The sequence below is a fragment of the Amia ocellicauda genome, chromosome 3 (assembly GCF_036373705.1).
Source record: "Amia ocellicauda isolate fAmiCal2 chromosome 3, fAmiCal2.hap1, whole genome shotgun sequence".
NCBI lineage: Eukaryota > Metazoa > Chordata > Actinopteri > Amiiformes > Amiidae > Amia > Amia ocellicauda.
In genome coordinates this window covers 9,323,675-9,612,032 of record NC_089852.1, presented here as the reverse complement: position 1 = coordinate 9,612,032, position 288,358 = coordinate 9,323,675, and the positions used below count along the sequence as shown (strand labels likewise).

Sequence of the window (288,358 nt, the reverse complement as noted above, 5' to 3'; positions counted from 1 at the left end):
CTGGTGGTGGTGGTGTAATGGTGTGGGGGATGTTTTCTTGGCACACTTTAGGCCCCTTAGTGCCAATTGGGCATCGTTTAAATGCCACGGCCTACCTGAGCATTGTTTCTGACCATGTCCATCCCTTTATGACCACCATGTACCCATCCTCTGATGGCTACTTCCAGCAGGATAATGCACCATGTCACAAAGGTCGAATCATTTCAAATTGGTTTCTTGAACATGACAATGAGTTCACTGTACTAAACTGGCCCCCACAGTCACCAGATCTCAACCCAATAGAGCATCTTTGGGATGTGGTGGAACGGGAGCTTCGTGCACCAGATGTGCATCCCACAAATCTCCATCAACTGCAAGATGCTATCCTATCAATATGGGCCAACATTTCTAAAGAATGCTTTCAGCACCTTGTTGAATCAATGCCACGTAGAATTAAGGCAGTTCTGAAGGCGTAAGGGGGTCAAACACAGTATTAGTATGGTGTTCCTAATAATCCTTTAGGTGAGTGTATATTATGACATATAGTATAAGGTAAGTTCCTAGGTTGTACATCATGTCAAATTAAACTCTTAATTTATCTTGCACTTATTAAATGAAAATTCCAGTTTTCATATAATTTGCAACAAGCATGAATATTGGATAATGGGAAGCAGAATCATCATTCATACTTTAATTTCTTAATCATAATACTAAAGATAAATATTTTAACAAGGATAGCTTGCTACTAGCCACACCTGTCAGTCTGCACATGCAGAAAATGTGCTCCTGGCACTTGTTTATTACTCTATGCTTCTGAGATTTGCAAATGAAATGAAGGTTTGTAGCAATTAATTTCACAGCTATAATGGGATATCTGTCCAGAGAATGGTGTTGTTTGTTTGCAATCATTGAAGTAGTACTTTAATGATCTATAGTGCGTGGCTGCCAACTAATGATATATTCTTCAGTGCCACCTTCAGGACATAGTATATATGAGCACAATAAAACACTGGTAGATTAGTAGGTGATAATATTGATAATATATGGATGTATTTATTTATTTCAATGAAAATAGTATAATATACAAATACAAAAATATTGAATACCAATCCACTAGTTTTACATAATTATACAAAAGTCTATATTACTTGTTTGCTCTCAATCATATCTTGATGGAGTTGCTCATGGATTGAATGGGCAATGGTACATTAAATATCAATCCTTCTGCCTAAACTTTAGGAACTTTCAAAAAAATTAAGATTTTTTGTATAATAATTTAATCAGCCTATTTAAGGTGACACACTAAATGCTCTTTAATTTAATGTCTCCTCTGTCCTGTATTCCAAGTAATAATCAACTCAGCAGGCATTGGGGGTGTTTAAATTGTTAAGCATATGGCTTCCCAGTCCCATCCCTAAATGAAGATACCAAGGAGAATACTGATCAGCAGTGCATACTGTACCAGCAAAGTAAAATGATTAATTTTTAAAAGAGCACCTTCACACTTTTAAATCTTCAGTGTAGAAACATAGGTTGCCAGGCTTAAGATAGATCATTTTAATGTAGTAAAATGCTTCAGAGGAAAGAACAAATACCAAAAACAGTTGCTTGTTCTTGCTGATTTATGGATACTAGTTGAAGATCTTCAACTGCTAATTGGGATTAGATGGCAGCAATTTTATTTCAACAGGCCTGTGTATTGTTGTGTAACACATTTTATGAAATCAAACAAATATTTAATTCATTAAAAAATCATGTGTCTAAAATGCCCCAAGAACAAGTAGGAACTAAAGCCAGCCGCATTACAGGACTGGCAGAGCATCACCAGGGAAGAAACCCAGCATCTGGTGATGTCTATGGGTTCCAGACTTCAGGCAGTCATTGACGCTAAAATGAATGTGTGGGGTTGTGATTTCTGTACAAGATAAGGTACTCATTATCTTTAAATATTTCATAAATAAGACATGCACCTAGCTGGCAAGAAATAAGTCGGATTCAGATGCATCACATAGGCAGGGATAAGTATGTTAATGCATATTTTCAATTTCTACAAACAACTGGAAGTACACTTTTAAAAAGTCCTAATTTGCTTCACACCACTGGCATGTCATAGTCTGCAAATTATGCAACCAGTCTGGAAAGCACATATACACTCACCTAAAGGATTATTAGGAACACCTGTTCAATTTCTCATTAATGCAATTATCTAACCAACCAATCACATGGCAGTTGCTTCAATGCATTTAGGGGTGTGGTCCTGGTCAAGACAATCTCCTGAACTCCAAACTGAATGTCTGAATGGGAAAGAAAGGTGATTTAAGCAATTTTGAGCGTGGCATGGTTGTTGGTGCCAGACGGGCCGGTCTGAGTATTTCACAATCTGCTCAGTTACTGGGATTTTCACACACAACCATTTCTAGGGTTTACAAAGAATGGTGTGAAAAGGGAAAAACATCCAGTATGCGGCAGTCCTGTGGGCGAAAATGCCTTGTTGATGCTAGAGGTCAGAGGAGAATGGGCCGACTGATTCAAGCTGATAGAAGAGCAACTTTGACTGAAATAACCACTCGTTACAACCGAGGTATGCAGCAAAGCATTTGTGAAGCCACAACACGTACAACCTTGAGGCGGATGGGCTACAACAGCAGAAGACCCCACCGGGTACCATTCATCTCCACTACAAATAGGAAAAAGAGGCTACAATTTGCACAAGCTCACCAAAATTGGACAGTTGAAGACTGGAAAAATGTTGCCTGGTCTGATGAGTCTCGATTTGTGTTGAGACATTCAGATGGTAGAGTCAGAATTTGGCGTAAACAGAATGAGAACATGGATCCATCATGCCTTGTTACCACTGTGCAGGCTGGTGGTGGTGGTGTAATGGTGTGGGGGATGTTTTCTTGGCACACTTTAGGCCCCTTAGTGCCAATTGGGCATCGTTTAAATGCCACGGCCTACCTGAGCATTGTTTCTGACCATGTCCATCCCTTTATGACCACCATGTACCCATCCTCTGATGGCTACTTCCAGCAGGATAATGCACCATGTCCCAAAGGTCGAATCATTTCAAATTGGTTTCTTGAACATGACAATGAGTTCACTGTACTAAACTGGCCCCCACAGTCACCAGATCTCAACCCAATAGAGCATCTTTGGGATGTGGTGGAACGGGAGCTTCATGCCCTGGATGTGCATCCCACAAATCTCCATCAACTGCAAGATGCTATCCTATCAATATGGGCCAACATTTCTAAAGAATGCTTTCAGCACCTTGTTGAATCAATGCCACGTAGAATTAAGGCAGTTCTGAAGGCGTAAGGGGGTCAAACACAGTATTAGTATGGTGTTCCTAATAATCCTTTAGGTGAGTGTATATATATATATATATATATTTGTTTGTTTGTTTATTTTGTTTTGTTTAAAGAGAGGGGAACAATTCTATTGATGGAATGGAATTGTGCAATTTCTCACAAATGAAAAATGTAGCATACAGACTATATTCATATTTATTATTTTTAAAGCAATAAGATTTCCAAGACATACAGTACATACGTAGGATAATAATAATAATAATAATAATAATAATAATAATAATAATAGTAATAATAGTAATAATACATACATACACATAAATAAATAATAATACAAACAATATGATCAGCAACCTGTATCAGTACACTGTTGGATAAAGGCCTCCCCCAGATTTTTGTTTCAGTGTCTCTTTTCCAGGCCATTCCAACAAAGCATCTAAATTAATCTTCCCAACTTTTATGTGGTTTTCTTCTAGATATCTCTTGGAATCCATTGTATAGCTTCTTTTCTGTATCTTTTGTCTGTTTTTCTTGCAATGTGTCCCATTGCCACTTTAACATTTTCACCTTCAATGATGTCATATAATTGTGTTTTTTCTCAAATCCATATATTTGTTTTACTGTCTTCCAAGTATACATCTTCCCATGGTTCTTGTGGTCATATGTAAAACTTAATTGCAAATGTTTTTGTATACATAAGTAGGAACTATTCAGGAAATAAATGATTATCAGCATAATGGATGCTAAATGTGACCATCCATAAATTATGGAAAAATCAATTGAAGCTGCCAATCTATCACTCTAATAACTAATAATGGGTTAGTAAAGAGCTAGAGGAAGTTTGCAATATCAAATTGATATTTTCCAAAGGAAGGGAAAATCCCATGACAACAATGGCTATGCAGAGCTAGGGCTTAAATGCATTAGAAGAAGCCTGTCAAGATTAAAAATTCAGAATTGATATTACATTGTTGATTGTTTGTTAATTTATTAAGAATACAACATTTGAAATGTTTAAAACATGGGCTTTTGAGTCAGTTTTACAATGTATTTGTGTTTCTTTTCCTGTTATTATCTTGGGTATTTTTCTGTTTTATTAAACATGTTTCTGAATCAGGGTGTTTAATTATGTTATATTTTACTAACAATACCAGCAATCACGTAGTACAAACAGAGGTAAGCCTGCATGAGCTAAAATAATTGTCATCAAAAATACCTCCTCAAGCATTTGAATTGTTATTTGAAATGTGTGTGATTGGGTCAAATACATATATACTATATATTAGCTTTGAAAAGTAAAATGGTCAGCAAAAGAAACCTGCAGGATATTTTAGGAATGCACAGTGTTCAGGGAGGTATTTTGTGTCTGTCTCAGAAAAAATGTATTTGGAACTGAAAAGTGTAAGTCAGTCAAAAAGATAAATAAGCTAATGGCATTGAGCACAGTACTGCTTAAGAAGAGTCTACATATATGTGATTTGAACTTGCAAACTGGTGACAGTACATCAGTGCATCTAACTTGTCATCTGTACAAACTGACCCAACACATTTCATACTGAAACATTCAATGCCAAACCTGTAAGGTCAATAAACAAATAAATAAATAAATACAGTGAGGTCATAAACCCCTTGTTTTCTTTTTATTCAATTTTTAGTATGCCAATCAATGTTTCTTATGTTTTAGTCTTGTCATTATGTTGTTTGAGGCTAGTATTATTTTGTCATATTATTCTATGACATGAAAAATCATATGGGAATGCATTATGATTATCATAGCTGTTCCCGTGCTGTCACTTAAACTATACATTTGAGACAGAAAGACAATTCAGCATAACTGGCTCTTCAGGGAATAAACCAAAAATAATATGTATTTTTTTTCTCTTTTTATTCTGGCATGTTCCCCCAGATGAAACAAATATGAAGGAAAACTAAAATAATTTGGATTCACAGCAGCTCAAGGGAGTAAACAATGCATACAACAGTAATTCTGGTGCTGAAATGTGTGCAGTTTTACCATAAACAGTATTGATTAATGCTTTTAGGTATGCTAATATTTTATTTGTTAAAATCTAAAAATACAATTATTTGGTGTTATACAGTATATGCTCATTTGTTGCAACACTTTGTAAGATCAACAGCCGAGTATGAGCAACAGTATTCCCCTGGGACCACTTCCTCAAACATTAATTATCCATTTGGTAGCAGCAAATTTGCTGCTGCATAAGAACAATATTTGTAAAATGATGACATCACCTTCCCTACGTACTTGCATCAGGCCATACAGTAATTATTTGGCAAACTAGAGAACATGTGAATATGTTTCACACTTACAAAAATGACATTATCTGACTATCAGGCTCCAGGGCCTAATCAGGACCATGTTGCAGTCTAGTGGGAGTTACACAGGTCAGTTATACAGAGGAACTGAAATAGAAAGATCATAGAAAACTTGAAGAAATTGTTTGTAATGTAAGCTTGTTTAATACTGCTCTGTTGACAAAGTTGTTATTAAACATACAGTACCGTTTAAGAACACCTCAATTTTTCCAGTTTTTATTTAAATTTATGCAGTTTACTGTCTCAATGTACTATGAAATTAAGGCATAGAACAAATAAACAATTGAAGATAAAAACAAATCACAGAATTGTTCTGTTTAAAAATTCTGTTCAAAATTTAACCCCTTAAGCTGACAAACCCCTCTGGTACCCGCATTTGAACTGGGGGGTAGGGGGATACTTGGTCTGAGTAGGAATACAAAATCTCAGAAAATATTGACAATTATGACATATTCTGGAACCAGACAGTCTACTGATCAAAACAAGACCATCCACGTTTGGTAGAAGCAACACATACCTGTAGTGAGCTCAAAATGTCAAGATGGAAAACTCTGTTTACAGTGTACTAATACACAACAATTTACATAATTGGATCTGAACTTCTCTGTGTTTGATAGAACATCAAACAAAACAAGCCTATTTGCAAAGAAATCTGATCTAAACTGAGTGATCTGTGACCGTCTGAATGAGACCACCCCTCCCTGGAGCGGACTGTGCGTTTACCCCCCAAGCTCTGAATGATGACAGATGACACAGAAACTGTAAATCAGATGTGTTTGAGAATGAAACACACTGGCAGCCAAGAGAATAAGCATTCAAACTATGTTTGCATTGTAGGAATACCGTGTATCTTCTATGCATAAGAGCTGCGCGTAACACTGCCAAATAATGCTTAAGAGGGTGTAGGAACACAGTATATAACTCTGAAATGTACATTATTTGTCAGTTTTTGGTAACCAAAACTTATTTTTAACCTCTGGCAGTATTCTGCTTACCTTTGTACCATTTCAGGTTATTCACTGGACTTGAACTGCTTAGATTTAAATAAAAACTGGAACAATGGGGGTGTTCTAAAACTTTTGACCGGTAGTGTATACACATCCAAATATGTTTGTCGACTCACAGAAAATGAGTAGAAGGCAGCACAGAGGGCAAGTTTAACATGTAATGTCAATGAATGTAAAAGCAGTGAAAAGAATCATACATTGCAGTATTGCAGCTTCAGATTATTTCAAGGGTAACTTTATCTTACAGACACGCTAAAAGCAAATAGAAATTAACAATATAATGTGTAGTGAAGCTGATTCAGCTGATATTAAAATTAAAAAGCTGCCATTGGTCAGATATGTTTCTACTAACGAGCATCTTTAAATGTGGTAAAACTGTGACACTAGTATTGTGACATTTATTCATGTTTGATTTAATTAATAATTATAATCACAACATGAGCTTGAAGTAAAAGGTAAATATGTTTCAATGGAATCCAGAGTTGTACTCGGCAAGGTGACAATACTCTTTCATTTGTATGCATAATATTCCAAAATAATATTTTAGGCATGCGGAAGAGTAATTGATTTGTGCACTATAACTAACATTGATAATTAATGAGAAATGCATTTTTTCAGGCATGCAGGTTGTCTGATCTAATTTATACAACAGGAAATGAACAGCGTTACAGAATTTAGTTCAATTTTTCAGCCATCAGTTCAGAGACCTGAGGAGCTACAGGGGCTCTGTAAACCCCCCACAGCTGTAATTTGCAATGCATGTGATTTTGGTACAGCCTATGCTATTTCAGCAAATGCAGAAAGCCTCTGTTTTTTCCCTTTTAAATCTTTGACTGTGCATATAGCCTTGCTATAGACCTGTAATTAATCCAGATGATACATATCTGTCATCAATCTTCAATCTAATGTGCACCAATCATGCAAATTGTCACAAGGCACAGGATCTAACATTGACCTTTTTGGCTGTGTTCATATTCGAGGGTGAATTTTAAATCTTCCTAGCTGTCGAATGAAAATAGTTTGTATGCATTCCCCTTCAGAAATATACTTTTGGATATAATGATTAAATACCAAGATTTAAATGAAAATTAGAGTCAACCACACGCAGTAAAATCATAACCCAATATGTGATGGTGGATGCTCTAATGGGTGGATACCGGCAGCCTTCAAGTTGTCATCAAGTGACATGTTTGGATTTATGCAGTTTCAAATAGGGCATTATTTAACATGAATCTTGAATACTTGAGTGATTAATTAAATTGATTGAGAATAAAGAGAAAAAAAGTGTGCCTTTCCACAGCTGCACAGACAATCATAAAGCTATAAACATTAATAACCAAAGATACACCAGCAATTTAATATTTTCAAGAGATAATGCTGCTCGCTTCATTTTTATAGTGTGACCCAAAAATGAGATAAGGCTTTTGGATTGGCACTGTTCTGGCAGGCTTTGCGCAGATTGTATATGCTAGATCTTCTAAAATATGGGCTTCTGTATACTTTGAAAGAATTCTTGGGACAGGAGTTTTCAGTCAATCACTTTAATTTCATGCTTCTAATTAGGCCTACGTTAGTGTGACAATTTCGTGGTTACATGCAGTTTTATCACATGTCCAAAGGGGTGTAACTCAGAGGGAGAGGAAAACATGACAACAAGAGAGTATGCTTCTACAGATACATAACACAGATTAACTCTTCATACCATTCCTGAGGACTTTCTTCTACGTTGATCACAAGATGTGCTTTATAAATACCTTAAAGCAGTGCTGGTTGAAGTTTCTAAGTTGTCATCATGTGAGTTAAACAGAGGGACTGTGGCCTAGACTAAATTAGACTAGGCCTCAATGTGGAACATAATGTGTCCCTTGTTGTCTATTATTATTATTATTATTATTATTATTATTATTATTATTATTATTATTATTATTTTTGTATTGGCAGACACCCTTATCCAGGGCGACTTGCAAAACATATGAGCAATGCAAAGTGCAAGCAAGTTGTACAATGAAAATTAGATGAAGTGCAATTTAACAGGAGAGCTGAGCCCCGAAGGGAAAAAAACATCTAAGTTACAGGTATAGTCTGAATAGGTGTGTCTTGAGTAAGCGCCGGAAGGTGGTCAGGGACTCTGCTGTCCTGATTTCAGTGGGAAGGTCGTTCCACCACTTAGGGGCCGGGATGAGAAGGAGAGGGTCTGGAGGAAGGGGAGTGGAGAGGAGGCAGAGTTAGTCTTCTGGCACTGGAAGACCGGAGAGGTCTGGAGGGGATGTACGAAGAGGTCAGAGTCTGAAGGTAGCTTGGTGCAGTCTGGTTGAGACAGCAGGAGGTGAGGGTCAATGTTTTGAACTGGATGTGTGCTGAGATTGGGAGCCAGTGGAGGGAGTGGAGCAGTGGAGTAGGATGTGCGAGTCGGATCAGAGAGAATACCAGACGAGCTGCAGATTCATGGAGTGTGCAGGTAGTAGTTGCAGACAGGCTGGCCAGGAGGGAGTTGCTGTAGTCTTGTGGGGAGAGTACCAGTGACTGGACAAGCAGCTGAGTCTAGTAGTTGGAGAGGAAGGGTCAGATTCGGCGTATGTTGCTCAGGAAGAATTGACAGGTGCATGTCACTGTAGTGATATGCTGAGTGAAAGAAAGCAAAGCATCGAGGGTGACTCATAGGTTCTTAGTGGAAGAGGAGGGAGAAAGCATCATAGATTCCAGTGGGATTGAGATCAGCAGAAAGTGAGGAGGAGGGGGGAAAAAAGGAGATCAGATTTCGGGAGATTGACTTTGAGGTGATGTGAGTACATCCAGGCGGAGATAGCAGATAAACAGGAAGAGATATGAGAGGGTCAGAAGAGGGAAAAGATAGGAAGATCTGGGCATCATCTGAGTAAAAATGGTAAGAGAAACCATGGGATGCAATGAAGGGGCCAAGGGGGCGAGTGTAGAGAGAGAACAGGAGGGGGCCCAGAACGGATCCTTGGGGTACGCCTGTGAGGAGAGGTTGGAGAGTGGATGAGGAACCTCACCATGTCACTTGGTAGGTCCGGTCGTTGAGGTGGGAAGAGAACCAGGTGAGAGCAGTCCCAGAGATTCCAAGGTTAGCGAGGCAGGAGAGGAGAATGGAGTGATCGATGGTGTCAAACGCTGCAGAGAGATCAAGGAGGATGAGCTCTGAGGAGAGGGAGGCCACCCGAGCAGTGGAGTGGAATTACACACCCTGTCCGTTCACCCTGCGTGTGTCTATTTTGCAGGAGATGGTTCCAGGGTTACGCTTCGGACCAATCCTGCATTCCTCCTGAAGTGCTGTCTCCTTTCCATATCAACAGGCCTATTGAGTTGATGGCTTTCCATCCTCCTCCCTTCTCTTCGGAGGAGAAGAGTAGGCTACACCTGTTGTGCCCAGTGCGGACTCTCAGGTGTTATCTGGAGCGCACTAAAAATATTCGGCGCTTGGACCAATTGTTTGTGTTCTACGAAGCACGGACGAGGGGCCAGGCACTTTCAAAGCAGCGCCTCTCGCATTGGATTGTGGACACCATTACCATGGCCTATGAGCCCCGGAGCCTGAACAAACGGTGGCCCACTCGACTCAAGGCGTAGCCATCTGTGCGGCTGTGAGTTGAGACTCGCCGCATACCTTTATTCAGTTCTACAGGCTGGACGTGACGGACCCGGTTCCTTCTATGGGGAATCTGGTGTTGGCTTCAGTTGAGCCTCAGTAGCCTATCAGGCACTGGCTCCTGGCTTTTCTATCCCTGTCTGTCCCTCTTGAGCGTGCTTGGGAAAAGCACGCAGAACCGTTTTCCCTTCCTGCTGAACTGTGACTTGTATATAGTTCATTCTGTAGGTGGGAGTGCATGTGTTTTTTACACCTGTACCCCGCCATTATACATAGTTCCTTTGTCAGCAGGCCTGTGGCCCTGCCCTAGCTATGCTAGCTGTGCTTCGGGCCGCTGCTGCTGTATTCAGCGGGAGGCTTTGAGTTTACTCTTGTGCTCCACTGTGTATATCATTTATTGACATCAGTAGAGCATCTGTTGCCACTAGCTGCTGGTTGACAGTGTGTAACTTGCTCCAGTGTCCTGTGTGTGGTGCATGAGCTGGCTCCTGCACCCTACAGTGTATATAGTTAATTGGAATAGACAGTTGAGCTTGTCCGCTCCGTGGACGACTGCTCCTGTTGTGCCCCGCTATGTATATAGTTCCTCTGCTGGCAGTCTGTGGCCCCGCCCTAGCTATGCTAGATGTGCTGGAGGCCACTGCTGCTGTGTCCAGCAGAAGACACTTGAGTTGGTTCTCAAGAGCCAGAGTTTGTTGCATACTAGATTTTCAGATACTGATATGGTTAAAAATAAATGGTTATCCTGTGTATTTTAATGTGGCAAGATATGTAACTTTGTGCTCTTTTAATACAAGGAACTTTCAATATTGCACATTTAGGCAAAAAAATCATCTAATGTACTGTATTATATTCCAGATTCTGACAGTGATGCATAGAAAATTGCGCCTAAGTACATTTCTGTAGCTTGAATCAGTACAATTCCAGAAATGAGACAAATAGATGACCATTAAAAAAGGATTATCCTTCCCAAAGGTCAGGCTCAATGGCTAATGATAAAACCTTGCATTGAATTGTAAACTAATAATAGGCCATTTATTATTATTATAATTATGATTATGATTATTAGTATTATTATGTTACTTACAGAACTATGGACTAAGTGTAGTAAAGGGTTGTAAAAATATATCGAAGTCAAAACCGAGTCTGAGATGTCTGGTGACTTGTACTGAACAAGTGCAATAACTTTTGCAAAAGACCTGTTTTGTGTAAATAATTTGTCTTTAACTCTGGGGTTCCTCCCAACATTTTCCAAATTTGGTAAAGGATTTACTAAGTAAGGGCAGTATGTATGTTTTAGTTACTGTAACATGCTTACTGAACATTGTTCTCAAAATGTTTGTAAAAAGCCCCCATACATTATTTTAATTTGATAAACCTCAAAATGTCATTAAAATCATTCAAACTGTTGGTCTTACCCTTGAGTAAAGAATTGACCAGATTTGGATAATCAATCACTTAATATGTAAATAACCACATGCAGACAATCAGCCTTCATTACAATACTTGCCAACAATATGTGAAAGTTGACTTACAGGTTTCACTATTGGTGTTGTACTTCTCATTCTCATTACAGAAGCCACTTTAAGCTAATGATCTCTTCCACTGCAGAGAGAAGAACAATTTGTTTATTGTTAAGTGTCTGTAGTTAGTTTGAATTGTTGTCTTCTACATCATTTCCACCACTTCTGTATTCAGTGATACTCAGTGCCTGGTGTGTCTTCTGCAAATTCAATTATTATTTTTATCTTGTCTTCTGCAAATTAAGTGATTATTTTTATCCCGTTCCTTATTTAACCAGCTATGTTAAGTTTTGTTTTTGACTAGCCTGCAAGACATAGTACAGTATAATATTATACAGGAACCATAATTATATAATTATGGATTATGGTGGTTGTTAAATGGTTTGTAATACTTATACCCTGATGATGTTATCACAACATATAGGGCCCTATTTAACAAATGTTGCAAACCCCTAAAGCAAAGGCAAAACAGTGCAAGTGGAGGTTGGCATATTCTAAAGTAATAATAATGATGAAATAATTGTTTTGTTTCCCCATACATTTTTACTCTCCCCATCTTTACACCACTCTGCCCTTCACTGCATGAAGCAGTTATTGATAATAGATGGATGGATGGATGGATGGAAGATTGGCTTACTTTGATTTTTTTATTTCAAGATATTATATTTCAGGATCAGTGACCATGCACTTGTTTCCTCCTCATTTTATTTTGGTTTCAAAATACCCTCAGTTCACTAGCACCGACACACAAGTTTAAAGACACACATCTTTAAAGGGAATATTGACTGCTTATTTGGTTACTCACCCACTGCTTTGGCTTGGCACTGTTTGATGAGCATTAACCTACACCCAAGACCAACTTCTAAATTAAGATTCCCTGTGCTGATGGAATCAGCTGATGTAGGGAATTCACTGTATTTTACAATAGCTTAATATCCTTGAGTCATGTTCCCTTATGATGTCTCTCATTTTCCATATACTGTGTGTTTAGTTTCTCGATGCCCCGATCTCAATGTCCTGGAGGCCTTTATAGTGTATGGGCTAGATATTCAAACTTTGTGCAATTTCCGCGCAAAATGAGTTCCGGCAAATGCGATGTGGACAAAAAAGGAGATATACAAACATGGCGCAGATCTTTGCACGACATTAGAACATAGCATGTTTTCCAATTCAGTGAATATTTGGATGTCCTATTATTATTATTATTATTATTATTATTATTATTATTATTATTATTATTATATTTCTTACTTTTAGTTTGGCTGAATTCGATTAATGATCCACTCTAACTGGATATCAATGAGTTCATTTTCCTTGCATTGTCATACATTTGCTAGGAGTTAATGTTCCCTGTACAGTGTTATTAAAACACAATTCTATTTAAGAGATGCTGTATAAAAGCCTTATTAATCGCCTTATTATTGTTCATTCTCGTTTAACTTTGGGAATAATATATATAATTTATTCAAATAAATGACAGCACAATTTGGGATTTGGGATCTATAGAACTGTTCCTTAACCACTATGCCAATGGAGATCAATATTGGATAACGAAACCTGTTTTAAATAGTCTACAGCCACCAAAAATAACTGTCTTAGTTAGTTGTATATGATTCCACCATTGGAATTAGTCACAAATAATTTTGGAAATAATAACAAATTAGAATGTGTGTCTGTGTGTATGTTCTATGGCTCTATGATAAAGGCTCTATGAGTGAATGCACTAAGGATTACATTAGCTCATGTGGAGAACTTAAGAGGGGGCAAACTGTGTCTGTGTGAGCCCGGTCACCCTGCAGCATCTTCGCCTATGACAGGGTTGCTGTTGTCAGGTGTACAGTGCAACATTACTGTCAAAATTATTATTATTATTATTATTATTATTATTATTATTATTATTATTATTATTATTATTATTATTGTTATTGTTATTTCTTAGAAGACGCCCTTATCCAGGGCAACTTACAAAACATAAGAGCATTATAAAAGTGCAATACAGCCTAAAATTACAGATCAAAACAGTACAAATTACAAGTTCAAAATTGCATAAGTGCACAAATGTACAGTTAATACAAGTCCTTTATCCTAGATTTATGAGCTAATAATTGTAGACAAGATATAGTCATAGTTAATAGCTCAGGGGAAAGGGACATATGGGCAATCAATATAAACAACACGAGTACTAGCAATGACCATGGACACGCTGCATGCTACCAACTACGTTTCATATGTATGCATGCATGTATGTATGTATTGTCATTCTGTCCAAAAAAATTATAAACTTGTTCTGGTGCAGCACACATACAACCATAAATAAAAACAGACAGCCCCATTGTTGACTGTGCACTGGAATGTCGCTTTCCAGTCTAGTCCCCTGAAATAGAGCTGTGCGCGGAGTTAACCCCATGGTTTTCAATGTGTTATTTTGTGTGTCACAAAATTGGAATATTTTCTTTAATTAATATCATACACACCATAAGGAAATGTACATTTAATGTAATTACATTTCCAAAATTTGATATTCTTTCATACAACAACTCGGTTTAGTCCTGTTTTAGTCCGTTTTTTTATGTTTTATGGCAGTACTAAGTAGATAGAGAACATTAACAAATTGCATCAATTTGCTGAACAGAGACTGAAAAGAAAAAGTCATCATGAAACAGGGGATGAATTTTAATTAATCAGTATAGTTTAATTGGATAGGTGATTAATTGGCCGTGCATAGTTCAAGATGTTCATAGCATAATGTAATTCATTGTGCACTGTCATAAAGAAAATAATTTATGAATCTACAATACTCAAATCCACTGATACAGGATCGAGATGTTTTTTGGCCTTACATTCCTGGACTCTGGCTGTGAGGTTTCTATTAGATCTCTTTTGTATTTACTTTGATGTAATAAATTAGCTAATAAATTAGTGATAAAACATATATATATATATATATATATATACACTCACCTAAAGGATTATTAGGAACACCATACTAATACTGTGTTTGACCCCCTTTCGCCTTCAGAACTGCCTTAATTCTACGTGGCATTGATTCAACAAGGTGCTGAAAGCATTCTTTAGAAATGCTGGCCCATATTGATAGGATAGCATCTTGCAGTTGATGGAGATTTGTGGGATGCACATCCAGGGCACGAAGCTCCCGTTCCACCACATCCCAAAGATGCTCTATTGGGTTGAGATCTGGTGACTGTGGGTGCCAGTTTAGTACAGTGAACTCATTGTCATGTTCAAGAAACCAATTTGAAATGATTCGACCTTTGTGACATGGTGCATTATCCTGCTGGAAGTAGCCATCAGAGGATGGGTACATGGTGGTCATAAAGGGATGGACATGGTCAGAAACAATGCTCAGGTAGGCCGTGGCATTTAAACGATGCCCAATTGGCACTAAGGGGCCTAAAGTGTGCCAAGAAAACATCCCCCACACCATTACACCACCACCACCAGCCTGCACAGTGGTAACAAGGCATGATGGATCCATGTTCTCATTCTGTTTACGCCAAATTCGGACTCTACCATCTGAATGTCTCAACAGAAATCGAGACTCATCAGACCAGGCAACATTTTTCCAGTCTTCAACTGTCCAATTTTGGTGAGCTTGTGCAAATTGTAGCCTCTTTTTCCTATTTGTAGTGGAGATGAGTGGCACCCGGTGGGGTCTTCTGCTGTTGTAGCCCATCCGCTTCAAGGTTGTACGTGTTGTGGCTTCACAAATGCTTTGCTGCATACCTCGGTTGTAACGAGTGGTTATTTCAGTCAAAGTTGCTCTTCTATCAGCTTGAATCAGTCGGCCCATTCTCCTCTGACCTCTAGCATCAACAAGGCATTTTCGCCCACAGGACTGCCGCATACTGGATGTTTTTCCCTTTTCACACCATTCTTTGTAAACCCTAGAAATGGTTATGCATGAAAATCCCAGTAACTGAACAGATTGTGAAATACTCAGACCGGCCCGTCTGGCACCAACAACCATGCCACGCTCAAAATTGCTTAAATCACCTTTCTTTCCCATTCAGACATTCAGTTTGGAGTTCAGGAGATTGTCTTGACCAGGACCACACCCCTAAATGCATTGAAGCAACTGCCATGTGATTGGTTGGTTAGATAATTGCATTAATGAGAAATTGAACAGGTGTTCCTAATAATCCTTTAGGTGAGTGTATATATATGTCAAACCTCCAGAGGTAAAAAAGCATACAAAATTATGGACAAATCCAGCAATTCGTTGCAATATACATGCAGTAAGGTTTAATAGACCAAGTCTCATATTTTAATGATTAATCTAAAACATATTCTGCAAATCAATTCAGCATTTGTAGTGGCATACCAATTATTATTTCTCCTAAGTAAGTTATTACATGATAAAATAACATTTTCAAGAATTGTACATCAAAAAGCACCTCAGAATCTAGTATTAATAAACATGAATTCTGCTTTAATCTTCAAAATGTGAAATGTTTCGATATAAATTAATTTGAACAAGGAAGCAATACAATGGCATTCCAGATACATCTGCTTATGTTCCGGAAATAAAGTCAGTGAAATACATTGGGTAGCACTTTATAATAACTACACATAATAAACCATTAACAATGGATTAGTTCATTTATTCATCATGTATTTGTACCACATTTATAAACGTTAGTGAACTATTAATAATCAATGTATACATATTTTTACAACTAATTCAATAATGATTCATAAGCTATATGATAATGTATTTAGTGATCACCCACTTCACAGTGCTGTTTCCTAACCACCGTGCAAACTGATATACAACTATAATGTGAAACCTATTTTAAGTAGCCTGTATCGGTCGCTGCCAGTTGTCGTGATTAATTGTATAAAATGTAATTATTGGGATTATAGTGTAAAATTAATGTATCAATTAAAAACATACATTATAATAAATAATACAAAATAAGTGTGTGTGTATTTATATATATATATATATATATACAGTGAGGGAAAAAAGTATTTGATCCCCTGCTGATTTTGTACGTTTGCCCACTGACAAATAAATGATCAGTCTATAATTTTAATGGTAGGTGTATTTTAACAGTGAGAGACAGAATAACAACAAAAAAATCCAGAAAAATGCATTTCAAAAAAGTTATAAATTGATTTGCATGTTAATGAGGGAAATAAGTATTTGACCCCTTCGACTTAGTACTTGGTGGCAAAACCCTTGTTGGCAATCACAGAGGTCAGAAATTTCTTGTAGTTGGCCACCAGGTTTGCACACATCTCAGGAGGGATTTTGTCCCACTCCTCTTTGCAGATCCTCTCCAAGTCATTAAGGTTTCAAGGCTGACGTTTGGCAACTCAAACCTTCAGCTCCCTCCACAGATTTTCTATGGGATTAAGATCTGGAGACTGGCTAGGCCACTCCAGGACCTTAATGTGCTTCTTCTTGAGCCACTCCTTTGTTGCCTTGGTTGTGTGTTTTGGGTCATTGTCATGCTGGAATACCCATCCACGACCCATTTTCAATGCCCTGGCTGAGGGAAGGAGGTTCTCACCCAAGATTTGACGGTACATGGCCCCATCCATCATCCCTTTGATGCGGTGCAGTTGTTCTGTCCCCTTAGCAGAAAAACACCCCCAAAGCATAATGTTTCCACCTCCATGTTTGACGGTGGGGATGGTGTTCTTGGGGTCATTCCTCCTCCTCCAAACACGGCGAGTTGAGTTGATGCCAAAGAGCTCGATTTTGGTCTCATCTGACCACAACACTTTCACCCATTTCTCCTCTGAATCATTCAGATGTTCATTGGAAACTTCAGCCGGGCCTGTACATGTGCTTTCTTGAGCAGGGGGGCCTTGCGGGCGCTGCAGGATTTCAGTCCTTCACGGCGTAGTGTGTTACCAATTGTTTTCTTGGTGACTATGGTCCCAGCTGCCTTGAGATCATTAACAAGATCCTCCCGTGTAGTTCTGGGCTGATTCCTGACCGTTCTCATGATCATTGAAACTCCACGAGGTGAGATCTTGCATGGAGCCTCAGACCGAGGGAGACTGACAGTTATTTTGCGTTTCTTCCATTTGCGAATAATCGCACCAACTGTTGTCACCTTCTCACCAAGCTCCTTGACGATGGTCTTGTAGCCCATTCCAGCCTTGTGTAGGTCTACAATCTTGTCCCTGACATCCTTGGACAGCACTTTGGTCTTGGTCATGGTGGAGAGTTTGGAATCTGATTGATTGATTGCTTCTGTGGACAGGTGTCTTTTATACAGGTAACGAGCTGAGATTAGGAGCACTCCCTTTAAGAGAGTGCTCCTAATCTCAGCTCGTTACCTGTATAAAAGACACCTGGGAGCCAGAAATCTTGCTGATTGATTGGGGATCAAATAATTATTTCCCTCATTAACATGCAAATCAATTCATAACTTTTTTGAAATGCGTTTTCCTGGATTTTTTTGTTGTTATTCTGTCTCTCAGTGTTAAAATACACCTACCATTAAAATTACAGACTGATCATTTCTTTGTCAGTGGGCAAACGTACAAAATCAGCAGGGGATCAAATACTTTTTTCCCTCACTGTATATATACTTATTTAGCCTGTCCTATATGTAGTATTGCTGGATAAAGCCACCCCTTTAAGAGCTGTCAATCGCGGGGTGATTGACATCCGTATTTAAGCCCGGAAGGGATTTGCCGTAGAGGGAAATAGATGTTGGCTTGGGAGTATTGGGGGAATCGGCCCACAAAAGGCATGCTTGCAGTATATGTTTTTATTGATTTAATTTTGTTTTATTTAGAGTAATTAAGATTGGACTTCGGTCGAGAGGGGGATTGTTTACATTATATATATACATAATCATTTAAAATAATGGTTCATTAGTTCGTTTTTCTTTTACCTATTCAAAGTTTGAAAGCATGATAAGCAGCAATGTTGTTTAAATGTGTATGGTTTAATTTCCAAACCATCAAGAGGTAGATCATGGGAGCCTTATTTAAAAGCCAATGACTTTTCTATGGTATACAATCAAATCTCAGGAGAGTGTTACGTAAAAATATTTTTTAATAAAATGCTCATACTGTAAAATTCTGTTTTCAGTGTGTCTTTATTATTTTACTGTTGCTAATTCAGGAATGCTTTAAGCTAAATGTAGGTCTTCTGGAGCATCAGGTGGCGGCTGTAATGGCTACTTAAGGCATGACCAGGCTTTTGGGAGTAACAAACCATTTATAAATCGTTTATAAGGCCTAAATAGTCCCCACTTTAGATGAGGCCACACAAAACACTTACCTAATAATTAGTAAATGCTTTATAAGTATTCCTAATAATCATCAATTCATGTATTTGTAAGTGTGGGTAAAATATTTATTAACACATCCCTTAACCATTCCTAAATATGCAATACCTTATATGTATGATTACATGTATCCATATATTTATACATAGTTTGCTTTCATACTGACTTCATGAACCCATAACATGTCCTTTACAACTGGTTTATAATGGCCATAATGAATAATTTTTAACTGGCTTATAAATGATTTATAAAGTATGAAAAAACTATCACCAAATGCATTATCATATAGCTTATGAATCATTATTGAATCAGTTGTAACATTATTTATTCATTGATTATTAATAGTTCACTAACGTTTATAAATGTGGTAAAAATGCTTAATATATGATGAATAAACTATGAACTAATCCATTGTTAATGGTTTATTATGTGTAGTTATTATAAAGTGCTACTATACATGGTTCAAATGACCAGTGTGAATGCTTATTCTTGCATGTTACCCATGTGTGTTGTGTGCAGACAATAACCTAAGTACAAAAGAAAAAGAAAATAAAAATGCAGCCCAGTAGTGTAAATGGGGAGGGGGATATATACGTATACATATGTTGACATATAACGTTATTTCTGTTAAATTAGCAATTACTATTTGTATTGGATTTCCATCCCATTTTCAAAATATTTAACACTAGAAGCGTCGACATTTCGAACTACCTTCAAGCACCATAGCTGGTCACTGTAACCGATAGCTCTTTAACAGCTGCGATATGACAATCAAAGGCAAACCATCGTATAAAACTCAGAAGTTGTATTCATGAACTTCAAATCCAACATTTGCATAGCACAAATGTAGTATTTAAATTGAAATATGATCATAAAACATTAATATCATTGCTATAAATAACAACGCACTTTTTTTTTAAATGCACACACTGCAGTCAAAACATGAATAACTATATAGTCTACAATAAGCAAAAAGCTCAAAAACGGCAAACAATAAGATAATTAAACAAGTGCAAAGGTAAATATTGAAATAATTCTCAAAAGCAATAAAAGCAACATAATTGTAAACTAAAGTAAACATTTTCAACACCATGTAAAATTTGTTTTCAACATACAGTGCTTGTATTCACTGTAGTTTTGTATTTCTATAAACTATTTACTGTATATTTATCCTGCATACCTGACAGCTAGTACAGTCACACAGGACACGTTTCTGCACTTTCCCTGCATGAGCTCATACCTCACACTGCATTTTGACAGCCTCTCCAGGTGAATACTTTTGCTTAATGAATATATACCATCGCAATAAATGCTCCTCTGTTGATAATGTCTGTGAATCATTATTTTGCGTGCGATGTGTCTGCGTTATTGCTCTCTGTACTGTGCAGTAGCATCGCGTATTGATCAGTGGAGTAAAAGCACTCGGTGCCATATGGACCGGGCGTTTTACTCGCAGTGTTTTCACAGCACTGGCACAAACCCACGAATGATCTGTCATTCCCAGTATCATTGATGCCCCTGAGCCAGTCATGTTCATATACACGGCATTTTCAAAACGAGCTCTCTTCAATCTCCATTTCAAATACATGTGTATTTGCGGGTAATCACTGTATCACCTCAATCTGAATACAGCTGTACGAAAACACCTGTAATGCTGTACAATGCCTGTGTTTTTCAAGCACATGAAATACTGCAGACAGGTAGAGATCGCCACTGGAGCGCCAGACTGACTCTATTGTAAAGGGCAGGCAGGATTATGCGTTATATTTGAGTTATTATGTATTTAAATGACCGGTCAAAATAACCCGATTTTGGCTATTCTAGGTAAATGTGTTTATAACTTATTTATTTTCGCGTTTATCCAGCTAAAACGTGGTAGGCATGTTTAATACATATATTTAAGAAAAGTCACGAACGGGTATGTGCAGTGTATTTAGGAACAGAGAGTAATTCAAATTTTAATAACCAAATTGGTCAAATTGACCGGCTTGGCGCTGCTAGTGTTAAAGGAATAATCATTACAGTAATTTAAACAGATCACATGGTTGTCACACAGCACATTTCATTTCCGTAAAGATGCATTTGTATTTATTAAGAAAGGTAAAAAACTATGCATTTTATCAAAGATTCCTACAGCAGCTTTGAATCCAGGTCTCTCACATCATAGTGCAGTGACACAACCACATCACTAAGATCCATTCCTTATTTAAGTGAAGATTGATTGGATGAGTGGGTGATGCCTGATTTTGTAACATAGAAACAAAGAAAAAAAACAGCAGTGATGTGGAGACATGATGCATGATGCCTCGAGGATGACTGATGTGTGAGGCTGTCCTAAAATGGACACCGTACACTTAAGATGGCAAGAGTTTCAATGGCTCTTGAAAAGAGTGTGCTAGACATGCTAAATTATAATTGATTCTAAACACACTGAGGGTGGTTCTATTGTTAAATTTCCTTTTTCAGGAGTCAGAGATATGTAAAGAGCCATGCTGACCTGTCGCCCTCGACAGAACAGATATTACATGATAGATATACCTCTGAATGGCATGTTGACTTATATCAGCAGGGTCTACTGTTACTCATGGACGATACTCCAGCATATCAAAAAATGTTAAACAGGCATTTATCTGCAGGTCATTCTGCTATTCTAAAGTGGAGTTAATCTGAAAATAGTTTGAATGCAATATAGACTAACTATAGAGGCATGATCACATAGATTGTTTTCTATTTTTTGTTGCAAACTCCTCTGATTTGTAATGTAAAGCTCAATAGGGATGTTGCACTGCAACATTCCCATGCATGTCAATATGTTTAAAAACAAATTAAGTATGGTAAATAAGAGAAACAAATTTACTTTTAAATAACAGTAATTCTGTTCCTTTGGGCAAACTGTCTATGAACTCACATTAAAGGAACCATATTGATTTCTCTGAAGAATTCACAGCTCTGGTGTTACAAAGGCACTTTGTATCTAGGATAAAAATCTTTAGGTTTGACAAGGTAAAAGGAGACACTATTCTGACAGTATACCCAGCTGTATCTCCAATATCTTAATACTATTATCAGTCATTGAAAAAGCTTTGCTTTTTAAGCAGAATTTGATAGTATTAGATGAAGTAATACAATTTTAATATGTTTTTCATTAAGTGTAACTTGTAACACTATAGCTAAAAGACAGTAATTTATTTGGGCTGCATCAGATTTCATTTTGGAATTAACCTTCAAAACTCAGAAAAACAAAAGCACTCAAAGTTACTTGGTGCATTGTATAGTATATAATGGATACATACCACTCAGGGAACAATCTCTAAATTTAGTATGCAACAGTATGCCACAAATAAATTAATATAACAATGTTACAAATATCTCACATCTCTAGAGACATTTGTTTATTTTCCTCTAACTTTTGTGATCCTAACACAACCAGTGCATAGTGGGAATCAGGCATGTGATTCATCTTACAATAATTATCCAAGTCACCATATAGTGACTATCTTTACAATAATTTCCCCATTTAATGCTAAACATTATATCATACACTCAACTAAAATAGAAAATAATGAAAAAATCACATCTATGAACCAAAAACATTTAAAAAACCCAATTGGTAATTGGCCATTAGTAATCTTTAAAAACATACAAGTTTAATTACAATCCATTTCCTGCTAAGAAGGAAAGGCATGTCCTGCTATTTAGTTTCCTCGAATTAACTTAACTGAGAACAGACTGCGGAAAAAAACAGGAATCATATTGTGTCAAATATAAATCAAAGTTTCTTCTGTGAAAAAATATAGGGTAACTCTTTATTTTAAGTGTCCATTATAAACAATCTATTAGCATGTTATTAAGTATGGTATTACTTGTTATATGATTATTAGAAATTATAAATATATTAGACATTTTTATTTAAGCTTCTTTGCTATAATATGTTATAATATATTTAATAACATACTTAAGTTATTATAACATGACATTTTCATGCTGACACCAATCTATTATCATAATTTGCCATGCTATTTATTTGCTGCTTTAAAACATCTTAAAATGCTATTTAATTGCATATAGTATAAGAATACTGCATTATATGTTATAGCTCTATGGTAAGCAGACCTGCCAACCCTGGACATTTTTTTTGAGTAGCACAATAAGCTAGACATACACATACACATACACATAAGCTAAATACACTTCAAATTGTTGTGTGCGTATGTGCAACATTGCTCAACCTGTCAACCAGAAAGCAATACATTGTGCATATACTTCGAATACCAACTCCTTTTTTACTTTGTTTTTACGTTAACCTGGTGTCCTGGTAGCGGGATAGTGCTCCCTGATAGGCTTTTTCTCAATATAAAGTGCAAGTTAATTATGAATAAATAGAAACAAAGCCTCTGTAGCTACCTGAAAACATAAGTATATGTAGCTCATTGCTGTTTACTTTAGCTCTAAATACAAAAAGACAAGATTTAATGAATAAATAAAGTGAACAGCAGCACAATCAATGAATAATACCTAAAATAATATTGCACTTTTTGTTCTAGCTAACCTTGCTATGCCATGCATGGTTGCAAGAAGGCATTGCACATGTTAGTTTTGTTTCCATCACTCAGACATGAGAGTGGAAAGTCAGAAGATGTGAAGAGGAGTGATTCAGGGGTATGGGGGCTGCCAAGGCCCCCATTTGGGGTCCACGGGCTAAGCCCTGGTGGGAGATCCAAGGGGGCTTTGCCAGACATTTCAGGCTATTTCATGAGTGTATCTGGCACTAGAATTATATAAAATAAGCAATGAACCTAATCAAAAATCAGCCCCAGAGCTTCATTCTGTGGTTGGTGCTTTTATCTTCAGTATTTGTAATACTCTTTATACACAAGTAATTACGGTATGTTCTAGGTTCAGTATTCTAATATTTCATGTATACGTGTAATTACGGTATATTCGGTTTACTAGGATCTTGAGCAGTGTTGTTTTGAGGGAGAGACAAAGCGGTTAATGTGTTGAGAATGAGTAATATGTGGAGACAATACATTGTGTTTAACTAGTCATCTCTTGTCGATTTAACTTGCTTGTAATGAATTAATCTCTTAGCTCTCTGATAACGTGTACAGTTAATATAAATGTTTGGGGTTTACTCGAATTGTCATGATGGTTTCAAGCAGACACTTCTGCTTCAACATGTGTCTCGACTTATGTGGTATCGACTCATGTCGCCGGTCTCGGAACCAATTAGGACGTAACTTTGGGGGAGGACTGTGGATGAACTCCACTCTCTGCATTGCGGTGACTATGCCTACGGCGCTGCTCACATACCGGTCCACAAACACAGACACATGAGATATTCTCGGTCGTCATTGACCCCCCTTCCTAATTTTTTAATCAGTTTGGCAAATTAACTGCTTCATAATGTATAAACATGGAGATGCTTTATTTCACGTGTAACAAATATACATTCAGCCAAGACTATTAATGCTCATCTTGCATCCCAGCACCGCAGCTCTGCATAGGGCTGTCCTGCTCGCATTGAGACATTGAGTCAGAGCAGTTTAAGGGACAGGAGGCGGGAGAGTGATGGTGTGATGTTGTCAATCTTCCATATTTTGAGCCTGGATTGGCTCTGCTCAATGTTTTAATCAATCGGGTTAATAACGGCAAATATGCAGAACTTCAGCACTATTTTTGTGTATTTTGGTGTTACAATGTGTACCAGCGTGCTCTGATGGCAAAATGTGTATAGGTTGGCAGGTCTGGGTAAGCTTATAAGTACAATTTATAAATCAGTTTTACTGATGTATCTCTGAATTGTGATATGTTTTTGCTCTAATTCTATTCTATGATACAGTATACAATTGTGTTCTATTTGTATGTTTCTCATTACATTGCCAGGTATTCTTACAAATTACAAATGAAAATAAATAGGGTCAGCAACTTTTGTCTTCACTTTTTATATCCTGCAATACATGTAACTGGGATATCCCAGTGAATAGATGGTGTCCATATCTTCCATGCAGACCTGTGGATACTTGATAACCATGTGAATTAAACATTGTTATTGAATAGTGTAGTTTCTTCTACATCCTTCAACAACGTGTCTTGAGAGGTAATACATATACCAGGTAAGTCACTATCATAATTATTTAACAAAATACAAATATTACAACTGCTATTGGTTGCTCATTGTCATCAAAATATGTTTTACATTGTTGTATCATTATCACATCCTGCATCTTTTTACTATGGAGGGTGTGGTGGATACACTGCACAGCTAAACCTTCTCTGGCCCATGTCATTAGAAAATATACCCTACTTGAAAACTCAACTCTGAAACCTGCTAGCTCTCCAAAGGGAATGCCTGCTCCCAACTGGCAGTTACTTGCTTTCATTTATAATACTAAACACATTTTTTAACTCTAACACCAATATATAGACCTATGCCTAAATTACAAGGTGTTTAAATTAAAAATAACTGTTGATAAGCTGTTGTTGATCATTTATACATAATTTTGCAACCCCTAAAGTGGTGCACATGTTTAATCTATAACAGCATTGTAAGCATAGAGCCTCCTAAATATGCTATACAAAATTTAACAAGTTGTTACTAACCATTTATAAATCATTGTGCAACCCCTAAACTAAAGTGGTGCACAATTTCAATGTCATCTCAAAATGTCTCATAATGAAATTGTAAATAAAGCTATAGTGCTGCTGTTGTTAAGCAATTAATAAACATTTGCAACCCCTAAACTAAAGTGGTGCATGTTTTTAATCTGTAACAGCACTTTAAATGTGTATTTTTGAAAACAGGCCATAATAAAAAAAATAGAAAGTGTTTTATTATTTTTACAGGAATAAGAAGAATAACCTTGAAATATTAGTCAGAGATTAATAACAATACTAAATTACTGTAAATAAATACATACATACATACATACATAAAGCCCAAATTAGGTTAAGGTGGTTGAACAGTGGTAAGGACTAGGTAACATTGACAGAGCTTAAATGTGAAAGGCAAAATTGAAATCCTCAAAATATTACATATATATATATATATATATATATATATATATATATATAAGGTTGATAATTGTATTCACTTTTTTCAGTAACTGAAGTAATGATTCTGGCAAAAAAGCCTGTCAAGAGTACCACTTTTGTACTGATTAACCAGTGAGTCCACTCTAATACATTTACAGAATTTAAATAATTATCTGTTCTGTTCTCTCAAAGATGCCAGATCTGATTTGGTGGTGGTTAAAAAAAAAAAGTGCTGATAGCCTTGGTTGCCCCGATATCTCTGTAGGACTTCAGGATTTTCTACTGAAAGAAAATGACAATGAATGCATCTCCAACACAGCAGTCAGCCAAATTCACTTTTAACACATCATATTTTAAACACACACACACACACACACACACACACACACACACACACACACACACATAGTGTATAGATACAGTGCTGTGCAAAAGACTAACACAGCAGTGCATTTCCATATAATAATACATTATATACCCCTTTGATCACAAAAGGGAAAAAACATTTAAACATTTTAATTTCTGTTAAACCTTTCAGATGCAGCTCTGTATAGCGTGTGTATGTATGTATATATATATATATATATATATATATATATATATATATATATATATATGCTATACATACATATATATACACACTGTCACGGTCACAAGGACCGCAGAGCACGGGAACAGGGAACCCAAGTGCAGTTCTCTTAGAGGAAGTTGATTAAGGCAATAAAGGGCTAGGGAAAGACGTAGTCGAGGTCACAGGCAAAGGTCAGGATCAAGTAGGCGGCTAGAGACAGGACTGGGAGTGAGGGACAAGGCAAGAGGCAAGGCTTAGTGATGCAGGCAGAGCTGACAACACTTCGCCCAGAGTGAGGGCAGTGAGGGGTTTATGAAGGGAACAAAAACCCAGGTTGGGAGGTGCAGGGAGAATGGGTGCAGAGGGAAAGAAAAAGAGTGCACATGGGTTTAGAGGACTGTTAATTGAAAGATGAGAGCAGGGAGAAGTGAATGAAAAGGCAGGGAAATGGCAGCCTCTAGCGGTGATAATGTGTCAGAGCTTGGGAGCCATGACAGTAACCCCCCTCCATAATTGGCATAGCCAAACCAGGCCGGACATGGCGGGGCCGGCCACGGGGCCGAGGAGCAGGAACAGAGGGAGTGGCAAAATAGAAGTCGGGAAGGTTCAGGAGGTCTGGGAGGCGGCCACAGAACAGGGACTGGGTCGGGAGGACTGGGAGGCGGCCACAAGGACGTGGAAGGCGGAGCCGTGGAAGCCTCAGGAGGCGGAGCCGTGGAAGGCAGAGTCGCGGAAGGCTCAAGAGGCGGAGCCGCGGAAGGCGGAGTCCTGGAAGCCTCAAGAGGCGGAGCCCTGGAAGCCTCAAGAGGCGGAGCGGCGGAAGCCGTGGACGGCGTGGTGGCCTCGGAATGTGGAACCCCAGGAGCCGTGGAAGGCTGTGCTATGGAGGCCATGGAAGGCGGAGCCATGGAAGCTATGGAAGGCGGAGCTGGCGACGCAGGCTCCGGGACGGGTGTGGCTGGTGCAGGCTCGCGGATCGTGGTAAACAGGACCAAGAACTCGGGCTGGGCGGCGGTGGCCGGACACTCAGGCTGGGCGGTGGCGGCCGGGACCGGGACCTTTGGTTCGGCGGATACGGACAGTACCAGGACTGGGAACTGTGGTTAGGCAGCTGAGGGCTCAGATGTGATGGTCACTGTGGAGGTGCCGTGTTCCTCTTCTGCTACTCCCACTGTGAAGGTCGAGCCACTCAAAAGAAGAGCAAAGTCAATAAAAGTAACCAGAGTCCAGTCACATCTACGACCAGGTAGGAAGGAGGATATCGGCTCGTTCAGCCCAAAACGAAAAATGTCCTGAAGGGTGGTTTCATTAAAGTCCACCTGGCTGTCCTGAGCGCAGAAATCCTCTACATATTCCTCACTGGAACGGCTTCCCTAGCTTATCCCAATGAGGAGAGGTGCTGGTAGACGAAGTGTTCTGTCACGGTCACAAGGACCGCAGGGCACAGGAACAGGGAACCCAAGCTCATAGAGGAGGTTGATTAAGGCAATAAAGGGCTAGGCAAAGACGTAGTCGAGGTCACAGGCAAAGGTCAGGATCAAGTAGGCGGCTAGAGACAGGACTGGGAGCGACAGGCAAGGCTTAGTGATGCAAGCAGAGCTGACAACACTTCGCCCAGAGTGAGGGCAGTGAGGGGTTTATGAAGGGAACAAGAAACCAGGTTGGGAGGTGCAGGGTGAATGGGAGCAGAGGGAAAGAACAAGAGTGCACATGGGTGTAGAGGAATTTTAAGTGGATAATTGAAAGATGAGAGCAGGGAGAAGTGAATGAAAAGGCAAGGAAATGGCGGCCTCTAGCAGTGATAAAGGGTCAGAGCTTGGGAGCCATGACACACACACACACAAAATATATGTATATATATATATATATATATATATATATATACACACACACTCACATACACACACAAACACGTTGCAAGTCTACCAATGCAGTTCGATATTTAAAAGCTTATTTATTTCAGTGCAGAGGCATTCTTAGCTTCACATCTGTAAACAGTAGATTCAGAGCGAACTACATTTCAAAGTGTCCGACAATTTTTTTTATGCATAATTAAAGTCCATAACTTGTTCAGTTGTTTGCATACAATACAATTGTATTGAGTCTTTACTTCATATTCAATACAGTCCTGCTCAGACACACATTCATTACTCATTCATTACTCAATACTTATTTTCGAAATTCCACAAAATTAGAAGTAAATAATATAACTGTCATAATATTAAACAAAACACAAATAGTTCTTAGTTTAAGCAATCTTAATTTATATTAAATTATAAACGATGTTTGGCGTGAAACAACCAGGGCCTGAGCCTTCCCGCTATTTTACAAAGAAAGCTTAAAACATAAATATCCGCTTTTATCTATCAAATATGACAAATGTAATTGATCTACATTAATATATATATACAATAATAATAGTTAATTTAAGCAATTATCAATATTTAATAACTAATTCAAGACAATTGTCATTACCTGTAAACACACAAGGGTCAGCGTGAACTGCTTTTTCCGGTGATACGTAATGGAGGGAAATTCCCCAGAACTCTCCTCTTAAAGCGACAGCGCCACCATACATGCACACTAACACAAAAGCTACAAAATGTACACAGAAGTGCATCTCTATAGAAATTACACAAACAACTAATGTATTTAAAGTTAGATATATACAATTTCTATGTATTTTTGCTTATTCTGGGAATTCATAGCAAAATCACTTTCCTCTGCACAATGTATTATAACTATCAAAATTAATAGCAAGATGTACACAAGACAATACAAAGAAGCAAATCATGAGGGGAATATTAAATAGCAGTCATTTACACACAAACTTGTAAATTCATGTTACATGTATTATAAGTATAATATATTAAAATCACAATTCTCTTGAACATAGTCAATTAAAATTTTAAGTTCCACTTACATTTCTCAGCTTGTAATCACACCAGCTGCAGTCCTCCATGTACCTTTGCCTTTCTTGGTAATCTCCCAGGTCCAACTCTTTTATTTCTTATGAGGGTGTGTGTGAAAACCTGCTTTAAAGGCTAAATATTATACAGATTTAGAGGGAAGACATGTATGTATGTATATATACAGGGTTGGGAGGGTTACTTTTACAGAATACTGATTACCTTGTTTTGAAAATAATCTGTAACCTAATCCAATACATTACTCAAAGTGAGTAACGTAATCAGAATGCTTTTGGAATCCTTTTTTTTAATTATTAAAAAACAAAAGCAGCTGAGTTCAAGAAGTGAAACAAAATGTACTGCACATTCTAATATGGATGACATATTGAAATTGTTTATTTGACATTTTAATCAGCATTTTGGATTAATCTCAATACATTTTCGTCGTTACTTTTCAGAACGGTATTAATTTGTTTGCGATTATTAATGTATTGAACACATATGTGTGTTTTGAAACCGCAGTGTATTTTGTGACCCGGCAGCAATCCTGTGTGGGGGATGGGTTAAGTTATGTGATTTGTGCAGATCAGAGATCAGACCCTGTCTGTCTTGCTGTGCATGTGTGGGACTGGCCGATTAAGTACAAGGCGTAAGGGTTGTCCTTGCAATGGCTCCAGGACCCGGACCCGCAGTGGAGCCGGACAGTTTTTGTTAGTTGTGCTCCAGAGCCAGAGCAGAGCTGGAGCTGGCAGTGCTAAAGCCAGAGCGTAGCTCATCGGAGCGCTCCGGAGCCTCGAGGCAGAGCTGAGGTTATGGAGCTGCTCCACTCTTTCCCCCTTCATTAGACTCACCCAGATATTAAGTCCAGTTTTCTTAAATTAACTTCATAGGTATTGTTGTGTGTTGGGGGTTATAAAATAAGATCAGTTCTCACTCCAGCTATTAGTACATAATACATTATTTTTTATTAATTGTAATTATATGACACCTTCACTTTCTCACACCTCTCACTTTCTAGAAGTGATTCTATAATCTCAGGGCATCTCTCATAAACCACTTGCAAAAGAAGTAAAGTCCATTTTAACTCTAAAGTTTTAAGTATTTCCAAATTATTTTATTACATCCAAATTCTTCATCTACCTAAATGAACCTCATTTTATAGCCATCTGTTACCTGAAATGTCCTGACTAATTTGTCCAAAGGTTGGTTGCCAGGGAGTTAAGGTCACATGCAGGAGTCATTCCCCCTGCACCTTGTTTGCCACTTTTGAGATACAAAAATACCAGACCCCTGGTGGGGGGGGGTTGCAAAATGTCAACCTAGAGGGGGTGCTGGCAATTAGACGACAATATGGGTGGGGGGGGGGGTGATTGAGGGCAAATTGTACACTGGTAACATTTTTAACGACATATTCAATAGATTACAGTACTTAAAATAACCGGACATCTTCTAAAAATACTGGACAGGGGGTCAAAGTATATACACTACATGACCAAAAGTATGTGGACACCTGCTCGTCAAACATCTCATTCCAAAATCATGGGCATTAATATGGAGTTGGTCCCCCCTTTGATGCAATAACAGCCTCCACTCTTCTGGGTAAGCTTTCCACTAGATGAGAACATTTCTGCCACAAGAGCATTAGTGAGGTCAAGCACTGATGTTGGGCAATCAACATTGAATGGGTCGAGGTCAGGGCTCTGTGCAGGCCAGTCAAGTTCTTCCACCAATCTCGACAAACTATTCTGTATGGACCTCACTTTGTGCACCGGTTGTCATGCTAAAACAGGAAAGGGCCTTCCCCAAACTGTTGCCACAAATGTGGAAGTGCAAAATCAACTAGAATGTCATTGTAGGCTGTAGTGTTAAGATTTTCCTTCAGTGGGACTAAGGGGCCGTGTCCTGAGACCATTATTCATTATCCAAACTTTACAGTTGGTCTATGCATTCGTGCAGGTAGTGTTCTCCTGGCATCCACCAGACCCAGATTCCTCAGTCGGACTGCCAGATGGTGAGGCGTGATTCATCACTCCAGAGATCACATTTCCACTGCTTCCAGGTCAAATGGTGGCTAGCTTAACACCACTCCAGCCAAAGCTTGGCATCGCGCATGAAGATCTTAGGCTTGTGCGGCTGCTTGGCCATGTAAACCAATTTCATGAAGCTATTGACAAACCATTCTTCTGCTGATGTTGCTTCCAGAGGCAGTTTGGCACCCAGAAGTGATTGCTGTAACCAACAAAAGACTATTTTTATGCGCTACGTACTTCAGCACTCAACAGTCCCGTTCTGTGCGCTTGTGTGGCCAACCACTTCACGGCTGAGCTGTTGTTGCTCCTAGATGTTTCCTCTTAACAATAACAGCACTTACAACTCACCAGGGCAGCTCTAGCAGGGCAGAAATTTGACAATCTGACTTGTTGGAAAGGTGGCATCCTATGACAGTGCCAACGCTGAAAGTCATTGAGCTCTCAGTAAAGTTCATTCTACTGCCAATGCTTGTCTAAGGAGATTGCTGTGTGGCTTGATGTTACAGCGGCTCTCAAAAGTTTTCACCCCTCTTGGTCTTTTCCACATGTCAATGTGTTACAACATGAAATCAGAATGGATTTAATCAGGATTTAATTTGATTAACACCGAAAATGTCCATAATGTCAAAATGAAAAATATGATATGCATTTTTTTCTAAATTAATTACAAATACAAAACAAAAAATAATTGAATGCATAAGTAATCACCCCTTCGGTCAATATTTGGTAGAGGCACTTTTGGCAGCAATTACAGCCATGAGTCTATGTGTATAAGTCTCTACCAGCTTTGCACATCTGGACACAGCAATGTTTGCCCATTCGTCCTTGCAAAATTGCTCAAGCTCCATCAAGTTGGATGGGGACCTTTGGTGAACAGCAATGTTCAACTCTTTCAACATATTCTCAGATTTCTCTGTACTTTGCTGCATCCATTTTACATAATGCTGCCACCACCATGCTTCACGGTAGTGATGGTGTTCTCAGGATGATGTGCAGTGTTAGGCTTGCACCAAATGTAGCGCTTAGTGTTGAGGCCAGAAAGCTCTATCTTGTTCTCATCAGACCATAGAATCTTCCTCTACTTGGTCTCAGAGTCTCACACATGCCATATACACTAATTAGAAGGGGTGTCCACATGCTGTTGGCCATGTAGTGTATAAATACCACTAAAATACTGGCCGGCTGGCAACCCTAATTGCAAAAGACATTTTTGCAATTTTTGACTTTTTCATGTTTGAATGGTTAAACAGATGTTTGTTATTAATATTTTGTTTTCATTAAACAGGTATTTACATAAAAGAAGTAAAAAAGGAATAATTATTTATAACATTCGCATCCTAGTTTGCACTGTTTTTTGTGGCTCCGGACCCTGGAGCCAGCAAACCCGGAGCACTGCCAACCCTACAAAGCGTGTTTACAAGGAAATGGGATGGTGCTTCCCAAAAATAAGTCTATATGAGCCCATACGGATGCATTGCAGATATAATGGCGATTTGCAATGTAAAGTGTGTGGATGGATTTAGGTGTTTTGCTTAACTTGACAGATTGGCATTTAGTACGTTTATTTTTATGCAAAACAGCAATCTGAAACATCTCCGTTTTTATTGTAAAATGTTTGTAACTGGGACTAAAGCAAACAAATAAAAAAATCCATATAAATGACTAACGCCGATCCCCGATCAGTGATCAGACTGAGGGCGCACCTCTTATTTTCACGCTTATAGCACAAATACCTCCGAGGTTTGGCTAATAACAACTGTAAATATGTAATCTAGAAAAACACACGAATCTACCATGTAAGTGTCAGCTCGAAGCTGATTGATTTACCTTTTGAAAACATGGTGTAAAGGGAATAAATGTGATATTCTTATATTTCTATTGCACGCTTCTTCAAGCCCCGATACAGCCATTTTGGTGAAACCCTCTACTTTCAATTGACAGACAGGTTTTGCATCAAATCACAGTGGTTGACGGAGGCCAGGCCCTTAAAGGGAGGGAGTGACCGAAATTTTCAGTGCCACCTGGAGGAACAAATGGCTACTGCAGACCAGTTTAAAATGTTGTATTATATATGTTGCAAATGCCTTTGCATTTAAACCTTTAGTATATTGATGTATCAGTCATACACGATTGATTTAATAGCGAGTTATAATAATCGGAGAGAGTAATATTACATTTTACGCAGTTTTGTTTTCCCATTGGGGAAAAAATGACCACACTCATGTTTACAGACTACCGTAAGACATTTCTACAATTAATAACAGGATCAAAATAAAATATGAGGAGGCACAATATTCCAACTGAGCAATATCCCCCTTTTGCCCCCCCGTGGTCTCCGGGCCTGATCTTGATATCCTTCCTTTTTTACAAACTGTGATATATCAATAATGTGTTAATGTCAAAGAAGGTGTATCACGTTCAGTCATTTTAATTGTTTCAGTTTTCTGCTAATCACTGATATCGTGAAACCTATTTTCTTGAAAACTTAAATAGGTACCTTGTCTGTAAATTGTAAGTACGTTTAATGATTATAAAGACTACTGTTTATTTTGTTCTTTCTGTGAAGATACATGGATCAAGCAACTTGCTTTAATAAAGGGGATTTAAACACCATGTATTGCTATCCATGTTATTGTTATCACCGGTTTCAATTCACCCGGCACCGAAAACACAGTTTGAAATCAGTGCAATTAGGGCGTTATTTTTAAGTATCAACAAGTGAGGAATGTTATTCATCTTGTTTATGCAATTAACACATTATTGTTAATTTGTTAGTTAGTTATCGTTAGTTTGTTAATTGCTGCCTTAATTATGATTGGCACGTTTTGTTTAGGTTAACAAGGTAATTGTGATTGCATTTCATTTAATCACCTGTGCATCGTTTAAAAGGAGAGAAAAGTGGGCCGGTCAGGAGTGGCCGTCTGAAGGCTAAGCTAGATGGACGCACTTCACCTTCAAGAGCCCGTCCTTAATCGCTTTTGTTTGGTGTGTATTTGACCTCATGTCCTGAGTTTGAAAGACCTGGATTAAGGTCGAGCTTGACTGTAAACTGTTTACTTTTTGAAGACCTTTGTCACTGTAAATAAATGGCACTTCTTACTATTTTCTCTGCAGCTCAGAGTCTCCTGGTAATTTTTATGCCCAGGCAACGGCCAGCCTGCAACAATAATTGTTATTCAAATGCATATTTTCTACTCGCATGTCAAGCATAATTGTATTACAGTTGCACACATTTAAAAAATAAAATCTTACCTCCAGATTATTATTATTATTTTTTTTTTATTTTAAGTTTAGTCCTTGGAAGCAAACATTACATTGTCCCGTGGTCGGCACGTCTTTTGCACTTTAATATTTGTTCCATTTTCTTTCTTTGGAAGTTAACTATTGCCTCTACTTCCACGAGTTAAATCCCTGCTCACACACAATGTTGCCACAGTGGTCACAATTGTAGAGCTGTGTGTTACTAGCTGCGATGCTGACTAGCAGCTCCATTCTGCGGCTTGTTTGCAGAATTGCACCGAATCAACTGCTCTTTGGCTAGAGAGCGTAAATAGAAACAATGTTGCAAAAATACTACACATGGGCCCCTTCGGATTCCCTTATACTTATACACTTTAATGTAAATTATGTACAGTGAGGGAAAAAAGTATTTGATCCCCTGCTGATTTTGTACGTTTGCCCACTGACAAAGAAATGATCAGTCTATAATTTTAATGGTAGGTGTATTTTAATAGTGAGAGACAGAATAACAGAAAAAAAATCAAGAAAAACTCATTTCAAAACAGTTATAAATTGATTTGCATGTTAATAAGGGAAATAAGTATTTGATCCCCTATCAATCAGCAAGATTTCTGGCTCCCAGGTGTCTTTTATACAGGTAACGAGCTGAGATTAGGAGCAGTCTCTTAAAGGGAGTGCTCCTAATCTCAGCTCGTTACCTGTATAAAAGACACCTGTCCACAGAAGCAATCAATCAATCAGATTCCAAACTCTCCACCATGGCCAAGACCAAAGAGCTGTCCAAGGATGTCAGGGACAAGATTGTAGACCTACACAAGGCTGGAATGGGCTACAAGACCATCACCAAGCAGCTTGGTGAGAAGGTGACAACAGTTGGTACGATTATTCGCAAATGGAAGAAACACAAAATAACTGTCAGTCTCCCTCGGTCTGGGGCTCCATGCAAGATCTCACCTCGTGGAGTTTCAATGATCATGAGAACGGTGAAGAATCAGCCCAGAACTACACGGGAGGATCTTGTTAATGATCTCAAGGCAGCTGGGACCATAGTCACCAAGAAAACAATTGGTAACACACTACGCCGTGAAGGACTGAAATCCTGCAGCGCCTGCAAGGTCCCCCTGCTCAAGAAAGCACATGTACAGGCCCATCTGAAGTTTGCCAATGAACATCTGAATGATTCAGAGGAGAACTGGGTGAAAGTGTTGTGGTCAGATGAGACCAAAATCGAGCTCTTTGGCATCAACTCAACTCGCCGTGTTTGGAGGAGGAGGAATGACCCCAAGAACACCATCCCCACCGTCAAATATGAAGGTGGAAACATTATGCTTTGGGGGTGTTTTTCTGCTAAGGGGACAAGACAACTGCACCGCATCAAAGGGACGATGGACGGGGCCATGTACCGTCAAATCTTGGGTGAGAACCTCCTTCCCTCAGCCAGGGCACTGAAAGTGGATGGGTATTCCAGCATGACAATGACCCAAAACAAACAGCCAAGGCAACAAAGGAGTGGCTCAAGAAGAAGCACATTCAGGTCCTGGAGTGGCCTAGCCAGTCTCCAGACCTTAATCCCATAGAAAATCTGTGGAGGGAGCTGAAGGTTCAAGTTGCCAAACGTCAGCCTTGAAACCTTAATGACTTGGAGAGGATCTGCAAAGAGGAGTGGGACAAAATCCCTCCTGAGATGTGTGCAAACCTGCAAACATCTGACCTCTGTGATTGCCAACAAGGGTTTTGCCACCAAGTACTAAGTCGAAGGGGTCAAATACTTATTTCCCTCATTAACATGCAAATCAATGTATAACTTTTTTGAAATGCGTTTTTCTGGATTTTTTTGTTGTTATTCTGTATCTCACTGTTAAAATACACCTACCATTAAAATTATAGACTGATAATTTCTTTGTCAGTGGGCAAACGTACAAAATCAGCAGGGGATCAAATATTTTTCACCCCCACAGTATAAGCAGTAATCTCTTACTCTTTTTAATATATATATATATATATATATATATATGTGTGTGTGTGTGTATTTGTGTTTAAAATTGAAATTGCTTTTTCAGTCAGAATACCAGAATGAAATTTAAATGGACTTGTCCAGTTGGAAGTACTCTTAATTTTGTCACACATCTGACTAAAACACTCTGCTCAACACATCTTTTCTGTTTTTCAGGCAATTGACATGCAATTAAAATATATCACAATTCAGAGATACATCAGTAAAATTGATTTATAAATGGTACTTATAAACTTACCTTATAGGTAGAGCTATAACATATAATGCAGTCTTCTTATAGTATATGTATTAAATAGCATTGTAAGATGTTTTATAGCAGCAATCAAATGGCATGGCAGATTATGATAATAGATTGATGGTCAGCATGAAAATGTCATGTTATAATACCATTTATTATGTTATTAAATATATTATAAAGTATTATAGCAAAAAAGTTTAAATAAAAATGTCTAATATATTTATAATTTGTAATAATAATTATATAACAATTAATACCATAATTAATGTGTTAATAGATTGTTTATAATGGACACTTAAAATAAAGTGTTACCAAATAGGGAAGTAATCAACTACAACTAACATATTACTGGTAGTCAGGGGTATAGCCAGGATTTCAGGGCCACCTGAAAGAAAAAAAGTGCGGATCCGGGAGGGGGAAGGGGGTGTTGTCGAAGTGTGGTCGGGAAGAGCGGTGGTTGCTGACGAGGTGTGGTCTTTGGGGAGGATTGCTGCCGAAGTGCGGTCCAAGTTCCAAGTTGTGGATCGCGGCATGGATAGGGGGACGAGCGATCGCGACAAATAGGCACGTACATACTGCATGGGTCCCACTGACTAGAAATACACAGCCCCCTCCCTCTCGGGGCCCCCTGAATCGTTCACCCCTTTACTACCACTGCTGTTAGTAATACTTTTGTTCATTGACAAGTAGTTGAAAGACATATGAAATTACAGACATTTTTGTACTGTTTTTCTGCTCATAATCCTCTGCCAAAATAATATCCTTAATCTCTGTTGATTCCCTCCGTGGTGGGTATTAGTGTTTAATTAAGTAATCGCCACAATATTAGCAATGCTACATCAACATAGCAATGGCAGTATTCCCATTTGTGCCCTGCTTTATAAGATGGCTGTTTGTATTCCACATAGTTCAGGGCTTAAACCTACTGTGTACTTGGAAGCAGTTCATACAAGGCTATATTCGCATAATGTACAAAATGACAACTAGTTTGATTTGAGATTTTGAAGGCTAATTAACACTAACAAAAAAGTAACACCAGAATTTGTATAATTGAGCTCATAGTTTAAAGTGACACCATCGGCGGCTACTATTCTGGAAATGTATAAGCTGTAACTGAATATACTTTTTCACTCTGTTTTTTCTCTGGAGAATGCACAACATTCACTTATTGCTATGCACAGAAAAATATTTGTTTTGTTAAGTTAAAGTAAATTTATGGGCAGCATTGACTTGTTCCAGATTGACTATTTAATCACCTCACATTTCTGTGAGCTTTCAGTCCTCTGGTGACTATTACAGAGATCAGCAATGAGTGCTCTTCTACTGCCATTGCACAGTATTTTATTGCATTGTCAGCACTAAACAACATCAAGTTGAATATTGGGGATTCTATAATTATTGAGGCCCGATTGGTCTGTGTATTGCATATATTCCAGGTACTCACAGTTGTTGTCACTGCTGGGTGATATACTTAATATAATAAAAAAAACAAAAAATAACATACTGTATATGCACAAATGGTGTGGCAGACACTTAATTGACAGTTTGATTAAAATATGTATGTATGTAAGGGCAGTACTGTGCCATCATTAGTCTAGATTGGTTTCACTTCTCTTTATTAGCCGATATGTTCTGTCAAAGTGATGCTGCCTCTGTTTGTTATAAACTTGAACAGCATCACATTGGTCACCACCAAATTACATTTAAAAAACAAAGTTATTAATACATAACACACAACAAATACAGTACCAGTACCAACTGTTATTACTGTAATATATATTAATGTATATGTACAGTCAGCGATAATGATCCTCTCCTGCTCATAACCGATTGATGTGTCCCTCACTCGTCTCTCATGCCTGTGACCCTGTGAAGGATCCTCTCATCTCTCACCAACTGGCGCACTGCACATGTCCAACCCAGCATCTACACCACGTGACTTTGGTATATATTTTTTTCTGCTATGTGAAGTATTTTTTCTGGTATATGATATATCCACTTTGGTATATGATTTATATTTTTGTGCCATATGATGTATCCATTTTGGTATATTATTTTTTGTTTTTCTGCTATATGATATATCCACTTTGGTATATAATTTATTTTTTCTGTTAATTTTGAATTGAACGGCCCCTCATACACTAGGCCTCTGAAGGTGTGCTGTGGTATCTGGCACCAAGACGTTAGCAGCAGATCCTTTAAGTCCTGTAAGTTGCGAGGTGGGGCCTCCATGGATCGGACTTGTTTGTCCAGCACATCACACAGATGCTCGATTGGATTGAGATCTGGGGAATTTGGAGGCCAAGTCAACACCTTGAACTCATGATTCATCAGACCAGGCCACCTTCCTCCATTTCTCCGTGGTCCAGTTCTGATGCTCATGTGCCCATTGTAGGCTCTTTCAGCAGTGAACAGGGGTCAGCATGGGCACCCTGACTGGTCTGCAGCTACGCAGCCCCATACACGACAAACTGCGATGCTCTGTGTGTTCTGACACCTTTCTATCAGAACCAGCATTCACTTTTTCAGTAATTTGAGCTACAGTAACTCGTCTGTTGGATCGGACCACACGGGCCAGCCTTCGCTCCCCACATGCATCAATGAGCCTTGGCCGCCCATGACCCTGTCGCCGGTTCACCGCTTTTCCTTCCTTAGACCACTTTTGATAGGTACTGACCACTGCAGACCGGGAACACCTCACAAGAGCTGCAGTTTTGGAGATGCTCTGACCCAGTCATCTAGCCATCACAATTTGGCCCTTGTCAAAGTTGCTCAGATCCTTACACTTGCCCATTTTTCCTGCTTCTAACACATCAACTTTGAGGACAAAATGTTCACTTGATGCCTAATATATCCCACCCACTGACAGGTGCCATGATAATGAGATTATCAGTGTTATTCACTTCACCTGTCAGTGGTCATAATGTTATGGCTGATCGGTATATCATATGATATGAGCTATGGGGATGGGCGTGGACCTCGAGAGGTCCTTTGTCTGATGATTGTTCATGAGACTGGCCCTCGTTAACCCAGTTCACGTGCTGTGTGTCTGGAGAAATAGGGCAAACAAAGCCCCATCATGGCTTCTTGATGAGAGTAGCAGATTGATGAGAGGTGGTGATTTAAACAGCGATGTAAGAGTTTAAAATGCTCTGCTACATTGGGACCAGAGCTTATACTCTTTAGTATAATGTGTAGGGACTTGCTTTGCAGTAATAAGGGATATAACCATGATCAATATAGGGATTAAAGGCTGGGCCACTTTTGGATGTCAAAGTACAGTATTAAAAAAACAGGCAGAATAAAGGAGTTTGACATCTGTATGTGCATCTAAGTCCATGCTTGTGTGTGCAGGAAAACCCATGTTCTTACACGTGTTTCTAATGCATTTAGAGACAAAATCTTGCTGTTTCTATTGTTGCTACAAAACAAAAATAATTCCCCCCAGGGAAAAAAGGAAGCTGCATCCTATGATGTTCTATAATTAGTTTGCCAGGAGTGAATAAATGACATCTCTTATGGACTGCATGTCTAAAAGGTCTTTTCACAATGTTAAAAGGAGGCTATACAGTCAACAACATTCAACCCGATGTGTGTTGAGTTACAATGTACACCAGTTGACAAATTACACAAAGTAATAGGACATTTCACCATATTTTCAGTCAAATAAATAGTCATATATCTCAACAGTGCGCACAGAAGATTTTACTTTAGAGCTGCTTTGAACTACAGATAAGCACCATAGTTCTGCTCACTTTGCACAGTGCCATTGTCTTTTAAAAGAGGATGCAGTGAGATATCATGAATTAAACGATAACACAATCACTAAGATAGTCAGGGGCAATTATTAACTTCATTTATTTTGCATTGCTGTATATCTATCTGTCTATCTATGTATCTGCCTACTGTGTCTAATGTGAATAGGAAAATATCACCTGTGTTACATTGTATACAGTCTATACAGTACACAGAATTATTTCAAGGCAGATGATAAAATGCAAGACACATCTACTGGATTGGAAAGCGGTGAGACCTCTGCTGAGATGCAACTTCAATTGTCAGACACATTTCATATAATTACAATTTTCACATTAGAATGTGTTAAACTAAATTAACAACATGTAGCGTTAATACTAAATATTGTGAAATTAGTAGAGTTTAATTCTGATAATTTTGTGTGTTAAATATACAGATCTTATTATATAGTGTGAAGAATGGAGATAATGGAAATACTTTAATACAAATATATTATTAATTGTGATGTTTGGGTAAAAATAAAGTTTTGTTAAAGCAAATTTGGTTATTTTGTTTAACTCTAAACTTTGGGTAACAGTATGGCCAATAATTTTGTGAAAGCTCATTTTCTATTTTCAACTGAGAACAGTAATTAGGATTTAGGTAATTAAAATCTCAACAGAATGTAGATGCATTGCATCTGATACCATAATTCATCTGCAATCTCTTCACGCCCCATATGACTATAATTAGTTAATTCTAATTTCAATACCCACTAGGGATGGGTTATTGAAAATAATAAAAAAATAAAAAATAAAATAGAGATTCCTGCTAGATTCAATGTCCCAGCTAATGTAATAGAAATTGAAGTAAATATAGTGGATTGTAAACCCCCTTTTTATGTGATTTTTGATTTCTTGATCCCTGATATTTACAAATGTGATAATTTCTTTTTATTCTTTTCCCCATAGGATTTGCTTTTGAAGTGACTGTGTTTGCATTGCTCTGAAATGTTACTGCTGTTAGCTTGCAACTGAAGGGAAATGTGGGTACTGAAGTAATGTATGCCTTAATGTGTTAATATGAAACTTACTCATTAGTACTTTAAGTGTCTATGACTGTTTAATGTATTTAAGTTTTATCATTCTATTAATTACATCTGCATCATAGGTGTTTTTGCTGTGGTGTAAATCTTTATACCTGTAATGTAATGTACTGTCTTGTAGAAAAAATCAAATACAAATTGGACCCAGGTGTGAATATTTATGGGTATTAAGGTCAAGCCTCAGGGGTCAATGGTTTGGCCTCAAGTCATATACATGAGGAATTACAAGCACTGTTGCTTGAGTATTTTCAATAGTAAGCAGATAAGTTACATGTACAGATGTCATTCTTTCAATTCTAATGCAATCCAATTAAAATGCAATATACCAGTACCGGAATAAAAACATGAAAATTGTTCCTGTAAAAAATCCATTGCTCTGCAAAGCTTTGCATTAAGGCACTAGGGAGAAAAGTATCCAATGTGGTAAAACAACACAAAGTGGGCACATTTCAAAGAAGTGTAATGTTATACATATGATTAAAAAAAGGAAATTACAGGGGGGAGGGGGCATAGTAATGGGCAGCAGACAGAAACACAACTGGCGATTTCTAAACATGGCTTGCTCTGGGAAAATTTGAATTTTAGATCAATGATTGGGGATGGATTACTTACTGGTCATTTTGATTAATGTTGTGAGGTGGTTTAATATGTGGTTTAGTGGTTTAATTATACATACTATATAAGTGCTGCATTCTTATTGTGAATGAGTTTTTTGCTTTATCTTTTGTTTATTTTTAAATGACAATAATGATAACATTAAATATTACATTTTTAATAGTAATAAACAGATTAAGACATAACAAATAATTTGAATAATGGTACATGTTATGTGTTTTTTCTAGCAAATGGGTTAGTGGATCCTGAAGGTTGTGTCAATATTAGGTTCTGTATTTGTTTCCTGTCTTGGGTAACTTTAAACTTTAAACTTTTAAATGTCAGTATATTGAATATATATATATATATATATATATATATATATATATATATATATATATATATATATATATATATATATTGATCTAAGAATAATAATCATATTCCTTTATTTTCCTATACTTTTTAATAATGTTTCCAATGGAAATCCAAACATTTTTCAATAAATTAGAGTGTGATCACCACAATAGGCTATTTCTAAAGTATAGCTTGATATTAGAAGTGTATTAATATAATATTAATAAAGAAAAAGTACCCACTGTTAATTGTTTGACTTCAAAATAAAGTGATATTGGTGGATGATTTTAGTTTACCAGTTATTCAATCAAAATAATGAAAAGAAACAAAACAAAACAATTAGGTCTTCTTCTGTTTCTATATTAAAAGTGTTATTTTGTTCTTTTAATTTTGGCTTATCATTTTAAACATTCATGAATCTCTCTCCATGTGTGTTTATATATTTATATTGTGCCTGCATTCTCCACCACTGTGACATAGTCTGGAGGGGGCAGACTTGTATGTCCGGGTATCAGGTTTGAAAGATTCTGGGAAAAGTTGAGGAAACTTTATAAAGCCAGATCAGGGCGCTAACTAAACTTGTTGGTTTCCCGAGTTTAAAGCTCAGGCATCGGTATAGAGGAATAGGCGATCTCATAGTCATTGTTGGAGAAGTGTGGGTCATACACCATTGTGTCAAGCCAGTCCCAGTTCACATAGTAATTCCCTCCCCCAGGGTCCGGGGAACTGCAGGGCAGTTTGGGGCTGTGCCTGACCGTGTTGCATAGCACATTGTCACAATATATATATTTATATATGTGTGTGTGTGTGTGTGTGTGTGTGTGTGTGTGTGCACTTACTTATATAGTGATATGTATAAATCAGATTAAATAATTTGCCAAAATATATTTTAAAATAATTGTTTGACCCACTTACAATGAATGATGTATGTATAATTTGATAACAGAATAAGAATCAAATAAATAATCACATAATCGTGTTTCTCTTTAACCTGTGCAAACTATTTTGACTTACATTCACAATGGACACTTCCACATACATCACATACCCTAGTATCATATTCTGTGTTCACAGCATACAGAGCAATATATTTTGTATTGTACACACAGTGGTATAGTACCCCAAAAGCAATATGCTTTTTGTTGCACACACAGCTGTAGTCCACCAAAGCATTATATTTTGTGTTGCTTCAACAGCAGTGCTATACCTAAGTATTATATTGTATGTTGTATGCACAGCAGTTGTGCGCTCATGGTCTTCCATTTTCTTTTTCTGTTAGTTTAGCAAAGCAAGAGACAGTAGATAAATTATGCAGTTTCCCCAAAAAGCATCTTAAGAAATGTTGCTTTTTTAAAAGAGATAGATGCAGTGTTATTTTATTTTCCCAACAGTGAATTGTTGTATTCAGTTTACCAGGGTAATAATTTTCATAGTTTTATTATCAAAGAGTTTAAATTCAAGCAAGCTCCCTAAAGTGAGAGAGATAGAGACAGCTTGGGAAACAATAGAAAACTAAAGCACTCATACAGATAATTTTAGTTATTTATTTTAAATATATACTCACATGGCAAGCATACTTAAACCCTAACTTTCAACTCTAATTTAAATTCAGTTCTAAAAATTCTATTATCTTTTTTTGTTTGAAGGTAAAGTCTTGATAAAAACAAAATGTCAGTCGCATGCCTGATTTAGTTGTATGAGAAACAAAACAAAAACTTCAGTGACATGTCAATATGATCAGAATTCTGTAGAGTAGTATATCCTTTCCTACATTTGATGTTATTTTTACAGCAGAAAAACAAAACAAGGTTCTGCTGGAAGATGCTGGCAACTTAAGGAAAAAAATGCTGATGGTTAAAATAATAACTATGCCTGAAGGACAAAGAGGTGTACTAGAATGAAAATAGCTAGGTGAAGGGTAACAGTTTATTAGGTTCATATTGCAGACTGATGGCTGGTTCAGTTCTAATTGTCATTGATTAAATCTTGTTGTGTGTCTTCTGGTGCTATTGCAGTGCCTTTTTTACATGTAGGTATAGATCTATTTTATACCTTTGCATGTAAATAGCATTGTTAATTCCACTCTTCTTGCTTTATGAATGCCTTCAGTCATAGCTTTTAGTCAAGCTAGACAGTGCTGGAAATAACTGTGAGCAATTACTGTTATTTTTTACACTGCCAAGCTCGACTAAATACTATTCTCTGTGAAAGTCAATATGAGGGCAGTGGAGAAAAATGTAAACAGCACTTAAAATGGTTGAATAAACAGGCATAAATAACACTACTCAGGTCAATATATTTCCATAAGGGCGTTTTACGCTGAATATTGGATTTCTCCGAATTCTCTGAATGAGTAGTGGTTTGACAGGAATTACATTATTTTTGGTAATATTGAAAGGTGTTAAATCGAATGCCCTTCAAATTCTAAAAATAAATAATTTAAAATGTATATTTATTGCACAACCTCCCAAAATGTTCTTCTAATCAGATCTACTGGAATAATAAGATAATGCATCTGAAGAAACTATTTGAAAATAACCAACACATAGAATACATGTAAGACTTTTTGATATCTAAAAGTGATATTGCGATGTATACATTTATGTTCAATTTTTGTTGAGTGTTCTAGGCCAATGTCAGTCTTGTACAATACATGTTTTCCATGAAGTCCTGTCAGTAAGTAATTAACAGCTAATTTACATAGTTTAAACATACATTTCACAAGCCCTAATATTTAGACATATGACTCTACAGTATTTCTGCAGATACAAAACCACATGCTCAGTTGTTTATCAGGTTCATGATTGAGCAATCAGTCCGTCTGGAAAAAACATCTGATATGACATTTGGACAGATAATTAGCATACGGGAAGGAAAGTTGATATTGAAAAATGACAGAATTCCAACTGGTAAAGTATGCCAAGTTTGGCAAGTGGTGTGCATTTTCAGTAAGATCTGTGACATTTGGGGTGTTTTCTTGTGTAGAAATGCTCTCAGAGAATCACTAGCTTTCAGAGATTCTGTTACCTTATGTAAAAAAAAAGACAGTTTACTTTCACAAGCAATCTCCACTGCGCAATAATCTCCCCTGTTGTTGGAAAGGAGACAATAATAACTCAGTCTTCACCGTTTTTCCTGCAGCTATGGACAACATGTTCAAAACTATAATTACTCATAAGGAGTAAGAATCACTAATGCCCCGTTTCCACTAGTGGCACAGCTAGCCCCAAGTTTTCTGTCCCGCTTTGCTATCTGCTACCAGACGGGGACCAAAGTGACCCTCACACCCACAAAGGAAATACATAATTTTCAGAAGTGGGGGTGTGTACTTATAGACAGACAGACAGAAGTGAGACGCATCAAAAAACACATCAGCTACAGTAAGTCGGAAAATAGAATCTCAAGTGCCGTGTGGGATCACGAAGAAATTAAAGTTTTATTATCAGCTTGGAGTTGACATACAGAAAAAAAATACTGGTTACAATTTGAAATATCCTAGTATGAAAAACTTGCCAGAGTTCTTGCCGAACATGGATTTATCAGGACCCTGGTGCAGTGCCGTGACAAGTACAAAATATTAAATTGTATTGCATTCTATGAACAATTGGACAGTGTTTTAGGCTGCCATCCTGTGAATAATGTGCAGGGTCTGTTGTACAACATCTCCACAGAGACCATCAGTATGAAAGGGAACACAATTTAGTTAACGTGTGCCCATTTACAAGTTAAATGATTAATAAATAAATACAGCAGATGTGGGTTACCCTCTGGTTTCATCAATGCTTTAATTGGTGCAACTCAAAGCTCATACATATGCTCTTATTAGAACTTAAGGTACTGTATACTATAATGGGATTATTGAAATGTGTATATTTGAGTCAAACTTACACTTAGTGTGACTGAATAGTAGTGACTGAAATGTGTGCACTTTATAACCTTCTATATTGTACCTGCTGTTACTGTCTGATTTTTCTTGAAACGTGTATTTTGTTTCAATAGTAATTTTCCCTGGGTAAGGCCGTAAATTAATAATAAAATGTCAAAAAATGTTGTTGGCAGTTAAATACAAATCTGGAGTAATAATAATAAGTTTTGCGCCATTTTAAAGCCAAAAAATACCCAGAAACATTATTATTATTATTATTATTATTATTTATTTGCAGACACCCTTATCCACTATTGCAATGATTGAAGCACAATACTAGTTTTGCATTGGAGAGGAAAACAAGCTACCTGTATAAAAATGTTGTCTATACATATGTAATGTTTCTTATTAACTGAAACCCAAGTATTTATTATGCTCGCTACAATCGTTTAAAACATAAAGAATAAAATAGCCACCAAAGTCCTTTCCACATCAGGCTCCATACTCCGATCCCTCCAAGACCTTCCACAACAGGTGATGAACTTCAGACAAGCTGATGAACATGTATCTGGCTGTGGAAATGAGGGATCATACTCAGTTGACCTACTGCTTCCCCACAACTGGGTCTCCTGCTTGATAAAGCAGGAAGTGGATAGCAGCTCTTCCAAGGCTCCACAGTAAATGGCCGACTCCCTGAGCTTCCAGGGTATTGACTTGCAGAACACCTTCCAGTAGTCATTGAATCTATCCAATTTAATATGCAAAGAAGTGGCCGCTTTCAACCAATCATGCTTTACGACCTACAAGGAACCTTTCCTTCTTGCCACCTTCAAAACTAATTTCCCTCCTTTGCTCTTTCAAACCTGCAAGAAGATTGGAGGTGGATCCTCAGAGGCTGTAAAGCATAATTGGTTGAATGCAACTTCTTCTTTGCAATTTGATTGGATAGATTCAATGTAGCAGAAGGGGAGCCTGAACTTTGAATTTGAATTTGGATTTTATTATGGATTCATGGATTTGACTGGTTACTGAGTGTGTTATGTTTGTTACGAGTATTTCTTGACAGAATAATCTGTTTAACCTTTAGTTAGGCTGAAACAGGAGCTAGGTTTTATTTTTGGTTTTGGTTTTTTTATTTACATCACCACCCTCACTGCACATAACAATGTCACTTCCTTGAACCATATCCCTGCCTGTGTGTGACTGTATCCCTAGACCCCTTGAAACCCTGCCTTTTTCAAGAGCACAGAACTGTGGTTATCCACCATGGTGCCACATTTGTATGTATTGTTTACTAAAGACATACTTTCCAATGCAACTATCACAAATATTATCTTGTTTTCCCTTCAATATTGATATTCTAGTAAGCAATTTACTTTCAAACTGTATTTGGACTTTAAGTTGAGCTAGAAATCAGAACCTCCAAGGTATTGTTTAAAAGCTTTATTTCCATGACTCACCCATTACTCACCCTATTTTTGAGAAGCAAACTGTAACTTTATTCATTAATAAATAAAGTTGTTACATGCCACAATAAACTTATAAATAAGGTGTTGTCTTTTGGGATACACTTTAAAGTACAGATACATTAAATACACTGTACCTACACTGTACTTACAATATAAATTACATGGTGAAGGCATGATTGGATGATTTATGTGGAATTCCAGCTCTCTGCGCTGTCACTGTGCTTAGTCCTGCCTTCATGAAGTAAATTACCCAATCAGGTGCGTCAAATATGTCCTGCCTCCTAAAGGCAAGTAACCAATCAGATGCTAGAGAGCTTGTGACAGGATAATGCAGGAGTTTGGAAACGTTATGCAAGCGGCTGTAAGATCTTCATTGCAAATCCATGGAAAAATTACTGTTTTATACCTTTACATTTTGCATTCAATGAATAATGGCATTGTTCCAATGTACCATTTTATTATAAACAGGTACATGTAAATATGTAATAATATTAGGTTACATACCTATCTATCTAACATAATAATAATACTACTAATAATAATATCATTTTCTGATCGTACTCCATGGCATGATCTTGCATTTGAACATGATTATAATAAAAACATAAAGAAATAATTGCCCTCTTACAGTGGCTAGATTATTTTATAAATGGCATTATGATGATGATGATGTTAGCTTGGTTTATGTAGTCTAATATTAGCGCATATTTATTTATTTATTCCATCTCAGAATTCTCTGTGGTAGAACAGCTGCAAGACATTATGCAAGAAAGTGAAAACATTATCCAGGTAAGGTTTTTCCACCAGGTAACAGCAATGCCTAAATTGTAGTTTCTATAGTGAGACTGGGTTAATTGTTACTATGATATCCATAGTAATGTAATTACATTCTCAATGTGCTAATATTAGCAGGGAACAGTCCCCACTGTACACTTCCAAAGGAATTACATTGAATTACAATATTTGTATAGTAACTATCATGATACACATTGTGCTTACATTTGCAAATGTCTGTTCATACTAGTTACTGTTGGTGTGTATCTTTCATAGAGGAATATAATTCATATTAGTGCATTACACATCCCCATGGGCAGCAGTGTGGAGTAGCGGTCAGGGCACCAGTGTAGAGGTTTGTGGGCTCAATACCAGGTGGGGTACACTGCTGTTGTACCCTTGAGTGAGGGACTGTACCAAGAATGCCCCAGTCTAAACGCAGCTGTATAAATGGATAACTTTCTGTATAAAACAATGGGATATAGTGAAGGTTGTGGATAAGCGCATCTGCTAAGAAAACTAATCATAATAATACAATTGAACAGAATTAAATTACAAGGTGTAAGTTAAAATGGGGTTAAACTCAAGTTTTCATCCAGAGGTGATATACTTTTACATATAATCTGGGGACATTTGTAACTAAGTGGAATTCAATGTTGTTCATATCACTAATTTAACAAAATAGTAATCATGTAATTAAATGTATTCACCACATACAGTACACTAATTAGAGTGTACCTACACATTTTTCTTTTAAAGAAATCATAACATAATTAAGATTTATGTAATATCTAGTAATAATACAGTGTAATTACAGCCAGGTTATATTATTTAACCAGTACTTACCATATAATTTATAATGTAATTAAGGTGTAAGTATAGTGTATTTATGAAGTGTAACTATTTTTGGATATACAAATATAACTAGTCTCCATTTTTCAGTTAAATAAATTAACACCAGTTAATAGTCTCAGAATTCTACAAATTCTACAATGCTAAGAAACCCAATATTATGGTCCATGGGTTATGGGTGCAGTGTATGTGCCCCATAATAATTTTCAAAATGGTTTACTTAACAGTATAAATATTAAAATGTAAATAAATTCAACATAAACTGATCTGCCAAATTAATGTCTAAATGTACATAATTCCAACATGAAATTGAAGGCTTCATGCAGTAGTACACCTCCAGCTTTCATAAACAAGTTAATATTTATATATGTCAATGTAATATAAGCAATTCTGATAATTCTATTAACTTATTTATATAAGCTTATTTTATTTTTTTAATTTTGTAAATATTGTTGAGATCTTATTTCCACTTTCAACTTTCTATGACATCAAAACATAATTTTAAGAGATCAACAGCATGGTTTATTTGAAGCATGCTGTATCTCAGAATTCACAGTTGTAAACATCTTCCAGGATTTACAGCTTCATTGCCTTATTTGCCATTTCAACTAAAAATAACATACATTTTTTTTAATGTGTATACGAGCATTAATGGATACCAATTATAGAAAGTCAAACATATAAAAAAACAGATGATAATTTGAACAGTAGAATTCAGTCATTCAATATGTGCTCTTGGTATAGCCTGTAGCCTAATGCATGTTTCAGAGAACACAGTGGACACGTGTGGTGTATAAATCATTCTAAATAAAAGAAAAAGGATATAGTAATACATTACTGTGGAAAAACAGGGAAATTATATAGACGTCCAATTTATATAGTCAGACCTGTTTGAAATGTGACTAAAATGTCTAATGGCGATGTCATTAGCAAAACGTAAGTTGTTCAAGAAGTTGAATTGATTCGCCTTTCTTCCCAGTCCAAAGTCTTGAATATTTATTGAATATAAGAGTTGTTTTGAAGAGTTTTTGAGAGATTGTGTCTCCTTGACATACTCCATTGCAAATCTTTATCTTGTTAGCGTATTTTAATCAGTCAGTATACTTAAGATTTATATAGGTATCCTCAACATTTTGATTTCTTAGAGCCCTGATGACTGAATTTCTATATATTGAATCAAATGCTTTCTTTATGCATCACAGCTGTGCAATAAAAATAATGGGTGACACCGTTGAAATTGGAAGAAATTTGGAGGACTCAATAAATCACAAGATAAAAAGATTTCATAAGAAACAAGAGAACATATGAAGAAATTAAGAGAAATAAAATATAGTCAAGATCCCAAATCAACATTACAAAGGAAACATTACTGAAGATGTAAGAAAGTTGAATAGCAACCCAATTAAGGAAACCACTGAAAATAATGGGAACATCACAAATGTAAAAAAATGCCTCCAATTATGATATTACACATTCTAAAGTTTATGACTCACAGAATAACATTTCTAATTGATTTCTCAAATGTCATGAATAATAAACTCCAAACTGTTAAACTTATCTGAACTTCGTCGCAGAGAGGCCTCTCTGTCTTCGGGCTCAAATAAAAATGCATGGCATGAGGTCCGTGTGGTTTGGAACAAAGGCAGTCCGGTTCGGCTTTGTCCAATAACTTCCACTTTAGTCGATGCACCTGGAAGTTGGGGTTTCGCGAAAGTAGAGTCTTTTCCAAACAGATTTTCCACTGGTTTGAAGGCTCCAAGGTTGTGCACAGGATCTTCTTTGCAAGCAGGGTTTTCCACCGTAGTTACTTGAAGACAAAGTCTTTGAGGAAATCAGGGCCCTGTTCGTCAAGTTCCTTAAGACTCAATAGCTATTTAAATGACTGAACACTTTCGTATTGCAGTCAACTTAGTCAATTGTCCAGCTGTAAAACTCCATTGATCAGATGGGTACAGGCGGGCATGCGCAGTTTCTAAAGTACTTTACTTAATAAAGTTCTTTAAAAGAATTCTTCGTACGGCTCAATCTCGTTCTCCCAGTTTAACTCTTCTGTTGACGGCAAAGACTTAGTTGGTTTCCGGTTTCGGTTCTGGCAACAGAGCTACAAGTTCAGCTGTGGCAGCGGGTTACTGGTTCGGGTGAGAGAGAGAGAGATAGATGCCATGCACTACCCTTTATACGCCTGTCAGATCAATAGACGATTGGTTCTTGAGTTTGTGAGATTGGATTTCGGTTTCAGCCCCCAGTGTCCTATTGGAGTAGGCTCGATTTATGACTGATGTCAATCCATGCCATCTTTTGGAAATGCCGGTTGGCCTGGGTTCGTAGCTCTGTTTCGGGATTTCGGCTCTCGCCTTCTTCAAAGAGTTTTATGACCTCCACGCCATATTCCCCAGACATTTCACAGCAGGGATTCCAAGCCATTTGGCCCATTCTCGGTGCCATCTTCCCAAGACTGCCACATTGACGTAGAACAGTTAATGAGCTCAGGAATTCTGGTAATTTTGGGGAAGAAATCTTCTTTAGATCAGAGCTTCAGCTCAGAGCTAGAATGCTCTATCAAAATACACCCCCCCTTAATGCTACAACAAGATGGATCTTGTTTGTGTGTGTGTGTATGTGTGTGTGTGTGTGAGTGTGTAAAGATTAAATGGGAACTGAAATACCTTGAATATTTAAGAAGTGATTATTATTATTTGTTAGAAATTTTCTCTCTTCATTTGTACATGAGTCATTTAAGTCCCCAAAAGGTACATAATCCAGTTTAGAATGATATGGGGTCTTATCATATTTCCATAATAAAAGGATTAGACACTTTCCATAAGTCAACCCCTGGTGCTACCAATTGCTTAACATATGGATTTAAATCTGAGTTATCGTCTCCCAGTACAGCCAGCTTAAAATCAAAGGGGATTGGAATTCTCAACAAACTGGAGATACTGTTAAAAATGTCAACCCAGGAATTTGAGAATTGGTTACACTTCTGTATAAGGCCTTTATTGGAATTACAATTCTAGCATGCATTATTATCGATGAGTCACACACTAAAAACCAGTGAACTTCATCGAGAATTTCAAACTGAATCAACAGACTGCATCTGTGGAGGTGGATTTGACATTAAGACTTATAATATTCCCCCAGTTGTCAGAAGATGGGCCTAAATGTGGGTGGCTGATCCTTCGTTAACAATGTAGTCATTGGAGAATGCTGAACCAGTTGAAAAGATATTATGAGGCACAAACTGCCCTCTTGCAGTTTGGTATCCAATGTACAATAAATCCTATGGAGAACTACTATATTTCCCACCATTACCTCTAACAGGGTAACCAAAATAATAACTTCAAGCCAAAAAAGTCAAATAAATTAAAGACTGAATGTTTTTTCTCCCCTCCAAAACCTGTTGGTCACAGAGTATGTTGCTTGTCACACAACATATTCATGATTTTGTATATCAGAGGAGTGGAAACATCTTGGGGAGGCCTTCATCCAGCAGTTGATCGATATAGTCTGATGGTGATGATGATGGTATATATATTACATGCTATATATATATATATATGTATTTCTCCCCTCACAGTTGCATGTACTCTAAGCATTCTCTCAGACAAATCTCCCGAAGCATATCCTATCACGTTTCTCCTATAACACCCCAACAAGATTGGTCAAGATGAAACTATCATCATCTGAAAGCACCATATTCTTTTCTTATTTATATAAGCAGTTTCTGAGTCTGTGTGTGTGTAGGATCATTTTCATACTGAAACATTGTTTTTGTTGACTAGCCTGCTTTCCTGGCTGTCTTTTTACTCACTTATTTGAATCATCAGCAAATGCAGATAATATTACAAGCAATATGTATTCAAACTACCTAATACTATCTTGGAAAATGACTATTCAAAAGAGATTTAGTCCTTAAGCAGTCATTTAAGCATGAATGAGAAATTTAAATAAAGGTACCATTATGAAGGCATATCTTTTACATCCATTTAACATGGATAGGGGAGGGATGGGTTTCATTTATGGACTTGGGAATTAAGAAAATGGGGACTACAGTATCATGACCGTGGCCCAAGTCATATCCAGGTAAAGGTTTTATTCTGGAAATATATGCTTGAATATTGTTTTATCGATTTTGTTTTTTAAATCTGATTTTTATTAGCAATTTAGAACACCATGATTGTCATTGAATATGTACATGTTAGTGATAGTACAGAGAGAGAGAGAGAGAGAGAGAGAGAGAGAGAGAGAGAGAGAGAGAGATTAGAATTCATGAAGGAAAGGCATATTTAAAGTCACCAGTCTCTTTAAATGAAGGCATTACCCTGCAATGTGTTCACTGCTACTCGGTTCCCCTCTATTAATTTCAAATAAATAAGGAGCAAATATCTCGGTGTTTCACTGATAAAAATAATAATAATTATGATTGGTTTCCATTTCTAATTGTGGGGTTTTGATTACTGCATTATAAAAATGTGCACAGAAATTACCATGCTACCACATGTGAAGAGTGTGATAAACTATAATAATATAATGAAATTTTGTACGTTGCTTGTTGAACATTTACTTAAAAAAAAAAAAAACCTGTGAATATATTTTGATTGTATTAGGTATTCTATTGTATTATCAGTATTTACTAGTAACCAGAATTACATTTATATGAGACTAATAATTAAAATCTAAATGGGTCTGTGTTTAATATAGTTGGTGTTCCTTCCTAGAATAGCATGCAGAATAGAACCTGAATTAATACCATATTGTAATGTAGTCAGTTTTGTACCACTAGAAAGAATTTTAGATGTACAGGAATATTTCACTATGATAAGATAAGATGTGATTTATCATGTTACTGTTTAAATTAGAAGATGTAGAAGTTTAACTGTGTAATTCAGTAGCAATACATTGCTCAGGTTAAAAAATAATAAATAGAAAACACAAATACAAGAGAGAACAAGAGTTCAATGTATACCTCTAATATTTTTCCCACCATTGATCTTACTCTTGTATTCACTATTTCCTAGTTAGCAGTTAGACAACTAATTAGACAACAAACAATGTCAATATTTATTCTGTGTGTGCTCCACTGTGTGGAGATACTAAAAATGAATTACTTTATATCTGTCGAATGAGGTTTTAATACTTATCTAATATTTACTTGCTGTGGATTGATCTATGACAACAGATTTGCTTTTGGACATTTTAAGACTCACTTTAATGGCATGCAAATTTCAGCTATTTTCTGTGTGTGTGTGCTTATTGTTGCCAGGTTGTTTTTCTCCACATTCATACGTGCATGCAGCCCCACACAAATGCACATCTACAGAAGCAGCTTAGGAAGCATTAGCAGGAACAAAAAGTTTGAGTTAAGAGGAGAAAATTGGGTTTCTTCAATTTAATTCCTCTTCCCATCTACTCGGTGGATTGTGGATTACATTCCTCATTACCATATTATTACAAGAAGCAGGTAACAAAACATGCCAGGTTTCAAAATTTGACCTGTAATTTACCATGACCACTTCACTTTGTTTGCTAGTAGGCTGATTTCAGAGTTGAGCAATTTAATTATTGTGTCAACTAAAATGTGCATGATCCCCATAGATTAAAAACCATACAAATATTCATATGAGCTTCTGAAAAACAGTGAAATTCTTAATGGAAACCAAATAAATTTTTCCATCCTTCAAATTCATGTTGCTTGTGCAGATTTGGAACAAAAAACTATTTTCTGAGGGAGAAAACAGTTGACTTTTGAAATTAACTCTAAGTGATTTAACCTCTTGTATGGCTGACAGACTTTTCATGTTCTTACCACCAGCACATTTATGACTCTCAATTAGCGATTATTAAAATAAAATATTAAAAATAAAAAATAAAGTATCCAATAGGACAAATTAATGTAAGATATCATACAGGAACAATTGTACATAATGCTGATGTGCAATACACGAGGCAATCTAATTGTGATCATTTAAATATTACTGGAGTCAGGCAGTATCAAAAGTTCTGCATTATAACACCAAAGGCCACGAACTAATCCTTTAAGTTTAGCTTGTCTAATTGTACAGAAGACAAATGTAATAATTTGGAATTTACAACAAACACAAGCCAAGCCAAGAAAGCCTTGAAAAGGGCTGAAGTAACGGTGGGTTGTGAAGCTTATAGGTTATGTCCCCCAGCAACTCAGGTGTAGAAAATATTATTAGTCTTAATATGTATTTATTTGGCTCACATCCTTCTATAATGCAATACCCATTTAAGAAGGAACTGTAAAAAGTTACATTGAACCTTGTCACATACTACAGACATGTTTACAGAGCATTACTGTAGTGCACACTTCTTCCCCACTCAAATGTCAAAATTGCCAGGACTTATTGTTTAAAGTCCATGGTAGACCATGGATAAAATGCTTCATTCCATTTAGTTATTTTATATTTTACCATTTATGTAAACCTCTTTTTAATTCTTAATTGCATATGGAATATGGAATACGTCTGTTTGAATTTACTTGTTCTTTGTTCATTTCACAATATTAACATTGTATCTCATCTCCCATTGTGCTAGCAAGCTACTTAAAAGTCATGATCAAAAGAACTGATTCAATCTTCCAGGCTGCTCTTTTTTCTTCTGTGGGTAAAGACAAAAAAAGAAAAATCATATTACTATTTAAAATGATCTTTGATGTGAACGGTGTTCAAATTAAACACAATTGAATTTGGTCTCAATCATAGGTGTTTTTTCTGTCCTGAAATAGAATTTTGCCAGCAGATTAAAATCAATTAGAGATTTTCAGGATAACACTAATCATAATTTTATTTTGAAAATGGAAGTATATTTAATATATTTAACAAAAGAATATCCATTGTGTTTAAGTTAGAAAATAAGTTGTGGAGTTGTTGCAAAATAGTAGTTTAACTACCAGGGTGTAATGTAACGAAGTACAAATACTTCGTTACTGTACTTAAGTATGCTTTTCGAGTATTTGTACTCTACTTAAGTATTTAGTCCCTCAGTCACCCCCCACCTGGTGATTAAGTACTTTCTTCGCTTTCTTTCTCTTGCTCAAAGATGGAAACAAACCCATGGCCATACTTCATACAATGCACTAAGTAATACAAGTTTTAACCTTTCAGAGCATAGGTTCTTTATTTTCTGTTTGACCCAGCAGAGTGAGTTTTTGATCGTTCTGATAATAAAATGCATTCATCAGTTTTTGAGCATTTGAAGAGATTACACTCTCACTAATTTAGTCAATTTTCTCTGACCTGAATGATCTCATTAAATTAATCAGAATCGCATTCTATTGATGTGCTTGTCCCCCTTCAGAAATGAATATTTCAAGCTGGCACTGTAAACAACATAAAACGTTTGTTGTGGCGTTAGCCTGGCAAAAATAGTTTCACACCAAAACAGCGGCACAGCTTGAACACTGAGTTGTTGTAAGAAAAAATAAAAATATAGTCTATAAATTACAAATTTTATTCGATTAGGCCTACCTCAGTCGATAATCTGATTTGTCAAGATGTCTAATGTTATAGCCTAATGTTACCCTTTGTTAAGAAACATAAGAAAGTTTGCAAATGAGAGGAGGCCATTCGACCCATCGTGCTCATTTGATGTCCATTAATAACTGAGTGATCAAAGGATCCTATCCAGTTTATTTTTAAATGTTCCCAAATTTTCAGCTTCAACTACATTGCTAGGGAGTTTGTTCCAGATTGTGACGCCTCTCTGTATGAAGAAGTGTGTCCTGTTTTCTGTCTTGAATGCCTTGAAGCCCAATTTCCATTTGTGTCCCCGGGTGCGTGTGTCCCTGCTGATCTGGAAAAGCTCCTATGGTTTGATGTGGTCGATGCCCTTCATGATTTTGAAGACTTGAATCAAGTCCCCACATAGTCTCCTCTGTTCCAGGGTGAAAAGATTCAGTTCCCTCAGTCTCTCAGTAGGACATTCCCTTCAGACCTGGAATAAGTCTGGTTGCTCTCCTCTGAACTGCCTCTAGAGCAGCGATATCTTTCGTGAATTGTGGAGCCCAGAACTGTACACAGTATCCAGATGAGCTCTAACTACTGCATTGTACAGTCTGAACATTACTGCCCTTGTTATAAATTCTACACTTTTGACAATATACCCTAACATCCTGTTTGCCTTTTTTTATTGCTTCCCCACATTGTTTGGATGGAGAAAGTGAGGAGTCCACATAGACTCCTAGGTCTTTCACATGCGTTACTTCATCTAGTTCTATTCCTCCCATAGTGTAATTATAGTGGACATTTTTGTTACCTGCATGTAATACCTTGCACTTATACACGTTGAATCCATCTACATACATTACCCTGAATACCTACAGCTTCCAATTTGAGGACCAGTCTTTGGTGTGGAACCTCATCAAAAGCTTTTTGGCCAATGTTTTTTGGTCCTCAATTTGCTAAGTTTTGGTACAAATTGCTCCTGAGCCTCAAGTAGTATATTCTTAAAATATAACCATCCATTTTCAACTGAATCTGTACCAGTGTGCTCCAGTGTAACTCTTCTAAGTGCCGCCTCATACCTTCAGGGTTTGCTTTTCTAAAATTGTAGATAATTGTTTTAGACTTGGACCTTGTTTTTTTAAAGAATGCCTAAAAGCTAACCATATTGTGATCACAGTTTGCCATTGGATCTCTAACTAGTGTCCCTCTGACTCTATCTTGGTCATTTGAAAAGATCAAGTCAATGCATGCACTCTCCCTGGTTGGTTCCCTTAGAAATTGAGTTAGAAAGCAGTAATTTACCATCTCAACCATTTCTATTTCTGCTTCTATAGTCCCAACTGATATTTCCTAGTCTGTGTTTGGGAAATTCAAATCCCCCATTATAACAGCCACATCCTTGCTACATGCAGTCCTGATTACACTGTACAATGCAGCATCTTTCTGAATGTCTGAGTTGGGTGGTCTGTAACACACTCCTACCACTAATCCTCCAAATCTTTTATTCAAAAGTTTAACCCACAAAGATTCTGTTTCGTTACTGGGATCTAATTTAAGTTCTTCTGCCTCAATGTCATTTCTGACATATAATGCTACCCCACCAACTGTTTGATTTTGCCTGTCTCTCCTAAACTGTGTGTATCCTTTCAACTTGTATTCATCGCCATCATTTTCTGTAAGCCATGTTTCTGTCACTCCTACAACATCATAGTCACACGCCAGCACTGTGGCTTCTAGGTCTAAAATTTTGTTCCTAATACTCCTGGCATTGAAGTACAAACATTTCAGCATTTTCCTACTAGCAGTTTCCCTTTGTTTTCTTTCCTTGGTGAAACATCTCCCATTGTCAGAGCTCCCTGCCCCCCTGGTCCCTAGTTTAAAAGATTCACAATTAATACTGAATACAAATTAAAGACATAAAGCCAGATCTGTGGCTAAATAACATTTATTTTGTATTGGACCTGGTTTTCTTCCAGATAAAATCAAAGAACAGTAAAAATACCTTAATTGGTATTAAACCTTAAAACAACACATTAATCTCTTGTGTTCCCCCTTTATAAAGCTCACACACAAACACATGTACATTCACTTTATTGCTAAAAGCACAATATTTACTTTTATTTTTGGTACTTAAGTACATTTGAAAGAAGACAGTTTTTACTTTTAATCAAGTACTGTTTCAATGGTAGACTTTTTACTTTTACTGGAGTAGGTTTGAGATTGTGGAAGTGTAACTTCCGACTACTTTTTACACCACTGAAAACTACTGTACCTGTGCTACTTATCAAAGACTAATGATGTGAAGCATCTTTATTCAAATGTATGTCATATGAAAAAGTAAGGTGATATTGTTAAAAGCTACACTGTAAAGGTAATGAAAACCATGGTATCTAGCTCCGTTTAAAACTCATGTGAAATTCATCATACTGCAATTCCAGATTTACACCTGGTAAGAGAACTTTCCCAGTTTTACTTAATATCCTAACTCTATCTGTTTCTTTGTAATCATGTTTTTAAATACTTTACCTTTTCACTATATATGCTCTGTATTCTCTTGTCCAAATAAAACAAAATGTATTAACTTAAGAATGCTATACAAATACTAAGAGAAACAAAATACATACTGTATAAGACCAAGCAACCAACTTATCATTAGAGTTGCAATATAAATGTTGTGTATTTTAAACCTTGCTGTATTATTTATACTGTAGTGAAATAATTGTTTTGTTCATTTCCTTTCTGATATGGCTTTTATCCATCAACTGGCAACAAGTACATCTGAGGGGAAATATGTGACTACAAATAACTATTTCCGGGTTCTGCATGTCTGAAGTGATGGGCACTAAAACAAATCAGAGAGGCCCTCTGACAGGAGATTAAAAGATTTTAACAGCACGTTTTATCGTAAACAATAGCACAGCACCATATTATATACATGTTATGGCACATAATCATAATACTAATAATGAGCATTTGCAATGAGCTTATCATCCGGTGGAATTCCCAGTGGTGATACTTTGACATCATTAGTACTTCAGCTCCCTTGTTGATTCTGGTTCCACAATTGTGCGGGTGAATTTTAATGCACCACTACCTTCAGTTGCAAGACGTTGCAGAATTTAACGTCCCTCACTGTGTGATTAAAGATTTAATCAATCCAAAAATTACCCTTGTGTGGAATCTTAACCCCTTTAATGACAATATCACTGTTTTTAACTGTAATATTTTCTAAATTCATGTTTGCTTTTCAACTAAAGAAGTTTATAGTAGGGCTAGCACCAAAGAGTCGAATAGTTGACTAATTACAGGTGTTGTTGACCTCAGCGCTTTTATTCGACTAACCTGATATGTCATGTGACCATTAACACAATTAGCTAATGTTGCATCACCATCTAAAGAAATGTAAGAAACTAGATCATGTTCTTATAGATTTCCGTAGTTCTGTACAGATCTGCAGAATTCCACTTATCCCACATGACCCTGGTTTACTGTGGATTAAAAAAAAAAAGTAAATCAAACCCAAAGTACAATTCACAATTTCTCAGAAAGTGGTAAAATACAATCAATGCACATCATGTATGTGTGCACACCACAGAGAAAACTATTCCTGTCAGCTGAAAGTCAAACAAGTGGTGCTGCAGTCCAGTAAGTGACACCTAAAAAAGGCAGTCCAAAAGTTTGGATTTTCAAAGCGTCCAATTAATGACATAGGCTACATGAACAGCAAATAAAAGAAAATTGAATAGCATTCATTGTGAAAGATGTATATCCAGTTTGAGTAATTCATGCACAACGATTTCAGGATCGTATCCATTCTTTTGAACCCAAGTACACAATTTCCTCCCGTGTTAGCGTCTGGAAACAATCCAATACCAATCCAATGACAATGTCAAAAGCCAGCTGCAGAACCTAAAACACATGATCGATAGACATCGGTAACAATCGATGTTTATATTAGTGTAACTGTCTCAGCCCAATGCATGCTTTTCCAACTTGTTTACATTCATTAGATGCACGTTGTCTTTCAAATCTGAAGCACTGCCCAAGGGGGAGGGGTTTCAGCGCACTTCCATTGGAGCCCACTCAAAACATCTCTCTAGCAAAGCTACCATTGGCCCCTGTGCCTGTCACTCAAACAGGTCACTTCCTACTTCCTGTTTGTATAAAAGGTGACGTCTGCACAGGTTCTTCCTCTTTTGCCTCTTCGCCTTTGGAACATCAATACATGAGAGCTCTCTTTGTGTTTGTTTGCAACACAAACTTGCACTTTCGGTCAGATGACTGCACAAATAGTGATGTTCACCCACCGATTTGCCACATTTGTCTGTTTCTGTTTGTATTTTTTAATAGTTCTGTGCCGTCTGCGCACTGGAGGTCCGGCTGTGCTTCAATTTCAGTTTTGGTTTTAAAATACATCACGCAGGGCTTATATAGTCATTTTAATATAATTATTGTGATATATTATATTACTTACAGTCGCTGTGTTGGTTTTTGTCCACAGTGTTTTTCCTCCAGAGCGTGAGTGCCAGCAGCTTGGGCTTCGCCGCTCACATTTGTCCGGTTCTACAGGTTGGGCGTGACTGTCCCGGTCCCTTCCATTGGGAACCCAGTGTTGGCCTCAGTTGAGGCTCCTGATTTGTCTTCCCATTTTTCCCTTCCTACCGGACTAGCACCCACGCAAACTTCTCCGGGACTTGCAGACAGATGGGGCGTTGCTAGACTTCAGGTTTTAGGGGGGCTACAGCCCTGAATGTTTTATGAATATGAATGTTTTCTCCGGTAATAGCGGGGGTGGGGTTGCTGACGGTGTTTCCTCCGGTAAGAGCGGGGAAGGGGGGCGGGTGCTGACAGTGTTTTCGTATGATTGCAAGACACGCACGTGTGTATATAATCACGCAGCAATGCTGTTATGTTTAATAATCAGATTAAAAATATATTTTTGGAATTGAATCAAAAGACCCGGGGCTTAAGCCCCCGAGTCCCCAGATCTAACAGCATGTCGATGTGCTCCCAGGGTCAGTCATGCGGTCTTCACCCGATTTGCGACACAAAACGACCTTCTCGCAGCTCCTTTCTGGCACAATGTGAGAATAAAACACAGCTTTCACAGCCGCTACTACAACACTACACCACTGTACTCAGTCACGCTTTCAATTTTTAGTTAGATGCTACTCTCTTCTAATTTTTAAAGTAAATCCTATGATGTACAGTTGTGTAGTTTGCTATTAGCGGCTGGTTAAAGTTGTAGTTAATCCTGCCCAACAATACAGTGGGAGTGGTTACATTTTCGCTGCATTAAATCAAGAAAATATCTGAAAAAAAAAAAAAAAAACTGAAAATGCTCTCGCAGCTGCTCTAGTTTCAGACACTGCGGATTGTCTGAAGCCTCTTGCGGTTGAGGCGCAGTGAGAAAGCGCTGCTCCGGGTTCATTCATTACCTCCGTGGCTCTGTTTCAGTGAAATAACTGCGCAGTGCGCTAATAATACATTAGGTGTTGTGCCCAACATCCACATCAATGAAATTTTACTTATTCATGCACAGAGAGAAAATGTGTTGATATTGAATGTCATTTTATATTGTGTTTTGTTCAGTGTGTCTGTTCGTTTCGTTTCGTTTTCGTTTCATGACTTGTTTAAGTCGTTTATTCTGCTCTTGCTTTCATGTCTTAACAATTGATTCCTTCTTATCAGATCTTTCATGGGAAAAGTGCTACTATCGAGTGTATATTGCACCTCACTCGTACTCACTACAATGATGTACACTCACCTAAAGGATTATTAGGAACACCATACTAATACTGTGTTTGACCCCCTTTCGCCTTCAGAACTGCCTTAATTCTACGTGGCATTGATTCAACAAGGTGCTGAAAACATTCTTTAGAAATGTTGGCCCATATTGATAGGATAGCATCTTGCAGTTGATGGAGATTTGTGGGATGCACATCCAGGGCACGAAGCTCCCGTTCCACCACATCCCAAAGATGCTCTATTGGGTTGAGATATGGTGACTCTGGGGGCCAGCTTAGTACAGTGAACTCATTGTCATGTTCAAGAAACCAATTTGAAATGATTCGACCTTTGTGACATGGTGCATTATCCTGCTGGAAGTAGCCATCAGAGGATGGGTACATGGTGGTCATAAAGGGATGGACATGGTCAGAAACAATGCTCAGGTAGGCCGTGGTATTTAAACGATGCCCAATTGGCACTAAGGGGCTTAAAGTGTGCCAAGAAAACATCCCCCACACCATTACACCACCACCACCAGCCTGCACAGTGGTAACAAGGCATGATGGATCCATGTTCTCATTCTGTTTACGCCAAATTCTGACTCTACCATCTGAATGTCTCAACACAAATCGAGACTCATCAGACCAGTCAACATTTTTCCAGTCTTCAACTGTCCAATTTTGGTGAGCTTGTGCAAATTGTAGCCTCTTTTTCCTATTTGTAGTGGAGATGAGTGGTACCCGGTGGGGTCTTCTGCTGTTGTAGCCCATCCGCCTCAAGGTTGTACGTGTTGTGGCTTCACAAATGCTTTGCTGCATACCTCGGTTGTAACGAGTGGTTATTTCAGTCAAAGTTGCTCTTCTATCAGCTTGAATCAGTCGGCCCATTCTCCTCTGACCTCTAGCATCAACAAGGCATTTTCGCCCACAGGACTGCCGCATACTGGATGTTTTTCCCTTCTCACACCATTCTTTGTAAACCCTAGAAATGGTTGTGCGTGAAAATCCCAGTAACTGAGCAGATTGTGAAATACTCAGACCGGCCCATCTGGCACCAACAACCATGCCACGCTCACAATTGCTTAAATCACCTTTCTTTCCCATTCAGACATTCAGTTTGGAGTTCAGGAGATTGTCTTGACCAGGACCACACCCCTAAATGCATTGAAGCAACTGCCATGTGATTGGTTGGTTAGATAATTGCATTAATGAGAAATTGAACAGGTGTTCCTAATAATCCTTTAGGTGAGTGTATATATATATATATATATATAGCTATTATAAAATATACATATATATTTGCTTCACAACCACATATCACAATGGGACACATCCAGTGAACAATCGCACATCAACCGACATTATGCAGGCAAACTAGGGGCCGGATTGAATCAAATCTTTGACCCACCCGCTAATATAAAACTATACTGAACTCAGTTGCGGCTTCATTCTTCAGTTGATCGTTTATTCTAATAATTAATGTAACCACTATGATGTTTATTTTGTAGTTTTGTATTAGCCTGTGGGTCAGTTTTTATTGAATGCACCGAGCTACACATTATTATTATTATTAATAATAATAATAATATTTATTTATTGGCAGTCTTACAAAACAGAGCAATACAAAGCACACATGACAAGTACACACTGATGTAAAGCGTTCCTGAATAAGAGACTTGCATTGTTCTGGTTCACATATAACCCAAGACATCAGCATTGATCCACCAGCTAATAGATAAAGCCTGGATAAGGTTGTCTGCGAAGACAAAAAAATGAAAATACACAGCTGTCATCAATGGTGGTTTTTGTTTTTATTGTATTATTTTTTCTCCTACTCATATTTGTAGCCTCTACAAAGTACAGGTTTGTAATTGTGTTTCAGCAGGTAGATTCATGCTTTCCATTTACAGCGCGGAGTGGAAGATTTCTGTACCTTCAAGCGCCATCGTGTGGTCGGATACAATCAAAAATGTGACCCACCCGCTAATCGCAAACTACACACCTGTACATCACAGAGGTTACATTTATGGTTAGAAGAAAGTCGCATCTTACTGAAAATGCAGCCGCAACTGAGTACAGTTGTGTAGTTTGCTATGAGCGGTGGGTCACAGTTGTGATTTCTCTGCTTTATTGACGCGTCGCTCTTCTCGCAGCCCGTCCTGCTCTCGCGCCCCCGCTGTCTCTCGAATTTCAGACACTGATTGGCTCGCGGTTTCTCTCGCGCTGCCCGCCCATCCTGGAAGCCACGCCAGAAACACAGGCTCCTCCCCCTCGCAGCTCCTCATATTGTAGATTTAATTCGGTGAGGAGCTGAGCTACGAGATTCCCTCCTGCAACTCTTCCGCAACTTTTCGCTCACGCATTTTCCGAACATTTTTTATTTAATCCTGCCCATAGTTTATTGCATTGTGTTGCGGTGGTGCATGCATCTTGCCCGTACCTCACTGTATTTACATACTATGTATAGATAGCAGGACTGTTGCCTGTCCTAGTGTTGCTAGTAGACTGGAGTGCCACTGCCGCTGTTCCCAGCTGATCTCACTCGAGCTGCTGTTATGCTAATCGGCAGGTGTCAACTGTTCCTGTGTTACGTGGGAGGTGCATGAATTGTTTCCTGCACCCCGTGATATATATAGTTCCTTTATGACATTGTAGAGCTGGTGTGGCCTTGCTCCTAGTTGTGCTAGTGGAGCAAGCGGCTGCCGCTCCCATGTTGCATGGAGAGTGCATGAACTGCTTCCTGCACCCCGAGATGTATATGGTTCGTTTGTCATTTGTTGCGCAGAGGGCGCAAGAGTTGATCTATTGCCCCGCACTGTATATTGTGCAAGTAGATTTATGGCCTCGCTCCTAGCTGTGCTAGTGGAGCAGCTGGCCTTGCTACTGTGTAAGTGGAGGGCGTAAGAGTTAACCACTGTAGCCTTGCTTTGTGCATGCTGATTGTAGACAGTTTTCAGTAGAGCTTGACTGCGGTCTTCGCTATTGGGCAGCCCAGGGTGGCTCCAACAGGCCCCTGTGGTTTCTGTCTGGAGTTGTGTTGCCAAGGCCCCCTTGCAGTACGCCTCGGGGCAGGCTCCCTTATCAGCTCGCTGACTCCTCCCTTGTGGTGGTTTTGTTATACAGTAACCCCTCTCCCTTGGGCAGTGCTTCTGACTTGAAAGATAACGATAGGTTGTGAATGCAACCCAGGTTATCTGAAAAAGGAAGCACTGCCCAAGAGTTGCAAGGTTGGGAGTTCAAGTCTCCTGGCAGAAGAGAAAGAACCTGTGCAGACATCACCTTTTATAGAAACAGGAAGTAGGAAGTGACCTGTTGGAGTGACGGGCACAGGAGCAAATGGCAGCTTTAATATAGAGATTTCGATTGGGTTCCAATGGAAGTGTGCAGAAACCCCTCCCCCTTGGGCAGTGCTTCCTTTTTCAGATAACCGGGGTTGCATTCGCTACCTATCATTTTACACATTTGCACTTCATTTGTGTTCTCCCTCTGCAGTCCCTATGCAGTGCAAAGCAGCCTCAATTTTAATGGAAGGAATGTTTGTTTAAAATCCTCACTGTCTCCTCCTGCCTGTACAGCTCATTGGTTCTGTGTATGTCTGTTTGTGATTACATGTATTTTAAACCTTTTACATTCTTTGTATTTTAATTGTTAAAAAAAAACTGAAAATAAACAGTTTCCATGTGAACGGTTTGGCTGTGCCACTCCCCTCATCAATCCCCTACATAGTGTAACTGCACACTTTGATGTTTTGGGTGTGGTTCATGACAATGCCAGCAATATAATATTCTGTTTCTTATATGAGAGGTTTTGATTTGTTACCCAAGTAAAAAGTAACTTTGGTATAACTTGATATTTTTTAATGTATTTTATTATTTTCCATGGCAAGGTATGCAAAGAACCTGTATTGGAAAGTTTGAAGTGTTTTGTAATCGCTTTCACTTCTGTTTTTCTATTATAAGAGAACAACCCATGGATGTAAAGCCCACAGGTTTCTGCCAGTTTGCTTAGTGTTTACTTGTGGATTTCCTGTTCTTCTCTCAAGGATGAAGATTTATACATTGTAGTGAGGTAATCATCATTGTCCATTGTTAAAGAAAACTGTGAGATCGGGCAGTTTGTATGCCATAACAGGAAGACACCTGCTTCCATGAGGTCTTCATCCCTCCGGAAGAGCAGCCTACAAACTTTGCACCTTTTGAAGCTTTTGATTGGATAAAGTCACAGTACCCTACGTCATCTTTCCTTTAAAACTGTACTAATTTCTGTTAAGAGTTAAGTCTCAGTGAGGGAATGTGCCTGATGTGATGCTTCCAAGCTAGCTTGTTAATAAAGTTTCTGTTTTGCTTTATCTCAACAACTTCTCCATTTATTTCAAAGAAGGGTTCAACAGTATGCAATGGCACATGCACATTCGTTTTCTGTAAGGCATGAGCATATTGTTTGAACTAATGATTCTAATGAAATAAGTAAATCAGTAATGTGAATATGAATAAATAATTATCATCAAAGGCTAAATAATTCTAAAGACTGGTTTAACAGCAATTTGTTGTATGTATTGTATTTGTATTTGCTTTTCACTACATCCATGCAGTAGGCTACTTCAGCAGGTTGGTTATACTATGAAAGAAATTAATTTGTTATAAAACTGCATGATTCCATTTTCTCCCCTCATGATCAAAATGGAAGTAATTGTTTCTGGTTCAAATAAATACTTAATACAAAATTAAAATTGTTTTTTTAATATATATATTTTTATGCAACTTTATTCTTAACTATTCAACTACATAAAGTTAGTAGTTAGTAGTAGTACCTCTAGTGTACAGCGTGCACATTTCAATAAAAGGTGGTAGAATATCCATTCCACTTAAGGGCCTCAACCATTAAATTAGTGACTTATAGGTACAACTGAACATAAAAAATGATGACAACCTATATAGAATGACTTAACTATCTAGTTTTGTGAATTCTTCGCATGGCTAAACTGGGATGTTAATTTCTATAGATAAAGGAGATGTAATTGCATTTCATGAAGTTTGTCTTTTTCAAGCTTCAAATTTGTTTTCGTACTGAACTCACAATGGCAACAGCTGTATTATCAAAGCAGCGCCAAATCTTCAGATGTTAAACCACATAAGATGTACAATTAACCATGCTGTATCTATTACAAGCATTTGTCATCCTTTCAGCAGAGCAGATGGTAAAGATATGCTGCATAGAAAGTAAAAGGATGTGCATAAACTAGTGATGCAGGCCTAACGTGTGTCGTCAAGAAGTTTACATGTGGTAACTATTTTGAAACCTAAAAATGTGTTTGAATACGGGCATTATAGAGATAAAGTACCAGACACTTTAGGTAAACTGTACTTTTATCATCTCACAGGAAACCAGAATTTACCACAGGAACATATTACAATGTCTAGTGTGTTTAGCAAATCATTATTTATAGGTGTGTGTTTGGGTAAAATGAACTTTTTTTTTTTTACTCTATAAACTACTGACAACAAGTGCTTTAACAATATACTTATCCCTTCCACACTGCTACATATCTATAAACATATTTCAGATATCTTTAAATGAATTCCAGATGTCTTTAAATGATTTGTTAGTATGAATAATATAGAAGTCAATGTACTGGACAGAACTACATGGTGAAGAATGTTTTGTGAGTCTTGTGTCCCATTGTACAGACAATAAATACAATCGCATAAACCCTGACATCCACACATTTCAAATTTTCAGCCAGCGGCGACCCGTCATTAGGGGCCAGTGGGGCTGGGCCCCACTTAGAAAAAAGTAAAAATAAATAAAACAACATTGCAAACTTTATAAACCGAATATTAGTGTAGGTTTCGAGGATACTAATGCACACTTCACTATGGCACTAATAACAGGAAGTAAACAGAACAGTAATGTCACATGTATGGCAAGCCATCAAGGTCATACCATAGAGTACACGGGCGAGTAATCGTGAGTTTAGCTGGTGGGGCCGGCCCCTTGTTGGCACTGAACAGTGTACTGTTCAAAAACACCAGATATGGCCGGTTGCGCATGTGCTTTACGAGTACGAGTGCAGAAGGGGCACTTGAGCTTCGGCCCCTTGCCTTACTGCGCATGAATGTGTCATTTCTCGCTTGTCAGTGAGGTCGTGTTCTTGTAGTGCAGATTTCAGCCATTCTGTGCAGATCTGCAGAATTCCACCAATCCCATTGATAAAAAACCAAGTCAGCTATCGCCGAGTGTTATTTTGAATTAATTATTATAGCTACAGTATTAGCAATAGAAAAGACAGGGAAGCATGTGTTTGTATTACAATCATGGACATGTTTGTTTTTGACACATGTATTTGTATTGTACACTATATTCGTATTTGTATTTTTATGTTATATGGGTTGTGATATAATTGTTTATAGCATTGCAGCTTTATTCGAGTATTCAAATCTTTAAATCTACCATAATGTATTCTTGTATATATACACAAGTGATTGTGTTTTTTTGTTTGTTTTTTGTTTATGTATTGTTGTTTAAATATGCCCTTTACATTTGTTATGTTTTTTTTCTGGAAATATATCGATTGGGGTGTAAATATAAATTATGTTACACGTGTTCATAGGTCTTTTCGTGCCTCACCAGATCATAAATCAAGTTGCCGCTGCTGCTTTCAGCTATTGTGAAAAGCATTAACTGCTCCTCTGTTTCTACCTACTATAGATATGACATGCATGTAGTAAAATTAAACTTAACATTACCACATAAATCCAAGAGGTTTAATAGATGCAACAGGCCCCAGATTTATACAATATATCCTACATGCCCTATCTGTTACAGCAGCTGTCTTGTTTCCCTTTATTTTCTATGTAGTCACTTAACAGGCCAAGTGCTGCAGTATTTTGGGTTGTGAAACATATTATCCACAAGGAACAGACTATAACATGAATAGGATATTCTGAAGAGAATAGACAGGTGAGTAGTGTTTGTTTTTCACTCGCATTTAGTGGAGAGAATACAACACTAAACAAGAGATGGTTGCTTGAACCAGAAAGGATGTTTACTATATTTTTTAAATCCACTTATCTGGTCTTCCAAACTTGCATTAAACCATGTATTGAAAGCACAAGTGCAGAAAGGAAGCTAATGACATGCTTCACGTATCTATTACAGAACACCAAACTGTGTTCCTAAACTATGAACAAACACACCTTTAAACATGATTTTAAAGTATTTTTTGTAAACTTACTTTGGGTTTTAGGAGGATGGGTAAACTGAAATTGATATCAACAGCACAACCATGACAGGATTCAAATCAAAGATGTCAGTAGGAGATCTCTGAGGGAAAACTGTCAGCCTTCACTAGCTTAGCTTATTTTCCAGTACACAAAACATAGAAAGGTATGCAGTCAACCTTTAAGATCCTTTAAGGGACATTTACAAGCTGGGTTCAGATCTGGAAAGGAAATAAATAAATAAATAGATACATTTTAAAATGTAATAAAAGTTTTATAGATTATGATATTGAGTACACAACATCATTATAAAACAATTCCTGTTTTACTACTAGATGAGGTGGAGGTATGACATTAGGTTACTTTTTTTTTTCTCTTAGGGTCATAATGTACTCTATAAACATTTTAAGTAGCTGAAATTATTTGCTTTATTTATGTGATGAACAGGAGCATGAGAGAAACTTTGTGTTTTCAGTTTTACATAATCTTTTATTAGGATTGTTTTATGTTCCTGTCAATATCATATTATATTAAATCAAGTTGAAAAATGCAGATGCAGTGATGAATGCTACATTATCTAGCAAAGCAGAGCCTGTTATATCAAAGAGTAACTCTACAACTGAACTTACCAGCATGATTAAATTAAAAGATTAAAGATTGAAGGAAGATATAAAGAGAAGGTAAAAATAATTATAGAAAATGTAGGTTGATTAAGCATTAGCAGCTACGGACATTTATTTAAAGGGACATGCATCCGTTTATTGATCTGCTTATATTATTTGTTAGAATGTGTGAATAAATAATTGAACTATTTTACTAGTATGAACACATTGTCAAAAAAACATACTGAGTTCATCACATCAGTGTTGTAAAAAAAAAATATATATATATATATATATATATATATATATATATATATACACTCACCTAAAGGATTATTAGGAACACCATACTAATACTGTGTTTGACCCCCTTTCGCCTTCAGAACTGCCTTAATTCTACGTGGCATTGATCCAACAAGGTGCTGAAAGCATTCTTTAGAAATGTTGGCCCATATTGATAGGATAGCATCTTGCAGTTGATGGAGATTTGTGGGATGCACATCCAGGGCACGAAGCTCCCGTTCCACCACATCCCAAAGATGCTCTATTGGGTTGAGATCTGGTGACTGTGGGGGCCAGTTTAGTACAGTGAACTAATTGTCATGTTCAAGAAACCAATTTGAACTGATTCGACCTTTGTGACATGGTGCATTATCCTGCTGGAAGTAGCCATCAGAAGATGGGTACATGGTGGTCATAAAGGGATGGACATAGTCAGAAACAATGCTCAGGTAGGCCGTGGCATTTAAATGATGCCCAATTGGCACTAAGGGGCCTAAAGTGTGCCAAGAAAACATCCCCCACACCATTACACCACCACCACCAGCCTGCACAGTGGTAACAAGGCATGATGGATCCATGTTCTCATTCTGTTTACGCCAAATTCTGACTCTACCATCTGAATGTCTCAACAGAAATCGAGACTCATCAGACCAGGCAACATTTTTCCAGTCTTCAACTGTCCAATTTTGGTGAGCTTGTGCAAATTGTAGCCTCTTTTTCCTATTTGTAGTGGAGATGAGTGGTACCCGGTGGGGTCTTCTGCTGTTGTAGCCCATCCGCCTCAAGGTTGTACGTGTTGTGGCTTCACAAATGCTTTGCTGCATACCTCGGTTGTAACGAGTGGTTATTTCAGTCAAAGTTGCTCTTCTATCAGCTTGAATCAGTCGGCCCATTCTCCTCTGACCTCTAGCATCAACAAGGCATTTTCGCCCACAGGACTGCCGCATACTGGATGTTTTTCCCTTTTCACACCATTCTTTGTAAACCCTAGAAATGGTTGTGCGTGAAAATCCCAGTAACTGAGCAGATTGTGAAATACTCAGACCGGCCCGTCTGGCACCAACAACCATGCCACGCTCAAAGTTGCTTAAATCACCTTTCTTTCCCATTCAGACATTCAGTTTGGAGTTCAGGAGATTGTCTTGACCAGGAACACACCCCTAAATGCATTGAAGCAACTGCCATGTGATTGGTTGGTTAGATAATTGCATTAATGAGAAACTGAACAGGTGTTCCTAATAATCCTTTAGGTGAGTGTATATATACAGTGAGGGAAAAAAGTATTTGATCCCCTGCTGATTTTGTACATTTGCCCACTGACAAAGAAATGATCAGTCTATAATTTTAATGGTAGGTGTATTTTAACAGTGAGAGACAGAATAACAACAAAAAAATCCAGAAAAACGTATTTAAAAAAAGTTATAAATTGATTTGCATGTTAATGAGGGAAATAAGATCCCCTATCAATCAGCAAGATTTCTGGCTCCCAGGTGTCTTTTATACAGATAACGAGCTGAGAGAGTGCTTCTAATCTCAGCTTGTTATCTGTATAAAAGACACCTGTCCACAGAAGCAATCAATCTATCAGATTCCAAACTCTCCATTATGGCCAAGACCAAAAAGCTGTCCAAGGATGTCAGGGACAAGATTGTAGACCTACACAAGGCTGGAATGGGCTACAAGACCATCGCCAAGCAGCTTGGTGAGAAGGTGACAACAGTTGGTGCGATTATTCGCAAATGGAAGAAACACAAAATAACTGTCAGTCTCACTCGGTCTGGGGCTCCATGCAAGATCTCACCTCGTGGAGTTTCAATGATCATGAGAACGGTGAGGAATCAGCCCAGAACTACACGGGAGGATCTTGTTAATGATCTCAAGGCAGCTGGGACCATAGTCACCAAGAAAACAATTGGTAACACACTACGCCGTGAAGGACTGAAATCCTGCAGCGCCCGCAAGGTCCCCCTGCTCAAGAAAGCACATGTACAGGCCCATCTGAAGTTTGCCAATGAACATCTGAATGATTCAGAGGAGAACTGGGTGAAAGTGTTGTGGTCAGTTGAGACCAAAATCGAGCTCTTTGGCATCAACTCAACTCGCCGTGTTTGGAGGAGGAGGAATGACCCCAAGAACACCATCCCCACCGTCACACATGGAGGTGGAAACATTATGCTTTGGGGTTTTTCTGCTAAGGGGACAGAACAACTGCACTGCATCAAAGGGACGATGGACGGGGCCATGTATCGTCAAATCTTGGGTGAGAACCTCCTTCCCTCAGCCAGGGCATTGAAAATGGGTCGTGGATGGGTATTCTAGCATGACAATGACCCAAAACACACAGCCAAGGCAACAAAGGAGTGACTCAAGAAGAAGCACATTAAAGTCCTGGAGTGGCCTAGCCAGTGTCCAGACCTTAATCCCATAGAAAATCTGTGGAGGGAGCTGAAGGTTTGAGTTGCCAAACGTCAGCCTCGAAACCTCAATGACTTGGAGAGGATCTGCAAAGAGGAGTGGGACAAAATCCCTCCTGAGATGTGTGCAAACTTGGTGGCCAACTACAAGAAACATCTGACCTCTGTGATTGCCAACAAGGGTTTTGCCACCAAGTACTAAGTCGAAGGGGTCAAATACTTATTTCCCTCATTAACATGCAAATCAATGTATAACTTTTTTGAAATGCGTTTTTCTGGATTTTTTTGTTGTTATTCTGTCTCTCACTGTTAAAATACGCCTACCATTAAAATTATAGACTGATCATTTCTTTGTCAGTGGGCAAACGTACAAAATCAGCAGGGGATCAAATATTTTTTCCCTCACTGTATAATAATGCAAGGTTGTTTTCAAGCAGCACATTAGTGGTCACTTACAGTTTCATGAAAGAAAATATCCCATGTATTACATTTTCCTATTGAATGTATGCATTGTCAGTTGGCTGTCAGAGATTTACGTTGTTCTGTAAAAATGTGGCTTTCAGCACTTCTTTTAGCATCTACAGGATTGGTAACAACTGACAAAAATCTTTTAGTCATGTTAACTTGGGAAATATTACTTCAGCTTCAAGGCAAAGTAATTGTAAATATTGCACATCTGTAAGCAATTTCAAATAGGTTCTTTAACACTACAATGTTTGATGAAATTTCAAATGTGTTTCACAACACCCTGTGCCACCGATGAGAAATTCACAGATTGTAGATTAAGTGGATCAGCTAATATTACCTTCAGGTCAAACATATCTGATTGTCCTTGGAGAACAAATACAGTGTGCAAAACATACTGATCTATTGAATCTGTTGATTTCTTAAATGTAAAATAAATTACTATAACTGGGACAGTTGTGGGGACATTTAGGGCATAGCAGTTGAATTATAACAAGTTGCATAAAATACAGGGCTCTACCTATTGTGAGTGTTTGCCACTGAAGTTCTAATCTGAGTTTTAAAATAATGTTCAGGAGAAGGACAGGCCTTAATCTCATACACTACCCATTAACCCACACATAAGTACTCAATAACAAACACCCCTCCCAGCATTCTCTGGTTCTCCCTCCCGTTACCACCTTTGCAGCAGACCTTTGGTTCATTCCAGCTCGTGAGGTGCTTCTAATGAACTTGTTCTCATGCCTGGCAGTCATTCCCTCAGCCAAGCATTTTAAGGTGAAGTTAAGTCTAATTACCTTCTACCCTGTATATCATATGTGGGGCTGTCCACACTCCTTAAGTTCACTAACTGCTTCTGTGGGGAACTATACCCCTTAATCTGTATATGTGTTAATATGCACTTAAATCTTTTAGTAGTATTACATGTATGTATATATTTAATGTATTTATTTTATGGATTAGATTTCATAGGTTTATTTCATGTGTGTCTAGTAATCTAAAGGCATCAACATCGGTTCTACATATTGAATGCAACACACTATAGTTAACATGTTATGCTTCTCTTTATTTGCAAAAAGGATATTGTCAGATTAAACATCTTTAAAATTTGAGCGCTGTCATAAAAGTATTTGATAGTTGCATACATGCCCTAAATACTGAAACTCCCGGAGGAATTTACTAGCCTGGGAAGAATATATATGTACTGTATGAGGGGAGCATATATTGACATTTATTTATTTATTTTTTAGCTACAAAGCAGTAAGTCAGGCTATAAATCATAACTCTCCAATGAAAATAGATTTGAGAATTAAGAATCCCTCACATTTCTAATTAGCATCTCTTTGAAACAAATGTAGTATCTGGTTTTGTTATACAGCAGGTCTCTTGATTTTCTATTCTAGGAGGGTGGTTTATCATTTTATAACTCTTGCAACCGAAAAATTAGGTCAGGTGTACCAAATACATATGAGACCATCTAAGAGAGATTAAATGTATAATAGTGACAGAGGTATCATTTCATTGTCTCTTACAGAATAATTCAAAGCTCATCTATTGAACTTCATGGGATTCCATACTCCAAGTAAACACGTCTCACTTTCCAACATGTAATCAGGGCTGATTGATGGGTCTTTTTACATTAAAATGGGGGCTATCCTTCTTGTGTAAAGACAAAATTACCCTTTTTGAGAATATAATTGCATTGAGACACATTACCCCATATCGACTTGCATTAGGGATATAAAGGTATGAAGCCAATAATGACAACTTGCATGCAAATTGGTAGAGCATGGCAGATACAAGTACTAGGAAATTACTAACTAAATTGTTAGATCAATTGTGTTATTGTTAGAATATTCCTATGATAAATCCAGTATGTTTATCTTAAGAGTTTTGCTTGAAAACTACTCCATGTATTAATAAGATGATAAAATATGATATTGATATTCAGCATGCACAAATCAAATAAGCTGTTTGTGTTGTGAGCATCATCTCTTTGCAGTTCAGAACAACAGATGTACAGGAAAAAAAAACTTTTTAGGGTACAAACAAATGGAATACCAAATAAGGAAAAGATCAGGTTCTCCAAAGAAGGAACCACCGATTATCTTTTAATGCCATTTAATGTAGTTGGGGAAATGGCTGCCGTCAATTTAATCCTTATCTATTTCCGATAAATTACAAGGTTACGCAACCTTTACATCTTGGGGCTAAATTAGATGCATTACTTTTCTAGTGGCCTGGAGCCACTTTTCAATATGCAGCACACTTAAACCATATTTTATCTTTTTCATTCTTTATGTGCCATTTTTACTACCAACAATTGGACTTAGACAACCCTATTCTATCATGAAAATGATGGATTTAAATTGCCGGGAGTTCTTTAAACTTCTTTTTCTCCTTCTGTGTATCAGAGTTTGATAATTTCCCAATCCTCTTGCTATCTTTGAAAATCTGTGCAGAGTTTGCGTTCACATTCTTGCACCCCACCAATACATGGCCTGGGGATGGAATATTTAATTTTTCATACTTGAATTAACTGATTTATATCTAACAGCTATTTAAGCATTGTCAGGAATTGGGTTGGTGTATAAATTAGTAATCTGACATTGATTGCAGAGCGAATCACTCTCTACAGAGGTACCCTGACAAATTGGATTACTTGGCTGTGGGTGGTATTCTTATTAGTGAACTACTCAGTATAACTTAACACCTACTTCATGTCAGGCTCCATCGACATGGTGCTTTTGTCCAAGGTCACCTTCCTTGCCCATGTTAACAACTGCAATTTTAGACTTAAAGACTGAACTTGCTCCTGTATAGTCCGTGTAGAAAGTCACTTACTGTATGGTTCATTGCAGCATCCTTAATCCTTCACTGTAGAAGTATCTGTAATGCATTGTGTATACGATCATTATAATATGTTTTAATTGAAGTTTTAAAGATCAAATTACGTTTGTCTGACTGCTACATGCAGACTGAAGACACGCTCAGTGTTACAGCATTTAAGGATAATTATAATTGAATACTAATTGGAGATCAAGACTTTCTTTCATATGTGCTTAACTTCTTGACCTATTTTCTGGTCTCCAAACCTTTGCTGGTGATTATGATGATTTGTGTGATTCTGACTGAAAATCAACCATCCTGGCTTGAGTTACTACATCATCAAAAAAACCAAATCCTTCATATAAAATAGCAGTGGTTTAGTTTAATAAATATATATGGCTGTAGACTGCATTTAGGGTCCAGGGCAAGATTCAATAACTGGTTATGTTCTTAGACTGAGTCCAATACTTGGGTGGATAGTGTTCCATCTGTCATTAAAATTAAATTAATTGCTGTGTCTTTCAGCTCTGACATTTATCTTTATCAATAGGTCACACACTGACTGGGAGAGTAATTCGATAGATGCCAAAATTAGTAGAAAATCAATTACACAGAAAATTTCATTGCTCTAAAAATGCATATTCTTTCTTATCTGTAGTATATAGCAGGACACATACTTTATATATATATATATATATATATACACACTCACCTAAAGGATTATTAGGAACACCATACTAATACCGTGTTTGACCCCCTTTCGCCTTCAGAACTGCCTTAATTCTACGTGGCATTGATTCAACAAGGTGCTGAAAGCATTCTTTAGAAATGTTGGCCCATATTGATAGGATAGCATCTTGCAGTTGATGGAGATTTGTGGGATGCACATCCAGGGCACGAAGCTCCCGTTCCACCACATCCCAAAGATGCTCTATTGGGTTGAGATCTGGTGACTGTGGGGGCCAGTTTAGTACAGTGAACTCAATGTCATGTTCAAGAAACCAATTTGAAATGATTCGACCTTTGTGACATGGTGCATTATCCTGCTGGAAGTAGCCATCAGAGGATGGGTACATGGTGGTCATAAAGGGATGGACATGGTCAGAAACAATGCTCAGGTAGGCCGTGGCAAATCGAGACTCATCAGACCAGTCAACATTTTTCCAGTCTTCAACTGTCCAATTTTGGTGAGCTTGTGCAAATTGTAGCCTCTTTTTCCTATTTGTAGTGGAGATGAGTGGTACCCGGTGGGGTCTTCTGCTGTTGTAGCCCATCCGCCTCAAGGTTGTATGTGTTGTGGCTTCACAAATGCTTTGCTGCATACCTCAGTTGTAACGAGTGGTTATTTCAGTCAAAGTTGCTCTTCTATCAGCTTGAATCAGTCGGCCCATTCTCCTCTGACCTCTAGCATCAACAAGGCATTTTCGCCCACAGGACTGCCGCATACTGGATGTTTTTCCCTTTTCACACCATTCTTTGTAAACCCTAGAAATGGTTGTGTGTGAAAATCCCAGTAACTGAGCAGATTGTGAAATACTCAGACCGGCCCGTCTGGCACCAACAACCATGCCACGCTCAAAATTGCTTAAATCACCTTTCTTTCCCATTCAGACATTCAGTTTGGAGTTCAGGAGATTGTCTTGACCAGGACCACACCCCTAAATGCATTGAAGCAACTGCCATGTGATTGGTTGGTTAGATAATTGCATTAATGAGAAATTGAACAGGTGTTCCTAATAATCCTTTAGGTGAGTGTATATATATATTTGCACAAGCTCACCAAAATTGGACAGTTGAAGACTGGAAAAATGTTGCCTGGTCTGATGAGTCTCGATTTCTGTTGAGACATTCAGATGGTAGAGTCAGAATTTGGCGTAAACAGAATGAGAACATGGATCCATCATGCCTTGTTACCACTGTGCAGCCTGGTGGTGGTGGTGTAATGGTGTGGGGGATGTTTTCTTGGCACACTTTAGGCCCCTTAATGCCAATTGGGCATCGTTTAAATGCCACGGTCTACCTGAGCATTGTTTCTGACCATGTCCATCCCTTTATGACCACCATGTACCCATCCTCTGATGGCTACTTCCAGCAAGCATAATGCACCATGTCACAAAGGTCGAATCATTTCAAATTGGTTTCTTGAACATGACAATGAGTTCACTGTACTAAACTGGCCCCCACAGTCACCAGATCTCAACCCAATAGAGCATCTTTGGGATGTGGTGGAACGGGAGCTTCGTGCCCTGGATGTGCATCCCACAAATCTCCATCAACTGCAAGATGCTATCCTATCAATATGGGCCAACATTTCTAAAGAATGCTTTCAGCACCTTGTTGAATCAATGCCATGTAGAATTAAGGCAGTTCTGAAGGCGAAAGGGGGTCAAACACAGTATTAGTATGGTGTTCCTAATAATCCTTTAGGTGAGTGTATATATATATAATAAACTATTTTAAACAACTTCAGTGAGTTTTAAGAAATAAATAAATTCATATATTAATACTTTCAATATATAACTTGACATTTGGTATTTAATTCCTTGGTATTTACAAGCCTAGTAACTGGATTCAGAGACCCTGGAAAGCCTTGTACTACTCTTCCTAAAATAACACTGGGTAGTTCAACATTAGCACTAATTCATGAATCCAGCCCCAAGTCTCTTAGCAGCAAATTAGGGCAGCTTCCTTCAAATAAATATACAAGTTTAAACATTTACCATTTACCAAAAAGTGGTTTCTTTGCATGTATTTAAGTAATTTGTGCTATTTACCAAGTGACTGTATTCCATGTGTGTGTATGTATATAAAAACATACGTACGTAAACACGGAAACTAACTGGTTAGTTTAACACATCCCACATCTTACAATGATCTCTGGTTTTAACTTGCTACAAAGAGCCGTGGTGCTGTGAAGAGCCGTTATTAATGTTTTATATAAACTGTATTATGTTTTATATTAATAATAATATGCAGACCAAGCAAAGTAAATGTATTATGGTAGCAACAACCATTATGCAAGTTGTTCAGGGCATACCCTCTAGACATTCCTGTCAATAATAGAAAAGATCAAACTGCAGAGAGAGAGAGAGGGCCCACAGTTGTTTGTTAAAAGCCTGTGGACTTAATCTTTTCTCCAGATAGGCAGGAACTTTTTTGTTAATGAGCGATTGACAGTTGTTAAATAAGATCCGTGGGATCGGACCTTCCCTAGTATATCAAAGGAAGACATCTGTTCTTTGGATCCCACACCTCTTCCGAGGAAGACTACCATGAACATTACAAGGGTCAGAAATCTGACCTCAAGATAACACTCTGGCAAACCCCCAGTGACAGACCCCGGCCACAGATCCACATGTCCTGCAATGTATATAAGGCTGACCACTTGTGCTGTTCAATAAGTCTCTGCTGAGGTAGAGTGCTTCCATGTCGGGCCCCTTCCAGACCTGGCATGTTAAATAAATACATTTACCATCTATGCATCCAGACTGGGTTCTTCATGCTGGATTAATACATTCTGAAACTTTGTGACTAAATGCAAAAATGCATCAGAATTATATATAATACAGTGGCAAGGTGTTGTTTTCTTCTGCCACAAGAATGAATTCAGGTGTGCTTGTACACAAGACTTGATTGGCTGCTTGGATAGATTGAGAATGTGGCTGATTGCTTTGTCATGTGTGGTTGATCAATCAGTCAATTATCCCCCAAAACAAATGCCACACCCATTTGTAGGGAGTGCACTTTCTTTTAAGAAGAGTGTATAGCTCACAAAACTGCTGAGACATAGAGTCTATAAGGGTAAAACTTTTCTTTCTTGAGAAAATGTGTAAAGTTAATTACTCAGTGTGGTTAATAGTATATTTGAATGTTAATTAAAAAATAGAAATCTTGTTTAATAACGTTCTTCTGAAGTCTTTCTCTATAATAGTTGTAATTTACTAATGAACCTTCTCATCAGTTGTAGATGTCTTCCAAAATAAGTACAAATTTGCTAGTCAGTGATGTTCAGTCATTGCAAAAAACTAGATTTTTTTATATAGCAGATATATAGATTATATTAATTGAAGGGGCTGTGGACATACAGGCACAGCCCATCATATGAACATACTTTTGCATACCTAAGCTGATATTTTGGCAAGTGAGAATTTATAGGAAAGGGTTATATGGATGCTGAAGGCTGGGCTGTCAAGATGTAGGGAGGACAGATTACACTAGTCACCACATGACTATTTCAAGACAATATGAGCATTCCCAGCAGACAAGCAGCACTAGAGAGTCTCACCTCCTAGATAGAAGTGGAGGGAATTGTATTGTGTGGAGCAGCACACTCTACTATCACCAGACACCAATTCATATTTCTAAAGGACTTGTTATTAGACAGACCTGTCACATTAAGGTTTCGGCTAGGTGTGTGAAGCTATTTTTCAGATTTCATTTTCTTCACACCTTCCTTCTTGATATCCACATACAGCTGAGAACAGAGCGTGATTACAGCGCCTGCAGCGAGAGAACACCCCAGTGATGTCTTGGTCATCCTTGCCTTCTGACATGGCTCTTATTTAATTGTTGGAAAACCCCAAAAATATGATCTTGTATATGGTCTTGTATACCCTGTTTTCCTGCTCGGGCAGTACAAGTGGTTTGTCAAAAGTACTTCTACGTTTAAGTCAATTTTTCATTAAAGACAAATCATAATTATTTTCACAATGTCATCATTTGTTTTGGAACTGAATGTATAGAGAAGTTTTAGCAATGTGGCAATCTCACCCTAGGTAATTTTAGTGATCCAGAAATATGAAGGCAAAAGGAATGCAACTTCATTATGTAAATGTTTGAAATAGATGTTATATGTATCGTCACAATCACCATCAGCCTATATCGATCCACTGCTGGATGGATGCCTCCCTGAGATGTTTCCACTTGTTTTGGTCTACATTTTTTCTTTTCCATGTCACACCTGTAAAGTGTATGATTTAATCTTCCCATCTTTTCTGTGGTCATCTCATAGGTCTTTTTTCATCTCTTGGGATTAATTCGATAGCTACCTTTATCATGTTTGATCTGTTCTTCCATTTTAACATTTAACTCTTTCAATGATGTTACACATTCTCATTTGTTCTCGAATAAAAATCCCTCCCTATCTTTTCTTGTTTTTCGAAGTTTACATAATTCTATACTTTTGTGTCATTCAGTTTTTGTAACATTTTTACATTTCAGTAGCTAGACAACACCGATTTAATTGATTTGGCTTGTTCTCTTGGCTACGGAAATGACGATCTGAAGCCGTGTCCAGACCATCAAACCCCCCTCTTACAGGGACTGAGCCAAGGAGCTGCTGCAGAGGCAGTGACAGGGGAGGTGGTGGGATGCAACACGATGAACACTAGGGGGGGGTGTAGATGAAGGGGTATTTATACTCTTTGGCCGGAAGTGAGTGAAGACATCGGAGTTGTCTCGCTCCCAAAATTGATTTATAAATTCCACTTCAGTAGCTAGACAACACCAATTTGCGTGGGGGCTAGGGTATTTTATTTAATTGATTTTGCTTGTGCTCTTGGGTACGGGTCCAGACTATCAAACCCCCAAAAGGTGAAGTTCCCTGTAATGCCTGCGCAGATTTATGAGCAAATATTAGCGTGAGCTAGTTGAATGTTCTGAATATCGGATCGAATGTAGGTTTGGTAAGCTTTGGAAGACCAATGTCCGAGAGACTTAATGAGGTGATCTGGTATACCTTTGTGTGCTGCGGAAGAGGTGGCTCTGATACGAAATTAATGGCCAGAATATTGTTTGGCGGTGAACCCGGTTTGGGTCAGAACCAGGCGGAGATAGAAGAGGAACCAGTTCCGGGTGATGACATGTCCTTTCTCATCTATGAATAACGGGTCGCTGAGTTTGGCTCCTTGGGAATGACGGAGTAGGGAGGTGTTTGGTTCGTAGGGGCTGATAGCGGATGAGAGTCTGAACAGATAAATGAATGCACCGTGACCTAGTTGATCCATTTTGCTTCATTTGAGGCGATAAATGAAGTAGTCAGTAGAATGAAGAAAGAGTAAAAATGCAGTGCGTGAGCATGTCAGTTGTGATGGGTAGGCGAGAGCGAGGAAGAGGAGTTTCGTTCTTCTGTAGTCCTTTGAGAAGGAGGACGATTTGGGGGTGAGACATGAGCAGGCTGGGTGTTCCAGTTAACATTTTGTGAAAGAATTCATGTGAGAGCGGGGATGTTAATGGGAGTGGACAGATGTCGTAGCAGTCAATTGGGGAAGGAGGTTTTCCGGACATGAGCGAGACGGTGGAGACACACGGGACGAGCATAGGTGTCACCACAGTGGCTGCAGATATGGAGGAAGCAGCAAGAGGAAGCGTGACAACCTGCAGAGTTGAAGTTATTATAAACCTGCCTGCCTCTGGCGAAAGGTACGGGGTGACCGTGGACGTCGGCACACTTGGCAGAAGATTGGGAAATGGGGGGAGCGGGAGACAACCGGGAAAATAAAGGAACAGTGGGAGCCACAGGCTTGGTGAGGGGACAGTGCAAAGAGGTGTATGAGGAAGAATTGCAAATAATACATGTAAGTGGGCGCAAACCGGAAAACAGCCTACAGTATATTTCTGTGTCCAAGGCGCCCCAATAAACGTGCTGGTTACACTGCTACAGGTGGGCTGCTGCCTTGGCTGAAAACTGCTTGTGGTACGTGTAAAATGTGGAACCGCTGAAGTGAACAGAGAGATCCAGAATGATGGACATGTAGTCATCTAATTCATGGCTGCAGTCAGGGAAATTGGAACACAGGATATTGCGATAGGTGGAAAAAGACAGAGAGGGTCCAGATTTTGTAAAGTGACTGAAACGGGGCCATGATCTACGGTACTAGTAAATACGGGGTCATGCGCAGCGAGGCTGAGGAGGGTAGAAAGATTAACATTTGTACCTTGTATGATTTGCTGGCAGAGGGAGAGCGGAACGGTAGGTCGAGAGTACAGCAAAGCATTTTGGGGAGGGGGTAGAGGGGTGGCGGTGGAAAGCGTGTAGCCCTGAGGTGGAGGAAGAAGAGCCAGCATGAAAATCAGTGGCGCCCAGGGGAGGTGGTTCGAAAACCGGGGGAAAGCCACATGTGGCTGCGGGGTTTGCTGCATGGGGAACAGGGATGTAACCATATGGTGCAGCGGGGGGGGGGGAGAAGGAGCCACGAGGGGCTGGGGGAGGGGGCAAAGGGTGACCAAACGAGGCTGGGGTGGGACAGAGGAACAGCCACACAGGGCTGCAGGGAGGGCCGGGAGGCAACCACATGAGGCTAGGGGTAGGACAGAGGAACAGCCGCCCGGGGCTGCAGGGAAGGCAGCAGCGAAAGAGGGGTTTGGGAGGGTGGGGTCTGCCGCCAGCACTGCAGGGCATGAGCCGGGGTCACGTGGGAGCAAGGCAAGTGTCAGGGGCGGAAAAGGAAACTGGCCAGGGACCACTGAAAAGGAAACCGGCGGCGTTGGTGGCTAGGGTCGGGGGGAGGACAGGAGCGGAAGGTGGAATGGTGGAAGAAGGAGGAAGAGAAACCAATGGGGCGGAAGAGGGAACAAGTGAAGGAGGTACGCCATCGTGGCGCGACTGCGGGGTGTCCTGGCAGCCATGGGGACCGGCAGGCGCAGGGGAATTTTCACGGACAAATCTTGTGTAGAGGTGAAGTAGCTGTGGCTTTCAGAGACTGCAAAGATGCGCGACTCCGTGTTTGTGTAAAGCCTGGTGCAGGCCCGCAACGGTTCATTTCTTGACGGCGGGAACTGGTGGATGGGAGCGTGGGGTCTGAGGTCAAGAAGAGGTGGCCGATGATGAAGAACCAGATGTGTCGAAAGACGCCGGCACTGAGTGGCATGCCCTAGGAGCAGGAGAAGGGCTGGAATCGCTGAGAGATGGGCAGTGCGGAGGCGGGGAGAGCAGGGACCAGAGCCGCAGCGGAGGGAACACCGAGGTGTGCCATCGGTAGCAGGGAGAGCAGGAGCAGCAGAGTGGCTAGCTGGAGAGGCAGCAGAAGAACCAAGTTCCAGGAGAGAGTCGGCAACAGGAGGCGGTAAGGGATCCATTGCCAATCGGTAGGAGACGAGTCGAAGTGTAGCACCGGTAAGTGGTGATCACGGAATCGAGTGTAGCACCGGTAAGTGGTGATCACGGAATCGAGTGTAGCACTGGACGAGGCAGGGCGACAAGTCAATCCCAGACTATGCAACACGACAAACGCTAGGGGTGTGTGTAGATGAAGGGGTATTTATACTCTTTGGCTGGAAGTGAGTGAAGAAATCGGAGTTGTCTCGCTCCCGAAATTGATTTATAAATTCCACTTAGTGACCAGGTATCACAGCCATAAGTGAGCACTGGTAGTATGCATTGATCAAATACTTTTCTCTTCAGGGAAATGGGTAGATTTCCTTTCAAATGTATGCTGTTTCTTCCAAATGCACACCTTAAAGCACTTCCATAATATCTCTGTCTGCACTGAATTGTTGTCCAAGGTAAACATAACTTTTAACTTCTTTGAGAGTCTGTTGATTTTCTTAGATTTAACAAATCTGTTAAACATGACTTTGATTTTACTGAGGTTAATTTTACTCAAGTCCAGTTTTCTTGCTTGCGTCTAAGAGATCTTGAAATTGAAGTTGGAGGTCTTGAGGTGTTTTTGCAAATATGACAATGTCATCGGCAAATATGAAATTGTTCATATATATACTTCAAGAGTTTCTGTGAATAGTTTTGGAGAGATTGTGTCTCTTTGACATTCTCCTGTACAAATATTGATCTTGGCAGTGTCTTGGTGTAGTCGGATTGTTGATGGAACATTGTTGTAAATAGATTTAATAAGATTCATATAGGATTCCTCAATGTTTTGATTTCTTAAAGGTGTGATGACTGAGTTTGTATATATTAAATCAAATGCTTTCTCATGTGTGTATATATATAACTAAATATGTTTAATATGGTATGTGCATGGTTTTGTATACGTTAAGCAGAATACCCCTTTTTGAAAATAATATTGTACATTCATAAAAGATTTCGATAGGATGTAAACATTTTTTATCTCGTCTCCATTTTACGAGGATGTTACATTTATTACTTTATAATTTATTTTACTTATTTTATTTACTTTAAATGTATTAACAGATGTTCAATTAGAATTTGAAACCTGAGTATTTACATACTGAATTAAACTTAGACTTATAGAGCATGGCACCTTCTTAATGAAAGCAGTGAGCTGTCTCCGATTCCAATCTGTAGATAAAATTGTTCTTCTAACGTTCATCTTCATTAAACATTTCCATACCATCCTCTGCTAAAATGTTATATCCAATGAATGCAAAGCAAAGAGTGATTTATTTCATGTGCAATGCATTACAAAATTGTCACTATATATTCATACACAATTCATTCCTAGAGGATGTCATGTAGTTCCTAAAAATAAACTGTTCTGTCCTTCTTTGGGATTTGAAGAATCCCTGTTTTCATAAACAATCCCCAAGGGTTTGGGTCTTCTTTTAGGAATGGATGTGAATGTATTTAGAATAATAAGGGTTATCTCATTTATTTGATGTTACTGGGTCAATTTGCAATAATAGTATTGCAATGTAAATTATGATAAATTATGTATATAAAACATAATTTAGAAACTTACTTTTAGATAATTTACTTAATTGTTTGTCTGTATTTCTTCCCATTGCAACAGTTTATATAGGCTTCTGGTAAAATAAATGTGTTTTTGGGGACATATGCAATTTATGTATCATTAAGTCATAGAAAAAAAACACTACATTGAACTGTGGGTCATGCCTGGACACTCAACGGTAGAAATGCAAAATGTGTACCATACTTAGAAGGACATGACATGTTTTGTACAGCCTTTTTTACATTTATTTAATGATTACAAATTTAGCTCCACAATGTTAAAACAAGCAGATATCCTTGTAAAGTCTTTCATCTTTTCATCAGTAAGAAGAGTGTTACAATTACCAACTACAGCGAACTCTTCTCATATGTAATATATATTTTTCTGCCTATCAATCTATATCATGTTCATAACTATACTAGCAACCAAAGTAGATGTACGCAGAATAGGAGAATGATAAACTCTGTTGTCCCATTTTACACTGAGGAAAATTTAAAAAAAGGATACTTATGTCCTTATGCTACATCCAAAGAAAGTGTTGAAAAAGAAGTTTCAAAACAATAAAAGATGTTCCGATTTTAAAATGCCACCCTATTTACATTGAACGTGCAAAATATTCAGTAAAACAGACAGTTTGCAGGGGGAATTAGCAGAAGAGAAATACATTTTCAAATAATTTTTAATAAGATCAAAGCTGAACAAAGAGGAGTGGAGAAGTAAAAAAGACAATTACTATCTTCAATATGAAATATTTTATTAAATGTTTTAAGGCATCTCACAGAGATCTTTTTTTAGGCATAAGTAATACAACAGTATTAAAGCAACCTAAACAACATCTGTCAATAATCAATAATATGAAATTTAAATAATAACCATCAAAATGTAATGACTATTTTTTCTTTAAGATCTGGGTTACAAAAACATTAGCAAAAGAATACAACCAAAATTACATAAATAAACCCTTTAACTTTGCAGCACAGTTCTAGTTAATAATCAACAATTCCAATAATTTATTGTATAAATTAAGTCAATCAGAAGTTCATTTCAGATTAATCTCTAAATCAGTAACAATTGCATGCAAGTGATATCACTGCTGCTGTTATTATCATTGTTGTAAACAATAGCTAACAATAACATGTTTCCCCAAAACTGCACTTTTATCTGAGATTTCACTAATACATTATTTTTAATACCAAAAAATAAATAAAAGTGTTACTTAAGCATAGCATTAAAATAATACTAATTTAAAAAATGTTCCAGTTCCCTGAACACTAAAATTCTGGGCATCTAGTGCATAAATTCAATTGTAACTAGCTTATGAAAAATTTACATCCAAAACCAGATGCATTATATAACTGCATTTTACAATAAAGAATGAATTGTCTAGACTAAGCCATTTTAATTATCTAAATCAAGGTCATCAATTACAAGACTTGGGCTTCCTCTACACATTTAATTTTGTTTAAACTGCAACATAAATAGGATGAGGCACAGACAAGTGAGGTATATCTAACAGATGAGTGATGGATACGGATATGGATATTTCGATTTGAGAACCATTCATTTCTTTTCAGAAGTTTGTTATACTGGCAATGATTTTATCTCTCCTTTATTGAAACCCAATTATAAGTAGAAAATGACTACAATTGTTAAACTGTAAGTTATTTGAAATTTAATTAGTAAACATGATGAGATTTTAATGGATTTTCCCATTTTTCTTATAATTGGCATGAGGGCAGTTAATACCAATTAGTGTGCATCTTTCCTTTTTCCTACTAATTACATAATATTGACAAGTGAGGGTTTTGTAGGTTTATACATTATTGCTAAACATTTTATACATTTTAACCTAATGTGTTCTTGCAATGTGGGATCAATGAACCTTAATAAGCTTTAACTGGAAAATAAAAGTAATTGAATTCATTTTGAGATGTGTTGTTTCCCATGTTTCTGCCAAACATATATTTATATATGGTGAATATTTTCTAAGACATGTTTCGTAATTTCTACTCCTCTGTTCTTGAGGAGTAGAAATTACGAAATATTTCTAAATTCTCCCAATAACCATAACTCTGGATCTACAATAATAGCTTTCTCACATCATATCATATATGACACCTGGGTAACTGTAAAGTTACTTCATGCATTCCAATGCAAGTTGTAAATCCTTATGTAAATCCTAAATGTAACATGTCAGTAGAATTAATTGTGCATATACATATGACATGCAGAACAGTCTCATAATCCACAGATTTGGCCAACAGGGGGAGTGCTGCTTAGATTAGTGGAAATGTTCCCCCTGGATGTAACATTTACGAAGTCTTCATATGTTTCAATTATTTACCATGGTCTCATAGCACTTGTTTTTTTCTTTTTCATAGTCAGCAATGAAGTGATGCTGGTTATAAAAAATAAATAAATACAAATCTCTATTCAGACTCACTTAATCTTACACCAATGTTATGATCAGGGATATAAATAATATATATAAATAATGGGATGCATGAGGCAATGCTTCAATGTCAGTGCTATCCATCAATAATATTAAATTAACATTCAGATTAAAACCAAACTAAAAATATTATGGATACTGCTACAGTGATCCACTAAGAGTAACTTTCATAATCATATAAAGGCCAGAAACTGTCCTTGTTGCATAATTAGACGTTCTAGAAGTTTCAACTGTTTGTTACAGATAAAGGACTCAAATACCAATTTAGTGCATTGGTTCTTTTAAGGCATTTTAACAATGTTAACAATGTTTCTGTCCATGTTTCTTATGAAGAAAAAAGTTAAAAAAGCAGTTACATATCATAGGTATGCTGTGTTAACCAGGACCATTTGAAGACAACCTGCACTCTGGGTATGAGAGATCTTGCTGTAGAAGGCATTTCATTTTCATTCTGTACTATAATATAAACCTTGAAGCTAACGAAAATATAACTGTGCAAAAAGCTGACAGTTTGCTGACATCAGATATAAAAGCATTGGAAAGTCCTTTTGAATTCAGGCCTGAAAAATAAAAACAAAAACAAATGATGTATAGTTAAAACATGTTATATTAACATATCTATATACAAAACATCTTGTTGTCCTATGGATAAAGGCAAACAATTAAATGATGTGTGGCTTTGATAAGTAGCTTTAAGTAGTTATATACACAGCACAGAATACAGACTGAAGTTAAATAGCTGTTCCATGTAGTAACTAATTATGCGTAATGCAGACCATTATTAAGAACAAATCATGCAGTTAATTTCTACTCCTCGATGATATATATCCCAGTGCAGCAATGTGCACATTTAATTAATCTTTTAATATCCCTTGAAACTATATTTATTTTTGTTAAGTGACGTTTTAAAGGAAATGGTCAATCTCTTACTTTGCATCTTTGGGATCCTGATTGGCCCACTGCTAATGCCATCTCCGCCATCACTGAATGTTTTTATCTCTATGAGGTAGTCCTCCCCCGATGGCAGCTGTAGCTCCACTGATGTTTTATTAGTCTCAACAACGTTTGTCCTGCTGTGCCAGTTCTGACGATACACAACCTGGTTGATAAAAAACATTTTGACAGGTTACTGAGTTTTACATGTTCTTTTAGCATTGTTTCTAATCCGAGCTTTATGTAAAGATTAAAGCAGTACAGATCCCAAATCTTCTATTTCTTAGAAATCAATGTCATGTGAAGTATTCTATTTCCATATTTAGGTGATTTATTTTTCTGCTGAAACTCCCTTGTGAATTGTGTCTTTAATAGGAAATGCTTTTAAATCTTAAATTGCACTTGCTTTATCAAATTTGACCTACACAATGATTGACTTACTATGTCGGGGTGCTAAGTCATTTATAAAGCTTTTTTCCATATGGTTCTTTACACTGACTGCATATGCTCAGATCTCAGCAATAATAAGTATTTGATACATATAATGCCCAGTATGAAAGGATTTAATCTGATACTATTTTGTTGTAATGATATTCACAACAGCAGTACCTATTTCTAAGGAAAATATGGATTTTAAGAGGACAACAATGCCATTATAAACCATAAATCTAAATTGCACTATATCTAAAAATTATACTAGTATAATCAGACTATTCCCTATTTACCTATGCTTTTAACAGGAATAAACTAAACAACTAAAACAAAGTGGAAGTATCAGACCTTTTCATATTATAATTTTTGAGTACACAAAGAATACAACTGATATTTTATGATAGAATTAAAGATTCTATATTTAACGGTTTCACAACTCTTTTTTCCCCAAAGTAGGAAGGTCTTGTAAACTTGTAGTCTTCCATTTTTATAGAGGTAAAATCTACACATAGTACAGTTTATTACATTTTACTGCAGGGGCTTAATAGAAAATTACATGGATTGCAAATTATTGTTAGAGGTGATTCAACACCCCCTGTGGTTTTGAGAATGCACTGGTTTTAAAATCTGGAGATCACCAGGTAGGGAACAGCATCTAAAAGACACAGCTGGCTTTCTCCTTCAGACACAGAGATCTAAAGGACTTTCTCTTCGATTATGGGAAAATATTAATCATGAATGAGGTTGTATAGTTTTTAATCTTCCTTTCACCACTGTTTTTAACAGTGGTTTTCAAACCAGTCTTGGAGTACCCCTGCCCTGCTGTTTTTTGTTGTGAGGTCTTAATTACTTAATTTAACTGTATATAGCTTTGTTAGTTCAATTAAGGATTCAATTAAGCAATTAAGACCTCGGTTGGAACAAAAAACAGCAGGGCAGGGGTTACACCAGGACAGGTTTGAAAACCACTGGTTTAGAGGAGTGACTTGCTATGTTTAATTTGTGAAGGTGTAAAGGGAATTTTATTTAGTCACACACTCTTGTGAGAGTATGTTGTCATGAGGCCCATTGTGTAATGAACGACTATTTTTAAAACACATATTATTGTCATATCAGATTGTGACATTTAATTTCTAGGGTCTGCATCTTCACAGAAAAGTGTCACTAATACTGCAACATATTTTCGTAAACAGTTTTCATAAACTTGATGCAGTTTCTGTACACTGTGGCACTCAACCTTTAATATACTTTATAACTCGCATTTCCTCAAGTTTATGTTCCCCACTATTGCCACTCTTACTCTTACTAATTGCCTTAATTGTAACCTTGTCTCTACTATTTTGTTATTACTCCTGCTTTGACCCAACTGCATGTAGCATAACAGAATCATGAGCAGTATTTTGCACTTCTTTGTTAATTTACATAAGTTTTGATGTTTTGATGTTTGATGTTATAGTATTATATATATTTTTGCTATTGTAACATGTACAGGTCAGGGCCACCACTTGGATTTTAACCAATTTTTTCTTTTTTTTTTGACAAACATTACATGAAGTATCCAAAACCAAAAAAGTTACACGTTACCAGCACATTTGTTTCATTTTCTGGACAGAACAGAACTTTCAATAATTGGAAGACATTTTATTCACAGCATACTTTAATATATCACTGATTGGATAACTCACCTTGTATCCAATCACCTCTGACTCATTTTCCATTGCCTTCACATGCTCCCAATTCAAAAAGATCTTTGAATTTGTCAAGTTCCATTCAATATTCCCAGGCGGTTGACTCGGTGCTAAAAATATAAATCACACAGATACATGCTTTAATAAATAAAATCAATACTTTCAATCTACACCTCAATTACCTTTTTTTTAATCTCTCCTTTATCTCTAATGTCTACACAGTCATTTGAAGGAGTATTATTTTCCACTGTGCAGCAATGGTAAAGCATGGAATTTCAAATTCATCATTTAATTTGATCATTGTGTAATTACAATTTCTATGATTTTCATGTTTTTTTCTCTGAGAATATCACATACATCTTTTATGCACTGACAGACAATTTTTCAATATCTAAGCTTTGAGCTCTTTGGATTTTCACATTGGTTTCACGTATTTATTCATTATTTCATTATTAGTCGATGTGGACAAACATTGTATAAAGGAAAAAATAAATTAGTTTGAAAAGTTATTTACTTATTTCATATCATTCTCAAATAATGAATCAGGATAAATGTTACCCACGCTGCGATTTTGGCTATATATATATATTATAGTATATTCATAGTTTATTCCACACCCCCTTAAATGGTTTATACATTGCAATACATTGTAAATAATAAAAATAACTTCTAATAAATGTGAAACCTGTTAAGAATGGCATATAATTGCTGACTCTTTATTCTTTTATGTAGACTTTAATTACATGCTCAATCTAATAACTGCAATTAGCTTACAAACAGATTCCCCATAGCGCAGTATAACACGGATTTATCTAAGCAGTGACTGTTTCTTAACTTAAGTACTCTACTTTGTTTAGGGCCCATATAATTGGTATAGGATAATTATCCAACCACACATCCTAAAGTCTTATAGGTCTAAAAAAGAAACACAATTAGCTCCTCTAAAGTATCTTTACAGCCTATCAAATACATGTTCGCTAGGAATGAGTTTCACTAATTGCCTTTGGTTGTGAAGAATGTACTCTCCTACCTATATTTTACTTTAATACTTCACTCATTACTTTGTGCTCCCGGCATACTTACGTGGCTTTTTGGTGGTAACATTTACTGGGGCGCTGGAAGGTCCTGTTCCAGCACTGTTATGTGCCTTGACTGCAATTAAATACATTGTGCTTCCCTTTAGCCCCGTAATGTTTGAAGATGTATCTGTTACTCTGATCTTCTCTGCTTCTTTTTCCGTTTCGCCATCTTCCCAGTATAGTATCTGATTTATAAATGAAGACGACAATGGCAGCGTTGTTACATAACTGTATTTTACTAAATTTATTTTTCTAGTGTGCAATTTCTAGTGATTTAATTGATAGGTGCACCATCTTATGTAATGACTGTGATTTAAGACACCTGTCAAGTAGGCTTGCAAATACAGAGTTGCACAAATGAACCTGGTACACACCAGAAGCATGGAAAAATGCCTCAAGGTTTATCAGAGAAGAATGACTTCAACTCGGTGATGTTTTTGTAGGTAATTCAATGATGATTTTCAGACAGTTCACACATGATTTATAAGGCAGCGATTTTGTCACAGAGGTCATGGTCTTCTGAGGAAACATGAATTTCTATTAAGTAATATGTGAAGTCCTGCAAGCTGCTGTAATTCAGTGTTCTGACATGTTTTCTTATTTATTTTTATATGTCATTACTAGATGTAATATTTGAAAGTTGTTTATGTACGTATGATAAATATGTGAAGAGAATGCAATCATTATTTTGTAGGTTTCAGTTTGCATTCAGTGTAATTAATGCTGCATTAGAGGGATTGAATGTGCCACTCATAAACACAGACTGTGGGCTGTGAAGTCTACAATGTGACAAAGCTCTGTACAGTTTATATTAAAACAGATTTTTTTTTTTTGTCTCCAACACCATCGTTTCGCCATCATCAGACAACAATGTTGCATTTAAACTGGCATCCTACCTCATAACCCAAAATTCTTCCATTGCTAGCTTTCCAGGGGACAGGTTCCCAGTAGACTTCAATTTCCGAAGCCGATAAGCTTCTTGCAAATATTCTAGATGGTGCCATATTTGGTTCTGAATAGATAAAAAAAATTAAGATAAAACAAAAATTGTATTATTATAATAAAGAATGTGGTGTGCAAACAGTTTGGTCAGTACATATGTTTTTTGTTGTTTTTGTTTGTTTTACTGTTTTGAACACCTCATGGATTATTTCACATTACTGCTATAACCTACACATCTTCTACACATTGGACAATCATGGGCTCTCACTTTTGCCAAGCATCTGATCCAAAGAAAAATGCTACTGAGTCCATTTCAAATATTCCTCAACTAACATCCCAGGGGACTTCAGTGATGGTTTTACATACATTAACCTTTGCCCAGTTAACCCAAGCCATAAAACAAACAACACTCTGGTGTCTAAAATCAAATCTCCTTCCCCAACCCAACATGGTATGCCTCACATTAAAACAATATAGCAACTGTACAAAGGGATTGTTGCAAATACAAACGTTTGTTTGTGCCAATCCTTACTGTATACCGAATCCTACCTTCCTCTGCCGAATAGACTTTGGTTACATGGCTGAATGGGCCTTCGCCAATGTTATTGTAGACCCCAACTTTGACTTCAAATGGAGAAAGTGGTGGAATACTGTCATTTTTAAACACATATCTTGAGGCATCTGCTAAAGCCACCACTGTCTGCATCCATGTTGTTGTGCCCATGGGTCGAAAAGCAACCACATATCCAAATCCTTCGCCATTCTGTAGCTCTTCTGGAACAGGCTGTGAGCAAAAGAGAACAAATAAACAAAGGATTGCATATTAAATTTTTGAAACTAATTCCAGATATCTTTCACAATGGAATACACAATGTAATATGTATTTAATATAAAAAGGATAATAATTTAATGTAATTGCTGTCCTAAAATTGATATCTATCATTAAGCTTCTGACAGTATATTATTCACAAAGATCTTATTAAGATACTATCAAAATCTCATCCTACACTAAGATCTCTAGGGGAAGAGACTAATGTTACATGTGATTTACCATTTCTAAGGGCCTTTTTTAAGTGTTTTGTTCTTTTCTAAATTTGCATCTTTCTGGAAATACATTCTCCAAAAGACCTTGGGAAAAACAAAACAAAAACAAAAAAACAAAACCTTGGACATACAAAGTACACAATTAGAATTTTATGCACATCATATATTGGGCATTCCAACACTCTTTAATATTCAGTATATATCAGGGATAGTACAGTTTAGTGAGCAGCTTTTCTTTAATTAAACTGTTCAAGTCATGTCAATATAGAAAAACCTTACAGAGTTATGACAAATATCCATTAATGTCTGGAAATTTCTCTTTAAGTTAACTCATACATATATTCTGTCTGAAACTAAAGACAATAAAAATCATATATTTTCTTCTGAGACTTTAAAGTACATATTTATTTCAAATAACAGACTTCATGTTACCTCCCATACAATGACAAGTTCAGATCGGCTTCCTCCACCACCGCTAACATTGGCTGGAGCAACTTCAGGAACTAAATAGCAGAAAAAATAATCAGGTCATGTGATCAAAACTAAGTGTAAGAAATACATACAATATTTCAATGTCCTACCAGGTTTAGCACGTTATGACGGTATGAACGACGGTGTGGTAACAGGCTCATTCTATACACTATTCGCCCTGTTATACATGTATAGTGTGGAGAGGTCACCATATATTTACAATCTTTTGTTGTTGTTTGTTTGTTGTTCAAATCCCAAGGTCCTTTCATTTTACCCATTCCAAATATAATAAATTGATATTTATTGGTGCAAGATGGTTAAGGAGATATATATACACATACAGACAGGTGCCAAATTATAGGAAAAAGCTGAATAAATGAGTGGAGGAGCATAATTAATGCAGATGCCTCCAAAGAGGTGTACTGCATGATACAATTAAGCAATTAACATCCTATCATGCTCTGTGGCATGTATATAAATGCTGAGCAGGCCCAGATGACCTTGATTTTGGATCAAGGGGTCATTATTGGGGCATGAATGGCAGGAGCTTCAGTCACAAAGATTGCTGAACTGGCTAGTGTTTAATAGGAACAGTGACTAAAGTTACATCTGCATTTAGATCTATGGGAAAGACATCAGTAAATAGGGTTGGAAATTGTGGTCGAAAGCGCACATTCGATGACCGTTGATGCTCGTGCTCATTTCTATCCTGATGGGAGTGGTCTCTTCCAGGATGACAATGCCTCCATCCACAGGGCACGAGGAGTCACTGAATGGTCTGATGTATGAAAAAGATGTTAATCATATGCTATGGCCTTCACAGTCACCAGATCTCAACCCAATTGAACACCTATGGGAGATTTTGGACCGACGTGTTAGACAGCGCTCTCCACCACCATCATCAAAACACCAAATGAGGGAATATCTTTTGGAAGAATTGTGTTCCATCCCTCCATTAGAGTTCAGAAACTCGTAGAATCTGTGCCAAGAGCATTGAAGCTGTTGGTGGCCTTTTCCTTTAATTTGTCATGCGTCTGTGTATATACACTACCGTTCAAAAGTTTGGGGTCACTTAGATATGTCCTTGTTTTCGAAAGAAAAGCAAATTTTTGTCCATTAAAATAACATCAATTTGATCAGAAATACAGTGTTGACATTTTTAATGTTGTAAATGACTAATGTAGCTGGAAACAGGCCCATTATCAGCAACCATCAGTCCTGTGTTCCAATGGCATGTTGTGTTTGCTAATCCAAGCTGATCATTTTAAAAGGCTAATTGATCATTAAAAAATCCTTTTGCAATTATGTTAGCACAGCTGAAAACTGTTGTGCTGATTAAAGAAGCAATAATACAGGCCTTCCTTAGACTAGTTGCGTATCTGGAGCATCAGCAAATGTGGGTTTGATTTTACAGGCTCAAAATGGCCAGAAACAAAGAACATCCTTCTGAAACTCATCAGTCTATTGTTGTTCTGAGAAATTAAGGCTATTCCATGCGAGAAATTGCCAAGAAACTGAAGATCTTGTACAACGCTGTGTACTACTCCCTTCACAGAACAGCACAAACTGGTTCCAACCAGAATAGATGGTGGTGGTAAAGTGGGAGACTTGTACAGGGTAAAAGGGATCTTGAAGAAGGAAGGCTATCACTCCATTTTGCAATGCCATGCCATACCCTGTGGACAGTGCTTGATTGGAGCCAATTTTCTGCTACAACAGGACAATGACACAAAGCACAGCTCCAAACTATGCAAGAACTATTTAGGGAAGAAGCATCAGCTGGTATTCTGTCTATAATGGAGTGGCCAGCACAGTCACCAGATCTCAACCCTATTGAACTGTTGTGGGAGCAGCTTGACCATATGGTACGTAAGAAGTGCCCAACAAGCCAATCCAACTTGTGGGAGGTGCTTCAGGAAGCATGGGATGAAATCTCTTCATATTACCTCAACAAATTGACAACTAGAATGCCAAAGGTCTGCAAGGCTGCAATTGCTGCAAATGGAGGATTCTTTGACAAAAGCAAAGTTTGAAGGACACAATTATTATTTCAATTAAAAATCATTATGTCTAACCTTGTCAATGAGTATATCTCCGATTCATTTTGCTATATTTCCTATTCAAACTCATTTCATGTATTTTTTCATGGAAAACAAGGACATTCCTAAGTGACCCCAAACTTTTTAACAGTAGTGTATATATAAATGGCAATATGATACAATAATACCAAACATAACAAGGGCATTGTTGGATTGTAATCATAGCAAATACAAATACAAATAAACATTTCCTAGCTACTGATGAAAACACAGTAAATAGGAATGTTAAACATCTTTAAAATTTCTAAAATTAAAATTATGTTCTTCAACATAATCTAGGTTTTATATTATGTATGACTATCTTAAATTGTAATTTTGGAAGATCTTCCAATAAACATTTGTTTTTAGGAAAGGGAATTTTCAATTAAATTTAGTTATAATGAAAAATCCTACCTGCTGCTTTTGTTCGGAACTGCTTTGAAGGGGCGCTCGGCTCTCCAATCCCAACACTGTTGCCTGCTACCACCCGGAATTCATAATCCACCCAAGGGTTTAAATTTATTACTCTTGCTCTCAACATCTTCCCAGGTATAGATTCAGGAACTAAGATTAGAGTGAGATTTAATTTAAAATATGAATCATTTATAAACATGTAATTTTTGGGGGGGCCATATTAGCTTTTTACTCAAAATTGTATTGTTGCTCCAAATCCATGCAGTATACCACAGATTTATATTAATGTATTGAGAGAGAACACTATTTCAGAATTTCCCTCTTCATTTTGAATTTACCATGTTTAGTAAACATTGCACATATTTAAAAAAAATACATTTTTAAGTTAAGTTATACAAATAATTATACTTTCAGCATACCATATAACATTTCACTGATACACCATTTTGGAAGCAACCTTGCAACATTTATTTTGTATTGTATTTTTAATTCCCATTTTGTTTACCCCAATAAGATTGTTTGTTTAATTAGAGGCTAGACAAACCCACACATATTTATTTTTCCAATACACAATTAAATTGACATTTATTTAAGGAATAGGTTGTTATAATTACCTGTTTTAACTGCCTGCCATCCTATTGAAAAGGGTGTCCTTGCTTGTATTGTGTAGGTGTTAACAGGGCTGCGATTATCAGTACCTGGTCCCCAGGAAAGCTGTGCGGTTGTGTCAGTAATGTCTTCGACAATCAGATTCTCTGGAGGACCTGGGGGTCCTGATAGAACACATACAGGTTTCAGGCAGGTACAAGGTCATGTCACTGTCATTAGACTTATATTGTAAGAATAATTGGGTTAGGTGTATTAAACACATTGGAAACAAATAATTAAGTCAAGAAAGGCTATTAAATATTCAGGGCTTGATATTATTTAAATTGTGCTGAAGGAAAAAAAGGGTGGTTGTATAATGTTTTCACAAGGGATAAAAACCTTTCGCAAGATTCACAGATGCTTATGAATCAATAACATGCAAAGTTATTGTGATTGATAGAGCTTTTGATGAACGGCCAATTTCATAACTGTGCCAAAGTCAACCGACAGAAAATACAAGAACAGTCCCTTTTCACAACGTAGCCAAAGGTTTTTAAAAGCATACCTCTTACAATCAGATCTGCTGCTGCTGACACACTATCTACAACTGTGTGGACCATGCAGACATATTTTCCTGCATGTTTGAGTTGAATATTTCTGATCATTAAGTCACCAGCAGCACCCTGTGATAACAGGAAGAAAGAAAAGATACTGTGAACACTTACAGAGATATGCACTATACTTCAAAGCTTACTCAAAAGATATATATCACTCTCCTGATTTAAATAAACTCACTGTTGCTACTAGTTTAATAAGGGTGTTGAAAGATAGATTTCCAACTTTACAATGTTACAAAACAACTGATGTTCCTATTATTCTATGACATTCCGAAACTCACTGCAGGCCAGCAGTACTGATTAGTACTGAAGACTAATTTGCTGCTGATGGTTGGAATTGTAATCTGATATCCTTTTTATTCACAGTTGAATGGTTTTCAGAATTTTAAAAGGTCCTTTGTGATCTACAAACTGGGAAAGGCAGTTCCATGCAGATGGTTCCAGCAGGCCATTGTAATTCAGCAGACCAATAAATAAATCCCATAATTGAACAGTTCTCGTTTTGAATATATACCTACAAAGGAGCTTACCATCTACATCAAGCTAAAACTGAAATTAATTATGTTTTATATTTTCTGGTAATACAGGAATATGTATTGTGCTCACTGTTATCCATCATTTTGCTTTATTTACAAACATACAGTATTTCTGATTATTTTTGCATTATTGTAATGTACTGGGTTCTCCTAGCCCCATGTGATTAATACAGCATATTTATAACGATAAACAAATAAGGCATTAAGTTATTTTCTATTGTATGAAAAATCAAGATTTTCGAATTTTAACGTCATTAGCATTTTGCAAAGAGATTTCAGATTTGAACCATCTATCAAGACAGAAGCAATAAACTATATGCAGAATCAAAATTAATTCTGTACACAAGTAAAAATTATGTAAATTCAGTTGACCTGACTCTTGTGGTATACTGCTTTTAGTTCAGATACTCACTCCTCCAATTTTTTCAAAATGATCTTGTCTGTTGAAATCTATCAGCTTCCCATTGAAAAACCACTTGAAAGTGGGATCTAATGAAGAATCTTTGGACACCTCACAAGGAAGGACTATGCTTTCCCCTACTGTGGCATCCATGCTCAATGGTGGGACTGTGATCTTTGTAGGTTCTATTAAGAAACAGATAACATTATTCAAACACATTTAATAACTATATATATATATATATATATATATATATATATATACATTTAAAGGGGATTTGAAAATGTATCAATGTATAATATATTATATTATATGGTATAAATTAACAAATTAATATATCACAGGTGACAAGCATTAATTTAAGAAATAGGCAGAGGGTTCTGCAGCGTTTTGGAATAATGGAATAATAAAGTAATTGTCCTTATAAAATACCACCAGGAACAAACAAGAATTCCACTGCCTCTGTTGGGGCTTATAAATCAAACTTACTTCAGTAAATATTCATTCAGATTATCAATCAAACTGTTCATTAATGGACACAGCTGTTGATTATGGAATAAGCTGAAGACATGCACAAAGGGTATAGGTTCACTGAAACTGTTTTTTTTTTTAATGCACAAATCAAACAACTGTCCTTCTTCTCAACAAAATCTTACCAAAATGTGAGTGAACAATTCTATGAATCATTTTCAATAGTAGGGGTGTTGGAAACTTAAGTGTCCCAGTGTCCGTGTTGCAACAGACGTCCAATCTAAATATTTTATGAAGCGTAGCGGTGTTGGGGTGGACTGACATTTAAATAAGGTGTTTTTTTTTAACCTTATTACCCACAAAACAAAAAGCACACACACAAACTCAGCTAAGACTTGAAAGAGTGCAGTTCTTAATATTCTTCAGTATCAGAAAATAAACCCATTTGGGTTTGCAGTGAACAGGCAGTGGGATAAGACACCAAGACCAAATCCCATTTCAAGGAATGCACTTTTTTATAATGGAAAACATTCTGTTTAACTACCTGTAATGGCTGCAAGGCACACATTCAAAAGAAATAAAAGTCAAACACAGTGTTTCTTCTGTGATGCATTCATATTTGTGAGTTAATCAGTTAATGGAGCTCACATATAACATTCAAAAAGAGCATTATAGTCAGTGTGTTATATTATGAAAATAAATGGTTTCCAACAGTAATATCAGCTGTTCAATCTGCATAATTCTAAAATAGTAAATTGCTAAAAAAGCATTAAAAAATAATAAGCATATAATGTATGACTTCAGAATGGTAGAGCATGCACTTTCTTCAGTAGGTGCCAAAAGATTTTCCTGGACAATGTTGCACGGCCAATAACTCATAGCTGACAAAGCTTAGGATGAGTTATGTTACTGTCAGACTAGCAGGAACATAAAACAACTATATATTTCATTATCAATTTCATGCTTGGGTTATTAATTTTTTTTTTCTTCCTCTAAACCACTTACTGAAAAGGTTCAAAATCATACCTTTCACCACCAAACTTCCTGTGCTGCTGGAGGATCCAAATGGGTTTCGGGCAACGCAAGTATATCTTCCGCCATCAGATTTAGTAATATTGGTGATTCTGAGACTTCCATCCTCTAAGATAGCCATCCTGGGTGAGATAAATACATTATAACCAACATAAATCACAAATATGAATCAAATGCATTCATGTATGTAATCAAATAGTCAAAATCAAAAAGATATAATTTCAAAGGATACTTTTGAACCACTTTTTTGCATATATACTCTTGAAAGACACAATTAGATAACGGTTCATTTTATTATTTCCTGATGGTATAAGATGCTACCTGCTACAATGTCCCACACAATTAAAAATATTTTCCTTTGAAGCAGAACCACACATTGGATACCATACATTTGTGTTAGGATATATAAACAGGGGTAAAGAAATATGCAAAAATTCCTCCTATTCTGAATCTTATTGACCACATTCCTCTTACAAAATTATTGACCTTTTTATCATTAAATACCAGCCAATAGTACATTTGGTTATTTTAAATATAATAGCTTGAGTAATTATCTTGGTTAGTTTTTTATTTAGTTTTGGGGAGTGGAAGCTTAAAGGATTAAATTTGTATATATAAATATAATGCACTGTGGGATATTAAGGTCAAATAGGGAATAGAGATGTGCATTGAGAGGAGATACAATTCCAATTGAAATGAATCTTTAACTCCAGCCTTATCGCCATGCAACATGTGTGCGATGGTATCAAAAACATTAAAAGCAATTTTCAAATGGTAATGAAACAAGGTATGAATATAGAGCAGTATCAACTACGGGGTGCAGTTTCCAGTGAGAAATAATCACGGATTTCTGAGATTTTAAAAAGAAGAATTAATGTTTTATATTTTTGCCATAACCCTTGAATAATGGAACAAAGAGAGAAAAAAAATGATATGCTCTTCACACATCTATCTGGTCTTTTCCAGATAATTACAATACGTTTAGGGCACTCCCTTTCTTTTGAAAGTGCACAATTATCAGTTTTAAGTAGATCCTGAATATGATTATCTGTTTTTTGTAACAATTAAGGTTGTTCAAGAGAGACATATAGTAAACAATTCAGTAGCCATATATAGAGTGTATATGTGATATTTCACCTCCCCAAGATATATATCACCATGGACACACATTATATAGTCATTTTAAATTACTATATATAGTACTATATTGAACTATAAATAGTAATCTGACGAGTTCCTCAATCTTCTGACAATAGTGTACTACCAGCACGGTTGTAATGTTATGGTGAGGGCCACTACATGTAGCAACGCAATAATGCCCCAAAGCTGGGAGTCTAACACAGTAGTTCATGAACAAAAGACCTTAATCCCATTGATAACCTATGTGATGAACTGGAATGTAGTATCAGGAGCAGACTGCAGAGACCAACTTATTTACAGCACCAGGAATTGCACTGTATTAGGAATGACACAGTATTGCTCTGGCCATATATCAAAAAGGATCACAGAAGTCATTAAGACCAGGAACCAGCCTACTAGGCAGTGAGCATTTGTCTACATTTTAGAAACAGAAAAAATACAGCTTTGAGACTGAGTGCAAGCTTTGAAAACTGCCTGTACGTGAAATATCACCCACCATCTGAACAAGAATTAAAAAGGTGACTTGCATTAATTAGAAGGAAGAATAGAAAGCTGACATCTGAACCGAAACATTCTGAATGGATGGGGGGTTATAGTTTTTTTTTAATTTGGTCTATAATTTTAGTATTAGTATGTAATATTCAAGGTCAAAGAAGTTCCACTAACCTGCTTTTTTCAATTGGTTTGGTAACCCTAAATGTACATTTAACAGTAATTAATTTACTGTAGGAAGTAGTTTATACTAAGATTTTTAGGTCTGATATTTTAGGTCTGATTCCACATCTTACAATTGGTGTATTGAAAAAAGTCAAAGATCAGGACAGGGATATTTTTCTATCCTGTTGTTTGAAACAGGCAGCATTATAATAATACATTCAAGGCATGAGTTGAAATCACATTGAAAATGTAACTGAGGGATAAATAATGAATACATCTTTCTCTAGAAGAATTTCAATGGAATTTGATGGAAAAGGGAGTATCACAGGAGTATATAACTAGGATAACAGAATGCCCAAATACTTTTCCAATAGAAAAACTGCAATGAAGTTTAATAATTGTGAACCTAGCCATATGGTATTTTACTAGTATTCTCTAGCATTACAATAGTCTGTCACTGCAAATGCAATGGCATACACGAAAACTCAGCAGTTGAGCACCTGGCCATTAAAAACATTGCCTGCCATGATTTGATCCAAACAATTTATGGAAAGGCGCCAGGCAGCAGACATCCTGAGGAAATAGCGGTGGTCTTGATAGTGGTGGTGTGTTGTGTGAAGAAAATCATTTTAAAAATATGTTTCTTGGAACAGTAATTTCCAGGATATTGAAGGACTCTTTCAAAACAGTAGCAGTATCATGAATATTAAAACTGTACAGGTATCTCAGTGAACTTTACCAGATGGCAGTGTGATTGAACCAGATGGATAAATCAGTATGAGGTCAAATGATCTAACAAGAGAGGGACACCACTATCGAAACCTATAACATTCCTTACACCTTCATCATCATTGACTATTGGGAGTACAATCTGCCAATCCTGAAACGTGATAAAAGGGTCCACAATTTCTGTGATTTAATAATGAATGTATTGATGGTAAAAAACATTTAGCTACAAAGGAGACACTAGCAGTTTTTTTGTATTTTGGTCTCAGATTTGATGCCCTATGTGTTGTTTTCATTCCTTATTTGACTATCATTCATGATTATTTGTATCTCTGATTACTTGATTTTTCATCAGTATAACAAAACTGTAGACAAACATGTTAAAAAGGGAGCCAATTAATGTATATTGCATTGACATTCTTGACATTCTTGAATGCCAATGCAATACATCTTGACATTCTGAAGCTGCACATTGGGCCTGTGATTTATTTGTGAAGTATTTGTTTCTTTAAAAGGCTCATTTTACACAAACACCAAACAGCCATCAAATCAATTAAACACAGTTGTACAGTACAGCACTTTTAATATGTACACATATGAAACTTAAAGACCCAGCATCTGGAATATATTTGATATATACAGTACTGTGCAAAAGTTTTAGGCAGGTGCTTTTGAATGCTTTCAAAAATAGACATGTTAATAGATTACATTTATCAATTAACTAAATGCAAAGTGAGTGAACAGAAGAAAAAGCTATATCAAATCAATATTTGGTGTGACCACCCATTGCCTTCAAAACAGCATCAATTCTTCTTGGTACACTTGCACACAGTTTTTGAAGGAACTCGGCAGGTAGGTTGGCCCAAACATCTTGGAGAACTAACCACAGTTCTTCTGTGGTTTTAGGCCATGTAATCCCAGACAGACTCGATGATGTTGAGATCAGGGCTCTGTGGGGGCCATACCATCACTTCCAGGACTCCTCTTTATACTGAAGATAGTTCTTAATGACTGTTGCTGTATGTTTGGGGGTCGTTGTCATGCTGCAGAATACATTTTGGGCCAATCAGATGCCTCCCTGATGGTATTGTATGATGAATAAGTATCCGCCTGTACTTCTCAGCACTGAGGAGACCATAAATTCTGACCAAATCCCCAACTCCATTTGCAGAAATGCAGCCCCAAACTTGCAAGGAACCTCCTACATGCTTCACTGTTGCCTGCAGACACTCATTTGTGTACTGCTCTCCAGCCCTTCGGTGAACAAACTGCCTTCTGCTACAGCCAAATATTTCAAATTTTGACTCATCAGTCCAGAGCACCTGCTGCCATTTTTCTGCACCCCAGTTCCTGTGTTTTCGTGCATAGTTGAGTTGCTTGGCCTTGTTGCCATGTCGGAGGTATGGCTTTTTGGCTGCAAGTCTTCCATGAAGGCCACTTCTGACCAGACTTCTCCAGACAATATATGGGTTTACCAGGGTCCCACTGTTTTTGCCAATTCTGAGCTGATGGCACTGCTGGACATCTTCTGATTGCGAAGGGAAGTAAGCATGATGTGTCTTTCATCTTCTGCAGTAAGTTTCCTTGGCCGACCACTGCGTCTATGGTCCTCAACGTTGCCCGTTTCTTTGTGCTTCTTCAAAAGAGCTTGGACAGCATATTACTGGAAACCCCTGACTGCCTTGAAGTTTCTGCCTGGGAGAGACCTTACTGATGCAGTATAACTACCTTGTGTCTTGTTGCTGTGCACAGTCTTGCCATGGTGTATGATTTTTGACTTCAGCAACCCCACCTTGTTAGCTGAGTTTGTCTGTTCCTCACCCAGTTTTATTCCTCCTACACAGCTGTTTCTGTTTCAGTTAATGATTGTGTTTCAACCTACATACTGAATTGATGATCATTAGCACCTGTTTGGTATAATTGTTTAATCATACACCTGACTATATGCCTACAAAATACCTGACTTTATGCAAGTGTACCTAGAAGAACTGTTGCTCTTTTGAAGGCAAAGGATGGTCACAACAAATATGGATTTGATTTAGATTTATTTTCTTCTGTTCACTCACTTTGCATTTAGTTAATTGATAAATATAATCTATTAACATGTCTATTATTTAAAGCATTCTTACTTCAGAGCATTTTTTCACAGTACTGTATGTCCTACAATCTTGTATAGGTTATTGCACAATTAAATCCAAAGTATGAGTTATAACATGTTTATTAACAGTGCTCTTCAGGAAACATACCTCTTACTTTCTTGAACAAATTCAGTGCCCTTCTTCCAAGAGAATGAAGCTCTTGGTGATGCTTTTGGTCGGCATTCAATTATGACTTCACCTCCCTTTTGAATCAGTGTGGTTTTCCTCACTGGGTTTTTGGAAAAATCTGGTGGTAAAGCTGAGACACAACGAACATGTCTAGGCAGCAAAGCATCTGAATAAACAGCACTTTAATAAATACAACATTATTCCCAATTTATCTTGGTTAAAAAGCTTCAGAGTAAATTAAACTTTATTAATTTAACTTAATTTAACAAGTAATTTAATGTGGCTGAGATCAATACATTAACTGCCTTCTATTCAAGTACATTGTGTAAAGAGTCCATGCTTAGCAAAGGGAACATTACAAAATTAACATAAAATGAGAACATATGTTAACTAATTTTTTTCAAATGATTGCACATATATATTTATATAAACATCAATCGAGAGAGAGAGAGACAGAGAGAGAGAGTTTTTTTTAACAATTTCTGCTTACCAACAACCTTGAGTTCAGCACTGGCGTAAATAGTTCCATGTTTATTTTCTGCCAAACACTGATACATCCCAGAATCCATTAAACTGAGGTTTGTAATGGTTAGTTTTCCGTTTTCTACTTGAATTCGGTCCTGGAAGTGTTAGAATAAAAATAACAATTATCTGATTATAATGCTTATTACTTCTCTTTGGAAAGCCCTATTGATATTTGTGTTTATAGTGTTTTTAGTATTATACCTTAAAGAGACCGTCATTGACCCTTGTAAAATTCTATAAACCTAATTTAATCTCTCTCAGATGTTTGCTTGACCTTTGTTGATAGCACACAGTCATGATTTAATATTGATTTCCCTAGCTGTCTAATTCTCCTAAGTGCACTGTTGATAGGCAGGTAAAACCTTAGCTTCATTAAGCACTATATCATTAAGTCTACAAGAAAATGCAAAAATATTTATATTGTTGTGAATAAATGTTTTATAAATACAGTTTATAACTTATTATTAGCCTGGGAAAGGCTGTTGTCCTTAAATCTCTAGCAATGTTTCAAACCCCTAAATGAAATTAAAAACACTATCCTATAGATTTGCCTCCACTCATTTAAAATTATTCATAGTATTATTATTATCATTAGCAACAACAACAATGTTGTACAATTTGTAACATTTTTTTTTTTTATACAGATGGATGACAAATTAAAGGAAAACCCAACATAAAGTGTCTCAGTACAGGTATTGGGCCACCACGACCCGCCGAACAGCTTCAATGTGCCTTGGCACAGATTCTACGAGTTTCTGAAATCTACTGGAGGGATGGAACACCATTCTTCCAAAAGATATTCCCTCATTTGGTGTTTTGATGATGGTGGTGGAGAGCGCTGTCAAACACGTCAGTCCAAAATCTCCCATAGGTGTTCAATTGGGTTGAGATCTGGTGACAGCAAAGGCCATAGCATATGATTCACATAATTTTCATCCTGGAAGAGACCACTCCCATCAGGATAGAAATGTGTCACCATAGGATAAAGGTGATCATTCAGAATAACTTTGTAATGATTTGCAGTGACCCTTCCCTCTAAGGGGACAAGTGGACCCAAACCATGCCAGGAAAATGCCCCCCACAGCATAACAGAGCCTCCGGACCCCCTCACTGTAGGGGTTAAGCAGGCCTGTACTGTTCTCTTGGTGTCGCCACACATGCACTCACCCACTTGTCGAGAATATGGTGAAGGATGACTCATCTGACCATATCACTTTTTTCCACATCTCTGTAGACCAGTGCCTATGTTTTTTGCACCACTGAACTCTCAGATGTGCATTTGTCTTTGTAATGAGGGGTTTATGCGCTGCAGCCCTACTATAATATTCCCCTCTGTGTAGTTCTCAACAGACTATTCTTGCTGACACAGTCCGATCACATCCTGCATTGACATTCTCAGTCAACTGGGAAAAAGTTGCTCTTCTGTTTTTCTTTACATATCGCAGTAAAGCACGAGCATCATGGGTCATCGAAGGTGTGCTTTCGACCACAATTTCCAACTCTATTTACTGATGTCTTTCCCATAGATCTAAATGCAGATGTAACTTTAGTCACTGTTCCTATTGAAACACTAGCCAGTCGACAAGTCTTTATGACTAAAGCTCCTGCCATTCGTGCCCCAATAATGACCCCTCTTTCAAAGTCACTTAGATCCTTTCCTCTTGCCATCTTGATCCAAAATCGAGGTCGACTGGACCTGCTCAGCATTTATATACATGCCACAGAGCATGATAGGATGTTAATTGCTTAATTGTATCATGCAGTACACCTCTTTGGAGGCATCTGCATTCGTTATGTTCCTCCACTCATTTATTCAGGTTTTTCCTTTAAGTTGTCATCTGTCTGTATGTAATTAATAATTTGCAATTTAGTGTATTATTACAATATGTTATACTGCAGGAAAGTGTGGAGAATTTAACATGATTTTTGCAATTAAAACCTCAAAATATTTTTACAAAAGACTAATTCTCTTGAAAGTCCCATATTTTTACTCACAGAAACATTGCATGCATGTAGTAGTTACCATGTTACATGTCACATTTCCCAGGTCAATTGCTTTCCTGGTCAACACCAATATGTCATGGCTAGGAGAAACTCTCACCTCCAATACCAAGAGCTCCCCATTCTTCAACCACTTGTATGTAGGCCTTGGCTTTCCACTTGCTTTGCATTCCCAGAAAAGAGTGTCTTCAATGGACATATAGGCATCTTTCAATGTCTGAATCCAATGCAAATATTCAACATCTACAGATAAAAACAGTAAAACAAGGTACCAACATCATTAATCAAAAAAGGCTATACAGATACCAAAATTGTAAACTTTTCACTTAAACTTTGGACTATTATTAAACTTTAAAGAATATGACTTTTTGAAAGATTACTATGTTCAGATTAATGCAATATATTATACAACCAATGCTGTACAACAGCAACAGGCATTCCACTTGAGGTATTATCTACTGATTGTTTGCTTAACTTCAAGTGCTCTACTGTAAAAGTAAAAAAAAAAAAAAAAAAAAAAAAGAAAATGTCCAATGTGCATTTTCAAATCATTAGCTGTGAAAGGCAATAAAGCAACATAAACTTTCTACTAATGAAGTTGTGTTTTGTTATTTTCAAGAAATGCTGTCCAGCTAATTTCTATATATTTTAACTGTTTAACGTCTGAGTACTATTTGTTACAAAACATGAAGATCAAATATTTCAGTGCAATGGCAAGAATGGAAAAAGTACTAAGAGGTAGACAAGCGGAAATCCTTTCATCACCGAAAACATTATTTGTTTCATCTTCAAATTGTTTTTATTTATTACTCTTATCGTATCACTGGCAAATGGCTACATTTGAATATTTATCAACAAAGCAAAAGCTTAGCATCTTCAAAACTCACAAAAGCACAAAACATAAAGGTTAATTGGTACAAATTAATTCCAGATAATCTTGCCTTCTTAATACCCTTTCACAGTATTAGAAAAATAATAGTTATTAAACTCAGACTATATAATTAATAGGACAGCTATTTTAATTAGACTTGCTTCAATGAACTCTGACAATAATTAGATAACTTCATTCAGAACAATGGTGCCATTAGGTATATTGTGTTATATGACAAATTTAATTAGAGTACCAGCTCTTGATTCCCCTATAACAAATTAAAATGTGACAGTTAACGAAAAAACAAACAAACAAAAGCATGAAAAATAGGTTATATAAGTTATATGTATTTAGCCAAAATATAAACGTTTAATGTCATATGTCCTGTACTTTCATACAGCTGTTACAGTCCTATTCAAAAGTTCTCATAGTCCTTCAACTTCCTGCTCCAGTGTCCAGTATAATGCATGGAATTGTCAAGGTTACCACAGAATAAATAGCATGTGAAATGCACACATTCTCAATAATGTTCCAAACATAAACATACAAGAAAAGTTTCATTTCAAAGGATCAAAAGAAACATAGAATGAAGGTATACATTGAATGAACATACCATAAAAGATCAACCTTCCCTTTGCAACATTTCTTCCTCTTGAGTTCTCAGCAATACATTCATATAAACCTGCATCTTCTGGTCGGAAATATGGGATTTCAAGCACTCCGTTGGAGCTGTTTATTTTGACCTTGCCAGGGAAAGGATTACCATCTGCTCTTCTCCATGTTATGACAGGAACCGGGCTAGATGTATAAAACGAAAATGTTAATTTAAGATGCATGTGTTTGTATATCTTCAGCACAATTTTCAAAAGGCAACAAATACAAATTTTGTTTAAAAATATATATAGATATATATTTTAATTTATGGAGCATGACCTTCTTATAGACTTGTTTATTTCTTGAAAATAAAACAATACGAAGGAAGCAATTTAAATTTCCATTTTGCTCAGCTAAACTACTTGGACAACTTGGACTTTTCAATACTTAGAAACAAAAAACAAAATTGAGATTAGCTGAATGACAGTTCTTATCTTGGTTGTCTATTTTTTTCCTGCTAAAGCCATTTCTTAGACTAGTGTGTACATTATTATCCACATGGATGTTCTGCGCTTATGTCCCAATTACACAATTTCAGACTTACTTTCCCAAGGCGAAGCATTCCAGCTTTACTGATGATCCTTTTGCAACAGATACTGTGTCTGAGAATTGAACTTCTATTTTTGGCTCATATTCTCCCATCACAGCTGTTAACATACAAAACCAAGAAGAGAAAAAAACAGTTCTAGGTGAGAATACTGACAAAGATTTATTAATACTGGCAAGGATTTTTTTGGGGAAAAACTGAGCATTCTTTATTGAAATATTCACACTTACTGTTTGGCTTGCATGGAAAACATCTGACACTATAGAAAAGATATTGCAGAACATTTTACTTTATTTTAAGATTGTCTGCAAGTATTTTGAAAAAGAAACAACATCTTAAAATGGTGCCTCAGCTGGAATACATTATATTGAAGGCTTACTCAGTTATGTTACATGCCTATTAGTTGTAATAATACATAAATATACATGTATAGTGATTGACACAGTGGGAAAAAAAAAAAAAGTTAAGGATTAATACAATTTTAACTTTATATATATGTTCACACAAGTGAAGTAAGGAGTTGGATGAAATGAAGAATAATGTTCCGTGTCAATCCAAGGGCAAGCTACAGTAAGGGTGGATACAATGTCAACATTTGACTCACTGATTCACCAATTTGCAGCATCCCTCTGCTGGGATCAGTGAGTTCTATACTCACCATGCTTATTAACCCTTTTACGGTTCCTGAGCAAACGTTGATATGGCCTTACTGCTTGTTGTCAGCTTGGTTTAAGTAAGCTAATGCCGTTCTGTGCTAAAAATAAACCCATGGAAGCAGTGTTTTGATCCAAGCTATTCATTTTCATTTTTTTGTACAAATACCAAGCTTCTTACATTAAAGCCATCCAAAGAATCTTACCGTCAGTTCGCAATACTACAGGTGTGGGGGAACTCAAAACTGTGGCGTTGGTTATGACATTTCTCACCACACAGGTATAGTTTCCCACGTCTGATGCTTCAACTTTTGCTATGTAAAGGTTTCCCGTTTTCTGAGACACAAATCGACGATTGTCCTGCTGTACAAAGTTAGGGTGCTCATTAAAAATCCATGAATACGTTAGTTCTAAAAAGAGAGAAATTAAAGAAAACAATTTTTAATTGATATATTGCCCTTAACAACAAATAATTATCACAGGCTTTACAGTATATGTGAATATGTGTGTAATATGTTAGTATTCATTTATTTTGTTATTTAAGTTCTTTAAGTTCTTTAAAAAAAAGATGCATGTAAAATAATACCAGTAAGATTTGAAAAATACTTTCACTTTTTACTTTTTGTACAACTGGGCGGGGGTGGTAACATGACATCATGGTAGGTAGTTAGGATCTTGACTGCTAAAATCATGTACGACACAAGTACAATTCCTGCTCCAGTTTACTTGGCTTTTTAAAGCTTTTTTAAAGGTGAAAAAACAACCCTGCCTTTTAAACATGTGCCATTTTAATTCAGGAGAGTAGAATATCAAGTGCTTGTAAACCCAGCCAATGTTCTGTTAATTCAACATCTTCAATTTAACAATATTGTGCCAAACCCCCACTGATGCATATGACATACAAACGTTGGATAGAATGCAATGTACACTCTTTGAATTGCATTGGAAATTATTCACTTTACTGTAACACAGTCATTTTGACATATACAAGCTAGGCAAGGGGGACAAAAAATGATCTGGAGACAGATGTCTTGTTGAATGCTTATGTGCTCTGTAAACAGATGGTAGCCAGTCCACTAATGTCACAACTTTTTGATGCTGGTACAATTCCCAAAGGTTCACAAGCAAATTGCTCTCATATTCCAGATCCTCAGGGAAAAGGCAAACAAACAAACAAACAAACAAACAAATGATGGCAGCAATTGTAATGTAATTACCTGGCAATTAGCTGGCAATGGTAGAGTCATGAAACTAATACTTGTAATACTTTTGTACTGAGGACTTTCAACAATTGTAGGTGTCATGCCAAGCATCAGCAAGGTAAAATACATATACTTCTAATTTTAGGCATAGTAGTTTAATTGAATATTGATTGAATATTCTAATGAATATTAAATCTTTTCTTTTTTAATTTTTACACAGAAAAGGATGTGTTCCACTTTTCCACTGTACAGAAACTAGGAATCTCATGCCATTGTAGCATTTCTGTTTGAGGTGTTCCATGTTGACAGGTGCTGCTTAATTTATTAACTGTTTTGAAGAAGTTAATATTTCATGATATTCAACTGACACATTATTTTTCTCCTGGTTATGACAAGTGGAGAGAATCTTTGGGGAAAAAAGTGATTAACCTTTAAACACATCTCATAAAATAGATTTTCCATGGTGCACCTTGACTAAATCACTTGGTCACAGGAAACAAATCAATTAATGCAGATTTTTACCCATCATTTCAGAAATGTTTTAAACAACAAAATGGATGGTCTCGATGGTAAAAAAAATATATACACTTTCTGGTCATTAGTTGAAATTAAAAAACAAAACAGTTTTCTTTAGTCCTATACAGAATTTCCATGTAAGCTATGGATGTAATAATCAGATTTACTCTATGGCTGAACAGTCTATGTAATTTACACCCTGCTATCACACAGCACGTTAACTAATTTGAGGCTTCAAAAATTGCAATTATAATGTACTTTTTATCGCGACATCCTTTCAAGTATAACTCCACTTAATGATGCAGAAAAGAACACAGTGCAGAAGGGTCTGGGGACATCAATGTCAAATGAAGAAACTTTCGTAACGGGAGGAGGGGGGAGGTTACAGTATGCTACAATATATTATGTCCCTTAGAAACCTTTTAGTTGCTATGTATTGTCAGAATTCCCATTTGTTACCACAAGGCATAAGTGAATTAATATTGTGCTGGCCCTCTGTTTCAGAACAACGTTACAGAGAATGGCATATATTCTTATAATAAGAAACTGTTATGAATTATAATACTGAGTTCTTGCTTTCTGAAATTCTTACAAGCAGGCATAAGAGATTATCAGTAGTGTAACCTTAAAAAACATAGAAGACCACAAGACATTTGTTTAAACCAAGATTGTAAATTTGCTTGTCAGTTTCCATAAATTCCTCCACTTTTCCTCTGTAAAACCCATCATCATTAACAATACAACCATTTTATCCTTGTTAATATACAATCCTAACTAAGTTACACTGATTATTTGTCCTACATATTTGAGCATGCTGTTGCTGTTTCAAGCTGAGTTTGCTCTGTCAAATGTTTCTAAAATGTATTCCTTAGTTTATCCTTTCTATCCTTTACAAGACTGAGACTCATTTATCCACCTGAATTATTTTGCCACAAATACAAAAAGTGTGTATATATATATATATATATATATATATATATATATATATATATATATATATATATATATATACAGCTCTGGAAAAAATTAAGAGACCACTCCAAGTTCAGAAATCAATGCTAAGTGGTCTCTTAATTTTTTCCCAGAGCTGTATATATACATAGACACAGTGCTTCTAGGAAGTATTCAACTCCTCTTGTACTTTTCATATATTGTTGTGTTATAACCTGAAATAGAGATGCTTTTCGGTTGGAATTTACACAACCTATACCACATTTCAATGTGGGGAAAAATAAAAAACAGAAGTCATACATTAGATAAGTATTCACACTCTTTGCTATGACCACCCGATCCTCGAGATACTACATGCATCGAAGCACCTAGTAGAAAAATGTTTTATGCAATCAACGAATCAGCGGCAGCTTTACAATAGATTCTGGAAGGGGCACAATCGCAACAAGGGCAAGTAGCTTTCAAAAGAACTCTGGGATAAAGTTGTGGAAAGGCACAAATCAGGGGAGGGGTATAAAACGTTTGTGAATACAATGAATATCCCTTGGAGCACAGTTACATTGACTATTAAGAAGTAGAAAGTATATGGCACCACGCAAAATGTACTTAGAGCAGGAACATCCTTACAAACTGAGCAGCCAGGCATTGATTGGAAAAACTACCAAGAGGTCAATGACAAATCTGAAAGATCCACAGCGTTCCATGGCTGAGAGTGGCAAGAAGGAAGCCATTTCTGAAAAAGTCAATGTAAAATCAGACTTGGAATTTGCAAAAAATATGTGGCAAAAGATTCTGTGGTCCGATGGAACAAAAATTGAACTATATGACATAAATGCAAAGTGTTATGTCTGGTGCAAACCCAACATTGCAAATAACAGGGGTAACACCCTCGCTACTGTAAATCATGGTGGTGGCAGCATCATGTTATGGGGGTGCTTTTCAGCAGCAGGGACTGGGAAGCTTGTCAGGCTACAGAGCAAAATGGATAGAGATAAATACAGGCAAAACCTTGAGGAAAACCTGCTTCAGTCTGCAAAAGACCTAAGAATGGGTAGGAGATTCACCTTCCAGCTGGACAATGACCCCAAGCACACAGCCAAAGCAACACTGAAAGTAAATGTCCTAGAGTGGCCCAGACTTCATTGAGAATCTGTTGCAAGACTTAAGGTTACAGTTCATCAACGATTCTCATCCAACTAGAGAACTGAACAATTTTGCCCAGAAGATTGGGTGAATATTGCACAGACCAGATATTCAAATCTTGTAGAATTTTACCCCAAAAGACTCATAGCTGTAATTGCCACCAAAGGCGGATAACAAGTATTGACTCAGGGGAGTGAATACTTCCCTTACCTATCATATTGTAGGGCTGCAGCTATTCTATACATAAAACGATCGATTATTTGAATATTCCAAACAATAAATTATCAATGCATTCTTATGGGGTCCTGGTGTCAACATGGCATCCTATTCTCAAGTTTTCCGAACTCTGTAAATACAGGGCTCTGATTACTGAAAAAACTCACAGCAGGGGCTTGCCCTTAAGAGGACAAGACATTTTACATTACACTTAACCACTTCAACTCCAGATGAAAAAATACATTTTGAAAATGATGATAATGATTTAATGCCTGAAATTGCTCAACAATGTAAATATATGATGAATGAAATACAAAATACCAAATTGTGTTTTTCATTACCCCTTTATGCTCCTGTGTACTAGTCATGTTCAGTAAAGAGATAAGTACAAGGTTGTTTTCTTATGTTTTAACAAAGAAAACAATGCAAATGCATTTTTATATTATACTTTATAATAAATAATGAACTTTTGTAATAAAAACAATACACTAAAATGAAAATAAAAATATTAAACAATACACTGAAACACTAATAATATGCAATACACTACAACTCATATGAAAATAATAAACAATACACTGAAAGGCAAATTAAGATAATACACTGAAACGCTATAATAAACAATGAACCATAATTATCAATTAAAACTAAATCTCTGTCAAAACCTGTGCCATCAGCGGCTTGTTCTGTGCAATGTCTTGAAATGTTCAATACAATAAGCTTGGAAGGATGGGCTAGAAATGCGCTACATTGTGATTGATCTTGTTGCCGCAAAAGCTGCTTCACTGTGTTGTATTCAGCACTGTTTTCTCTTGCTAAAAGCTAAATAACAAGTAACAATTACAACTAAACAAATACAACTAATAATAAAACTATCAATAATAATATAAAACTGTATTTATATACTTGTAAAAGTTGAATGGATTGATGCAATAGACAGAAGATGTCTAGATGCACACAGGTATGTGGAGGCTCTAAACAACATGCGTTAGGATAAAAACATGGCATGATCGCGGTCCCCAGCTTTCAATTCACAATCTAAAGTATCATCACTGGCTTTGGGAATGACATGAAACTACATGGTACTTAGGATTTTCATATGACGTGCATGTGTACATCATGGTATTGAAGTGATTAAATGCTCAATCCTGTTGTCCGCCACAGCACCCAGAGTCTACGTTTCAAAAGTCTATATCTAAAATTTTACATAGAATTTGACATGCCTGAAACATGCACATAATCCATGTGTCTTCCATCACGGCACATGTATGCGCAATATCCCACATGTATACAGCATAACTTAAAAATTACTTTAAATGTAAACCTGAGTTTCCCAGCTCAATTAATTTGTTCAATGCTGCAACTGTCGGTGGCACAAGCATTGTTGGATATGTTGTGTAAATCAAAGAGAAAAAATCTAATTTAAATGCATCAATTTCAGGTTGAAACACAACAAAATTAAAAAGTCCAAGAGGGATGAATACGTCCAATAACCAATAACCACCGTGTGTATATATATATATATATATATATATATATACACTCACCTAAAGGATTATTAGGAACACCTGTTCAATTTCTCATTAATGCAATTATCTAACCAACCAATCACATGGCAGTTGCTTCAATGCATTTAGGGGTGTGGTCCTGGTCAAGACAATCTCCTGAACTCCAAACTGAATGTCTGAATGGGAAAGAAAGGTGATTTAAGCAATTTTGAGCGTGGCATGGTTGTTGGTGCCAGACGGGCCAGTCTGAGTATTTCACAATCTGCTCAGTTACTGGGATTTTCACGCACAACCATTTCTAGGGTTTACAAAGAATGGTGTGAAAAGGGAAAAACATCCAGTATGCGGCAGTCCTGTGGGCGAAAATGCCTTGTTGATGCTAGAGGTCAGAGGAGAGTGGGCCGACTGATTCAAGCTGATAGAAGAGCAACTTTGACTGAAATAACCACTCGTTACAACCGAGGTATGCAGCAAAGCATTTGTGAAGCCACAACACGTACAACCTTGAGGCGGATGGGCTACAACAGCAGAAGACCCCACCGGGTACCACTCATCTCCACTACAAATAGGAAAAAGAGGCTACAATTTGCACAAGCTCACCAAAATTGGACAGTTGAAGACTGGAAAAATGTTGCCTGGTCTGATGAGTCTCGATTTCTGTTGAGACATTCAGATGGTAGAGTCAGAATTTGGCGTAAACACAATGAGAACATGGATCCATCATGCCTTGTTACCACTGTGCAGGCTGGTGGTGGTGGTGTAATGGTGTGGGGGATGTTTTCTTGGCACACATTTGGCCCCTTAGTGCCAATTGGGCATCGTTTAAATGCCACGGCCTACCTGAGCATTGTTTCTGACCATGTCCATCCCTTTACGACCACCATGTACCCATCCTCTGATGGCTACTTCCAGCAGGATAATGCACCATGTCACAAAGGTCGAATCATTTCAAATTGGTTTCTTGAACATGACAATGAGTTCACTGTACTAAACTGGCCCCCACAGTCACCAGATCTCAACCCAATAGAGCATCTTTGGGATGTGGTGGAACGGGAGCTTCGTGCCCTGGATGTGCATCCCACAAATCTCCATCAACTGCAAGATGCTATCCTATCAATATGGGCCAACATTTCTAAAGAATGCTTTCAGCACCTTGTTGAATCAATGCCACGTAGAATTAAGGCAGTTCTGAAGGCGAAAGGGGGTCAAACACAGTATTAGTATGGTGTTCCCAATAATCCTTTAGGTGAGTGTATATATATATTGTAAAGCTGTAAGGGGAATGATCTTGGATGGGATGTACTTCAGGTGGAAATGGCACCATCTACCGGCAGTTTGAGGTACTGGGTCCCTACCTGGAGAAGATCCCAGCCCCACAGCAGGTGCAGGTGATTGGAGTCCACCACACCTGGTGCTCGTTAACCTGACTCACCTTCCTACATAAGGGGATGGGTTTCCTTTGTTTGACAGAGAGTACAACAGGGAGGAAAAGAGAGAGTTGGAAATAAGGACCCGACTTCACTGATCTTGACCCTGGACTGGACGAGGACGACGACTAGAAGTAACGACCCCAACATGGCCCAAAGACCAAGAACCTTCCTACTTCCTATTTGATTTACTTTGTTTGTTTTGTTTTCCCAAACCGGTAAGCTTCTCAGAGGTCCAGAGCTAGTTAAGGCAGCCGCCCAGCAAGAGGTTAGCTAGACACGAGCACGGAGTATAGGTTTCTTTTGTTCATGTTTTTTTTTCTTTTTATACTTTACAAGACCCCATCTCGCAAGCCAACTGCCATTAATAAAACAACAGAACGCTCTGTTTTCAACCCATCTGTGGCTTCCCGGTTTGTCTGTCTCCCTGTACACTAACCTTGACCCCGTGTCAACATGCCCCAACCCCTAGCCATGTTACAATATATATATATAGATATAGATATATTACAGATATATAAATGATCAATTAACTATAAAATATGAGTGGGATTTTCACAATTGTGAATTATATATATATAATTGCCTTAAGCCTGTTAATGATGGTCTTTTAACATAGTAGCATTGATTTAAACGTGGATTTAAACATTATTATGACCCAATATATATATATATATATATATATATATATTAGTCATCAGTTTGAACTTGCCATTTCGCTTCCAGCATTTTATACCTGAAACAGCTTAATCCGACACCCCCAACACAATCAAACTATGTGTACCATCTTTATTATTGTTTCCATACATATATTATTTCAAAAGAACAAACGGTATTCCTGGGGCAGGCAAGACTTACCCATTTAGCACTTAGTATGATCATTAACCAGTGTAGGTGCCTTTGCTGTTTTCTCCTAACTTGTTATATATGTAGAGATCATATAAACTGAAATGCACTATTGGAATACATATTTGTGACTTCTTGGACATATAAAATAGGGTATATATACATCTTTGCATTGTAATGAAAAAAGACCAGACCATTTAATGTCATATCACTTTTTATAGTCAGAGTTCTATAACTTTAAATCAGGCTTTTTAAAGGAACCACAATCTCTTAAATCCAAATGCATTTTGCTGAGCTCTCCACAAGCGATGCAATGCAATTATTCTCTCTTAAATATAATACCAAGGGCATTTTCAAAATCTAGAATTAAAAGAAATAGAAAATAGATATTTAAGCATAGAAATCTTGAACTTAAACTATGTTAAAGTTCGGGCAGTTTGAAGTCCTTCTGTCTATTGATTTGCTTGAAAATGTTGAGTTAAAGAATGCTGGTCTGTTAGCATGAAATTATGCTGGCAGCCCTCACTACAAGTAGCCAACAGGAGAAGCATTGCTTTGAATTTTTACAAGCACAGAGAGGGTTTGCTAATCAGCAGCAGACAGGAAACAAGTCACACAGCTGAAGGACAGCTTAAATGGCTCCCCAGAGTATACACTGATTTCTAACTTCTTTATTACATGCTCTTCCCAACCCCCCATGATAGTGTCATAATTCTCAAATGTTGTGGTACCACTATCATGTATTTGGTGTATTATTCTTATATTAGTTCAGTGTATTACTCAAAGTATTACTCAAAGTATTACTATTGAGAATACCAATTACAAAAAAAAAAAAAAAAAACTTTACTGTTAATTAAGTGCTCTGTATCTTGTTCCTTCTCAGAGTTGTTTCCAAAATTAGAGTACTCCGGCTCCAGAGAGTTAATTTATATGCAAACAGTAAGTATGTGGAATACACACAGGGTTCATATACAAATACATAATTGTTCTTATAAGGAAGGATTTCATGAGTTACTATTACAAGTTGTGGATTTATCTCTGTAAGATCAATTCAACTTAAAAACAATTATATTAAAATCCATTAACTGCCAGATTCTATGAGCACTGGTGATGGCTAATTACAACATTGAAGGCAGGCAGAGCGATCGGAAATAAAGAAAGAAAGAACAATGGAGCCATAAACAATATAAAGGAAAGTATATTTTATTATTAACAGAGCCTTAGAGTATCCAAAATGGGTATGTATTTGCTATTGCCTGCATTGACCCTGTTCACCACAAAAGAAGACTTGAACAACATTCAGAGCACTACAGAGCCCTGCCATTCATGTTAAGGTACAAGTGCTTTTTTAACTTTCTTTTTTTTGCCTGAAAGACATTGATCTAACTAATGAACACACTTTATTTACTTCAAGGAAAACCAAACATTACAATCAGTGGTGCAAGTAGATTTTAATTGTTACCAGTGTGCCAGCTTCCACCCACCTCCTCAGGTTGCAGTAATGGTCCATCTGTGGCTTTGTGTTTTATCTGGAACTCATCTTCATTTTTCTTTTAGTTCCACTTGTTGCATGTTTGTCTTCTGTGTTACACTTGAACATTTAGTAAGGTTTGTTCCACTAACATTTTTATTGCCCTTTGTTATACACTAGCGACATTCAACATATCTATTAAACTACATTCAATTTCACTGCAGTCATGCCACCAATAGCGTTGGTAAATTACCATGAAAATTGTGATTTTAGCAAGGGTACCATTCTACAGAGTGCCAGTTGGGACATGCATATGATTTATTTTGTTAATTTCATAAGTGCAAATGTATATTAAGCAATGCTAATAATTATTGAAATATTTTTATAATTTATTTTGAATGTGTATGAATGTTGAAAAAAAAGTATGCAGCATTGGTACACATTCTTAATTCCTCATACAGTTTCATACCAGTATAGCAAACTCACAGATGTTTTACAGATATGGAGTACCAGACAGTATCGCCTTACTTGCACCACTGATTACCCAATGAAGAATTAAGATTACATTTTCTGTAAAACATACACATTTTTTTTTTTTTTGTAGTTGCCTTATATCAAAACCATATAATTCCACTGATGTTTCTATAGCACAGAAGTAATGTATGCAGCGTCTGTACCTCCTGAGTGCGGTGGTGGTCCACAGAGTAGGACAACAGCCTGTCCTTCTCGCACTGACACTGCGCTTCTTTGTTTGTTGTTAAAGTTTTCAAGATCTGTATGGAGGCAAGGGAATGTGTTAACTGATTAGAAGCTTTTCCCCTACAATATACTACTTCCCAAAGAATTAACAGAAAAGAGAGTTCAGCCTAAATTAAAGATAATCAGAACTGAGCATGTCACTCCCTGATTCCAATACGTCAGACATATTTTAGACTTGTTTAGTACTACTTACATCAAGCTTTAAAATATTGATCAGCTTACATTCCTGAATTTCTGAACCCTGAATAAAACATTAAGAATCAATTAAACATGTTTAACAAGGGATTAAAGACATGGAGAAGTATAAATGTTCAGTGTAATTACATATAGTTTATGTTTGAGCATTATAAGAGTAATAATGCATTCCAAAGGCCTGCTAATAGGGGATTCTGCCATTTCCCACAGTCCTATTTTTAACTTGTTTTCTCATGGGAGCTATCAAAATAATATTAGCGTTTGAGGATGTCTTCTGAAATTAGCATACAACTATAAAATACATTAGCATAGCTCTTCTGCTAGCTGAGAAGACAAGGATTTCTAAAAGGTTAACTGCTATCATGTTATTAAGAGACACTACATTTTATTAGATATGTTATGACTGTTTAAAATGGCACTAGGTAACACAAGGAAAGACAAAAAAAAAAAAAAAAATATATATATATATATATATATATATATATATATATATATATATATATATATATATATATATACATTCTTGAGCAATAAATTGAGTTTGGTACCACAACCTTTTGAAATATATCCAACATCCCAGCTGACGCCAGGCAAATATCAAGTGAAAAAAAGTCATAACACATTTTATTAAAGTATGCTTGACCTTAGTCTGACTTTGATCTTCTGTAAACCTGATTCTTAGATCCTATGGGTTGGGTTTCCTGATTTCATTTATGGAACATGTCATCTAGCATGTCAGAAGATTATTAATGTGCCAGAATGTTGTTCAATAGACAGTTTCTTGTACATTGTTAGTCATTCAATTTCTGATCATTCATATACATAGCAGTTTGAATATTAACTTGTGAAGTCAATACTTCCAGATCCTGAGACAAATAGTCTAAAATGTAAGACTTATTTTTGCATTATTTTATATTCTCTAACCTTTAATTCCATTAATTTTTAATTCAGTTCCTGTAAATATGTTCTCTCTTTTCTCTTTTCTGCAGTGCAAATGTTGCTCCAATTTAAACACTTGGCTGGAATGTGTTCATTGTTTCCGGAGTTAATCATTATTCTTCATACATTTGATGTATTTTACTGGGTTTGTACCATATTTCAGAATATGGCAAGACAGATTTTCATTGCAGGCAAAAGCTTTGAAAATCAACATGTAACTTATTTTATGACACAGGTGACTTTTACAACACATTTGCCTCATACAATTAATCAGGGTTGTTAGGATACACAACATCACTGAAAAGATGAAGTATTTTATTCAGCTGGCATTTATAAAACCTTTAAGTTGAATGTAAATAATTGAAAAAACCTTTGTCATCAAAAGCTTCTGAGTATTTGTTTTTGTTTTTATTAAAATGTATTTATTCAGAAATCTCCCCAGAAATATTAATGTTCTATCCATTATGTAAAAATAGCCAGGCCCTATGATTAATGCAGCATTAAGCGACAGTAGTAACACACTGATGTGAACAGTGAAACAAAAGCACCTCAAGCATCAGTGTTTTCTTTTCTCTTTTTTATTATGATTTAGCACAGAAAATCTGCTTTTGGGAATACACTAATTAAGAACGTCAGCTTGAGGGATGTTAAAAATAGATTTGTTTACATGGGACTTTTTTCAGTTACAATACAGGGGAGCTAGATGTCTGAGTCATACAGTAAATTATCATGGCTGAAAATACTGAAGAAAGAGGTTTTACAGCCCAACATTTGAAAGGCACACTTTCTAAAATACAATTCAAGCTCCAGGTGGAGTAAACTATACTAGGTGATACAGTTTGGCTGAGAGCATCAAAATAAAGCAGAGTCAGGAAGACGCTTTGGCACAGATCTAAGGCTAATAGCTAGTGGTAATACAGTCTTGCAGTGTGTCTTCATTGCAATTAGACTAGCTATGACTAATTCAGAAAGAAGTACGGGTATTATTTAGAGTGGTGATTTTGAATTGTATTTACTGCATTTTTGCCAAAGGACCTTGACAGATAACATATGTTTGCACTACCAAATAATACCATCTCTAGATTTAATACTGGCTAAAGTTTAGTTTCTCAGAATACAAATTGATTTAACATGTCTTACTGTAAAATCAGAACTACCTAAGTGATGACTGATCAATTAATTCCTAACTACATCCACACATTTAATAGTAAAAAAAAAAATAGTATTGACTTACACGCAAATTGAACCTTTGCTTCTCTGCTGATTATAGTCCCAAAAGAATTTGTTGCTATACACTGGTAGACTCCACCATGTCGGCTTGCATCGGGGTTATTAATCAATAGGTTTCCTTCAATCAAATTATAGTTATAATCCATACCAATGTCAATGTCTCTTCCATTAAACTTCCATCTAGGAAAAAAAAAGAACATTGATAATTACATTCTGAGAGTACCCAATTTATATTTATTCACATTACTTCTATTATTCTTATTTTAAAATCATGTTTATGAAAGCTACATAAAAGGTGTCCATATTACTAACATATATTTGATCACTCTTCCTGTAGCCTTTTAATAGTTTCATCAACTTCTAGGGAGCTGCCAAGGTTGTGTAGTTTGTGGATTTAAACTTGTTTCCAGTTTCTAATACACATTTTCATTTCACAATATTACCACAAAAAAAAAAAGACTGATTTCCATTAATATAGAAACACTTACCTATAATTTGGAACTGGGTTTCCCTTAGCCTTACAATTGATAAAAATCCTATTGTCCTCGGAATTCAAGGGGGAAATAATATCACTTGGCTCTTGTGTGAAGACTGGTCCATGCAGTGTGTTTCTGTCTAACAAGAAATAACATAAACAATGATTTACATATATTATATATTAATATAAAATATTTATATATATATATATATATATATATATATAGAGAGAGAGAGAGAGAGAGAGAGAGAGAGAGAGAGAGAGAGATATTAAATCAATGGATGTGAAAACTGCACAAATTAAATTCTTAGCATTGGACACTTTGGCTAGTAACCTCAGCATTTTCAGATATCAGATATCTGTGTAACAATGTTAAAATGTTTAGTTTCAGTGTATTAAAAACAACATCAGTGCATAATGTGTTCTTCTTTGAAGAGGATACTAAGCTCAAGAAAGAAAAAAAAAGTTTTAAACACACATCAGATAATACATTTATAGTACCACAGAATCTTTACAGGGTAAACCCAACATTGCTTTGGTGGTGTGTCGATAAACGTCAGGATCTTACATCAGTACATCATGTCAGTACATGAGAGACAAGTTTGATGGTTCTTAGGAGGTTGCACCATCAAAGGTGATTTGGCATAATGGCATGGTGGCAGTATGAAGATGTTTTGAAGCACACTATTATTATATAATGATTAAATAAAATCAAAGCAACCAGGTAGAATTTTATTCTGTTTCATTATTCTCAATACATCCTTTACAATTAATGAATTATGAAAATATTAATAATACAATTATTAATTTTCCAATACACTACCACAGACCAAGTTCCAACAATAAAGCAGTGCAGTATATAAGAAGACAAACACTTCAATGAACATCTTTGGGGAACATAATACAATTAACATTCAAAATTTAAATTACATTAAAATAAATTAGGCAAAAATATATTGTATTTCCCTTTTCTCCAGTTATATTCAAATACTGGTACACCCTCCTCTTTTGGCAGAAACTGGAAATTGCTTAACAGTTTGGCCTGTAGTTTGGGCAAGTCTCTGCCAAACACATTATCTCTGCTAATTCCCCCTTGTGAAATGTATCATTCCTTAAATGGATAAACAACCCCTTTACACAATTATATTAAATGTTTTATTATAACACATTTCCCTTTAATTAAAATTCCCCTCATGTTAGCGTTTTACTTTTAATACATTTTGGATTATTACATTTTTTTACAGGTTTGTAACCTTGACTAGGACAAAATGTACTGCTTGATAGTGCATAAGCATGCTAACGAGGGAATGAGACTCTGCCATGCCTAAAGCAATGAAGTACCTCACAGGACTCTAGTGGGATACCCTTAATTTCTTACGCTGTGTATGTCCTTTAAATATAATACATTAATTATTCCATTGAAGTATACCTGTGGGAGGAGTTTCTAAATGCGAGCAGCTCTATGCATTGCAGACAGTTAAGATGTCAAATTTTGTAAAGAAATTAGATGAATAGGTATGCTCCGAAAGGTGGTTTTAACTAGGCTTCCAAATACAATCAATAATGCAAGACTGTCCTGGATTTAAGAGGCCGTACATTATTTTTGCATCACATGTGATCTAAAAATAGTATTTAATTTAGAATTGCTAGTTACGTTACTTGGCTATCAGATTCTGTAGTGCTTGTGAAAATGTAAAACATTATTTAAAAGCTTGAAATGTTAAGTGTTCAAATAATCTAGTATGTCCTGAATGCATCTCTCTCTGTATATATAACACACTATATGACTTAAATTTCCTCTCCTCTACTTGATCTCCTCTTTGACTTACTACTGTTTTACTATTTATTGAGACATTGAAGCAATTTTAAATATTCAGATATTGTCTACACAAATACAGCAATGCTATGTTCCCATCATTCCACTGCATTTATATATAGAGTATTTATTGATTTATTCATTCAATCAGTCATTCATTCATTTATAATTGATTTACTAATCTCAAAATGTTACGTACATTTTATTTATTGTATACATATTCAATTTGCTTTCCTTATAATATAATTTTTACAGGATATATTAAACATTGTATAATATTGAGAAGATGATTTCCTCGTCATGATTGATCTAAATAAATAAATATAAATAAATAAACATCCATTAAATGAAAAATAAACATTTTCTGAAGCAATAATAATAGGATGTCATCTTAGTAGGTTTAGAAAGAATGCTTCAACAAACCAAATAAATTGAGTTGTAATTATAAGGACAGCACAGAACAGTGTTCATTATATGCCATTGCATATACATACATATTTTATAATTAGGGACTGCCAACAAGAAACAATGCAATTATCTGCCGATATCTTAAGTTTGACACTGATGACCAATGTTATTTTTGGAGACTTTTGCTAACCACGTATCAAATTATCATTTATTTAATCGATGAAGAATTCAGGGCTTGTTAACTAACACACATAAAATAACTGCCGTCTTACTGAGAGACTTCATTATTTACGGTATACACCATATTGATAAAGTAACATAAAATCCTACTTTATAACCTTGAACAGATTTATACCTAAGAAACTGAATGCCATTTTCCAGAATTAATTAACCTTAGTGTATGCAACAGAAGCACTTAATTAGGTGCAGTAAACCGTAAAATACATTTATCAGAGAAGTCTGGTTTGATAGGATGAACATGCCATCAGTGAAATAAAATTAGAAAGAGCTATCAAAAGGAGAAAGCACACTACATTGGAAAACAATTTAAAAAACAAATTCATTGTATGAATACTTTCAAATTGGGAAAAAAAGGCAACATGAGACAAACATTAATTTTTAAGGCCATGTTTATAAATTCATAAATGTTCCGTTTGGTCTTCAGTGCATCTGTTTTAATTAGCATAACTACATGCATTTAAATGAATACACACATGGCATATTGAGTCATGTGGATATCTTGCTGAAAGAGAGGAACAATACAATTGATATACATATAAAAATGTATTCTATAAATAATCATTCTGAGATCAGAAAACTGCAGGAACAAATACTTTATGCAAAACAAAACATAGTAAATGAGACCTAGGATTAAGGCTTCCAATATACTCTATATATATGGTGCTAGAACGGTTCTGGATAGTCTTGAAATGGGGCTATTTACATTCGAGTTTAAATTGCATTTTGACCCTGCATTCATGACATTCGTGTCATGCATAAATAACGCATGATTTTGCTCGTTCCAAAACTGCACAGGAAAAAAAGTATGAGACTGAAGTATACTTTGTTGATGTATGATAAAGTGAGCGCTAATTGGCCTAATTAGTCCCATAGCAACAAATTCGACAGATCATCACAAATTCCCGTGAGACCTCCTCCACTTTGGATTTGAAATAAATAATTTCTTCTAACACTACCTTAAGCTAAGCTCACACTACGTTTTTAGCCCGACTAGCCCGATTTGGCCATCCTGACAAATCTGCACCGATCGTGATGACAAGCAGATGGTCGGGGTGCGTGCCTGGTATGGTAGTGTAAAAGGGTCTGCCAGGCAAACTTTGCCGATCCAAACTTTAGTTCGTCGGGACCAACACAAAATGCATAAATTCAGTGAAAGTCGTTAAGTGTGAGCTGCCCACTGTTATTAAAATCGGTTCGGATTTTAAAATTCGTGTAGTGTGAGCTTAGCGTTAATCATGAATCTATTTATAAAATGTTTTGCACTTTTTCCTCGGAAACTACTGAATGCTTTAGGTATACGTTTTATTCTTTCTTGTTTTCTTTCTGATTCGGACATGTCGTGTGAATGCACAACCTAACTGACAAGTTTTATCAAGTTCCTTCCCTCCCTGCCCCGTCAGTAGCCATAGTGATAATATAGCCTAAGAAAAGCAATAATGGGAATTGCTGTGATGTTGCCTTTTTTGGCACATACTTCGTCTGCCATTACTAGAACAACTCATTATAACAATAATAATAATAACATAATTAGCTATATTTTTATTAATTATTATGATAATCATCTTCATTGCAGAATGAATAGTTTTGACTCCAAACCTTCTGCATCCTAGACAAATGAGGGTACCTTACTCTTTCATCATCTTTGTAACACCCCATACAAACTCCTGTTCATTATTTAAATCATATGCTTGATATGATATTTGAATAAACCATCCCATTATTTTATTATTTATCAGGTTGTTTGGATTCGGAAGACTAAATTATTTCTATAAAATAAACTCCCATGTAAACGGGGAAGCAAATGCACGAGAAAGGTGTTATTTGCCCCAGTAGTTTGTTTTCCTTTACACCAGAAATAAAGTGTGTAGGTCATTTGTTTCCTTTACATTACTCTCTGATAGACCAGGTAAAATAATTATGATTGTTTGAAAAAATACTATCAAGTTCAAATGGGCTAGTAATTTGACATTCTCTGAGCATGTCCTGTGTTTCACTGGTAACTTTACAGAAATATATATTTGTATAATAAACATATAAATAAAAATTGTAATGCAGAGTCCAAACCTCCCAGAGGAAGTCAGAAATAAAATTAAAAGTTCAAATATAATTCTTATCTCTTCATAACTCTTCATTGTTGTAACTAATCTGTATTAGACATTTCTAAAGCTTTTCCATATTTTTTTAGGTAACACTCCTACTGTAATAACAGCCTCTCCATGTTTTCTCCTTCCTGTTATCTGTTATGTGGTGACATCTTATGTGGAAATCATTTTTATCTCTGAATATCTTTGGAGCCATATTAATTCACTTACTGTGCACTCTGGCTACCAATGTAATAGAACTGGGCAATCAGCTGTTGTCTCAGTGTATTAGGTTCTGAGAGCTGTCTGAACATACACTCTGTTACAAGGGATAAGACTTTCATACGATTTACCCTGATAAGATGTCAAGAAAACATGTATCCTGTTATGATTCCATATCAAACTGTTCAAAGTTTTACATAACCCACTGGTGTGTGGATAACTGTCCTTTCTCAGTAGGATTTCAGTAAGATTTACATATGTCCGCCTCATTCTGATGACTAGTACGTGCATGTGTGTACATGTTTGTACTTTACAATATGCACAGCCCCTCCCAAAAAAAAAAACACATAAGTAGAATATGAGTTTTCATTTTAATAGTGTATGATGGTACACACAAAAAAATAAATGAATGAATCTATACATTGTTATGAACCTTAGCTGCACATCCCCTGAGAAAATTCATTTACTGCACTAATAGAAAGCTAACTCCAGCCAAAGGAGACAATAAAGGTTTCTGTTTAAAGCATGGTAAGTAACAAAGAGGTGATATTGCCTCATTGAACAAAGGAACACTAGGGAAATTAAAATTCACTAGATGCATACAACTCTTCAAAGGTTTATTTCAAAATGTTATAGGGCTGTGGAAAATAAAGCTATGCACAAGTGGAAAATAAAGGATGATAAATGTTAAGAGCTAAAAGGCGTGAAATGCGAACAAGGTCTTCATCTTGTTACACACACACTCAGGGTAACAACTCTTTAACAAAGTAATACTACATCATAACACACTGTTTTTCAGCTAAACCAACACAAAGCCCATTTCTGTTGAAGATTAGTATTTTCTATAGTAGTTAACCATTCAACTAAAAAAAAAACCAATAAAACTTTATTGCAGGGGCTATGAAGTGTATAGAAATTAGACCGCAGGTTTTGTTTTTTAATTCTACTGGAAATGCATCATGCAAGAACAATATGTTTAATATATAGACTCAATCATAGTCTCATAGCATCACAAAGAGCTTAATGATAAATTGAAATCAATGGATGAAATCAGTAGATCTTTAATCTTTGTGTGTGATTTAAATTATAATACAATAGTAGAATGTGGAAAGCGTTATCAATTATCTTGAATGTAAGTAATACTTTCTGTGCTGAGAAAAAGGCTTACGTTGGACACCCATTGTCCCAACAGTATGAATCAGGTGCTATAGTGCATCTAGTTATGCTGTTATATTCCCCAATGTTTTGCTAAAGCTTTAACAAACAAGTAATGATCCTGTGCATTGCCTTACCACAGTGAACATCCTGATGTGTTTTTACAGTTAAAGGTTGAAGTCTGTCTCACTCTGTCTTTAGGTAATCTTCTTTGATCAACTGTGTTTTTGGTACAAAAGGGCTTGTCTCAGTAAAGTCGCCCTTCACCTTTTTTAAGAAAAAAATATCAAAATTCAATATGGGAGTTGGTTCATTATTGCCCAAAACCATGAAATAATGACATAGATATTGAACTGTGATGTAATGGGGCACACACTTTTAAAACCACAGTGCCTATGAACAGAGTGAGACAGATATACACTCACCTAAAGGATTATTAGGAACACCTGTTCAATTTCTCATTAATGCAATTATCTAACCAACCAATCACATGGCAGTTGCTTCACTGCATTTAGGGGTGTGGTCCTGGTCAAGACAATCTCCTGAACTCCAAACTGAATGTCTGAATGGGAAAGAAAGGTGATTTAAGCAATTTTGAGCGTGGCATGGTTGTTGGTGCCAGACGGGCCGGTCTGAGTATTTCACAATCTGCTCAGTTACTGGGATTTTCACGCACAACCATTTCTAGGGTTTACAAAGAATGGTGTGAAAAGGGAAAAACATCCAGCAGTCCTGTGGGCGAAAATGCCTTGTTGATGCTAGAGGTCAGAGGAGAGTGGGCCGACTGATTCAAGCTGATAGAAGAGCAACTTTGACTGAAATAACCACTCGTTACAACCGAGGTATGCAGCAAAGCATTTGTGAAGCCACAACACGTACAACCTTGAGGCGGATGGGCTACAACAGCAGAAGACCCCACCGGGTACCACTCATCTCCACTACAAATAGGAAAAAGAGGCTACAATTTGCACAAGCTCACCAAAATTGGACAGTTGAAGACTGTAAAAATGTTGCCAGGTCTGATGAGTCTCGATTTCTGTTGAGACATTCAGATGGTAGAGTCAGAATTTGGCGTAAACAGAATGAGAACATGGATCCATCATGCCTTGTTACCACTGTGCAGGCTGGTGGTGGTGGTGTAATGGTGTGGGGGATGTTTTCTTGGCACACTTTAGGCCCCTTAGTGCCAATTGGGCATCGTTTAAATGCCACGGCCTACCTGAGCATTGTTTCTGACCATGTCCATCCCTTTATGACCACCATGTACCCATCCTCTGATGGCTACTTCCAGCAGGATAATGCACCATGTCACAAAGGTCGAATCATTTCAAATTGGTTTCTTGAACATGACAATGAGTTCACTGTACTAAACTGGCCCCCACAGTCACCAGATCTCAACCCAATAGAGCATCTTTGGGATGTGGTGGAACGGGAGCTTCATGCCCTGGATGTGCATCCCACAAATCTCCATCAACTGCAAGATGCTATCCTATCAATATGGGCCAACATTTCTAAAGAATGCTTTCAGCACCTTGTTGAATCAATGCCACGTAGAATTAAGGCAGTTCTAAAGGCGAAAGGGGGTCAAACACAGTATTAGTATGGTGTTCCTAATAATCTTTAGGTGAGTGTATATTCCTAATGTAAAGAAACAACAAACCAAAAAGGGATGTTAGCCATAGGAAGGACAACAGTTATGCTAATTTAACATCTGCAGTCAGAAGTGGTTCTTTCTTAACCATTATGCTTGGTCTATTAATATCCACTGTGCTTTATTGCTGTTTATTCATTCAAAAATAGTATATCTGTCACTCTTAGTGAGTAGTAAAGGACCTGTTTGTCTATGAGGGTAATATCGCCATGTTTTTGTTTTGTTTTGTTTTGAATGAGACTTTGTAATTGATCAGCAGAAATCTGAACTAGATCCATGCATTTGTATTTACATCATAGTATGGTAACTAGCCTTTTTAAAATAATTGTAATACTGAAATAACACTCATTGGCCTCTGCTATGCTATTATTTATGTATGTAGTATTTTTAAATTTTTGGAGGGGAGTTATGGATTTTCGAACAACTGTACCACATCAGAGGTAGTAGCAGGGTCTGCACTGCACAGTTTAAGACCAAACTTTGCTTAATTTGATGCAATCTGAAGCAAAAACTGTTTGAATACAAATGAAAAAGTTTTATACTGTCTTCCAAGAGTTTTGATAAAAGATGATTGACATCTTAGCTCTACAACAAGAGAGCAGAGTTCCAAAAATCAGTAACATGTGGGAAGCTTTGAAGAAGTCGGTTAAAAAAAAAGTTATCTTCAAATATTCACAGTATTTCTTTAAAGGAGAAAGACAGTATACAGATAGCATCTTGAATCAAAGACAACTTATGGGACATTTTACCTGCAAGGCAGTCCTTGAATGACAGCAGTATTAGCAGTTTCCATGGCAACAACATCTTCAGTTTCCAAGGTCAAAATTTTTTCCCATCCAATCACTGGAGCACAGAATATTTCCTCAGCAAATGCTACCTTTTATCTGTAGAAATAGAAAGGTGAATGGACAGTGAAGCCATGGTCATTTGCAATATGTGCACAACCTGTTAAAACGCTGAGCTGAGACTGTAAGAAAATCAGTTGGTGATTAATAAATAATTAATTCATCCAGATACATTCAAGTCAAGATACCATGCCTAAGGAAGAAACGGCAAAAGATCCTCTGGTGCTGATATTTAGTGTACATATTTTGCAACTATCATATCTCCCAAGAGCTCAGAGAAAAAGAGATTTAAAGGATTACAGCAGTAAAAGACTAGTACAAATCACTGCCAAAGGCAATGTTTGGATTTCTCTAAAATTATTGGTTCAACGTATTTGTACTACATTACTTGGTATAATAAATTTACAAAACTGCACAAATATCACCTCCCCCCTCCCCCCCACACCCATATTGCCTAAAAGGATTAGAATGAAGTATATGAAGTGTTTCACTTTATAAAAAAAACGACTATATGACTATCAGCTCAAAATTTATTAAATTAAGCAACCATCAACTGAGATTATTGTTGAGTGCAATTCATCCACTACAGACAATGTGAAACTACTGCAGCTACTGCTGCTATTACTGCATTATGCTATAATAATAATAATAATAACAATCATAATAATAATAATAATAATAATAATAATAATAATAACAAATGCTAGTATTTGAAAGCCTCAGACAGTCTAGATTCCTCAGAAACCAAAAACAATAAAACATACACCTATATAACACGTATAAAACAGAGGTGTTTCTGATCTGATCTTCCGTATCTAAAAATCTAAATAAAATTCTTACTTGGCAACTGCATAGCATGGAAAAATAAATTACATTCGACAGGATTGATTATGTGTGTCTATTATCTACTCCAAAGGACCAAGAATTCTGACCTTCAATCCTTCATTTCCTAAATCGAGATTATTGATTTGGTTTTCATTTTTTAAACTCCTGCCTTTTGTTTGTCATTTTCCCAACAGGCTTGGTATGAGTCTCAATCAACTAAAGACGAGCAAGTCAATAACAGGAAATTTGGTTGGTATTATCCCAAGTGAGAAGTACAGAAAATGATATATTTCTGTCATACCAAGCGTTAGTGATGCTGCAGTGGTACACAATGAACAAGATATAGGGATCTTACTCTTCATATACTTTCCGGACATCACAGTGCAGATTATTTTATCGATGTTATGTATTATATTGGAAATGAAACACTAAATCATTGTAATCACCAGTGCGTGTCTCTACTACTATAATATGTCAGTACAAGTAAGTTTGGCTATTTTATTAATAATTTACTATACTCCTGATTTTAAACATCGGAAGAGCAATAATTAAGCATGTTAAGAGCTGCAGCAATGACAGCTTATTTTTGGTGTTAAGAATGTATAACTGCACTTTTCACACATTTTAATAAAAAAAATCAATTGAATCCAGGAAGGAATAACATATCATCTTTAAAAGACATGTTAAGTAGTTGTCTAACAAGCCCCACAGGCTAGCAGCCATGAATGTTGCTGCTCAAGAGAAATGATTAATGCTAATTTATGTTCACTCAAGTCAGCTGTCCCATTTCACTATAAAGCAAATCAACTTTCTTTTGGCAGTGGAAAAGCTAATGCAATGTCCTGTCCTAATGAACTTGAAAGTCAAGCTTAAAACATAAGAAGTTATGTTTGCATTTGTGCATCTAATGCTTGTGTCAATGAAAGCCCCTATAATCCTGTGAGCAGTGGGCTAACACCATTGTCTTCTCACATAATCACAACTGTTTTAATGATGCATAGGTCTTCTGCCATCCTTTGGGAGGATGTGTTTCTTGGTCACACTCCAGAAATTTTTGTAGTTGCTCATGATCTCCATGATTAATTTATATACCCAAGAAGAAAAAATACAGTGGTGATAATTCTTATGCCCAGCAGACACTGGTCGCAGGTGCTCAAAATACCAAGTGGGATGAATCTTGGCTAATGATGCCTGCAAGGGAAACTATCAGTCAGATTTTTTAAGCTGTTTTCATATTTTGGCATAGTGAATGTGCTGCACTCTCATTGGCTAGAGACCATACAATGTAACTTGATAAACGTAATAACACAAAATACCACAGAGATATTTTTTACTGTACAAAAGATTTATTTACATTTAAGTTAATAGCAACCAAACTGTCAATACAATGAAAATATATACAAATTTGAAAGAAAGACCTGCCAAGTAAGCCAGTGCAATGGTCAATATCAGAGAAAGGAACCGCTTCATTGAGACAAAGCACACCTAAAGCACTATCATGACTAATGTTCCACAAAATTAGTTACTGAGTAATTTGAGTAAGCATGGCAATAGAGATGACAATTAGCACAGTGTGTCTTATTAAAGTTTGTGTGTATATCACACACGCACACACACACACACACACACACAGTATATATATATATACACTCACCTAAAGGATTATTAGGAACACCTGTTCAATTTCTCATTAATGCAATTATCTAACCAACCAATCACATGGCAGTTGCTTCAATGCATTTAGGGGTGTGGTCCTGGTCAAGACAATCTCCTGAACTCCAAACTGAATGTCAGAAAGGGAAAGAAAGGTGATTTAAGCAATTTTGAGCGTGGCATGGTTGTTGGTGCCAGACAGGCCGGTCTGAGTATTTCACAATCTGCTCAGTTACTGGGATTTTCACGCACAACCATTTCTAGGGTTTACAAAGAATGGTGTGAAAAGGGAAAAACATCCAGTATGCAGCAGTCCTGTGGGCGAAAATGCCTTGTTGATGCTAGAGATCAGAGGAGAATGGGCCGACTGATTCAAGCTGATAGAAGAGCAACTTTGACTGAAATAACCACTCGTTACAACCGAGGTATGCAGCAAAGCATTTGTGAAGCCACAACACGTACAACCTTGAGGCGGATGGGCTACAACAGCAGAAGACCCCACCGGGTACCACTCATCTCTACTACAAATAGGAAAAAGAGGCTACAATTTGCACAAGCTCACCAAAATTGGACAGTTGAAGACTGGAAAAATGTTGCCTGGTCTGATGAGTCTCGATTTCTGTTGAGACATTCAGATGGTAGAGTCAGAATTTGGCGTAAACAGAATGAGAACATGGATCCATCATGCCTTGTTACCACTGTGCAGGCTGCTGGTGGTGGTGTAATGGTGTGGGGGATGTTTTCTTGGCACACTTTAGGCCCCTTAGTGCCAATTGGGCATCGTTTAAATGCCACGGCCTACCTGAGCATTGTTTCTGACCATGTCCATCCCTTTATGACCACCATGTACCCATCCTCTGATGGCTACTTCCAGCAGGATAATGCACCATGTCACAAAGGTCGAATCATTTCAAATTGGTTTCTTGAACATGACAATGAGTTCACTGTACTAAACTGGCCCCCACAGTCACAAGATCTCAACCCAATAGAGCATCTTTGGGATGTGGTGGAACGGGAGCTTCGTGCCCTGGATGTGCATCCCACAAATCTCCATCAACTGCAAGATGCTATCCTATCAATATGGGTCAACATTTCTAAAGAATGCTTTCAGCACCTTGTTGAATCAATGCCACATAGAATTAAGGCAGTTCTGAAGGCGAAAGGGGGTCAAACACAGTATTAGTATGGTGTTCCTAATAATCCTTTAGGTGAGTGTATATATATATACATACAAAACATACATATCCTTAATTGAATCTAATTAAAACAATAGGCATGAAGCTCTGTTTTTTTTATAAAAACAAACTGTTTCTAATGCATAATGGTGCATTTTATAATAATTTTGCTTAATCTTACAATATCCAATTAAAAAAATATATTTCAACACTACACCAACACCTGATCAAAATGATTGTTGATTGTCAATATTTGCCCTTCAATATTACTGTCTAGACAGAAGCTCTGTACAACCTAGCAGGGATGGAACGGTATACAGTTTCTACAGTATAATATCCATATCCAGGCAAAAATACTGCAGTAACCACAATGGTATAAATCATGCAACTTAATCCTCTATAGGTCTACTATATTTTAAAGAACACAATTATGCTCAACTTGTTCAATATACTATGGAGATTATTTTATTTGTACAGCCTTAAAGGCAGGGAGTGACAGCAGAACAATTATTAACATTAACCATTTGCTCAAATTAATGCTTTGCTGCTTTTTAAACGTAGAAACTCTATTTTAGATTAATTTGTTATGCTGCAGATAAATCCAATGTATGAACAAAAAATGTATAAATAATTAGTGTAGTTTATTTGCTGTTAAGCAGAGTTAGAAAATAATCGGTCATACTGATTAAAACATAAACTAGCATTGATTATTTAAAAGCACTAGTAAAAGAAAGTACACCGTTATACATAATTGTGCTCAATAGTGAGGAATTTGTGCTAAAAAGCATCATAATACACTGAATTAATGAGGATAGGTTTCATGAATGTAAAAACGAACATATAATTGTGCTGTTAATAAAATATTTTTGATAAATTAACAATAACATAATAATAATAATAATAATAATAATAATAATAAACTTTTAAAAAAAATGTTCTCTGCTGAAGTTCCTGGCTCCTGACTGATGCTCTTACAGCACTTTTTCACTGACATGGTGCTGGAGCTGGTGCTCGGCTTGGGAACCAGCTAAGCTTTTTACGAACTGGCCTGCATTCCCCCTGGTTTGAGAACTGAATGCTTACGTAACTGGATGTAGTCATTCAAAATCATGAAATAGAAGTCGAGAAACACACGTCAATAACCACCATAGTGGATTACATGCTTTTTTTGCAAGCTTTATTACTGGCTTTGAAAACCTACTTAACCATCCAAATTAAACTCATTCGGTATCTACACAGCACAAATACATTGTGGGGACATCAATAAACTGTCGACGATCTCGGGTGCTGTTAATGCCATTATGGTTTGATGGGAAATTCTGCTTATTGATGGCTGTGATGGTCTGCTAGATGTTGCAGTTTCCTTGTTGTCAGACACCGCAACTTTGTCACCACCTTTATCTCTGCTGGCATGTGATCACTCGCTTACAGCGCAAAGCCCATCATTGTCAATAGAACAGCGCTGTGCTGCAAACAGGAGCGAGTTTACGGTTTGTGCACGGCCGGTGTTTGTGTTTGTGCAATTCTACATGCTGAATAAATTGTTTAAATATAGCAGCAACAACAATGTAAATTGTGTTTCTTCATGTGTTTTAATTAGTTGCACTTTTAGGACATAAGTATTCTATGTACTCTTACTACATTGTGATTATCGACCTGTATATAGTTAAAGTTGCACTCATCAGCAGAAGGCAAGTGTGTATTTTATCATCTCTTACGGTAAAATATGTATATACGTCGCCCTGGGTAAGGGTGTCTGCTAACACCACATTTCTGACAGTGGTGGAAGAAACTGCATTTCTGACCAGTTCAGTAACGAACAATATTCAATTTCTGTCCAATCTATATTGTTGCAATATCTCTTCATCATCATAGCTCTGTAACACATCTTTCCTTTCAGGGAAGGTGCGCTGATGCCTTCTTTTTATTGCTGCCGTCTGCCAACTCCTAACTAGTTTTAGCCTTTAAAAAAAAAAACCTCTCCTCACTTCTTGCGTCTCTTCTGTTATTTAAAAAATGGCGGTTGAACTCAAGCAAAACAACCTTTGGTCATAACGACATTACCGCGCCCCAGGGCCACTGATGTCACGGGTTCCTTGGTACCACACCAGCAGGTTCATGGTGCGGCACAGAGCCGCTTTTGCCAAGAACCATTTGTTTTGTGGTGGAAAAGCGTGGAATGGTTCCAGCTTCGGCACCATTACATTAATTTTAGATTTTCCCTCATGAACTTACACATCCGGTAAGTTTTTCGGCCCGTTTTGATTTTAATTATTTTTTGTTCCTCTTTAATCAAGGGCAGGGTCAGTAAGACTGCAGTTAAGGAACATGAGCTTAGCTTGAATAATTGTGTTTTTATATTACATACCTGAACATCGTTTTAAACAGCTATACTCTCTATCTGTGCAAGGCAGGAATTTTAGTTTTGCCAACATTTGTTATTGTAATGATATTTAAAATGAAATTATAAAATGTATTTAATGAATTCGTGCTATGCCTCCATGCATTGTGGATAGAATAAAGCAGGGTATACCTGTACTGTATTTAAATACGTTACTTTTAAGATGTCTGCATAAATGATGGGGTGATGAACACAAATCGGTGTTTTAATTGCAGCGTCAACAAAAAGGAACAGCATCTTCAAACACTACGCCATCTTTTGACTCACATCCAAAACACAGCCATGCAGCAGAGTTGATTCAAGAAGTGAAAGAGACGAGTACTACTAATGCATGTCTATTGCCAACAGCGAGCTTTCAAAATAAGGAAGACTGCTTGGCGAGTATTATATACACTGTATAACAATCAGGCCGGTTCTAGACATTTGGAGGCCCCCGTCTTGATTGGTGGACTAGCGCAGTGGTTCCCAAAAACATTTGGGTCACACAAATCTACAACTGCTATGTTAACCCACCTAAAACACCCTTCTGCGACAGGAGAGGAGCAACAAACAAACCAATATCATTAAAACACACACTGCCAGCTATTGCTATATATTTTGTTTTCACTGGAACTTGAACGCACAGGTATGTTTCCGAATGTATTTAATGAAGTTGTTGCGTTAGATGAGTATTTTACATTTTTAAAAGTTGAGAACTTCTTGCAATTGCAAAAATTGTCACATTGCATTATTTCGCATTTCATGTATTTTTTGTTAATGTGTTTCCAAGATATTGCAGCAGAGAGTCGCGGCGAGCTCGTTTCCACTCCATGACATTTTGGAGCTGCAAGTTCTTCTTATGTATTTATTTGACCGTAATTATCACCTCATATAAACTAAATCAAATGCTGTGTGTTTTGATCTGAAACTACCAATTAGCGGCTTCACAGACGCTGCTGCCTGACAGTCCTCTACTCTGATTGGCCAGGACTGGCTATGGAAGAATCCAATGACCGAGTCGCGACAGTACAGTTTGTTTTTAATGTGTATAAGTGTAGACAAAGATCAGTTTATCCAGTGCGATTTCAGCAGGCGGCAATCAACAGTTGTCAGATCCCCTCTGGGATTTCTTGTGTCTCATCTTGACGTTTTACCTGTTCAGCTCTTTCCCCGCGCCCCCCATAAAGTTTGGGACCCTGGACTCGGGTATAGGGATGTTACTGTTATGGAGGCCCCGCCTCCAAGCCCGAGGCCCTAGGCAATTGCCTACTCTGCCTATAGGTAGCGCCGGCCTTGATAACAATATATATAATATGTTATCAATCCAGTTATATTTTGAAAGCAATGCAGGACCAGTAGGACACAGAAAGGGCATATACCATGTATAACATATTTATAACTTCAGCAGGTATGGTATCTATACCATAGTGTATCTAAATTGAGATAATTCATAAAGCCGGTATACTGCCCATCCCTACACCCCAGAAAGCTTAAAAGTAGGCTAAGATTTAATTTATTGTTGCCAGGTTTCAAACACCACCTACTCAATGGGAAATGCTCTGTTGTGATCGGCAAATCTAAAACTTACCCGTTATTTATTTATTTTAGATATTCCTTGGTAGATAAAACCTGACTTGTGTTCATCCGAGCCATCATTGAAACTCAGCATTCTGGAGATATTTTCAGGATGTACTTGGCACCTGAAATGCACACTATAATCAGTTGATCAGCTGTCCCAACTGAATGCTGAAATGTCTGTCAATCTGTTCTCAGTGAAACAGCACTCCGAAACTGAATATCATAGCGGCAATCAATGTAAGTCTCCTCATTTTAAACACCCTCTCATCTTTGTACTGGAAACAGCACACCTGGAATTAGCAGGGTTGAAAGAGTCAAATATGTTGAGAGGAAAAGAACAGCAGTGACTAATGCAGCTGGTGAAGAGGTGACTGCGGGGGAGAAATAAGCCTGATTCTTTTATTGCAGAGAGGACTTTGAAAAGGATCAAATGCCAGCTGGAGCGGAAGAGGTGAATGTAGGTCTTGTAGTGGTTTAGTCTGCAACAGTCAAAGAATGTGACATCCTCGGGGAAGCTATCATTCTGAGAACGAAACCTTTTGGTTGTAGCAGTTTCTCAAATATGTTTTCAAAATACAGTATGTACTGTTGCTGTCAGACTTTTCTGCAGATAATTGTTTTAATGAAAGAGCAGAGTTCAAGGATGAAAGGCATAGAGCAAAGGCAAGGATTAACAGTATCAGCAGTCTTTTAATATTCTTTCTTTACCTCCTCAGCAGTATGTCTTTTCAACTGGTATGATTCAATGCCTTTTCTTTTTAAAAACAGAAAGAAAAATCATATATATATATATATATATATACATGCAAATTACTGTGGATTTTGCATAAATCAGAATTGAAAATGAAAAAAAAAACAATCCAATTTATAACTGGATTAAATAAGGTGTGCTAGGTATATATATATGTGTGTGTGTGTGTGTGTGTGTATGTCAACCCACACAATACACTCTTGATCACAGAAACACAAGTCAAGTCCACTAGTCTAGCACACCTTATTTAATCCAGTTATAAATTGGATTGATTGTTTTTTTTTTCATTTTCAATTCTGATTTATGCAAAATCCACAGTAATTTGCATGTATAGCTCTCTCATGCACAGTTATTACCATTGTTTCTAAACAGTTTACAAGAAATTGTAGTATAGTTTCACATTCAAGCAGTGGAGAAGATTTGTATTATGGAATGAATGAACAGATGTCTTAAAAAAGCTAAAACATAGGAGTACATGTCAATTTATAGATTAAATACATATAATCTTTTAATCAACTATAGTTTAAGAATCACATTCTCAGAGGGGTTGATTAACTGAAACATATGTCATAATTAAAACATATTCATCCCACATAGATGTGTTATACAGACCTAAAAGACCCTTATTGTAAATTAATCTATTTGAGAACAGACTTGTCATCCAACAGAGACCCTTAACAGACCCAACAGATGCTTAACATCACAAATTGAAATCTGTTCAAAATAGTGTTGGATTTCCGCATATTTCATTAACCATTTTCACATAGTTTAAAAATCTTATTTCAAAACCAACAACTGGTAATTATGAAAACATGCGAATTGAAGCCTAGTGAATTAGTAACCAATTTATTAATGACTTTAATGCCTTCTGTGAAATTAAGCTCCATATATACCCTGGGAACTCACTCACCTCTAAGTTCAAAATTTACCCTCATCTCTGTCAAACAATATTCTATCTCAATGATGTCCCCTAAAGCACCTCAGAGATTTGTCAATACAGTGGCTTTTGGCATAAAATAATGCATTCTGAGGTATGGCAGTAATAGAAAGCTGTTTTCTTTATGGCAGTTCCATTACTGTCAAATGGATCAAAACATATGCATTTGTAACTTTAAATAAAATATACTATTGATTTATGTAAGCACTTGCAGGTACAGTATTTCAATAACGAGCTACAGATCAAGAAATTCTACCTGTCTTTTGACACAATCCTAAACACAGAGTCACTATGTAAACTAAATATCTCTCTCTTTCATTTCTGCAAAAAGACTGAAAAAAATATAGAGGCAGCTCAAACCTGATAGAATGTGCCAGCTCATATAAATCACTGTACCATTACCATTCTCAAATTTAGAACTGCAAAGTTGTTTGTCTTGAGAAATAATGCTTACCAAGAGTTCTACATAACTACAGAAAATCAGGAAAAACTCAGCAGAATATTTCTTAAAATGCCTGTTGTCAAATTTTAAATAAAGTGACAGAACACAATGATTTTGTCTGTGAAGTACAATTTGACAGTGTTCCAAGTAACAAAAACATGTCAGTGTTACCAATGGTTTTGTTTCTCCATGACTGTCAAAAAATGAAAATGAAAAATATATTAGAGTATTGCTACACACCACTACTTGAAACTGTAAAGAATGACCAAACAATATACTATGTCATAACTTTCTAAATAATTTAAAGTTTTAGTTTTAACTCTCAGAAAATGCTTACATACCTATATATCTAGTGCCCTAGTAATTCATGCACAAACATTGCAAAACTGAACTACTGTGATATAATTGTCGCTGATACTTGAAAAAGCCAACTAAAAAGAGCTATTATTATTATTATTATTATTGACAACATATAATAAATGATGTCGGCGCATGACAGGCCTCCATACTGAGAATGTACTTACACAATCATGAAAGAACTGTATTTCGTGTTGCATCCTCCCTGCTCAAAAAGACACAGACCCTGGCAAACAAGGTACAACCACTCCCACTGCACTGATCAACAAACCCTTGTGAGCTGAATTTAAATCTATGAGATAATGAAATCATTTTCTCAGCTGGGACAAGATGCTTAACTGCTATCTACTGAGCACATGCGTCTACACTGGCCATAATCAGAAAGCCCACTCCTTTATGTTGTATTCCTCAGAGAATCAACACAATTAGCACATGAATCAGATCTACCCAGCAAGGGTTAGCTAAATATTCATAGCTAGCCCTCTATAACTGGAAACTGATCGAAAAACATAAATAACCATTACTGTGTTCCACAACCACTGATTAAAGTGATAAGGATTAAATTATCTCAACGCCAGCCCTGACATTTTTTTGTACACACATTTGGACTAAGACAGAGACCAGCTCTGAAGTTTTTAGATGATTTACGGTGTACATATTATACATATTACTTAGATGGATCATGTTTTCAGTTGGCATACTTAAAATGTAAATGTAGAACAGAGCTTACAGTGAAAAGTTCAAATCAAAACAAAGCACTTCACCAAAATTTGAATACTCAAACAGGTTTAAGTGGAAAAACACTAAAAGTGTGAAACTGAGAGGTGTATAAAGACAGATAATGACAAGGAGGCAGCAGTTTAATAAACAATATTTTTGAGAAACTGTATAATGAATTTTAAATACTACTCCATACTAATGTTATGTAGTCCAATTCGTGAATGGAAGCCATTTACCTTAATTTATGGTTTTATAGTTTTCCTTCAGCTGACAAATCCTTCACAAGATTTTCACACTGTTACATCATTCATCTGACCTGAGAATTTTCTTCCTTCACTATCAATATTAAATAATGGTGAAACAATAAATACAGTCTGACAAATAAGTGTTTTAAGAAATTAAGTACGTAGGATATAACAGTAAAGCATGTTGAATACACAGTTATCTTGTCAGCCGAAAGCAATGAAATGTCTAGACGGGGGGGGGGGGGGGTGTATGATATATGATATGAAATATGATTTTTTAAGAAATTAAGTAATTCACAAAATAGCTAGGCTTAAATTTAAATAAAATGCAAGCCTATAAGGAGAATTCAGATGCACTATTTACGTAAAAAAGAACCTGTATTCTTTAGTGAACAACACAGCAACCATTTACTCATGGTAATTTGGTTTTCACCATGGCTGACTCCTGCAGTGCTATAAAAAAAGAATTATTGTTTCTGCAGATGGATAGAAACCAGCACTCAGTGTTCTTAATACAAAGTGCTCTGCATACACTCTATGGCTAACAATGAGGGAATGCAATTCAGGCAGAAAAAGAAACAGCCAGCTTGCAATTTTACTGTGACACTCTTAGATAGTGCTGGTAAACAAGTTCAAATTTAAGTGTCGTAAAATAATAGAAAAAAATGAAGTTAGCTTGGCTTAAAAGTCAGAATTCTTAAGGGGCACATTTTGTTATGGAAATTAAACTAGTATCGTTTTGAGGGGGCAAAAATTAGATCTAAATTAGATCTAAGATCTAAAATCTACCAGATTGAAACAAACAAACTAAAAATGTTTTTTTAAAGAATTGACACAGAGGGAATACATATATATATATATATATATATATATATATATATATATATATATATATATATAGTTGTATCATGCTGGTAATATCATACACTTCTGTTATGAAATATGTATTTAAAGCCAAACTCCCCTATCTGTCTCTTAATTTGTCCACTAAATAATGCCCACCTCTCTCCCACTCTAGGTGATGAAACCCACAGGCTTTATTATCATGCAGATCTTCCACTACCATTTGCTGGACATGCAACCAATCAACAATGATGGGCTGTCCTCTGGCAAGAAAAGACAATGAGAAACTACCACATTGTCTCAGATCACAGCCCATTAATTTAAACTGTCCAATCACCACTGATGAGGAAAGTGTGAAAAGTTCTAGGATTAAATCAAAAATGTTCCCAAGGTGCGAGCATGAAAAGTTGCGGAAGAGTAGCAGGAGGGAATCTCGCAGCTCCTCACTGAATTAACTCTAAAATATGAGAACCTGTGAATGGGGAGGAGACATGTTTTGCTGGAGTGGCTTCTGGGATGGGCGGACAGCGCGAGAGGCACCACGGGCCAATCACAGTGTCTGAAACTGAAGAGAGGCAGAAGAGCAGGCGGCCTGCGAGAAGCAGCGATGGGTCAATAAAACGCAGCGATCTGGTGCTCCATGCTGTAAATTCACAGCATTCATCTCCCCGCTGATACAAAACTGCAAGCCTGTACTTCGTAGTGGTTACAAATATGAGTAGAAGAAAAAATAATACAATAAAAATTGAAGCTGCCGTTGATGAAAGCTGTGTAGTTAATAATAATAATAATAATAATAATAATAATAATAATAATAATAATGGCTGGCGTCCTTATCTATGTGTTATCTATTAGCTGGTGGATCAATGGTTGGGTGAATAACAGATAAATGTAAATATTGTATTCAGCGTCCACTTCCCAGCTAACAGACAACATTGCCATAACATTGTGACAACGTGAATTACGTTGCTACAACATTGTGCCAACATTGTGTGTTAGCTGGGTTATGTGTAGAGATGCAGATTAAAAACAAACTGACGCACCGGCTACAAAACTCATAGGGTCAATTGCAACGATCTGAAAGCTGCAGATGAGCTTTGTATTATCACTTGAAAACGAACAGTGATGTGTACATCAATACAAAGTACATCATTTTATTATCACTTGATGCCATCTACTGTAAAAAGCAATAAGTACAAACTTTATGCTCAGTGTCCCAAGGTGCAGCACTGACAGTAGACCCTGCGGTGCAGCGCTCCTGCGCACTCGCCACATCTCTCCAAAGAATGTGTGCACTGTGGCCACACTGACAAAATAAGTAATGAAGAAACTGTGTTCAATGTTTACACATACACATGTTAAATATATGATTGTTTTACACAGATATATTTACACTTGTACCATTGTCTAAATTGCATTACCATACATACATACTCTTTACAGTACACTTTCTAATATGTCCGTTTGTGTGTGTGTGCGATCCAACCGCCCATCGAGTTTGCTTCGTGTACTGTGTGTGTGTGTGTGTGTCAATGTAACAAGTATAGTTATCACTTCCACTCTGTATAATGTGCCTGGGATAAAGGCAAAATGTTGACCACCCCCTAGAAGATTATTTGTTCAATAGTTATTCTTTTTCTAAGATTATATTTGTTTCCAATCCTAAATGTATCCATTAAGTTGTGCAAGTTTGCCTTTAACAGTTTATTTATGTATATATGTATTTATTTAATCCACCCACTGTGCAGTGCACAAACCTCATACACTGGATGTGTACTGGCTTGCAAGTTACACAACCATATATGCCTGTACATATTCCATACATATCATCCAGACCTCTCCATGCTTTACTTATTTGTGTAAATATTAATAATTGCAATGTTTACGCTACAGCTGCTTTGACAGCAGTGTCACTCGATGCAGTGCTCATGCTATGTCTTAAGTTCTATTAAAAAATATATACATTAGATACACATTCAATCTGCGGTGAATGCGTTACTGCCCATGGGTCTACGGTGCAGATACACTGTACGAAAGGCTACTTACACAGATTTCTAGGCTGTATCTGGATGTGAATGACAGTGAATGAACTTGTGATCTACTGGCTAATATATGTTAACAACAATATGTATGCTAACCTAATATAAAGGGATACTGACTGGCATTACCTTTGCCTTTCTGTTGGATATACCCGTGAGGAATAAGCTGTTTCTCACTGGTGAGTGTATTTTCTCATTTTAAAATTGAAAGGAACACAGCTAGCCCACCTTTCTGTTACTTGTAAAACTTTAAACTGATGTCAAATGTATCATGCATGGAAACACCCCCCTTATATATGATATAGGCTGAATATAGGCTGCACTTATGTTGTATGTCACCCTGGATAAGGGCATCTGCCAAGAAATAATAATAATAATAATATACATAACTTTGTAGTGAGTACGAATGAGGTTTAATATTTCCTCGATAGTAGACACTACTCCCACAAAAGATGTGTTAAGAAGGAAACCATTTTTAAGACATCAAATAGTTTTCAGAACAACGAACAAAGCAACAGCAGAATAAACTAACAAGTGAATTAAACAAATAAGTCATGAACAAATGCCTAAAAAAACATAATTGAAACACTGACACATTGCTGAACAAAATATAAGGAGGAGTTTCCATTTTTAGTAATTCTTAATGCGTGCTGTCCAGTGCTCTACAGTGATTGGCTTATTTCCTTATTCTTATTTTTATTTTATTGTCCTTTGTTTGTAATTTTGTTTTATTTCCCCATGCATGGGTTTTGTATTACACACCTGAAATGTTTAACAGAAACCATCAATAATACATATAAAATAATATTGAAACATACACTGGTGTAGCAACTATCACTGTGAAATAAACAATTCAAATAAACATTGCATGGGTAAGTGTACACAGGAAACACCATTGATTGACAGCCAGAAGATGAAACTATCACCTTGTGTTGATTACCTGAAAACAATTAAGGGAAATCACCCAATTTTGAAAACATGATTCTTTTAATAAACAATAACGTGCATCTAGCTCGAGGGCAAGACAAATGTTTTACATAATATTCTATAAGGAAAAATAAAATACGACATCGACATCAAATCCTCCTTTTAACCACTTAAACTCCAGATGAAAATATCTAAAATGCTATTTAAAACAATAAACAATACACTAATATGTCAATAAAAATAATAAACCTGGAGGACTGGCATTATGGTAGGGATCAGTAGGCCATGTACACCCAGTCACCTGCTGTTCTTGGTTACACATCATCTTCATCATCATCATCATCATCATCATCACTGACTGATAAATCAATATTGCTGTTGCTGCTAATGAAACCCTCTGACCCAACTTTGAAATCTTTATATCTCACGTTGTCTCTCTCCACGTATGATGTATAGCTTTTGCAATAAATGAAAGACTACAACTAAACACATACTAAACTAATAACAAGCTAGCTATAATATAAAACTATGTATATAATTGTAAAAATGTAATGGATTCTGTATGTGCACTTGTGCACTTGAACCTCTAAACGACATGCAATTGGATAAAAATGTCACATGGGCAGGGCTGTAACGATTCGTCGAGTAACTCGAGTAATTCAATTACAAAAACTCCTCAATTAGAATGTACTGCCTCGAGGCTTCGTTCTATTAACCCTCAGAGCGCTGAGCACACAGCAACCACTGTACACGCAGGACTAGTGCTCTCACACAAATCACAGTGCTTGATATAGCGCAGCAAATTACTTAATTTTACATACATAAATATAATGATCGTATGAAATCTATATATCACAAGAAACGCAAGACATTTGAGTTTTTCATTCTTTCTATAATTCGTAATAATGTGCATTAGCAAAGAAACCTATTATACAGATATAAATTTAACCCGGTTTATAAACATATATATACAAAAAATCACAGATGTTTACAAATAACTGTTGAAGAGATATCATCAGTTTTGCAAGGAGCGCACCTGTCTAGAATCCCCGCAAAACTAAGTGGCAAAACAACAAAAACAAAACAAACGAAATCGGGCTGTGTTGAATAAATATAAACGCATCTTAAAATGTACTTATTATTCTTGTTGTCGTTATTACTACCAGTAATATTTCATCATAACAATAATACATTTGCATTGCTTAGGCTACTTTGAATTGATTGTAAATGCGTGTGTTCTTTCTCCTTTGCTGAGAAATTGGCCGGTCGGGTTTGCGTATTGAATAAATCTCAGACTACTACTTCTGTGTATTTCTTGATCTTTGCAGTTTTCCTTTGTGTCAGTTCTGTAATTTGGTTTGAAAGGGGAATTCTTACATTCAGGTTGACCAGCTGAAACAAACTAGAAACGTCTTAATCTGTACCTTCACCCCCTCACATCTACATTTTTGTGATAAACTCCTCCCTTTATCACGAACTTGACCGGATCGCTACAGATGCTTGTGTAGTGTGAGAGGGCCGCGATGCAATCGCTTGCTCTCCGATCCAATCTTAAGATATTAGCCCCTATCATTTTATTAAACATGTTTAATATTTACGATTCGATCGGCACTGATCGTGTAGGGTGACGTGATCAGCATCACATGGATACCGGTAGCAGCCACTGAAAGTTAGGAGTATCTGATTTTCATTCGTATTTATTCAAATACCAATAGTTGTTTTGGGGCAGGTTATTTCAAAATACTCTAATTCAGGAGAAATAATATTTTCAAATACAAATACCAATTAGTATCTGTAATGATCCAGGTCTGCACAAAATATTGATACCTACAATGCAATGATCATACTGTGGGATGGATATAGCCTGTGACTGTTGCTCAGCTCCAGCTCTCACACAGAGTATACAGGATATTGCTCTCACCTCCCCAGCCGTGTCTTCACCCACATCCTCTTTTAACTCCTTTAATTGCTTTTTGTGGTTGTCTGCACAGACGAACGCAAACAGCAACAGTGGTGAGCTTGTGTTCGCGGTTGTGATGAGCAGATTCTGCAGTTCTGCACCTCTAAATGTCCAGGCCCATGTTTGTTTACCTTTTCTCTGGACAGATCACATGTGTTTCCACGAGATGTGGGGAGTTTCGAGGCTGTGTTGGAGCTCCCCACGAATCAGTCGTTAAGTGTGTGACCCCCTGTACTTAAGCGATCGTGTAGTGTGCACTCCTTCACGACACAAAATACATACATTAACTGAAAAATGGTCATTAAGTGTGACCTACCAACATTCTCAAAAATCAGGTCGGACTGTAGAAATCATGTAGTGTGACCCTAGCTGTCAGGGCTGGAACCGTAGGAGACTGAAGCACTTAGGATCCAGTAGCAGTGTCAGGAAAGCCAAGAGGGTTGAGCCAAATAGTTGGGGTCACAGAAGGTAAGTCAGTCGTTCAGGTAAACAATGACAATAGGGATGATCTGAAGACATGAAACTAGAGGAAGGCAAAAGGTCGATACACAGGAACACACGATACAAGTGATAATGCTCGGAATTGCTGCGGCGCGGCAAGGCAAGTCTTCACGTTTAGTTCAGGGAACAAAGGAGAATATAAAAGGGCTGTAATGAGCATGGGAACTGGAAACAGGTGGAGATAACGAGGACAGCTGGGATGATAATTGAATAATGGAATGATCAGAATCCTGGAACAGAGTCTGGGGAAAGTGTGGCTTGGATGACCTCTAGCATTGAGAGTGGGAACAGTCAGGGCGTAGGTGTTACACTAGCATTATGGAATGAAACCTGAAACACTAAACTGAGAAGATGCTAAAAGAATAGGAATCATGATGTATGCATGTACGGCATGGTACTGTGTGAGGGTTTTCATTTGATGTACGTGTGGACAGCATAGTACTGAAGTGTTTAGAGAAGACTTTATAGCAGCTTTGTAAGACATAGTGTTCTCCTTAGTGTTATATATGCATGTATATATGTTTTGATTATCAATTAATTAATTTGTATGCAATTAACTAAACAATTACTCTCACATCAAAGGTCACTGACTACATGAGAGAAATGTCAACACAATTAATCAGACTCTTATAATATTCCAACAAACCATGCCTTTGTGCCAAAAAAAAAAAAAGCAATGTGAGGGAACATGAGGGAAACTCACCATGATTTCTTACTGATGACAACTATTTCTGCTATTCTAATCTAAAAATATATCAATCCGCAAAAAAAATGAAATATTAAATCCCAAAATATATTAGTCTACAAAAAACCTACCAATCACAAATGCTTTATGCTTTCCGAGGAGTAAATTAGTTTATGTGTTATATGATTACGATTAGATACCTTTCTGGGGCATTTTGGCATTAAGGTGACTGGGGTTTATGTACGAGAATCTATCAATCATGTCACTATTGTCCTGTTTATAACAGTTGCAGCAAAAATATATTATTTTCTGATACAGTCTCCCTGTAACACAAGTTTGTTTCTCCAGTTTCAAATGCTTTGACTCAATTAGTTGGATTATATTACATCCAATCTCTGTTTTAAACAAATGCTGACATTTGTTGACTGACTGCTGTGAAACAAAGTCTTCATTTACAATGCCTTATTCTACCAGTTACATTTTAAAAGGAGAATCTGCTTCAGGAAGGATACATTTAAACCAACGTACGAGAGTTGGGGCATGCGCTTACACTTTGCAGCCCTGCATATAATTTAAGCATAAGTAAATTACTATTCCAATGTTGTGATTGATGTTTATTCACAATAATTAGTTGTACTTACAAGCTTATACAGGTCCTGAACCAAGAAGCAGTAAATGCAATGCCACAGGGGTCATATGGAAAAGGCTAATGCATCCTTCATTTGGTTCAGTCTCCAGAGTGCCTAACTGTTATCAAATTATTATTTTTATCTTGAAAATTGCAACAAATATCAGCAACCAGTCAAATTTAAGAACTAATTTGACTGGAATGTCCATTTCAAATATGTAATGAAGCAATGAACGTGAAGCGAAATGGCTGTATTGAATTAACATGATTAGCACAAAGAGGAAAAACTGATTGCAATACATAATCCACCTCCTGATTAGTAGATAATCTCCCTCCCATCAGTGCTTGCCTCCATGGCCCTGTGGCACAAGTAGAATAAGTATTGTAAAACTATTCTCGAATGTGTGCCTTGTACACTGCACAAATGTGATAAAAACACAAACTGCCCCACCCCCTTTTTTAATTATGTTCAGAAATAACATTGAATATTGAATGACATGGCTGATCAACTGTAAGAACGATTAAACTTTGCCTAAACATTTTTTGGATTAATGTTAATATTATTTTTTAAAAAGCTCTGATATTATAAAACATCTGTTGTGATCTATCTTGTCAATTTCACCGAATTTACAGTATATCATATTTTTTTCTTTCTGGTATGTTAAAACTGCCAAGGAAAACACTAATTATAATCTTAGAAATGTAAGCCTATGTCCCTGGTACTGAGTATGTCAGATATGCAGATGACAAATTACAACATTTCTACAGCAAACTGTGGCATTTACATTTAGGGAAAGCATGAGGTCATTCATAAGTATTGGCATAGACACGGAAGGTCTACAGAGAGCAATGTTTCATTAAAAAAAATTTAAATACACATTACTGACATTCGTACCATGAGCCTCAGAAGACAGTGGCGAGTTGGGTTTAGGTTTGTAACGTCTGAAGTTGTAATACTCAGACCATCATCAATAACTGATCTGATATCACTGACCTGACCTCATGAGGAGAACCCCATAGCATGACCTCTGTTTATATATATATATATATATAGTTTAATTACAAATAAATGTGGCTACAGAGGAGTTTTTAATTGTATGTATTTACAATCCATGACACCCTTTCCACATAAACAGGAGAAAAGACTCAGAGGTCTACTGCATGTCTTTGTATTGCCTCCACATCCTCACAAACTTGGCAATGGTATTCTCCCTCTGGGGGATAGAAACCTTTTGTCACCACGCGTTGTAGGCTCCACTGCTTCACAACCTCCCTTCTATAAGTGTAATTGCCTACTGGGATGAAAGAAGATTCTTCAGTTAAACCCTTAACATGTTTAAGGCCTGCTTTCCAATCCTTCGGTATTATTTTATCAGATATGTATTTTTCAATTTGTATAAACTGATAAAACTTGTGCAATGTATTTCTGTATGCAGGGATGTAATTCACACAGGTAAAGCAAGCACATCTCTTGTTAAGATAAAGATATAGGACTCTTTATTATTCCACATTAAGACCAGATCTGGTGTATCAGCCTGATGAAGGCTTTGTCTTGGGCTAAAACATCAGACAGAGCTTTAATGTGGAATAATCAAGTATGATTTTTGCTTTGTATAAAGAAGTGTGATACCTTGTTGTTTTTGTATGTCAGTTGAATAACTGTCCTTGAATTGCAAAAAGAGCAAATCTCACTTTTTTGTTAGACAGGAATATGTAAAAGATATGAAACAACAGTTATGTTCGAAGTTGCATCCTGTGAAACATTGTGAAGGGATTTATCCTGTGCACAGTGTTTTTGTCTTACTTGTTTTTTTATCTTTTACCGTTCAAATATCATCCTGCCTTTTTGACGTGCCACTAAGTGCTAAATGCTAGGAGTTATATTACTGCTGCTCCTAAGATTATGAATGATAGGGTACCTCTTTTACATTCATTACAGCACTGCATATGAATAATTCATTGAATCAAATTACAGTCCCAGAAATATTCAACTGTGTTGTATCAGGCCTTTCATATCCAATTGATCATTTCTTGTAATACCTTTACCAGCAGGAATGAGACACTTACATTATCCAGCAAAAGAGAGCAAGCTTCTTTTCCTATTGTAAAATAAAGATTTTCTTTCTTTCAATGGGTACTAAAAAGGAGAAGATTAGTAGAGATTATAAACCTTATCCTTGCGTGTAGTTTTCTTTATGATATTATTAAAGCATAAAACCCCAACCAGTATTCAGTATTTCCAAGTTTCTAGCAGCATTTAAAGTGATAATGTGCACAGTTTTCAATTTAAAATTGTAAATGGAGGCATGGGGCAAAGAAAAATAACGATCATAAAGTGATGACTGCAATATTCAGAGCATCATACTATATATTTTAATTGGCACTTCCGCATTTTGTCAACATCAGAATGTGTAAGAGGGAATTATTGCTGTCAGTCACCTAAATAATGAAAATGACAGCTATGGTATTTCAAAAATGACGGAAGAAAGTCCATCACCTTCTGTAGGTCACATTGTGAATAATGTGAGTAAAGGTTAAAAATGTACTGTGACTCCACTTATTGACAGGCAGATGCAAAACCACATGCACCCTACAAAATAGGTCAATGTCAACACAAATATTGCTCCACCCTAATTACAGGATATAATAACAAAGTATATAAGTCATGTTCTAAGCTGGAAAGAGAAAAACAACACATTAAGCTTGGCTGTTAGCACATAAATAATAGAACTGTACAACATTTGTAGCCTACTTAAAGCTGAGGGAAAAAAATTAAAACTGAGAGATTAGGGCCTTTTAAAGATCCACTATCATGAAAACTGATGTATACGTTACATTTTAAGGAACGGTCTCAGTATTGCAATGTCTGTTCACCTTTCTCTGAGAAATGTTGCATTTGTCAGAAATCTGTGATTACTCTCACATTTTCCGAGGATGCTACGGATTTCTTTCCTTTCAGTTTTCTGACAGGGTGAAAAAATTACGGTTTAGTGATGCGTCTCAACAGTCAGCAGCCGGGAATCAAAAGGGTTGATGATTGATCATGCTCACCATCATCATCTTATTTCAACACTGTCACAAAAGACAGTGTTTCCAATCCAAATCCATGGCCATTTCATAATGGATTCTAGTGTGAAATTTAAGAAAAATTAGAATAGCATTTATAAATATATAATATACATATTTTCTAATTTGGAATTGTCAGTCACTGTTTAAATAGGCTCTCAATTAAATGTCCACACTAGCTTTGGTCTGGATAAGTACTTGCTAAAAACCTTGTGATTTTTTAAGTATTGAACCAACTGATGTATGTGAGACCATCTAAAATTATAAAATGCAGATTTTTATTGTTTTAAAAGCCTTGGAAACTCTTTTCTTTATAGATACAGTTCAATGGACAGCCTATTGTATACTCCTCCAGAGTATGTTCAATAACCAAGATATAATGTGAATACATGAAACATGTTTAGAAAAGACTGAAGGGGAGGTCTCATCCATCTGGAGGAAGTGCTTCAAACAGCCAAGCTGCCATAACCCAAAAGCTTTACAACATCTGTAGATTCCAGGACATCAAACAAGCTGGCAAGTAGTACAAACTCTAGCCATAAGTGGCAATGAATGAAGAAGAGGTTACAGATCTCCGAGTCCCACTAATGCAAACAAACAGAGCAACCGAAGTCAACACATCTGAAAAAGCAAGAAGACAAACGAAAGCATCTGTGTGAGCAAAATGAACCCCCTGGGTTATATACATTACAGCACTGATATCGACATTGAAGTATTTCAGGCTAACTTCACCAATATTACTACATTTCTAGCATTGATATGAATTGCAGTGATAGTCTTCTTCTCAACTATTGTTTTCAGGAGTTTAATACAAAATAACTCTTGCCTTGAAGCTTTATGGTTGTATATTGGCATACATTCAGCATACACAGATGTGCAAAACAATGATAATTGTTCTCTTTTTCTCCTTACCTAATTGTTTGAATGTAATTTAGATTTGTCTAGTCTGAAAGACTCAAAGATGTATGTGTGGGTGTGTGTGTGTATGTGATTTCATCTGTTAAAACAATATAGAAGAATGTAACTGGAGACATATTTTACAACCCAAAATGTCTTTACTGGGTTTCACAATGGAATTAAAAAGTAAACTCTTTGTATTCAATCTATGCTACATTACTACATCAGTTTTTATGAAGTATTACTTTATTATGCCGAGTAAATTAATGACAGCAATCCAAATATTGTAACAAAGGTATTTCCCCATACAGTACTATATGAGAACTCTATAAATCAAACTTAAAAATGATGCATTCTATTGTTACATGATTAGCTTAAACATTGCTTCATTTTGTAAGTTACAATATTTTAATATACTAAATTCATTGCATAAAAGTTTTAATATACAAATTAATGCAGAAATCTACCCTAAAATATATTCACATACAGTATTTAACAGCCCAAAGTTTCAAATCCATTGACTTATTAATACACGATGTACAGATAAAACTAATTTGGATATCCTTGAGAGGACTGTTCACTTATGACAATAATTATCATCTTGTAATTACCAACTCCAAAAACTGTATTTCATTTACTTTTTAAATACTATTGGATTATGTTGACTGTCTTCCAGATACATACAGTCTCATGCTAAGTAAGTATTCAGACTCACTTATTATTATTTAACAGAATCCTTGAAGTGAGCAAATTCAAGCGAACAAAGTCAATGGAATGCAGCAGGCCAGAAAAGTCTGTTATCTAATAAATCTCTTTTTATTGTAATATACTCAATGATATGCTATACCAGAGTTTATTCATTTCCAAGGTCACAAAAAATATATATTTAGGTGATTATTCAGCAATGTCAAGAAGAAGTGATATAATTACCTCTTGGAGTTATGAATATGTCAAAGTGTGTGTTTAAGGTTGACTGGAACACATCAAATAAACCTCAAATAGGACCCAATTTAGGGGGGCTTTAGCCCCCTTGTATATTCTCTCAGCCCTCCCCCCAAAAAAATAAAACAAATGAATCCAAGAATGGAGAAGTAACTTTGCAAAACACTGTCAGCAACCCCTCCCCACCAACCAACCCCCCTGCTCTGACACTGGAAAAAACACCATCAACAGCCCCCCCCCTCCTCCAACTCTGGAAACAGTGTTTCAAAGCCCCCCTTAACCTTGAAATCTGGATTTGTTTTTTCAGTGCTGTACTTTCACAGGATATGTTTCCCAGTATAATGATGAGATTGATACATGAGGAAATGGCTATGTGCAATTATATAACTATTCTTGAGCACACATATACATACTTTTTATACACTGAAACACTACATGAAATTTGAAAAAATACTGTACAAATGAAATAGTGCATGTTCCTTTTCATCTACTGTCTTATACGTTTCCCCAACTAAATCATCAATTGTCTGTTCCTTACCTCTGCTGTACCCCTAGGACTTTGATCTCTCAGGTCTCAATTAAATGGATGTTCAGTCAGGCTTAGTCAGAAAGACCTCCAGGAATGAAAAGCTCCTGGGATATAAAGCACTATAATATATGCCTTTTCCTTTCCAGTTCATTTTTCTGATTGCAGTTTTAAGTGCAGAATAGTGCTGATGTGTCTGGCCTTTTAAAGTTACTAACACAACTGAATACATTTTTCATCAGAAAACATGTACTATGCTCTTTTAGGACTGATCCTGTGTGTAGTATTATTTAATGAAGATGCAATGAAGAACAAACTGAAAAGGATCCACTTGAAACAATCTTCTGAAGGCACGGCACACCATATTGTCTATATTGCAAACTATACAACACATTTATTTCCATCCCTGCTTTTGTATGATGCACATTGTGAATGGAATTTATTTCCAACCATATCAATAGAAGCTGAGAACTAATGCTCTTTAACATTACCAGCCTGCAAAGATAAGATTCTTATTCTCCAAGACAGTATATACTTGTATTTGCAGCATACTTCGGATACAGGTTACATATAGAATGCATACTTAACTTCGGGTTTGAACCTTTGTATGCTGCTCTTGTCAGCTGGTATTATGAACTAACTATACTGAGTTATCACTGGTTTATGCCTTATCCCTGCTAAAGTCTCAGAACTTTGATCTTGTAGTCATCAATTAAAAAAAGGTTTACTCTGACTTAGTCTGAAAAAACCTCCAATAAAGCAAAATCCTTTGGGAATGACAGCAATGGCTTTCATGCCTACTGGTAGCATTCTACTTTTCCTCACTGTATCTTTCTGTTTGACAAGCCCACTTTTAATTGCTCCAGTGCTATCTTTCGTTTACAGAGGGTCTCTGTAGCTGAAGTCAGCAGTCCACGGGCATAATTTACACATTTTTCAGCACTTTTGCTGCACAGAATTCTTCTGAGAAAACCCAGGGCTATGCAAAATCCACACACAAATAGGTTTTTAAAATTGATTTCTAAACCGCCAGTGGTGATTTCTAACAAATTCAGGAACCCCTTAGTACAGATATTACTTTGTCAAAGGGCATTATTTTAATCAGTTGTTTACCTATACTACCTCTCTCAAGTGTCTAATTTTAACTGTCTTTAAGCAAAGCATATTAACAATAAATTCCAAAGGGATATTAAGGGATTACAGTCTTGTGTACATTTTGATAAATTGCAAAATTAAGTTTTCAGTGTTACTTACAAAATGCACATATTTGTTTTATATATGCACATCTAATATCCAATCAAATTAGACAAACATCAAAACATATATATTGTATTATTTACCTACAAGTTACCATGTAGTCCTTAATGAAACTTTAGTTATTTACAAAACTAAAACTTTGTATTGATTGCCACAGTACTATTTGAGTACTCTATAAATCAAGTTTAAAAATTATGCATTCTATTGTTACATGACTAGCTTAAACATTGCTTTATTTTGTAAGTTACAATATTTTAATATACTAATTTGTTTTTATTGATATTTAGGTCCTAAATATAAAGGAATAACGATAGCATAAGAGCAGAACAAGATGATTTATTTTCATCCAACTGTTTCCCAGTATTCAAAAACACTGTTTTATTGTTGTTCAGGTAATCCAAGGTCATTGTATAATTTATGTTAAATCAATATGTGTTTGCTACAAATAGAAAAAAGGTCAAACATATTGGTGTCATTTTTGATCTAAATCATCCATAATACTCACATGTATGCTATAAAATTTAAAAAGAAAGGAAACTAGTTAAGAGACATTACAACGCTGAGCTGGATCAATATTCAGTATGACACATTCTTTATGACAGCGCTGAGTTCTAATATGCCAGCATGGCTAAAGTAAATAAAAACATAAATTGTATATGACAGGACAAAGGCTGTGATAAGAAATTTATGGTGTGATCTGGTTTATTGATTCCCACAGACACAGAAGGTAATTAATAAAAATGAAATGATTCTTCAACAGGTTGTAACGAAACACAGACCGAATACTGAATATCTGCCTAGCCCCTTCTTTTCCCAGGAAGAAGCTAAACACATATCCTTGCAAACAACCCCTTTTCTCAAGTATATTTGCTAGTAATTGCATATAATATGAAATAAATGAAGCCATGTCTTGTTTGCCTGTACAATTTGTGGATTTATGGCCTGCTATGCTGTTTTCTGATTATAATCTCTTGAATGCTATGGGTTGGTTATAAACACAGTATATTATCAAGCTGCATGGCATCTAGAACACAGCTTTGATATACACCTTCAATAAAAGATAATAGAAATGACAATAAGATTTACCTCATTCATTCTAAAGGACCCAAAATGATACGGTCTATGTGACCACGGCAATCTTTCTCAATCCAATTATGTTATGTAAAGCTGCAACTTATCCTTTTTGTTTAGTTTAAGTGATCAATATCATGATTCTATGTGCTGAAATCTTGATATAATCTTTTTAATAAAATGTCCTGGTCATGTTCAATTGGTATTGAAAAGGGTTTACAGACTGCTGTGTGTGTATGTATGTATGTACTGTATTATATGTTTGGGAAATTGTGAAAAAATACCCTTAGTGTTCATAGGACACTAATACTAAAACTACTACTACTACTACTACTTATAGTAGTATAGTAAAATGATAATAATATATATATATATATATATGTTGCCTTTTGGGTATTATGATAATGATTAACTTATTAGATTCAATAAAATAAAGCTTAATTTGTTTCAAGACATATTTTCTGACATTTTGAAGATCTCAAATATCAAAGTATAAATAATTATAGCATCTCAGCTCTGTTATGACTGGCCAACATGATCAATCCCATGTGCGCATGCAGTTCACTCACAGAATGCCCAAATTGACCTACCTCCCATACTAAATACAGATTCCACTCCATGGAAGTTCCTGCAGGCTAAGTATGTTAATAGTATGTGATCAACTGGACTGTGACATATCTCCAATGTAATGCTGAATTTTCTTAACAGTACAGCTTCAAAATGATACTAATCAATGTTGCATGTATTGTCTCACATATGCTATCCTGACATCAACAAAGTTGTGGTGCTTCCTACTGATTTGCTTTAGATCATTTATTTTTCTTCTTGCAGTTTATGTCCACATATCTTGATCCTCCAGATCTTGACTGCATAGTGTTTTCAAATCTGCTCAAACATTTCTGATTTCATGAGGAGATCCTGTATGTGTAATGTGTATATTAATATTTTATGAATTCTCTATTTGTCTCATTGTATAAATAGAAATTTGCAACTAGCATTTATTTTACACTCTTCTTGTTGAACCAAGCTTCAAGCTTGTGGTGTGCTGTCATGTTTTCCAAAAATTCTCTCGGTCAGGGTGTCCTTCACAAAAACCAAATGCACTCAAAACCATGAGACACATTTCCACACCAACTTTCAGCCACCTCCACACTGAAGAATCAGAACAATTCACTGCAGATCAAAGCATTTGCCAGCCTGCTACCACACCCACAACTCTCTCATGGGAAGCAAGCAGTGTGAAGAGAAAATCAGCTCTCCACAGAATGTGTCACCACCATTCCTTTATACACTGTAGTCATGTTTGTATATTCACATTTATGATCACTGATTTCTGGACAGCCGGCCAGTCAAACATTAATGTGCATGAAATTCATTACATATAGCAGACACACACCTGCACCTTTCAGGCCAAACATCTCTGTTTGTCTTCAGCTCATAATTCACTGTTCCCTGTGCCTGGTCCAAAACAAATGTGAGCCCATCCACTCTGGATTCCATAATCTTATAGACAGTGAAATGTGTGATATGGCACCTAACTACCATTACACAATGAACTACTGTCAGCTCAAATTCAGAGGTCTAACTGGCAGAAACGGATTGTAAATGGCTATATATTTCCTAAGCTTCCATTTGGGCTGTCACACATGCCTCATACACAATACAGTACATGGCCTGTGTTATTACTGATGTAGGGTGGCTTTCCCAAATATATTTGCTTATATTGTCTGTCATGAAAAAAAGAAAAATGCAACATCCTTCACATGATCTTAGCATATTACTGATGTGCATTCTACAGATTTCACCGTGCTCCACAAAATAAAGCCTAGTATTAAACCATGTCATCGATGTAAACCAGTAAAATACTATAGGCATTGAATGCATGTGCCTTAAGAGTACTACAGATACACTTCTAATGCCCCAATGTCCCAAAGTCAAATTTCTGGCATTTGAAGGCATCTGTCATTGTCAGGCATCATTAATGTCTGTTCATTTACATGAAATCAGTAGTCTTAAAATAAAATTAACATATATTGTATGTCATTATGGATGTGTAACAATTATCAGTCTTTTTTCCTACGCAGACAGATACTGCTGAACTATTCAAGACTTCACAGAAGGCCAATTAGTTTGAAGTCAGAATTCAATGGAATGGAACAGCTGAAAAGCAGAACAAGGGGCAAACAATTTCTAGTTAAAGGAGTGCCAATCAAAAACATGTCCCATTCTAGCTGTTAGGAAGCAGAACATGATCTGTCTTCAAGTCTGCTGTAGCTCAAAGTGTAGTTCACGAGAGCTGAATGCAAATCCAAATTGTAATATACCTGATTTGCAATTTTCATAAGAAAATAGGTATTTGTCTTTTATTCCTTGAAAGATTTATATATAACAGTTAACATATACACAGACATTTATCTTCTCATTAATAACTGAAAAGAAAACGTAGTGAATAGAATGAAAAGTATAATATACAAGAAAGGTTAGTAGAGTATAAAGGACATTGAATGGCATGACTGTATTTTTTCCACTCTTCTGTCTTTTAAACTTTGAAAGGCTGCTGCATCATGATAGGCTGCTTGATGTCCAATATCTTAATAATCCTACTTTTTAAATTACATCAGGCAATCTCTAGAAGCCATATATATGTTTATGTGGCATTGTTGTTTTCTTCTTATTATTCTTCTTCTTTAGATAACCTTGGAATTGTTATTTATTATGTTACGCATAGTAGTGAAACAAGCACCTACCAACAACCATCCAGTCTGGAGAAGCATCTCATTCATCGAGGAAAATGCTTCAAGTTAGTACAAGCTTTTGGTGCTTTTCCATTTGTATGCCACTTACTGTAATAAGCTATTTTTATTGTTATGTTTAATTCTCAATTTATTTTCCATGAATACCCTTTTTATTTTCCTTTAGGGCTTCATTGTGTTGACCTGGGCTCATTTGATATAACCTTTAATAGTAAATGCCTTCTTCTGAGCGTGGTACTCCAGCCTATTGGTCAATTAGTTTGTAGAATAATTATCCAAACAATTGTACAGTAGATTGGTGCTACAAATAATAAAGTCATCATTTTAAAATTAATCTTTGGAGTGTTCACTGAACCTGCAAATAATAACTTTCACAGCTGAAGGTGGTTGTGAGGCTTTTGGGTAAATTAGCCTGCATTTCCTCCTTAAGATAATTTGTTTTATGTTCTCCATTAAAGTATAGCCTGTGCTGATGTTGCATTTGCAAAACCTGATGGGTGTGAGGAATTCCAAGTACCTGCACCAACCTCTAAATTAAATTGTTGTAGAACCTCTGTTATTAAATAGCGTATATTTTAATATCCTATATGACAAACTTCTACTTTATATGAGAATATCCCCTTTATATACTAAATTCAATAATGTATAACTATTGAACTATATGACAGTATCATTGTCTGAAAAAATCATTTTGAATAATAATCAGCAATTTCAAGTCCCTTCAGCTATAAAATTGTGATAAATGGACAGGAAGACTCCCTTGAAACATAGCTTGGGTTAAATATGATACACAGATGTGTATGCATGTGAGCCCCGGTAATGCATTTCACATTTAAGTTAGAACGTGTTTGAGAACAGTTATTCTCCAAGATTTGCATGCATTTAATTTATATAATCATTAATTGGATTTCATCACAGGTAAAGAACGTATCACTGAAGCCTGAAGTCTGCATCTCTGCATACATGCATGGGTGCCGTACACAGACATTCGCATAGGTGTCTGCCAACATACTTGCACATAACGTTGACACGTGGATAGGTGGCAATGTCGCATTTACACATCACAAAAAACGACCTGCAGTTTATGCAGGCTATACTAAATATGATATAGCCCACAATCTGGTCTTTTCAATACAATCAGTAATTGTGAAATATTTATAATCATGTTGATTGGTGAAACACACGATTTTCTACACATCATATATTCATTATTATCATTATGTGTTGTATTAGATTTGCTTGTATTCCCTGTCCTGATTGCCTCAGCAAGTTTCTAACTTTCCTTTGGAATTCAATCTTGATCACGCTGCAAACCCAGGTCTCTGGATCAATGCCTTGATCAGTCACCTGTTTGATCATGAACGCTAATTCTTTTAGATCAGGTGTAGGGCTGGTGATAGGTTGACTGGTGCACAAAATGTATTTTCCCTTACATCATTTTGTGGATATAATGCATACTCGGCAGTTCATTCCATCCATGGAAGGCAAAGTAGGTTTTTACTTTTCGTCCACAAAATTGCCAAGCATGAAATAAGTGTGCATTTCGTGGTAAAAAATGTGAATTATATGCACGAAATGTACATTTCAAGGGACAAAATACTCACTATGTGCACGAAATTATGAATAACACAAACAGCGCCCCATAGTTTTATGAGACCTCTGCACGAGTCCAGGCCAGTACGTATCTACGCAGAAATATAAATCGGGCTTTAGTCTGTCAAATAAATGATAGGGTCAATAACATATAGAAAATCCTGTCAATTCAATGTTGAAACTGGATATAAATGCAATTCCAAAATGTATATGCTGACATAATACAGGAATTTCAGTTTAATAGAGAAATTTGCATGCAAAAAGTGAAAAGGGTTGACAGCAGATCTCTGTTTATTTTTGGTCATGTCAGTTCTACACCCCTGTTTACATATGCATTCATTTAAAAGAGAAATTAGCCTTCTAAATGAAAAGTGTTGCATCAATAAAATATGGGAGGCTTTATTTTTATTTTATTTCACAGGATGAAACTATTTGTGACTAGCTGAATCTAGTTATGCATATCAAGAGTCGATTACATAGACATGAATGTGAATTAAAAAAGAAAAAGAAGAAAAGTGCAAGTTGAGTTTTGAACTGTTTATTAATTGTTTTTCTTTAATTTTAGAAAGTTAAGGGGGAAACGCTGCCATGATGGATTTTCAGAAAGTCAACATAGGCAGCAGGAAATTGTGCCTCAGTGGATCACAAGGTGGTGACATTAAGTGATAGTATGTTGTGCAGATAAGAAGGCTCAAGAACATTTGCAGCGTGGTAGGTGAATTTTAAAAGTCAATCTTACACCCAACTGCTAACCACTGGAGCTTAGCTACAACACTGCTTTTAGCTGTAAGCTGTTTATTCTTTCATTCAAATCCTTAAAAGTGTGACATTTAACATGCTGGTAATTTTAATGTGTGTTTTTGTTGCATCATCATGTTTTTCATGGTTTTCCAATATTGGTATGTAAAATTATCAGTTTGTATTGGGACGTGAAAATCTCACCCATCTGCAAGATATTAGCCATCGATATTTTGTAATTAAGCCATTTGTGATCAAATACTTTAAAACAAACCTTCAACATGATAAACAATTATACTGAAAAAGAAACATCCAGTCAAGTGTTAATATTGTACTGAAATGTGTTTTTATGATACGTATTAAAAATCTTTCTATTTGAAAAACACTAAAATAACAATCATGAAATTAATAATCTTCTGCTGAATCATCCACATTAAAAAATGTTTTAAATATTTTCTTTAATGTATGAGTGTGCATGTGTGTTTTATTAAACAAATAACATGTTTTATTCATATTGTAAACTGGTAGCAGAGACGTTTGTCATCCTTCAAATCAGAATAATCATTTATGAATACCGTTTTACAAACGTATGTATCTCATTTATATATTACAATTCAGAAGCCTAAAAAATAAAAAATAAAAACATGAATTCTATACATTCAAACTAAATTCTAATACATTCCTTTTGTGAGCTTTCCTTTAAGATGGGTCCCTGTTTATTTTAGTTTGACCAACCAAAAACCTTTAAACAGTCACAGGATTATACCAACAGCCTAGTTAATGACCAATCCAGAAATGCATGACCCTGGCCTGACTCTCTCGAAAGCTTTTCACTGCAGGAGGCAGATCTTACAGGAGTGAAATCCTACAACCTTTTAAAATCCTAGTTTAAAGCATTGAGACACTGCAGAGATGCACAATTCTATTTTCTCTGGCACACTATATGAAAGCTTTATTACTTACCACTTCAGTATATTCAATCTTCCTGCAAACTGCAACAGGCTTTATAAATATTGCTGCCCTGGGTTCATTGTTACTCTGAGCTTTTAGTAAAGACTAGCAATCACACTTGGTCAGTACAGGAAACGCACAGATTCAGCCATCCCTTAGTAGATTTGGTTATTCAGTAATTTGAAACCTCTGAAGAGGCTATATTTATCATTCATTACCCTCCCTGAAACACTTGAATTCCATTCTGAATTTTGTGGCCCCTGTGTCTCCTGTGAAATCTACTGGTTTTGAAGAGGAACTTTAATTCTGGATTAATATGAGACCACGTTGGCTTTCCCTAGGCAACCTTGGAGCTTCCATGAGAATAATTAAAATGTATGAAAGGACCCAGGGACAACTGTGTATTCCTGTCCCTTCACAATTGTATCTCTAAGTGTGATTTTCTTATCCAGAGGTCTCTGTCTGATTCTTTTATCCAAATTCCTGGCATTTGAATGCACAGGATATTAGCTGTATACAAGCTAATACACTTTCAGAGAATACAGTTATTTTTCTTGGTGTTGGGGGGGGGGGGGGTGTTGTCTATAAACAACATTTACCTGTGTATATAGGGTATTGCTGAAAACAATTACAGGGTATCTTAATGTCCCTGAAAAGATCATTCTTCCGCAAACAAATAAGAAGTTTGACAAAAAAAAAAAAAAAAAAAATCACATTTCATGTGTTCAATTCTTAGGTGATCAGGAAAAACCTCTCTATAAAGAAAATAATTCTATATTTTGACTAAAGACTGATTTACTTGGGGTGGGTTTCGAAACTCCAGTTGCTCATAATGAAGCAGTGAAATGCTTATCTAAAGAACACATGTGCTACGCCTAGTTTCTTTTTCTGAAGAACACAAAGTAAGTTCCAGGAACTGGAACACTGGAGATAAAGGCTGTAGAGTGTTTTAATCACCCTACAACAATGGCAATTTCAAACTCAGTGCAACAACTGACATGTATCACCTTTCATTAGAATATTTCAAATTTTATCAACATGTTCCATGTTGAAGTTTTATGCTTCATTTATTTGAGAAAAAGCTACTTCTTTTGAATTGTGAAAAGCATTACACATTCATGAATACTAAGTATTACTGAACACATTTCACAGAAAAGTAACATAAAATTTACATTCAGATTGTATGGGAAGTTTCTACCTTTTGATGTGTCAAAATATTATTATTAAAGCAAACGTATATATTTTTATGCACCTGAAATTATTATAGTTATTAATATAAATCAAGTTATGTATTCTATTATTTCATACATTTGGACAACTCTAATGGATATATGTAGCAGAAGAGCAAATAGAGTATATTTTGGCCTAGACTCACTGGGAGAACGATGACCTAGACTTCGGAACCCCCCAACTAGGTGGAATAAGCCAAGGAGGTATGTAAAGCAATGAATGCCGGGAAAGTACATTTGCTGCTAGACATCTACGTCCAGGAATGATATTGGGGTGATAATTATTAAAATAGCTAACAACATCAAATATTTGTATATGACTGGAGAATCTGGGGGGTATCAGGAAAAATATTTTAAAAAAAAGTTCTAATTGAAAGAAATTTTGTCAACACAAACAAACCTTTAGGCTATTATTTTAAATAAGTAGAATCACTGAAAAAGGAACTTCCGTGACAGTACAATTTTGAATAGCATCAGAATATCCAAATATTAATGCTTTTGTAAAATCATAAAACAAGTATTAATAAAGGCCTATATTGTTGTAGCATAAAGGAACTCCCAAGTCATGGAGCCAAAGTCAGAACATCACAGAGCAGTTCAAACCCCTTCAAATATCAATAGATTTCTCCATCATTTAAGTGGCATGTAGACAAAATCAACAGAATACCTTGGCAAGTCTCACACAGCAGTAAGCAATCTCACATCAGCTGGAGTTTGCCAGCCAGTGCAACTCCAATTCAGGATGAATACTCCCCAACCAGCAGGCTCCCATTGCCTCCGAAGGCCATTTATCATTTGTAGTAGGGATGTTAAAGCAAATATTTATTTTACCATAAAATTCGCTGGGTATCCTCACTTAATTTCGATTTCTATAATATTTTTTTGCATTTATATATATTTTTTGAAAATATTCCAAATGAACATGTATAACAATTTAAATGCTAATACACCACTGTAGAGAAAGCCATGACTGTATATATATCAAAAAGAAGCAGCCAAATCTATTGACACTTTGGGACTAAGCAGAAACCACTCAGCCATTCCTGACATATACAAGGATTTATATAGGTTTCTTTGCCAAAAATAACATGTCATGGAAAACCATTGAACTGCAAAATTCCAACACAGGTCTCTATGTATACAAGGCTACATCACAAAAGTAATTATTCAGTCAAATATATTGACTTTACATATTGTATATAGTGATATTAAATGGTTTGAATGCATTTTCTCCACAACAAATGCTGGGATTATAATTAGTTAGATAAATATTGCTATTTGGCCATGATTGTAATGTTATGATGTACCAGGATGTTGAATTCACTATACCTAAACTATGATCACTTCAGAAGGATAATATAATTCAATTTAAATTAATAGAACTGTTGTTTTTTTGTTGTTGTTTTTATTGTTGTCATTTATTATGAAAGAAAGCTAATGGTTATGGCAATTTGAATATGCAATTTCTGTTGCTTTAACATTCCAGCAATTCAAAATAACAAGCAAAAATTTATCAGAGAAAGTGTAAAATTAACACTTTTCTTGCAGAAATGTAATTTACTTGATTGGTGTAAAAAGCAAATAATCCACTTTAATGTTTGCAAATGAAGCAAGATATTCTATATATATATATATATATATATATATATATATATATATATTATATCATGAAGGTTAATGTTATATTTTTAATCTCTGAAATTATGTATTATTGATTTTCCACCTCTAGAGAAGAATGTACCCTGACACTTTTATTCCATATAATCGTCACTAAATTGTAATCCCATAGTTCTTTTTCCACTCTCTTCATTTCAGTAAAATGTAGAAAAAGCGGTTAAAAACTCAACTTTTACTTTATGAAGTGCAATACATAAAAGGTAACAATTACAGAATGATAGCACGTCCATCTCTTGATCAACAGATTATTGAACTGTGTTTGGTCTTTATAATACTTCAAAATTCTATCCAACAAATATGGCAAATAATAAAATGCATTTCATATTTTCTGTGTTTCATATCTATAGGTATTGTATAACACCTTTCAATAAGTCCCAAATAGTCATTCTATTTTTTTTTATTCATTAACAGCCTTCAAGTGGACTTTGCCCAACATTCTTGAGGATCCACTTAAAAGTATTTATTCTACAAAAATAATGTAATCTTAGCTGCCATTCTTCTGCTTCTCTTTCCTTATTGAGTGCTCTTGCTGATATACACGTAATCTCTCTCACACCATGCATGGACATCAACCCAATCTGTCAACAGCATGTCAGAAAACAGCAGCTTGAGTGAACAGCAATGAATCTTTTAAGAGGACACAAATGCAAAGCAACTGGTCCTTATGCCTTAGAGCTTTGCTAAGCCTGAGATTTTGAGACTCTTGGTACAGCCATTATAACACAAAAACCTACACATGGGTAATTTTGTAATGACTACTGAAGCTGACAGAAGAGTTGGTATTATGGCAAGGACATCTTCCTTCTTGTCACATCCATCAACAGTAATATAAAAACCAGAAGATAGCCACAGCCCTTCAGGGTGAAGAATGTTTTTTTCATCCTTTCTACAGTAACTAGCTAAAAGTGCTGAAGCCAATGACCTGTGTGAAACTGGCCTGCAGCTTTTTAGAAATACATTCCCTGTAACTGTGAAAATGAGTCCTCTCCATCTTTCATTGACTTTGGAACCCAACGACATTCATAATTTCAAATATTGATGCACATGCTCAGAACACAGGCTAATGTATAGATGCAAACCTAATACATACACAAATATGCATACTGACCCGTCGAGGCATGGACTCCACTAGACCTCTGAAGGTGTGCTGTGGTATCTGGCACCAAGACGTTAGCAGCAGATCGGTATCCCACCCACTGACAGGTGCCATGATACCTGTCAGTGGTCATAATGTTATCGGCTGATCGGGATATATATGTTACCTGTGTGAGTAATTAATTTCTTCAGTCCAAACACTTAGCGGTCAAGCCACGTTACATCTAATCTCAACTGAAAAAATGCATGCCCTTTTAGTCAATCTATTTTTGTATTATTTTTTATTTTGTCTCAAAACATTATTTGTGAATTCTGATCCAAAACTATTGAGTAGGCTGTAGTTTGCCTCTTCCCAATTAATATTGCAATGTGACTGTTCATGTAATAGAGAAAAGCAAATATATAATACTTAAGTACATTTATAATTTGCATTTTAAAAATACAGTGTCATTAAAAGTATAAATTATTTTGAAATAGCATTTCTTGCATTAATCCTACAGTATTTTAAACTGTCATTATTTAATTCGTTATTTTCTTCTTCCAAAATTCAATTCCTGCTTTCTGCAAGCTGATTCTTACCTAATATGAATGTAAATATTTTTTGAACACACCCAAATCACATAAAAATCAATACAATTAAAAGCTGTGTCAATATCATTGCTCATTAGAGGCTGAAGCATTCACATTAAGAGTGTCCAAATGGGTTTTTAACTTATCTGCTCTCATCAAATTGAAACAGTGTTTTTAGCTTCACTTCACTGAAAACTATAAAGAGCATAAGACCATTGGAGGCTAAAAACAGATTGATTTTCCCCATTTATAAGTGCTTTACGATTTCCTCTTTTGACACAGAGCACTTGATCAGGGAATGTTACAGATTATGCTAAGCAACCTAAAGCTATTTTTCTTCACAACTAACTGCAGGAAACAATGTTAATTGTGTTCACCACACTGGCATCGCACTATATTGTCATATTGTCATTCAATAAATGTGATAAGCTAAAAATAAACTGCCACATACATTTTAAAGAAACTATATTTTAAGAGTCAAGACATGGTTAGACATGTCTTTTTTGTTAGACATGGCAGGCAGCCCAAAAAGTGTCTCTTGCAACATTGAAAATCGTAGGCATGTCTTGATCAAATTTTGCTCCCCACTAGCAACAGTAACTAGGAGAGCCAACAGAATTCTTAGGACAATGGCAATGTTGGGAACACCAACGTTCAGAAATAAATGTATACAATTATATAAATATGAATATTATACCAATATATTAATCAAATAGGTGTTGATATGTGTAACAATACGCAATAGACTGAGAATAACAACAGCATACAAATATATACGTATTACAACATACATAATCTAATATTGATTCAATGTGGAAAAGTGCAAGTTATTACATGTAGGTAACAAAAATGTCCACTATAATAACACTAGGGGAGGAATAGACAGGGCCGGTTCTAGACATTTGGAGGCCCTAGGCAAAATTTATGTTGGAGGCCCCCGTCTTGATTGGTGGACTAGCGCAGTGGTTCACAAACTTTCTGGGTGGCGTCCCCCAAAAACATTTGGGTCACAGCTCGCGCCCAAACCCCTACACTCTGTTATTTCTTGTCTGTGATTGGCAGAGAATGACAGATCTGCGTAACTCCGCCAATGGGATCGGTGCAATTCTGCAGATCTGACAGTACAGTTTGTCTTTAGTGTGTGTAAGTGTAGAAAAAGATATCAGTTTATCTAGTGCGATTTTAGCGATCAACAGTTGTCAGATTACCTTTCTTGTGTCTCGTCTTGACTTTTTACCTGTTCAGCTCTTTCCCCAGGGGGACGCGCCCCACAGTTTGGGATGGACTCGCGTATAGGGATGTTACGGTTATATGGAGGCGCCACCTCCAAGCCCGAGGCCCTAGGCAATTGCCTATAGGTAGCGCCGGCCCTGGGAATAGAACTAGAAGAAGTAACACATGAGAAAGAACTAGGCGTCTACCTGGACTCCTCACTTTCCCCATCCAAACAATGTGGGGAAGCAATAAAAACACAAACAAAGGGCAGTAATGTTCAGACTGTACAATGCACTAGTTAGAGCTCATCTGGATACTGTGTGCAGTTCTGGGCTCCACACTTCAAGAAAGATAACGCTGCTCTAGAGGCAGTTCAGAGGAGAACAACCAGACTTATTTCAGGTCTGAAGGGAACGTCCTACTGAGAGACTGAGGGAACTGAACCTTTTCACCCTGGAACAGAGGAGACTACGTGGGGACTAATAATGAAAGGCATCGACAACATCAAACCAGAGGAGCTTTTCCAGATCAGCAGGGACACACGCACCCAGGGACACAAATGGAAATTGGGCTTCAAGGCATTCAAGACCGAAAACAGGAGACACTTCATCACACAGAAAGTTGTTACAAACTGGAACAAACTCCCCAGCGATGTGGTTGTAGGTGACAACTTAGGAACATTTAAAAATAGACAGGACCTTGGATCACTTAGTTATTAATGGACACCAAATGAACACGATGGGACGAATGGCCTCCTCTCGTTTGTAAAATGTCTTATGTTCTTAAAATAAAGACAAAAACATAATGCTTATAACTGAAAAATAATTCTATATATGTCAGTAACATTTATATAAAGTTGTGACAACACTGAAATAGGAATATAGAAAAACTGACAGTACTCACAGAACATGATTTAACATTGTTTTTAAAAATCTAGTTTAAAAGCTTGGACTTATCTCCCAAATGCACATTCAGCTAACTTAAAAAAAAGAAAAACTACAAAGAAATATGCTTCTCAGACATGTCTAGGAGAAAATAAATTAATAAATAAGTACATAAAGTTACTTTGTTGCATGACTAAATATGTTTGAAAGTGTAGTCATGTTTTATTTCAAGGAACTAAGATGTTAAGTACCAGCCATTGATCTTAACAGATAATGCGTTATGAAAGACTGCTTTATTCATAACCAAAGGCCTTTCTTTCAGAGTAGTTACATAATAATACATTTCATTTCTAAATTTAAATACATACTTCATGTACATCCACACTTTTTATTGATGTTTTCATTGCTGTTAAAGTAGCATGTGTCACTTAATTTTATTTGTCGAGTGTCAATTAACTATGCAGTTATCAGTAGCCACTTGTTTAAAGTGCCCTTCCCTATTTATTCCCCATCCAAACAGAATTTGCTATTCATCCTCTTAGACCACCTGCTGCTTTTGTGAAGCCTCAAGAGAAGGATATTTCTGAGCAGGTGGCGCTTTTATTTGGATCCACATATCCTTTCCCTTAATGTGCAAAGCTCTTTGAAATCTACTCATCCAGCTCTCATGCATAATGCACTATGACAATGGGTTATGATTGGGACATGAGGAATGTGTTTGCATTTAAACAATATACTATTTTGCATGTAATTCGGATTGTCTTTTTTGGTATGACTGTGTGTGCACGCTGTATGTGTATGCAGTATGTATGGAGCTTGTTTGAAATATCCCATATCCCGTATCCCGTATAGAAGGAAGCACTAGAAAACAGTGCTATCGCAGCTGCTTCAAGTTTGTTCAAAGCATTCAGTACTCAAACGTCAACTGACATCTTTTAAGATAGCTGTGTTGAATTTGAATGCTTTCAGGTTTGAAGGCAGACCACCATGGAAACTGAAAATTATAACAAGCATCGTGCATTAATTGGATTTTTAATGCAAGACAGATTAAAATTAATTTCCAACCCCCTTTTTGTTCACTGATCAGTAGTGTCAAGATTTAATGTAGGTCACCACATTCTAACATTTCCTTTCTAGGCTGAGACCTTTGTCTAGCAATCCTTGATGCAATGATTAGGGATATAAGCTCTATATCTCAAACCCGAGTTGACTAGTATTTGAGGATACATGGAAAATAGCCTACATATCAGTGTTGAATATAAATGTTTTTATTTTTATTCAAGTACAATATATACTTATGGCAAGATTACATTGATACAGAATATATTAGGATGCATATATAACCTAATCATAGAAATGGGACAATATTTGATGATTGTAATATTTTTTATATTGCTTTGAATTGATAACGTATTGCATTGAAAAAATATTATCTGTAACCATAGTTATCATCTTCTAGTCAAAATTATTACTATGAAAAGCAATACTGTCAATCATACAATCATGGCGTTTTGTGAGTAGCAATAAGTCTTCATTTGTGGCTGGATATAATAATCCTAATAGGGCAAGAACACACTGTGAGTTCAGTAATTCAGCTTGAGTTTCTTTTCTTCACTCAACAAGAAAACGGCACAGTTTAAAACTCAATGCTGCCTGTCCCCTCTCTCTCTCTGTGTACATCCGGTTCATTTAAACATTATAAATCCACCAGTTTCCAAGGCAACCACAACAGCTCAAATTAAAATGAAATCTGAAGGTGTGGATCTCCAAATGCAACAGGAAAAACAGTAAATATAGTGGAAGCCCTGTCATCTGACACCTCATTAACCCTACTGCAAGCACATCACTGACAAGCATAAAGTTGAGTAGGCCTTCATGTTCCACACGAAAAATGTACAATTATTGAATTACCAAGTTTTTCAAAATCCAAAAGTATGTGGTGTGTGGAGCTTTTACCATTCATACAGCAAATAACCAACAGACCCTTTCTCAATATCATATAAATAATGAACCCATAACAAAGATGTTTGCAATCATCACACAGATTTCTGCTCAAAACAAATAACAGCAGGAATGTTGCTTGAACAAATATAGAAACAGTTGCTGTGGCAGTGTCAACAGAGCCACAGAATACAGCTGATCCACTCTCATCAGTAGTTCAAAACATATTGGTGACTGGAGAGTGAATGTTTTAAAGGCACTGTATGGGTGTATTCTCTGCATCGCTTCACCCAACATAATCGTATTACCTTATGCTGGGAGATAGTCACTGAGTGCTTATCTAACCCCTAATTCAAAAGCCTTAACCTAATCTTCAACCTAACCCTACATCTATACTGTAACAGAAATATTAGAAGAAGAACATGTCTTGTTAAATAAGGTATAACTAGCAAATACCCATAAGCCAGCAAAAAAAAAAAAACATCTGTGAATGTCCCCCAGCATTCTGTGATAAGATTATACTGGGTAAAGTGATGCTGGGAATGAAACAACATATCCATCTTCCAGATGGTAGGCTGTGCCTTAACAGTGGCTTGCAAACATTCACCAGCCACCCTCCAACATGTTTTGATCCATTGAAAAATGTGTGGAAGGGGATAAAAATGAAATCTAATCACTGGCAGATCTTACTTCTCACATATGAAACTGTCAGCATTTCAAACATACAACAGATTAAAGCATTTCCATAGTGTTGGAGTTTGAAAGAAAGGAGGTGAAGTAGAATTGTGAAGTGTCACTAGAAAAGAATGTCATCCCATCTGTTGTGTGACAAAACTTCTGATAAAATTGCCACAATTCATTTTTATTTTTTTCCCTAAACAAATAGCAAATCCATGACAAGTTTTAATCCTAAAAAGGACCAACATTTTTTTTAAGCATTCTTTTCCTAAAGGTAAAAAGCATTTGATCCAAACACCTTTAGGGATTAGTATTAGTCATAGTCCTCCTTTTATTTGGAGCTTAATATATATATATATATATATATATATATATATATATATATATATATATATATATATATATATATATTTTTTTTTTATTTTGTCTGTACACTCCAGAACATCACAATAAATGTGTATTCATCATTACTTTCATAAACTGATATTTCACAGAAAAGATAATATCCCTTCAGTGACATCTTCAGCAAAGTCAAATGAATCAAAACAACATGGATTCCCAAATTTGCAGAAATGTGTTGTAATTCTAGGTACATAAGACTTTAATATTTTACCTTCAAAAGCAGTCTAACCTAACCCCAGTTCGCTGTTCGTGTATAAGTCATTGAAATCCAATGACTTGTACACCAACCGGGAACTGTAGATAGGTGTTTAATTATCATATATGTTTGTATGTGTTTAACTTATTTTGCAATCTGCTTACTCCAGAATTATTTACAAGTTGCCACAAACAGACACTGGAGAGTACAGGTGAGAGGCAGCCACCTTGTTGTTTTCCTAGTTTCAGACCAGTCTTAGCATTGCTCATTTTGTTTTAACTTTGACTTAATTGAACTTAATCTTGTCTGTAGTTTGCCTTAATTTAAGTCAATTCAGTTCAGTTGCTGAGTTGGTAAAAGTAAACAGGTTGTAGAAAGGTGATTTAGTCTAGGACTAGCAGGAATTCTGTTCCAGGAGGAGCCAGGTGGGGGCAGTTAGGTGTGAATTGGAGGCAGGTAGACAAAAGCTACTTAAAGCAGCTGCTGAGAGAGAGCTGCGCTGTTTCTTGGTCACAAAAAGTTAAGCAGTTGATTAGGGAACAGGAACCAAGAGATTGAAAAAAAATTTAACATTTAGAAGCATGTGGCCAGGCACAGTGTCAGGTTTGCAGAATAATTGCCTGAATGAACTCATCCAAAAAGAATTAATTTGTGAACATTGTCGGCATGTTGAAATCCTAGAGATCAATGTCCGTGATCGTGAGGCTCAGCTTGTTGATCTGTGCTGTATTAGGGATATAGACGAATTGGTCAATCAGCCCATGAGAGAGATGGTGTGCATGCCAAAACCTAGGAGAGTTGAGACCTTAGAGCAGGACAGCATAGAAAACTGCTGGGTTACAGTAGGTCGTAACCGCAGAAAAGGGCGTGCACAACCATTAGAGACATCCCAAGAGCAAGAAATGTCCAACAGGTTCCAACTGCTAGACAACAAGTTGGACCGTGATAGCTCAGAGGATGATGGGGGGGCAGTTGAGCACCAGAGCACCATGGCGCCCACTCCCCCTCAGAACAGGGAGGTAGTTATAGTAGGAGACTCAATTCTTAAAGGTGTAGATCACACAGTGTGTTCTAGTGATAAGGAGACCCACATGGTATCTTGCCTGCCTGGTGCTCAGGTTGCAGATCTCCATAAACTAGTAGACGGGCTACTGGTCAAAGCTGGGGGGAATCCATTGGTCATGGTCCACATTGTAAGCAATGACATAGGAAAAGGAAGGGCAGAGGTTCTGCAAGATGAATTTAAAGAGTTAGGAAAGAAAATAAAGAGCAGAACCTACACAGTAGTTTTCTTCGAAATACTTCTGGTATTATTATTATTATTATTATTATTATTATTTTATTTTTTTTACCACGTGCATGGCCAAGGAGACAGGCAGAGATTAGAATGTTTAACACGTGGTTGAAATCTTGGTGTAGGGAAGAGGGCTTTAGAATTATGAAACATTGGTCTTTCTTCTGGGATAGATGGGACCTGTACAAACTGGACAGTCTACATCTAAACAGAAGGGGGGCTAATGCATTGGGAGAGCTTATGTGCAGAGTAATCGCGAATATTTTAGGAACCAGGAGGGCAGGGAGCTCTGATAATGGGACATGTTCCACTAAGGAAAGAAAACAAACAGAAACTGCTAGTAGGAAAGTTCTGAAATGTTTGTACCTCAATGCCAGGAGTATAAGGAACAAGATTTTAGACCTAGAAGCCTAAGTGCTATCGTGTGACTATGATGTTGTAGGACTGACGGAAACATGGCTTACAGAAAATGATGGGGATGAATACAAGTTGAAAGGATACACACAGTTTAGGAAGTACAGGCAAAATCGAATACGTAGTGGGGTAGCATTATATGTCAAAAATTACACTGAAGCAGAAGAACTCAAATTACATCCTAGTAACAGATTTTTTGTGGGTTAAACTTTTGAACTTAATTTTTAGTAAGATGCCACTTTATTCTAATCAGAAATGTAACCGCTATGATGTACAGGTTTTCAGTTTGCTATTAGCGGGTGGGTCAAAGTTTTGATTTAATCAGGCCCCAAGTCTAAAACAATGGTCTACAATTTTAGAAAAGCAAACCTTGAAGGTATGAGGCGTCACTTAGAAGAGTTAGACTGGAGCACACTGGATACAGATTCAGTTGAAAATGGATGGGTATATTTTAAGAATATACTACTTTGTGTACCAAAAATTTGTACCAAAACAGCAAATTGAGGACCAAAAATCATTGGCCAAAATGGTTTAATAGAAGTATGTAAAAAAAATATAAAGAGAAAGAAAATGTATAGCGCATACAAAAGGGAGAGAGACGAAACAAAAGACAAAGAATATGCAAAGAGATCTTAAGAAAGGGATCAGGAAAGCAAAGAGGGAAATAGAAAAAAACATAGCTCTTGGAGCTAAAACTAATGCAAAGAGCTTTTTTCAATATTACAACAGCAAGAGGACAATAAGGGAGGAAGTGAAACAGCTAAAGGGCAAAAATGGAAGTATCTTGGAAAACGAACAAGATGTGGCAAATGTTCTAAATGAGTATTTCACAGAGGTTTTTATGGAAAATAAAAACATAACATGCCACAGGTTAACAATCAGTCCAGTCAAACCCTAAGAGAGATCAGGATAAATGAGCAGGAGGTACTATAGGGACTAGCAGAATTTAAAACAAACAAATCACCTGGGCCAGATGGTATATTTCCAACAGTACTAAAATAAATGAGGGAAATTATTTATAAGCCGCTAACTCAAATATTCCAAAAGACACTTAGAACAGGGGATGTGCCAACTGACTGGAAGACTGCAAATGTCATACCAATCCAGAAGAAAGGGGACAAAACTGACCCAGGAAATTACAGAACAATCAGTCTCACCTGCATCACTTGTAAATGTTGGAAAAAATGATTAGACAGAAAATAGAGGAGCATCTTAATGAAAACCATATTCTTGGAGATAGTCAACATGGGTTTAGACGAGGCAGATCATGTCTTACTAATTTATTAGAATTTGAAAATGCAACTGCAGCTGTAGATCATGTGAAAGCATATGATATGATATACTTAGATTTTCAAAAAGCTTTTGATAAGGTTCCACACCAAAGACTGATCCTCAAATTGGAAGCTGTAGGCATTGAGGGTAATGTAAGTAGATGGATTATGAACTGGTTGATTAGTTGCTTCTAACTGGAGTGAGGTTGTTAAGTTGTTGTTTTTCCTGATCTATATTAATGATCTGGACTCTGGGATAGTTAGCAAACTTGTCAAATTTGCAGATGATACTACAATAGGTGGCTCAGCAGATACAATCTCGGCAGCACAGGTTTTTCAAAGGGACTTCAGTTGTGAGCTGACACCTGACAGATGAAATTCAATGTGGACAAGTGCAAGGCATTACATGCAGGTAACAAAAATGTCCACTATTATTACACTATGGGAGGAATAGAACTACATGAAGTAAAGCATGAGAAAGACCTAGAAGTCTACATGGACTCCTCACTTTCTCCATCCAAACAATATGGGGAAGCAATAAAAAAGGCAAACACAATGTTAGGGTATATTGTCAAAAGTGTAGAATTTAAAACAAGGGAAGTAATGTTCAGACTGTACAATGCACTAGTTAGAGCTCATCTGGATACTGTGTACATTTCTGGGCTCCACATTTCAAGAAAGATATCGCTGCTCTAGAGGCAGTTCAGAGGAGAACAACCAGACTTAGTCCAGGTTTGAAGGGAATGTCCTACTGAGAGACTGAGGGAACTGAACCTTTTCACCCTGGAACAGAGGAGACTACGTGGGGACTAGATTCAAAATCATGAAAGACATCGACCACTTCAAACCAGAGGAGCTTTTACAGATCAGCAGGGACACACGCACCCAGGGACACAAATGGAAATTGGGCTTCAAGGCATTCAAGACAGAAAACAGGAGACACTTCTTCATACAGACAGTCGTCACAATCTGGAACAAACTCCCCAGCGATGTGGTTGAAGCTGAAAAACTGGGAACATTTAAAAATAGACTGGATAGGATCCTTGGATCACTTAGTTATTAATGGACACCAAACGAGCACGATGGGTCAAGTGGCCTCCTCTCGTTTGTAAACTTTCATATGTTCTTATGTTCCTTGCTAATGTTATGAAGGTACCAATGTTTAAATTATACAGTAAATGATCCGTGATCTTGGAAAGGGTTCAACAGGTAGTTTTCATAGGAAAAGTTAATTTTAGTAAAATGAGGCAATGCTTTAAGAATTTAATTTTAACTAAAAAGCCAATTTCATGTTTTCATGTTAGCATATATCATGTTTTACTACATGCATGGTTCTGTTTATTTTAGTTTAATTTTCTTTCTTTCCTCAATTCTGTTTTCTTGTTTGTTAAACTCAACTAAGTAAACCCAGACAAATATAATATGATGAAAAGAAAAAGGGAAGAACAATATGGTCATACTCATAATCTATCACAGCAAATCAAATATAATGACAACAGACAGTTTAAGGTTTTAGAATAACCACACTTGTCAAGAGTTATTTTTTACAGCATGAGGACACAAGTTACCAGAACTGCTGAGGTCCTAATGCAACTATGAAAGCACTTGTGACGGATGGACTTTAGCATCACCGTGAGCAAGTAACCAGGGCTGAGTTTGCCATGCAACACTGAACAAGATGGAAGAAGACACATTAGGACAATAAGGAACAAAAGCAACAGGTTAATGAGGTAAACAGATACCTTTTTTCCTTTAATGCTGAGAATTAAGCAATACTGTGTGTGTGCACATCATTCCGCTGAATATAAATATGTTAACAGAACAAATAGCAGATGTTGGTGTCTTCTATCTGTTTATCCAAAAATAAAAAAATAAAATCAGGTGCTCCATGCGTTTAGAGAACACTTGGAAGCAGCTATAGTAAAGTTTAATGCAAGCTAGAGCATCTTGTCTGAAGATCAGCCCAAAGCAAATACATTTTGAATCTATTAATCATACAGCTGACCAGATAACTATCTGGATCACTCTGCATTAAAAAATACACCAACAAAATGTATTTCAAGCAGATATGAAAATACCTACACATTGTATCCTGTTATATAATCAGCCTTCACTCATCTCCATGCTTTTTGTTGCTGTTGTTGTCATTACTTTATGCTTTTTTCATAAGTCACATACATTTATACATTAGTGAATACATCGATTTTAGTGTGCAATCAAAGATTTAAATCAGCTAAATCAGTGTTTAACAAACTCTGCAAATATACCTTTGATCAATTACTATAATTAACAACATTTATTAAACAGAATTAATTACTGATTAACACTGAAAGATGTTGGATGTGAATACCTTCGACATATATAACTAAAATATAAAGTTTATGAATAAACCAATGAACCTGGAAGAAAAGCTTATGGAGCACATTATCAAAGAGTGTATCAAGGACACTAATGTAAGCAGGCATTAAAGCAGCATCTGGAATGAGGGACACAAAGTTAAAGTTTAAATCCTTAGCCATTTGCTTTGTAGATGAATCCATTAATATGAAACTAGCAATTTTCATGCAGCATCCTAAGGGAGCACTCTCAATTACAACCAAGCAGACTTGTACTGTATATGTCTTTGACATTATGTTCAGAGTTAATGTGATGTTAATACATCTATGGAAGATGTTTGCATTACAAAAAGGTTATGTGAATTAACCCTAAAATTAAAATAACACTCCAGTGGATTATTTTGTATACATTGCATTTTTAATTCTAAAACATATAGGTGGTATGAAGAATGTATTGTTTTCCTTTAAACCTCATTTGTTTGCCCTTGAATGCATTTTGCAGAATGCATACATATACTGTACAAACAGCAAACTCACAAATACAATCAACACTCTAATTAGGAATATACAATTAATCAAGTTTTGCTCTCTAGAATTAATTAAATTGTAAAATGGTAAGTAGGAAAATAAACTGCAATTCTTTAAAACCTTCTTAAGTGAAATTTCCCCAATGCTTCAAGTAATCTAGAAACTAAAAAGTTTGGGAACCACCGATTTAGAAAATAATGTTTATACTAATGTTTATTAAATTATACAGTAATGGACTTCCTGCTATAGTCTGTAGTTTGAATTTTTAAATGTGGAATGCTATTTCCACATATTAACAGGCTATTGAAATAGACGGAGCTAATATAAAATACATACATGCATTAATTCCCAGTTTAAATATACATTTGTCTGTATCTTTCCAGAAGACAAGCTCAGCCAAGTATGTTCAGTTCTATCAATCATGGTCAGATAATGAATAGCATGAAACAATGTGACATATTCACATTGTGTGCCTTTCGCCCACTCTGTGTTAATGCATCTCTATTATAATTCCATTAAAAAAAATATGATAATGTGAAAGAGTAGTGATTCAAAATGTATATTGTCAATGACATAAAATACAAAATACTTTGCCAATCACCTTTATCCCCTTAATGTTTATATGTGCACTAGTACATATAGTACAATCAATGTATTAAGTCAGATTTCCTCAATGTCCAAAGATGTCATTAAAGAGGATATAAACCATGTATGAAAGCTAATAATAATTCCTATTGGCTATAACCTTGCATAAACAATTTTATGGAATATTTAACTGAGGCAATGAAGCATACACAGAAATCCATTACTATAGCTTAATAAAGAACCATACACAGATATTATAATCAAATTATACATACAGCAAACTAACCCTTCAGAAGCCATTTGTGGGCACAACAGAAATCATCGTTCTTCTTTTTGCTGATTACAGCAATAATTAAAGGCATCTGGTGTGTATAAATTTGCATGTCACATAATATACATTTGAAAAGAAATAGTTCCAGTTTGGAAAGGAAATTAAACACCCAAAGTCCATCATCAGGTGTATTATTAATTTATTTTTGTATTTCCAAAATATGTATTGTTAATTTAATTCATCATTCAGAATATACAAACAAAGGGAAGACAAAAACTTTATATTTTGTCGTGTTGTTTTAACTGTAAGTCGCACAGTATTGGAATATTTTGGAAATGATTGTTTAGTGGATTTATTGAGGTATTCATCATGTTTAAAAAAAATCATGGTGAACAAAATTAAATTATTTGCAGAGTCATTAACATATGGACAATAAAAGGGTGGAATGTTTAGATACATTGTTCTCTTTGTTGGGTTAGGGATTATGTTTACTGAATTGAAGACTACAACTTAAAAAACACTTCAGTTGGTCAGAATGATAATTGGATCTGAATCCACATGGGGCCAATTGGGGCACACTTAACTTATGACTTGGGGCAATGTGATTTCATCAAAATTTGTGATGAGAAAGATTATGTGCTTTCATTTGCTTGTAATGGATAGCTGTCATGCTGTTAAATGATTTCTGTTGCTTATAGTTCCTTTGACACTAATTATCCATAATGTATTTGGCCTACGCCCGGCAGCAATCCATACAATTTCACCTCTGAAATATAGGTGCATCTCTCTCAATGTGTCATGTAGCTGTAAACAAGTCTAAACAAATGCCTAAAAAAAAGAATCAGGAATCACTTGTACTTCATACCCTCCAATTTTGGAATTGCCAGTTCTTAGTCGCCATTGTACTTGTCCTTCAAAACTTGTGCTGCCATGCCATCCACGTCTTTCCACACTGTGAGGCTATAGTAACAACAGCAGAGTAATAACATCATAAGGCGGACTGCTATAGCTCTCACAGATAACACTGCAGGCTTGCGGGCATCTGGGAATCTACAGAGGGCGCTACAAGGAATCTTTGACTCAAGCCCATCACAGACTAGCAGAACTCGGTTAATTAGTTGCTGCCCCATGGTGTATCCAGATCACAGTTACTTATGACGTAGTTCAGAATCTAAACAACTCTTGCTGGACAGTGGGGCTCAGTCTGTGCTGCAGGTAGCCACTTTATAAGGTGGAGTCACTTTGTTTTCACGTCCCCTGTTGTAGAAGCAATACATTACACAACTTGTTTTTATTTTGTCTAAATAATGTATCAATCTCTTGCCATTTACCTTATGATGTCATGAATCTGCCACACATTCATTTCTCATACTATATTGCATAATATTCCCATGACTCACCGTAAGTCAGAAAGAATAATAAAGCATTTCTTCACCTCATATTGTGAAAAATCGTTTGGTTTTACTGTAAGTTTAATGTTTTAATTCACATTCCTGCTACCTTCCAATAGTACGTCTCCTTGTGTGTTAGTATTTCTTAGAAAAATGGTCTGTATTAAAAGATGTCTCACAAGTGTAGGTGATAAATTCACAAATACATTTCCATAAAAGACAGTCATTTTACTTAGTGACATTTCCTAAGTGACTGGGAGACATAAAATATAAATTTAATAAAGTTTGGTCTCTGAGATCTGAAAGATAGTCATAGCCTGCAGCTACCAATTGTAATGTAGCTTACTTGAGCCATGTGTTCTGTACAAGGATCAACGTAAATCAATAAGGTGTATGTGACAGCATATTGAATGATATTGCACAGATGATGTGCTGAGATATAGCCTATATGAACACTATGTCTGTTCCAAAGTAATATTTTCAAGTTCCTTTTATAATGCCCTTCATTGTATAGACTTAACTATGGGCCAGATTGAAACACCTACTAATAGAAAAGCACAATACTTTATTCAATGTCAGCTTCATTTTGTGTTAGATCTTTCTCAGTTTGTATTCATTAATATAACCCCTATCAAGTGTATGTTTGTAACTTGCTATTATCAGGTGGGTCAAACAGGAAACCTGGAAAGCATTGAAATAAATAATATTTGACTAACAAATGGTGCATGAAAGAACCTGCCATTAGCAAAACATGACTAAGAAGTGCACTGCTTAAATAACATTAATGTTTTCTGTAGTTAAAGTATTTAAAAAATAAATATATCTTGCTGAAAATAACACAAACATTCTTCACACAAGTTAAGGGTGCATAAAACAATGTACAAAATCAATGAGTGGATTCTGTTTCTTTGGGATCCTTCATTAAAAAGCTTGATAAGAGTCTTGGATATATTTACAACAAACAGGATAAGCAAGAAAAAATAGCTGTGACTTATAACACTGTCGCTAAGAAATTGTGTGAAAAGAGAATACATTGTGCAAGAAACCCCTAAGAGGTAATCTATTTGAATCACAAACAATATTAAACAGCTTCTTAACTTTCCGGTGAATAAAAAGCACCTGTATCATTTAAACCCAGGTAAACTGCAAAGTATTTAGTGTCATAAAAGGAACTGTATATTCCTCAATTACTTCCACTAAATTGCATTTGGTAAGTAATCTTACCTCATTGGCACAATCATGCAACTGCTGTAAAGTTTTCCTGCTACCAAGGTCAAATGGCTTGTAGTTGTTGAGCTCATAATATTGAAATATGGGCACTTTCAGGCTCAAGAAGGATTGGATGAATTGGCAGTTGAGGCAAATAACCTATTTTGGTAAAATTAATCAACAACTTTAATACTATATAATTAAAAAGGATTACATAAAAACTAGTGTAGTTCCCCTAAAATAAAATAATAAAAAGACAAATCAAATAACTGTAAATGAAGTAGCTATAGCCTCCAGAAAGGCAGATTTTGTTTTCTATATCTCCATTAAGATCAGTGGAAATAAATAAACTCCCACATACTAAATATGATTTGCAGAGGAAAGTTATATTATTTAAAATGTCCAAAGACTATTGAGAATACATAAAGAAACTAAGAAATAAAACTACAACATTCTATTACTAAAAATGTATAATGGTATTTAAGTAAATTATGTAACAATACTAAATAGACCAAATGTACACAATTCATCATATAAACCATATTATTTAATTCCTTAAGCCACATTATATTTTTTCACAAAGACAAAAAAATATTCAGTTTTCTCCCCCTGCATTTCCACTGAACAAAGTTGCACGCCAAAATTGTCCCGCAGGTTTCTGAGAGTCAACATTTTATCTTGGAGGGAAAAAAGTAAAGGTCAGGGTATGTCAAGCCATATGCCACAACCACAACAGCAAAGACGAGTCAGAAATTTTAGGCAAGTGAAGATTGAGAGGTTTTACAACCAAGTTTTGAATCATACAAAATTATATTGTTTATTGTTATATGAAGATCAAACAATTCAAGAAATAACATACTGTAATCCATGTCTTTAAAAATATACTGGTATATGTTAAATAATTTAGTGAGTACTCTATTCTTTTTATACACTTTTTATTTTTTCCACAACCAAAACTGCATATCAACACAATCCTTTGTGTTTTCAACAAAAACTGTATATGTGTGTAATTACATATATCTACACACTGGTGTTAACATATATGGTGCAGGGTGTACCGTAACCTTGCCCCGTTTCCACCGTGTTAGCCTCCAGTTCAGTGTGACCCTGTACTTGATGAAGTGGTTATTGAAAATGGATGGATGGATGGTGGTAACAAATATAGGGTGAGTAACTTGGATGTGACAATGAAGGATGCGCATAATTGATCGATCATCAATTCCGAATAACAATTTCTATTGAGTCTAAAGCTTACACATCCCTTGCCTTAAGAGAATCATTGCCGTTTTCTCTAGGCTGATTTTTTGTTCAGCATACTGTGACAAGATCATTGATGAATAAGAGTAGATTAATACATAATATCTAAATTAATCACTGGTTAACACTGTTTCAGATGAGATGTGTGAATACTTTTAACTGTGCGTGTGTGTATATATCAGTGTCAGTGTCAGTGCATGTGTGTAGTATTGTATCTTTGAAACTAACACAAAAACCTGCTGATTGAATTATCATTGGATAATAATTTGTGATCTAAATTAATGCAGACCTGTATGAAGAAAATTAATTACATTTTCCAGAAGCAGTAAGGAATACAGTTTCTGGAGACAAAAGGCAATGAAGAATTATCTGTTCACCATACCTAAATAAATCCTTAGCACTCAGAGTCAGTTTGAAATGAATTATTGATTGTGAGCCCACAAATTCTTTAAAAGAAGGTTAGCTTGGCAAACTATAAACAGTGATGGTAATTGCTTTAAATACATATCAACCAAAGTTTCAAAATTATAGTTTTAAAAACATTGTAAACCATTAGATATAACTTAAAACAAAGAACAATGTAATAATATATATTTTAACTGAAAGATTACAAAAGTATTTTGTTTAATGTAAACATTTTCATTATAATTGCGAAAATGGGTGAAGAAAGGACTTAGTATCGTATTTTACGGGCTAATTTGTATGTTGATTGTTTACAAGTGTTTCTTTATCCGACATTGTATGTTAACATGGAGTAAACTGTAATTATATTAAATAATAATGGAGAATGATTTCATGCAGTAGCAGCCTAATTGTAAGCAGTTACCAACCAAGTTTATCTTAACTAATCAAGTGACTGCTTTCTACGTGATCAGAAAATTAATAGAATGTAAATATCCCTTATACCAGGCACAAACCACTGTTAATATAAGGTATATCTATGTGGATACTGAATATACTGAATATGCTTTCAGTTTTATTTCTGCCTAGCCTAAAGTGGAATGTAGTGGAAATAAAAGTTATGGAATGAAAGGTGTGAATCGGTTTATTATTATAACTAATGAAGAAGAAAAAAACCTCTGTGAAATTACATGCATCTTAGCTCAAGATTGTATAATTCCATTACCACTCTTGTTCATACCTCTATGACAGATTTATTCATAAAGCCCGTCTATGTTTTACAGAAGCATTAAATTAAAGCAAAAATACATAAAAGCAGGATTCTGCTGAGAGATGCGAATTACAAATCAAAATGGGATGTCAACAATGCTCTCCCACCTCATGTCCATGAATTCACAGAATAACAGTTTTCTGTAGCACTACTAATTAAATTCTTTCATAGGCTTGCATCTCACCTTGATAGTCACCAAGCAGAACACAAACCTGTGTCCCGTTTCGTATATAGTGTGTTTCACGGAACAAAGACTGCTTATCAAGCTCTTTCCAGATTTAAGGGGTTGTTAAGTAAATTGCAATAAACTCCTACAGATTGCATCGCTCTGAATTTGATGAAGCGATGAAGTACATGGTGGATAACCCAACTGGCACAGTATCCACCTGTCTATGTCAGCTGGTAAGGTGAACCCATTGATACTTCACTGCTTTTTGGAAGTTAGCAACAAATCTTTTTTTTTTTTTTGCATGAACTAAACAAAGTTGCACATCATGGACAGTAAATGTGTGAACAACTGAATCTCCTCAGCAGAATATTGATAATACTGTTCACCGTGTTTAAGTACCTATTTTCTGATAAATATCATTGGCAATGTTATTGTTACAGTTAAACATCAAAACTCAACATCTGTAGTTGTATACAATAATTTATTGAACAACTTACACTGTAAAAATGTTAAAGTTCTAGGGAAACTTAAATTCTTCTGTCTTACTATTATTACATGAATGTAGAAATGTATCTCTCTGTTTTACATCTGTAATAATTTAAGTGAATCCCTAATGTATGATTTGGTACATAACATTCTCATGTATTTTGATTCCCCTTATTTGGATTTGTAATAAATTAGAACCAAAATGTCAGTGCAGCCTTATGTACGTAGGACAGGTATTCATGGCACAGTTCCTATATATATATATATATCCTATACTATAGTTTTGACACAATGCAATATATTGGACAGCACCCATGTGAAGGCGATGATTTGAGATGGGATCTATCTTGGTTTGCAGTCATGCCACTTAAACCAATTACAAACAAACAAACAAACAAACAAACTTTTTCTTTTCCAGTTAAAACTAAACTTTTAAATTTAATTAGTAGTCTGGCAGTTATAAAATGTCAAGGATACTCTTTGCATAAGTACAGACATGGCATTGTTCAGCTTTGTGTAGTGTCTCATAACATGTCACTGAGAGCTGCCTAGTAAGTGATGCAGAGTCAACCATTCTCTGGAGTTTCTCACCATCTGGAAAGATGTGCGAGAGCAAACGACTCAATGGATTTTGAAATCATGTCTGCTACAAATGCAGGACTCTATGCAACCAGAAAGTTATGGACCCAGTTTCTGAGAGAAAGTTTTATAGTGTGCACTTTTTTTATTATTATTATTATTGTGTGCAGTTTTAATGGTGCAATTAACAGAAAAAACCTCAACTGGCAAAACTATGCTGAAACTATAAGAATGTGGATTACATTTTAATATAATCCAAGAAATAAAACAACAGCAGTTTAGACCACCCAGGAAAAATGCAATATAAAGAAAACTGACTGAAAAAAGAGGATTATGCTACTAATAAAAGCTGCAAACGGCTCCTGAATCAATTGTGTTCTGTTGTTATTGGCTTTTCATGTCATCAAAAAAGGATTTTACCTACATTCAGTGTATGTATTACAGAGTATCCACTTCCATTGCATATAAAAAAGCCCATCTGTGTTTTATACCAGGAATCAAACAAATATTTGAGCTTGTGTGTCACATTGCCAGCGTTGTGCCCACACTGGTGGCTAACTAAAACAAAAAAACAAGAACACATCACTCCAGTATTAGCTTCTCTTTACTGACTGCTCGTGCGATATAGGATAGATTTTAAAGTTCTCTTAAAAGCATTTAAAGCACTAAAGGGACTGGCACCTCCCTACTTAAAAGATCTCCTTATTGAATACACTCCAGGTCAGCCACTGAGATCCCAGGAAGCTGGTTACTTAGTTGTCCCTAAAATACACAAGAAAACCGCAGGTGGTAGAGATGTCCCCTCTGTCTTAGCCTTTAAATCACGCCATAAGACTCATCTGTTTAGTCTCTGTTTTTCTAGCACATAGTGCCACCGGTGTGCCATGGACATGCAATGCACAACTGTTTTTGGAGATGTCCTGCATTGCATGACCAGTATCTGAGCACAATTGTCTTTTTGTCTTCCAGCAACAGCCCCCTCTGAGAGTCCGATGAGGCAAGCCTGACAAGGCACAACCCACCCCAGAGGCACCCCACTATGGAAGGCTAACGAGGCACCCACACCCCAAAGTCTGATGAGCCATCGCCACCCAACAGATGTTGACGGTCCAACCCACCCCACCCCCAAGGGACGGTGAGAGGCCCCCACCAGAGGGAAGACCACAGCCAGCAGCACCAATTAAGAACTTTCTGATCTCCTTGCTGCTGTAACAACTATACTGCCTGGAGGGGAGGCAACCATTAGGCCTAGGCCTGGGGACCCCCAGAGATTTATTTTCTCCTACATGCCATCCATAGGAGTTTTTTGTTTTTCTCTCGTCCGTGCCTAATGGTTTGTTTATTTTAATTTTAATTTACATTGTTTTAGATCACTATTTTATTTTTACTTTATTCTATTATTTATGTATTTTATTTTGCTGTACGTTTGTTGTATGTTTACCAGTCTGTAAAGCGCTCTGTGGCTACCCTGCAAAGGGTGAGATACAAATAAAAATTGATTGATTGATTGATTGATTGATTGATTGATTGATATTGGTTGGTGAAATTAGGAAATTAACACCAAACAAGACTTTCATAGCATTTTGTGAATAACAGCCTACCAATGTTGAAAATGTAGAAACTAGCAACAAGTGTTTACCCCAAAAACAAATGATTGTTTAGATTCTTTACTTAGTTAAAAGAATAGACAATGACTGTAATTCAGAAACAAATGGCACACATTAAATTATGCCTTTCATTTACTTTATATATCCTCTTCTATGAGTTATGTGCATCAGTGTGTTCCAACTGTCACATTCCATATGGCCTAAAAACAGCTTTACAAGCAGCTTAAGGTATTACCCATCTGTAGTTGTCAATGATCCTCTCTTTTTGACCCAGAGTGAGTTTTTGGTCAGCTCAACATGAAGCTACATGAAAATGTGTATCCCCCACTGTCGTATCTTATTTTTGGTATCGATGGCGTTCCATACAAAGCTTTAGAAATGCAGTCACTGAGGATATTCACCGATATATTGCATACACCACATGTACTCTGTATTGCTGCACCAGCAGCTGAGCTGGATGGGAGCCAGATCTCTATTTCATTAGAACTGTACAAGGGATTGACAGTTGAGTAGCAATGCAGCATTAATCAAAGCATTTGTAGAAATCCACAGTTGTGAAAGGAACTTCCAGGGCACACCTACAGCTAATAACACTGGCAATGTAAGAGCATTAAAAAGGTGAAAAGACATTTAATAAATTTACACTTTGAGATCACATTGCTGACCCTACTAGACAACACTGAGTTCTCGCTGTTCCACCAAATTGCTTCTTCTATTTATCACTGCTATCTTTACCACTCCACTGAAGATTATATCTAAGCCACCTGTGCTGTTCTTACTGCAATGTAATATACCAGTGAATGAGCAATAAAGGCATGTAATGCATAGATTGTGCTATGTACACACTAACATCAGAAACACTATTTTCAATATGGATGCTTAAATAAATACAGTATAAAACAATCAACTTATAAGATCTAAAAATCTAATGTTTCAATAAATCAGGCATTTAGCCTTCTAGTCAATAATGGTCCTCCTTCATTTTTATCCAAACGTTGACTAGCATTAGTGAAAGGTTTAACAGTAACATTTTGTGTAACAGTACATGATAAATTAATGTTAATTGTGAAAATACATGCTTGCTTCATATGATTTCATTATGAAAAATAAGCTACGTCTACTGACAGAATCATTTCCCCTTAGAGCTGAGAAATGTAAGCATTTTTTCATCTACCAAAACATTAGTTTCCACTAAGGTGATAGGTGAAAGCAAATACAAGTATGCTGTGAGATGGGGGGGAGGGTAAGGGCATTCTCTAAAGTAAGACTGAAAGGAACGGGTTAAGATATATTGCCAATATAAGAAACACAAATGCCCTCAGAGATGGAGGCATAGGTGCCAATGTGTCTGCATATTTTCGACTGTAGCAGCTTGTTTCCTGATAAAAGACTTAAAGTCAGTCAAGGAGCTAGTACAACAGGTCCCTGTAAATTGAAGAAAGACTGCATGAAATTTGAGATCAAAGCAGATTACTTTTTTTTAATCACAATTTACTAAGCACAAAACTATATTCTAAGCTTTTCAATACAGAACACTGTAGTAGCAATAGTATTATAAAGTAAGAAGTCACGTATATATTCTCCAGATAGCTAGCCTTAGATGAATTGACAGGGCAGCAGAGACGTGGCAGGTTTATAAAGTCACTGCTTTGGAAATTAAGCTGCAAAGTGGTGAATTAATCATCATTTTGCTGGACTAAGTGACAGAAAAGTGCAATTACAAAATCAATCTTTTAGTGTTGCATCTCTAACAAAACAGTTAATGATATATCATTCTTTACCTTTTTAGCGAAGGCTTTTGTTAATTTAGCATGCCAGTTGACAAACCCCTTTTTCTTTGGGATCTGCCAGCAGCATATTAACAGTTTTTTAAAAAAGCTATTAACATTTAATTTATTCATTCCCCAATTATATAAATATGTTAATAATTCTTTTTTATGTCAGGATGTCAAAGGAATAAATTATCTTATGATGACTGCATCCTAACATAGGAACCAAAATAATACCCCTCAACTGAGATGTATTATTTAGAATAATACATTCAAATTGTTGTACTTAAAATGCCTGCTTGTGGCTTAGTATTATCATTACTTGCAAAGCAGTGTTTCAGGGTGAAGTAGATAAATTGGATTAATATGTCTCCATGCAATGAAAACATCTTGTATCAGCGACTGCATACTCTAATATCTCCCATGCAAACTAATTATAAAGTGGTATGCTAGGATTCAATCACTAGTTGTGCTAAACATGATTTCTACATAACACCCTTATCAATTAATACAATTATGCAATTCAAATAAAGCAATTAAGCCAGAACATTCTCGAACATTGTCTTTTTAGAATTTAGATGTTGTTGCCTTTCCACTGGAATGAGCTATCCCATGTACTTTATAACTACAGCTATAAACCAAATTGCTCTTTCAAAATAAATGGAACAAGTGGGTATTGCACAGTTCAGCTGGCACTCAGAAGTTCTGCATAATCACAATGAATAACACACAAAAAACATTTCCACTAAATGAGTGTCAGATCATTTACCAATTAAGTACCTCCCAGTTCCCACCTCCCTAATTGTATCCCCACTCTTGCACTACTTTCTCAATTAATCTGAATACATTATAACCCTAGAATAACACTGTAGGCTGGAAATATGTCTCATAGGTATATGATTATGTATGTATTTATTTTTAACTGAATGATTAAGATATCCTTTTGAAACATTTTGTAAATTATAAAATTCTATCACAAAAAAAAAATCATTAAAGTGATGTTACTAATAAAAGTATTTTACTCAGTCTTTCATGGCACACAGTATGTTTGGGGCAGGACTGGTCAAATTATAACCCATTTAGGATTGTGAGTTTTAAGACATCCTTCTCCGAAAGGTGGTGCATAACCTCTACAAATAGAGTTGCAGACTGAGAACTAGGAGTGTTCCCCCGGTGATGAATGTAAAGTAACATCAAAAGTGATCCTTACTCAAACAGCAGCAGGTCCTGATGACTCTTAGTGGCTGACTTTACTTGATGCCTCAAAGCATTTAAATAATCTATGTAGATCACCAAATCCAATCATTTGGACATGAAGGCTCTTAATAGGCAAGTGATACATCCGACGTCACGACGGATTTATAATAACAGCAGAATGCATATGCAGATACATGACGGGAAAGGTATTCTGCAACATAAGCAAAACGCTTCATAAAACATTACATAACCCTCACTGGCGATTCTACTTTGTTTGGTTACCATATTTTAACGATAATAATAATAATTATTATTATTATTATTATTAAGATTGGACACAACTTAAATACATTCAATTCATGCATCATATGAAACTTTACTGTACATAATGGAGGGGTATACCAAACAAAGGAAATAAAAGGTAAATCAAAGGTCTGAAATCATCACAATTTCAACGACACCTGTCCTCAGCAAAAAGGCGAAGTGAGACACAAAGCAACGGGTGTACTCATTTTAAAGCAAATGTCACATTATAATATTGACTCTTCATATTATTTAAAGTTGGGCAGAACTGCTTTTAAAAGCCAGTTGAGACAGAAAACGGAGAAAAGGGCATTGGCAACTGGGTATAATACCAATCGCTTTTGGATACAATCCTTAATACAATTTCAATGCAAGATGAGGAATGTTTTCTCTTTGCATATGGTACACCTGGCAGCTAAACAGTTGCTGTCTTCAATACTTCAAATGCAGGCTTATCCAGCGTATCAGATTAGACTGATTTATTATAAATAGAGTTTGGTTTCTTGTGTGTTGAGGGAAGACCTTTGTAAATAATAATAATAATAATAATAATAATAATAATAATAATAATAATAATAATAATAATAGTTTCAATAAATCTAAGTAGCCTAAACCTTAACACCATTCAGAGAGCAACAGTACATATGCAACACATAAAGACATGTTTCTCCCCCCCCCCCCCCCCCCCACAAACAAAAAAGCATAAATAAAACATAATACATACAATATAAATACAACACAACGCGAAGAGACAACGTTGAGTCCTCAGCCTTACCTCAGCACGCCGTGATAATATGCCAGGTCCTGTAAATGAGGAGCGGTAGGTGGTCTGACTAGGTGACCGATTGTGCACAGGCGCTCCCGGCAGCTGAGATGCGCGCAGCCCGCTGTCCGAGCACAGGCTGGTTCTGCCGCACGTCTGGACTGACTGCAGGATAACTGAGCACAAACCCCTCCCCCGTCCCACATCCAATCTGTATTATACCACAGAGCAGCTCCAATACGGGCTTATCCTACCAGAGGTGGGGAAGCAACAGCCTTATTAAAATACATACAAGAAAATAAAAAAAATGTACATTCACAAGCTGGTGTTCGTCATGCTATCCATCTTTTTTTTCTTTCTTTTTTTCTTCTCCATGCTTAAGTATACCGTAGTAGCAGACGTTTGTATTGTATAGCAATGCTTCTATATAGGAAAAAAGGATAGGCGAAGTCTAACAATTTTATTTTTTCTAACATTGCACATCGGTTTTCTTTTCCAGGGGCTGAGTAGGAGGGAATAGCATTATTAATAACGTAAAAAGAAGCAACTACATGTATTTTGAGTCAAGTGGCATGTCTACCGTTGTCGCAACGTTGTGTTAGCCCCCAACCCACAACCTTTCTACAACATTGCGAGGACGTTGTGTGGTCGCTGGGATAACCATGCAACATTCTTAGAATACTTTAAAAAAGAAAAGAAAAAAGGCAGCGCGCCGTTTGCAACAGAAGGAACATGTTTGGAGGGTTGGGGAGGCAAACTACCTTATATTTTGGATAGCAATTACAATATATTTCCTTTGGATACGTTTCACGTCCTTTCTTTGAAGCTGCTAAGCACCCGTAAGGAGATCCTGGTATTGACAGGGGACGACTGATGAACTTCCATGGCGTTAAGAAAATCCCTAATAGAGCAGTACTATTAGGTCAGGAAAAGCATTTTACCCTGAAGTGTTAAATGCAGATACTTGTTTCGTGTGTGGCAGCTTGCTTTAAAATGTTTTATGATTCTTCCAATATAACCGTTTTATGGAGCCTTAGCTGTTATTTATAGTAGTTGTTTCAAATTGCAGTATGCGTGTGCACAGTATACTTTAAATTAATGGTGCATTCTGTCACTGAAATACTGTATTCTTGCCCTGTACCAGAGATGCATCTTAGTATTGTCTCATCTCAAGGGAATTTGCCTGAATAGTTACCATAAGTTAATGGGTTGCATGGGAGTAACATGGAGACTTATCGTGGTCTAGACAGCACAATATAAAATGTTGTCATTACTCTGTAATTGCCACAGTAATTGTTTGACCTGTATGTGACCATGTTACATTGATAAGTTTTTTTTTAATGCAATGTTTGTCCTCTCAGAAAGTCACAGTGCATCAAAACCTATTAATCGCTTGCATCAAAACAAGCCTCTCATTAAAGTGGGATGCTCAATAAAGTTTGGGAGTCATGGCACATGCAACAACAGCTTTGCATCCAGCATGACATGACTCATACAATAAAGGCTTTTATACTGTGAAAAATCCTTCTCCCCAGGTAATTGACCATGCATGCATTTCAAGTCCCTCCCTCTTGTCTGGAATACACTTATCCGCCTTTGTAGTAGATAATTGTAGTCCTAATTTTCTTGAATGCCCTATGATTTGAATGTAAATGATGTACTGTCATTGTTTTCCTTTTTTTTGCTGGTAGGTAGTAGTAATAATAATAATAATAATAATAATAATAATAATAATAATAATAATAATAATAATGATATTCATACTTTCACCTTTAATTTAATTTATCTCATATCCAATAAGTTCCAGAAAGACTACTGTTTTCTAAACTGGATTTCCAAATTCTTAGTAACAAACCAAAACAAAGAAAAAGTCCACACTTAATGTATATTTAATTCTTATTCAAATAAAGACATACTTGAGAAACACGATAGACACACACGTTTCAGTCCAACAGAACGTCCTCAGAGTGTATGATAACACAGATCATCCATTAATGTTTGACAGCTATATGACAATAACATTGGAAATGCCTTAACTGATTCTAAGTCTAAGACCCAATGGTGACCTCTTGATGTTTTTGACAGAGGATTATTCCTCTTTCCTAATGCAATACAAACTCACCCTCCTGTTCTGTCTCATTAATTTGCAATGGGTCTTCATTCTTTATTTCAAGTTGTATATTCCACCAATTCATTTATTTGCAACATACCTTTTCTTAATTCATCCTCAAGTATATCTCTCCTCCACTATTTCTCACTTCTATCTCTTTCCTCATAATTTCTTTCTCCATTCTTTATCATATGCCAAACGTTGTCGTCATTGCTGGTTTATATCCATAAAACTCTACTGACGTCTCCTTCTTTATAGCCTTTTTGTGTTTCTCAGCTGGATTTCTTTCTGAGGAACCTAAGGCAAGTTACATCAGCATAAGATTCAGACAGATCAGATATATAATTCTGAAACACCTAGAAATAAATGAAAGCTGCTAAAGCTTCTTGTCTTTTACAAGTTATTACCAATTCATTGTCTATCAAGATTGATAGACATAGACTGACAGCTGCTAATTATAATTGGCTGCAGAACTCACACACAGATCATTAATGATCCAGACAGAATTAACTTCTGTCAATATGCAACTAACCTTACATGGCTCTTTTCTCAGAATTAAAATGAGAAGCACGGTAGGACTAAAGTTTGTAATATTGTAACAGTCAACTGTAGTTATATCATAATATAATAACCCTATCATAATGAAAACTACAGCACAAACTATTAACAGTATTCTTGGACTACTCAATGTTATTTTAGGTAGGGTAGTCCAAGACTAGTGCTATTCAAGGTCTGTGAAACCAACTCAAAATATTTTATCAACCAGGTGTTTTGAATTATATTCCTGTTTATTTTATATGTGTTAAATATTTCCTAAAATTGTATATTAATAGTTTGAGATCAGATCTTCAGAATTAAGAAGTTAAATGCAATGCAGGTGAATACTTAATACATGGACATTACGTTTATTAGGAGCATAAAGGTGGAGGCCTAGAAAATGTTTTCTGGTTGATTTAATTTAGCATTTTACATTTTGGGATTTTGTTGCATTCCTTTTTTCACCCCAATAACCCTCTTTTCTGGGAAATAATCAAACTTGTGAAGCCGTTTTCACTTCTTCGACTTCCGTTTAGTTTGTAAAGCCGTGGAATCAAATTGGTAAACATAAAATTGACCATTTTAAGTGGGTTCTAACTCACAGAAAGCCTATAGCACTTTTTAATAGATTTTTTTAAACCAAATCACTTTTCAGCCAGAAGAGTTTTTAATGCATTTTGTTCTGAAGTGGGCAGGGTGGATTTTAAAATCAATTTAGTGTGGAAGCTCTATCCACTGATACCCCCTTTATATTGTTTCTTAAAAGTCATTAGTCTGAATTTCATCCCGTTCCCCTTTCGAATTTGCTGTAGAAGGAGGATGTCTTGCTAGAATTTCCAAAGTAGTGCCTGGAGGTGCATAAAGTACTGTTTAATGACAACCTTGTTCTATATATACAGTTTAAACTCCTGCTACCATTTTGTTCAGTATAAACAGAAATACAATAAACATGAAAAAATTAAATTCCTGTACAAACTGAAGAGATCCCATTATGCCATAAATAGACAGATCAGTTGAATAAAAATGCAAGAAAATTGTACAGACTTTGACTAGTTTATACTATTACTGATTACGCAAGCTTATAATTCAACTGCCTTCAGGGTTATGCCTCTTCATCACAAAACATAGGTATGTATAGTATGTGGAAGGTATTTACCTATATTGAATTTGGCAAGTTTGACAGATACTACCCCTGAGATTGTATAGGCATCTGCACAGATCTATATTTTCATTTAACACATAGTAAATTAAATAGTGTCTGATAACGCTTTAGTATACACTACCGGTCAAAAGTTTTAGAATTATTTTCCAGTTTTTATTGAAATTTACGAAGTTTAATGTCTCAATGTACTCTGACATTAAGGCATAGAACAAATAAACAATTGGAGATAAAAAAAGAAATCATGGAATCGTGTTGTTAAACAAAATGTAACCTCAAAATGTAACAAAAGCTGACAAACCCCTCTGGTACACATTAAAAGGGCACCAACTCCACGTGCTTCTCTTTAATCCCATGTGTACTCTTCACTGTTGTGTTGTTTGCCAAGTGTTTGGTATCCTATGAAAGCTGAGACTCTTCTCTGATGTGAAAAATGACCTGTATCTGAAATGGGGGGGTGGGGGGATAATTGGTCTGAGTAGGAATATTGACAATTATGACATACCATGCATGTTTTGGTAGAAGCAACACACACCTGTAGAGAGCTCAAAATGTTAAAATGGAAAACTCTGTTTTGCAAAGAAATCCGTTTGAGTGATCTGAATGAGACCCCCCCTCCTTGGAGCAGATTGTGCATTTGCCACCCACGGTGGATTTGAAGGGGAACATCAAGATGTGCTTTAAGTGTAGACTTTCATCTTTCATCTTTAATCTGAGGGTTACATCCAAATTGGGTGAACAGTGTAGGAATTACACCCATTGTAGTGGCGTACAGAGCCAAAATGATGACAATTGTGTCACTGTCCAAATATTTGGTCCTAACTGTATATTAATATTTTCTGGATGTATTTTTTAAAAGGTTGAAATGAATTAATTACAGTTTTAAGAGGAATTTAATTAACTGCCAGGTTCACAGGATTCATTCTAAAACAATGCATTAAACATGTACTAATTAGAATGTTGGTGTCTAATCTGTAAATGCTGAGCGTATCAGTTTTTTACCTGGTGATGGGAAAACTAAATCTAGTTGAACCTATATGTGGATGAGGTACTTCACAGCTATACATTTATTCATTGTAAGATCTAAGATTGCCTTATAGTTTACCTTGAAATTCTTGTTAAAATGGTAGCAGGAGTAAGGGGAGGAACAGATGTTTAATATGTAATAATAAGATTAATTACAACTAGTTCTATTTGGATTAAAATGTCTTTTGGCTTTGGGAAATGTCTTGAGCTTTGGGAAATCACACTGCCCCCTTAGCTAAGGGGGGAAAAAAGAATGAATGATAAGTCATGTACAGATTTTGAAGCAACCAACAACATTGTTATGTTTTCTGAAATCTCTGCAATGACACATTGGATTCATCTCTGATCTGGAATTTATGATTTTCTTCATTTTAAAATTGTTTCACTGACAGGACAAGAACGATATTGCACTTTAATTCATTACATTTTATTATGAATTAACTAAATTTTGATCAGTTTGAAAATAAATCCATCTATACTTTTTCAATTTTCGCTTCATTCAGTACAGAATTGTGGTGCGCCAGGGTCTAACCCTGGGGACACAGGGTTCTAGACCAGTCCATCACAGGGCAGTGTAAAAAAATTTAACAAATAATGATAACACACTTAATTAAAATATAAGAATCGGACATTACTTTCACAATTCAGCACATTTAAGAATGTTAGCTTTGTGTTCCTACACCCAATCAGTTTCACATGTTTTTACCTGAGAGAACTGGATCCAATATGTCATTTGCAGTCCGTCACCTAAAAAGTTTTCCATCAAGCACATTGCACATTGGATCTATTAAAACCACACCAGGTACACAGTCAATCCCCTTCTTGTGCTGGTGTCATACTTGTGTCATACTATGCCACTGTTTCTTTACCTCAGCAACTACAATGTTGAAAATATATATATATATATATATCACACACAAACTATACCTCACCATAAAGACACAGAAGCAGAGAGCATGGTTTAATTTTATACTGTTTATTTGAAAGTGCAAATCTTTCTCAATAATGTCGGTCACTTTTGTGTTTATCTGTACTTAACCAGACTGGCTACATCAATAGGTACCATTGCCATATATTGCCTTTCTTCTCAACGTCCTTGTAGTCTTTAATTGCTTTGTTGTATGATTCTTCATGGTTAGACACACAATCCACATGTCTCCCTGTCATTTTTCCTTGGCCAATGTTTTAACGCAAATTGAAACAAACTCGCTTTGATTCCAAAATTGACGCATCACCGTCGTATGACAATGATGGACTCAGTGTGCAAGGTGAGATAGGGATACATACACTAGTTTTTTTTTTATCTTTTCACAAACTTAACAATTAGATGCATCATCAGATCCAGTGTGCAGTTAAAGTTCTGAACTGTCAGAGATAAAACATTTTAAAATAAAAATCAGAAACAGCTTGCAGTGACAGGACATAACTGCAAGACATCAAGAAGACCACTCAGTGTAACTGTATGGCTACAGTTCATAACAAGAAAAAAGCTTTACCATGTTTTTAAATTTGGTGCATTTTAATTAATTCACTTATCAAAATTAATAAAGTGTTACAAATAATTGTCAAAAAAGTAAACCACTCTATGGTTGATTGCTGATTAGATACTGTGTAATATATGCACAGAAAGATCTATACATATTACAGTTATGGATAGAAATAATACTTGATTGGTGAAGTTTTGTAAGAGAAGTAACCAAGCTTCAGGAGAGTAAAAATGACTAATGGATATGATTGTCAAAGAAATGGAGCACATCTGTTTGATCATGGGAGGCACAGTAATCAGGACCTTATATACATGTACTGAACATGCATTTTTATGACTGGATAGGCATACTTAAGGCTATGATTTGAATCTTCTGAAACATATATTTTAATAGGGTTTTCCTCAACAGTCACATACATGAAACTATAAAATAAAGTCAACACCTTTTCAGTACAAATTACCTGTTTCCCTTTTTGTACTGGTACCAAATTACTGTAGAAGGTGGGCATTTCAAAGCACATAACTTTGAGTTAAACAAGACAAACTGATAAAACAAGTATCAATATTTGCATGAATGACATGGTGGAATTTGCATCAAAAAGCAACTTTGTTCATTTTTGGTTATATTTTAGATTAGGATTGAAAATGTATTTGGTTCTTTTCTGAGACATTACTTCTCTACAAATGTGAAATACGACAAGGCAGCCTGTTTAAATTTAGTATCGAAGAATCAAGTATCATTAACAAGTTGCATGTTTATGAGGAAACCTTTTTTATTACTGAGGCATTTGTGTATTGAAAATTAACCTCATATTAAATTTGCCAAGAGACTTAAAGCACCACTTTAGCTTACTGATAGAGTACTTCCACTTCTCTGACATTACCTTAATATCGAGAGGTTTAAGTGAAGTGTCTAAGTAGGTTATCAGAATATACTGTAAAAGGAAGTGGCTGTCTGCAAATCTGAAATGTAGAGCACTGGGAATGAGTGTTTTTGCCATTGGAAGAAAGGATCTGACTCATTAAAATAAATGGGGGCAGGACTGAAGACCCATTGCCTTATCTCATCTACAAGGGAAAGTGGTTTTAAGACTGTGAGTACATTCTCACAGTTTTCAATGTTCGTCAATGATTCTTGAATGTAATACCCCTCTCCCCTTACATTCATCCATTCTAAGCAAAAACATATTCAATAGATACTGTTGAAAAAACGAATTGAACCAAATAATAATCAATGCTTTGCTGCTCTTCAGAGCTCAATGTGTGTTGTAGCAGCATCTTCCTACATCCTATAAAAGCAGAGTGCTGTGTTCCACTGGCACTACATACTTATATATGCAAAACTATTAAATAAACCCACATTCTCACTGAAACAATTGCCAGGAAGCGTCCTAGTCTCATTACCGGAAATTTCCCGGCAATGCGTGTGCATGAATGGAGCAGGAATATGTTTGCCGGCAAATTCAGCGTCAAGTCCTGGCGTGTCGACGCAGTGCGTCAGCTAACTGACGCAACCAATCAGAATAGGAGCCCATTTTATGCGACCATAACACGACGAGGTTAAGCCACCTTTGAATAGGGCTGCGTCCCAAATCGCACACTTGTTCCCTCGTTCCCTTCGCTTGCGGGGCGGATATACTACGGTGGCCATCTTAAGGGCTGTCCCAAACCCTTCGGGAACGAGTGAAGGGAGCCTAATCGAGCCGTTTGTCCTTCAATGCTCACTTTGACGAAGTGTACAAAAGAGCGCACTTATGCGGAAGTGTTTTAGAGCTGAAGTCCCAGAAGTCTTTGCGTTAAAGGCGGAGACAAGTCAACTGGGAAAATATAGCAGTGGCGGGTGCTTATAAATGTAATGTTAGCTAGACAGTTGTAGAAATTGTTAAATTATGTATCAAGGAAATAATACATAGATAGATAAAATAAAATGATTATATAATCATGATTTAAATATACAATTAGAAAGTTAAACCAAACAATGTTTTGGAAACTATAATTAATTACTGAAGTGTATAAAACTATAGGAGGTGATATTAACGAAAAGTGTATTTCAAAATTATTATTATTACTATAATTAAATACAGAGACAGATGACAAAAAAGTCTGCGTAGGTACTTTTTCGGACAAAGGCAAAGGCGCTGAATGCCGACGGTGAAGTGAGTCCCATTGAGCGCTTTTAGCTTCACCTGCACCCTCCTCACTCAAGTGCACACTCTGTGACGTCAGCACAACGTCACGCAAAGTGTGCGCTTTTTGAAGGGTGTAGGAGCCAGTGTGCGATTTGGGACGCAGACCAAGAACTTGTGACCGTAACGAGAAACGGACCGGGTTGTTAGAAATGACGGAGGTTGAAAATAATATAGTCGCAGCAATTCTGAGTGTTACTGATGAACCAACAGGTTGGCGTATGTAATGCTAACTATTGTCACACATGTCAGAAGTTATGCACCAATAAATAATACAAAATATATATTATATATATATATATATATATATATATATATATATATATATATATACACACAAAATCGTACAAAATCCTCAACGTCTGACATCATTGCTTTGTCTCCAGTATTCCATTTCGTTCAGTCTGTTATTATGTGGCAATTCCCTATCACATAATAACGTAATAATTCCCTATCACGTAAAAACGTGGTAACTCCCTAACACGTAAAAACGTGACAGTTATCACCTAATTACGTGATATATATTTTTGTTTCGTGTGGCAGCAATACGCTTCCGTAGAACTGTACTGTATTTTTGCACTTTGTCTTATTTGTAAGTCGCCCTGGATAAGGGCGTCTGCCAATAAATACATAATAATAATAATAATAATAATAATAATGACGGCAATAAAGTTAATACATGTAGTCTAACACATTTGCCTACTTCTGATACAACCAAATAATACATGGGTGCGTCACGCAGATCTGACCAGCAAAGCGATTCATTTTCATAATCTACAGCTTTGGAAAAAATGAAGAGACCAGTCCAAGTTCAGAAATCAAGGTTAAGTGGTCTCTCAATTTTTCCAGAGCTCTATGACAACAGTGTGAATAGTGACGCATCCAGCTGTCTATTCAAACACACTGTATGCAGTATACAGACACAACACATTTGCGAATATTATAATCAGCGTTGCGCTGCAGAATGGTGATTGTTTTGCCTGTATAAAAATATACAATAACACAGTAGTGTGACGTCTCCTAAATATCCATATCGGAGTATTTTACTGCTTCTGCCATATCTTTAAACAGGGAAATGATCTAACTTGTACAAAAATGCCCAGAGTGCCTGCTCTTCTGTAGCGTCTCAGTTATATGGTTTTCTGTATGAATGGGTATTTGCCAGCAATTTGCCACCATTTCAGTGTGAATGGGCCTTAATAGACTAAAGCCTGTCGTTCAAAATATGTCAACAATGTTTTATCTTACCACTAATCTAGATAAGTAGATATGTGTATATTAAATAATGCATATTTATACTGTAAATGTTTAAATGGGAATTGACTGTTAAAATTCAGATTTCTCTGTGTTTGCATTCCAGGCTTCTTAAAACACTTTATTCACATTGTTTGCACTGTACCATCCCTCTCAGCTAAAATCAGATATCAGCAAGTACAGCCAGTTTCTTACAAGGCAGAAATGTGCCAAGTAACAGGAGCTCCAGTGTGTGGGATGCATTGCAAGGTTGCTTTGAGTTTGATTCTGAGATCCCTTTGGCCAGGCTAGAATCCAAAACTCACTCAAGAGACATGGCAATCTTCCAAAATTTGTTGCGCTGTTGGGAGTTAGGCTCTTTGATTAGGTGGTAAGTGGTTAACTCCAGTCGAGGGATGGCAACCCTAGGAAATTATCAAAGATTCCATGCTGTTTTGTGCTGTCTGCCAGGCTGACTTTCTTCCTGCTCATCAAAAGGAGGTTTTGGCAAAACTCATTGAAATTGGCAATTACTCCACTCTAGCCTTTGCATCCAGGAGCAAAGTGCGTGCAAAGCAGGTTCTGAAGAAAAGATAATTTATTAAGTGATGGAATACAAATCCTATATAAAAAAGTAGTGAGTGGATGCCCTTTTTGTTTATCGCTTTTCCCTTTTGTTTGCATATTAACTTTCAAGGTTGGGTTATAAAATGTATTTACTGCCAAAGTTAGTTGCAATATATTTTCTTGAAAAATGTCACAAGGCAAGTATAGGTATTTACAATTCTTGTTCTGAACAATACTCTTCTTAGTAGAGTATAATTAATATGTGTACATTTCAAGTTTATTTAGTTTATTTTAAAATCCATGCTTTAAGGTCATTCTCAATATGCTGGGTCTTGGGTTCAGTTTTAGACCATCAATGCCTTATTGAATATCTGCTCTTCCTTGAAAGCCATGCATCAAAGCCTAGACGTAGATCCAACACGACTGGTGGCCAGGGAAGGTACTGGCAGATGCCAATATAGAGAGAAGCACTGGCAACCATTTGGGAAGAAATTATCTTTAGTCTTAGAGCTATGGCTTTCCTTTTTATTCTGTGGGGAAAATTTCTTAATTTGGATGTACTTTGGAAGCTTGAATTCATGCCACTTTTCTTTTAAGTCTACAGATGCAACGTGCTGCAACAGAAGCCCTATAAAAGCTTCCTTCAGCTCTTTGCTGGAGGTTATTTGCTCTTCTTAGTGTCAAGGGATGCAGCTGCTCACTGCTGAGGAAATAGTTCTCTACTACAGAGAATGCTCTACTTCCATTTGTGGCATTGCACCACATAGCCAGATTCATTTTTTTAAAGAGAAAGTCCAAATGGAGCTTCAAAATATATCATTTCACCTTTGACTTAATAATAGGCAATGCTATATTTACAGGAATGATGGTGCTGCAACACAGATTTAATGGGTTCTGATTTGCACAATGTTTTGAAGTTGTTGGAAATAGACATCAACAGTATGTCTCTTGGAATGCCAGGTTCTCTGTGAAGCATGGAAGTGGATTTATTTTGGTTTGGGATTGTTTTGCAACTTCCAGTCCTTGTTTCCTTGTTAGAATTGAGGGATGGTGTTGCAAATATACCAGCATATACTATATTTTCTATAAGTGTCAGAACCTCTTACTGGAAGCACCTGTTGTGTACAGATGTGCTGTTGGTACATACAATACCTATAGTAGAATACCTCACAGTTGTATCACATAAACTTGTGTTTTAAATACTGAATGTACACCTGCATGTAGTTGGCTAAATTCATTTTAGGTTGACGTTATCATGGGTATGAATACATTTGGTGGCAAGATAATACTTACCTAATAAATCACTGCATTGATTAATGTTATTTTTTATTTTTTTAAATAATAAAAGCAGAATTTCTTGTCATATGAGATGATTGAAATAAATGGCTCTAGTTGAGCAGGGACAAATATCCAATCATATTTGTAAAATGTTTTTTTTTTTACTAGTTTGTAATGTGTATAGTGCAATGCAAATATTATAAATACATATTTTGTTGAACATACAATACAACACCCGTGTGTTTATTAAATGATTAAGTTATTGTCACAGTCATTTAACTAAAAGCTTTCATCTCAATAAATTAAACCAAAAACAAGAGTGTAGTTTTTGTGTTCTTGACATTGCTTATCCCTGGGCTGTAACACTTTAAACAGTCTCTTTTTTTCTGTCTTAAGGATCCCAAAGGAATTGTAATATTTATGAGTGGTTTCAAAAACATGACCTTACTGCTGACTTCGAGCAGTTTAATTCCATAAGTCAGAGTTACAGTAAACTCTCTTAATTGTCTATGATGAAAAATTAGGGACGGGAGACAATTGACAAGTAATTTTTCATCTACATATTCATGTTCATTTTAACAGGGGCTAATTGAAAACATTATTGCAATACAAAATGCCATTCTTCAAGTCAAAGCAGTCTTTGTATTTGAAAGAATGAAAGGAACACAAAAATAGGCACATTTGTTTTTAACCGACATTTGGGATTTAGTCACAGAGCCTTTTACACACCTCATTCCGTCCATACTTGAAAATGTGATTGAAATAATGACATGATCATATTACTTCACATATATTTTTTACTCCCCTAAGAACGTCAGGTGTTTGAGTTGAAGATATTTTGTTATTTTCATCTAACAGTAATAAAAGTGTATGCAATTTTGCAATGAAATATTAGAGCACTAACAATATTGGTACAAGCAAAAACATTGACTTCTGGAATTCTAAACACTTTTCCATTTGATAAATTATATTCAGCAATACAGCTTTTACATATGGCTAGCTATCTAGGTTGTTTGGATTATTTTAAAACAATAATTCTTCCTTTGGAGTGGTTGGATTCCAACAGGTTCCTACTCTGCTGCTAAAATATGTTGTATTTGCCCTGTGTGAAGATATAATTGAAAGGGATATTGTTAGTTCCTGATGTACTTCTAGCTAGTTATGGGAAAATATCTCTGAAAATGACCTGAGATGATTCAAAAGAAGGCACTGTTTGGAGGAAAAAACACATATAAAAATAATTATTGTGTACTTACTTTGCTGTGACAGCGGGGAAAATTCAAGCAATGGCTCACACAAATTACAAATTGGGGTTCATTTCCCATACCTACTCAGATATGATTATGTCCTCAATAGAAACATGGGACAGTCAAGAAGGATTCCCAAAAGGATAACTGTCATATTTTGCAAAGGATTGCTCTGTAGCAGATATGTGACTTTATATTATGATGTACTAGAAAAAAAACATGTATTGTGCATCCTTTCAATCTACCTTTATAGACAAGAAAATCACACTTGGGTACTTTATTTATGCTGAGTAAAATAAACCTTAAAATGAACATGCAAACCTATAATAATGCTAATAATTATATTAAATCAATGTTTGTCTTCATTTCCAAGATTTTCATCCTTCTGTCAGAAAGACCCCAGTAAACTGTCCATTAGGACACATCAATCACTTGAGGCATTTGAATTAACCAGAGTCTCCATAGGTGATTCCTTACAATTAATTTCCTTTCACAGATGCTTCATGTTTAAAATCAATCACCTGTTTATCACCAAGAGCATTTTTAGGGTAACCATAGCATTAAATCTCCTCTTTTCTAGCAATGAAACCTAATTGAACAAACAACAACAATAAAGACAATCATCAAGGTTATGCCAGATTCTAATTAAGGCAGGATACACGACATTTCCTCCAATAGAGCTGGAGAAATGTAAGGACATGTACCTGTGGGAATATGTTACCACTATACATTATTAAATAAGGTTATGCAGAGGCGCCATTCTCAGTGTAGCATATTTATGTTCCTTGACAAATTGGGATAAAAGTGTCTGAAAAACTAAAAGGATTTTTTTGCAGTTATTTGCAATGATTTTTTTTTGTGTTGGTTTATTTTTGCCTGGGGAATACAATGTGTATATTATTTGTTTTTATTTATTATGCTTTGAAATGTTATAACTAGATTAAACTATTCAGAAACATGACTTTAAAAAAACTGATTTCCTCCAATGAATCCTTCTTTTTATCATAGAAAATACACCACATCAACCAGCACCTACACATTGTCCTATCCTTAGGCTATACCTTGATACTACCAGAAAAGAGTTGACAGTAATTATTATTGTTTTGTCGCAGAAAGGGCAATCTCTAACCTGATCACTAAAGAGAATGACCTTGCTGTCTCCCATAGTCACATGCTGGAACTTTGTCACATTTTTACACGGGTTCACAACCCAACCCACCTGGCTGCATAAGAATGCTAAATCAAAAACGCCTTCAGAATTCAATTTTAAAGTCATCTCTCACATTCTGTGACCTTAATAATCCACACGGAAAGAATGTCATGAACTGATGAACAGAATGCATTCTGAATAGATAACCCCCCCATTTCCACAGTTTAGTCAATAGTCATCCTTTTGCCTAAAGAAATAGAAAACTTCACATAGACTCACATAATTAACAGCAAGACATTATGCATGATTTTCTTATAGGGTCTCATTTCACTCACGCGGGATTAAATAGCCTTAGGCAAACTGGGGTTTGGGTATAAAATTCAGTTATAACCCTATGTTCTATCATATGATTTTATAATGGACTCTTGATCTGAATCTTCAAAGGCATTTTGGATATTATGGTAATGCATATTTAATGAAAAGGGAATAATATCTTTCTTATAAAAATATTGGAGGCGTAAAGACAATCTTTATGTCAAAGGTCTCTTTTTCGACTTAAAAGATAACTGCAAAAGTAGTTCAAAACACCAGTCTTTTTTTAATTATTCTATTGTTTTTTGTCAGGCCTTATTAGGAACTGAAATGTATTTTGATTGAAGAAAAACAATGTATTGGATCACTTATTTTTGACCTTCTATATAAATTGTAAATGCAAAGAAAAGTAATTTGAGTAATACATTTAGGTTTTCTTGGCCTTGTAGAAACTACTGACATTAGACTAATGTTACATTACTCATCCGTTTTTAAACTTTTATAAGTCGACTGCAATTAACTGCAAGATGACAGCTTTCACTGAGTCTTCCAGGGGAGTATCCTTGAAGATGCTGTCTATCTGATGTCACATGAATCTGCTAGAGATACACCTTTATCCAAACCTTGATGTGCTGGAAATGTCTGTTCTTGACATTTCCTCAACAGCTGGAAGTGATGTGAGACTTACAGCAGCATTGAGACCCAGCCCTGTAGCCCAAATCAGGCTAACATCTTGAAGTGAGTGAATTAAAGATTCTAATGGAAAAAATCTAACTGATGAATAAAAAATCCCACAATATGTACAATGAAGAGACACTTGCAGCAACATTACTTAAAGAACAACATGTGCTGAGGTATATATGTATATTATTTGTTAACATGCTTTTACATTATGCATATATGCACATGACAAAGCAGAGTGAGGCAGAGCAGTGAGATTCCTGCAATAAGAGGAACGTCTCCATCACATCCTGACCTTACTCTAATCACTGATATCATAGACTCATTGCTTAATTTATGAGCTGCCTTAGCAAATTGCATCACTGGGGATCATAGGAATTGCTTTCAAGTTAATAAAAATGCCCCATATATAAGCTTTTACAGACTGCAAAGATTTCACACATTAATAGACAAGCATTGGGCCACCCATTAATTGGTTTCAATAAATGTGAGGATTACATATGTATCTAAATAATCGTTTTGAAAATCACATTTTCCCATGACGTTCCTAGAATTGGACTTAATCAAATGTATTTAATTTTTGCTTTTGTAATTATTTTTGTCATTTAGCTGACACTCTTATCCAGGGCAACTTACATTCGTACCCATTTATACAACTGGGCATTTTACAGGAGCAATCTAAGTGAAGTTCCTTGCTCAAGGGTACAATAGCACTGCCCCACCTGGGATTTGAACCCACAACCTTTGAGCCCTAACCACTACTCCAATTAATTTTAAATAAGATATCATTTTGATAGTTCATGCACTCAGTTATCTTTGCATTTTTTCTCAGAGAAAAGTAATTGCAATTCACAATCTCCCAACTGTTGTTTTCTATTGTTTGGTGGTTCCATGATGTGGGTTACTAGTGAAAATGATTACTGAACTCTTTTTTTACTGTATTTTACTGTAAACCAGATCAGGAGCCACATCAAAGTGAATTTAATCTCCTGTTCTAAGTAATGTTTAATGATCACTTCACTTATTGACCCAAAAATACAAAACCCCCCAAAATGTGGTTGAAATATGAATAATCTGATGTTTTTATCTTCAAAACTGAGCTGATACTAAATAATGGGAACTCATCTTAAATAACAATTTCATGCACAAGAAATTGCCCAATTTATCCAGAGAGTCTTTCAGCTTGTACAGGGAACTCATGAAGCATCACTTGCCCTGTCGCTCTGGAAATATTATTTTCCTGCACTGATGTGTCCAGTATAGCACTGGGAGCATAAACACAATCCATCTGATATAGAGTGTAAACTGATGATGAGTGTAAATTATTTTCTTGGAACTGCACACACAAAAAGAATATGGTAATAAAGTTAATGAGAACATCACACCACACAGACATATTATTTTCTCAGCACAGCAGTGGGAATATAAACACTGAATTACATGATATGTTGGGAGTATCATACAGACATTGATGTTCTCGGAACAACTATGAAAATACCCATTTGGGTCACTTAAACATAGCATCCCATCAATAAAGTAATGTCTGTTGTGCCTTTCCGAGTAGAATAAGATCCCTGGAGTGTGCAGAAGCTTTACCCATGATATTTATTGTATTTATTATTAAATATACAATCATTTATACAGTAAGATATGGTAATATATAACCATTACCATCGGCCTCTATCGATCCACTGCTGGATGAAGGCCTCTCCAAGACGTTTCCACTTGCTTCGATCTACAGCTTCTTTTTTCCATGTCACGCCTGCAAGGTTTATGATTTCATCTTCCCATTTATGATGTGGTCTTCTTCTAGATCTTTTTTCATCTCTTGTTATCCATTCAATAGCTTCCTTTGTCCATCTTTGATAGTTTTTTCTTGCAATGTCCAACCCAATGCCATTTTAACATTTTCACTCTTGATGATGACACATATTTTATTTTGTTCTTGGATCCATTCGTTTATTTTTCTATCTCTTGTTGTTCCAAGCATACATCTTTCCATACCTCTTTGTGTCTTCAGTTTCTGTATCATTTTTGCATTAAGTGACCATGTTTCACACCAGTGTGCACTGGTAGTATGCATTGATCAAATACTTTTCTCTTCAGGGAAATTGGTAGATTTCCTTTCAACAGTGTGATGTTTCTTCCAAATGCATTCCATCCCATTTTCATTCTTCTTTTGATTTCTCCCATAATATCTTAGTCTACGGTAATTGTTGTCCACGGTAGACCTAACTTTTGACTTCTTCGTGTATCCGTTGATCTACTTAAATGTTCTTAGATTTAACAAAGACTTTGGTTTTTCTCAGGTTAATTTTAAGTCAAATTTTCTTGCTTGCATCTAAGAGATCTTGAAATTGTAATTGCAGGACTTCAGACGTTTCTGTAAATTTGATGATATCCTCAGCAAATCATACATTTTTCAGATAAGCTCCTTTTAACTTGATTATTTTTCTTCTCAGACCAAAGTCTTGGACACTTCTTCAAGAGTTGTGGTGAAGAGTTTTGGAGAGGCTGTGAATCCTTGATGTACTCCTTTACAAATCTTGATGTTTGGTTGGTGGAGTGTCTTGGTGGAGTTGGATTGTTGATGTAGCATTGTTGTAGGTGGATTTAAGAAGAGTTATATAGGTTTCTTCAATGTTTTGATTTTTTAGAGCTCTGATGACTGAATTTTCATATATTGAATGCTTTCTCGTAGTTAACGAAGCCCAGGCACACAGGAAGCTCATATTCTTTGCATCTTTCCCATACTTCTCTGACTACCGGTATATGATCCATCGGTTTATATTCAATTCTGAATCCTGCTTGCTGTCTTGGTTGGGTTGAAGTCCAGTGTGTCTTGAAGGCGATGATTTAATATCTTTGTAAATGCTTTGTATAAGATGGGAAGTGGACAAATGGGCAAAGAAGTTGGCAGAATCAGTGCTTTAAATGCATTTAATCAAATTATACTTGTGTTGTATTTCTGGTCTTCCATGAGGCCTGTGTCTAGTGGGTCATTATAATTTGCATTATGATACACATAATCCATGTAGTACTTTTATTATTTGTGTTTGCAATTCTTCAATATAAACAGTCAGTTAACAACAAACTATGGACTATACTCAACACGTTTAGTTACTTTTATTATAATAACGTTATGTGGGATTATACATAGACAATCCAAATGATCTGATACTTATTTGTTCACAGTCATTTAGTGTTTGAGTACAGTCAGTGTGCATGTCTCCCATGCCTCTCTGTCCTGTGCATGACATTCTTGGTTTTGACTTTTCATTGGTGGGTTTAAAGGAGTCAGTCCTTTTTTAATAAATGCGTATTATTTTGTATAAAACCTTTCACTATATTGATTTTCAGGTTCCTTTTTATATATTTCCTTCAAGGACACGTGGTTGGTAACCAAAAGAACAAAAAACTATCAAAAACTTAAATACATAAATTAAATGAATGCGATAAAATATCTCAAGCTTGACCTTCATATCGGTGCAGTCTCCTTGTACAGGTATACACCTCAGGGCACCACAGAGAAAAGTTCACTTTGTCTGATACTTCTATCACTATATTTGTTATTGTACCCGTTCCCCAAGCTGCACCAGTGATGCATCTACGTGTTCAGTATGATGTTCTCATTATTTTTTACTTGGCTTTATCTGTCTCTTTAGAGCTGCACTGGGAATCTCACTGCAGAATGTTTTCAGGTTTTATTTTCATTTTTTAATAACGAGATCCATCTCAGCCTTCATAAATCCCCTCTGAAGTGCCATATTGGACTACATTAGCATTTTTTTCTCTTCTAGGTTTTAATGGTCTTTCTTGACAACATTTAATAGGTCAGCATGTCAAATAATTGAATTAGTACATAGTTATAGAAACAATGTGACAATTTAATAATGCAGCTTAACAATTATCTTTATCTGGAACCTTGCAGTCGTGGTTCACATTCAACTATTAATTTTTTTTAGGTCAGATTGACTATATACAGAACACCCCGACCTCACATTTTAAAACTGTATTTTTTGCAGGGACCAATTCTATTTTAGTATCCAATTGGAAATTATAGCACTACAGCAGCTCTGTCAGATGCTGAAAAAAACTAAGCACAGAGCAATGTCAATCGGTCAGAATTTAAGGGTTTTCACCATCTTAAGATGTGCCAGTATGTTCCATTTTTAAAAGTGGTAAATGATGCATCATTTTTTATGAAATGCCATCCTTTTAAACAGGCCTGTCACTGCCTTTGAGCTCTCTCTGGATGACTCTCCAGGAGGCTTCTAGCTACTCTTACAGAAAGATCACAACAATGGTAGCAACATTTTCTTGGAATATTCCTTACATTATGCACCCACTCATTTCAAAGAGCTAGGCTGAGGGTTGCAGGGAAAATAAAACAAACTACCCTTTCAGCTCCATTAAAGTTTATATTTCAGTACTGGTAATGGAGCTTGAAGAGAGGATCTGGTGGTAAGTAATTAAACGCGATGAAGTTGGCTTAAAAGTGAGTGCTTAATGAGCGCCAGTGGTCCTGGACAGACCGCAGATGCTCTGAAAAAGAGATGCTCCTGGTGGCACTTTACAAGAAACGGCTTGATGTGATATTAGGTCCAGAATTAGAAAAGTAGATCTGAACTCTTCTGGAACATAAAAGAGCTCATCAAGTAATCCACCGTATTTCTTTTTCCTGACTCCTACTGATATTGAAAAATGCTTCTTATGAAATATTCATGAGAAAATCATTAAATACCTACGTCTCCACATGAGACATGTGATATTGTAAGAAATTTGATAATCTTTCTATTCTTAGTTATATCAAAAATCATATCAAACAGCAATAATGGAATATGTATAAGACAATCTAAAACTAAACTATTAGATATAACTTGGCCTATAAAATACCAAATCAGATGTGAAACATCACCTGAATACCTGCTTGTCTTCTGTACATATACAATAAGTGTCATAATCCACTTTAATCACACATACTTTTGACTTGAGAGTTTCTTATAGTAGCACTTATACCATGATACAAAATGCAATAATTCCAGATAACCCCATGGCATTATATAAAGTGCTTTTTTCAGTGTAATAGTCAGACTGCTGCATCCTACCTTATTTCATTTGTGTGTTTGAATGGACATCCTTCAAGACATATTTGGGTTATTACGTCAGCCATTCACAGCTGGTAGTCTGGGAATTTCTGGCTGCTGAATTCAGAAGTTTGACTCTTAATTATTCTCCCACTTCCACTATGTAATCCTTTGATAAACTAGAGATTCTGGACTAAATGTGGGAGGATAATTAAGCGAAACAAGCATCCAGAAATCCCAGCATAACAGTCAAGTAAGACGTGAGATAATTATGTGTAAAATCCCAGAATAATTTGAAAACTGAAGCATGGAAATTAAACCAAATTTACTGTATTACAGCATTACAATTGTTGGCAATGGGTAGCATTTCAAGTAGCCATGGCAGCGTTTACATGCAGGTTTAAACCTCCTGATTGTCACACTATTATTGTGCATTCATTACGTGTCATGGACTATTAACACAGATTGTGCATGTGGAAAAAGTATGTGACTTGAATGATCAACCAGATGAGTGTTAAATTGGAAGGAGAATTCGATGGTTATACATAATTATATCATGTTATTTTACCAAGACAAAGGTGGTATGTTCTGATTTTGTATTGATCAGAACATTTGAAGGCATTTTATCACATTTCCAGACATTGAATTAAAATGTTAATAAGCTGTTATTATGCTTTTGATAAACTTGCTTTTTGTTTAATTGTATTACCTGTATGCACTAAATCATTATCTAGATATTATACCTATTTAATTATTTGAATTTAATTTGTATTCTGTACTTCAAAGTTTTACCTTCAACAGCTCTCTCAAAAGTACCAGTGTTACAGTTACTGCACCAACATTATAGACAAGATTTTGTAATTATTTTTAAACAGCCCTTTTCTGGGATTAAATAAAAACTTTGACCCACCTGCTAATAGAAAACTACAGAACTTTACTCAGTTGCGGCTTCATTTTTATTTAGATGACACTTTCTTCTAATCATAAATGTAACCACTATGATGTACAGGTTTGTAGTTTGCTATTAGTGGGTAGGCCAAAGTTTTGATTTAATCTGGCTCCTTGTCAAATCTCTGACCATTGTTCTTCACCTCTGCCTTTTACTTATTATGTGCTTTTTTATTTGAAAAAGGGAACTCTATACTTATATCTCCTCAAATGTTTGATTTAATACAAAATATAAATGAGTAAGTATAAGTAAAATGATAAATAAGATTGATATTTTTAATCAATACAATTCCATTTTGTTTTCTAAACTTACTCAAATTTACTGATACTGCATGTAATATACACTCACCTAAAGGATTATTAGGAACACCATACTAATACTGTGTTTGACCCCCTTTCGCCTTCAGAACTGCCTTAATTCTACATGGCATTGATTCAACAAGGTGCTGAAAGCATTCTTTAGAAATGTTGGCCCATATTGATAGGATAGCATCTTGCAGTTGATGGAGATTTGTGGGATGCACATCCAGGGCATGAAGCTCCTGTTCCACCACATCCCAAAGATGCTCTATTGGGTTGAGATCTGGTGACTGTGGGTGCCAGTTTAGTACAGTGAACTCATTGTCATGTTCAAGAAACCAATTTGAAATGATTCGACCTTTGTGACATGGTGCATTATCCTGCTGGAAGTAGCCATCAGAGGATGGGTACATGGTGGTCATAAAGGGATGGACATGGTCAGAAACAATGCTCAGGTAGGCCGTGGCATTTAAACGATGCCCAATGGCACTAAGGGGCCTAAGGTGTGCCAAGAAAACATCCCCCACACCATTACACCACCACCACCAGGCTGCACAGTGGTAACAAGGCATGATGGATCCATGTTCTCATTCTGTTCACGCCAAATTCTGACTCTACCATCTGAATGTCTCAACAGAAATCGAGACTCATCAGACCAGGCAACATTTTTACAGTCTTCAACTGTCCAATTTTGGTGAGCTTGTGCAAATTGTAGCCTCTTTTTCCTATTTGTAGTGGAGATGAGTGGTACCCGGTGGGGTCTTCTGCTGTTGTAGCCCATCCGCCTCAAGGTTGTACGTGTTGTGGCTTCACAAATGCTTTGCTGCATACCTCGGTTGTAACGAGTGGTTATTTCAGTCAAAGTTGCTCTTCTATCAGCTTGAATCAGTCGGCCCATTCTCCTCTGACCTCTAGCATCAACAAGGCATTTTCGCCCACAGGACTGCCGCATACTGGATGTTTTTCCCTTTTCACACCATTCTTTGTAAACCCTAGAAATGGTTGAACGTGAAAATCCCAGTAACTGAGCAGATTGTGAAATACTGAGAACGGCCCGTCTGGCACCAACAACCATGCCACGCTCAAAATTGCTTAAATCACCTTTCTTTCCCATTCAGACATTCAGTTTGGAGTTCAGGAGATTGTCTTGACCAGGACCACACCCCTAAATGCATTGAAGCAACTGCCATGTGATTGGTTGGTTAGATAATTGCATTAATGAGAAATTGAACAGGTGTTCCTAATAATCCTTTAGGTGAGTGTATATGGAATCTAATGTAATAAGCCAGTTGTCTTTCTCATAAGGTGTCATTGCTGCTTATTACAGGGCAAGCTGGTTTCAATTGATCTTGTTAGGGACTAATTCTGATTTAACAGCAGTAGTTGCATGCCCCCTAAAAAGTGCAAGTGCTTCGGTGGGTGGGCTTCATCTATGAATTTATTCTCTTTAATTTATTTTGTAAGACATTGTTTCTGGTATAACTCACAGAGGGGTACACTGTAGGATTAACAGTCAGATTGTCACTTGACTTAAAATGGAGTGGTTTCAGGGAGCACTGAGTTGAAACTGTAAGTCGTGAATTAATTTTGAGCTTGATGTCTATGAAACAGTACTCTATTTAAGATAGAAAAAGGCTAAAGATAAATCCTATGTCTTTTGCTTAGGCTGATACATCTGAAAGCTTAACTCTGGAAATGTTAATGCACTTCACCACATACTGTATGTTTCAATTACTGTTTCTTTAATACAAGTAGAACATGATGATTCGGCTGAGGTTTTCTATATTTTGTAACAAGTACAAATTGTACCACGGCTCTGTTTGGCTGAATTCTTCTTATTCAATAGGTTTTAGATTGTGTGACCCTGTGTTGTAATTGGTGCTTGTAGCTATAATTATATTATTATCAGTAATATGTCAGAATATATCTTAATATTAATAAATAAATAAATACATAAATGAATAAACTGTAAACTCTGACCTCATTCCCAGTACAGCAAAACAAATTATTAAAGGGAAGTAAATGAAGGTTATACCATATTTACACATTACACTTATCTCAAAAGCTATTTCATATTGAATGTGAATGTCAGAAAGTATGCTCTCAGTGGGGTATTTTCTGCTAACAAGAATAGATTTAAAAGATTGCCATTATTCATTACAAAGGACATTCTGCAGTTATATAATAATAGTATTATGTTCAATGCAGTATATGTATCATGTTTTTATGATTAAGAAATATGCTCAGCAGTTCAGCATTGCATATGACAATGAATTCTAAACAACACAATGCTGTCATCCTTTTATATACTTATTGTTTATAGAACATTTTATCTCATTTTCAGCATAAGTGAAAAATAGACATATGTTACATATGTATGTATATATTTGTGTATTATATATAACATTGTGTATTTTTCACTCTTGAGATACGATGCTTTCATAAACAATTTATTTATATTGCCACCTCTGCTTACATGTATTGATGCATTTTCCAATACCATGTACACTGTGACTAACATATCCTCACACACTACTGATTCAGCAGGTACCATGAAGTTGTGTTACCAGATGGCAAATACGACATTGCGTTTTACTAAATAAGCTGTGCTCCAGTGAAGGCATAAAGGAACTTATAAGCAGCAGGCTGTAGTTTCCCAATGACAAAGTTATGGATCATTCCCTAATGATAATGAAATACTAAACATCAGAGAATATACACATTGGTGAAAATAGCTGAGAATAGAGAATTAGAGAATTACAATAGAGTAATGGTGGCGCCATAGAATCAGTACCCAGTCAGTACCCAGTCAAAACTAGTGGTAACTCAGCAAACTAGTGGATGAAAACAAAACCAAATCAGACCGATACAAAGGTTCACCACGGAGGAGACTATAAACCAGTGGGCAGCACATTGGCATGTTCCCCCTGTCCAACTGGATAAACAATTACCAGTTTCTACAAAACCTTTTATTAGCAGAGGCAAGGTGGCTACTGGTAGGGCTAAATGGAGCTGCAAAATCTTGACGTTTGACATGTTTATATTAACAGCACCATATTAAGGAGCCAAGCAATAGACTTCTGGTCAGAAATTAGCTGGGAATGGAAGGAGACACATTTGTTTTTAAGACAAAGGACGGGGGAGCTTATTTTACCTAAAGCAATTCTTCAACGTTGTAATGGGAGTCTGAGCATGATATCAGCAACAAATTACAGAATTACACAGACACGAGGTGGGCCTTGTTTCAGGATACATAAAGAGCACACTTAGTGGATAGTGACAAGATGATTGATAAAGACAATAAAGAGTCATTCATTTACCTTCTGAACGGCACATGGGCTTTCGAAGACTGCCGTATCACGTTAACATGACTGTATATATACGACGCATCATCTGGGGGATACTTATGTTGGCATCAGATATAAGTGGGGCAGGATTAATATTAGGTTGATTTATTGTCTGTACCTATATGCCATGCTCGATCAGATATTAATTGAAGCAAATCTCAAAAATGTTTAATAGTTTCACTTCATAGATGTATTTTTTTTTTAACCCTGATGTTGTAAAACTCAATCCTATACTATTTTTAAAAATAGACCCCTCTCACACACGCCACCAATCACACACACACATACACACACACACACACACACACACACACACACACACAAATCGTATGATTTTGATACCTAGCATTTACCCATTAAAGTTTACAGGGAAATTGTAAGCTGCTGGAGAACAGCTTTCCCCTCACATGACTTACTGTGGTCTGAGCTAAAGGCAGATACATAGATAATCAAAGTATGACAGTAGGTTTTACATTCAAAATAGCCCATGGTTTCTTGCCAGCAGTTATTTACAGTGTAAGTGGTGTTCATTAATTTTTAAAGCACCCTTAAGGTCCTGTTGACAGACAAAGCTGACAGGCAAAGGAGAAATGCACAGTTCTTGTTTTTCATCGTAATAAAAAAAAACATAATGATGGCTTTAAGCTAAATGTTTATGAATGCATTATTGATTGAGGACTGTACTTGCCAATAAGATAATATGCATGGGTCACTTTTATAATACCAATAGTCTAGACTCAGAGGACAAAAATATGGACAGAAGTGACCTCAACTCCATGATAATTAAACATAGTACTTATTAATTGGAGGGGGGTACCATTTGAAAATGTAATGACTTTCCTTTGTCGTAATGGCCTCTTTGCATTTTTTGTTTGTCCTTGCACTATAGATGCTCCCTTCTAAAGGGCAGAAGAGAAACTGTTGCATTCGTGACAGACTATGAATATACATGGTAAACAAGCAAAATCCAAGTACTGCATGCAAATAGAATTAATGGAAATAACGTTCCTTGAACTATTCACTGCTGAGAATGCAAATGTCTAATTTACATTGTGGTAATAAATGACCCTGGGAATAACGGGTAGGATTATGAGAGCACATTGTTTATATTTGTTTGTTTTCCTTAGAGAATGCCTATGGAATATATGGACTGAAAATTTAAGCTGGATCAGTTCCTCTTAAAACAGTTTTCACATGTATATTATACGGCAGGCTGAAAGGTTTATTAGTATATATGAATTTATTTTTCATATCTTTGTTGGATTGTGTTTCTTGTATTCTGATTTCTCCTAGTGGCTTTTGATTTTTATTCTATCTTGGATTTGATAATAAATGTTCAATGCTATTTGCAGTTTTCATTACGTTGTTAGTATATTGTGATATATGGCTGTGTTCTCAGTTGATTTGCTTCAGCATACTGCTAGCTGTCAAAAAGATTAATAATGTAATGTGATTCCCCATACCAAGCATTCTTAAAAGACAATGTTTCTACTTAGACTCATAACTTTATTTTTTAATTGCTGTCGCTGAACATTCTATTTTTTATGTAATATTTTCTTGCTGGTTATTGTACTTTTATAGTATTAACATTCATTTAATTGGTTGCTTTATATACGTATGATCAGTTTTTATCACTTTTTTTTAAATATATGCAATATGTATACTTTTGTAATGTCATGAACTACAGGGCATCAATACAAAATAAATAAAAAAAATTACCTAAATTGGCATTCATTGGATTGGCATATACATGCACTTGTTCAGACTCCCCCACTTAATTTAAGCATTTTGAATTATTTTCTCAACAAGTTTATGTTTTTTTAATATGTATTGGAGATTAATGCAATAGTGTGCAGAACACAATATACTACGGACTGGCACAAAATGTGCTACCTGTCCACCAGTGGTCGATAAACAGTGTTTGGGAACCCCTGCTCTACACTAGAAATATTTGAAATATTAGCAAACTGTTGAATAATGCCCAGCATTAGTCAGTGGAAATTATCTGTTAAACATCTTGTATTTAGTCTTTCTTTTTGTTCTTACTTTTCAGAGCACCTATCTTATCTATAAGTGGGAGTCGAAATCTGCTGTATAATCTGTACTAAAGAATGCCTTCTCCCTTGACAGATGTCTTGTTGAGCTGTAGTTATGCATTGACCTCGTAGCAATTTCTAATGTTTATTTAGTGCTTAGGTTAGTGCATCTTACACTATATAAAGTATCTGTTTATAGGGGTCAGGCAAGTGAGCTTGTCAGTGCGGTAACATTATTTCCAATTTGATAAACAGCTTGGCTAATCCCTGTGGATGTTTGCTTAATCAGGTGTCATGTTATTGCCTTGCACACTTCACAGACTTTACGGATATCATACATACTAAAACCTGTAAATATGATTTTAATACTAAAGGTTCTTACTAGAATGCAAAAGAACCCTACAGTAAAATCAAGGGAAGGCTTTCTGATATATTCCTGTCTTCGGTGTTACTTTTATTTGTAGGTTAATAATCCAGTGGGTTAGAGTTCCAATTAAAATCTAATACTCAACTGATGAGTCATTATGACTAGAACAGAGGTTAGTTCACAGTTTGATAATCAGCTTGTTCTTGTTCTCTGCAATGAGTAGAAGCAAGGATTAATATTTTTGTAATATTTATATCTGTATAACAAACTGTTGATTAACCCTAGAGACACTCTGACATATGAAAAAGTTCTGAAACGGTTTTGAATTACCCTGAGAATCTACCATTGATGCGTTTGGTATTTGCAAAAGGTTTCAATCAAAGTCATATTTTACTGAAGCAGTTTAATGTACCAATGTGTGATACAAGAGACAATTATAACTCTTTGAAGTCTACAACAAGCATTTACCAGTGTAACCTTTTGTGTAACCTATTTTGCTGCCTTGTGCACTGGATAAGAAGAGGTATGACTAATTAAGCAAGTAATAATATATTCAAATCGATTTTAAAATAGGTCTAGTATTTAGCTTTAATTCTGAAAACTCAAAGTGTCACAAGACAAGGCTGAAGTGTAAATTATATTTGTTTTAATTTGGTGTGCATTTACTTTTTATTAGATTCCTATTACCATGCCCACTCCCATTCTCTGAGTTTAGTTTTCAAGTCTTTGGCAGTACTTTTAAATTAATGATATGCAGTTAGTACTAATTTTAGGAAGACCTTCTTCTTCTTCTTGCCTACCACCAAGGATGGTCCTCCTCAATGCTGTATGGGCAATGGGGTTACCTTGGCAACTGTGGAAAGTCTAACGTCAACCTTATTTTGCTTACCTGTTATATATATCTAAATATCCTGCAGGAACCTGATTAAGGAGACAATTATATACTACATATTCACAAGCACTGTGGAGAGGTGTCAATTTCTAGTTGCGTTTATAGTCAGAATGCTTAGCCCTTTTAAAACTGAGACCTAAAATGCACTGAAAAAATATGCCTTGGCACTGTACACTAACACTTAACACTAACAACATTGTGGAAAAGTATTTTAATTGGGCTTGATGAGTGTTTTTGATTCCAGAGTGTCTGAAGAGAGAAATTAGATAAATGCAGTTTAGAGTTTAGGTCTGAGTTAACATTCAGAGATAAGCACAGAAATTACATGAATGCTACACTTACACCTAGTGTACTTGAGAAGAGCACAGTCTCTATCATACCGATGACAAATTTCAATATTGTTAGGACAGCATCAAAGCTCTCAGCTTTAGTACAAATGAAACATGATTACACCCAGGGCTGTGTGCAATTTACCATTGAAGATATGCCAGCCTGTGTCAGAGATCATAATGAGATTCTCTCCTGCTCAAAAATATACTGCACCTGTTGTTAAATTGGATGAGATCCCATATTCCATTAGTTAAAAAAGGTTGCATTTTCTAATATAGAAGCAGAAAGAACTTGATTAATATTGAAAAATTAACATTTGATATGTGACATTTTGTGTACAATAAAAAAGCTTTTTATAATACAGTAAACGATTCAGACGATACGGACATCTTGATATAAAGCCATCATTCAGGAGATGGGACTTCAGCCAGCTTGGCACCAGCTTGACACTTCAAAATCATCAAAAAGCACATGAGGTCATACATCCAATGACAATGATGAGTAACCAATCAGCAGGTGATGTATCTATCCCATGTGAGATCCACCAATGAGAAACTTACCACTAGGGTCCAGACCGTGGCCCACAGCTGAAAGTAGTATTGTATTAAAATGCGGTGCCCAAAATGAATTAGTTGTTCTACGTGTTCTACACAGGCTCTCCGAATACACAGAAACCTGAGACTTAGCCAAGTACTCCGTTCCCTTCAAAACGCAAAACAAGTCATGCTGCTTGAATCTCAGAACTAACTCTGAGCCTGAGCCACAGAGACCATATTAAGAATCCTTGCCAAAGTAATTGAACTTTGTGTGTAACGCGTTCCTCAAGCTGGCATTTTTGTCTGATCAGTGTGATAATGCATAGTTTTAATCTTTTCGACCATCGAACTGAATTGGAATAATCCAGTCCAATAGCTACTCATCTGCCCAGAGTACTGCCTCCCCCCAAGAGACCATGTACACACTGAGGAAGAGCCATTGCACAATAATAATTCGAATTACCCCTTGAGTCCCTACCTGCAACATTATCAAGCTCCTGACTAGGGTGGCCAACCTGTTAAGAAATATTGATAGTACAAGACATTCATTTACTTAATTCCTGACCAGTTCTATATTTAGGCTTGGTAGAAGATACTATTCACATTATGTCTGGTACTGAAATTAAAAGGCAGATCTCATCTGTCATAAATATTCTGACCATTTCAGATTTCTTCAAATGGGCACAATGGGTGCAAAATCTCCATTTGCCACCCATGACAAAACCCACTACCAATTCCCATCCTGATAAAATTAGCAAAATGAAAAATGAAAGACAGGACACAAATACTGTCCATACAATAAACCATATACCACATTATTATTTTTTCTTATGGAGGTAATTACAATGGCAACTTTATGCAACCAAAAAAGTTCCAATAAATCTAAAATCACGTAGCCTACACTTCCAAGTATATGGCTTTAGATGTGCCTAATAACAAAGCTTCTCTCCTATTTTCCCAGGTAGCAATGGTTATGTTATGCCAGTCTGGCATACAATAATAAACCTTGTGCTTAATCACAAGTGAGATTTCTAGTTCAGCTCATTCTATTCTTCAAGCCTAGTTACATCCACTAAACACCTGATTACTCTCATTAACTGAAGATGAGCAAATCTCTACTACAGCCCTTTGCCCAATCAACGGCAGCATGTTCTTCGTGTAGCTCCTGTTCATTTATTCAGTTTGTGACAGCTAAAGACAGTGCAAGAAGTTGTGTAATACTTGTGTAATAGAAATACTTTAACTAAGCCCATACCCTTTAAAGGCAGCATCTACTGATTGTTTGACCTTGATCAAATGGAAGAAGTAGAATATAATAGAAAGTGCTAATTTGTTGTATTATATTGAAGGGTAAACATATATTCTAAAATAATAGGATAACTTGAAGGCAAATAATATTCATAAACAATATACAGTACATGGATTTTCAATGGGTATGTTATGATCTATACTACCTTCAATATTTGGTTCCTGTTTCAGATACTCCTTTGTTAGTTATACAAAAATATGTATGCAAATATTCCAATTAACAATAAGCAATCAATACCTTAACAAACAACAAAATATTGAGATAATAATAAGAGACGGACAGTTGAGATCATAAATTGGAATTATTTAGTGCCTTTCAAATGTAGTTGAAGATGGTGGTAAAACCACGTGCAACAAACAATAAAAAATAATGAACTTCTTTGGGAATGCTTTGTTCTAGTTGTTAGAGGAAGGAGATTGATTCAGTCTAATATGCATAGTGAGTGGCACACCAAGTAAACATACTGGACTTGCTAGCAAGTAATCCATCCTTAACTATCATTCATTTGTTGAAATAAATAAAAAAGAAGGCAAAGAGAACAGAAGAAAATACAAATACAAACAAAATAAACAACTTGTAGATTGAATTTACTGCTCACTGAAACCCAACTGAGGTTCATTACTGAGGCTTTCCTCCTACACCCTCCTACATCACCCCCTCAATCAGTTACCTTCCAGTCCACTGAGGCCAAGTCTCTTTTCAGCAAAGAGCACATGAGCTCAGCTGGATCTATAACGATGCACTGAAACACACTTCTGTTTTTTCAGCTTGGTGTTTAAAGTGACCAATCTATTTTTTGGTCTTACAAAAAAATTAATTGGTTCACTATAAAAGATGGACACAAACTCATACTTTTAATTAATTGATATCTCATCTTTAAAAAAAAATATTTTTACCTTGCTATGTACAGTGAGGGAAAAAAGTATTTGATCCCCTGCTGATTTTGTACGTTTGCCCACTGACAAAGAAATGATCAGTCTATAATTTTAATGGTAGGTGTATTTTAACAGTGAGAGACAAAAAAATCCAGAAAAACGCATTTCAAAAAAGTTATAAATTGATTTGCATGTTAATGAGTGAAATAAGTATTTGACCCCTTCGACTTAGTACTTGGTGGCAAAACCCTTGTTGGCAATCACAGAGGTCAGACGTTTCTTGTAGTTGGCCACCAGGTTTGCACACATCTCAGGAGGGATTTTGTCCCACTCCTCTTTGCAGATCCTCTCCAAGTCATTAAGGTTTCGAGGCTGACGTTTGGCATCTCGAACCTTCAGCTCCCTCCACAGATTTTCTATGGGATTAAGGTCTGGAGACTGGCTAGGCTACTCCAGGACCTTAATGTGCTTCTTCTTGAGCCACTCCTTTGTTTCCTTGGCTGTGTGTTTTGGGTCATTGTCAAGCTGGAATACCCATCCACGACCCATTTTCAATGGCCTGGCTGAGGGAAGGAGGTTCTCACCCAAGATTTGACGGTACATGGCCCCGTCCATCGTCCCTTTGATGCGGTGCAGTTGTCCTGTCCCCTTAGCAGAAAAACACCCCCAAAGCATAATGTTTCCACCTCCATGTTTGACGGTGGGGATGGTGTTCTTTCATTCTTCCTCCTCCAAACACAGCGAGTTGAGTTGATGCCAAAGAGCTCGATTTTGGTCTCATCTGACCACAACACTTTCACCCAGTTTTCCTCTGAATCACTCAGATGTTCATTGGCAAACTTCGGACAGGCCTGTACATGTGCTTTCTTGAGCAGGGGGACCTTGCGGGCACTGCAGGATTTCAGTCCTTCACGGCGTAGTGTGTTACCAATTGTTTTCTTGGTGACTATGGTCCCAGCTGCCTTGAGATAATTATCAAGATCCTCCCGTGTAGTTCTGGGCTGATTCCTCACCGTTCTCATGATCATGCATGGAGCCCCAGACCGAGGGAGACTGACAGTTATTTTGTGTTTCTTCCATTTGCGAATAATCACACCAACTGTTGTCACCTTCTCACCAAGCTGCTTGGTGATGGTCTTGTAGCCCAATCCAGCCTTGTGAAGGTCTACAATCTTGTCCCTGACATCCTTGGACAGCTCTTTGGTCTTGGCCATGGTGGAGAGTTTGGAATCTGATTGATTGGTTGCTTCTGTGGACAGGTGTCTTTAATACAGGTAACGAGCTGAGATTAGGAGCACTCCCTTTAAGAGAGTGCTCCTAATCTCAGATCGTTACCTGTATAAAAGACACCTGGGAGCCAGAAATCTTGCTGATTGATAGGGGATCAAATACTTATTTCACTCATTAACATGCAAATCAATTTATATTTTTTTTGAAATGCGTTTTTCTGGATTGTTTTGTTGTTATTCTGTCTCTCACTGTTAAAATACACCTACCATTAAAATTATAGACTGATCATTTCTTTGTCAGTGGACAAACGTACAAAATCAGCAGGGGATCAAATACTTTTTTCCCTCACTGTATTAAAAGGAGATCTGATTTTTTTATATATTGAACAGGCACTTGTTTCACTTTAAACTTCCCATTGATGATTCAAAGATTTGACCAGGAAGAGAAAATATTGTTTAAAGTTTTTTGATGAGTATGTTTATAGTTAAAAACAGCCTCTGTTCCTTGCTCTTGGTCTGTTGTTAATGCACTACCTTGTATTTCAAACTTCAGAAGCCAATTGGAAGTGAGCAGTGACAGCAGGAGCAGTTGGCTGCTCAGCCATGAAGTGCATTAATGAGACATGCATTGGTAATAAGATTACAAACCCATAATAGTGAAGACAGAAAAGAAGATTGCATGGAACAAGCTGTTGTAGTCACTACCAAAAAAAAAAAAGAGAACGTATGATAATATCTTGGGCCTTTCAACCTATTTATGGAACAGTTACATGCTTTGTGGTTACTGCAATGTCGGATACATATTTTAAATATAGTCTTGTTTATCATATGTTTCATTGCACTGTCCAATGTATCCTCCAATGCAGGGTGAGAAGGTGTAGAACATGAAAACCACAAGGCTCCATATACCTTACATACAACAGACGGGTGACAAATTAAAGGAAAAACCTGAATAAATGAGTGGAGGAACATAACGAATGCAGATGGTTCCAAAGCATGAACTGTGAACTGCGTGATACAATTAACATCCCATCATGCTCTGTGGCATGTATACAAATGCTGAGCAGACCTAGTTGACCTTGATTTTGGATCAAGATGGCAAGAGGAAAGGATCTAAGTGGTCATTATAGGGACACGAATGGCAGGAGCTTCAGTCACAAAAACTGCTCAAGTGGCTAGTGTTCTTGACAAGTGGGCAAGTGCATGTGTGGCGACACCAAGAGAATGGTACAGGCCTGACTGCTCGACCCCTACAGTGATGGGTTCTGGAGACTCTGTTATGCTGTGGGGGGCATTTTCCTGGCATGGTTTGGGTCCACTTGTCCCCTTAGAGGGAAGGGTCACTGAAAATCATTACAAAGTTATTCTTACACCATGATCACCTTCATCCTATGGTGAAAAATTTCTATCCTGATGGTACTGGTCTCTTCCAGGATGACAATGCCCCCATCCACAGGGCACGAGAGGTCACAGAATGGTTTCATGAGTATGACAATGATGTGAATCATATGCTATGGACTTTGCAGTCAACAGATCTCAACCTAATTGAACACCAATGGGAGATTTTGGACCGACTCTCCACCACCATCATCAAAACACCAAATGAGGGAATATCTTTTGGAAGAATGGTGTTCCATCCCTCCAGTAGAGTCCAGAGACTAGTAGAATCTGTGCCAAGAGCATTGAAGCTGTTCTGGTGGCTACACCTTACTGAGACACTTTATGTTGTTTTTTCCTATAATTTGTCACCTGTCTGTATTTCACATTGTCATGTGTTCACATGTCATTCTGTTGTTTCCATATACTGGGTAATATGAACAAAATCTGAAGTCAGAAAACATGACCTACAGATTCACCCTGTGGTGTATTTGCTGGGAACAGTTTTATTGAAAAGCACACAGGAATGAACAGAAAACAAAATCATAACATTGTTAGATTACATCCCTCAGAACGCCATTAAAAACACGATTACTTTAATTCATCTCTTCAAATTAAAAAAAACATGCAAATGGGTCCTGTATAAATGTATAAACAAGAAATTAACGCAATTAAAATGATTAATCTATCATGCATTTATAAATTGAAACAAATGTATTTTGTTAATAGCATGCTACTGATCATTACTACAGCTCAGTTGTGGCATTTTTACAGACACTATGGGCTAGAGGTACTAAAGGAATGCACATGTTTTAAGAGTGGTAAACCAGAAATGAGTCAAGAATGTCAGCTGACATGTACTAAACAAGAGAGATTACTTTTGTGTGATCTAAAGAACAGCTTCTTGGGAATAATTTGTGTTTGTGGTTAAAGTCATTCATAAATATTTATTTCCGGGTGTTTCTGCAAAGACAAAGAAAATGGGGTGGGATTATTCAAATGAGGTGCAACATTTATTAAAATTACCTGCACTTATTATTAGTATTATTATTATATATTATTTGTCCATGGTGACTTACAAAATATAAGAGCAATACAAAGTGCATAATACATTTTACAAGTTCCAATTTGTAGAGCCGTTATTAATGTTTTATATAAACTGTATTATGTTTTATATTAGAAATAATAATAATATGCAGACTGAGCAAAGTAGACTGGATTGGGTTGAGCGGAGAATGGAAGAGATCCATGCTGAGGAAGGGAGGGATGGACGGGAGGAGACATGAGAGGACAGAGAAAATCAAGGGAGGAGGTGAGGGAGGAGAACAAAGAGGAGGTAGCACAGTTAACATACAAACGGGAAAAACAATCAATGGAAGGTAAGAGAGTGAGAGCAGTGGAGGCAAGGGTGGAGGAGGAGACGTAGTGGAGATTATGGCAGAAGGTGACAGAGGCAGTGGGTGGGGTGGGGAGGGAGGGGAGAGAAAGGGAGAAGGAGATGGTGAAGTGGTGGTCTGAGATGTCCAGGGGTGTTACGGAGAGCGACGAAGGGGAGCAGACTCTAGAGAAGATGAGATCCAGCTGGCGGCCTGTCCTGTGAGTCAGGGGAGATGAACTGCTCTGCTGGCTTGTCTGGCCGTCCAGTGGCGAATGACAACAACAACACTGTGAACTAAAAGTGACGAATTGGACAATAAACCCACAAGGCTGTCAGGATGGCACAATCCCTCCCAGGCAGGACTGCTAGTAGCACAATTAATGGCCGCTTTAGGTCTGAATACAGACAAGGGCAGTGCCGGACACACAGTTACACTGATCAATAATCAGCAACAATGCTAAATAATAAAATCCTAAAATGTAACCGCTTCTGAAACTGCGTCGATCTATGGACAAAGTGCGCTAAGTAAGTCGGTAATTAACTAACAAACAGTCACTGCCATTACTACAATACAGGTGCAATATATATATATATATATATATATTTAACAAACTGAAAGAAAAGAGAAATGGCCATGATTGGCTATGAAGTAAATATACAAATGTGTCAGTGATGGGACACTCAAAACCTAATTTTCACACAGCCATTTCAGCCTTTAATCTGCCTTTGTACTGGCTTAGGTTTAAGTAATTATTAACTTGTATTTTTGTGTTTATTTTATGGTTTGCACCAGTTGCTGCAATAATTTAAGTTTACATACAATATTCCTCTGCAGATTTCATTTAACACTTTTTTAATTCTTACTTACATATTTATTTACAGACGTGGTGGTTCAAGTCACTATCTATTTATGTTGACTTTTTTCTTAGAGATGTGTCCTTTTTCTATCCAGTATTTTTTTAAACTGTGTGTCAGTGAACAGAAAAGCATTACACTGTTTTTTTTTTTTTTAAATAATGTTGTTGCAGTTCACTGAATACAGGGTGCTCAAGCACATCATCTTATAAATAAAATGATGTATTACCCTGTCAAGGTGGTTTTTGAAACATTCCATTCAAAAGCAGTCAAATGCAGATCAAGCATTTTCGCTGCAGGGAGGCTAAAGCTGTCGAAACAGTTATTACTTCTCAACCCCTCCAACATATATGACTCAAACATAACCTTCGGACCCTGACACTTTTGTCAGTGTGCCTTGTGGGATTTGGGAAGAAAATAAATACATCATTATTAAAATTATTGTCATTGTTATACGTGGCTAAGAATCGTTTATTCATTCATTCAGTTGTTCGTTCATGCACATGCATTCATTCATTCTCTCATTTATTGATTTTGTACCACATTATTTGGTTTAATCAATAAATTCCGCAACTTTTTATCAGTCCCTGGTGAAATCAATATATTAGCAATCAAAAAATATATAATATAGAAAATATATATTGAACCAAATAATTTTGAACGTTGAACTGTTTATTAACATTTAACTGTGTTAATGATTAATTTAGATGCTGATAATTATGACTACAATTTGTGCCATTTCAATTTGTTTATCAGGTCAAGATCTAACTCATATTTAACAAAATATTGAAAAAATACATATTTCAAGACATATGATGAACTTATTCAACCTGGAGCATTGATTAATATTTTATGATAGAGCATGGTTCATTTAAGGTTCATGCTAGCACTGTTGAGAATTCTTCTCTGTTTATAATTTAAAGCTAGGATTAATTTAATAAAATATATTTTAAAAGCTTAGAGGGAGATAGTAAGTTGTAAGACTAAAACAAGTGCTAAAGGAAAAGGGAAGATAGTAAAGGAAGATAATACTGGACTAATTATAGAAAATGGAAAGGAAACGGCAAATGTCCTTGATTAATATTTTACACAGGTGTTCCCTCTCCGTTTCTCTTGTTCAGATTGATTAATAATGCCTTCCCTCATGTATCCAACTGCCTGGCCTCGCTCTTTCTCCTCTCGTGCCCCAGAGTGGTGGAATGAGCCTGGTGAATGTAAGTACAAAAGTACAACATTTAGGTAGCAGGAATGTGCATTATACATTAAACATGATTATAAACCTCAAGGAAGTCAGCTTTCAAAAGTTAATGCATCATTGTTCTCATCTAGACAGGGTTGGGGGAAATGCTTGGAGATATTCAACAATGAAAGGAGGAAGAAGACATGAGGAAGACCCATTTAAATTAAGAGCAGGTGCATTTAGTACTGAGGCTCTGGGTCCTGAAGCCAACAACAAAGACATCTAATTGAATGGGTAGGTTGGCTGAAGAAAAATCTTTACCATTGCCTTTTGGCAATACAGGTAGTGTAAGCTCACTGTATCTACACAAACATGACAGCTGTAATGATGGGAGCTGTCAGTAAATCCTGCACCTCTTCAATCCCAGTCTGGCCAGATTCTTTAACCCCTATATTTTACATGCTGGGTAATAGGTATGGAAAAAGAATGAAATGTTGAAGCAATATTTTTACCAAACGCAATAAGTTATTTAATATTTTGTTGGTCTTTCATTTGCCTTGGTGACTGTTATGGCCCTTCAAAATGTGCTGTCTACTTTAATTCCAGCCATTTCCATCCCTCACTCCATAGTGCTTCTTTTGAAGAACACATTTGTTTTCTGAATATTGTACATTAAATTCCCTGTAGATATTCAATTAGTTTTAAGTCAAGACACTGGGGATGCCAGGTGAGAAGGGTAACCTGTTTTCTTGCAAACCATCCCCTGATAGCATGTGATGTATGACATGGAGCATGATCTCATTTGTTGTACCACTATTCCTTGCACAGCTCAGTTATACTGTTAAGGGTTTTTGAAACTCCTGGGGCTACTCCATGAGGGGAGGGGGAGCTGGTGAGGCATTTCTTTCTGATTGCATTTCCCTAACTGAAATTTGATGGTGGAAAAATGAGGGTTTGGGTTTGTGTCATCAACAGAGGTTGGTAGGCTGTTTTAATATGAGCTTTGAATTAATTTCAAAATCTACAAACATGTTTCCTGATGACTTGCCTTCTAGGGTTAAGATAATGGCCCATGCCATACATGAATGGTTAATGGTTTTCAAGAAAGCAGGATACCCTTTTGTACTGGCTTCCAATATTCTGAAATAAGCTCAACAGGACTTTTATGTTCAAATTGTCAAGTAATGGAGTATATCTTAGAAGACTTAAAATTCTACGAAATAAGAGGTTACATATAGTTAGTAATAAGTCAAGTTAGTAGAATTAATTACTTATCCATACCGTTATTTTGCTTTTGTATTACAAAATGTACATGTGTTAATGCATACGTGAGAGAGTCTGTGAAATGAGGACACATTGTTTATTGTTCTCATTTAGAAAGTAGGCCTCACCACACATAAGGAAAAAGAGGCATACTCTCTGACACTCAGCTGACACAGATGGTAGAAGAAGCATGAATCAATGCCCAATGAATTATTCAATATCAGACAAATGGAAGAATCAACAGTAAGGCCCGTAAGCTATAAACAGCAGTTTTATTTGACCTTGTAAACATGACCTATGATAAGTACCAGAAGAAAAAATATCTTAATTGCTCTAAAAATTCAAAACCTAATTTGAACCTGAACACATCTGTCCCATTGTTGAAGATAAAATGCTGTGGAGCCTGGCCTTGGAAACTAAAGATACTACTGTAATATTTTATGTTCAATATAGAAATAGGGAAGGACTATTTAATTGATGTCTTCAACAATGCATCAGTTCAGTGTAGGCATTTTTATAGTTTTTATTTTACTGTAGGTCTATTATGGCGAGATCTTTCCTTTCACACATTTTAATGTATGATGAAAAATTCATTCCATATTAAAAATAAAAGATTAGCTCTAAAATACTTTGTTCTTTATGTGGTGCAGCATGTAATTCTGCACTCTGCAGTATTTGCTAAAGGGGTTGCATTAAAAACTAGGAAAATACGCATAATAAGAATTATAATAATCATAATAATAACATGATTATCATTATATTCTTCCTGCTACATTCAGATGCAGACAAATTCAAAGACAATCAATAGTTAAAAATGTTAAATCAAATATTTTATTGAGATGTAGGTAGGAGTTCTGCTCCAACTGCCACAATAGGCTGTTTAGAGATTGTTGACTTTGTGGATTTAGACTGAATCAATAGCTACAAAGGAAAAAAGATAGCGAGAAAGAGACGTGGTTATTGATCGATCTCCCCTTCGTCTTATTTAAATGATTACACACCATCACTTAATGTGTGTACATACACTGAAAATGGGACATGTGCATGTACTGTGCATGCCCACTGGTACCATATCAAAGGATGCACGTAATGGCCAATTACCTCTGTACCAGAGAGTCTGGTCCTATTGAGGAAGAAGCACCCTTCCCTTGTGCACTGGAACCCAGGGTCCAATTCCCAGCACCAGACACCACCCTTTCTCACACATTAAAATCTGTATTAATAGTGGAATGGGGAGCCTCCTGTTCAACCATCTGTGTGAAGCAATGAAGGGATGCTCTCCTTGAGTGCCAGCTATTAGGGTTCAATTCCTGACTCACACTTCATTAGCCCTGTCAAGAATATTGAGAAAAACTCCTTAAATCCAGAGTAGAGCACAGGTGGCTATTTTAACAAGTAGGATTTGAGATCAACAAACAAATCGCCTGCAAAATGTTCTACACCATGTAAGACCCAGACATTTGTTATGTATTATGGTTTACAATGACGGAAGTTGAAAGTAGGTTATTTAAAGATTGGGCCAGAATGGGTCATTCACTGAAATAAAATTGATTATATCTCTGGGGAAGAGATTAAAAGAAAAGGCATGGATTACATTTTCTGCTGTACCTTTTATCCAAATAATGATAGAAACAATCAATATACTTAAAATAGAAAACTTTGCAGACAGAATAAACATGACCATAAAATAATACAAATATATATTTACATTTGTATGGACATTTTACAATGCATCTTAGTGATTTTAGTGTGTAGTTTTGTTGAATGTGACTTTATAGCCTGAAAGAGTCTCATGTTTTAAGGTTTCCCTTGTCTGAAGAAAGAAAGGATACTAGTTTGTGAGAGATTTTCTAAAGGGCAACTGAACCATGGAGCTTTTAAGAGGAATATAAATGAAGCAGTCAGCTAAACATGATACAGGGGACCTTTTGATACCAGTAAAATGACACATTTTATATTATGAGTTTTTATACCCCTAAATGTTTCCAGTCACTGCTTTTAGTAGTCAATTGTACATGTTCTGGAAAAGTATGGGAATGTGTATTATCATGGAGTATGTTTGAAAGGAAGTAATATGATAAACACTGCAAGATGGTAATGCATAGAAATTCTCAACATGCATATAGTGATAGCAGCAAAGAAAAGTAGTTCTGTACAGCAAAAATTCATGTTTACCTTCACATATTTTGATGTATGGACCAATCAATTATTTTGGGAATGGGAATTATTGTAGGCATTTTCCACAAGGTAGGGAATTGTTAACTAGTATTTACAATAGTCAAATGTGGAATTACTATAGTATGTAAAGACAATAACTGTCATGTACATGAGGTGTGACACAAACTGAACTTTTACATAGTAGTATTTTGAATTTTAATTACTTTGAAATACATTTATTTTCTACATATACTGTAAAACCTATTGTGGACAAGGCTTTGGGGGATAGAGCTTTTCTTTGAATAGTTCCACATTTATGGGATCCCCTACCCCAGTTGCATTGTACATTATTGTACATATGTGGCTTTATTAAGAGATAAGATAATAATTGTGCTTTTCATGACGAGTATAGGTTGATTTTCTTCAACAGACTGTAATTTGCAATTTAAATTCATAAGTAGTGCACGTAGCAACTTGGAGGTGTCTCTTTACAGCCTGAGACTTTGATGATAAAACCTGCGAAGGGAAAGGACATTGTGCTTAAAAACATGTCATATAGCATGTAGTTAATTACCAGCTGGTAAGATGCTAAACCTGTGAAGTGGAAAGGGAGAACTAACAACAATGGCATCCTTGCAGATGTGTTACTTTATTACACCCTCACCCAGCTTTAGGCCCTAAGTTGTGTCAAGAATGCTGTATGACTCACCTGACAAGTCATTCATGCTTCAGAACTTTTTCTTTAGATGACAATGTATATATATATATATATATATACACACACACACACACACACACACACACACACACACACACACACGTAAATGAGAATCAAAGTAAACACTAATTAATTTTAACATTTGGGATGAAAATATAAACACAGTTCTGCATGTAGATTCAGATGGGATTGAAAGGGAATTTAATGTACTAGTGAATATTACTATTCTCAGTGTTTAATATATTATTAGCACAATGTAGTAACAAAATAATTTGTCTCCAAATGTACACAATAGAATTCTTCAAAAACATTGTATTTAAATATTGACCAGCTTTCCTTTTCCTTATTCTCTCCACCCTGCTTTGTGGTCCAAGGTCCCAAAACGCATGCCCCTCTTTAAGGCGATTGTTCCTTCTTTTGGCTCTTCATCTCCTCTTTCTAACATACCTCTCTCCTCTCTGCTTGCTTCCCCTCTGCTTACAAACAAGCCTCTGTGACTCCAGTTCTGAAAAAAAAAAAAATAACAGCCTTGATCCCACTTCCCTCCAGAACTACTGTTCAGTCTCCCTTCTCACCTTCCTCTCTAAAACCCTTGAGCGGGCTGCTCACTATCAGCACTCTTCTTTTTTATCTAACCACTCTCTGTTCACTCTATTGAAACTGCTCTCCTATCTGTCACTGACTCACTTAACTGTGATCGTGCTGGCTCCCTCTCTTCTGTCCTAATCCTCCTTGATCTCTCTGCCGCCTTTGACACTGTCAATCACTCCATTCCTCTCTCCTCCTTCGCTGACCTTGGATTCTCTGGTGCTGCTCTTGCCTGGATTTCCTCTGACCTCACCCTCCGCAGCTACCTGGTGACATGTTGTGGTTCTTCGTCTACACCTCAACCTCTCTTAACAGGTATACCCCAAGGATCTGTCCTGGGCCCCCTCCTGTTCTCTACCCCGACACGCTCTGGTTTCCCTCATCGCATTCTCATGCATTCTCCTGCCACTTCTATACAGATTACGTATGAACATAAACACTTTTAATCATGCTTCTGTAACTATTTCTATACCTTTGATTACTCTATCCCTTCCCTTGTGTGTTAGCAGGGCTGGCACACATCAGGGATGGAACTCTATTATGTTTGCTCAGGCATTGGCACTATATATGCTTATGGTATTTAGCACTTAGGGCTAAATTAGGGCTGTCTTCGAAGATTCAAAGGTTTGAATACTAAACCACCGTTCAGATGTCCCTCATAGCCTGTCTCTATTAAAACATTTAATTTGTATAATGCCCCTTTCTTAAATAAAAGTTGGATTCAACAAAATTTAAAACCGTCATAAAAAACTCCTTATTTCCCACTGTCGTGTCAGCAGGCATTGCATCACATTACATTTAAATTATGCATTCTGAAAATATAGCATATTCACTGATTTGCCCAACGTAAGTTTAAATTATTATGCATTATTTATTAGACTTAATGGGTCAATTGCAACGAACTGAAAAAGAGCTTACTAACTTGAGATGATCCCGTGGTTAGTAACTCTGCAATTTCGTTGCAATTGACCCATTATTATTATTATTATTATTATTATTATTATTATTATTATTATTGTTACCGCGCATACATTTTGGTATTTTACTGGAAAGTATGTTTCATGCAAGTAAAATCAAATACTTTTAGCCTACATAAACCGTAGCGCTTGTAAAATAAATAAAAACATGATTACTGTTTGAGATAACTTATTTTAAAATGCAAGGGGATGTTTCATTTTGTTTATAGGGATTCATTCAAATCTATGCACAAGTAGTTGATGTGAAGTCAACAATAAATTATGCAAATTAGCACCATCAAAGCTTCGAACCTTCGAAGGTAAAAACAGCCCTGCTACTTATTGTATTAACTTGTAACAGTTTGGAAATATTACTTGTGAAAAAACTATTAATCAGCTCATTGAAATGTTACCAATGAGGCAACACTATCTGTCCTTAACCTATGTCATTTACCTTTAAACAGAGATCAAGAGGCAGAGATCTGAGCAGGCCCCCAGCAGTAGGCGTACTCTGTTGACATTAGTCTGTGAACCAGAAAATTCAGATATAAAACCTCACTCGCTTTTTCGGACTAGTACTACAGACTTGTTCTTAACCAGGTGTGGAAGCTGCGCCACATTCTCCTGTGCCTCTCAATTCAACTTTGTAACCAGATTGCAAAAAGCTGTACCATTACCATGGTGCAGCTCTTCATGTAGGAAGTCCATATGAATTAACATTTCCAAACAAAATAATTAATTGTGTTTGTTCTTGAATTAAAATCCTTCTAATTGGAATTATTAAAAAACAAACAAACATATCTTTCTCTTATGACATAAATAACACACATGGGAATTATTTTACTATGTGTATAAGGAAAAGCCTATTTTATTCCTATATATAACAAGCAAACAAAAAACAGGTAAGATATTGAGCTTTATTTATGGGGAAAAACACTTCATAACAACAAAGGATATATAAAACCCAAAAAGAGGCATCCCATGAGAAGCCATGCTGCTAATGCATTTTTTAAGAAGTCCTGAGAGCTGAACCTCCTCCTTTTGATACATCCATTGCTGATGCTGGGACAGGTTATGAGTGACTCTGCACCAGAAATACAGAAAAGTCATGTTTTTTTAATTTTACCTCCCCCCCAACCCCCAATCCAAATCATAACAAAACAAACAGTGCATACTCTAATACTCTGTATTTTAGCCATCCTCACCTGTCGATATGTTGATAGCATTAATCCTTGTGCATTTTCTCTATTAAATCATATCAATCTGAATAATGCATTTATAGAATTACACTCTTTTAAATGCAATCAGATGATAGAGGGTAAGAAATAATTCATTCAGTGTAGTACTGCATTACATTGCATAATTCTCAGAGTGAAAAGAAAATGTGTTGTTAAAAAATACTAAACTAAACTAAAGGGATTTGCACTCAACAACTTTCATTCTCTTGAAGAACTATATAACAGCACAGTCATTGGTTAATTACTCTGGCAGCTCCAAGTATCACCTGATTGCAGTTTGTAGAGTGTTCTTTTAATTAAAAACAATTTTGGTTAAATATATGATTCACCATCAGATGCCTGTAATTTATGTAAGGTCAGCCAAAGAAACATTGGAAGTACTAAGCCTTAACTATCAATCAATAGGGGGAAAAATCAATATATATTTTTTTCCCTTCACCATTTGGAAGGTGGGAATTTGCTCTTTAATAGAAAACATGGACAATAGTGAGAATTATGTTTTGTGGTGGAGGGCCAAATAACATGTAGCACAGATTTAAATAAAAATATCAATAAATACCACATGTAGAGCTTATATAGAATATTGAAAAGCTTTTTTGATAATCAGATTTTTTATTTTTTTTGAGGTGGGGTTGCTGTTTGAAGAAGCTCAAAGTCATGGTTACTGAATTGAATGTTTCTATAGGAAGAGCTTGCTTCATGTCATGAGACTCTTGAATATATCCTTATGAAAATAAATGTGACAACTGTCATGTATATGATGACTTTAGAACACCACTACAAAACATATTGTACCCAGAACACCAGTGTCACATTACACATATGCTATTTTATTTTTAATTCTGGATAGCAAGCACAGCCTGAAAACAGATAACCTCTGTGATAAATGTACAATCAGGAAGACCAACATGCAGTATTAGTTACCTATATCTCATGTATATACAGTACATACACAGACGTGTGTATACACCGATCAGCCATAACATTATGACCACCTGCCTAATATTGTGTAGGTCCCCATTTTGCTAACAAAACAGCCCTGACCCATCGAGGCATGGACTCCACTAGACCTCTGAAGGTGTGCTGTGGTATCTGGCACCAAGATGTTAGCAGCAGATCCTTTAAGTCCTGTAAGTTGCAAGGTGGGGCCTCCATGGATCGGACTTGTTTGTCCAGCACATCCCACAGATGCTTGATTGGATTGAGATTTGTGGAATTTGGAGGCCAAGTCAACACCTTGAACTCGCTGTTGTGTTCCTCAAACCATTCCTGAACCATTTTTGCTTTGTGGCAGGGCGCATTATCCTGCTGAAAGAGGCCAATGCCATCAGGGAATACCGTTTCCATGAAAGGGTGTTCATGGTCTGCAACAATGCTTAGGTAGGTGGTACGTGTGAAAGTAACATCCACATGAATTGTAGGACCCAAGGTTTCCCAGCAGAACATTGCCCAAAGCATCACACTGCCTCCGCCAACTTGCCTTCTTCCCATAGTGCATCCTGGTGCCATGTGTTCTCCAGGTATGCGACGCACACGCACCCAGCCATCTACGTGATGTAATAGAAAACGTGATTCATCAGACCAGGCCACCTTCTTCCATTGCTCCGTGGTCCAGTTCTGATGCTCACGTGCCTATTGTAGGCGCTTTCGGCAGTGGACAGGGGTCAGCATGGGCACCCTGACTGGTCTGCGGCTACGCAGCCCCATACGCAACAAACTGCGATGCACTGTGTGTTCTGACACCTTTCTATCAGAACCAGCATTAATTTTTTCAGCAACTTGAGCTACAGTAGCTCGTCTGTTGGATCGGACCACACGGGCCAGCTTTTGCTCCCCACATGCATCAATTAGCCTTGGCCGCCCATGACCCTGTCGCCAGTTCACCGCTTTTCCTTCATTGGACCACTTTTGATAGGTACTGACCACTGCAGACCGGGAACACCCAACAAGAGCTGCAGTTTTGGAGATGCTCTGACCCAGTCGTCTAGCCATCACAATTTGGCCCTTGTCAAAGTCGCTCAGATCCTTACGCTTGCCCATTTTTCCTGCTTCTAACACATCAACTTTGAGGACAAAATGCTCACTTGCTGCCTAATATATCCCACCCACTGACAGGTGCCATGATAATGAGATTATCAGTGTTATTCACTTCACCTGTCAGTGGTCATAATGTTATGGCTGATCAGTGTATATATATATATATATACACATATATACACATTTATACAATTATGTATATACATATAATTATGTATATAGAGAGATAGTTACATACTATGTGTATCACATTAAATTACATACTATTATTTTTATTTACTGACAATATAAGATTATTTTACTTGACATGGTTTCACTGAATTACACTTATCACTTTGAACATAAAAAGTAATATTCCAAAATGTGGAATTAAGAAAATATCTTCTTTCACCTCAGCATGAACCTAGGTCAGCATACAATATTAATGCTGCTTTTGTAGTTGCACATTCTGTCTCACCTTTACGCTCCACTAGATAATAATGCAAAATATGAATAAAAATATATATAAATTATGATCATTCATCAACGTGTATTAAGTGTGTATATATGTTAAGTGATTTTACAAAATATTTAGGTTAACCTCAGAACGATGATTGTCCATAATTGTACTGCTTTAGCTTGTACAGTTCACATATAAATCGGAAATGTGGTTTGACACACAAAGGACAGTGATTTCCAAAGCAGTCATTCACAACCCTGGTCCTGGGTACCCCTTGTGTTTTCTGTATTTTGTTCCAACTCAGGCATCAGTTACATCAGACACAGTGGAGTCCAGAGGACCAGGATTGAGAACCACTGTTCTAAGGCATATATTAGGCTGTTTAAGATACCTTTTGCATCCTCAGGAACCAACTTGCCCAGTGGTAGTGACTGCTGTACTCACGTTCTCTGAAGTGAATCCACCCACCTAACATTTAAGCAGTGCATGCTGGAATGCCTGGTCAGAACATGGGTGAAGTAAGAGCACAGACTTCTTCTGCTTCATCAGCTCTTAAAACTTAATTGTTTAGTATTTAATTATATTAAATACAATAATAGTGATGGTAATAGAGAATTGGATGTCACATTCCAAACACTGTAATGACATTTTCCAGCCACAAACTAGTCTCGCTGTGATTGAAAGAGAAATCCAACTGTTCATAGTTTACCTGCATTGATAATATGTACAGCACTAACGATGTAAAGGTCATTATACACGAATCTCACAGAGAGCTTAATTGCTATTCTTTTGTTTTCAATAAGATTAAAAAAAATATTTAGGAAGGCCAGCTCTATAACTCTAAGTTTTGATGAATCACTTTGACAGTAGCTATGAATTATTTATGTTAAAGAAGCTGTGATTGTCTTCCCAAGAGCAAGCCAGTGATGAGTGAAGAATGGCTAAATTGATGTAAACAGCGGGAGAGTGACAGACCCCTTGCAGAGGAGGTCAACTGGGATACCCACAGTGTAAAATGATTTCCATCAACTTTTCGTTTTCACTACTAAACAGGGACAGGTTAACTTGAAACCTTGTGCATGCCTGGCCATCTTTCCATGGGTCTCACTTTTAAAAGCCAATCCTGAGTGAACAAAATTGGGAGTATAGTTATTGTATGTTGCATAGAAACAGAGCCCTGCTGAATTCATGGATGAATTAGAACCTAACTAACCCCTCACTTCAGTCTGGAACCTCAAGGTGTTGATCAAACCACAGCAACGAAACTGAGGTACAGAATAATTATGAAATCAACACACCATACTGTTGTCTCATTATGAAATATCTACAAATAATGAGACGTAATTATAGCCATTCAACTGTTGATGCATTGGAAAACAAAGCTCAAGGAAAATAAAATGACGTGGTCTCATTAAAAATAAAAAAATGCATTTATGATACAGCTGTAATCAGTCAACCAAAAATTTTCACACTACCCTGGTGATTAAATGCATATAGATCACTGACACATGAGGTCCACAGCACAACTGCTGAATATACCAACTATACCTCGTGCTGAACTCCTTTACAGTGAGCTGCAATCAAGGAGAATTGACCTTTTCAAAGGCACATCTTTCATAAAAGAGCAAGGGATAGCAAAGGTTAATATATGGGTATTGAAAGCTAAATGCTTAGAATTTGACAGCAAACCTTGAAGTACGTCATTGTAGACCACATTCATGGAAGTCACATTGCCAGACACGATCACAGTGATATTACTAAAATCCATTGATATATCGACATTTTTGTGCATCTGATTTGCTGAAGTAAATGCCTGTTGTATACCCTTTATTGTTTATAACAGGGGTTTTCAAACTGGTCCTGGAGTGCCCCCTGCCCTGCTGGTTTTTGTTTCAACTGAGGTCTTAATTACTTAATTGTATCCTTAATTGACCTAACAAAGCAATATACCATTCAATTAAGTAATTAAGACCTCAGTTGGAACAAAACACAGCAGGGCAGGGGGTACTCCAGGACCGGTTTGAAAAGCCGTAGTTTATAAGAATTCACATATTTGCTCATTTGTATTTTTTAATCAAGAGATGAATGCTGGTCCATCTGTACTAAGATTAATATCTGAACAATATTCAAATATTGATGTCAAAAGCTAAATTGACCTAAATTGAGGTTATGGATTGGAATGGCATGTTTGACAGGCGAACACAGCTCTATATTTAAAGCCCTGAATCAATGAAAAAATTGAGCCAAACAGGGTTATAGGATCATAAACATTTGCTTAAGTATTTTGCCTTTTGCAACAATATAGCTAGTAAACAAAATAAAAGCATACCAGGATAGGAACATCATACTTGACCTCTCTGTAAAATACCATCTATAATTGTATTTATGACATCCCCCAACCTAGATTAAATATTGGATTCAGACAAAGGCAGCAAGAGCAATTTCAGGATTGCTCCTTAAATACATTATTGCTCAGCTTGAAACACAAAATAAACTATTGTATTTTTTTAATGACGTTTTTTTCTCACATATTACATTCAATCATAAAATACTATGTTAATTAACCTTAATGCATGCAACTCAGAGGCATTGTTTGTCTTGAGAATAAATATTCATTATGTCCCATTTATTAATGAGGTATTGTTAAAACAGCATGTCATTAATTCTTATCCAGAGGCAGCAAGCTTTTAACCCTTTCTTGAATAGGCTTTGTTAAACAGTATTTTATACACTTAATTGGTGTTTTGAAAACCATCAGTATGCATTTTACTTCATTTATCAGTAATTTTCTTTCATTTTGCCACAACTGATGGCTAATTGACTTTAGGGTCCTAATTCATAGTATAACACTCCGAGAGGAAACATTTAATATACAATTCAGTTCTTAACAATCAGTTTACTTTGGGTTTATATCTCCTTAAGGGCAACTAAAAGAAATCTACATTTTCTCAGATTGGAAGGGACTGTAACACTAATCTAACAGCCAGTTAGTCAAATCAGATCTACATAAAAGGGCACCACATGAAGCATGGATATTTGCAGTAAAATGACAGCGACTCTCTTGAAACAAAGGTATTTTCTGACCCATCGTTCCCACCTTCCTTCAACCCTTGTCTATTACAGAGCAATAGATTATTTTATATCAAATGTGATTTAGATGCTAAGGGTCACTTTAACTAGGTTCCAAAATCTCAGAAATATAGTTCCTAAAAGAGAGAGTTGTGTTCCTTCATGTTTAACATAATCTTGTCGTGAAAAAGATAGCAGGACATAATTGCTGTGTGTACATACTTTCAACTGATTGTTCAACTAATACTTTTGAAACATACTACATCAAGAATGTTGTACATGATGTACATATGTTGAAACATGACAAATTAAGTGCTTCTCTCCTGTCAAAGTGCACAATAAAAGACGAATACTTTTCTTGAAAAATAAAGTCGTTTTCTTTTCTTTTTTCCTCCTATTTAAACCAACCAGAGAAACATTCAACTGAAAGATTGGGGTTTGATGCTCAAAATTAGTGCCTGAAAAGTTAGTGCATGACAGTAATACGTAAAACCTCACTGCTTAATAACAGCAATTTATTGATCCATTTGCATTCCTTTGTGCTCAGTATGAATGCACTCTCCCATTAGAGCCAATTCTGTGTCATTATAATGGCATTTTGTGCAAATCATGCTTCCTTGCAGATTCTGCACACAAATAGAATTTACAAAACATTTTGACATTTCGACAGTTGTTCAAAAGCTCTGTATCTCAGGAAAATGCCACAAGGAAAGTAAGATTTTTAGAATGATGCCTGTCCAATTGTTCTCTTGTAAAAAAGAAATAAATAAATGTACAAAATATTTATAATGGGAAAATTGGTATACAGTATTCTGAATTTCTTTATCATTTTTTGATTTTCGTCATTAGGAGAATTGTATTGCAGGTGTACAGTAGTACAAAGTGAAATGAAAAAAAACTAAAAAATAACTAAATGTAAAACAAGATTGCGTTTCCATACATTTTTGTCCATGTTCTTATATTTCTAACATTACCAGAGGATAAGGGCCCAGCGGCAGTTAGTTTGCTCAGTCTCATGATTTCCAAAATGATTTCCAAAGTTTCCATTAAATGTCATTCCCAAGAGATGTGTATTATTGAATACATGTTCATCTTGAACATTCACAGATGTTTGGTAGTACATTTTTCAAATCACCCGGCAGGATCCTCAGATTCGATATAGATATAGAAAAGAAAATAGAAGCCATTGATGTCTCTTCAGCCTTCAAGATGGTGACAGTGACATAATCCCACATAACTTTGTCTATATTAAGAGTGATCAACAAGTTATTGTGTCACTATATCCTACAACAGGAACAATAATCTTTGTTTTTTTAGTTTGATGGTATGTAAACCTAGGAATCTCCTCAGCATTTCCACATGTAGAAGTATCTGATCATTATTGTGGGTCCAAATTGACTAAATACAATACCTGAATATAGCTTTTACATTCCTCTGATATTTGTTAATTTATTGGCTTTACATTCAATACCTTTTCATAGACATGGTAGTCCATACTGGGGCCTATTCTTTCGCATGAATAGTAGATATTTAGCTCTTCAATTTATAGTATTTAATTACCAGACGCCAACTTTGAAAGGTAATGGAGAACAACTATATTTTATTATACATGTTAGGTTTCCCAGGCATCCTGTAAAGTAATGTTGGCAACATGTTGCTTTGTTTCTTCGCTCTCCCTAAAGTAATTAGGAACTCCCCCTCAGCTGTAGAGATGCCTTTTTATTAGCTTCACTTACCAGAAAATAGGCATGAAGCTGATTTAATAAACCAATCATGTTAACAGTATTTTATTACTAAACTCCATTGAGGTTATCCAATATTGGTTTCCAAGCAAGGTAAAGCTCCTGACAACTCACACTAATGTAAGAGACTAGATTTATTATATGTGACTTTCAGATTTTATATTGAGAATGATATTAGGAGATGGTGCAGTTTCTCTTTTGAAACCTCTATTAAGAATGCAAAGAATGTGCATAATAAACCACTAAATATGTCAATCTACAGTAACAACAGGTTAATATTGTTTATTGATATCAGATTGTTTCTATTATTTACATACAAAACTGTTAAATATATATATATATATATATATATATATATATATATATATATATATATATATATACTAAACGTTCAGCTGCAAGAAGATTTACAGCCCTGATATTTTGAAAGAGAAAGTAGCATCTAAGGCATATGAAATCACACTGCATCGTATGCTATTTGTGTACAAAGTGAGATATAATTGGACTAGTAGATAAGCAAGAGAAAACCACTAGTAGAATCCAGCTAATCCAACTAATCCCTTGTATGGTTGTTCATCTTGAACCAAAATGCCAGTTTATTTTTAGAAACTTGACCCTTGACAGGAAGAAACAATCTAAATCATATAAGACCTTGTCTAGCACATTACAGATGATGAATGTCCTGTATTAAGGATGGATTTCCATTCATTGACTCAAGGTTCAAGGCCTTAAACTTGTTCCCAGAACCTTTTCTAGAGCAGACAGAGATAGGTAATGGATAGTCATGAGAGTGTGTCATTGTTTTTTGAATATCCACATTTCATGTGAGAGTTGCTATATGTCTATGAAAAGAGATGCATTAATAACACATTTGTTTTGTCATAGTTCATATACATGTTAGGTAATAGGATTAGCATAACTTTTTTTGCAGGCTACTACATATCATTCTTAATTAATCTCTTAAATGTAATTAATTTGTCATCTTAATTAACATAAAGAAAACAATGTCTGAACATGAAACATAAAAGTAAACTATTAGTTTTGTCATTATGAGCAGGGATTCATTAAAATGTTACATCCACAATGTACCTTAAAATATTTCAGGAATAATGATAGATGAATTTGGATTTATCATCTATTTTTTATTAAAACAACTTTAATAACATCATCTGATTATAATGATCAGATTGTTATGTTAGACAGATAAAGGTCTGTCTGCTAAATTGAGTCTTATGCTTATCTTCAGTTGTATATTGACCCAATGATAACATTTTGTCAAGGACCCTTTCCTGCTGTATTGAACTGTATCATAAAGTTCTGGAATCTGAACTTCTGAAGTTCTATGTTATCTCTCTATATATATATTACCAGATTTTAATTATGGTTACATAATGAATAAAATGATTCCCACCCACATTGGGCCAATGTAAAAATCCTACATATTCCTCCTAGTTGCTAGGCATGTGATTTGATCTCAGATTCAATTCAATTGTATAGATATGCTATGCTTCATCAAAGTGGCATTTTTGTGTGATTAGGATTTGTAGACAGTGGGGCAAATTACATTAAACAAAAACTGAAAAGCATGACACATTTCTTGCACATTTGTGATCACCACAGTTCTGCTTCATTGTTTACATGGGAGTTACATGGACCCAGTGGTCAGAGATCATTTGAACCAGTGAACCCAATATGAGACTCCGCTCTCAGTTCATGGTCATATAACGAGAGGCATTGTGTGGGGTCTTGACAAATACTGTAAAAAAGATCAAACAAATGAGGAGAACAAAGCATGACATTACATTGGGCTAGATTAAATCAAAATTTTGACCCACTCGCTAATCGCAATCTAAAAACATGTACCTGTATCATAGTGGTTACATTTCTGATTAGAAGAAAGTGGCATCGAACTAAAAATGAAGCTGCAACTGAGTACAGTTCTGTAGTTTTCTATTAGCGGGTGTGTAAAGTAAAGTTTTGATTTAATGCTCACGGTAACAAGTTCTTGGTCAAAGTTGGCTTAACCTGGTTGTGTTGTGGTCAAAACGCGAAAATGCGCCCCTATTCTGATTGGTTATGCTAGTTAGTTAATGTACTGCATCGACAACGCAAGGATGTGACTTGTCATATGCCGCATTCCTAATCCTGCTCCATTCACACAGACATGTTGCCATAAAATGCTAGCATTTAGACTAGGGGCCGGATTAAATCAAAACTTTGACCCACCCGCTAATAGAAAACTACAGAACTGTACTCAGTTGCAGATGCATTTTTAGTAAGATGCCACTTTCTTCTAATCAGAAATGTAACTGCTATGATGTACAGGTTTGTAGTTCACTATTAGCGGGTGGGTCAAAGTTTTGATTTAATCCGGCCCTAGGTCCCAAGGGGGAGAATTGCTGGTGTTGAAATGCTGGAATAAATCCGTGAAAGGGTTTGTGAAAACAGATCTTGCCAGCAAGAAAATGCCACCAAAAAGACGGCATACGTTTCTGTGTGAATGAAGTATTAGAGAAAGAATGTAGTATTCCTTTGACCTCATTAATAATACAATAATTTGAGGGTGTATTTAAATATTACAGAACACGCTGACAAGAGATGTTGTGCTATAAAGGATATTGTTCAAATAACAAACAAATGTTTAGATGGGGTGTTACGCTTTACAGAGATGATGAAAGTGTAGGCCACCCCATTTGTCGCGGAATAGGATACAGAGGGCTTGTAGTTAAAACTATTCATGCTGCCATGAAAACAAATATAGTAATAATTAATAATAATATCATTAATAATGTTATTACTATTATTGTTATGATTAGTTAATCTAAAAACAGTAGAAGTAGTATGTTTCAAAAAAACAACAACACAGCAGTTCCCATTTTTGCTTTTGTTAGGCTATATAAACACTATAGATACTATAATAGATGGTTAATGGAGGGAGGGAGGAAAGGTACTTAATAAAACAACATGTCCAAATCACTATATGATAAAGCAAGCAAAAATAAAACATGATTGGCTGTATAGCTCGTATTGTTTCCGAGGAAATAAAAAGTGCAAAAGGTTTCCTTTCTCAAAACCATTGCATTAGTCAATTGTAGCCTAGGTTAAAATGCTAAACAACAGGATTCATTGGTGAATATGCATTCATGTTTCAATTAAGCCTTAGAACAAATACATAAGAAACAATTCAAAGTGTGTTGGTTTTGAACACAGGCACTTTGTTGAAATTATCATTATATTTCTTACCAGACAACCTTATCCAGGGCGACTTACAATTGTTACACTATATCAAATTTGTACACAGAATTACCCATTTATACAGCTGGGTTATTACTGGAGCAATCCAGGTAATGTACCTTGCTCAAGGGTACAGCAGCAGTGTCCCCAGCCTGCAATGGAACCCACAACCCTCAGAACGACATTGTGCATTTGTTGCTATGGGACCAATTAGGCCGACTGGCGCTCACTTAATCATGCTTCAACAAAGTATAATGACATTTCTGTCGCAAACTTTTTTTTTGTGCTATTTCGTGAAACTTTTGGCATTTATGCATTACATGTGAATGTAACATGTGAATTCCTGAATGTGCCTTATACTGCGATGTAAATGCATGTAAATACCCCCAGTGTCTTTATAAATATGAACACATGCCTCATGTCTATCCAGCAAATTGCTGGTTTTGTTTTAATTCATCATGGTAAAGCATACGTTTACATGTGTGAAAGCAATCAATTTCCATTTGTAACAGTTATTGTTCAAGCAATCCCACAAACCTAATATAATCTATAAGAAAGTATAAAGCTTAAATTAAAAAATAAAGGTACTTGTTACTATCAGTTACAGGACAGTACAGTCCCATAAAATATGTAAGAGGTGGCAGCCCTATTAAGTTCTCATGAATGCTTGAATCTTACAATTAACATTGTTATGAAACACAATCAATCGAAACAGACATGCAAAAACTGTATATCAGATTACCTTTTCATTTCAGTAATGTATAGACATGATAAGTCTTAAACATAAAACATAGGTAATGTGTAGTGCTAGCTGACAAAAGGCCTACTGTGCTAACAATATGAGTTTGAAGTATAATAATTGTTCATAATTACAGGATGCTGATGCTGTCAGCTATATTGGCTCTGAGCTTAATTGGGTGAGTTCAAACCAAATATGTATTTTATGCCTGACCTTGAACTCCAGAGCTCTTTGTTTTTAAACATCTCTTAAAAAAATGTTGTATTTACAATATAACATACTTGAGTGTAGAATATGAATATAGCTTTGTAGGATAATGTTGTAAATAACACTTTTCTACTTTTCCTTTAAATAATATGCAATTGGATATAATTATCTAAACAAATTATCCAAGCTGTAGCTCAGTATGGCTATGCATTTCACTATTTTGTTACAACAGGAGAATCTGAGGGGAATGTCAAAACAAAGAGTAAAACTTCAGAAAAGGTAGTCAGTTGAATTTATTTCCGGACATCCCAAGTAAAACATTACATAATATTAACGTGTGTTTTTATCATCTGTGAGAATGCTGGCACATGCTTGGTTGCTGCTTCTCACTTAATACGTCAAGTTTTGTTTTATGTTGTTTCCTCAATTGTCATAAAAAAGCATAACAATCTATAGTCATTTAATCCTGCTAGGTTTATTGACAAGTTGTCAGCCTCACCATTGTCTAACAGGGATAACTTGATTAAAGTGCACAATAGTACTCTGTCTAATAGTCTTGATTAGTTTACACATGAAGAAACAAAGTCTGTTTCATTAGCTACTTTTCTCCCTTGTACACTGAGCAGTGCTGCACTATGACGGCCTCAGGATGCTTAGTGGAGTGTAGTTGGAGCAACTCTGGCCTTGCTGTTCAACCAACAAATCTGGAAGCAATTTCAGCGAATAACATAGAACAGGCCTCATATCTTTTACATCCTCATATTTTCTCATTCTCTCTGAGAATGGCCATGATAGTCCTAGGCAGCTCTCTTCTGTTAGTGTCACGAGACGTGACTAATGGTATCTTTTTTACTTCACTGATGCACTTTTTTTTGTCATTCTTGATTGATAGATATTTTTTCACTGTTTACTTATTTATTTTCCTCTAAAGGTTGTATTATTGTGAATATGTGATTTATTTCTTTATTTTATTGATTGCTGTATTGTTGTATGTTATTTAATCACAATGGTTACTAAAGGTAACACAATTGTCCCTCTGTTGGGTGACGACAAGCCTTGAGTACCTGCAGCTTTATTCCATAGCCTCCCAATTAGCCAATGACCTATTAAGTAAGCCCTGGGAAGCTTAGATAAGTGTTTTTGTAGCAGCTTTTAGCGGAGAGTGGGCATTTGCTCTCTTATTGAGAAAGCAATAGAACCTGAAGTAAGTCAGGGTGATGGTGAGGCTGTGGATTTTGGAAACTGAAAGGAGAGAAACTACAGTGAGAAACTACAAACTACAGAGTCCTCCTTTCCACAAAGGCTTGGAGGGGTACAAAATATAGGAAGTACAGTTTGGGGGGTAGGGGGTATTTTAATTTAAACCCATTCATTTCAGTGCCGCTTGGGAGGCCTCTCCACTGTGCTTGGGGGATGTCCATCAATGTGCTAATGCATTGATGCACTATTTGTAAGAACAGGTAATAGTTAAAAGAGGTCTGATTCCTTCATATTTAAAATATTCCTTCCTTCATACACACAACAAAATGGGCATTCCTTAAGTGTACTATATACACTTTACAAAATGTATTTGAACAATAAATAACATTAAAAAACAGGAATTTGTATTCATCTTCGTTCTGTACCCAAAATGTCATCGAGGTGTGAAATCACATTGGCTTGCTATCTCATTAAAATTGATCCCCCTCCGCCCCCGCCTCTCATACACACACACATAAAGTAATTATCTTTAACACTGAATGATGCATAGCATTTATCATAAGCTCTGACACTGACTGCACACTGATGCCATCTCAAACATTTTTTTATGGTTGTTGTTTCTTCTCAGATAGTGGGTCTCCAATGTGCCAGAATAATTAAAAAAACAATCATTACACTTTACACTATGATCATTCATTCCAATAAATAATAATCTAGACAGTTCCTATCAGTCAAGACTAATATGGATTCCCATATGAGGGACACATAGCAAGAGAGAGAAAATATGTGTAGCATCATCATAGTTGGCCCTATGTATCCACTGCTAAATAGAGGTCTTCCCATGTTTTTATTTTATTTCCCAATAATTATTTTCATCTCTCCTCATGGAACTTGCTCCTGTAAACATCTTGATTGTATCTTTCTGTCTTCCGGGATAACTTCTTCAGATTCAGTTTCCTTTGACCTAATTCAGTATTCCCTTGATCTAATAATGATATTTTATTACTGTGTATCTGGCAAGTTTCTAGTCTCTTAATTCTATCAATGGCATAATATACTCTAGTTTGAGCTCTAGTGTATTTTTTCTATCTATTTATTTTTTTAAATATAATTTCAAAACCAGATATCAGATCCAAAAATGGAAGTATGATTCTAAACACATAACTGCATATGTGCATGTGCCTATATTGTTGTAAATGTGTACAACATCATGCGCCATGAATGCAAAAAATATATAAAAATGGCTGAAAACTCAAAGAAGCATGGAAGAATGCATGTAACAAGAAAAGACAGCAAAATAAACAAATTGTGCAAACAACAGTGTATGAAGTCGAAAAAGAGGCAACTAAAATAGCAATGGGCTGGACTTGGCTAGAACAATGGAACATATTTTTACCTAAGGGATTCTATACTAATACAACAACAACAACAACAACAACAACAACAACAACAAAAAGAAGAACTCTTGTAAACTGGTAAGAAGACAGTCAGAAAGTAGTGAGTAGAGATTTAACTACAATAACCATCAATAATGATGATAATGATAAGAAAGTAGTTAAAGTCTTATCAGTGTCATATCACATAATAATTAAATCCTTAAATCCCTAAATTAAACAAGTTTATATGATGAAAAATATTAGAAAATGCACTAAACCTGTCATTAGGGAAAAATCATTAGGGATTTCTTAAGTTATATGAGTATAGTTTTCATTGTTATGCTAACAAGAAGTACATTAAATGGATTGTCATAAAAACGACATGTCCCAGGATGCAATAAGGCTGCAACAAGTGATACTGACTAATCAGGGGTAATGCTTAGCATCTTGAGCTTGGGGGTGGGGATGTAAGATTTAGTCTGTGTGGGAGGTGAGGAGAAACATTGTGAGTATTGTGTATGCTTTATTGTTTACTATATACAAATAATGATAAAGTAAGAGACCTTTGTTTTCTTGAAATCCTGCTTTGTGAAAAATTGTGTGATCTTGACAAGAAACTGTTGAATGTTTAATAAAATGTAAGTATCACACTGTTGAAAGGATCTCATAGTGTTTTTGAGTGCTTGCTCCCCTGCAACTAAAGTTCCAAGAAAATAAACAATAGTCACCAAAGTTAGTGGAGCTTTCTTAAAATGAATAATAAATAGAATGTACAAACTATTCAGTGAATACATCAAATCAATCATATTACATTGTTATCATAGTAAGAACATAACATCTGCATATGAACTAACTGTTGCTATGCTTGACCACAGAAAGTACATAGATTTGGGCAGGTTACATTTTACAAGTATTGATATACAAAACATAAATGTTTACACATTTGTTTTAACAGCACTACTGCCCTCCAGGTATTGTGCTGGAAGTGTGGACCTGTCTATTGAAATAGCTTCTGCCAAACCAATTCTGTATTGCTCTTTGTTTTCTAGGAACCTCTGTTGCTAGACAAAGATCAGGACAGTTGTAAGTAACATGTTGCTTTTGATTTTTGATTTGTGCTCAGTGAAATGTAATAATGAATATGACTTTTTTTAGAGCCAAATCATTTTAAATCAATCTGGCTTCATTGTGTTAGCTGGGAAGATTTTGTTTGCAATAACACATGCCACAATATTTGCACTAGCAAATGTATATTCTCAATCTGAGAACTAACTGTAGCCATAAAAACTGGGAAGCCAATCCACTGAGGTATTGCGATGGAGAGAAGCCTATGGGTTAAGATGGATTTTACCTGGTTATTAAAGGGTTGTTAAATTTTACATTTTTATAAAACACTGGTGGTGTTAATTATAACAGTGCAGCACAGTCTTTTTGTCCGATTTTTTGAAGTAAGAACAGAAAATCTAACTTCCTACAACATTTACACTACATTTACACAACACAAGTGGCAGCCTCTGTTGTTGATGTATGTGGATTTTGTAGCCACGTTATGAAATTCAGATTCCTGTTATGTGAACGCAATCATCAAAAATATAGAATACAGTATATATCAGTTTACCACATGTACTGTTGTCCAAAGAGGACGTGCGAATCCTTATATACACTACAATGCCAACAACAATGAATTAATGTTTGAAAAGCGACATGCGTTTCCTGTGTCTGTGAACGAGGTCACTGCCTTATTGTGTTATTGTACTGTAGTTCAACATAGATACCCAGAAGAACAGTGTCTGATGATAACCAGTTGTAGACAGCAGTTTTGGGCTAATACATCACACAAGCCACCCTAACATAAAACATTACACATACCTCATGTTTACTCATGCTTGAACATATATGGTCATTCCTCACGAGTTGTCAGGCAGAAGAAGCAAACTTTCACTCAGCACGGGACAGGTGGACTGCATTAAAATGCCTGTACTTCATACTTGTCTAAGATTGTATCGTGGGACTCCCTAATGAACCTCCTCCTTGCAGCTGTTTTAATAAATTATTTTTGATTCACCCTACATCTCTCAGGATTTTTCTCTCTCTCTTCAGTGTGTACAGATGTAAAGTATAATGTAACAGTATGCAGTTATTCCTTATAGTCACATCTTGTATTGTAATATATGAAAACAAATTAGATGCATACATCTAATAAATAATACATTACCAACTCTTATGCTATAGAAAAATGTGTAAATTGCTTAAGTGTACAGCACTAAAACATCATTGGTAATTTCCTACAGGATGACAATCAATAACCCCGTCAGAGTGGAAAATGACCTCCATCTGTGCACAGCAGATATAAAAGCTCACAATCTGTCATAAGAGTGCTCATCTCATCCTGACAAGCAGTCGGCTTTCCAAATAAGAATGTTCTGATGAAAGAAACAGGAACCACGCTACCAAACAACATTAGCCTTCTGTAACCTTTTCATATATTTACCAAAACTACAATATTGATATCTATTATTGTATTTAGCCTATTGCTATATAGTTCTTAGTTTTTCATTTTTCTACATAGTTTTGTATTAAGATAGAAGCTCCAGAAATACATTAAATTACCAATACAATAATTGCAGTCTAACAGTGGTGTAGTCAACACACTCATGGTCAACAAATTCTCCGTTCTTTGGCTTTAAGGGAAAACAGTGTTCCATTTTAACAAGATATTGCACGCAACTACAAATTTGTGGAATATTACAATTAAATTGGCAAAGTATTTACAGTCAAGATATCTTGTGTACATGACTTCCAAAAGCAGATGTTTGTTTACAGTGTTACGGAAGTGTAAAGCAAGTCTGTACCAGACAATGTCAATTTAATTCCAGTAAATTCAAATTGATTTCCATGGAATGGCAAAGCACTGTTCATGGCACAGACAGTAAAGATATTTAAGAAATACATTAAAAATGTGACACTGACACACTATTTACTAATAAACAGTGTATCCACTCTCTACCTCTGTACTTAACAAAATTTCCTCCCTCCTTCTATAGTAACCCAAAGTCCTCCCCTTCCTTCTATATTCATAATAATACATCATCTTCCCTGTCTCTGTATTCAACATACTGCTTCCACTTTTTTATTCAAATAAACTTAACTACCTCTTTGATAAAAAGTGTATAGAAAGTCAACCCACTATTCCCCGGGCTCTGTGTACAACACATAATACTTCCTGAGTGTCTGCCATTCTTTGAGTTGTTCTTATGGGAACTGAGCTCAAGCTTCATATAGCCTGTGGGACAGTGGCTACACACATCTGTATGCCTGCGTGACTCAAGCAATATGATTATATGAATATGTATATTTTGCATCGAAATGCCAAGTTCTTTAGGTGTTCCAGCTGGTTATTGAGAATGAACTGATCTTCATTTACACAATTAAATCTTACGATATACATTTTCAAACTTTTGTAAGTTGACACTGACATTGAATGGGTGCCACAGGAGTGTAGGCAGTGTTTGGGCATGTTGTTTTGGTTATATTACTATAAAAACAGGCAGTTCAAGGAGACTTTTTCTCACCACAATGGTCAGGCAAACCTTTCTTGACTGTAAGCAGGATACATTTATAACAAAATTGATATAGGGTAGAAGGATGTGGAATGTAAAGGAACAAATATTGAAAAATCCATACATTTAAGAATATGCAGATAGGGTTTACTGTATCCATCTCTGTTATTTGTAGATTGAAAATTAAGATCTGCCAAAAAACAACAGGTGATTTGAAATGTATAATAATCACCCAAGAATAAATAAATATTGCAGGTGGTACACACTGCAGGTTTGCAGTGTGTTTACATGTATTTAATTGCATATGAATTTACTGCCTCTGGCAACACATTTTAGTTTTTCTGTACATAGTACTGTTGAGAAAAACTGAAATTCTGCAATCCTTCGGCGATATTTGTAAAGATTTGACACTTTCCTTCAGTAATCAGTGCTTGGCTAAAGCAACAGCAAGTGAAACAGAAAGTCAACTTTTGAATCTGCCATGCTGCAGACAGTTGGAAATTGGATATCAAGAGGCTTGACAATAAATCAGCCAAAAATAGAAAGAAAAAAAAAAGTTGAAAATGTACGACTCTTATTATACATGTCAAGGTTGCTGCCCCTAACCTACCTGCAGCTGGACTGTTAATCATTATGTGTGCCAAAAAATAAATAAATAACTACAACAGAAGATAAAGGATTCTTTCACACACATATATATATATATATATATATATATATATATATATATATATATATAAAAAGTGGATACTGACTAAAGTAAAGCTGATTCATGGTACCTACAAAGGAAGAAAACATCTTCAACAAACTGTCTTGTGGTGTGAGTTGTGGACACTTATTAATAAAAAGGAAAACATCTGATGGTCCTTATCCACAATGCAGTCTTTTTAAATATAGATCCACCTGATCTACTGTTGTTTTCAAAAGTATTGTTATCCCAGACTACATACATCATAAAGGAGGTAAGGTTGTCTTTCAAGTCAAATATATTGACCAATGGGGGATGGGTTCTCTCCCTCTTTGGGCAGTGCTTTCTTTTTCAGATAACCATGGTGTGCAACCTATCGTTGTTATAAAGAGAGAAACCATTCTGAACAATGCTTCTAATCTCCAGTGCTGATTTACATGTTCACTGGCATCTGGTTCAACTGTGCCGACTGAGACTTATATTACCTTATAGATAATCCATATAAGTGTACTAAACCAGACAACGGTTTTAAAAGAGTTTTTGTGGAGCACTAATCATACGTATAATCTAATTTAAAAACATAAAGTTAAACAGAATTGAGATTGTCTGCTATGCTGGTAACAGTCAAAGGTATAAATGTATTACCATCATGCTATTAACACTGCATTATTAACTCATGAATGGTTTATATATGAGGGCATTACATTACCTCCATTTATTTGCTGAATGAATAAATAACAAACTTTCAAAAGTCACATGAATCCCTTCCTAGGAATGGACCTGTGAACCTGTGTTAAAAGGTTCACAGGTCCATTCCTAGGAAGGGATTCATGTTCCAGGTTGGAACCAGTTTATTAGTGTGAACATTTAGTAATCTTCAACCAATTTTAAATAAAACCAGAAAGCAAATGCACCAACGGTGAATGACAAAAGTATCAGTGGTTAATGAATCTCAATTTATATATTATATATATATATATACACTCACCTAAAGGATTATTAGGAACACCTGTTCAATTTCTCATTCATGCAATTATCTAACCAACCAATCACATGGCAGTTGCTTCAATGCATTTAGGGGTGTGGTCCTGGTCAAGACAATCTCCTGAACTCCAAACTGAATGCCTGAATGGGAAAGAAAGGTGATTTAAGCAATTTTGAGTGTGGCATGGTTGTTGGTGCCAGACGGGCCGGTCTGAGTATTTCACAATCTGCTCAGTTACTGGGATTTTCACGCACAACCATTTCTAAGGTTTACAAAGAATGGTGTGAAAAGGGAAAAACATCCAGTATGCGGCAGTCCTGTGGGCGAAAATGCCTTGTTGATGCTAGAGGTCAGAGGAGAATGGGCCGACTGATTCAAGCTGATAGAAGAGCAACTTTGACTGAAATAACCACTCGTTACAACCGAGGTATGCAGCAAAGCATTTGTGAAGCCACAACACGTACAACCTTGAGGCGGATGGGCTACAACAGCAGAAGACCCCACCGGGTACCACTCATCTCCACTACAAATAGGACAAAGAGGCTACAATTTGCACAAGCTCACCAAAATTGGACAGTTGAAGACTGGAAAAATGTTGCCTGGTCTGATGAGTCTCGATTTCTGTTGAGACATTCAGATGGTAGAGTCAGAATTTGGCGTAAACAGAATGAGAACATGGATCCATCATGCCTTGTTACCACTGTGCAGGCTGGTGGTGGTGGTGTAATGGTGTGGGGGATGTTTTCTTGGCACACTTTAGGCCCCTTAGTGCCAATTGGGCATCGTTTAAATGCCACGGCCTACCTGAGCATTGTTTCTGACCATGTCCATCCCTTTATGACCACCATGTACCCATCCTCTGATGGCTACTTCCAGCAGGATAATGCACCATGTCACAAAGGTCGAATCATTTCAAATTGGTTTCTTGAACATGACAATGAGTTCACTGTACTAAACTGGCCCCCACAGTCACCAGATCTCAACCCAATAGAGCATCTTTGGGATGTGGTGGAACGGGAGCTTCGTGCCCTGGATGTGCATCCCACAAATCTCCATCAACTGCAAGATGCTATCCTATCAATATGGGCCAACATTTCTAAAGAATGCTTTCAGCACCTTGTTGAATCAATGCCACGTAGAATTAAGGCAGTTCTGAAGGCGAAAGGGGGTCAAACACAGTATTAGTATGGTGTTCCTAATAATCCTTTAGGTGAGTGTGTATATATATATATATATATATATATATATATATATATATATATATATATATTATTTATAATAAAAGGCAAACATTTATCAGGGGATTACTCACTGACTCATAATTAGGGTTTTTTAAAACATTTTATTTTATTTTCCTGGTGGCTGGGACTTTTAAGTCTAAACCCATCAAAAGGATTGATTCTCAACTATACTTAGAGGCACAGAAATATTTTTCAGTTTCACTGGAAGTTATGAATGGTTTCAACTTTGAGATCTGATCTGACTCTGCAATGCTCATTCACACAAGCAATATATAAAACACAGCAGTCGAGTTCACAGTAACAGATAAAAGTTTAACTATGAAAAGTAGTTTTAATATATTTTCTAAACAGTTGGCATAGTTGTTTCTTATTGTATAACATACATTACATATTTTGACGATAAATTAAAATGCTGCCTTGAAGGCATATCTCTCCATATATATTTGTGTCATGCACAAACTACCTAATTTTAATATGAATACAGAGTTTATGGCAAACAAATATATAGCCGGTTATTACCTTTCTTTTTCACATCACTTAATTATTATTGATTTCCCCACAGGCATAATCATAATATTGACTTTAAAAATGTGCTTTATACTGATTTTATGTATATATAATGAAAAGGCACTGCCTTTACTGATAACATTTACTTGTTACTAGATGTTATTCAATAGAAATGAAACGAAAATTGTATATATGAAATGTAGTTTCCAATAAGTCTTTTTAAGAGCCTTCACAATTTTAATATTCAAGTTTAATTTGCATGTATGGTACAATAAAGGAAGATACCACAGCAGGGCTTTATGCTTACTTTTTTCCTTAGGAGCACTGTGCCTCTAAATTAGAACAATTAGGGACACAGTCCATAATTTAGGGGCACACTCAAAAAAAAAAAAAAAAGTAGCACATCATCAATGGTTCATATTTAATGCTAAAATGAAAAACAAATTCAACAATGTTCAAGACATTCAAATATAGTGCTGTATAGTGGAGCCTCGTGGGGGGCAGTGGCTCAAACCACAAAAGAGGCAATTCTAGCGAAGTTAGGTCCGGGGGGCAGTCAGGTCATACACAGCACTTCGGGGGAAAAAAGGGCAGGGGAAAGAAAACGGGCACCCGTGCCAGCCGCCCCCTCCCCCCCTGCACGTCCCTGTGTAAATACATGCACACACAGCAGCGACGTTGCAAACTCAAAACGGAATTGCAAACGTTTATGATATATATTTATATTTTGAATTCAATATGTATGGCACTAGTTTGATCATATAGTATAATGTGCCACGGCTGTGCAATGCACTTGCAGAGGCTCTGAGGTGTGCCCTACACATTTAAAGAAATGTCTTAATCACAAAAAAGTATTTAAGGATCTCTGTTAGTTACAAGTTTTAAAATAATCTTTTCAGACTTTTTATTGCTTGCTCTTCTTTATTGGTTAAACTAGCTGCTTGTTTTCTTGCTTATTTTGCTGTGTCTGTGTGTACGGCACTGCTGTATTGCATCTTTGTACTGTGTCTGTTTTGACTGTTATTTGATGTAGCGTGTGTGTATAATAAGATCGCGTTATAAATCAAATGTATAAAAATAATGTAGTTGACGAGGTAAAGAAACAGGCATAGCTTGCAAGATGCACACGAGTTCAAGTAACGGGAAAGGCTGAGTACTTTGTGTGGTTTAAACGGATCCAGTGTGCAATATCCTTGACGGCCAACTTTTCGGATCCAGAGGCAGCGGCCTGCAACCAATCCACAACCAAACTACATTTCCCACATTTGCTATCGTAATAATGATTAGTGTAAAATATTATTATCATAATCATGTCAATATAGTATTTCCTTATAGCGTTCAAATATTGTATTCGCACAACATTATTTTTACTCGCAAATGTAAGTAAATCGTTCGCATTGTAGAGCCCTGCTCAGGGACCAAATAATTTAAACATCATTAATTGTGTCACTTTCCATTCCATAAGCGCACTATGTTATTAAAGAATAGTATAAATAGCTGGTAGCTGAAGTATTGATTACTTGATCATTTTCAAGATCAGTTTCAGTTGTGTAGCCTGATTGATATACACTCACCTAAAGGATTATTAGGAACACCATACTAATACTGTGTTTGACCCCCTTTCGCCTTCAGAACTGCCTTAATTCTACGTGGCATTGATTCAACAAGGTGCTGAAAGCATTCTTTACAAATGTTGGCCCATATTGATAGGATAGCATCTTGCAGTTGATGGAGATTTGTGGGATGCACATCCAGGGCACGAAGCTCCCGTTCCACCACATCCCAAAGATGTTCTATTGGGTTGAGATCTGGTGACTGTGGGGGCCAGTTTAGTACAGTGAACTCATTGTCATGTTCAAGAAACCAATTTGAAATGATTCGACCTTTGGGACATGGTGCATTATCCTGCTGGAAGTAGCCATCAGAGGATGGGTACATGGTGGTCATAAAGGGATGGACATGGTCAGAAACAATGCTCAGGTAGGCCGTGGCATTTAAACGATGCCCAATTGGCACTAAGGGGCCTAAAGTGTGCCAAGAAAACATCTCCCACACCATTACACCACCACCACCAGGCTGCACAGTGGTAACAAGGCATGATGGATCCATGTTCTCATTCTGTTTACGCCAAATTCTGACTCTACCATCTGAATGTCTCAACAGAAATCGAGACTCATCAGACCAGGCAACATTTTTCCAGTCTTCAACTGACCAATTTTGGTGAGCTTGTGCAAATTGTAGCCTCTTTTTCCTATTTGTAGTGGAGATGAGTGGTACCCGGTGGGGTCTTCTGCTGTTGTAGCCCATCCGCCTCAAGGTTGTACGTGTTGTGGCTTCACAAATGCTTTGCTGCATACCTCGGTTGTAACGAGTGGTTATTTCAGTCAAAGTTGCTCTTCTATCAGCTTGAATCAGTCGGCCCATTCTCCTCTGACCTCTAGCATCAACAAGGCATTTTCGCCCACAGGACTGCCGCATACTGGATGTTTTTCCCTTTTCACACCATTCTTTGTAAACCCTAGAAATGGTTGTGCGTGAAAATCCCAGTAACTGAGCAGATTGTGAAATACTCAGACCGGCCCGTCTGGCACCAACAACCATGCCACGCTCAAAATTGCTTAAATCACCTTTCTTTCCCATTCAGACATTCAGTTTGGAGTTCAGGAGATTGTCTTGACCAGGACCACACCCCTAAATGCATTGAAGCAACTGCCATGTGATTGGTTGGTTAGATAATTGCATTAATGAGAAATTGAACAGGTGTTCCTAATAATCCTTTAGGTGAGTGTATGCAGGTTTTGATTTAAAGGTTACTTGCCATTTTTTTTTTTCATGTGTATTAACATGATATATCTACTCTTTATTTGTATTTCCTTGAGGTTCTCATTTTACCTTTTATGAAACATATATATATATATATATATATATATATAGGTATTGTACAAAGGCTTGTTTATTTTTGTGATATTTGTTGTAAGCTGGAAATTTGTCATAGATGCCTTTGACAAATTTTACTTCTGCTAGTAGTAATGCCATTAATAATTGGTCTCACTGGTGACATTCTTTATTCATTTTTTTCAGTAACCTTAGCAGTCTTCCTAGATATACTTGGGTTTGCTGTGTCAGTCTCCTGTCTCTTTCTTTTAAACTAGCTTTATTTCATACACATTATTTGGGATAAATTGGCCTTTTTTATAGAGAAAAATCCCCTGCTTAAGGTCTTGGATTTAAATTGGCCACTTGGCATCTTTGGATTTTTTTTTACTCAATTGGATTGTTTACTGAGCCTTTAATTTAGTTTATTGCTTCCTGTCCCCCAGCTGAGTTATCTGACTTTCTCTCATACCCAAATTAAATAAGAACATATTTTTTCAAATCTCTCAAAACATAGATTTTGCAGTTCATAATTCTTTGTTCCTTTGTTGCAAAATTAGTGATGATTATTTAAGATCTTTAGACAAACTTGTGACAGTTACTCCCTTGTTTAAAAAAAAAAAAAAAAACTATTTTGGATCTAACGATGCTTTCCAATTATTAAGCAATTTCAAACTTGCACATACGGTTAGGAAACCGTGGCTTCCCAACTGCAGGATGACTATGAACTTTGTGCCATTTATTTATGCTTTAGACAGTTATGAAACTGCCTTAGTCAAGGTCATAAATGATCCCCTTATAGTTGCTGATTTAGGCCCACTGTCTGTTCTTATTATTTTGGATCTTAGTGCAGCCTTTGCTACTATCATGACACTCTTTTAAAATGCCTAGAGAGATGTGTGGGTATTTCTGGCACTGCATTGTTGTCTTAAATCCGACTTATCTATCAGTCAGCAGTTTGTGTCAATGGGTGGGTTTATGTCTGAAGCTAGTTAGTGCTGGTGTCCACCAAGGCCATGTTTTGGGTCCTTTTTAACCATCTAAACCCCAGAGCACCAGTAATCGCCTGTACTACAGATTCTTTGAAAGCCCTCTGGCACCCATGTATTACTATAAATGCTACATTAATCACCAATGAATCAACATTGTCCATTAACACTTCCCCATACACAGGAGATATTGACATTTTTAATCAATATTTCTGCAGTGTGAAAACTGTCAATATATAATGTAATATAATTTCAATACGTTTTCTAAATAAAAAGTACTCTTGTATGTAGGTCTATTTTTATATAGTATACACATTTGTATATATTATGAACTGTCAAGGTGTCATTTAAAATAATAATTTGTTTTTAATGTTATTATATATGCACTACCGGTCAAAAGTTTTAGAATACCCCCAATTTTTTTACAGAAATGTAAGCAGTTAAAGTCCAGTGAATTACCTGAAATGGTACAAAGGTAAGCGGTAAACTGCCAGAGGTTTTAGAAAAAGTTTAGGTTACCAAAAACTGAAAAATAATGTACATTTCAGAGTTATATACAGTTACTACACCCTCTTAAGCATTATTTGGTGCCCTTTGAAGGGAACCAGAGGGGTTTGTAATCTTAAGGGGTTACATTTTGTTAAACAAAATGATACCATGATTTTTTTTTTGCTCCCATTGTTTATTTGTTCTATGCTTTAATTTCAGAGTATACTGAGACATAAAACTTTTGACTGGCAGTGTATATTCCTTGTTTTTTGAACAAAATGTTTTTAAATAAAATGTGTGGAATCTCCATTCTCTACTGGGCTCTAGAAATGTTGAGGTGTAAATGGATAATTCTACATCTACGTGCTTCCACCTGCTTATTTGTGGACTGACTGTGGTTCCTCTTTAAATTAACTTGAGCTCTGAGGTTTAAAATCATAGTTTCATCACTGGTTCTAGTCTGGCCTTTGAGGTTCATGTGCAAAATGCTAATGCTACTTTTGCTAATTTTCTCTTCTTTTCTCCATCCATGTGATATTTCCCATTTACAGTATTTTCTCTCTGTTTGATGCAGAGAAGACGGTGCCTGTCTTCGGTGTCCAAAATTGATTAATTTGATGTTTTACTTGCTCTTACAGGTCTGAACTTCATGAGTCTTGACAAAATCTATATCCTGTAATCACATACTCCTGTCATTCTTGCAACGTTTGCCTACAACATTCAATACTCATTAAAACAAATAAACCTAAAAAAAAAAATTAAATGTCCAAAATGGTCTCATTCCATCCTAAGTGCTGCAGAAGCATGACAGAGACTTTGAAATGTGGTTCTGAAGTGGCTGTGTTTAATGCCTGATCCGTGTCCTCTCAAAATCAGGCTCAGTCTGATTCTTACATCACATCTCAAAACTTACTTTTACACACTTGCTTCACCCAATGTTTACCTTTAGTTATTTGAATAGCTTTCCAGTTATGCCTTTAAAATGAATTTTTAAGCAGTATTTAAGTATATATTGCAAGTTTTTGCCTTGTGATGTATTGATTAGCTTTTACAGATATGCTTTTGAAAGGTACTATATTAAAATGAATGTTTTATATATATTTTTATTCTCAAAAGGAAATCTACACATTAGCCTGAAGAGAAAAGTATTTGATCAATGCATACTAACAGTGATCACTTTTGGTTTGGTTTACCTGGTCACTAAATGTGAAACCGTTACAGAAATTGCAGCCCCTAAAATTGGGGGGACCACATATAAAAATTGGATGTACCTACCCTCAAATTAAAGATGACAGTCTACACACTGGATTTGAAAGGAAACAATCAAGATTTAAGTGTAGACTGTCATCTTTAATTTGAGGGTAGGTACATCCAATTTTTATATGTGGTCCCCCCAATTTTAGGGGCTCAAAAGTATTTGGACAAACTAACATAATCATGAATTAAATTATGAGGTTCAATACTTGCTTGCAAATCCAACTTAAAGCACATTGTTTCCTTTCAAATCCATTGTGGTGGCATACAGAGCAAAAATGATGACAATTGTGTCACTGTCCAAATATTTATGGACCTAACTGTATGTAAATATACAGGGTTAATGTGTGGCAGACCACATCTCCATATTTTAATTTGATTCATTATTTAATTTTGCTTTATTGCCTTCAGTATGTCATTTTTGATAAGGTCTATCTATTAAAGGCAATGAACCATTAGGGTATCTTTTTAGGGTTGGCCTAAGCAGCCAAACAATGGGGAATTTTGCTCATCAATTTTAATACATTTATAGTCTATTCCCTCAAGTACAAGTGTTTTGCCATTTTTCAAACAACTATTTAAATAAAATTGTGTTCCGTTTGCCTAAGGACAGTGGCATTATCAGAATCCTGATTAGTTTCTCTAATATTAGACCATCAAAGAACAAATGAGATGTCATCTTAACAATATTACTTGCATGTGCACTTATGTAATTTCCCTGGATGCTTTCTACAGATTTAAACTGGTAATAACAGTGAATGATTTATCCAGCTGTAATTGGAAATATATGGATAGTTTGCCTTTCACAAAGTATACCAATACTTGAATGTGCTGTCATCATCTAACTCTGCTTTATCTATCAATGCTGTGATTTTCTGTTTGTATTGACTACAGCTTTAATTTCTAATATCATAGGGACTTTTTACATTTATTTAGCAACAAATATTTCAGAAGTTATATTTGATGTTTCCAGAGTGTGTTTTAGTGGAATATGGATTTACTGTGAGGTTACAGTGTGAATTGAAACTAATGGAAAATAGGCAACAACATTAATATTATTAAGATTAGAATTAATTATATCTTTCATTTTATATAGCTGATTATTTCAATCATGCTTTGTTGTGAAGCAAAGCAAATCAGATGTGACTTAATGCTAAGGGTTTACTTAAAGCTATTGAAAGGTTTGACATTGTGTTTGTTTAGATAGGCAGAGCACTGAATCATGAATGCATATCAATTCATTTTCACACCTGCTTTATTTGTGTTTACTTGGCGGAAGTTGCATTAATCTTTGCAGTCTTGATATTGAGCTGACTGGTATAACGAAAGTCACCTTTTTTCCAGCACATTGAAATGTACCTCATTTTGAGTGATTGTCTTTCTACAACTGCTGTGGTTTAATAGGTATGTGGGGGGGAGCAAATAGCTGAGCAAAGCTTTGAGATGTAATGATATCTCAGATCCTGTCTTCAGAGACAAATCCCAGATTATTCCTTTTGTCATTTAATTGTATGCCTAGTTTTAAAATATAGAGACTGCATCTGTTAATTGTTTCATTTTAATTTAATGCAGTCCGACATCAAAAGTGGTTTGTGAAGCTACTTAATGGCTTGTATCTCTCTTCTTCACTGAATGAAAATAGTATAAAAAAGAGTCTTTGCTTTGAAAAGACTAAATGATACCTTTGCATATGACTCTTAAAATAAATTGCTGGCACTGCAGTAGATAGGTGATGTTTTCACCACAGATATACAATTCACAGATCATATGAATCTCTTTTATACAACATAAAGGCCTTTATGTGTTTTTTGCAATTCTCAAAGCAAAATAAAAGCAACATTTTATGAAACTAGAACAAAAATAATACAAAAAAACATGAGGCCAATAAAACATGATGTAAGAAAATGATTAGTTGCAGGAAACAGTTTTATTTTTTACATCAAAACTTTTCCTGTTTTCTCGAGATTCAAATTAAACTTGCGTGTGATAAAAAGTGAAAGGTGATTATTATCGAGCTTGAAGCTCTGCGTTGAAACTGATGACTAGTGCAAATGGGAAATATGCCTTTTAAGAAGGCATTAATTATACTTGTATAATTCACTGCTTTTCAAACTGATGCCATTTGTAATCAGCACCATACCCTATAATGCAATCAGCACCATACCATGCGAATCCATTTCTATATTTCTTGAAACTGATTTGTTTCAAAAACACATTTTCGTGCCTTTCTGTAATAGGAAAATGTAAACTACAATAGGTAATCTAAAAGCTGAAGTCCTGCGATAGCTCTCAAGCTGATAAGAGAATTTTCTTGATTAAAAAGTCTTGTAAAAAACATATTTACTAAGAAGTCCTTGCAGCTCTTTAATGTTCTTTTGTGATTAATAATTTATGAGAGAAATAAAATGCTATTGCCTTATGTAGGTAGTACAGGTTGTTCAGCAAAATGATATAATGTAGATGAATACTTTGAACTAGTAAACTTTGTATTTTTAATGTTGGGCTGCAGGCCTTTTTTATAAATATAGTGCAGTGTAGTGACTTAAAAGTATAAAACAATACAATGATGACACCACTTAACAGCATAAGAGGTATTTTATTTACTTTCCTTGCTTCTTTGATCATTTATTTCACTTTCAACCCCCATTTCTTTGTTTAATTCACCAATTTGCTAGAACTAATAGTAGGGCTTACAAAAAAAAGAAATCCACTCAAATGTAAGTTCAACTGCAAGCTGTATGAGATCTTTAATCATCTAACCTGAGTGTATACAGTATTTATATTTGTCAGTCATGATTTTAATCAGTAGCATTTAAATAAAAATACATCATAATTATGCAAATTAAATCTAAATGACTGATTAAGATGTATGTGTGGTGTGGGAAAGAAATCCATAAAAGACTGGTTTAACACAAAAAAAATGTTTTCTAGGTAGGTAAACGGCTAAAATTATACATAATTTCTTGCTGCATTAAAGATGAAGATGGAAGAGAAGAACAGTACCTAAGGCATTTGGCCAGTTGCAATCTTCTTTTGTGTGGGAAGGAGATAATTATACATTTTAGTTGATCTAATTAAACCAAATAAGATTATTGAATTCCTAAAAACAATTATAATTTGTATAGTCTTACTAGGCGCAAACGTGATGATTTTTCACCCATTGTCCAAGGTATTGTCACATTTTAAAATGTATGTATGATACATTTTTGGTAGAATGGATCAAATATGTCATGAATCTACTCCTAACATAAATAAAGCAATGCTTTCAAAGGTCATTCTTTTAATGATTTTTGGTTAATATTTTAATTTAAACCTCTAATTACTGTTTAACGCACCCGAGATATGAAAATAGTTTTCATTATTTCGAAACATATATTACTAGAATACGAAGGAAAAATATTTGTATAGATGTTGATGAGACATGGATGCGTTTTTCGGGATTTTTATGTTGTTATTCTGTCTCTCACTGTTAAAATACACTTACCATTAAAATTATAGACTGATCATTTCTTTGTCAGTGGGCAAACGTACAAAATCAGCAGGGGATCAAATACTTTTTTCCCTCACTGTATATTCTTAAGAAATACAGTTAATAATGAGTTACCATCTATTTATATCGCAACAAGTATCTTAACAAGGTACTTTCAGTTCCTGAAAACCTTTTTCTTAAATCTGATTAGCAGCTCATTCTTCTGTGTGGCATCTTCTGAAAGGATACTAGCCTTAAGTATTCATTCAAGCTTTACTGAGGACATCAAGGAAAAAGGAGACGACATATGCTACCAGTAATGCTGGGGCTCTCCAATTACCCATAAAAAATGCCTTGGACAAACTGACCAGAACCATCGGAAAGTCTATTGCTACAGTGTGTAAAGGGCAGCTCATGCAGACTGAGACTACTTACCTGATCAATTCTGTTAAAATGTAGTTTCAGAAAGTCAGCTAGACTAGAAAGACAGGGAAGAGCTTTAAAGTATATATACTACAATTTTAATATGCCTTTTACAGCTCAAAAGGACCTAATCCGTAAAGTGTGTCACTTGAACTTCCAATACAAAGTCTTGGACCAGCAGTTTCACCCATCAGTCTATGAAGAAATTAACAAATATGCTTTTTTTAAAATGATTAGTGTGTCTATTTTTATTGTGTATTGATTTTTGTAAGATCCAAAAAAGATATACGTAGAACAACACACACACACAGATTTATATATATATATATATACACTCACCTAAAGGATTATTAGGAACACCATACTAATATTGTGTTTGACCCCCTTTCGCCTTCAGAACTGCCTTAATTCTACGTGGCATTGATTCAACAAGGTGCTGAAAGCATTCTTTAGAAATGTTGGCCCATATTGATAGGATAGCATCTTGCAGTTGATGGAGATTTGTGGGATGCACATCCAGGGCACGAAGCTCCCGTTCCACCACATCCCAAAGATGCTCTATTGGGTTGAGATCTGGTGACTGTGGGGGCCAGTTTAGTACAGTGAACTCATTGTCATGTTTAAGAAACCAATTTGAAATGATTTGACCTTTGTGACATGGTGCATTATCCTGCTGGAAGTAGGCATCAGAGGATGGGTACATGGTGGTCTTAAAGGGATGGACCTGGTAAGAAACAATGCTCAGGTAGGCCGTGGCATTTAAACGATGCCCAATTGGCACTAAGGGGCCTAAAGTGTGCCAAGAAAACATCCCCCACACCATTACTCCACCACCACCAGCCTGCACAGTGGTAACAAGGCATGATGGATCCATGTTCTCATTCTGTTTACGCCAAATTCTGACTCTACCATCTGAATGTCTCAACAGAAATCGAGACTCATCAGACCAGTCAACATTTTTCCAGTCTTCAACTGTCCAATTTTGGTGAGCTTGTGCAAATTGTAGCCTCTTTTTCCTATTTGTAGTGGAGATGAGTGGTACCCGGTGGGGTCTTCTGCTGTTGTAGCCCATCCGCCTCAAGGTTGTATGTGTTGTGGCTTCACAAATGCTTTGCTGCATACCTCGGTTGTAACGAGTGGTTATTTCAGTCAAAGTTGCTCTTCTATCAGCTTGAATCAGTCGGCCCATTCTCCTCTGACCTCTAGCATCAACAAGGCATTTTCGCCCACAGGACTGCCGCATACTGGATGTTTTTCCCTTTTCACACCATTCTTTGTAAACCCTAGAAATGGTTGTGCGTGAAAATCCCAGTAACTGAGCAGATTTTGAAATACTCAGACCGGCCCGTCTGGCACCAACAACCATGCCACGCTCAAAATTGCTTAAATCACCTTTCTTTCCCATTCAGACATTCAGTTTGGAGTTCAGGAGATTGTCTTGACCAGGACCACACCCCTAAATGCATTGAAGAAACTGCCATGTGATTGGTTGGTTAGATAATTGCATTAATGAGAAATTGAACAGGTGTTCCTAATAATCCTTTAGGTGAGTGTATATATAACGAGAAGTTACCTGACATAAATACTAACCTGCGTAGTTATTTAATGTCTGACTAACAATACTAATGAGAGACTCACCTTCGTCTTACTAACCGGTATTGTAGTCAATGTGTTTATAACCTTTTTTGTTTAACGATTTGTGTGTTATCATATGCGATCCCATGGTCTTTGATTTGGTCACGGAAGTGATTTGTCTTTGATTTGTTGATCTAGAGTTGAATTTGTATTAGTTTTTCCCTTTTGTATAATTAGTGTATTTAGTCTTTGTTTTTGAATACATTTGACAATTTATATCTTTGGAATTGGTGTCTGCGCCCAATTATTACAGAAATTGAGTTCTACAAGATTCCAGGATTCGTGATAAGGTGATAATATAAATTCACTTCTTTAATTTAAATTTATAAGTGTACCTTACGCTACACCAGTAATGGAACAGAATCTTTGTGGGTGAAACTTTTGAAAAAGAGATCTGGAGGATCAGTGGTAGGAGTGTGTTACAGGCCACCCAACTCAGATATTCAGAAAGATGTTGCATTTTACAGTGTAATCAGGACTGCATGTAGCAAGGATGTGGCTGTTATAATGGGGGATTTCAATTTCCCAAACATAGACTGGGAAAGCTGGTTGGGACTACAGAAGCAGAAATAGAAATGGTTGAGATGGTAAATGATTGCTTTCTAACTCAATTTGTCAGGGAACCAACCAGGGAGAGTGCATGCATTGACTTGATCTTTTCAAATGACCAAGACAGAGTCAGGGGGACACTAGTTAGAGATCCAATGGCAAATTGTGATCACAACATGGTTAGCTTTGAGGCATTCTTTCAAAAAACAAGGTCCAAGTCTAAAACAATGATCTACAATTTTAGAAAAGCAAACCTGAAGGTATGAGGTGGCACTTAGAAGAGGTAGACTGGAGCAATTTGGATACAGAGTCAGTTGAAAATGGAGGGTTATATTTTAAGAATTTAGTACTTGAGGCTCAGGAGCAATTTGTACCAAAACTTGAGGAACAAAAAACATTGGCCAAAATGGTTTAATAGAAGTATGCAAACAAATATCAAGAGAAAGAAAATGACCTAGGAGTCTATGTGGACTCCTCACTTTCTCCATCCAAACAATATGGGGAAGCAATAAAAAAGGCAAACAGAATGTTAGGGTATATTGTCAAAAGTGTAGAATTTAAAACAAGGGAAGTAATATTAAGACTGTACAATGCACTAGTTAGCATCTGAAATACTGTGTGCAGTTCTGGGCTCCACACTTCAAGAAGGATATCGCTACTCTTGAGGCAGTTCAGAGGACAGCAACCAGACTTATTCCAGGTCTGAAGGGAATGTCCTACTGAGAGACTGAGTGAACTGAACCTTTTCACCCTGGAACAGAGGAGACTACGTGGGGACTTGATCCAAGTCTTCAAAATCATGAAAGGCATCGACCACATCAAACCAGAGGAGCTTTTTCAGATCAGCAGGGACACACACACCCGGGGACACAAATGGAAATTGGGCTTCAAAGCATTCAAAACAGAAAACAGGAGACACTTCTTCACAAAGAGAGTTGTCACAATCTGGAACAAACTCTGCAGCGATGTGGTAGAAGCTGAAAAGTTTGGGAACATTTCAAAATAGACTGGATAGAATCCTTGGATCACTTATTCTCACACTAGGAGAAGAATGGAGGTTAAAACATATTTAGAAAAATCACTGATTAAAATAATTAGTTGTTTCTATAGTTGACTAATAAAGGAAGGTTTAAAAATACTAATACTACAACAAAAACAACTACTACTACTACTACTTCTAATAAACTTTAACAACAAATGTAAAAACAGCAGTAGGAATAATAGTACTGCAAATGCATTCTGTTTCAAGCTGTATTTCTGACTATTCAGCTTTGTTTGATAATGGAAGAAGAATTTAATCCCTGGAACCATACAAATGAACAGTTGTCCTCTAGCTGCTCAGTATTGGAAGCACCTAACTGAGGAATAAGCCTCAACGAAACTGTGACTAATACTGTTAATCTGAGTTAAGGTTTACAGTTTTAAGCATTTGAAAGAGCTCTGCATTTATTAATTAACATAAATTAATTGTGGGTGTACACTTGTTCTCAAAACAGTTCCTGGTTTCACAATATTCTCTCATTAATTGATTTACTTTGCACACATATTGCTGTGTGTTTGTGTGTGAAAATACTTACAATAATAAAGTTTACAATAAGTATTTATATAAACACATTTTCAAGATCAGCCCATCAATTTCAGAATGTGTTACTCCAATTTAAATAATGTAGGTTTACCCTGATAGTGTGTTCAGGATCTTTATCGTGTTGAAGGACAAACCCTTCAGCCACAGGTGCCTTCCTGAGGGCACTGCATGACTTTGATGAATGGATTGATACTGTGCTATTATTATATGTTTGTGCACTAGCAACCAAAACCTTTATTTTATCACCTCAGCGTTTTACTGTTGGCACTAGATGGCATTTTGACAATCCCTTGCCTTTTTTCCAGTTTGCACTCAGCCCTTGAATTGAGAAACTCAAACAGTTTCATGGGTACAAAAATGTCATCCAACGCTCCTTTAACCAAACACATTCCTAGAATTGAAAATAATGTCTTTGTCTCAGCGAAGGTATTGAACTGCATATCTTCCCATCATATCAGCTCTTCCAAGGTAAGTCCTTACAGTTGCTTGTGTATAGCAGTGGATCGATATAGGCTGCTGCGGCTGATATATTAGTATTGTTCCTTTTTAATCAGGATATCACTGTTTATTTCAGTTATTCTAATGCTTGAATCTCTCAATATTTACCTCAATATTTTGTGCTTGCTTGCAAACTTATTCCATAATTATCTTTTAAGTTTTTTCAGTACAACAATCTGTCACAAGAATAAGACATTCCGAAGAAAAACAGTTACTTGTTGGAAAATTGCAGTATTGGAAAAAGCTAAGATGTAAACCTGACCTCTGGCTGAATTTGCCAAAGACCTGAAAGACAAATGAAAATACTTTATCCTTGATGCATCTTTAATAAAAACGAAGCCTCTAGAAGGCAGCAAATCATTATTCTTATAGTTATCAAAAATTATATCTTCTGAGATTTGTCTTTTTTTAATTCCATTTTCCAAAGAGATAAATATATTAACCTAATATCCACAATACATCTAGTCATTTAAAGGTTTTATTATTTATATATATATATACACTCACCTAAAGGATTATTAGGAACACCTGTTCAATTTCTCATTAATGCAATTATCTAACCAACCAATCACATGGCAGTTGCTTCAATACATTTAGGGGTGTGGTCCTGGTCAAGACAATCTCCTGAACTCCAAACTGAATGCCTGAATGGGAAAGAAAGGTGATTTAAGCAATTTTGAGCGTGGCATGGTTGTTGGTGCCAGACGGGCCGGTCTGAGTATTTCAGAATCTGCTCAGTTACTGGGATTTTCACGCACAACCATTTCTAGGGTTTACAAAGAATGGTGTGAAAAGGGAAAAACATCCAGTATGCGGCAGTCCTGTGGGCGAAAATGCCTTGTTGATGCTAGAGGTCAGAGGAGAATGGGCCGACTGATTCAAGCTGATAGAAGAGCAACTTTGACCGAAATAACCACTCGTTACAACCGAGGTATGCAGCAAAGCATTTGTGAAGCCACAACACGTACAACCTTGAGGCGGATGGGCTACAACAGCAGAAGACCCCACCGGGTACCACTCATCTCCACTACAAATAGGAAAAAGAGGCTACAATTTGCACAAGCTCACCAAAATTGGACAGTTGAAGACTGGAAAAATGTTGCCTGGTCTGATGAGTCTCGATTTCTGTTGAGACATTCAGATGGTAGAGTCAGAATTTGGCGTAAACAGAATGAGAACATGGATCCATCATGCCTTGTTACCACTGTGCAGGCTGGTGGTGGTGGTGTAATGGTGTGGGGGATGTTTTCTTGGCACACTTTAGGCCCCTTAGTGCCAATTGGGCATCGTTTAAATGCCACGGCCTACCTGAGCATTGTTTCTGACCATGTCCATCCGTTTATGACCACCATGTACCCATCCTCTGATGGCTACTTCCAGCAGGATAATGCACCATGTCACAAAGGTCGAATCATTTCAAATTGGTTTCTTGAACATGACAATGAGTTCACTGTACTAAACTGGCCCCCACAGTCACCAGATCTCAACCCAATAGAGCATCTTTGGGATGTGGTGGAACGGGAGCTTCGTGCCCTGGATGTGCATCCCACAAATCTCCATCAACTGCAAGATGCTATCCTATCAATATGGGCCAACATTTCTAAAGAATGCTTTCAGCACCTTGTTGAATCAATGCCACGTAGAATTAAGGCAGTTCTGAAGGCGAAAGGGGGTCAAACACAGTATTAGTATGGTGTTCCTAATAATCCTTTAGGTGAGTGTATATAATGTGTGTGTGTGTGTGCATGTGTGTGTGTGTGTGTGTGTGTGTGTGTGTGAGAGAGAGAGAGAGAGAGAGAGAGAGAGAGAGAGAGAGGGTGTGTGTTTAAAGGTACTACACAGGAAATCCTCTCATTAAAACCCTGTGTTAGTTAAATGCCACAATCTTTTGACCTTTTATTTGTTTGATTATTGAATCCACTAGGGTGGTACTGAGTGCCAGTTCTGTTATAGTGCAACACCAATCACATATCCATAGTGAGAGCCATGTCTTTAATCAAACACCAACAACTCACCCAATAAATTTCAATTATACCCTTAAGTGGCAGAAACACATTTTCTAAATTTAAGTTTTGTTTATTACATTTACAAACATATCTGTTAATAAAATCACATTTGCTACAGTGTCACTTTCAACACTACGAAATGAAAATGCAACTCCAGTGAGACATTGCTGCCATAGTAAATGTGAAATTATAACATCGTTAGTCTCTGTTGGTTTTCTTTAATTTTACATATTTATGATATTCTGAACTTCAGTGTAAAGCTAGAAAATATATAATGAAATATATAAAAAAAATATTAATTGAAATATCTGCAGTAATCGAACAATGAATCTGAAGTTGTCATTATTAGTCAAGCATAGCTTTTAGCAACAGTGGTCACACTTGTCTATAACATTCTTTGAAACTCATAGCCTCTAGAGGAAGATACAAGGAGTCTGGGGAACGAAACACTGAAAAGAGTCTTGCAATGGAGTAGCTAAATTTCGTTATCCTTCTTTGGTCAATTATACTGCCATGATTTCCCAATGGACTTTATGGATAGGTTAAGGATCTACAAATACTTCACAGATATTTTCAATCCTTTTTTCCCATTAAAGATTAGATTTACCCTATCTTTTTCCTATCGATCCTTCAATTTTTTCAGCCATATCCTGGAATAGGTTAAATCAACTTTAATCATGTATTTGTGCAAAATAAATGTTAATTCCTATGAAAGCAGTGCTGTAAACTCTCACCATGCGATCAATTGTTTCATCTTTAAAATAGGATTCTGCGTTTTCCCACTATCTGATTCAGCTTTCTTTTTTCTTTTTCTTTTTTTTACATTCAAACGTTATTTTAATTATTTGTTTTTGGAATCACCAAGGCAATCATGGTTGTACATACTACACAACCTGTAAACAAACATGCAATTAAACCTAACACTAGCAAACCAAAACATTAATGTATTCTTCTATTGACTTTATTCATGAGACTTACACTGAACTAAATGACAGATAACTGTAAAAAGTTTAATAGTGCAACTACTGCATAGTGTTGAGTGGATTAGCAAAACATTTTGAATGTAGCAGACACCTTAATTATACGGTGAACCAAAAATACAGTAGGTGTAAAGGATTACAGTGCAATAGACATGAATAATTAGTGGGTAGAACCGAGAGTTAAACAAATGTTATTTGCGATCTGATCTTCTGAGGCATAGACCTACAGTTAGGTCCATAAATATTTGGACAGTGACACAATTATCATCATTTTGGCTCTGCATGCCACCACAATGGATTTGAAAGGAAACAATCAAGATGTGCTTTAACTGTAGACTTTCATCTTTAATTTGATTTGAGGGTAGTTAGGTGGATGGTGTAGGAATTACACACATTTTTATATGTGGTCCCCCCAATTTTAGGGGCTCAGAAGTATTTGGTCAAACTAACATAATCATGAATTATGTGAGTTTCAATACTTGGTTCCAAATCCTTTGCAGTCAATGACTGCCTGAAGTCTGGAACCCATAGTCACCAGATGCTGGGTTTCTTCCCTGGTGATGCTCTACCAGGCCTGTACTGCAGTTGGCTTTAGTTCCTGCTTGTTCTTGGGGTGTTTTATTTGTATTTATTTATTTAATTATTTAATTATTTATTGGCAGATGCCCTTAGCCAGGGCGACTTACAACATAAGTGCAATACAAAGTGCAATAATACAGTTAAGTACAAGGCATCATGTTTTGCCTTCAGTTTTGCCTTCAGCAAGTGAAATGCTGCTCAATTGGATTCAGGTCAGGTGATGGACTTGGCCATTGCAGAACATTCCACTTCTTCGCCTTTAAAAAGTCTGGGGTTGCTTTCGCAGTATGCTTTAGGTCATTGTCCATCTGCACTGTGAAGCGCAGTCCAATGAGATTTGAAGCATTTGGCTGAATCTGAGCAGATAATATAGCCCTAAACACTTCAGAATTTATCCTGCTGCTTTTGTCAGCAGTCACATCATCAATAAATACAAGGGAACCAGTTCCCTCGGCAGCCATACATGCCCATGCCATAACATGATTCACAGATGAGATGGTATTCTTTGGATCATGAGCAGTTCCTTCACTTCTCCATACTCTTCTCTTCCCATCATTCTGGTACAAGTTGATCTTTGTCTCATCTGTTCATAGGATGTTGTTCCAGAACTGTACAGGGTTCTTTCAATGTTTTTTGGCAAACTCTAATCTGGTCTTCCTGTTTCCTATTTACATCTTGTGGGAAACCCTCTGTATTTACTCTGGTGAAGTCTTCTCTTGATTGTTGACTTTAACACAGATACGTCTACCTCCTGGAGGGTGTTCTTGATCTGGCCAACTGTTGTGAAGGGGTTTGTCTTCAGCAGGGTAATAATTCTTCTGTCATCCACCACAGTTGTTTTCTATGGTCTTGCAGGCCTATTGGTGTTCCTGAGCTCACCAGTGCGTTCTTTCTTTTTAAGAATAGAATACCAAATAGTTGATTTGGCCACACCTAATGTTTTTGCTATCTCTGATTTCTAAGGCAAATGCCCCAAGATCAAGCAGGAACTAAAGACAGCTGCAGTGCAGGCCTGTTAGAGCATCACCAGGGAAGAAATCCATTGTGGTGGTGTACAGAGCCAAAATGATGACAATTGTGTCACTGTCCAAATATTTATGGACCTAGAACTGTACAGCTCTGAGCATCAGATCCACAAATCCCCAAACCAGAGACTAATCCTCTACCCCAGAACACCAGTCTTCTGATGCCAGGGTTTTGAACACCCTTCCAGGTCTAGTACAGTGATGTCATTGACAAAGTTTCCCATATGAAGCCTACTATACATCCATGGTGGAAAGAGTCAAGTGCAGTGGTGGTGACTACAGCATATAGATTGCAAAAAAGAGAAGTGGCTTGTAATATTGACAAGGTACATTTTGAATAGGTTAGTTTTTATGAGGCATCTACTGTACCCTGCTGTACTGTGGTCCACCATATGAGTACAAGGCAAGAAAATGAGCTGAATTGATTAACAAACTGGGTTGGGGGGTATTTTAGTAGAATTCAAAAAATACAATAGAAAGTACAGTGTTTGTTTCTAATACTTACTATAATTTCTACCCCCTAAAATATAGATCTTTGAGATCTGGTATGGAAGCCATTTTGAAACCAACAATGTGATTCTCCTTTTAGATTCAGTTATTATCTTGACTTTCTCAAGTATACTCTGGATTTCACCTCTTATCACAGAATCCCTTTATTCCTAACAATATATCTATCTCCATGGCAGGAAAATCAGTTTTATGACACCCATTGTGATAGAGTTTTTCCAATGCTGTTCTGTGCTCTGATTAAATAAATAGATAAAAGTGATTGAGAGTGACAGGCATGTTTGTCCCAGCTAACAAGAATGCCCCTCAGTGTATTTTTCTGTTAACCTGCAAGGAAAGAAACACCCTCCCTTATTATTATGTTATGAACGAAGATCAGTGAACCAACACATATTGAACTTAAGTGTTCATCAAACAGCCTTTATAAGAAATAAAAAGGGTAATAAACTACAGATTGGATCTCAGAAAAAGGAAAGAAAATTGATGTTTCAGCAGATAGGTCCTTCTATATTATCTGCAAGAATAGCACAAAGGTTACCTAATCAAAAAGTCCTAGCTCTTTATTGCATATTCCTGAAACTTGAGAAGTTCAAATAATTGTCCATATTTCTTATATATTAAAACTTTAAAAGTCCTGAAAACAAATACAAAAGAAACAAACACAAACAATAAATAATCTTTTCACATTCCCAAAAGTCCCAAACCTGTATGTTTCTTGAGTTGTACACAAAGAAATTTGATCAAAATTGTCTGATATATTAAATCTGATCTGATCTGAGTGTATTTTTAATCTGTTTCCAATATTTAAAAAGACTATATTCAACCTAATGCAATCATTCATTTAGTAATTGACCACCTACTATTAAAAAATAATGTGCATTGTATTCTGTGTATTGCAAAACATATATTCAGTCAGGGTCTTCCAAGTATAAGGTGATGGAAGGGTTAAATGAAAACTAGTTAGAAACTGAGATAATTTGCAGGTATTAAAATACTTTTTTTTTTCAATTAAACATCCATGATTATATCTGAAATGCAATAGGTCTTGTTCAATACCACTTCACATAATTTAACTGTATGACTGGAACTGAACACATTACAAATGGAGCTATTAAACGTTTTAAAGGTCAGCAACATGGTTTCATTAGGGATTTTGTGAACACGGCGGTAAGTGTCATCAAATGTAAGATGCCTGGCGTTGCCACAGCCTGCTGTTGTAAAGAAATTAGATTACAAAGGGAGGTGTTTGTTTAGCTGTTAATAAGCAAAGTTTCTGGTGCCCTCCGAAAGTGTCATTTTTCGAGTGTATCAATAATCCTTTACAATGTGTGGATTGTTTGCCAAAATAACCTCTATCTAGCTACAAGGCATTGGTATTTTTTCAACACCAATTGTATAAATTGTGTTGAGATTAGTGCTTACTGCAGATGTATGTATCTATGTATGGTTATATATATATATATATATATATATATATATATATATATATATATATATATATATATATACAGTGAGGGAAAAAAGTATTTGATCCCCTGCTGATTTTGTACGTTTGCCCACTGACAAAGAAATGATCAGTCTATAATTTTAATGGTAGGTGTATTTTAACAGTGAGAGACAGAATAACATCAAAAAAATCCAGAAAAACACATTTCAAAAAAGTTATAAATTGATTCGACTTTCGACCTTCGACTTAGTACTTGGTGGCAAAACCCTTGTTGGCAATCACAGAGGTCAGACGTTTCTTGTAGTTGGCCACCAGGTTTGCACACATCTCAGGAGGGATTTTGTCCCACTCCTCGTTGCAGATCCTCTCCAAGTCATTAAGGTTTCGAGACTGACGTTTGGCAACTCGAACCTTCAGCTCCCTCGACAGATTTTCTATGGGATTAAGGTCTCCAGGACCTTAATGTGCTTCATCCTGAGCCACTCCTTTGTTGCCTTGGCTGTGTGTTTTGGGTCATTGTCATGCTGGAATACCCATCCACGACCCATTTTCAATGCCCTGGCTGAGGGAAGGAGGTTCTCACCCAAGATTTGACGGTACATGGCCCCGTCCATCGTCCCTTTGATGCGGTGCAGTTGTCCTGTCCCCTTAGCAGAAAAACACCCTCAAAGCATAATGTTTCCACCTCTATGTTTGACGGTGGGGATGGTGTTCTTTGGAGTCATTCCTCCTCCTCCAAACACGGCAAGTTGAGTTGATGCCAAAGAGCTCGATTTTGGTCTCATCTGACCACAACACTCCTCTGAATCACTCAGATGTTCACTGGCAAACTTCAGACGGGCCTGTACATGTGCTTTCTTGAGCAGGGGGACCTTGCGGGGGCTGCAGGGTTTCAGTCCTTCACGGCGTAGTGTGTTACCAATTGTTTTCTTGGTGACTATGGTCCCAGATGCCTTGAGATCATTAACAAGATCCTCCCCTGTAGTTCTGGGCTGATTCCTCACTGTTCTCATGATCATTGAAACTCCACGAGGTGAGATCTTGCATGGAGCCCCAGACTGAGGGAGACTGACAGTTATTTTGTGTTTCTTCCATTTGCGAATAATCGCACCAACTGTTGTCACCTTCTCACCAAGTTGCTTGGCGATGGTCTTGTAGCCCATTCCAGCCTTGTGTAGGTCTACAATCTTGTCCCTGACATCCTTGGACAGCTCTTTGGTCTTGGCCATGGTGGAGAGTTTGGAATCTGATTGATTGATTGCTTCTGTGGACAGGTGTCTTTTATACAGGTAATGAGCTGAGATTAGGAACACTCCCTTTAAGAGAGTGCTCCTAATCTCAGCTCGTTACCTGTATAAAAGACACCTGGGAGCCAGAAATCTTGCCGATTGATAGGGGATCAAATACTTATTTCCCTCATTAACATGCAAATCAATTTATAACTTTTTTGAAATGCATTTTTCTCGATTTTTTTGTTGTTATTCTGTATCTCACTGTTAAAATACACCTGCCATTAAAATTATAGACTGATAATTTCTTTGTCATTGGGCAAACGTACAAAATCAGCAGGGGATCAAATACTTTTTTCCCTCTCTGTATATATATATATATTCCCCAGAACTAACTTATCTTCATTGCCCAGGTTGAATTTATATATATATATAGTATTTTGTTTTTAAATCTTTGGTGGGTTTGTGGGTTTATTTGTCTATCAGAGTTGTCAATATAATATAATTAAAACAAACTATAGTAAATATAAGCACTCCTGATAGAATACTATTTGTCCACTATATTATCTCATGTGTAGGGGTGTATGTATCTAGATAGCTTCAAAGGGGCTATACATCATCTGTCTTATATCAGTTTCTTGTTTTTGTTTTGGCTGAACCTATGTCCAACAAACTCTCAGAATATTTAAATGTTAAATATAGTTTAACGAACAGTATTAAAGTAAATTAAATCACCAAATACTGGATCAACAGAAGCGTGTATACATTTTGACATTTTTTCTTTTTTCTTTTGCTGTCATCCTGTAATGTATTTTGTTTTGTTTTTCAAACCATGAAGTTGAAAATCTCTTTTGTGTAAACCTTCAAATTGAACAGTTTCTTTGCATTTTGAAAATAAATGCTACCTTAGATATCGGTCATCTTGTATAGATGTTGAAACTTAATGTGTCTTTCTGATATTATCTTCTGAGGTGCTTTGAGAAGTTCAGTACAAAGACTCCCAGAACATTTATTTCAACACTGCAAAAGTGCTCATGATGTAGTGTTGTGTACATTCACTGTTTGACTTTTAAATTAATATGATCAAGGTTTTATGATAAAATGGCATACAGTGTGCAAATACCAGCTGCCTGCACACTCTGACACTTCAGAGTTTCCTGTTGCAAAGACTTGAATCTTAATTCAGTCACTCAAAACAAATAACAGAAGTGTATCCTGTCTTGTTACTTTAAAATGTATTACACAGTCTCCAAGATTTATAAACTACTACGATTTGTATAGGATATTAAAATATTTTTGACTATACTGAATTGTATAACTTTCAATACTGTAAGTTATGTTCAGCAATATATATTGTGTATTTACAGTAACCTTTAATAATTAATAGCTGCACTTGCTGTCTTTGACATATATTCCCAGAGAATTATTATCGTATTGTCACAGTTCATCTCTGTGCCTCATATATTTAGAGTACATTAGAAACAATACAAGTGTTTACATCATTTTAAAAGAGAAGAATGTTTTTTTTGTTTTATCTGAATGCTTGTTGTGTGCTTTTATAATATGGTCAAGGGGAGATTTATTTAGCGTTCAGTTTGGCAGTCAGATACATTTTATTTTTCTCATCGCAGCTCTGGTCTCAGTCAGACAGCGGTTTTCCCTTAATCATTCATAAGTTGACAAGTTTAACATTGGGAGTTCAGGAGTAATTATGATGCATTCTATCAACACTGCATTACATTGCTTTAAGTGTAGTAGTAGTACAAAGCAATCTGCATTGCTTAGGTTTGCTTGATCTTAATTAAGCTTTGGTGTATTATTTATTTAATTATTTGTTTATGATGAGCTAACAGATATTACTTTTAAAACACACACTGAATTAATAATTTAATTAGGTTCTCAGCTGGTTCAAATTCAGATGTAAAAATATGATTGATTTAAAGTCTGTAGTCCATAGACATGTTGTATTAGTGCGTGTTAATATCAGAAAACATAGTCCCTAATCTTTTGTCAAAAGGCCAGTATCAAGGAATTCAGGGTTCGGTTTAATTACCATAAAAACAGGGGTTAGGATTTCTCAATGTTGGAAATAGAGCCTGACCGAAAATGTCCAGATTACCAATATATCTGCTGATATTTACTTTCTTGTTAGCAGACATGTTTTAGCATGGATCCCTCAAATCTCTCGTTGTAAGAGAGAAATTATGTCCACTATGCACTGAAGGCAGGATTCTTTACATAATAAACTTAATATTAATTTTCATCATAATGACCACAAAACAAAAATTGTAAACATTTATTAAATACATTAGAATAAGGGAGAATAAAGGAAAAATATAAGCATATGCATGTTCTATACATTAGAACAAAGCACAAGGGGCTATATATTCATAGGGTTTGTGCACCGCGCAGAGGGGTTTGCACATTATTTGCCATATTTAAAGCCCCATTTTGCACATCGCAATCCATTCTGTGCCATTCACCCTTTAATTGTATGCAAACTGAAAACCATGGCTTTAACTCCGCGAACAGCACTGTTTCAGGGGACAGTGACTGGAAAGTGACATTCCAGTGCACAGTCAACAATGGGGCTGTATGTTTTTATTTATGGTTGGGAGGGCGTAAATTATTATTATTATTATTATTATTATTATTATTATTATTATTATTATTATTATTATTATTATTATTTTTATTTCTTGGCAGACACCCTTATCCAGGGCAACTTACAACATAAGTGCAAAACAAAGTGCAGGGGGTATGCCTGTGAGGAGAGGTTGGGGGGTTGATGAGGAACCTCGCCATGTCACTTGGTAGGTCCGGTCGCTGAGGTAGGAGGAGAACCAGGTGAGAGCAATCCCAGAGATTCCAAGGTCAGCGAGGCAGGAGAGGAGGATGGAGTGATCGGCGGTGTCAAATGCTGTGTAGAGGTCAAGGAGGATGAGGACTGAGGAGTGGGAGGCCGCCCGAGCACAGCTGAGGGAGTCAGTGACTACCAGGAGATCCGTCTCAGTGGAGAGAGCTGTGCGGAAGCCGGATTGTAGAGGATCAAGGAGTGAGTGTTGGGACAGAAAGTAAGAGAGCTGATGGTGGACTGCCCGCTCGAGAGTCTTTGAGAGGAAGGGGAGTAGGGAGACAGGGCGGTAGTTCTGAGGAGAGGTGGCGTCAAGGGTTGGTTTCTTGAGGAGTGGGATGACAACAGCTTGTTTAAATGCAGAGAGGAAACAGACAGAGAGGAGAGGACTGAGGAGTTGGGGAGGGAGGAGATGAAGGGGAGTAGATCAGGAGTAGTCGCTTGGAGGAGACGAGAAGGGAGAGGGTCCAGGGCACATGTTTAAATGGCAAACGTAGATTTGTGACGTAAGAGGAGAGCGGACACTTCAGCATCTGAGAGAGGTGAGAATGAAGAAAAGGAAGCTTGATCAGTGGAAGGTTTGGGTGTGATGAGAGAGGAGGGGGGACTGTTGAAGAGCCTGCGGATGTCTGCAATCTTGGAGGAGACGAAGGAGGCGAAATCATCAGCAGTGAGAGATGAGGAGGGAGGAGGAGGAGGGGGGGGCAAGGAAGTGACAGTGGATTCGAAGAGTGATTGGAAGTAAGACTTCTTGGCTGAAGCAAGGGTGGAGGGGGAGACAGAGCATAAATGTTGTGGGGGGGGATTTAAAAACATTTTTTTTTCACATCAGAAAATGCTTCACATCGTTAGAAAGCTGAGAGTCAGCTTTCATGGGATACCAAACACTTCGCAAACAACACAATGGTGAAGACCAGAGGGGTTTGTCAGCTTATTTGTTGTATGCTTTCATTTCAGAGTACATTGAGACATTAAACTGCGTACATTTCAATAAAAACTTTAATTCTAGTCAAGGTTGATTTGTCTTTCTTTTTTTTAATTATAATGTGCAATATTCAGGGAAACCTCATTCCTCAGTTCTGTGCTCCTGTGATGAGCTGTGCAACGTGGCACTTCGTGACAGACTTTTCCTGTCACAGTGACCATCATTCATCCAAAATGATTTTTTGTTTGACAAGCAAACATGACCAGCAGTATAATTTGTTAGTCATGGTGCTACCCAGACATTTATGTCCCCCATACCAGGCACTTGAAACTGCCTGTATTCATTTCCTGTCTTTCTTAAAAACATCCAGCACAGGTTTTATTTTACCCTCATTCACAAAGCCACTTCTGTCTTTGTCGGACCCTAAAACCCGCGCTGTTTTAGCTCAATCACAATGTTGTTCTGTACAGAATTCATTTTTAAAATGTTAAGAAATACAGCAAAACCAATGATATTCTTAATCACAAAACTGCCATGTTGAAGTTCAACTCCATTTCCACTTGCACTGCACAGAGAGTTATGGGATACAGAGGGGCTGTGAGTCAAATTGGACGGCACCTCACCAAGCCATTACTGTGGCAACCCCTTCATACAGGACTGCTGGGTGCTCCATTGCCATAGTAACCGCACAGCCTGGTGAGGCACAGCACCTCTTGTCCGGTTTCTGGCCTCACCGACCATCAAGTTCCGCTCTGCGCTGTGCTTCCTATTTTCAATATTGTCACTACAGTGCTTATAGGGGAGTTATACAAAGAATATGTTCAGTTGCATATATATATATATATATATATATATATATATATATATATATATGTTTTGTATTTTCTTTCAACGGATTAAGAACAAATATAAATGTGCATTATATTTTTATGATTATTATTTTTAGTTTAAAGTTTTGGAATTGTAATTAAACCGTTAATTCGTAGTGAAGCCGTTCCTCAGTTGCCTATTCGTACCAGCCGCCTCTGCATTAAAACAAAGAATAAGAAAGTGTTAAGTGCTGTTCTAGCTTATATTAGCATTTATCAGGTACTCTCAGGTTAACAATTCCTCCTCAGTCCTCAACAGTGCCGATCCAACAGTGGCAAAAAAAAAAGTATTTAAAAATATTATTTAAAAGTAACTTATTTAATATGTATGTTAAACGTATTGCAATATGAATCATAGCCAAAACACAATGTACGATTTGAAATAGTTTTATACATTTCCTGTATAGTTTCAGTTTTATCCAACATTGTCTGGGAGGTGTGTTTTTTCATTTTCTTTAGATTTTTCTCTGTGATCTGAGCTTGCTTGTCGTTTTTGTTGGCTGATATCCATTCAACATCTTCAGTGAACATTTACTCCTTTTCTTTATATTACATGCTATTGTGAATTTTGAAATAAACTTTTCAGTTAAAATGTGCTTCGATACCATAGTATATGGTAATCTTCAGTCATGACGAGAATAAACACTAAGCAAAACCATGGATACTCGAATGCAGCACAGCTTTCAAAAATACGTTCTATTGGTTATGAGGGTTTTATTAAAACACATTTTTATTTTTATCAGCCCTATGTTTCTCAATGGGTGTGTGTTTTTTTCACCTCAGCGTTCAGTAGTATGTGCGCGGTACCGCTGTATGCGAGAATCATGGTGGAGTCTTCCAGTCGAAAACTAAAGCACCATAACTTTGTTAAAAAATTATGGTAAATAATTATAATAATGACTGTAAAACCAATTAAACATGTATTTATTTATTGTCTGAAGTCTGATGAAGGATTTTATTGTAATTTGAAAAAAATATTTAGTTAATAGTTTGAGAAAATGTATCAGTGCATTATCAGTGTAATATATGCTGGTGCAGATATTTCTGTAAAAGGCCAATATTGGCTGATAATATCGGTGCTCCGATATATATGTTGGGCCCTAGTTTCAAGGTGTATGACACAAAACAATGGAGCTGAAATTAAAACTACAGAGACAAATGGATATTCTGTAAAGCAGCATATAATAACTACAATCAGCTCCACCTCTCCTTTGAGCACACTCACTCTGATTTTGTATTTAGACATGTGTGTTACAAAATGTGCCTGAGATACAAGTGATCTGTGATAAGAAATGTTTGCGGTAAATGGTTTCCTCTTGTTGAGTGTCGGACTCTTAATATTAAGGCATGAAGCTGTCCTCCTAATTTAGTGCTCTTAGTGCCTGGACCAAATAACACCTCATACCTGCCAATAGCAAATGTCACCATATTAAACTGCAGTTTATTGTTGGAAGACTTCTAAAAGTTGTTAACAAATATTTCATAGGGTACAACTTTGTAATGTGCAATTAACCCATGGGTGATTTATTGTCTGAGTCTGGTAATGTCACTCATAATAGGAGACGTAATAATGAATGCCTAACTGCCGATTTATACTTCTGCGTAGGTATGCGTATGCGTCTCTGCGTAGGGAAAAAGAGCAGGGGTTTCTGGGTAAGCGTAGCCTGCAGAGGATCGCAGAGGCCCTGACGCGCACTGCTTGGCAATCTCAACAGCGCGTCTCTGTGTTTCTGCGTCCTGCGCGTCAGGCCAGCGCTGATTGGCTGAGCAGCGATATTCTAAGAGGCGTGGCCAAGCGCTCAGTGCTGGGGCAACTGGTGTGCGATGTCTCGCTGTAGGCACTGTAGGTCAGAGAAAGGATGTGGTGAAATACGAAAGTATTTAAAATGCATCTCCTCATCTACGAAATGCATTTGTGCACATAATTACAATTATACAATAAATTATGATCATTAATATATGATGTGTAGAAAATAGCGTGTTTCACCAATCAACATGATTATAAATCTTTCACAATTACTCATTTGATTACAAAGCCAATATTGTGGCTATATTTATTATATTATTCAGTGAGCTATAGCATATCACATGAACTGCGGGTCTGGCGGTTGGAGAACGTATTTATAGCTCATTCATTTTGAGGAGTTTAACAGCTGAAACACCATATATGTATTTCATTCAAATATTTAGTAACATAAGAATGGATATGCAGGAGAAATTCACATATGCAGAGATGTGTGTATGTATGTTCTAGTAAGGCTCTAGCCAACTATATCAAGACAATATATCTCCACATACAGGATGCAATTTGTATTTGTGTGTGTGTACGTGTAGTTTCTGTAACATGTCATTAACAGTATGTGTTAATTTACATCCATACAATCGTAGGTGCACCATAGAAATCAGGTTTTGTTTTATGTAGATTGCGATGTGTTCATGTGACACTGCCCCTTATGGACGCGTCAACCTTACGTGCAAGTATGTTGGCAGACAGCTATGCGACCGTCTGCGTAAGACGCCCACGCATGTACGCAGAGACGCAGACGCAGAAGCATGAATTAGCCTTAACCCAGCACGGAACACCCTGTGCAGGCCATAGCAGCAGTAGATGATGATGTTGGTATTATTATTATTATTATTATTATTATTATTATTATTATTATGAATACCATTACTATTAATAATAATAATAATAATAATAATAATAATAATAATAATAATAATAATAATAATAATATTTAGCAACCAATTTCCACAATTTAATTAAGGAGACCAATAATAACTAGTTATGATTCATGATTCAAGTTAATACAACTTTTACGTATAAGAAACCTGAGAAACAGAGTATGTTCAAATCTAAAGTAAAAAATCAACAAAGTTATTTCTGACTTTTACATTATCAGCTGCCTTCACAGACCTTGATTAGCACTAGTATTGGACTACCTTGCAGAAAATATCATTGGATAGTCCAGAACTAGTGCTAATCAGAGTCTGTGAAACCAGCCCCATATGTATTTATGCTGCATCGTTTATAAGCAAACAAAACATTCTGCTGTACACTACATAGAATTATTTAATACTATAGGCAAGTGCTATTGACAATCCATATGTATCTGATCATTTCAGCTTGATGTATTGTATCAGTCTAAATGACTTCTGCGTATATGTGTGAGATTGATGTATTGTTCCTTGGTGCCCCAGGACCTCATCTGAAATGAGATTATGGTTTCAGATGAGATATTCTGGTTAAGCCAATCCGTTAAATAAGTGGATGAATGTTGAT

At 36.4% G+C, this 288,358-nt stretch overlaps 1 protein-coding gene across 1 annotated transcript; it reads right to left on the bottom strand.

The window, feature by feature from the left end:
- Window positions 1–87,258: 87,258 nt before the first annotated feature.
- Window positions 87,259–194,055, bottom strand: cntn6 (contactin 6). The gene is made up of 23 exons (XM_066698078.1): window positions 193,940–194,055; window positions 132,905–133,039; window positions 124,593–124,719; window positions 124,109–124,284; window positions 121,659–121,754; window positions 111,908–112,111; window positions 111,046–111,148; window positions 110,461–110,645; window positions 109,077–109,219; window positions 106,941–107,070; window positions 106,430–106,580; window positions 101,655–101,782; window positions 100,170–100,342; window positions 99,170–99,287; window positions 98,631–98,789; window positions 98,017–98,166; window positions 95,486–95,556; window positions 94,559–94,793; window positions 93,964–94,079; window positions 93,072–93,252; window positions 91,986–92,098; window positions 89,866–90,034; window positions 87,259–89,495 (listed from the first exon to the last, which is right to left on the bottom strand). The coding sequence occupies exons 2-23, from the start codon at window positions 132,957–132,959 to the stop codon at window positions 89,392–89,394; spliced, it is 3,087 nt and encodes a 1,028-aa protein (XP_066554175.1). The 5' UTR covers window positions 132,960–133,039; window positions 193,940–194,055; the 3' UTR covers window positions 87,259–89,391.
- Between the last annotated feature and the right edge of the window lie 94,303 nt (window positions 194,056–288,358).

Coding starts and splice junctions, on each gene's coding strand:
- cntn6 (XM_066698078.1), bottom strand. CDS start 132,959: ATGTTGTTGCCATGGAAACTGCTAATACTGCTGTCATTCAAGGACTGC. Junction 112,112..121,658: donor ACCACCACCGCACTCAGGAG/GTACAGACGCTG, acceptor CTCTCTTTTTAG/AACTAACGTATTCATGGATT. Junction 89,496..89,865: donor CAGGATCCCAAAGATGCAAA/GTAAGAGATTGA, acceptor TTTATTTTTCAG/GCCTGAATTCAAAAGGACTT.